The sequence below is a fragment of the Pseudonaja textilis genome, chromosome 4, assembly GCF_049901715.1.
Source record: "Pseudonaja textilis isolate UNSWEBS1 chromosome 4, rPseTex1.2, whole genome shotgun sequence".
Lineage (NCBI taxonomy): Eukaryota > Metazoa > Chordata > Lepidosauria > Squamata > Elapidae > Pseudonaja > Pseudonaja textilis.
In genome coordinates this window covers 72,274,597-72,559,133 of record NC_141993.1, presented here as the reverse complement: position 1 = coordinate 72,559,133, position 284,537 = coordinate 72,274,597, and the positions used below count along the sequence as shown (strand labels likewise).

At 37.8% G+C, this 284,537-nt stretch overlaps 2 protein-coding genes across 13 annotated transcripts; both read left to right on the top strand.

The window, feature by feature from the left end:
- Window positions 1-4,097: 4,097 nt before the first annotated feature.
- On the top strand, window positions 4,098-29,321 carry NMD3 (NMD3 ribosome export adaptor). 7 transcript variants are annotated; one of them, XM_087933380.1, is made up of 17 exons: window positions 4,098-4,217; window positions 5,467-5,554; window positions 6,545-6,679; window positions 11,352-11,448; window positions 11,812-11,892; window positions 13,105-13,233; window positions 13,630-13,720; window positions 14,070-14,148; window positions 14,512-14,608; window positions 15,409-15,526; window positions 16,298-16,443; window positions 18,601-18,713; window positions 19,697-19,769; window positions 20,731-20,837; window positions 22,094-22,164; window positions 23,425-23,566; window positions 28,798-29,321. In XM_087933380.1, exons 2-16 carry the CDS (start codon window positions 5,511-5,513, stop codon window positions 23,556-23,558), a joined length of 1,515 nt encoding a protein of 504 aa, XP_087789506.1. In that variant the 5' UTR covers window positions 4,098-4,217; window positions 5,467-5,510; the 3' UTR covers window positions 23,559-23,566; window positions 28,798-29,321. The 7 variants fall into 7 exon arrangements, with proteins under 7 accessions (XP_087789506.1, XP_087789503.1, XP_087789507.1 ...); XM_087933377.1 differs by having other exon boundaries at window positions 4,098-4,226; XM_087933381.1 differs by having other exon boundaries at window positions 4,098-4,385.
- Window positions 29,322-100,601: 71,280 nt separating this feature from the next.
- On the top strand, window positions 100,602-283,516 carry PPM1L (protein phosphatase, Mg2+/Mn2+ dependent 1L). 6 transcript variants are annotated; one of them, XM_026705819.2, is made up of 5 exons: window positions 100,602-100,677; window positions 101,965-102,728; window positions 230,714-230,888; window positions 266,679-266,840; window positions 271,813-283,516. In XM_026705819.2, the coding sequence occupies exons 2-5, from the start codon at window positions 102,330-102,332 to the stop codon at window positions 272,157-272,159; spliced, it is 1,083 nt and encodes a 360-aa protein (XP_026561604.1). In that variant the 5' UTR covers window positions 100,602-100,677; window positions 101,965-102,329; the 3' UTR covers window positions 272,160-283,516. The 6 variants fall into 6 exon arrangements, with proteins under 6 accessions (XP_026561604.1, XP_087789494.1, XP_026561602.1 ...); XM_087933368.1 differs by having other exon boundaries at window positions 101,965-102,732; window positions 230,718-230,888; XM_026705817.2 differs by having other exon boundaries at window positions 100,634-100,701.
- Window positions 283,517-284,537: the final 1,021 nt, after the last annotated feature.

The following is a 284,537-nucleotide window of genomic DNA, read 5'->3' as shown; positions in this document are numbered from 1 at the left end:
TAACTTCACCCCATTCTGAGATTTACTCTTTTAACTTTATTCCTATAAGATTTAAACTATACTCGTTAATCCTTAATTTGCTTCTGGGTTCTTGTATATCGCATTTTGGTTTTTCAGTTTGTCACTGGACTTGCTATTCATCCATACAGTCCTCTTAAAGCAGTTCCTATTTTTATTTTTCCAAAGAAAAGGTACACAAGAAATGGGATTGACAGAGGGCAGACTTGAACCTGAGTCTCCCCACACTTATTTTGATGCTTTTATCTCTAAAACATACTCACAGCTAGTTACTTCTACAAATATTCCTAGTTGTCCCTTCTAGGTTTTTCTGACATTCTTTTGGCTCAGACACAAACTGCTTTCCCAGGTATATTAAACCAACAATATTGAAAGCCTTTCTTCTTCCTTTTTACCTTTGGAACTGTGGAAAGGGAATTTCATGAAGGCAGTAGTGTCACAAAAAACAGGAAAAGCCCAAGGGGAACATCAGGTCAGCCAGAAAACAAACTAACATAGGAAAAGGAATCAAATAAAAAGTATTAAAGAATCCCTATAGACAAAAGCCTAAGTAATTAAGAAAACTAGACAAATAGGAAAAGAAAACAAAAGATAATTTGGAAAACCCTTACAAACACAGGACATACCAAATAAGCAAAACAAACAGACAAGACACAAAATATAAATTACAAAAGGGACAGACAGGAGATTGCCACAGAACAAATATGAAAAACTATCTTAAAGCTAAAAGAGATCACAGAAAACCAATAATACAATCTGGCCATCCTGCAGAGTTTGCTCTCTGGCGGAAATAAAGACAAACTCAAACAGGATTTGAAACATTAGGCACAAATACAAACACTCACACAAAATCAACTTACAAAGGGAGAAAGGGGTATAAAAAAACAGGGACTTACCATAAGAAGCTAGCTAACCCAGGAATGCAGACTTCTCGCTGTTCTCCGCCTTCCTGAAAAATAAAAAGATCCAGCTTTCAAGCAGTTGTCCGTATCCTTGCGCCGAGGAACTCTCCCAGTGGGAAAATCGAATACTCGAAAGAAAGGCATTTTGACACGTTTCAACAATTGGCGACCACGAAGATTTCCCAGCCAATCCTGCCACCGGACCAGGCCCGTGGATCCAAACCCAGCTGGCATGGACCTTCTTTGTCCAGGGACAACATCCAGCCTGGAAGGTATAGGGTAGTAAAGGGAGTCCTTGGGCTTTTCTGGTCAACAGCTGCTTGAAAGCAGGTGAGTACCGCTTCAAATTTATTATCTTACTAGTGAGGGGAGTGGAAGTGTGAGTGGACCAGGTGTGTAATTGTGGGTTTTCTCTGTGGAAACAGCGGGACCTCACCTCCTCCGTGATTGCCAGCCGCACCCCAGCCAGCTGCTAGCTCAAACACGAGCGGTGACTGGCTGGATTTGGGAACGCAAGGGGTGATTACGGAGTGTGAGTCCTTCTGAAGGACATAAGAAAAACCGAGCAGGTTGCAAATGGAACTGGTGTTAGGAAATAAATAAAAAGCAGAGGAAAAATAGTCCCGGTGCATCCCACAAGCAAAGCCCTGTGCATTTAGAAGGGGCCCGTACTGGCTGCTGGCAAACAAAATTGGAAATAGTTCGTCTAAAAAAAGCAGAAAAGGTCCTTCCAGATCCCCACCTTTAAGGGAGATCTGAAAACTGATGGCTGAGTGTAGGGAGGGGCCTATACCGAAGCTGCTAGGGGGCAGACGGTCCCCCGAGATCCCCATTTTTTAGGGGGGGCTCTTAAAACTGACGGCTGAGTTTCCCTAAAAGAAAGGGGCCCGTACTCCATGTGTAGGGAAACCGGAGTCCTTTCCAGACCTTTTTTGTCTGAAAACTGACGGCTGTAGCCCGGCTAAACCAAAGTAATCCTCACATCAGGCAGGGAATATGGGAAGGTGTAGCTCTCCCAGCAGGAAAATCGAATCCTTGAAAGAAAGGCATTTTGACACCTTTCAACAGAACTGAAGCACAATGGAAAATTACTAGAAAAGTATTCTCATAATTAGCAGGCGTTTCTTAGCAAATATTATGGAAGTTGCTTAATACAATATTGTGTAAACCACAAAATTACTGAACCAAAGAACTAGACATGTTCCAGTAAACAAGGGTGGGTATGGAAAATAACGGAGGGTGTAAGATAAGTGTGTATATACTGAATTGTGTAAAATGACTAATTAGATTCACTTCTCCTTTCTATAGTACATAGGATATGGTATAGCTTGATAAGACAAACGCCCCGGGCTGGGCTGAGGCTGTGAGATGTATAAAAGTAACCCCTCAGGAAGAGCCGGGGGTTCAGAATTTGCCATGTTACCATGTTTCTCACATAATAAGGGTGGGCCTTTTTCTTTTTTTTTGAGCCCCGAAAAAACGGCTAGGCCGTCTTTTCGGGGGTCTTAATTCCCCCCTTTTCATCCTCATCTAGAGCGCCCTGTGGGCAGCCTCGCCAACAGCCACTCCTAACGGGTGATCATGGCAGAGTACAGAGAGCTTCCTACTCCCGCCAAATACCTTTGCTGCAGACCCAAGGCCTTTGGCACCTGCCGCTCTTGCTTTCCCTTCTGCCCATTCCGCTGCCACATTTGGAGTTGCCGCTTCCGTGTTTGGAGCTGCCGCCGCCATTTGGAGCTGTTGCCGCTGTTTGGAGTGCTGTTGGAGCTGCCGCCGCCGTTTGGAGTGCCGCCGCCACGTTTGGAGCTGCCGCCATGTTTGGAGTGGCGGCGGTGCTCCAAATGGCGGTGGTGCTCCAAATAGCGGCAGTGCTCCAAACATGGAAGCTCCAAACGTAGCAGCGGCACTCCAAACGCCGGCAGCAGCTCCAACAGCACTCCAAACGGTGGCGGCAGCTCCAAATGGCAGTGGCAGCTCCAACGGCACTCCAAACGGCAGTGGCAGCTCCAACGGCACTTCAAACGGCGGCGGCAGCCCCAAACAGCAGCGGCAGCTCTAACGGCACTCCAAATGGCAGCGGCAGCTCCAAACGGCGGCGGCAGCTCCAAACAGCGGCGGCAGCTCCAAACACGGAAGCGGCAGCTCCAAACGTGGTGGCGGAATGGGCAGAAGGGAAAGCAACAGCAGCAGGTGCCAAAGGTCTTGGGTCTGCAGCAAAAGTGTTTGGTGGGAGTAGGGAGCTCTCTGCACTTCGCCATGATCACCCGTTAGGAGCGGCTGGTGGCGAGGCTGCCCGCGGGGCGCTCCTAACGGCAAGTCCCTCCCACCCTTCCCCCCATTTTGCATGTTTTAAACTAGGCCTAAATTTGGGGGACGGGGCTTAATTTGATTTTATGCCTAGAAAACATGCTGGGTCTTCCTCGTGGTCTTGTGTCCTGATTTGGAAACAGGATCTGCTGCAACAGAATAAAATACCTTGTAAATAAAATCAGTGTCCCATCACTGAGCAATGGAATATTCAGAACATTCTCTTTCCTGTTCGTCCTTCTTAATAGGATTGACATCAGTTTATGTGAATAAACTATCAGAATTATCTTCATAATTCTGGAAGATGTAAAAAAAGTGGGGGGCATTGTGGTTTAAGCATAATCTGGTTCAGAATATGGCAAATCAGTTGTCATTATATTATGCTGAATGCAATTATTTTGATTAGGTAAGACTTTATATTTGTTGGTATTTAACGTGAATTGTGTTAAACCAGTTACAATACATTGCACTGTATTGCAATACAGTACGTTAACAGAATAACAGAGCTGGAAAGGGAGCTGTCTTCTAATCTAGTAAAACGCGACTTGTTCAAAATCGAAGTCGATTGACACCAAGAGGAAAAGTTATGTGAAAAAACCGTTTCATGGTTTTTATGTAACGGTTTTGCCCGTGCGTTGTGTTTTCACAAGCCTTCCTTTCAAACTCGGTAAAGGTGATCTAAACACAAAACAAAAAACCCGCACACAAAAACCGACGCTTTCGGCTCTCCAATGAAAGCGACGGAGATTCCACAAGGTCTGTACGGGACGATAAAGTTTTGCCTGCCTAGAAAGGATATCAGTTTTTTTTAAAAAAAAACCGGAAGTAATTATTTCCCCCCCCCTGACATCTAACTTTCTATTTCCCTTTTTTTGGGGGGGGGGGAAATGGAGTACAGAGGTTCTCGCGAGAGTTGCTTCGTTTATGTAGAAGGGTTTGGCGTAAGCGGTGCTTGTCAGAGAAGGGCAAGTTAAGATCGAGAAAGCAAGAGTACGACCGGTTAGTTTGCAGGTTGGGAGGGAACGCGCGATTGGAGAAGGGAGGGGAGATTGGGAGAGGGGATCGTGCCTGACTGGCCGCTGACTGGCGTCCCCGCGACAGTTCACCTGCCACGTGTGACTGGGGGTGGCTGGTAGCCCTTCCCTTCGCCAGCCCAAGGTAGCGTCGGAGTTGAACCCAGAATTGTGCTCAGGAGGACGTAGGGAGGATGGGTGTACCAAGAGTGTCTCTGGGGGAGGATCATTTTTATGCCTTATAGCAATATCCCTCATGGCCATGTTAAGATACTGGACTTCAACTCCCAGAATTCCTCAGCGCAGCATGCTAGCTGAGGATTTCTAGGAGTTGAAGTCCGCCCATCTTAAAATGGCCATGTTAAGAAGTACTGCTTTATACAGTAGTTCAAAAATTCAAACCTCCCATCTGTTTTCTTTTCCCAAAATATGAGAAATGAGCCTAGAAATAGGTAAGAACTGTTTGGCTGCCTAGAGCAAAGAAAAGTCCCTAATTAATAACAATCCAAAATGGCACTTAGGTTGACTTTGCTTATCAGAAGGTTGCAAAAGGGGATCACATCACCCAGGGGCCATACCACACCACTCTAAATATGAATCAGTTAACAAGCATTGAATTTGAATTTTGATCACATGACCATGGGGAAGCTGCAACAGCTGCATGTGTGAAAAATAGTCTTAACTCTTTTTTTCCAGTGCTGTTGTAATTTTGAATGGTCACTAAACTGTTGTAAGTCAAGGACTATCTGTATTGCTTCTTTCTTGTTAATATTTTGCAATGGAATACTTATTTGAAATTTTATGGATAAATTTATGGTTCTGAAAAAAATGCTGCTATTCACATAATGACTGTTGTGGAGTATGAAAAATTTCAAAAAATACTGATTTACCAGAATGCTAAGTTGCCATTTTAAAAAAGCAAAAATAAAAATGGGGCATTTCTGTAAGCACACTAGTGTCCAACATCTCTTCCCCAGCAGCGATATCTGCTTCTGAATCGTGGTAGTTTGATTCTATAACTCAGTTCCTTCCTTTAGTTTATAATAGTGTGGCTAAAACCAGTCCTGTAATGATTGATTTTAGATTTTTCTTTTGACACTTGGTATTTTACAGAATTACTGAATTTCCATCTCTTGGTTGAAATTTCTTCCCACCTTAAGAATTTTAGAATGTAACAGATTTAGCCTTCATTCTCCATTTACCAAAGTCTGAATTTCTTACAATAGGGGTCAGTGTTTGTATCTTTTGAGAATCACATGTGGAAGAAGAAATGGAATATATGAAAGAGTATACTCCCCTTCACCAGGGGAACATGTGAGTAACATGATTTTAAAAGTCAAACTAACCTGCAGAAAATATGAAATCCTAGGATTAAATGTATGCAGGGGATTGCCTATCTGAAAACACTATAATCAGACTACCATTGCATATTGATGCATAAATTGTTAGGTGACAAACTTGCTTATATGACAATATTAAATCAGGGTGTTATAATGATTTTTTAGCAGTGCAATGTCTGGATAGTATTGAGTAGTAGACAATGGCAATCACAGAATCCTAGATTGGAAAATTGAAGGAAAAAACAAAGTGACAAGTTATATCTGTATTGGTGCCAAGAACATGAACATATCAACAAAGTAACAAGGTGTCAATGTTGACTTGAAGTCCTTAATTTTATTCTTTGATTTGGGGAGGACAGTACAGTCCCATGACATCTATCAAATATGCATAAATGGTTTGGTTTTACATGCTAAATATCTTACTTTCTTGAATTGGGATCATATTATCAAATGATCCTGAATATAAGCCACTTGGAAATTAATACCAAAAGAAACTAATTCTGTGGCATAAGCATTTGTGGAACAAAATATTCTGGAAATGAGATTTATACTACAACAGATTCAATCCTTGGAATAACATTATTTATACATAGATTTTTATGATACCTACTCAGATCTATTATCAATGTAAAATGCATCAGTATTCCATCAGTATTATATTTGTACTAAAAATCGTAACAAAATGATAAAATTGCTTTTTCCAATACGAGTGTACTGATTGCTTTCGATTCAAATTTGATTCACTGATTCAGTTGGGACTTTCTATCTTGATTCAGAAATATGATTTTATGTGGGACTTCAGTCAAACCATCCTGGTATTTAAATCTCTGAATCAAAATTACATAGTACTGATAGTAATGTAGCGCTCTTGGCACTATGTAGAAAGCAAAGTTATGTATTTTTTATTATTTTTTTAATAAAGAAATGATGTGTTTTATTTTAATGATAATTTTATGTGTTGTAGCTTATGTTGCCAGTGTGGCATTGCAATCCCACCAAACCCAGCCAACATGTGTGTAGACTGTTTAAGAACTCAAGTGGATATCACTGAGGGGATTCCTAAGCAAGTCACTGTTCATTTCTGCAAACAGTGTGAAAGGTACCATCTACTAGCTTTTAAATTAACGGCTATGTTTGGACGTTATGATAGGCCAGTTTTGTAAATAATTTAAATTAGAATTGTAAATCTATTATATGCTACTCAAGCACTCCCACTTAATTCCACTTGCCAGCAAGTATATGTAACAGATCTGGAAAACCATAGGGTCTGTTTAATGTTGTGTGCAAATAAATAATTATAGCTTATTTTCCTTTGCTTCTGATTAAATGTAGATTTCAAATGTACTGAATTATTAAATATCTTATATCAAGAAATGAAATGGCAGTATTTTTTTATTGAAATTCTTATGGTTAGCTCAAATTCTAAAACATTTCTGATAAGGATGGTGCTATATAAATCAGTTAAGTTACAAGCTGTATTGTGTACAAACTACTATGCATGGAACAGCTAGGTTCATCAGGAGGTCTGAGTCCCAGTTGAAAATTTAGATTTTTTTTTTAGTTTATCTTTATTAGGGTAAAACATATTTGATTGGATTAAGAGACTAAAATTCATTCTGGCAGAAATCTTTTTCAGATATAGAAAAAAACCAGGGATAGCAACAATTATGTGTGTTGCTAAGGGATTGTTAAGAAAGGAAGATATTGGAAATATTGAAAAGGGAGCAAAAAGAAGTTGAGATTTCCAATGCAGCATAGCAGGCCTTTCTGGCTATTTTTTCTGGCTACCTTTTGCAAGGGGCGGTGTGAGTTTGAGGGCACTGAGAGCAAATGCTATAGTGCCTGTAAGGCTCACCTTGCCCCCAACAGTCTATCAGTGGGAGTAGGGGTCCCCCCCCCCCTTTTTTTAAAGAAGAGTGTTGGGAATGGGGAAAGGAATGGTTCTCAAGGAAGGCAGCGCAGGGCGTCCTATTTCAGTGGTGTCAGGTTACAGGGGATATGGGAGATGAGAGGGCAGGCACGGGGAACGCGACCTCGGTGTTTAGTACTGATCTCGTGTTCTGCCACACTGTACTCACTTCATTTTCCTGATCAGCAGTTCTGTGGTAGCTCTGGTCTTAGACTACTGCTTTTAAATGTGAAATCAGCCTGCAATAAGGCTAGCCTTATTGCTGATTTGATCCTCGAAGAGAAGGCTGATCTGGCTTGTATGACTGAGACCTAGCTGGGCCCAGAGGGAGACCAGGTTTTCTGGAAGACAAAATCACTCAATTTTGTTTCCAGTTAGATGCCGGCATGGTTGCTGGTCTGGAAGCCGAAAGCTCCTGAGGCAGGTTCTTTCCCTGTTATCTGGGAATGGTTTGACCCTGTTGCTCTTGAGGAAGTGAACAGGATCCTAGGAAGTATGCGCGCAAGCACCTTTGTTTTAGACCCATGTCCCTCCTGGCTTGTGAAAGCTTCCCAGGAGGTGACAGGCGGGTGGACTCTGGTGGTGATTAATGCTTCTCTACAGGAGGGGATGGTGCCCAGCACTTTAAAGAGGTTGTGGTCCACCCTCTTTTTAAGAAGCCATTGCTGGACTCCACCCGGTTGGATAATTTCCAACCTGTCTCCAATCTTCCCTTTTGGGGGAAGGTTGTTGAAAAGGTGCTCGTGCAGCAGCTCCAGAGGTTTTTTGGATGAAACAGATTATCTTGACCCCTACCAGGATTCAGGCCTGGATTTGGGACAGAAACGGCATTGGTCGCACTTTTGGATGATCTCTGGTGGGAGGGGGAGGGGGATAGTGCATCCATCCTTGCTCTACTTGACCTCTCGGTGGCTTTTGATACCATTGACCATGGGATCCTCCTGGGGCGGATTCGGGGATGAGAGTGAGAGGCCTTGTGCTATCTTGGTTCACTTCCTCTGTGGCTGCTCTAAGTCAGTGTTGATAGGAGGGGAGAGATCTAGCCCTCGCCCACTGCTTTATGGGGTTCCACAGGGCTCGATACTCTCTCAGCTCCTGTTCAACATTTATATGAAGCCGCTGGGTGAGATCATCCGTCACCATGGACTGATCACTAATCAGTCCACTAATCAGTATCCATCAGTATCACTAATACGCTGGTGATACTTAGCTGTATGTCTAGGCTCGTGGTGAGTTAAGTGTTGCTGGGTCCTCCCTCTCGCAGTGCCTGGAGGCTGTTAGGGGCTATATGGGGAGCAACGGATTGAAACTAAACCCTTGCAAGACTGAGTGGCTCTGGGTCTGGGATTTGTTGGTTCAGGGAGAATTACCACCTTTAGTCTTAGATGGGGTGTGGCACTACCCCAAACAGACCCTGTGTGTAATCTAGGGGTTTTCCTGGAATCCTGACTCCTGCTCAAAGAGCACGTGGCTGTCATGGCCAGGAGGGCCTTTGCTCAACTGCGGGTTGTGCACCAGTTTCACCCTTTCCTGGACCAACGGTCCCTACTCACAGTCACTCATGCCCTGGTCACTTCCCATCTTGATTATTGCAATGTGCTCTACATGGGGCTGCCCTTGAAGAGCATCCAGAAGCTCCAGTTGATGCAAAATGCAGCGGCCCACATGATTTTGTGCAGACCTCAGTATGCACATGTGTCACTTCTCTTGCAGGAACTGCATTGGTTGCCATTTTGCTTCCAGGTGCAATTCAAGGTGCTGGTTGTCACCTTTAAAGCCCTTCATGGTTTGTGTCTAGGTTATCGAGGGAATGTCTCTTGCCAGTCACATCTACCCAACCCATTAGAGCGGGGAGGCAGGGAATGTTGCGGGTCCCATCCCTGAGGTAGATATACCTGGTGGTGGCTCCCTGTCTCTGGAATATCATTCCCCCAGAGAATAGAATGGCCCCCAATCTAGCATTCTTTCGAAAGGCACCGAAGACCTGGTTTTGCCACTGGGCTTGGAAAACCCAGAGTGGGATCAAGCCCATCAAATGGCTAGTGTGATCTGCTGTCATCGGGATGGGAGGGTGGGAATTGGGGGGATTTTTTTATTTTATTTTATTTTTTTCCAGATTTTGTTCTATTGTACTTTATTAATTTATTTGATTCTTTTTGTTAGTCTTTGTTGTTTTTTGTTTTTATTTTTATTTTTAAATATGGTTTTACATTGTGTAAGCCGCCTTGAGTCGCCATGGGCAAATAGGCGGCAATATAAAATAAATAGATAGATAGATAGATAGATAGATAGATAGATAGATAGATAGATAGATAGATAGATAGATAGATAGATAGATAGATAGATAGATAGATAGACAGACTGACTGACTGACTGACTGACTGACTGACTGACTGACTGACTGGTTGGAATGCTAACTTTGCTTGAAGCCAACTTTGGCAGCCGCTGGGGGGAAAAAAAGAAATGGGCAGATTGATTTTATCAGGCATGCAGAAGAGGAAAGTCCATTGCCAATAATACTCTTATAGATTTTGTTTTGGCCAACACCTGAAACAGCCAGTGTGTTTTGGATTTCACTTCTGCTGAATCATAACACACCTGGCACCGTTTCCTGTAACACAATATAGGTAGTCCTCACTGAACAACCACAATTGAGACCTGTAATTCCACCACTAAGCAAAACATGACTTGATCGCAGCAGGCTTATAACTTCATTTCCGTCATTAAGTGAATCACAGCTAGTCATAAGCAAGATGTCACATGACCATAACGTGTAATTGTACTGCTGGCTCCTCCATTGATTTTGCTTGCTTGAAGCCAGCTTGAAGTGTGCAAATTGCAATCCTATGATTTGACAATACTCTACTGGTCATAAATTCCTACCAGTTATGAAGCACCCTGTTTCAACCTTATAACCGCAGGTATGCTATGATGATCACAAGTGCAAAGTCCGATTGTAAAGTTACTTTTCAGCACCATTGTAACTTGAACAGTCATTAAACAGGGTGGTTACAAAGCAAAAGACCATCTGTACATTTTGGAATTCAAATCACAATTTTTATTTTTTAAAACCTTAGGATATATTTATGCATACATCAATTACAAATCCATGTGTACTTATACTAGGCACATTTTGATCTTTTAAAGGGCAACAGATGTCTCTCTTTCACCAGGCTTCTATTTGTTAGTTAGTATAGGTATTTAATTAGAAACTGCATTCAAAGCATCACAAATTATTTCTGCTGTAGAAGATACATTTTGAGAAATGGACAAACACCCCTGGAATGGACCACCTTGTATTTTATCCAACTAGCTTTAATTTATGTCAGGAATTTTTGTGTTTTGACATTTGCATCTCTCAATTTCCTAGCTTTGCCTTGCTTCCTCAAGCTAAGCAGAAACATGGTATAATGATGAGTTATCTCAAAGCGAGATAAGCAGTAAACAAATCAAATTAATAAAATCATTGCCCTCGTTATCACCATATTCATCCAGAGTAAATTAAGTTCTGAATTTAAATACAAAGATTTATGTAATGGAGTACATTGCTGATAGAAAAGCATGTTGATTGTATCCTTGGTCAGATTTAGATTCAAATAATAAACTAAAAAACTAAAATAAATTTTGTGAATTCAGTGGAACTTTTCAAGATCGTACTGTAAGTTGGGTTTTTTTTCATTAAAATTAATAAAATTAGTCTTTACTAATGTGCTGCTGATGTCCATGACCCAAAAACATTTTTTTATGTTTAATAAAAAATATTATGCATTATGTTATCAAAACTGACTGCTGGGGTAGGAAGGGCAGTTGCCTTAAAAATAAATGGTTCGGTTAATTTTTTTTCTCTTTCTTTATATTTCAGATATCTTCAACCACCAGCAGCTTGGCTACAGTGTGCTTTGGAATCAAGAGAACTTCTTTCATTATGCCTTAAAAAAATTAAGGCTTCTCTTAGTAAGGTTAGTCATACATATGTTTATTTTTGTATGAATTTTACTTAGGCTGGATACTGCTATCACTCTTGAACTAAAAATTCAAGTGTCAGTATCCAGAAATGTCTCTCAGTCTTTTTTCAACTTTTCACTATTTCCAAAATCCAGAATTCCTAGTTGCTGTGTTCCAACACACTTGAAACAAATGATTTAAGTAAAGTTAATATAACATACATTGAGTTTATTTTTAAATGTACAGAAACCACATATACTTTGACACATGGTAACATTAGTTAAAAGCTGAAACTGTTGAGTAAATATTTTTCCGTCTCTGTTATGTTTTGCCTTTTTTGAGTATTCATAGATAATCATGCTGTTTCCTCCTATCAGGTTCGGTTGATCGATGCAGGATTTGTATGGACTGAACCACACTCTAAAAGACTTAAAGTAAAGCTAACTATACAAAAAGAGGTAAGTAAACTTTTTTTCATTGCAAAATGACAGAATTAATATGCCTTATCAGAACCCCAAGTTATGCTAGCTAGGGAAATTTGCGGGTGTTCTTGTTCCTGACTTGTTACATTTCTAATAGCAATTTACTGTACATGTACTAAATGCATTGTCTTGGAGTGTACAGTATATTCCATAACCTTTGTGGTTGGACTGTTATAAAGCTGCCTCCAAGGGTCTGGCTTTAAAACATAACTCAGAAGTACCGTTGGGTCTGGATGCAGCACCTTGGCTGCAGCTTGGGGGAGTAAGTTTAATTGTGTGATGTGTATGTTGAAATTGCTGCAGTGAATTCTGATAACTTCCAAGATATATTTTTAATGTTTAAAGTCATACGTGGCTTGGTGTGCGTATGCAGGATTGTCTCTCGTAAGCAGAACTCCGTGCATTGATTCTCAGGAGGCTTGTCAGGATACCCATTTTGTATCAGTTTAAAGTAACTGGGTCATTTTTAGTAGAAAAAATATTTTGTACTGGGAGGTAGAATGAATGTCCATCTTGTCTGTGATTTTTTTTCCTGAAAGCCAGATTGTTCCAATGAGTTTTTTATGTAGATGGTGGATTTAGGTTGCAGTTAGTTTTGCAATTGGGCAGTATACAAACATTATTCTAAACAAATAAATTACCAAACTGCTCATTTCCCAAGAAGCATGAATAGATTTGGAGTATATGCAGATCAATAAAACATTAAGGAATGCTTTCTTTCTTTTTTAAAAATTTTTATTGGTTTTTAAAAACAAACATAAACAAAACATAAAAACATCAAACCATCTTCCATATATGTACATACAGTGTGCCAGTTGGTTTACAAATTGTTTTGTGCTTCCATTTCGTAGTCTTCAATTATAATTACATTGCATATAATCTCGTATTTTCAATCAAAAATTAAATACCTTGGTATCATTATGAATCAATCATTTGACTATACTTTTATTCATTCATGTTTACAAGATAATCATAATTTACTTAGTTTGTTTTATAACAGTTCATATTATCATCCCAAATCTATCCTAAAATCATTTTGCAGATATAATAAGAAAGAAGTACATCTTTATATATTTATTATTTTCTAAAAGTCTACATATTTCATTACTGTATTTTATTGTCTAAGTTTGTAAAATCACCTAATTGCCAGTTGACTCAAGGTGGCAAATCTTATTTGTTCTCACCTAGGTAATGAATGGTGCAATTCTTCAGCAAGTCTTTGTAGTAGAGTATATTGTTCAGTCACAAATGTGTGAAGACTGCCATCGTGTTGAAGCTAAGGATTTCTGGAAAGCAGTGGTTCAAGTTAGGCAAAAGGTATGTATATGTGCATATGTATCATTAATAGTGAATTCTGAAGGCATAGTTCATCTGCTAGGATTTCATCTGATGTGTAGAAATATGATTGCTCTTTCTTACCTGTATACACTCAAACACAAATATTCTTGCTTGGTTGTTTTTTTTTACCCTTTACTCAGTAAACAATTCTGGGAATCTTTCAAACCAAATAGTGGAATATGAGTGCTATAAATAAATAAATTGATTCCAGGTTTCTATAGAAAACTGGGCTATATATTTATTCCTGCCAATGTAATTTGTATGGGCTACCGAGTTTTGGGTTTCAAGTGAAATGATAGCTCTCATAGTCTTTTTTAAATACCCTTAATCACTTTACAGGAATATAAACACTATCCAATTTTATTTTGTTCATAGACACCACATAAAAAGACGTTTTATTATTTGGAGCAATTAATTTTAAAGCACAGGCTTCACCAGAACACTCTTCGGATCAAAGAGATTCATGGTAAGTAATACGCTTTTACATTTTTTATGTAAAACTCTTTGGGCCTTTGAGTGATTGGATTCTCAATACATAAGTTACTAGCAGTCAAGAATAAGAGGCTTGCTTTTTAAAGAAACTGGGTCACACAGGAAAGTCAGTTGATTATTATTTGTTCAGTAAATAAATTTATATTGCTGCCCAAAAAATTTTAGGGTCAAACTGAAATTTTCTTAACATGCTTATATAAAGAAGTCAACTTATGTTAGTCTATGAAAATATCAAAACAGCTTTTAAGCTTTCACAAAAAATCCAGAAAGATAATATTCCTTATAAATAAATCTTCATTTCAGTTTCATTTATGTACCTACAGATGGTCTGGATTTCTATTTTGCTTCCAAACAGCATGCTCAGAAAATGGTGGACTTCCTTCAGTGTACTGTACCTTGTAGGTAAGTCTTTGTTCTTTAAATTGTCTGCTGCACATAACTGTTGAAGGCATTGTAATCCCATTGAATTTTTTTTTCACTTTTACAAACTAGAAGTGATTCAAGCCAAGATTTAGACTTGTAATTGTAAATGGACCTTCTTTGCTATCTTATTTTACAGGGTGGAGAAGGGGGGATTTTTTAATGTGAAATCTAATTTATCTATCATCCAAAATACGATTTTTTGCTGTATGCTTATGAGAATCTGCTCGTTATGGCTAGGCTTTGTCCATAAGCCAGGCCACCATGACTTGTTTAGCAAACTGATGATTTTTTTAAAAAGACTTTCTATGCTCTGATTTGAGTTTGTCATTTTTTTAATTTCAGAATTAAATCATCACAGCGTTTGATTTCTCATGACATTCACAGCAATACATATAATTACAAAAGCACTTTCTCTGTTGAGATTGTTCCAGTATGCAAGGTATTTTCTGTCTTTGTGGATTAGGCACTGAGAAGCTCGTGCCCTTTTTGCTTAGAGTGGAATGTTTCTTAGAGGTTGTATTTATTCTTGCACATGTATTTATTACGTTTATATGTCACCTAATTCACTCTCAAGTGACCTTGGGTGGCTTTAAGCAACATTGGGCAGCATATATTGGATACTATTCATTATGTGAGAAAAAGAACTGAGCTGTCCAATTGACTTTGAATAAGGAGTCCCTGTAAAAGCAATAGTAAATTATTTGCATTCGTTAGAGACGGGTAATCTGTGGCTCTTCCTAGATTGCTTTTTAATTTCAGTCAGTCTACATTAATTAGGAGTCAGATGATTGGACCTGTGTTCTAATAACTTCAGATAATTTTTTTCATTCCTGGCTTTCATCAATATTAGTACAGTGTTTTGTATGAAATCTCATAAGTAAGTGCAGTTGAATTCAATTGAATATTCTTCCAACTATATAGTCGGTAGAAGCAACTATATAAAATTTTAAAATTCTATATTTTTAATTCTATGTTTATATAATACTTGATAAACTTAGCAGGCAGTGATTAATAATCTAATCTAAACAAACCTATTTTAATACTATTAAAATCTCCATTTAGCATTAATAAGCTGATTTTAATTAATTCGTTACCTTATCGTATTCTTTAATACCTAGAAAAATATCAGTGTAGTTTTCTGGTCTCCAGATGCCTTTAGGACTGTAATATTTTATTAAAACAGTTTAAGATAGAAAATTGAAATAAACACCATTTTTGGTTTCTGTTCTTCATTTACAGGACAATGTTGTGTGTTTGTCACCAAAACTGGCTCAAAGCCTTGGTAATATGAGCCAGATTTGCATCTGTATCCGGGTAACCAGTGCCATTCACGTCATTGATCCGAGTACTCTTCAAAGTAAGTCTGTGGATATTTTCTCTATAAACTGTAATCTTATAATACCAATAATAAGCACTCAGCATCAATCTTAATTTAAAAACAGTCCTAAAGCCTTTTAAAAAAAAACTGAACTATATTAAGGTTTGAAGATACAGTTGGAAACACGTGTATCTTTGACATGAGTGTATTGTTTCCATGATTGTGGGTTCAAGGACACTAAATGAATTTTAAAAAGTAAAATATAAACATTTGAAAATGTATTTTTCAAAAGTTTAAAAATTCAAATTGATAATAAAATAATTTAATAAATGAAAACCTGCTATCTAAATACCACTTTACAGCTGTTTTAAAACGGCTTCTGATCATAGCCATGGTGTCATTCCGGATTCTTCACAAGAGTTTTGCCCTTGAAATCCAAACAACTAAAGGACCCAAAACCCAAAAGGCAAATCTTGAAATGAACTTATCAAGTCATGTTTTGGTATTACATGCAAATCCACTTACTCATCTACAACTAAGCTGTGTATGAACAATATGAACCTTAGCAGCTAGAATCCTAGGTTGCTGGCTGTTTGAATTTCCAAGACATTAGAACTTAACTAGAAGAAATACTTAGCTCTGATTCCTCCATGACTTGTCCATTCTATTTCCCCATTCAAAGCCCACAAGCTACTCCACCAACATCAAGTTACTAACCAGAACACCATATCAGCATTTATATCCAGATATGTCAACAATTGATTCATAAATATCTGCTCTGGTTCCTATTTTCTTCTTTTGCTCTTTCAGTTGCAGAAATAGATGGAAATACTTATTGGCGCCATCCTTTTAATAGCTTGTTTCATCCAAAGCAGTTAGAAGAATTTATTGTAATGGATATCAGTAAGATTTATGAACAGAAGCAAGGGGCTGGTGCAGGCATGAAATCCAACAAGGTAAGCTTATTCGTTTGGTTCTCTGCTAGAAGCTTGAGCAAATCTTGATTCCTGATTAACATTGTTTCACTTTGCATGTAAGTATGATAGTTCCAATGAAGTCCTTGCTTCTTCTGAATGGTTTAAATATTTATTTTTATATAATTAATGGTTATCTCATCAAAAGTGACTTTGGTTGGCATACAACAAAGCTAAAAATAATTAAGTAAAACCGCTATCATTAATTGTAAAAATACTAAAAACTAGAAAAACAAAACAAACAAAGAAATACTAAATACTAATCTGTAGTATACTCAATTTGGTTTAAATTCAGCAGTTGGACTAACCCTATCAAGAAGTTCATAATTTCAACCACATAGTTATGCTCAGGATTATCCTGATAACTTTTTTTGCTTTTTTAAATGCTTGGTCCAAAATTTGTCATACTATACTTAGGATAAATCCTTCAAAATGAAAAGTAGATTGCAATTAATCATGAATATGATTGTTAAGTTTAATAGATGAGTTATTCAGATGATAGAAATTATGAAAAACTTCAGATTTTATGATTTAGAGGTGTAATTAGAATACTGTTATATAGGAAAGCAACTTGTACCACAATTTGAATTTATGAAAATATTTTTCTTTGATTTCTTTGGAAATATATAAAAACACTATATTCAATTATACCATGACAATAAATGTGATACAATTTATTGTATTGCAGTCTTAGAAAAAAAACAGATGCTGTAAATTACTATAAATCGTTCTTGTTCAACATAAGCAAGTTTACACTGAAGAGTAACTTTCTGGATTAAAGTACAGATATTCCTTGTATTATTACCACAATTCGAACTAGACTTGATTGTTGAACAATGCAGTCATCAAGTGATACACCACAGGAGTGCTTCACACAACAACTACAATCCTGGCAATTCCCCTTATAGTCATTAAATGATCTCACGGGTTACTAAGTGGAGAGAATCCCAAATAACAACCAAGGGACTGCCTGAGAGGTATGGGGAAGAAGATGAAGCAGGCCCCTCCAATAAAGGGCTGAATGTAGGAAACCTCCACAGTAGGGGCAAAGCAGCTATCCTTCAGGAAGGTCCAAAGAGCCAGGAAACTCCAGGGGTAAGCCACAGTACAAAGTAGTCCCACCCACTAAAAAAAGAGCAGAAGACCCAGGAAGCCAAAGTTGTCGTTCCCCCCCCCAAAAAAAAAGAAAAAAAAAAGAAATGCTAAAGCTTCAGTAGAGGCACCGACAATGCCCCTTTTTGCTTAACTCCTGGAGCAGTAGAGCTAGCTTAGCAATAGTGCTAAGACATATACTGCTTCACAGTGCTTTACAGCCCTCTATAAGCGGTTTTACAGAGTCAGAATATTGCCCCAAACAATCCAAATCCTCATTTTACCGAACCTCAGAAGGATGGAAGGATTCGTCAACCTTGAACTGGTGAGACCTGAATTGACAAACTGCAAGCAGACGCTGATCAGCAGAAGTAGCCTGCAGTACCTAAGTGAATATATCTAAACATGTCAAGACTCTGAAACAAATGTTGTAATTTCTGAAATCGTATCTACACATTGTACATAATTAGAATGGAATATCTTAGGACTATACTGCTTCAACAGAAAGGAGGGAAGCTAAAAGTATTTGCATATGTATAATTATAATATCAGAAAGTTTAAAAAAAAATGTGAAGAAGCACTGGGAAATGTTTTGGCTTAGCTTCCTGTGGGTTAAAATCACAATTCAGTTTTCTAGGCTTGGCTTATTAACGACTGTATTAAAGAAAGGTTTTATTTGGGATGTACAAGTTAATCACATGTGCATTATGATTATTTTATTATTTTAGTTTGAAGTTCAGTGACCAGCTAAATGAGATCCGTGATTTAGAATTCCTAATGTACAATTCACTGTACAAAATGACCTTGTTATATTATTTGAAAAGCCACATGTGAAAGTCCACTCAGCATACAGTAGTGTACAATAGCGATTGCTAAATGGGTAGTGAATATAAATAAATGTGTATTGCTTGTAAATCCACATGTGAAAATACTAAATGTAGCTTAGAAAGATTGTATCATTTGGCTAGAAAGTAATTTGTAATTGTTTTGCTTCAGTTAATGAACTACTTTTCATGTATGTACTCCTTTTATTTTGGCATTTCTAAGCATATCCTTGCGGAAGCCTGGGTTCGGAAAACATCAGAATTGAATACAGACCATCAGTATTTCTGTCGTACTCATTTGGGGCATCTTCTGAATCCTGGAGATCTTGTATTGGGGTTTGTAATATTTTGCCTCTTTCTCTGCACATACAATTTTATGGTTGATACACATGATAAAATTAAACGGGAGAGGGAAGAGTTGAAAACAAAATTATTAGGTGGCCAAATTATGGAAGGATTCCAGTCAGTTGTTCCCTCATACCCAATTGAGTGCTCATTGCTAAAAGATAGAAAATACTACAGTGCTTTATCTTTGCTGTTTTAAACCAGATTCTTTATGCTAGTCCATGTTTGGACTCCAAAGTCCACAATCTACATTAAAACATATCTCCTTTTAGATATTCCTGCAACTAAAAATTGCATTTGCTTCTAGAAAGAAAGCTGTCAGCTTTGGAAGCCATATTCCATGCTGCCACATAGCCTGAGAAAGTGGGAGGGGGTGATTTCAATTTGAGTAGTTCTCAGCAGACAAAATAAAATTCTTTTCTTAGTTCAAGGTTATTAAGTGTGGCGCAGCAGAGAAAAGGGATCTTACACCGGGACAGATCATGATTGGTCATGTGATGTGAAGATGGGAGAAAAGGGGATGGATTGTAGTTGGGACATTGTGGGAAGTCCGGGAAACGTTTAGTTTTGAGATTCCATAGATGTGCCAGGTGCTATTCTAATAAAGGTACTTTTGAGATTATGCTTGTCTCGGAGTTACTGATTGGAATGGAGGTTTGCTGGATCGCTGACAAAAGCTGTATGACGGTCTCTAAAGTCTTGGTAAATCTCTTGGATCAAAGCACATTGGGATTCAGTATTTTTATATGCTTTGGAAAACTGACAGAAACAGATCCTGTCAAGTCTCTTTTGTTAATATTCTAATTAATTGCATAATGACACATTTTGAATTTTTCATGAAAATATTCAATGATAATCCTGTTGTGAATTTTCTCCATTCTACTCTATAGTAATGATTTGGAAATAATACTTTTTTAAAAGATTTATAGAACAATATATAATTAATACATGTTTTTCATATTTTTGTTTTCTAGCTTTGATTTGGTTAATTGTAATCTGAATGATGAATTTGCAAATAAGATGAATCCCCACAGTATCCCTGATGTGGTATGGTTTTGATATTTTTTTTTCTTTAAACAAGTCATTTCTTAAAATTGAACACATTCATATATTATGGCATGCTTCCATTCTCAAATTTGACAGTTTTATTTTAGTTTTGTTTTGCTTTCTTATTTAATTAATTGATTTCTTCTGTTCTATTTATATAGCCATGTATCTTATAATAGTGTTGTTAGGTGACTTAAATTTAAAAACAATACATATCTAATGCAAATAACATATTAACATCAAAATGTTTTGTTGGATTACAGTTCACAGAATCCCATATAGGCTAGGAATTCTAAAATGTATATATTGGTCACATAGGAAATTAATTTTGTTTCAGGTTATTTTACCTTAGCAAGATATAAAAATTATGTTTGTTTTTCTTTTATGCCCCAGTTCTCTAACAAGCACTATATCCATTTTTATTTCTGCATATCTTAAACATAATCACTCTGTCTCCCACAAGTGACTGTGAATTTTACATGTTTCTATGAAAAAATCACAATAAAATTAAATTTAAATTTGTTGTATAAGAGAGAGCATATGAATGCCCAAAGTTACACATGACCTAAAAATCTTAGATTCAGACATCTTGAGTAGTTGTTTCCAAATGGTAACTTTTCAGTTCCCACTTCTAGTTTATTTTTAAAATGCTTTTAACACATTCTGTCTCCTTGTTTATACTTTAAGTCATTACCTTTTTCCAGGATCAAATTAAGGGTATGGATTAGACTGTTGTAGACATAGGTTTAACAACCTTCCTACTTCCTGTCACATCTACGGTCAATAAACAGTATGTTGGCTTTGCATTTTGCACTGTAAAAAACCAAAATGTCACTTCTAATAATAGTTTTAGTCAAATTATTTACAAATGTACTATTTAATAGAAGCATTGATTTCTAGCAGATCTCAATATTTTTCTGTAGGCTATATTGATCTAGCACTTTCCCTGCTCCATTTGTAGGTTTTGATTAAAAAATGTTATGATCGCACCAAGCGTCAACGTCGCAGGAATTGGAAACTGAAAGAATTACAAAGAGACCGAGATAACATGGATACTGATGATGAAAGGTTATTAATTCTTTTAACCTATATTTTATGCTTTGTTCTTACACTTTTAAGCTGATATCTAGATTACCAGTTTAATCTGCCTAATTGTACTCCCAGTTTAAGTTGCTTGCAGAAGATCTATGAGAGAACTATCTACATGACATATATTTTTTATCAATTAGCTTGACAAAATTTAAAGAATATAAATTTGAAGTTAATGTTTTTGAATTACAATTACATAAAATGGGAAAATCTAGGAATCTTAAATTGTGCTCTGTTTTTTTCCACTAAAGTTAGAGCAGCAAATTTTAACAAAAAGTCAAATGCTAGGAAAGAGCTTATTCACCTCTGTACTATCTCTTGATGGGCATTTTGATTAAATTTGCATGTTGGACTAATCATAACTTAGGTTGCCTGGTTTTGGCTTAGCTTGTTATACAATTTCAATTATTTTTACTCAGAAATAAATGGATCTAGCCGACGGGTTTCATCACATGATGTATCGCGATTTTCCCCCCCCCTTCACTAAACCGGGCATGGCCAGCGTGTGACGCATCCAACCTGCAGGCCTGATCTAGCCAGTAAGGCTATGCAAAATTTTTGAAAAGAGCACTCTGCAAAGCACATTGGCAGAAGCAAAGGCCTTTGCAAACCATTGACACAAATTACTCCTGAACATATTAAAGCAACGCTATCCTTTGAAAGATTGGTGCATCTGTTTTTATGGGCTTATCTGGCTGTCTGTTTTTTTGCTTGTGTTTATTTGATTAGTGTCATGAAAGAAAATATTTCTATGCCTATAATCATAAAGAGCTCTGAAAAGCTTTCAGAACATCCACACAGAGATGCAGCTTCATGTGCAGCAGTACATTTTGCAAAGTACCCATTCCTAATTCACCAATTATCATTAGCCAATTGTAGCTTACTATAAAGTCATCGTTGGAACAAATTGTGGCTTAGTATAGTGTAAACTAGCATGTATCTAAACCCAGTTTAAGAGTTGATGGATGTAACTAAGTTAAACACTGAAGGTCATCAACATTGTATTTGGTTTTCCTGTACAATTTTTGAAACTGCTTTTTCTCTGAACATCATATTGAAGAGGTTCATATGGAAAAGGAATTAGATATGTTTGTAACAGTTATAGGACATGCTTTTGAATCAAATATTTGGTTTTCTTCCATGTTATTTGCATGTGCATATAAGTAATCTGGAATGTGCATAGTTCTGGATGGGGAAAATAGATTGACTTTATTTCCAATGTGATATTTTTACAGACAATACCAAGACTTCCTAGAAGATCTAGAAGAAGATGAAACAATTAGAAAAAATGTCAACATTTATAAAAGTAAGTTTCTCACCTGAAATCATTTTTATTCTTCTTGAACACTGCAACATTAGGGAATATTGCATCTATAGAACCTGCAGTTCATGAGGAATAGGAATCATGTTTTTCTTAAATTAGCTTTATTGCTAAGACATGTTTGATCATTAGTGATTCACCTACCTCTATTAGATCTGCAAACATTTTTGAAACTACCGGTATCTGAAGATTAAGAGAATTAATTTGGCATAGTTGTTAAAGAGACTGTATTAGAAGCTGGAATACTGAGAGTTCTAGTCTCTCTTAGGCATGAAAGTCAGCTGGGTGACTTTGGGATGTCACTTAGCCCTAGAAAGAAGGAACTGGCAAACCACTTCTTAAAATATTGCCAAAAAACCCTGCAAATACTTGTCTCTGCCAGATGTTCGGCTTAACTCAACGGATTATAACATCAATAAGAATATGTTGCTCATGGTTTTCTCCAGCTATGGGCAACCACAGAGAGCAAATTATAAACACACATGATTACCCACATATCCATTTCTAAGATTATATCCTTTGTTTTATAATAAATTTGGCAACAAGACTTTGTGAGTATTTACCACTGTTTAGTTGATTTTATAAGTGTCTGTTCTCTTCATAGCTTAAACAGTTATTTATATGATAAATAATGCAAAGATGGCAGTATTTTTTTATTTTATATGTACCTTGTAGAAATACACAAGTTACCAACCTTTTAGGATTGTAACATTCTACACCAGGTGTGTAAAACTCAATTACTGTAGATTGAGGGCCACATCAGGTTGTATTTGACCTTTCAGGGCTGGAGGGGCATGGCCAGGGGTGTGTGTGTGTATGGCTAGGGAACTTGACCAGTTCAACATCACTTGTCAGGGCTCTGTTTTCGGCCACGATGGCCTCCTGCAGCCCTCTAGCAGCTAAAATGCAGCCCAGGAAGGTGCACACCACCCGCCCAGGATCCATTTTTGGCTGCAACGGCAGGCCACAAGCTCCATTTTCACTGGCAGAGGGCTCCAGGAGGCCGCCACAACCAAAAACGGAGCCCAGGCAGGCGGTGCGCAATCCTCCCAACCTCCATTTTCTCTGGCAGAGGCCCTGCGGTCTGGTCCTTCGTTGTTTCCAGGTCAGCTTCTTGGGCCAAATCTAAGCACCCCTTGGGCCAGATGCAGCCCACAGGCCTTGAGTTTGACACCCCTTTTCTATATCATGCCATGATGTTTGATCCTGTAATAATTTCTTACGTGCTATGTTCTTATATTGTAGATCCAGTGATACCAGTGGAGAGTGACGTAGATGATGATAGCATTCCCCAAATCAGTCTCACTGAAATGCTAGAAGACCTTCAGATATCTGAAGATGCTACAGGGGAAGGAGGTGCCGATATGCTGATGGGATAAGTTAGGAGGTCTTGCTAATTGAATTTTGTTCTTCCTTGAAAAATAGTCCCTAAGAAATCTATTATAGGCATTCTTGACATGAAAAATAAATAATATTGATAAGATTTGCAAGAGGTTAAAAAGCAAATGCTTCTGAAAGATATAATGGTTAATACAAAAGGAAAAATTAATAGATTTAAGTTTTTTTAAAAAAATTATATATCAAATTGGTATATTTTCTATTATTTCAATAATTTCAATATCTGTTCTCAGGCCTTTTAGGCTGTTTGTGTTGACAAGTGTTAACAAACCTCAAATAAACTGGTCCTTTAAATACATATCTTGCAATTGGCAAATGTATGAAGTCTGATTAATTCAAATTAGGAAGATTTGAATTGACATTATTCATATTATTTGAAAATGATTTAAAGTTCTTTAGAAGAGTAAACTTTAGAGTGTAAACCAAAAATCTGGTTCAACATGTTGTAGTAAGTTTTAATGAAATTTGAGTCATGAAATTATCATGCAGATAATGCAAAACACAGATTATAATTATAGTACAATTTATCTAATCCATAACATTTGAATGACAACATCATGCTCCATGAAATGTCATTTCTCTTTACTCCCCAAATATTTTAATTTATACACTATATTTTATGGTTTAGGACAGTATGTGAATAAGCCATGGTTAGAATAGGGTTAGGGTGATAGTGTGATGCATGAACCCCACAGTTAAGAATTATATTTGTGTCCTTCAGTTCTTTCAGAATTATGGAAGTAAGAAATCCAGATAGTTAGAGAATGGTCAGGTTGGTGTAAACTGTTTAGCTTCTCCAACAGGACATGATTTTTAAGCCTTCTGTTGAGGTTACAAATATGTTCATGAGGTAAAAAGGAGCATCAGTATTACAGGTCTGAAAAATACCTTCTTTATAATTTTTTTTCATTTGCGCAACATACTCTCATTGATGGAAGTTAGATGTAGACACAAACCATATAAAATATTTCTTTAAAATATGCTGTATTAAGCTGACAACATTTTATGGTGTAGAAAATACTAATTTTGAATCAGCTTTCTTGATATGTCATTATCTGTTCCAGCTGATCTTTAAAGAAAATCAAGGAAGTATTTTCTTATTTCCATAAGTTGATTATACCTGCCCAGGCACAGTTTATAGAATTGCTAATTCATGATTATAGATAGCACTTAATTATGCATGAGATTTCATAAGTGTCTCAAATGTAAACATGTTAAGAAAGTGTGACACCTGTGCTTATGAAAGTAGAATGGGGAAATCCAGGATTTTTGTCCTTGCCGAATCAATTATTTTACAGGTGTGGCATAGTTTGGGAAAGCTGGCATCAGGAGTCTACACATATAATTTTTTTTCTGTTACATTTCAAGAACTCTCCCTTGAGTTGAGGCAGTATCGAATAGATTTTCAATGGTTTTTAAAAAATGAACAATTCTCCTAAATAAGGACAATACACCATAAAATAATTTCATACAAGATTGGTATATAATACATCATTTCAGAGTAATTAAATAGAAATGGTATCATTGCTGAAAGGGTTTTTGTAGTAAAAAAATGCATTTCTCAATCCATATAATGATATTTGGAGGTATAGTGTTTAAATCTCCATAATATTTCACTTTAAATGTTATTTGTACAGCAGATGTTATATCAAAGGAGCCTTAAATTACACTTTTTACTTTTACAATTAATTTGTAAACGCTGCTGTTTCACTGTTTTAGTAATAACTACCTTTCTTCATTAAAATATCTCAAGATTGAGCTATTTACTGTTGATACTATGTTTCAACTTCATCTCATACTTTGTACACTTTTAATCAGATGTATATATTTGTTCTGCATCAATGCCGCAAGTTCCATTTTATTTTCATCGAAGTCTCCGTAATTCATGAAAACATTCTTAGCACTGAAACATAATTAATCTCAGCTATATGTTCCTGAGAATGCATTGTTGCCTTGCGAAAAAAGGAAAGGCAAAATTACACTTTGTGTTTAGTGACTGCAACATCTACCAATGGAGTTGCCAATCCCAATTGTGTTCGCTAAATGGGAATTAACTGTCACATTTACACAAACACTTGATGAAAATGATTGCTAGTGTGTGTTGTAGTTACGTTGTATGAACAATAACAATTGCAGTAATTCAAGGAGACATGGCTCATTTAATTGTAGTTAAATCTTATGCAAAGATAGCCTACATATGATTCATAATTTCATGGTTATATCAGCAACACATAACATTCATAAGAGGCCAGTTAATTAAATATTTTGCTCTGTTATGTCTGGAAATGAACAGACAAATTCTACAAAAATTGTGAAATATGCAAGGTGACTAGTAACTAAAGAATGGGATTTATTTGTTTTGATTTTGTGTTGCCCTAAGTTAACCCTCAGGTAAACAAAAATACAAATCACATACAGAAAATTCATCTACCAAAAAGCTGCCCACTGATATCCATGACACATTTTAGAATGATAATTGTGATATATTTTAATAACAGTAATTGACATTTTTCTTTTTCTTTAAATACTGTATTTTAAACACATTAAAAGTTGTATTTTTAATGTTCTTCCTATTATGAATTTTGTTGTATAAGAAAAGAAATACTGTATATATTCCTATTTTTTCCATTTAGTTTGTTATTCTTAGTTATTTAACAGAAACTCAAAGTAATGGCTTAACAGTGCAGTGAGATAGCTTTTCATTTAGCATCAATCTGTGTATGCGTACTTTTCCGATGTTGCAGAATTTTTTTCCTATTTTTAGGGATTATCATTTATTGCAGAGCAACACCATTAGACAAGCTAGATACAAAGATAAAAAAGCATATCTCTGTTAGGGTATGTCCTGATTTAATTTTTTCAAAAGCACAGTGCTTCACAATATTTTTTAAAACTTTCCTGATATAATTATAAATATTCAAATACTTTTAGCCTCCCTCCTTTTTGTTGAAGCAGTATAGTCCTAAAATATCCATTCTAATTATGTATAATGTGTAGATACGATTTCAGAAATTCCAATATTTATTTCAGAGTCTTGATATGTTTAGATATATTCACTTAGGAACTGCTGTTATGTGCTTGCTGAGGACAAGTAGTATCAGCTGCATACCACTCAAGGATCATAGGATAATTAAATGTAGTAGCTACCAGCCAAGCATGTTGGTAAACTATAAATTTTCAAGTGCTAACATGTATGTACTCTTAACTACTGTGTTTAACTCTTGATAAAGGTTAAATACTAATAAGATGTACATTTCCCTTCTAATGCCATTATTATGATAGTAGGAGAGCATTAATCCTACAATATGAGAAACCAAATCATTTTCAGGTTTGAAAATTAATTCAAGTAGGCACCGCCTGACTCCAAACCAGTTCTGTGTGGTTCACAGTGCACATGATTATATTTCTGTGTGGTTTAAGATTAAGTAACTTCAAATATTATCTAGTATTTTCCTGGGTTTTGAATCCATGGGAAATGGAAGTAAAGCTCTGGCAACAATAACATCAGTAAATTAGAGCAACAATGGAGAAATCTAGGGGCTTTGCCCACTGCCCACTTCCCCACTACATATCTTTCAATTGACAGAAAAAGTTCGCATAAAATTCATTGTCTCCTGCTTGATTATTCAACTCCCTGTCCCATAAACCTTCAGATTGGTGGGCTAGATGGTAAAGTAGCAAAGCCATTGAAGTATTCTCCTGTTTACCATTCATGTCCTTCATTCCATAAATTGCTCAGTGACTTCATATGACCACAACGCTATAGCAAAGAATGGCCTGGAGCCCAGGCAGGAGATCTGCACAGCACCAACCCAAACTAAGCTCATCCTTCTCCTACAACCGTGGTTGCACAGTGGTTAGAGTGCAGTAATGCAGACTACTTCTGCTGACTGCTGATTGCCAGCAGTTCAAGTCCTACCTGCTCAAGGCTGATTCAGCCTTCCATCCTTCCGAGGTCGGTAAAATAAGGACCCAGATTGTTGGGGGCAATATGCTGAGTCTAAACTGCCTGGAGAGAGTGTAAAATCACTGTGAAGCCTAAGTCATTGCTACCAGCCAGTTGACTGTACTTCTCTCACCATAGGCAGGGAAGTTCAGCACATTCTAATATTTAGAATGGTTGGTGTCAACTTAAGGAGACAACGATGTTTAACAGTGATACCACTAATCATGATTTAGGGTTATCTCCCATATGGAGATCATTGTCATCCACTTCAATTAAACTCTATTGAAAAGCCTATTACATTTAGTTACATTCATGATTGTCTTGAAATTTATAACATTGCATATGTTCCAGTCAGTATTAAAATGAGAAAATAATTTACCACATGCACATCTCTCATATTTAAATCAGGCCATTTGGTAAAGTGTCAATAGATCATATTCCAATCATTTGACAGACAATGAAATACATTTTATACTGTATTATCAAATAATATCTGTGTCATAATTAAGGGCAGACATTTTACACTCTTGAGTCATAGTTCTAATCTGCGGAATTGTTACATAGCTTTGCTGTTACAATATCCGCACCAACTGATAATTTTTTTCCAAGACAGAAACAACAGATCTCTAAATATTAGCAGTGAAACAAAATGCTAGATAAAACTTCTTAAGACATTTTACAGTAGATTGAGGTTTTAGTTCAGAAGTCTTAAATTAGATCTTTAATATCAGACTGAAATTCACTTTCCCATTATTTTTGTTTATCAGATGGTATACATATTTGATACTTTCCCTCATTCTTCCCTCTCAGTATCTACCCACTTTTAGTTTCACTTCATTTCATTGTCTGATAATAAAATAAAATAAAAAATAATGTGGTAAAATAGATTTGAAAACTATCCAAATCTTCAGCAGCTCCCCCAAGTTAACACATCTAAGGATACCAGTTGATATAATTTAGGAAAAATATTAAATATTTTTAAACTTTGTATTTACACAGAAGCAAAAACACACAAAACTACCCAGACTTAGTTTTGAAATAGGTATAGTTCAGTGTCCTCCTTTGCTATTTGATTAAAAATTGTAGAAAGAACTGATATGCCAGGTGCAGATGAATAGGAATGAACACATAAGCTGTATATGCCAGCATGGTAAAAGTAGTTGTAGCAACAATGTGAATCACTATTTGCTCCCAGTGTTCGAAGTCATTGCCGCAGGTAACCATCAAGTATTGAAAATAAAGCCAGTAGAAATAATTCTTTATTCTCTTCATAGCTGCTGCTGCCATGAATCGTTGCTTCTGGAAAGTTGTCCTATTAGAATCAACAAAATGAAGATAGTATAAATTGTGAATAGAAGAAATCATAGAAGATTCTTCAGGATTATTCATTTCCACTGAATTCATAAAAGAACACAATTCAACAAAAATGTCGTCTGACGTTTAGCTGAAGGAAATTCACTGAAGCATAACTATGTTGATTGTATAGCAATTTCATGTGTCAACAATATGTTATAGCATTTTTTGTTGGAGAAGGTATATTTTATTGCCATCGCTTTTACTTGTATATCATTTCCCTTTTGGATTAGCAAAACAGTTGGGAAGACAGCATGGTCTATGAAGAAGGTAAAGGATGAGAAGGAAGCCTGCACTGACCATAACTGACTTTCAGTTATAAGTTGCTTGTGTATGTTTTACCCTATGAATGAGGTGTTCATGTTTATTGACTGTACTTTCTGTAATCCATAACTCTTGGGAAACCATTCAACTTTGTTATAAAGTTTAGTTGGAAAGCAGAATATTGCTTGCTATCTTCTTATTCCTGATGGCAACAAAAACAGTAAGGCATCTTCCTTTTCCAGTGCTACACCTGAGATAAGATTCACAAGGTAATATGAAGATACATTTAGCAGTAATAACTATCAATTCTGTGTATTTACTAGTTTATGAGCACCTCAGTAGTGCTTGGATCCAATATTTTTCAAAGGCTCAGTTAGCCTTCTCCAATTTAGCATTGTAGATATGTTAGAATAGCAGCTTCCACAATGTTGGCCACAAAGCTGGGAAATTTAGGCAGTGTATTTCTAGAGGTGTCAATATATAGGCAAAATAAGCATTAGCTATAGAAGACAGTGTTAGTTTGTGATTGGCTTGGCTTAATTTAAGGACAGTTTGCTTTTGCCTCCATTTGATTCTTATTGACGTATTTCTTTAAAGCTTGCTGGAGAGAAAAGGGAATTTATGTTGAGTGATGGGATATTCCTAAAAAGACAAGTCTTGCACAAGACTGTTTCCAGGGGATTATGGAAAGACAATCTGAAAGACAACTTCTACCTGAAGATCCACCACTCCTTCCTTTTCTCAGTAGTTGACTACCATTCTTCCTGGATTCAGCTCCCTATTTAACATCATTCTGAAAGCTCCTCAAAGTAATGTATTATGAGGTGCCACAGAAATCCCAGTACAAAAATATACCACAGTCACAGCCACAGCATGCCTTAAATATAATGACGTTGCTCTGGGCTGCAGTTTAACATGGCATCATCACATGAGGTATTTACTTCAGTTCATCACCCCTTACACATCCCAATCTAAAGTAACTGCTTCACTATACTTAATGTATTTATAATTAGTGAGCTCATTATTACCTGTATCCAATGATGATTTCCTGGAGATTAGTCATTGTCTCTGGTCCTAGGAAACAATGGAGAAGCTTAGCTAGTGGTGTACAAGAACTGAGTATCATAATTATGTTTTCATTTGTTTATTTTAATATAGTATAAGCATAATAAAATTAGCAATACAATATAAATCCAACCTAATCCAAGTCCTACCAAGTATTGCTATTGAAAAGGTCTTTCAAAGAACCTGAACAAATAAAGTGTTTTAAGAGCCTTTTTAAACCTTGTAAGATCACTTTGAATATTATTCAAAAGGAATTGATTCTGAAGTATAGAAACCATATGGCAGAAATTTCTAAAACATGAGGTGTTTGAGACAAGACAAAACCAAGCAATTTCCATTTTACAACATCAGAATACATAGGAATACAAAATGTGACCAATTTTTTAAAATACCCTATGTGTTCCTTGATAAATTACCCCAAAAGATCAGCTCCAGCAGTCTGAACTAGTAATTAATGTTCCTGAAGACACAGCCAAAGTATAGGTTACAGAATAAAAAATGCAGGTGAATTGGACAATATCCAAGACGGCTCTCTTCTTTACACCACTTTTAGGTGGAGAACCACCAGGGTATTAACTTACTTTTCTCAATTCCTCAGTTCTAAGAAACTGATAAATTATTTAAATAGTCAGAAGATGAAAGTTATGTGTCCTTGTGGTGGTATTCATGAAAGGCCTTTAAAAAATTAGTAGATAATGGATTCCCAACTTTCATACCATCAGTGATGTGAGCAGGTAATAGATCTGAAAAGTAGGAGAAAGAAGTAGGGGGGAAAAAGAAATAAAGCAGGACAATCAAGATGAAAGACTAAGCTTGTTCAAACTTAGCGAAGCATGTCCAATTGGAAAATTCTAGTGAGGCAGTCACTGAGAGAAGCCCACACTCTCTCATCTTCCTGGATTTGCGATAGTGAATGTCTGCAGGTCGGGTGTAGGATGAGGGTGGAGGTTCATTCTCTAAGCTTGTGAGTTGGTTTCCAAACTTTTCGTTACCAGGTTAGGTAAAATCTTCAACAGAATACAGATAAAAGTAATTACCTTGAATGGTACGGCTTTATCAGGAAAATGAAGAGTTACCTTTATCATCAAAGTAAATTATAAGTAGTAAAACTTCATTCTCCTGCCTTATAGAAGGAAAGAGACTGCAACCACTTTGATTGTTATGTGAACTTTGATGTGCCTAGAAGAATTTTTATGCAAATAAACAGCAATGCAGTCCTTAACAGAGCTTGTAGTTTGCTTGCAAACATTGCATTACCCAACTAGGTAACAAAATCAATCCTAGTGAGTGATATTTGCTCCCTGTTTATATATAGTAACTTGTGCTGCTGGTATTAGTGGTGTTTTCCTTTTCTCTATTATCAAAGGACCAATCCAAGAGAATATCTAAGATTATTCAAATAGTACAAACAGACCGGAATCTAGAATACCAAGAAAAGGAAACAGACTGCCTACATAACTTCTTCCAACAAAATAGATACCCACGCAACTTTATCAAAAAGTGCCTGAACACTCAACCCATCACAGCACAACCAACACAAACTATGAAAAAGAATAAAACTACCATAAATTAAAAACATCTCAAACTATCAACAGTACAACCACATACTATCACCATAGTTCACAAACTAGCTAAAACCCTGTAAAAGTAAATCAAAAAGCCAAAGAATTAAAAAGAAGATTCATCTACAATATTGTGTAAGGATTGTAACAGCCACTGTATAAAATAGACAGGCAAAAAACTAGCATGGTGCATCTGAATACCAACCAGCAGTTAGAAGATACAATGAAAACTTAATTTCACAACACATAGATTTCACCATAATTTCAAATGGCAAACTGAGCATCCTTCAGAATAATAGAATTGGAAGGGACCTAGACCAAGCTAAATCCAAAAATGCTATAGAATTCCTGGAAGCTTAGCTTTCAGACTTACCAACCATTAATAGGCATATAGAAACCACATTTGCACACAATTCAAAGCTTATGATTAAAAAGTAAGAAAGCAAAAAGACCAGAACACATCCTTTCTACCAAACTACACCTACATAAGCAGGGATTAATATCAGACAAATAACAAAGCAGAAAATAATCCCCCCTAAATAGCAGTAGAACTTAGACTTATATAGTGCTTTACAGCACTAAGCGGTTTACAGAGTCAGCATATTGCCGCCAACAATTTGGGTCCTCATTTTACCCATCTCAGATGGATGGAAGGCTGAGTCAACCTTGAGCCTGATGGGATTTGAACTGCAAAGGAGAAAACCAATCTCCCACCAACACTGGTAGGACAAGTTGCTATATACAAAGCAAATCCAAAACATTAATACTGATGATGTTACTTAGTGGGTAATAAGATATATTCAATCAAACAACCAGCCAGAGATTACAAAGGACCCATAGTTCAACTTGTATTCATTGACAGGTAGGACATTGCAATGTATAATTTTATATACTATATTTAGATTGGACCGAAGGAGGCATAGTTCTAGGTTTTCTAGGTCTAGAATTTCATGTCTGGTGGCATAAGATATTCTGCAACAAGTAGAGGAGTGGAGAACTCTTCTCGTGAAATATTTCTGGACTTTCTCAACTGTATTATGTTGTGTACATTAAATCTTCAGTATAAATCCTTCAGAGATAACCCAAGGAAATGTATTGCCTAGCACTGAACAAAATTAGGTTCCTTCATGTTCTATGTGTAAGCTCATAGTTTATCTTTCATCCATGTAGCAATGGGACAATTGCTACATTTCTTATTTTTCTTTCCTTATTTTCCCATCTATCTAGCAGAGTTTTGCAAATTTCTATCCTGAATTTAGTGTTTAGTAACATGAAGACTATGCTGAGGGAGAAGAAAATAAGTCATATTTCATAGGCTCATCTGCATATTGACATTGATGAGGAAGAAAAGGACACTGGGGAAAAATAAAGGCCTTTGTAAAATCACATTAAAAAGCACAGAAACTAATTTAACAATGTGAAAACAAGGGAAATTCTTATGGTAAATCAATAAAAGAATTAGTTTTTCAAAAGTGCTCAGCTATACCTAGCCTCTGCTATTCTTCTTTTCATTGATAAAAGTCAGCATTTTCCCCGATAAGCAGACTATGAACTGAACTGAGTTGAATTCTTTATTGTCATTGTATGTATATACACAGTATACATACAACATTGGACCATAGTCCTATGGCCCATTTCTTTGTTAATAAGAATGGAGCCCAAAATTTACATTGCTAAGCGAGACAGTTGTTAAGTGAATTTTGTGAGCCCATTTTATTATCTTTTTCCACATTTTTTAAATGAATCACAAGTTAGTAACATGATTGTTAAGTGAATCTGACTTCCCGATTGACTTCGCTTGTCAGGAGGTCGCAAATGGCAATCAAATGACTCCACTGCAACCGTCATAAATATGAATCAATTGTCGGGTGTCTGAATTTTGATCACATGATCATGGGGATGCTGCAACAGTCATACATGTGAAAAATGGGCATAAGTCACTTTCTTCAGTGTCATAACTTTGAATGGTCACCAGACCTACTGTTCTAAGTCAAAGATTATCTGTTGTCTAAATGAATACTTTATATATACAGCATTACAGTCACAAGTAATGTTTTTATCACAAAGAGGTGGGAAACTTTTTGTTATCTAAATCATGATTTCTTTCTGTAAATAACAATAGCAGTTACACTTATATACTGTTTTACTGTGCTTTACAGCCCTCTCTAAGTGGTTTACAGAGTCAGCATATTGCCCCCAACAATCTGGGTCCTCATTTTACCCACCTCAGAAGAATGGAAGGCTGAGTCAACCTTGAGCCTGGTGGGATTTGATCTGCCAAATTGCAGTCAGCTGGCAGTCAGCAGAAGTAGCCTGCAGTACTGCATTCTAGCTATTGTGCCGCTGTGGCTCAAATGCCAGTTTAGAATCTGAATACTTCTTTGTCTTTTATGTTTTCAATATGTTTCTTAATGTTACTGTTCTTGACATCAAATTACACTTGAATTCATGATTTAAAAATATTTTTATGATTTACTACTAGAGACAAAGCATGCATCAAAAACTACCCACAAATTGTGCTAAATGTTTACCCACAGACATAATCTTTCTGTTATGAGAATGTGTTTATTTAAAAGTCTGTTGTGAGTTTTCTTTCTTAATAGTTCTTTATTGATTATTATCCCAAACATCAATTTGATGTTGCAGGTACAGTTGTGCTCATAAGTTTACATATCATAAATTCTGCCAGGTTATGTAAACTTATGGGCACAACTGTACATCCTATCTATGAAATTCATTATCTCAGTTATGGTAATTGCCCAATAGAACAGAAATCCTATGTTCGTTTATGCAACATTTAGCTAGATCTATGCCATTGAAGGGGTCCTCGTGAAAGAGGAATATAACTTATTTGGTTCTTTGAAATATTATATTTTTCTGGACTTCCTGATATTTTTAAGTATTTGTTTTAGCTTATAGGTAATTTTTAATCAGTATTTTAGCCCACATATTTACACTTATTGTTTTTACAATGTATGTTTTAGATACTGCTTTTACAAAACTTTTATTTGGGAAAATGAGCTGCATATCTATTAAATTACAGAGCATACAAATGAAAGTAGTTCTGCCAAGATTTAAGTAAAAATTTCTTGATATTCTCTTGTTAGTTAACAGAAATGTGGTGTAAATCTCTGGACATTTGTTTTTTCATATCAGATAGAGCTATACAGGGAAAAACTTTTTTTACTGCATAGGTCTACCTGATACAAGACAATGCAACTGCTATCCTGTGAAACTTCTCAAGTATTTCTGTCTAATCCCTTGCTAAACTGAACTACATCGTTTCGTAATGTTGACATGTTTAAATGTAAGACATGTTTGCCTAATCCTGAAATTACATTTGATTATAGCATTGAATGCTGCAATTTTGAATGAAGATTTCTTTTTAAAAAAATAACCAAAGAATAAGTGCAAGGTATAATTGTATACGTTTACTGCATTGTTTATCCCCACTGAAAAGCATTAACAGCTATTCTTTTATAGAATTGAATATTTTATTTCTGTTTCCTTTATTTGGGTGATACAGTTTTATTAATGCATCCAAATAAGAAATGGAAATGATAGTTTTATTTAAACTAAAATTTAAATTGAACTGATATTAATATTCCTAATTTTCTTAAATTCTACAATGGTCATGTCTCTCAAAAGTGAGATGGGCAGCCTATAAATTTAATAAAGAAATGTATGGACTCTCCAACAATTTTACACAATATAGAAAGAAGATGAAGTTTTGTGCTAACAATTAATGTGTAATAGAACATTTTTCTTTGCAAAAAATCTTCAAGATTTAATCTATTTACAGTTTGCATGTCTATTTTGTCCCATTTCCATAACAAAGCTTGTCTGATTATTTTTAACATTCTTTCAACCAAATTTTGAAAATATGTTACTTATGACTAAGTTCATTGATTTTTTAAAAAATTGATTATCTAAAAATGAAAACTATAGTTATTGATTATACATAAAATTACAAGGGATTGACTACCGCTACTCCATCACCTTGAAACATATTATCCCAAAATGACGCCCAGTGAATATATTACCAAAGAGAAATTTCCTCCACTTTTTCTCTCCTGGAATACTTGTAAAGTTTGAATAGTCTGAAAAAAAGCAAACTCTTTGCTTTGAGTAAAATATGCCTCCTCTCTTTTAAATGTATTCTTTCCCAAATTGTATAGAATTTCCAAAGTCTATATTTGGATGTACCACTTTCTCTGATATTATTATTAAATCTGGAGAAAGAAAGGTGAAGTAATGAAAGTAACCACAAACTCAGCATCCCAAAATTTTAGACAAATCTTGAATTCTCAAGGAGGTTGTTGCTCTTGTGCCTGCACTGTCCATGCAAAAATACACACAGACACAAAAAAATCAAGCAGTGATTAGAGGACAGAACTTTGAATTGTATTAGAGAACTCAGGCTCCTAAGCTGTAATTGAAACTGAAGTGAGAGGGGAGAAGGATGCAATGAAACCTGGAAAAGTCTCTGTTTGCTTACACTGATAAGAAACTGACACAGATTTCTCCATGCAATTGCTAATATGCCTTACTTTTCTTTACAAACCACCCACTTTTTAATAATGTAAAATGGGCTGTAGATGGAATTGTGATATCACATAAATTACATCTGGTTGTCTAAGAGGCTACCAAAAAGAAGCATCTTTTCTTTTTTTTAAAAAAAAAGGGGGGGAGGGAAGAGATGTTCCAGAACATGCACTATTTTTCTTACACAAACAAAAAAGGAGAAAACCTTCCAGTCCACATTTTATGAAGTTTTTTTAAATTAATAATCATTGTAGAAATAGTACTTTAAGGACCCTCACCTTATTATGAATCCAGATAAGAGAGCCTAGCCGGAGTCCGTTGCTGCAAGACAATAGAGTGAAAACCAAGGAATGACATTCATGAACACTCAAGAGCCTGATGCTTAAAACTCCTCTACACGCCTAGCTGCCCGCCCACTTCAAGTTTGATTAAATCCAGATTACATCTTTGTGGAAGGAACTTCAACAAAATATTTACTAATCTGGATCATTTTTAAGGAGAGCTATGATTTCACAAGCTGTAGTATCTACTTGGAAGAAGATCTTTCAACTAAAATACTTTCAGAGTATTTTTTTTAAAGCACAGTGTGACCCTTAAACCCACTGAAACTATCAATAAATTGACTTTATTTTAATCTAGACCATCATAACAATTATATTAAACTAGTTATAAAAATAACAGTCATATTGATATAATAAAATAAGGTAAAATACATCTAAGATAACGTTACAGAGTTCATTGAAATTAAAGAATCCTATAAAGCTACAAATACATATTACAATGAAGAATCTAAATGCTATAAACTAAGACAAAAAACTGTAACAGGACTAAGTAGTACCAGAATCTATAAAATCATACAAGAATGTAAGGCTACGATATATTACATCTAACACTTGCTGAAGCCCTGCTAGAGTTCATTGAAATTAAGAACATTATGTTCCAGCCAATTATAACAAAAAAATAGTTTAAAAAAACAGAATTTTATGTGTATATTTAAAAGAAAGGGAGGGAGGGAAGAAGGAGAAAGGGGGAAGGAGGAAGGGAGAAAAAAAGAAAAGAAAATATATTGAGTAATGGAAGTCTAGTGAAGGCTCAGCATTACCTTACTTGGAAAAGTTGTTTGTGTTTAATCATCGCTCTGACACCTAAAATTGTCTTGAAATCCCTGCCACCAGGACAGCTAGCAAGAAGTTAATGCAATCAACCCCTGAACTATATAGAACTACATCTAAGCATATGTTTTAAGTTAAAAGCATGAGTCATTTCAACCTAAAGGCTACACAGTTAAGAAGACTACTATTTCATTATTGCAATGTTGACCTACACGTTATTCCAAGCTTGACAACTTCCTACTAAAGTTTTGAATCCCAAATGCTATATTATCATCACAAAAATTAAAAGATTCTTTAGTTTCGCTTAAATACATGGTTATAAATAAACTTATTTTCCTTTATTTCTGTTACCTAAATAGAAATGACTTAAGTACAGGATTAGTAAATAGCAGTATAATATATCAGTTTTTTAAAATAATTCAGAAAATCTCCTCTTTCAGCAGCATGCATTGATGTTTAAGTAGTGCATGCAAACCTTATTATGAGTTGCACAATAACATTACTGTGCTCTTACTAAGTGGAAAATCTCCCATAGGAGGAACTTGAAAATTGACAAGAGCAAAAGTAAATACAATTTTGCTGTCTTTATAATATTAAACAGAAAGTGAATATGAAAATGTCAAATAAAGATAATTACAGATTAGAGATCAGGTTTGGGGTAGTCATTAAGGCATGAGGCTAGAAACCCGGAAGACATTGGGTTCTAGTCCGGCCATGGACACGAAGCCAGCTGGGTGACCTGGAACCGGTCACTTTCTACCAGTCCAAGGAAGGAAACAATGACAAACTATTTCTGAAAAATCCTTGCTGAGAAAACTGCAGGGATGTATCTAACCAGTTCCTAAGAATCATACAAAAAGTAAAATAGTTCTTTAATGTGATGGAAATATCTTGGGCTGGTGCTCCATATCAGAGCATAGGAACCTAAAGTCCTCATGTTCTAACTATTCAAAGTAAAAGTACTCACACTCTATATTATTGCTTTACCTCAATAAATAAAGACAACATTGCAGATGTTACACCAGATCAGAGATAGTATTCAGCAGGTTCTGACCAGTTCTGGAGAACTGGTAGCAGAAATTTTGAGTAGTTCAGAGAACCGGCAAATACCACCTCTGACTAGCCCTGCCCCCATCTATTCTCTGCCTCATGAGTCCCAGCTAATCCTCTGGGTCTTCTTTTGTTGCCCTGCACAGAAGAACAGAGCTGGAAAGCAGGTTAGTGGGCTGAGGAGAGAATGGGATTTTGCAGTAACCTTCCCCCCAGGAGTGGGGTGGGAATGAAGATTTTACAATATCCTTCCCCTGCCATGCCCACCAAGTCACACCAACCAAGCTACACCCACAGAACTGTTGGAAAAAAAATTGAATCCCACTACTGCACCAGATGACTTTCTTCAGGCATTAATCAGAAGCAACTGTTGATCTGATAAGTTTCTTCAGAAATGGATTAAGAGACTACCAGAAAATCCCATGAATAAATTATTTCCACTGTAGAATTTATCCATGGCATGAGAGAAATGTAGATGGCGTAAGGAATCTCACCACTGTGGGGAAAATCCAGTGATAAGGCAACGAACATCGAACAGGCCTCTCCCAAACTGACATGAAAATAAAATCCGGGAGGAGGGAAACATGTTCAGATTTGAAAGGTTCTATTACTATAGTTTTTCCAATGAAATATTGTTTGTTTAGACATTTATGGCATTGGTTTCCTAATCTGGTACACCCTATAGACCTAATTAGAGATATATTTTTTTGCCTTCTGCATTGAATACAATATGCAATGGTGAAGTGCACATCCTAGGGCAGGATGTTGTTCCATAGCACAGCTCCCTCTATCTGCCAGATAATCTCCTGGCAATGGAGTTGGAAAATGACTCTTCAAAAGGGCTTTTCCTGCTGACTTAAGAAATCTAATACGATTGTGTAAAAGATGTTTTTTTCTTTAGAAAGTCTTTACACTTTTAACATCCAAAGTCAGCAGTTATCAATCTGTGGTCTGCGGACCTCTGAGGGACCATGATGTCAGAGGCAGTCTGCGAAAGCTTAAATAAATGTTATGATTTAAATCTTGAGTTAAGACTTGGAAAGGGTTCACAGCCATGATCTGTGGCCACAAAAGGAGATCCATGTGAAGAAAACCACTATGCTAAATCATTTACCACTTTTAACAGTCATGCCCTGTGTTACATTCAAGGTTGACTCAGCCTTCCATCCTTCCGGGATAGGTAAAATGAGGACCCAGATTGTTGGGGGCAATATGCTGACTACTTAGAGAGCACTGTAAAGCACTATAAAGCAGTATATAAGTGCTATTGTTATTGCTACATAAGTAATTGGCTGTGGTGGAATCTGGCATTGAGCTGAGAGGAGGTGTGAAAGTAGCCTTAAGTTGCTTGTAGGGAGGAAGCAACTGAAAAAAGGTTTTTCCTTAAACTTCCCAGTATTTATCTAATAGTGAGTGCTGTAGTCTGAATGAGTTTCCTGTCTCTTAGCAAGCAACAATAAAGATACTCTGATCGGTTCATCCTGCCTTATCAACAGTTATCTAGATCTTTCATATATGTGTCTTGCAAAACGGTGCCTCATCATAGTCAGCCTCGCTTTCTACCAACTATAATTTTGACATATTTTTCAAGGGGAGCCCCTTATAAAGTGCATTGCAACAGTCAAGACAGGATATGACCTGTAGGAGTAGCTTAGGAAGGGTTTCAGGTGACTTTTAGTCATTGTTTCCTCATTATAACTTGAACTGGAATTTGCAGATCCAAAGACAGCTGGGGAATCCTAGATGTTGCTCTTTCTAGATAGGGTGTAAACCCATTCAGAACTTTATCTAGCTTTCACCATAACTGCATCACTTTGTTTGGACTTAATTTTTCCTTAATTTAGATTACTATCAAGATTATCAACCTGGGTGCTATGTACTAGGTTTTATATGATAAGGAACAGCAGAGCTGGACATGTAACAGCAGAGCTGGATATGAATAACACCCCAGAGGGTTCATGTAAATGTAGCTTACTTTGTCTAGAAACCACCTATTAGCCATGAACCAGACCATTGGAAGCAAATAAACAAATGACTCAGAAAAAAGTTGCAGATAGAAACACCCCAATAATTACAGCAGAATCAAATGGATCATACTTCTTGCTTTCATGCCACAGATTCCACCCAGTGATTCAACTTAAGAAATGTTGCAAGATAGGTCATAAAATAAGGCAAAATTCACTTAACAAATGTCTCACTTAGCAATAGAAATGTTGAGCTCAGTTATGATCGTAAGTCGAGAATTAGTTGTAATTGCAGAACATTAACAAATAAATCACAGCAGGACTTCCGGTTTGAGCTTCTTCAGTGATGGACCAAAATCCACGATCATGTCCGGTTTCAATCCATGTTTGCTGCCAGAGCGCCCCAAGCCACCTGAATTCGTGGCTAAGCCATCCTGTAGAGGTAAAGAGGGGGGGAGACCACCAGTAGGGTCAAGGAGAGCCGCATCACTCCTCCTCAGCTGGTCATTACTCCCTTTCCCAAAGGCAGTTGCAGCAGTGGTCAGAAATGGCCACATCAAAGAAGAACTTGACTGGAAAAGAATGTGCAGGACGAAGATAAGAAGAGAATGTTTTGGTTGACTGGGTTGTACTGAAAAAGCAACAACGTAAGGTACCCTGGAATTTGAACTATAAAAAATAACATTGTTCCCAAACAAGATTTTGAAGCAGCGAAGAAGAGAGGGAAGGAAAAGAGTTTGCCTTTTTTTTCCTTCCCTTCCTTATACTGACAGCTAAGAGATTTAAGTAAGAAATTGACAAAAATCCACTTTGACATCAATAGGCATTTAAACTGAAAATAAAATGTCAAAGGGAAATAAAGACTTTTGGATACTCAAAAACCTTTAAAAGAAGGAAAGGAGAGAAAAGGAAAGAATAAAAGGGCGGGATCTGGAAAAATGGAGGAGACTGCCTGGAACTAAAAGGAACTTACAGTGACACTTTAACAAGATTCCTAAAAGATACATTCTAACTGAAACTTTGTAACAAAATAATAGAACCCCAGGAAGAGAAACTGGAAAAAAGAAAAAAGCAAGAAGAAACAGCTTTGGATTATTTGGATTACTTGGTGATTTTTGGATTTTTGGCTAATGGGTTTAAATGGTTAAAATCAATCAGGTGGTTGTTTAAAAGTGTTTAAAATGGCATCATTTTTGGAAGAACTGAAAATGGAACTTAAAAAACAGAAAGAAGATGCACAAGAAGGAAGAGGAAGTTATGTACTATATTGAATGTTATAATTCAAAAGGCATAAATTGAAGTTTAAATAAGAATTGAATGGATAAAATTAAAAGATATAAAGGTGTTCTGTCTCACCTGTAGCCACAAAGTGAGAGTCCAAATTTCCAAAGGAAAATACTTAAACAGACAGAAACAGGAAAGACAGAGTTAACTTCCTTTGGCTGAATCCTTCTTTGGCAGTTTTCCCAGAAGCTGCCTACCAAGTCCAATAATGAGCAAAACCATAAATCAGGGGTGACCGCCACACAGAATAATTCATCCGAACTGCTAACTCAAATAACCAAGTTGACCCAAACAGGGATTCAGAGCTAGCATGCCTCCTTATATTTCCTGAGGGGCGTTTCAGTCTCTTTTCTCAGTCCCTGATTTGACATTTCCTTTTATGTTGAATGTCACGTTTCTGCCTGCGTCTTTGCCTTGCATCAGACCAGCATTTCTCGGCTTGATCTTCAGCCAATGACTCCGGCACACTCTCCTGATTATCTGCCGACACCTGAGGCACAATCAGGGAGGTAGATTCTGGGGAGGAAGATGACTCAAATCTTAGAGCCAAGTCCTCTTCTTCCTCCTGAATCCCATCTGTGTCACTCAACAAAGCAGGCTCAAACCTTAATGCCAGATCTTCCTCATCACTCGAGCCTATGTCTTCTGACAGAGCAGGTTCAAACCTCCGAGTCATACTCCAATTAATAACTACAGGGGAAAATTTGTTTAATGAGAAAAGATAATATGAAATTGAAACAGGACAGACAAAAGTATAAATATAATGATTAGAAAGACATTGAAACTTAGAAAAAGATATATAACTGAATTTAGATATGAGATAATTAAAAATAAAGTTGAGAAAATCAAGAGGGGAAAATTATGGAGGAAATGTTAAAATAGTAATAAGATATGGAATAGAAAACAAAGATGACTATGAAATTGAGTTTGTGTCTGTATGGAGAAGTGATAACCCGGGATCATGCTATTCTCAAAAAAAGATGTTTTATTTGTATTATGTTTTTGTGAAAACCCAAATAAAATTTATATTAAAAAAAAAACAAATAAATCACAGCAGATCCTGAAGTGTGAAATATTTCTGCTTTTTACCATTTTAATTAGCTTTTTTGAATTCCCCTGTAACTAATAAGATAGGAATTAGTCTATGTATATGGTCACATTGCCCTGCAGAGATTTTAAAATGGATTGTATATGACCACCTTTATTAACCATGGACAAATTTGAAACTTTCTTATCCATTATTATATTTCCTAATTTTAGAACATGTTGAAACATTTAGGAGGAAAATGCTCCAGCAAGCCGACTAAGTCTCATCAATATCATACCAGTTAAATTGCAATTGTTTGCGGTTTGTTCAGCTCTTCTTCAATAGGAAGACAATTTATTTTTATTTTTTCAGAAAACTCAAATTTCTGTATCTCATAAACATGTTTTTCAACTGTATAGTCTCTAAAGATAATTGTTTGGTACTGATATATCATACAGACATCACAGAGGTTAATATATCAGACAGACCATGATGAGCAGACATCAAGTTTTAAAAGTTAATCAAGGACAGAATTGAAAAATCATTTTATTTTGTATTTATTAAATTTTTGCCTCCCATCACTGCAAAATCATCAAGTGATTCAAAGTGCAGATTGTGCAAAGAAGCAGAAAGAATGGTAGATCATTTATATAACTTGTGCAAGATCGCAAGATCACAGTCATCAAAACTATCACCTAGAACAGGGGGTGTTATTAGGGAATGGGCAAATTTAAGAAATAAAAGAATTTTAACTCTAGAGGGACATGATTTATAGGCGGGATGGCATGCCTTCATGGGAAACCCAAGAAGTAAGACCCATGCTTACTTCCATAGACATATACTAAGGGATTCATTAATACAAATATGGAGGGAAATCAAAACAAACACTATATAAAAATTCCAGGATGGATATCCACCATGGAGGAATTGATATACCCCAACACTCCGGAAATTGGAGAAATGGCCAGATACTATGAAGATTTGGATCCCAAAGGAGTTTTAAAAACAAATCAAGAACTTAGAGACCAAGGGTTGAATATAAATTGGTGGCCGTATCTCCAATTAAAAACAAGGTATAAAAAAGACCAGGAGGAATATGGAATTGAAGTAGAGCCAAACCAATTAGATAAACTCCTGGGGGGTAAGGAAGAGAAATTAATTTCAAAGATGTATAATTATTTATTAGAGTTTGATTTGGCAGAGGAATTAGTGAAAGGCCCAATGATAGCATGGGCAAGAAATGTGGGACATAATATAGACCTGGAGGATTGGGAAAGAATTTGGAAAAAGAATTACATGATAAAGAAATCAGGGGTATATAAAGAAAATCAGTATAAAATGTGTTATTGGTGGTATCTGACCCCTTCGAGATTAGCCAAAATGTATCCCAACTTAAACCCGGTCTTCTAGAAATGTAAGCAGTCACTGGCACCTTCTTCCACGGCTGGTGGCTTTGCCCAAAAATCAAGAAACATTGGATAAAGATACGAACATGGATAAAAGAAATTACGACCTTCCAAATAGAATTCAAAGCAGAAATTTTCCTATTGGGAATAATAAAAGGAAACTACACAACAGAGATAAAATGTTTAATTCTGCACATAGTCACTGCAGCGAGACTAGCGCTCACACAATGCTGAAAAGGAGACCTCATGCCAACAGAGGGTTTAATAATCCAAAAAATTATGATTGCGCTGAAGTTGACAAATTTACTCTAAAATTAAAACAAAAGGAAGACTCAAAGTACTATACAGTTGAGAAAACTGGTACAAATGGATAAATGACAGAAATAAGCGAGTAAATAAATAAGGAATGAATAATACAAGAAGGATAATGTATAAGAACAAGGAGTATGAAATATGCATGGGAACAATAAAGGTATGTAAGCACCATCAAAATGGTTTGTAATGTTTATAGTGTTTTTTGTCTTAAAGAATTGTGTTGTATTTTGTATGTGATGTTTTTAAATATTTAATGTTTTTCTAAAAAAAAAAAAAGAACAGGGGTGTCAAACTCGCATCGTCACGGCATCATCATGTGATGTATCATGACGGTTTTCCCTTTTGCAAAACTGGGCATGGGCATTTACAGCATATAATGCATCCAGCCTGTGGGCTACGCGTTTGACAGCCCTGCCCTAGAACACCCATAAAAATATCATATACCAGTAATGACAAATTGGTGAGAACATATAGTTGAAAAAGTACAGGTAGTCCTCAACTTATAACAGTTCATTTTTAGTGACCATTCAAAGTTACAACAACACTGAAAAAAGTGACTTATGACCAGTTTTCACATTTATGACTGTTGTAGCATCCCCATAATCTTGTGATCAAAATTCAGAAGCTTGGCAACTGACACCTATTTATGTCGGTTGCAATGTCCCAGGATCATGTTATTTCCTTTTATGATCTTCTGACAAGCAAAGTCCATGGGGAAATCAGATTCACTTAACAACAATTTGACTAATTTAACAACTACAGTGATTCACTTAACAACTGTGGCAAGAAAGATTGTAAAATGGGGCAAACTCACTTAGCAAATGTTTCACTTAGGAACAGAAAATTGGGGCTCAATTGTGGTCATAAATCAAGGACTACCTGTAGCTGAAAATGAGCAGGTCGAAATGTTGTGGGATTTCTGAATAAAGGCTGGTAAAATCTTGGCTGGTGACAAAGTCTTCGTGCTCACCCGATATACAATACTTGTGGTTGAAAAGAAGAAAGTGTGGATAATTCATGTGGTAACGCCAGGAGAAAACAGCATAGAGCAGCAATCTCCAACCTTTCCAGCTCTGCAGACTGGCAGGGGTGGTGGGGGAGGGGAGAGAGGGAATGGTTCAGGGGTGGCCTTCAAAAATTTTAGCAACAGGTTCTCTGCCTGGTTGCTGGGCGGGCATCGCCATGGTGGGCATGACCTAGTCGGCATCCTGCACCACGGCAGGGGGGAGTTTTTTGCCCTCCCCAGGCTCCAGAGGCTTTCTTTGAGCCTCCAGGAGAACGAAAAATGGCCTCCAGAGGCCCTTTGGAAGTCAAAAATGGGCCCATTTCTGGCCTTCCTGAACTTCCAGGAGGCCCATTTTTTGCCCTCCCTGAGTCTCCATGCACACCCTGCACTTACCTACATCCAAAACAGGCCATGTAGGGATTCCTGGGAGGGGCGGGGTGGACGGGGACAGCCAGGAGTGGCATTGGGGGGGGTTCTTCGAACTGTGCAGAATCTTAGCTAAGGGATCTCCCAAAGCCCTGCGAACTCCCAGCAGCCCACCCCTGGAATGGTTTCATGTGCATGTGCACCGTTTTCACAAATGTACTTTAGCATGCATGCATGCTCACACTCACCCACCACTTTCATGGCCTGGTTCTGAACAGCAGGTTCTGCTGGTTCTGCAGACCAGCACTGGGCCATGGATTGGGGGTTGGGGACCCCTGGTCTAGAAGACAAAGAACTGGAGAATATTACAAGTATCAACTTCTGAAAATAGAAATTGAAAGATTATGGCATAAACTGGCTATGGTAGTCCCAATGATTACCAGCATCCTGAATGCCATTGGGAAAAAAAATCTCTTTGGATGGTACTTTAAAAAATCTGCAGATTGAGAAAATTCCCAAAAGTCAATTGCAAAAGGCCACAGTGCTTGCATCAATACATAAACTAATCTTATTCATAACAACATCCAAGGTTCTTGGGAAAAACTCATTGTATGAAAGCCAACACCAGCTAGAGAACTGGCAGCTGTCACATCACATTTTCTGTACAGATTTTAATAATAAATGATTTACTTGGACAACTTCTCCTTTTGAAAGGTTAATATAATGATTGTTGGAACCTGGCATTGCCTAATTTAGGTAATAAACTTGACTGAATTGTTGGGTAGATCCAACATTTGAGCAAAACTAAAGCTACCATGATAAAAGTATCTAATCTTGATTTAAATAGATCTCCCATGAGATCCCCTGTAGTTTTAGAAGTTTCAAAAAACAACATTTTAAAAGGTGATATGAAGAACATTAGACATAGAATATTTCTTATGTAGTTCTTCACTCAAGGGCTGGACTTGCTAACTCTAATATAAGGTTGCAATCTTTTAATGGGTTGCCAAATACTGGGAAGGAAAGTGAAATCAGAGTCCAGAGGCAGTTGGACTTTGGTTCCAATCTGTTGTGATTCACCGCAGCAGGTGCGGACAGCTGAGGTCTCGGGGAGCAAAGAGTCAGATAAGGGGCCTGCATGTGGTGCAGGGATGGGGCCAGGACTATCAGAGAGTGGAGTGCTGCCTTGAGAGCTTGTGGAATCTGGCAGCAGTGATTCAGAGGACCCCAAGGAGCCTGTGCCCAGTGTGTGTGCGCGCAGGGCTACTCGAAGGAAAGAGCAGCCTGCAGAAGCAGGGGTGACTCGGGAATAAGGCTGCAAGGTGATGGGCCCTAGCTTAAGGGATAAAAGCCAGCCCTCAGAGGTGGGATTCTTTGCAGGAAGCAAAAAAGTTCTTGCACTTCAAGTCTTGTGGAAGTTTGAACTATCCTGGTTTGTGTTTGGAGACTTTGGGTTTTGATTATTTCCTTGCAATTTAATCTAGTATTCTTGGCAGCCTTGCACAACCTTGGCAAGGCTTGTTCTTATTTGGGACAATTAATTAGTTTTATTGTGAATGAATGGAATTCACAGAGAAACATTAAAAAGGTTTTGCTTTTATCTCTGCTTGGTGTTTGTTTGCTTTGAACAAGGCTTTGGGTCAGAACACAATCAGATCAACTTGATAGCAATGACAAGACCTATAACCAAATAATATTTGAAAGAGTTAATGGGATTTAATCAACAAGAGTTTGCCAATTACAGAGAAAATCAGTCATAAAATATTGTGGCGGAACAGTCTGTATCTTCTGATTTCATCCTAACCCACAGAGCCAAATTATCATGGGAGAAAGTGTGTGGTTAATGTTTCAGAAAATTGGGTTTCTTTACATCATATCCTTGCCACACCTCTTTGAGCAATGTTGATTTACTTAATGCTTTCAGGTTCTTCCATTTGACAGCTTCCTTGCCAATCCTGTTCCCATCATGACTTCTTGAGCCATCTGTGAAAAATGCCCTCTTCACCCAACCTGTTCTTATTTGTGGAAGAACAGGCTGCTTGAAAAAAAATTGCAGGCACCTGGGCTGCCTTTTTTCCTTCCCATCTGAACCTCCCCCATCAGCCTAGCAGAGTTGCCAATAAACCTGCAATCTTGACACAGGTGTGGGAGGAGACAGGAAGGGACCTGTATTTTAGAGATCTGCCGCCTCTAGCAAACAGAATACAACATCCAAACAATAGAAGGGGGGAGTAGTCTTCAGAAAGAATGGAGAGTCCAAAAGAGAGCAGAAATAATATACTAGCTCAACAACATAAAAAAGGTGCAAGAGGTATCTATCTTGGGTATTAATAGAAAAAGAAGAGAGAGGAAGGATTTAAGATAAAAGAGGCTTAAGAAAGAAGTGTTGATGCATACTAGTGTTGAAAATTTATTCCTTACCAAGCTTGTTTCTGAGCAGGAATCAAAGAAACAATAGGTAATTCCATGAAATTGTTCTTTATACCCAAGAGAATTAACAGCAAGCTGTTAGATGAACCACTGAAGAGATCCCCTCCTTCCACCACATTATCTACATTACAATCAATCTCCCCAGCTGAATACTTACCCAGTCACTCATTTCCCATCTCAGCATCATTTCATATAAGGAACTTACTTACTTACTTACTTACTTACTTACTTACTTACTTACTTAGGCCTCTAAATTTTCTGGCTGATGTTGTTGATTCATCTTGTTTTAGGTCTCTTTTTTTGGATGTTTTTTACCAAGTGGGATCCATTCTATGACTGCCTTAGTGTTGTGGTTAGCCGGCAGCAGGTGCGGACGGTGGAGGACAGAGAGGACTCAGATGAAGGGCCAGGACCATTAGGGAGCGGACTGCTGCCTTCAGAGATTGTGGGGGCTAGCTGCAGCGATGAGGAGGTTCCCAAGGAGCCTGTGCCAAGTGTGCGTGTGCACAGGATTGCTTGTAGGAGAGAGCAGTTACAGCAGCACAGGTGACTCGGGAATAAGGCTGCAAGGTAATGGCCTCTCCCTCAAGAGGATAAAAGCCAGGTTTGAAGAAGCATTCTTTGCAGAAGGCCAAGACGCTCTGAAAATCAGCCTCGTGGTCATTATAGTTAATATTTGAAAACTCTTGCAAACTATTTCTTATCTGTGGGTTTTTGGCAGCCTTTTGGCAAGGCTCTTTCTTGTTGGAGCTAATTAGTTGGAAGCAGCCTTTTATCTGTGAAGAAACAGAATTTGTGAATGAAACCTTAAAAGGTGGGGGCTGCTGCCTTTGTCTTGTGTTTGCTCTCTTAGAACCAGGTTGGGTCAGAACACTTAGTTCACCTTCTATCAGTTCTTTTTGCTATGTGACCAGCTCATTTCCATTTCAATTTTTTCACTCTCTTTACAATACACTGTTCTCTAATCCATGTGCTGGAATTACTATACTATATTAAATATATTTTATACCATTTTCTAATAGTATTGTATACATCTCTAATATACAGTATTAATATCAGTACAGCATAGTATATAGGTTATTGTAATAGATTAATAAGTAATAGAATAATAAGTAATAGCATAAATGTTGTCAAAGTAATAGTAATAATATAGAAACAACAATAACAGAAAATAGGAAGCACTTGCCTATCACTTTTATATTTGTTTTTACAAAATAAAACCTCTCCCCAATCCTTATAGAGAGATAAGCAACACCCATGCAGGGCCCATGTGTCTCTTTTGATTCTAGGTCAATCTAATTGGACATGTTTTTTAAAAAAGAGTCAATGGCACTATTCACTCAAATGAATATCATAAACTTCTATTGACATGAAGCAATTCTTTATTTTTGTACTAAAATTCATTTGATGGAAATAATCCTTCAATCCAAAACATGTTTGTCAGCAGTCCGGCTGAATGTCAACAATTCTCATTCCATCTCCTTAATTGATTCTCATTTCAGTCCTACAAAATCACATACAATTTGCAACAGAATTGCACATTCTCATGTATATTATATTGGATAATTCTTTTTGCTGATAATTCTGGCCAAAAAAAGGTCACACATTCAATACTGAAAGAAAAACTAAGAAATAAATTTAGTATCAGTATCGTTAAGTCTCATTTATGGACAAGGTTTTCAGAGTAACTATTCTGCTTGAGAAACTTTAGTGTGTCATCTCTGAAAATTGTAGTGCAGCTGTCTCCAAACTTTAGGACTTGACGGCTGGTGTGTGGGAAGACACAAGTGATGGGCCTGCGTGCATGCACATACATGCTGATCTGCCACTCAGGCAAGTCAAGCTGTGCACATGCATACCAGCCCACTGCTCACGCAAATTGCACTGTGTGCAGTTCTAAACAGGCCACGGCCTGGTAGTAGGCTGTGGCTCAGCAATTGGAGACCCGGGTTCAAGAGGATTGTAATGGACTGTTTAGATGACTTGCCAGATCTGTATATTATTTCATTTGCTCATTCAATGGGGTGATGTAGAACACTTTTTTCAAAAATCAGATCAATAAGTTGTTCGGTCTCAAGATCTTCAATAAATTATATTTCCCACTGTCTTGTGGCAGGGTCTCAATTTTGGACTTTTTTACATTTTAACTCTGGATTATGGCCATTCCCCTTGTCTATAAAAATAAATACCAGCAGACAAGTTATTATTAAAATACATTGATTCTGTTTTCTCCCAATTTTTTATGATAATTTGACTTTTTGTTATGCTAAACATAACCCAAAGGCAAGTGCTGCATATTCTGTATATTAAAATTTCCTGTAGCAAAGCCAAGATACCTCATACATTTCTTCAGTCATAAAATGGATTTGTTTGAATTTGGCTTAGAGCTCAATGTGAACTTGTCATGTGAGTCACTGATGTAAAATCTCCAGAAAATTTTCCGTAACAGGAAAATAAAATCCATTAAAAAAAAAAACTAGGTATTTTGGTGAAAATTGAATATCCTGATATATATGTCATTTTTATATTTGTATTGTCTATTTGGTTCACTTACAGAAGTATGTTTGATGTATAAAATAAATGCATAATTCATACATACAATTATAATACATCCATTGATTAAATTTGTACTTCGAAGTTTTTAATGTTCATTCAAGCATGTGTGCTCCATCTGATGCAAAATCATGAATAATATTTGTTCACTTGCCTTTCCTTAATTGCTTCAAGATTAGAAAAGTCAGAGCTCCTAGTTTGGATAACCTAAGTTATTTTTACTGGATTAATTTAGCCACTTCAGCTCAGGATAAGTATGAGAGCAAACATTTGCACACAGCAACAAACAATTCATAATACATGAGTTCTGCCTTATAATTTTACACAAACATGCCCAATATATTTTTGCTATGTAAACAATTCTTCATACAAAGCACTGAATATATGTAATATTGCTGGGAATGAAGATTGAATCCTAACTGAATTAAGAATATGCTAAATAGTACACCTCCAAGATGCAGGTCTGAACTGCAAGCTTTCTCATATGTAACAAGGATGTAGAAGACAGATAAAGTGCAATGTCTTCTGACATTGTGTTTACATGTTACAAGATTTACAACAATCCTTCATTTATAATTTCAAGTTAAAAACTGTTATGAGGTTAACTTTGACATAATGAGAAGATCAGAAAAACCAAACAAGTCAAAGTTAATAAAAATAATAATAGGATGGACCAGCACCAGCCTGCTGCATGCTAGAAACCAGTCCATGAAAACAAGCAAAGCCTCATCCACAGGATGCAGACAGCAAAACCACACCCCCTCTGGTCGCTAGAAAAACCTCTCTCCACGGAATCGGTCCCTGGTGTCCAAAAGATTGGGGGCTGCTGATGTCCAGCAAAGCACCATTAATTAAACTATAAAGATATTGTAATTATATTAAATGATATACACTGCTCAAAAAAATAAAGGGAACACTTAAACAACACAATGTAACTCCAAGTCAATCACACTTCTGTGAAATCAAACTGTCCACTTAGGTAGCAACACTGATTGACAATCAATTTCACATGCTGTTGTGCAAATGTAATAGACAACAGGTGGAAAGCATAGGCAGTTAGCAAGACATCCCCAATAAAGGAAAGGTTCTGCAGGTGGTGACCACAGTCCACTTCTCAGTTCCTATGCTTTCTGCCTGATGCTTTTGAATGCTGGCAGTGCTTTCACTCTAGTGGTAGCGTGAGAGGGAGTCTACAACCCACACAAGTGGCTCAGGTAGTGCAGCTCATCCAGGATGGCACATCAATGTGAGCTGTGGCAAGAAGGTTTGCTGTGTTTGCCAGCGTAGTGTCCAGAGCTTGGAGGTGCTACCAGGAGACAGGCCAGTACATCAGGAGATGTGGAGGAGGCCATAGGAGGGCAACAACCCAGCATCAGGACCACTACCTCTGCCTTTGTGCAAGGAGGGACAGGAGGAGCACTGCCAGAGTCCTGCAAAATGACCTTCAGCGGGCCACAAATGTGCATGTGGCTGCTCAGACGGACAGAAACAGATTCCATGAGGGTGGTATGAGGGCCCGACGTCCACAGGTGGGGCTGTGCTTACAGCTCAACACCGTGCAGGACATTTGGCATTTGCCAGAGAACACCAAGATTGGCAAATTTGCCACTGGCGCCCTATGCTCTTCACAGATGAAAGCAGGTTCACACTGAGCACATGTGACAGACGTGACAGAGTCTGGAGACGCCATGGAGAATGTTCTTCTGCTTGCAATATCCTCCAGCATGACCGGTTTGGCAGTGGGTCAGTAATGGTGTGGGGTGGCATTTCTTTAAGGGGTTGCACAGCCCTCCATGTGCTTGCCAGAGGTAGCCTTACTGCTGTTAGGTACCGAGATGAGATCCTCAGACCCCTTGTGAGACCATATGCTGGTGCGGTTGGCCCTGGGTTTCTCCTAATGCAAGACAATGCTAGACCTCATGTGGCTGGAGTGTGTCAGCAGTTCCTGCAAGACAAAGGCATTGATGCTATGGACTGGCCCGCCCATTCCCTAGACCTGAACCCAATTGAGCACATCTGGGACATCATGTCTCGCTCCATCCACCAACATCACGTTGCACCACAGACTGTCCAGGAGTTGGGGGATGCTTTAGTCCAGGTGTGGGAGGAGATCCCTCAGGAGACCATCCGCCACCTCATCAGGAGCATGCCCAGACATTGTAGGGAAGTCATACAGGCACGTGGAGGCCACACACACTACTGAGCCTCATTTTGACTTGTTTTAAGGACATTACATCACAGTTAGATCAGCCTGTAGTGTTTTTTTCCACTTTAATTTTGAGTGTAACTCCAAATCCAGACTTCCATGGGTTGCTAAATTTGATTTCCATTGATAATTTTTGTGTGATTTTGTTGTCAGCACATTCAACTATGTAATGAACAAAGTATTTAATAAGAATATTTCATTCATTCAGATCTAGGATATCTTATTTTTGTGTTCCCTTTATTTTTTTGAGCAGTGTAAATTCACTCAGAAGAGTGATAATATTTAAAATATAGGAATCATATTAATTCTCAATTCTGTTGTTTACATTCACTAGTGTAGCATTTAAACATTTTATAATATACTACAGACAAAACTTTCTTTATTGTCCTTTCTACCTTTTCAATTTTATTCTTATTTTACAGCTTGTTACAGAGTACTTCTACATAATGAATTGCAATAAAAGTCTAATGATAACAAGTATATAAAAATAATAGTCTGACAGGAAATGAACATCTGATGAAGCTTCTAAACAACCTAAAAATGTGAGAGATAAGCTTCCTTGGAAAAATTAAGATGTGTATATGACATGCCATTCATCAAATAGCTTACACATACAGAGAAGTAGTGTTTGGCCACTTGTTGGGTGCAATTATTATGATTTTTCCCCCACAATATTTCTTTCATGGATCAAAAAAGTTTAATTCGTATATCCCATGAAACTTCCAAAAGTTGCTTTGAAAAGAAACTCAACAATATAAGCCAGAAGAAAAAGATCCACACAATCACACAGTCCCTGTGAGATGTAGCAAATTCAGATGATGACTGGTCTGCTACTTTTGCATTGTAAACCAAATAGATGACAAACAGTCTCTAGAACCAAGTCGAATTGCATAGGCACAATGACATAAAAAATATATACTAGCAGAATCACTGTAAAAAACAAAAGGCAGTGGAAAAGCCACCATTCAAAGGAATCCATCATATGTGTCATTGTAATCAGTTGGAATTGCCAGTAGAACCAGTGGAAATTGTTGATCATTCGTTTGATATCCATCATTGTCTTAGCAATGCCCAGATGATAAACCTAACAGTAAAAAAGAAATAAGACTTTTAAAATGATTTAATCAACATATTTATGAAAGCAAAAATATATGAGATGAAAATTCAGAAAAATTAAAGATGAGAAATATGCAACGTATATGAGAACATACCCCCCATGTTTCCTAGTCAGCAATTAATTTTATTATGGGTTCTTTGAGAATGGTATGATTACACCATATAATAAACTTTATAGGACCAGTTTTTAGCCCATAGTGTTACCATAGTATCTATTTTAATAAAGATTGAGAACAACGTAATAATTACCAGAATTCAGCTTGGATTTGTCAAGAACAAATCTTACCCATAACTAATTTTTAATCAGAAAATTTCCTCAATAGCTTGTGAGAAATGTATACCTTGACTTCAGCAAAGTATTTGACGAACTACACCATGATAAATTTACCACAGGGTAGTTACCATACATATAAGCTGAAGACCCTGATAGATATGAATACACAGTGGCCAAATTCAAACTCAACAAATACACATAAATGGTTCTGGTTATCAAACTGAGAGAATATAGGATATTACAATTGTCAATCTTGGTTCCTCTAATTTTCAATAATTTCATTAATGATTTAGATTTAAAAATGGAGAGAATGCTTATCAAATGTGCAAATTATACAGAATTGAGCAGGCAAAAGTGGTTCCAGCTTTTTGTTTCTTACCTTGTGAGAATTGATTCCCCCAAGTATAATTTCCAAATCACAGAAAGTAATCATTTCATGAGCCATGGTGGCATAGTGCAGTGCTACAGGCTACTTTGGTTGACTGCCTGCAATTTGGCAGTTCAGGCTCAAAGTTGACTTAGGCTTCCATCCTTCCAAGGTGGGTAAAATGAGGACCCAAAATTGTTGGGGGCAATATGCTGACTCTGTAAACCACTTAGAAAGGACTGTAAAACACTGTAAAGCAGTATATAAGTCTAAGTGCTATTACTATTGCTATTTTGCTTTAGATACTATGGTCAAACTCATCTCAAGTACTTTGTTCATATTTGTGTTCTACATTTAAGCAATAATTCCAACACATTAGAAAATGGCACCAAAAGTCAGAAGGGTATTAGAAACTAATCCTTATGATGAAAGAGGGAAGGAAAGGAGTTTCTAGTTTTGAGAAAAGGTGATTGGGAAAGAAATGGCAGCCCTATCCAAGTATCTGAAAGGAAGTCACATAGATCAATACCTCTTCTCCCTCATGTGCAGCACATGAAATGATAGTCTTGTTATAGAAATATAAATGAAAGAACAATAGGAATCAATTATGCAGAGTGATGATGGTCTTTCCTTTACTGGATATGTTCAAGCAGAGGCTAGATAGTATCTTTCTGGGCTGTTTACCATGGAATATTGCACAGATGGGAGGGAATGTCCTAAGAAGACCTTTTGAGCCCTATAATTCAACCAAGCCAAAATGCCATTTATTTTATTTTTTCTACTTTTTATAACTCAATGGCAACTTATACCAAACTATAGCATGGGTATGTTTGCCACCTTGAGTTACTGTATTTGTAAAAATAGTAAAGATGGAATATAAAATAAATAATTAAAGAATAAAATAAATAATGAAATATTTTGGTATGTTAATGTGCTAACACCCATTTTTGCTTACTTCAGTCTTTCAGTAATACATCTTCTTTGCATGTTAACATTAAATTTCATTAGCACAGCATAAACATTTCTGTGATGAATGCATGTTTTATTACATTATGTTGATACTATAATCTTATTCCAACCCTCCCCGTTTATATTGAATTCTAAATTCCTGTACTTGTAGTAAGTTCTAATTGTGGTTCTCCCAAATGTTTGAGAACTACTTTGAGGTTGCCTGCTTAGAATTTCCTAATACATTTTAAGAAGAGACCAACATTGAAATGCTTATTCTGTGCCACATAAGCAACTTGGAAATTAATTTCTGTTAAAAGAAAGCAAACCTGAAGTGCTTATTGTCTGATAGCAGAAAAGATACTTTAAAATTACAGGGATGGACAGAATGAGAAAATGCTTGCTATGATATTAATGGGCAAGGGCAGATAAAATTATTAATAATTATCAAATTATTGCAGGAACAAGGATTGCTGCTGGTTGTTGTACACAGTGTCCTCATTAAAATCCACAATGATTTTGCCAACAGGAAAATTGAAAAGTTACTACTGAGAAATAAAAGTTGATGAATGAGAAAAACAACAAGCTATCTAGGACTTCAATCTGCTGACCTTGTCTGAGAATTGAAAAGAGACAGGAAAAGTCTCATGTCCTCCTGGATTTACAGCATGGCATCACACTAGACCTAAAGATGGAAAAGCTGCAGCAATCTATTCTTGACCAGCTAGCTAGCCTATCCTGTTTTAAATATATGGCATCATGGGGCAGAAAGGTTTTGGATATGTGCCTGTACAAGGTAGAAAAGAGAATCTCCTGGAATTTTTCAGTGACCATTTCCATTCTTGGAGGGCAGCTTCAGAAAGTAACCTCTGGAAATTTGTCCTTGATATTATGGCTGGGATATTCCTTAAAAGTTCATCTTGTTCCTCGCATTATTTAACATGAACAGAATGTGCTAGGAAGAATTCATTTGGGAAAATTGAAAGGTTCAGTAGGAAATTACCTCTCCTTTCATTCTCACCTTTCCTCATCCCTTTCCTCCAAAATCCAAGGAAGCTATTCAACATCTTAAATTAGCATGTGATGTTGGTAATGAAAGCAGTGAAGCTGAAACCCAGACAAAGCAGAAACACTCTTATGATTTGACAAAGCAAATCAAGAAATAGGGATTATAGCTATGTAGACTATCCCAAGATTCATTTTCTCTAGGATAATCAAGTTCCAACAACAGCAAAATTAATGTTTATACCTGAGCCTGTTTTTATAAATATCAGATCTTACCATAGTGATATAGACTGTTATTATATCCTGTCAAATTATTACAAAATGCTCTAACTCAGGGGTCCCAACTTTCAAGCCGCAGCTCATTACTGGTTAAAAGTGTTAAAAGTGTTACCCAATGCTGATGGGTGAGGCTACCTAGTAATGAGCATTTTAATGGAACTTCCAACCTACTCTGCCATTGGTGACTGCTATGAGCTTTGGCAGCTGATCCATTCAGTAGGGTGGGACTCCCCAGTAAAGGAGAGCCATGAGTCTAGCCACCTGTCAACATCATCCATCAAACAACAGTGTTGTGATTGCAGCTGGTTTTTCTCCAAGATGTGATGTTGAGAAAGAGGAAATGCAACAAAGCCAGTGGATTAACTAATGGCTTAGTTCAGCATGTTCTACATAATCCTAGCCTCCATCAAAACAACTGCATTAATTTGCTTTCTTACTGTCCTTCAGTCAGCAAGAAATTATATCAACATAAACTTTTACTTGAACTCAGTAAACAAGGCCAGACTGTGTTGCATGATATTTTCATACAATATAATTGTTGTATTCCCTGTCATCCAGTCCCTTTCAGCAGCAGAAATAAAAAAACAATTATTCTACAGAATATGTGGCAGGTAGGTCATGGGAGATTGTGAGCAGTCTTTCATTTTCTGATTTTGCCATAGGACTGTATTTTTTGAAATCAGTCTTATGGGGGAATTGGTTACCAGTAATATAGGTAAGCAAAATATAGGCAGTAGTAGCTGTGAAGGAATCTAGGTGTTCTCTGGTGGATGACCATTTGAGTTTGAGCCAGCAGAGTGCTACAGCTGCCAAAAAGTCAATGCAATCATAGGCTGTATCAATAGAGGGACAGCATCAAGATTACAAGAAGTGATAAAACTGCTCTATACTGCACTAGAGATGATACACTTTTGAGTATTGCATCAAGTTCCAAATCCCTAGATGCTGAGGCCGTAAAAAGAAATCAGAGAAGAGCAACAAAGATGATAAGGGGTCTAGAGGCTAAACTGTATGATGATCTTGACCCACACACAGGAATTGGAGGCATTCAACAAACATATCAACTCTGTGGACAGATACATCAAATTCATGTAGGAAGATATAAGGGAAAATCTAGCCTTCCTGGACTGTGCAGTGCACATTAAGTAAGACAGAAGTCTTCCACTTCCACTTCTAACATTAAAGTTTACAGAAAACTCAGAGATCAATATTTACATTTTGATTTTCACCATCCACTGGAGTACGAAATGGGAGTAATCAGAACCCATTACCACCAAGCTGAAGGCCTGCCTACCAGCAAAGATGGGGGGTGGGGGGGAGACTAAAACACATCAAGGAAGTCCTCAGAACGTGTGGCTATTTGAAGTGGACATTCATCAAATTCCAAAAACTACCCATCAGCAGCTCCTCCATAACAGACAAAGAAGAAAACAATAAACGAAACTGTTGTCATTCCATACATTGCAGGAATATCTGAAAAGCTCAGGAGGATATTCAGCTAAGACCATATACTTGCACATTTTAAACCCAAGAATAAATTAAAACAGAAGCTTGTCCATTGCAAGGATAAAATACCTTGACACAAACTGAGCAATGTAGTATGTGCAGTACAATATAGTGAAACATGTGGAGATTTGTACACTGGGAAAACAAAACAAATACTTCATAAATGCATGGCACAACATAGGAAAACAAACCCATCAGGACAAGATTCAGTAGTTCCATCACATTTAAAAGACAAAGGCCACTCTTCTGAAGACTGCAAAGTCCACATTTTGGACAAAGAGGACCACTGGTTTGAAAGAGGGGTCAAAGAGGCCATCTATGTCAAAATTGCAGCCCTCTCTCAACAGAGGAAGAGGGATATGACATCATCTATCTACAACACAGTCATTTCAGCAGTTAACCTGAGCAGTTTCTCAGGTGACCCTGAGAAAACAGTTAAACATCCAAGTGGCCTCAACAGCTCTCTAAAAGAATGCAAATGACCAGCTGTCTGCAAGGAATATAAATCCTTCCATTCCCTACCATCCAGTCAGAACTGAAGAAGCTTCTTGGATGAGAAGCAAAACATCTTCAAAGAAAAACAAGAAAGTCCAGTTGCCTCTTGAAGAAGCACTTTGGGGACAATGACAGAATCTTCATAGACTTCCAATCCTATGATTCTATGATTTTATAAACACAAAATAAAAGTGCAGTCCTGCTTGCCTGAAAAAATCTTCTGGAAGAACAGGGTTTTTTATAGGCCTAACTCATGGTGAAAATCAATCAATGGGTTGCTAAGAGTCAATACATAATTAATCAATCCTAGGCCTACCAATCTCCCTTGAGGTCAATAAAGTAATTAATGGAGGTGAAGTGGAGGGAAAAAACTCAAATAGGACCCAAAAGAAAAGCATAGTCCTTTTCACCAAGAAAAGAAATTGTGTGTAAGAGTGTGGCGGGGTGTGCAAAAGTTTTTGGTATCAGCAATGACTCCACTAGTCTCCTTTCCTTTGTTGTTGTTTTTCACTTATTTTTCCCCCTTCTGGTTTACTCTGAGAACATTTCTAAAGCTCTTGCTGTCTTTCCTGTTTTCATTCATGATGAGAAAAAAATTTCCACATCCCAAGATAGCTTTTATTGGAGCTTACCTAGAAAAGATAAAATTGTGTTTTCTTCTCTGCCTCATTCTGACGCATAACAGAGATTAGCAGTTTGGCTAGCAAATTTTATGGAGCAGTTTTCTGATGATTTCAGAATGGATGGAGAGCATCTTAATTCAGCAATCAGGAAAGTTGTTAGAGGCAAAAAAAAAAAAGTCAGAGTATTTTTAGCTAATAAAGTTGATGACAGGTTTTATTATTTTCTTTCATTTCGAATGGATTTTTAATGCACTTTCGTGTGATTCGTGTGATTCAAACTTTGTTCCAAGAGTATTTGTTAGTCACTTGAACACCATCTAGTGGTAGAAAAGTGGCAAAAAGTACTTAACTTTTATAAGTTTTTACAAGACACTTTTTCACAGTAAAAGCTAAGAATTCCTGAATTTACAAGCCTATGAAAAGCAAGTTGCTTGCCACTTCAGAATAATCAAGCAAAAGAAAGGAAAAAGCTACAGATGGAAGTCTAAACCAATTTAAGCATAACTGATCTCTTATACTTTAGTCATTCTAGATTAGCATATAATGAAAATAGAAAGTACTATAATTATATAGTTCAATATATGTATGGATATTTTTTACTATCTTTGGTGGGTATGTAACAAAGCTAAGAAATACTGGACCAGATATGTATCTTAATCCAGAAAATTCTTATGATAAATATGCAACTGAAACCAGAGGTTTTCCTTTTATGTTTTATGGATAAACAAATTAAAAAGAAACATGGGACTGTGTTTCTACATATGATAATAGCAGCAAGGCACAAAGTATGCACAAAGATGGAGGGACTTACAAATTATTACAATGGAAAAATGGACAGTGAAGTTAATGGTATTGGCTGAAACGGCTAAATTGACCACTCTGATTAAAGAAAAGATTTGGTCTACCTTTGTTTCAATTTGGAAACCACTGTGATATTTATATTGCTGCTTATTCACACATGGTGACTCAAGGTGGCTTACAAGAATATAAAAACATCATATATCAATTTTGGGGGTTTTATGATCAGAATTCTTTAGGATCATAAAAAATACTGTGCATTTTTGTTGATTTTAGAATAAGAGGTATAATGTATTTTATGGCTGTATCTATATCAAAAAAAGAGGGTAATTATTATTTTACCCTCCCCCTCCCCCTTTTTTTTCTCTTTGCACACCTGGCTTTGCTTTTCTAACCTTTCTTTTCCCTAATCCTGCCTTTTTGTCATTTATCCTTTGCTGAAACTTAATAACATTATTTTTAAAAAGTATTTGTCTGGATTGTAAGTTACCTCTTCCTTTTCACTTATTTTACATTAAACATAATGTGATTGTCATACAATTTTCACACAAATGGCATAATTGTGTTACAAATAAAACTAAGCTTGATTTACATATGATTTACATATGGTAAACTAGGCATTATATGAACATAGCTATATACAATATATGAACATAGCTGCACTCTTTCTTGTGGTTGTGAAAGCTGTAAACATTATAACCAAACATGGAGGTGGTTATATACAAATTTATCTGGGTACATATAAAGAAAATTAAAGGGAAAAAGTAAATATAATTATATGATGCAGGATTCTCTTTATTGTAAACATCTATAGGAATCATCATAAGAAAGACTTTCTCTATCACATTACTTTGCTTCATTTGAAGTTAGTTGCTGATTTCTTGCAAAAACATGAGGCAGATAAGAATTTATTGAAGCAAATTTGATGAAATGTATGAAGAATACAAAGCAATCAAGTGGTGGAACTATGCACAGGAGTATAACCAGCGGTGGGATTCTACCAGTTCTGTGGGTGTGGCTTGGTGGGCATGGCGTGGCTTGGTGGGCATGGCATGGCTTGAGGGTGTGGCAGGGGAAGTTTACTGCAAAATCCCATTGGTATTTGCCAGTTCTCCAAACTATTCAAAATTTCTGCTACCAGTTCTCCAGAACTGGTCAGAACCTGCTGAATACCATCTCTGAGTACAACATACTCTTTTGTACTTTAAAAAAACCCTAGCATTAACTCTTTATCACACACCAGTCTTTAGTAGATTCAGGAAAAGGTAGAGAAAATAGCATTTTATTGTGTTGTACTACGGTGTTGCTTATCCAGATTTTTTTTCTGGAAATAATAAAGTTATAACATTTCCTTATGGAGTAGATTTTAGTAGATTTTTTTAAAGTATAGTTAGGACTCAATAATGTATTTTTAGTATAGTTAGGACACTTGTTGAAATCATACTAAATAGAGAACTGATAGCAAGATATTCCAGTCCCTTCTCCCACAGGCAAGATGCTGGTTTCACCTGTTTTTTTTTTTTTTTTTTTGCTGAATATAGTTTCATTATAGAACTATATTCTGACACAATTGAGTACAAAAATTCTCTAGAGGGCATCAAAGAACAATCTGCTACTTGACAGAATTGAAGAGGGTTCGGGCATTCCTGAATGGGAAAAGGAGTCACAATTGTTCTATACTGTTTCTGTTCTTAAATAATATGACATCTATGCTTCCATGGCATGTGTGCATTTGTTTCCTACGTAGGCAGAATCCAACATGTGTTCTGTTAGTATTTTGGAATAATATCTACACAAGTTATTTGTTATGTGGATGGCACAGGATTAGAGCAGCTAATGTACAGTCTGTTATGCTTTATTTCCCCCATGTACATGCTCATGCGTGCACACGTGTACACACACGTGTGCGTGCGCACACACACACACAAACACACAAGTAAAACAGTTGCATAGATCTTTTAGAGAAGTAAGTCTCACTTGTTGCCAGATCATCTACACAAGCAGTTTTTCACTTGTTGCCAGCTTTAGAGCTGTCTTACTCTGAGGGAAGGAGAGAGGGAGGAAATTTAAAATAGTATTTACATATTTATTGGAGGAAGGAAGGAAGGAAGGAAGGAAGGAAGGAAGGAAGGAAGGAAGGAAGGAAGGAAGGAAGGATAAATAGTATTTACGTATTTGATGGGCGAAGTAGTTTATCACTGAAGCTTCCTTCTATGCTTGTACTCTTGATCTTTTAAGGGACCCAGCAGAACAAAAAAATATGCAGAACTACAGAAGACAAAAGATGAAAACAAAAAGATTAATAATTAGTATTAAATATAGTTAATTATTCATAAGTGGGCTCATATCCAGTTTAGACATTTTTTTTCTGAGAGCACAAAGACTCATGCCATACAACCCTAACATCTAATTCTTAAAGTGCCTTTTGATTTATAGTCTATGGGCTATGTCTGTATAATGGAAAATAAAGTTTGCTTTCCTGGATTTGGTCGCTTTCTCAACACTTTTATAGTCTCACTAGCTACTCAGATCAGTAACCATATGTCCAACTTTGAAAAGCAAAATAAATGGACTTATGTAAAAAGAAACCTGCAATATCAATGTGATTGGGGCTTGGGGGTGGGGGCAAGGAGTGCCTTTGAATTCATGTTGACTCCTGACAACTGCCAGAACTAGTCCTTGCAGTTTTCTTGGCAGAAATTTTCAGAAGTGATTTATCATTGTCATCTTCCTGGGGCTAAGAGAGAGAGACTTGGACTAAAGGCTTGGGGGGTCCAGGCAAAAATTAGAACCCAGTGTTCCTGTGTTTAGTCTACTAGCTCTCATGGATAATACAGAATGAACAAATCTTAAAGAGTGTTGAGCCTTTGTACCATTAATAGGCTAAGGAAAATCTGATCTGAGAAGCTTTGGTATAGAAATATTGACAGGAAATTCAACACATATGGGCACTGAGTTGTGTATATATGTACACAACATTCAGTAAACATAGCTATCAATATTTGCTGAGCGTACTTATCATTCCTCTTCCTGGCAGAGAGCCTCTATATTTGTATTTATTTCCAATTATCTCTGTCCATTCTACATGATGTAGCAGAGTCGGCCTGTTCCATGACATATCAAATAAGCACTATAGGCCCAGGAGACATGCCTGACATGTCTTCTCTGCCCTATGAAATAACCTTCCTCAAAATTTGATTGGCCCCAACTCTGTCAGCCCTCAGAAGGCTGAATTTTTGGCTCCTCTCCTAGATGCAGGCCCGGTATTATAGATGAGTTTGTTGTAGTAGTGACGTGTATTCTGTCTTCTAGATTTATACTTTATTATATTTTGTTTTATTACTTTATCATTTTCCTTTGCATTCAGTCTTGTCAACACCATTGACTGCCAAGAATTGCCAATGGAATGAAGAAAAAAATCCTTACACAAATCACTTGCTTCCCAGCTACACAATCCAGAGGGAAATTCCATCCCTTTACTACATGGCCCTAATGGCCTCTGAAGCCATCCTGTTTATTCTTTATCTATCCCCTCTTCTCAGAGGAATGGGGCAGGGAGCTGACTTGAAAGACCTCTGCAGAAAACTTTTCATTAAGGCTCTGTACATCTGAGCAGGGCTGTAAAGGCAACTCTATTATACCCACAAGAGTTATCATTTGGTCATAAAAGCCTCCTGTCCCAAGGCTTCTTTTTACTACCCCTGCCCTCAGGGAAGTAGAAAAATCCCCTTGGAGGGTGAGAAGGGCTGCTCTCAGGCCTTGCTAAGTTGCAAGAATACTGCTTGCCTCTTGAGGCTACACTACCCTGGCTCTTTGCAGCTGCTGCTTCACCTTAGTGGCCCCAGCCAGTACTAAGCCTCCAGTCCTCTCTATTCAACTTTTAGTTGTGGATCCTGCCTCTTTCTGAGGGTTGGTGGCCTTCCAGCTTGTCTTTTACCTGCCTTAGATCCTCTATTCCTGCTTCTAGTGTGTTTGAAGTTTGCTTTGCTACCCTGAGGTTTTTGTAGGTCTCTTTCTATCCCCTCAGACTGACTGGTTCCAGGCCTTTGAGGCCTGTAGCTTGAATCCCCAGAGACTAGACACTGTAGGATTTGTAGTTTAAGGGAGGGAGAGAAGCATACCACCCTATAGGACAATGTCTTTCATGCACTACAACTCCCAGAATACTTCTGGTTGGCCAGTTTGATATAATGTGAAAGTGTAAGGTTTGAAATCATAAGACTGTGTGTTCTAGTCTTGCCTTTGGTACCAAGCCAGCTGGGTGACCTTGGGTCACTTTCGCTCAGCCCTTGGAGGAAGAAGATAAAACTTTCCCAAAAAACTTTTGCAAGAAAACTGCAGTCCATAATCTAGTCCATAATCACCAGGAGTCCCATCCACCCTCCTGCCTAATAGCTGATTTGAAGGGATAAAAAAAACTATAATTTCCTATGAAGAGGGGTGTAGGTAATGTGCTTAGAGGAAAGTCCCTTAAATCCTTGGGTTGGTTAGTGCCAGTGCATGAGATTTATAGCTTTGGAAGAAAAGAGCATTCCAGAGGAGGAAAGAACAGAATTTGTTCCCAAGAACATGACCAAATACTGTACAGAAATACAAAAACCTCAAGATTTACAAGCTATTATTTATCTTGTTTTTTAAAGTAGCCAAGGTTTTGTTTTATTTCTCTTCTCTTCAGTGAAATTTTTCAAAACAGAAAGGAATATATTTTGTTTTATGTATTAAATTTATATGCTTTCCTCTCACAATCAACACGATCTCGGGGCAGTTTGAATGCCAGTTTGGGATGATGGTTTAGGTGCTGGCCTATAAAGCAGGAAACTTGACTTTTAATTCCATGTTAGGCATGAAAGCTATTGTGTGATTTAGGGAGAATCATTCTTTTTCAGCCCAAACTACCTCACAGGGCTGTTATGGGGCAAATAGGAGGAGGAAGTAGTACTGCCTTATGTATGTTTTCTTCTTTGAATTACTTATAAAGTAATAGAAGCAGCATAAAAAGGTCTAAATATAAATAAATCTTAATTATTTGTGTTCCAAATATGTACTGCAGATCCTTGGGTCTTTATGATTGGAAAGTGTATATATGCCTGAATTTCCTCACTTACATAGAAATTTCATGTTTTCCACATTCCTTTGCAGATATTTTTAATTGTCTATTAAGTTCTGGTTTCTTTTTAATGAAAAAGAAAGAAAGGTAGCTGTAAATTGTGTTCTGGAGTTCACAGTTGGAGTAGAGATGGGATTAATGATGACTCTACCATTATTTTTATTATTATTATTATTATTATTATTATTATTATTAAGATGAACTTGTGTTTAGGCTGGTTGCAACGTTGTCATGTAATCAATGATAACATCTGTTTTATTATATGGTTTGTCATAGATATGCACCATATAAACAAATTACTTTTTTAAATTGTTTAAATTGTTTTTCATTTTGTTTTTTCAGAACTCTTAGTCAAAAGAACATTTAAATTTAATAACTAGCCCTTTAACTTGCATTTGCCAGCCAGTGAAGGTATTTTAAGAGTGGCATTTGTTGGGTAAACCACAAGGTGTACTTAACTACTTTGAGCTGCTGTATTGTGAACCCCACTGTCTTCAACTTCAGTCCAGAGATTGAAGTGGCTGGAGTGACTGTGGACAGAGCTTTCTGATGCAGGAATGGTCATAAGAAGTGCACAAGGCAGAATTAAGGAATGTTAAATGCAGGAAGAACTACATGTTACAAACTAGGTCAAACCAGAAAAAAGATGGGATATCATTGTTCTCAATTGGCTTCTAAAATTACATTTATCTTGACTTGATGAGATCCAGCCTATGGCCAAGGGGAATGATGTGCTGTGTATCTAGGTGATATCCTTACCTATAGCAATTCGTGGGAAGAACACCCCCAATAGTTATAAACCAGAGAAAAAAGTCTGACGTTTCTTAGGACTAGCAGATTTATTCAAAAGAAAAGCAGAACCCATAAAAGTGGACTGAAGAATGCCAGGAAGCATTTAATAAAATTTTTAAAAGGCATTTATTTATTCATTCATTTGTTCATTCATTCATTTCTTTATTTCTTTATTTATTATATCGTAAAGGCAACTCTGGATGGTTTACAAACAATAAAAAGATTAAACTAAATCTTTTAAAATTAAAACGTCATATAAAAAGTAGAACCAAGGTGTTGGGTGGCATGGGAGTGAGGTCTTTTTTCCATTGGGGACCAAACCAACCAGCAAAATTAGGTTTTGAGCCCCTTCTGGGTGGGAGCATATCTTGCCTTCATTGGTAGAATGTTCCAAAGGGAACATGAAACAACAAAAAGGGCTCTTCTTCTTGACCCTGCCAGCTGAAATTCCTTAACAGACAGCATCCACAACAATCCTTTTTTGCTGGAGTGTGTGGAGTGAGCTGGTTCCATTGGAGACAGACAGCTCCAAAGATACCCTGGACTCATGCCATAAATGGCTTAAACTTAAAGGTATTCACCCACACCTTAAATTGGGCCCAGAAACAAACTGGTAACCAGTGCAGCCTGCATAATAGGGGTGTTATCAGGGGTGGGATTCTACTGGTTATGTCCGGCTCTGTAGAACCGGTAGTTCTGAAGAGCAGCAGACATAGAACCGGTTCTATGTCTGCTGCTGTTTTGGCTCACCCACCCACCCGCTCAGGCTCTTACCTGACCTTTATTTCCTGGTTTTTCAACCTCAGCTTTTTTTGCGCAGCACAGCTGCAGTTGAAAAAGGAGTAAAAAAAGTACTTTTTCAACCACAGCGCACCTGCGCTCAGTGCTGCTCAGCTGTCCAGGCAGCAAGCTGATGATGATTTACAAGCATGCGCAGCACAAATCATAAATCACCAAACCAGTAGTTACACCAGTCAGATCCCACCCCTGGGTGTTATATGTGCCTCCTTAGGGGGTCTCTATGTGCATTGTATAGAAAACCTGCATTTTACCAAACATTTGATCTCCAAATAGAGGTTTTTAAGGGCAGGCTTAGGTGCAGTACTCATTCAAAAACCATGAAGCAATGGACAAGCCTGTGATTTATATCTGGGAGAAACTTTTCCCAAGAAAACAAAAATACAAAACAATTGAAAAAGAAGCACACAGGCTAAAATGGGCAACTGATGCTCTATAGGTATTTCTTTGAGGTTAGAAATTTTATAATAATTGACCATCAACTATTCACTTGATTGCATCACATGAAAGATACAGTGTATGACTGATCAGATGGCATCGGACACTAGAATGATCATATTTATTTAATATACATTGAAATGGACAGCAAAACCTTATTTCTTCTCATTGTGGTATTGTAAAGACAGTAAGAGTACATTAACCTAATTAAAAAATGATATTTTTTTCTTAAAGGGATAAGGTATGTGGAAAAGCAGGCTTTTTAGAAAAATTGCAGATACTTGTGCTGCCTCCCATCTCTCCCATTGGGGCCTTTTTCCCAGTGTCAGCAGTGTGGAATTGTCAATAGAGCTGCAACCTTGAAACAGGTGTGGGAAGACATGCTTGTTTTAGAAGCTCTGCAGCCACCAGCAATAGTAAATAGTGCAAAGCAGCTGAATTTAAAAAGGGTTTTTTTTTCTTCAAAGGGTTCAGAGAAAAAAGGATAAAGGCAGAGCAAGCAAAGCAAAGCAAAAAGGTGTAAATGCTCTCTATGTTAGCCATTAATAGATGAAAAAAAAAGCAGAAGAAATCCTAGAGAGGGGGAAAGGGGAATTAAGGCAGAAGACACAACAGGATTTGTAAGAAGAAAACATTGCTGGTAATATTTTAGAGTGTAGTGTTGTAATAGTAAAGAGGAAATGTTATAATAATAGAACAGTTGTACAATGGAATACAGCACAGGTAGTCCTCAACTAAACAACCTCAACTGAACCCAGAATTAATGTTGTTAAGTGAGAAATTTGTTAAGTGAGTTTTGCTCCATTTTTTACAATATTTTTTTTTTGCCACAATTAAATGAATCACTGCAGTTCTTAAATTAGTAGTACGGTTGTTAAGTGAATATGGTTTCCTCATTGACTTTGCTTGTCAGAAGGTGGCAAAAGGGGCTCATATGACTCAGGGTCATTACGACCATCATAAATAAGAGTCAATTGTCCAGCATCCAAATTTAAATCACTTGACCCTGGTAATGCTACAATTGTCATAAGTATGAAAGTGTTCATAAGTCATTTTTTTCAGTGCCGTTACAACTTCGAATGGTCACTAAAGGTACTGTTGTAAGTCAAGGACTATCTATATGTAGAGAAAATATTGTAATAGTAATTGAATAGTATAATAAAGTATAGTAATTGTTGTAGTAACAGTAATTAGCATAGTGATATAAAAATAACAATATAATATAGGGTAGAAACTCTAGAAAACAGATGTAGTCGATTCATTTTTTAACTACTTTTTCACAGACAAAGTAGAGGGAGTTCCCCAACAACTTGTCTCATGTTTGAACCTACTCTGATGACAAAGTTCTCCCCATTTTGTACAAAACAAACTAGTGGGAAAGCTCATGTACTCGAGCATCATGTCAGAGGAGCCTTCACCGAATTTCAGCTGATATATCAATTGCAACCCTGCTTGAACCAACATACCCTAACCACCAGGGGTGAGATTCTACCGGTTCGGGCGAACCGGATGTTAAATTTGCATCGGGTTTGCTGAACCAGTAGTTGAACCAACCGGCTGGCCCCACCCACCCCTCCCCTCCCAGGAGTCTCCATGCAGCCCCTTTTGGATTCTGGTAAGTGCAGGGTCTGCGTGGAGGCTCTGGGAGGGTGAGAAGGAGCCTTCTAGAAGTCCAGAAATGGGCCTGTTTCCAGCTTCCAGAGGGCCTCTGAACTCTGGGGGAGGCCATTTTCACTCTCCCAGAGGCACAAGGGAAGTCTTCGGATCATGGGGAAGGTGAAAAAGAGCCCTCCCAGAAGTTCCGGTAGGCCACATCCACCATGGCCATGCCCACCCAGCAACTGGGCAGCAAACTGGTTGCTGGGATTTTTGAATCCCACCCCTGCTGACCACAATAATAGACTTCATGCTGATGAAGGTCCAGTTGGACTTCTGCAATATAGTGTAATTGGAGTTGTCTCTAGAGGCATTATATTCATTGCCAGTAAGCTTATAGACTTGATTCAGAGTATGGTCATCACTCGTAGGCAGCCACAAAGACAATCTTGCATAAATTATTCAGAGATGGTTACACCCCATGTATAAAACATGCATTGAGCTCAGGAAATAGAGAATGCAATGGGAAGAATCCCTGACTGACTGCTCCCTGGAATATAAACTGGAAGGAAAGGGAAAGGAGTCAACCTTGTAGGATTCTATTATAATAGCCTCGTTTCTCAACCTTTTTACTCTGGAAGTACCCTTGAAACAATTTTCTGGTCTCGGAGAACCACTGCATAAATTATATCAACGGTTCATGGTACATTAGAGTCATCAGTACGTTTTTCTCAAAACATAGAAAGCAGTTAACAAAACTAAACATAATTGTAGTCTTAAAGTGTAACTTACCGTAAGTACATAGAGCATGCAATGGATCACTGCCCTGTTCTGTTCCTGCATATTTGCGCAGTTCTGAAAGGTTTACTCAGTCTTGTTAATGTCATCTTTTTATATTTGGTTTTATATAAAAGTGTTGACCCTATCAATATCATTTTATGTAATTTGAATCTCACTTGCTTAAACTACACAAAGTAGATCAGAAAAAGAAGTATATAATTTAAAGCATGGTAAGTTCTAGGTAGTTTACTTATTCCATTTTGTTTGATGTAGATGGTTATATTATCATTTATATTTATTATTGTGAGTTCAATAACTACACTATTAACATAAAGATGGGATACTCTTAAAAAAGTATTTTAAAAATCGATTTCCCAGAAATTAAGGCACTTCCTAAAGGTGACCTTCATGCATGTGAAGATCTTACCTAAACTTTGAATAAATATTCTTATTAAATTAAAAATTCTGATGAAAATATAAAGGTAAGAACTTGTCTTTCTGTTATGAGCCTGCTCAATTTCTTTTGGAATTCTCTTCATTAATAACACCCTGTTTAGTAAGTATTTATTTTAGATTAAGGTTTTGTTTTGTTTTAAAAAGCATGCAATATTTTACAATATAAATAGCAAAAAAACAACAATCTTTTAGTAGGAAACAAATTGCACCATCTCATACAATATCAAAGAAACTTACTTGTTAGGAATTGTTGACATAAAATACACCAAGGTGTTGTCCTCAACCTGATAAACTGTTTAATGTCATATTGCACTGAGAGTTTTGGTAATTGTCTCCAATACCTAACATAATATATGCTGCAGAGCTCCACCCCTTTTTACTGTTTCACCATCCACATTTAATAACAGATAATTAAATCACTCTGAAAAACTTGGCTCATAATGAAAATTCATGTGTCTTCTATGCTACAAGTGACCCGACTGTAATAAATTGGTAATATATCAAAGTCTGGCAAGAAATGGACAATATAATAAAGACAAGTTTGGCTTTTTTTTTCTCTACATCCAGCATAATTAAGTCTATTAAGTTCAATATTTCGAATAGCCAGTTCCAGAAGAGGTAGACAATGTGAATGGAGTTTTTACTTCTGTTAAATAATAAACAAACCTCGACAGAAATAAAACATTAAATCCTTATTCCTTGCTTATTGGGGGAGAAAATGATGGTAATCTTAGCTTCTTCAGAAAAAACAATAAATAGGTGTTTTGCCAAGACAAAGGCCAATTCAATATTTAATGGCAAGGATTATTTTAATTAGAGATAGTTAATGTTTCAGTATATACATATTTTAAATAAACACTAATCACGATTAGCTTATTTCACATGCATTTCAGTGGTCCCAGGGGATCCTAAACATTTTGCCATCACACATCCTTTTAGTGTAATGTTAATGTGCACACTTCCTCAAAAACTCCAAATACCACAAATTAACAATGAAAACAATACAATGAAACTCTGAGAAAGATGGATATATATTGTATCGATATTACTAAATGGTTCTTCACACTTCTGGACTCTGCTCTTCCCCAGGGGAGGGAGACCGCACATTGAGCTACTGATAGCTCTCGAGATAAAACTGTAATAGAGGCTGTCCATTACAATTGCATGTCACAATAATTGCTAAGCAAAATGGCCTCACTTAACAATCCCCTACTTTGTTTTGTCTGATGCAACCATTAAATGTGAGAGTTGTAAAATACAGCAGAGAATGCCTCAGGGGTGGGGGAGCCCTGAGAAGCATACATAGGCCCAAATACCATATCGCTTGCTTGTTGGAATTTGCAGGACTCAGACTTTTACAGGACCCAGCAACACCCAACTTCTCTTTCTGGTTTTTTGCAGCTTCTGAGAGAGACACCTGGTCTGATACAGGGTCAGTTTCTTTCAGAGCCAGCCACAAGGCAAACTAACTCCTACTACTGTGCAATACATTCTATTCTTAGGATACTGTCAAGTTTTTTTTTAAAGGAGGTTCTATTTTATAAGTAGGCTTCAATTCTTTGTGAAGGGATATGGTGGCTCAGTGGTTAGGACGCTGAATCTTAGAATGTTAAATATACAAGTTCCATGAGATAGAATGAGCTCCCGTCACTTCTCCAAAGTCCTGACAACCTACGAATCTTAGAATAACAGAGTTGGAGGTCTCCTAGTCAAACCGCCTGCTTAGACAGGAAACCCTATACCATTTCAAATAAATGGCTGTCCAATCTCTTTAAAATTTCCGGTATTGAATTCACAACTTCTGGAGGCAAGTTGTTCCACTAATTAATTTTTTTGTCAGGAAATTTCTTCTTAGTTCTAAGTTGCTTCTCATCTTGATTAGTTTCCATTCATTGCTTCTTGTCCTGCCCTCAGGTGCTTTGGAGAATAGCTTGACTTCTTCTTTGTGGAAACCCCTAAGATATCACAACACTGCTATTATGTCACCTCTAGTCCTTCTTTTCATTAAACTAAACATATCCAATTCCAGCAACCATTCTTTATATGTTTTAGCCTCCAGTCCCCTAATCATCTTTGTTGTTCAGGGGACTAAAGCCTAAATCATATAGTAGTTTGAAAGCATGCAAATGCAAATAGATGAATAGGTACCACATATAAGCAAGCGGGAAAATAACAGCTATCCATGTTTTACCATGCACTTTGTTCTGTAGCCAGATACAACTGATGAAATGTCTTCAGGCAATGCTAGCTCCTTGGCTTAAGAAATGGAGATGAGCACCACCCCCTAAAATTGGTCATGATTAATGAGGTAAAATGTCTAAGGAGATTCTCAATCTGGACAGTCATAGTTGTCCTAAAAGTACTTTTTCAAAAGACAATTTCCTTTGTTTTTTCTTGAACATATTTTGCTTCTCATCCAATAAACTTCTTCAGTTCAAACTGAATAGTGGAGAATGGAAGGATTTATATTCCTTGCAGTGACCTGCTCATTAACACTCTCTCTGAGAGTCATTGAGGCCATGTGGAGGTTTATCTGTGCCCTGAGTCACCTGAATAGTTCAAAATGGTGTGGAACCTTCTTTGAACTGCTGAAAGGACTTTGTTGTAAACAGGAGATAGGTGGTGTCATATCCCCCCACCTTTGTTGAAAGAGGGCTGTTCAGTTTTAATGTGGATGGCCTCTTTGACCCTCTTTCAAATCTCTGGTCTTCTCTGTCCAGAATGTGGACTTTGCCATCTTCAAAACAATGGCCTTTGTCTTTCAAATGAAGCTGGACTGCTGAATTTTGTCCTGATGGGTTTGTTCTCCTATGTTGTGCCATGTGTTTGTGAAGTGGTTGTTTTGTTTCTCGATGTACAGATTTGCACATGTCTCACTGCATTTTACTGCAGATATATCACATTGCTCAGTATGTATTTGTGTGTTTTATCCTTGGGGTGGACAAACTTCTGACTTAGTGTATTGTAGGGTTAAAGTGTGCAGGTATGCTGTGGTGGTTGAAAATTCTCCTGAGCTTTTCAGTTTTTCCTGCAACATATGCTTTGTTTATTATCCTTTTCTTTGTCCAAATCCAAAAAGAGATCCAGCAGGAACTCGTCCTTAACAGATAAAGAAGAGGTGATTCATGTCTTTACAGCTGCCTGATCTCCCTTGAGTGGATGAGTGGCTGCAGGGAACCAGCGGACTGAGATTGATGGGTGAGTTAGTGTCGTAGCACTCCTGTGGTCACTCCAAAGGACAAATGATTGGGGAGTTGCTGCAGCTGCCATAACTTTGAAAGCCACTTGTAAATAGATTTTGGGGACTCTGTCTGTAACTTCAAATAGTCATTAAATGACCTATTATAAATTGAGGACTACTTGTACTCAACTAAGTTTGTGGCTAAGTCTCCACATGCAAGAGGTAAAAACTGGTAACCCTACCATTGTCTTACCAGCAATTGTTCTTACATTTAGCAATTCTTTAGCAAAATAGCAAAATTGTATTTCTGGATGTTTAACACATTTAATTCAATCTTTTACAGTTACTTTAACCATACCATAAACAATTAGTAGATTATTCTACATAATATGACACAATATGATATTATATAACACTACACTACACTATACAACTCCTTAGTCTGACATAGTCTAACATCCAAAATTACTGTTCAGATTTGCCAACGTAAAGATAATGCTGTTCCTTTGTTTCTAATCTCTGCCAGGAGATCAGTAAGGAATCTGTATTGTTCACTTGGGGCAAATTGAGAAGTAATAGATATTGTTTCTTCAGAGCTTGGAATGCAGCCATTATTATATGTCCAAGAAAGTAAGACTTAACCTGAAAGTTAATTCTTTTTGATTGCTTGGAGATATGAAACTATGGTATCATAACTTTGCCCCCATTTTCTTGTATCCTTCTAACAGAACTTTGTTAAATAATTTCTATCTATGTGTATGTATTCCTTAATGCATTTATGTATCCCTTCTCTCCTTTGAAATAACTTTTGAATAAAATATGCTTTCAACTTCTGTAAGTATCTACACCAAGACAAATTCCTTCTGTGTCCAATCACACTTGGCCAATAAACTATTCTGTTCTGTTCTATTCTATTCTATTCTATTCTATTCTATTCTATTCTACAATTTTGATGATAATTTCATTATAGTAATACCTACTGATACTATTACAAGCACTCCTGCATTAAGCTATTAAGTTTATCCTGTTTTCTCTCCATGCTTAATACAGTCCACTATACACATTGGCAGCCATGATGTTGAATTCTTTTGGATTCTCTGCTACGATAATATGATTGTTCCACCCCAGTGGCTTTATCCTTATATTCCTTTATGTTCTTATCCTCTTATTCACAAACTCTGTCCTGGTTGATAACTGTAAGCTTTTATAAATCATACATCCAATGATTAACCTTATATCTTTATGTAGATAATTATTTGCCTAATTGTTCTTTAATTGTTTTTCTCAACCCTCCAAAAGATTCCAGGCAGTTAAAACAGGTGCATGTGTGTGTGTGAAAATATGTGCCCCATCATATTGGAAACTTGCTTATTTGTCCAAATCCTGAATTGCTTTTAAAGTATTTAGAGACTTTTATTACTTTTGGATTTCATTTTAGGTCAGGGTTTCCCAGCCTTGGCAACTTAAACAAGTTACCAAGATTGGGAAACCATGCTTTAGGTGAAAATCATGGCTTGAAAGTATCTGCCTATTCCAATTGTTTTAATAGGATGGATGCGTTCCAGGTCTCTTCCCATAAATTTTGTCATCTAGTGGGACCTAGGCATTGTGACTTCTCCATAGTGATCCCCACCCTGTGGAACACACTTTCCTCTGAGAAAGTCCCCTTTCCTAGGCTCTAATTCAAGGGTGTCAAACTCATTTTCATTGAGGGCCACATCAGGGTTGTGTTTTGACCTCAGAGGGATCGGGTGTGGCGGGCCCAGCATTTATTTTGTATTAAGAGACATGCAGATGTATTTTCATTTTGCTTCAAAGAAATGTCAAACTTCTTTCATCAAAGGCAAAAAATAATAAGGTATAGATTATTAAAGATTAACAATTCTGTTTGATAGTGACATATTTGGATGAAGGGGGAAAGAAATCGTGTAATCCTCTGAGAACAATATCTAAAAAGATATCAGTAGACTTCCAATCTGTTATACAGAAAGAAGCACTAATTGTATACATTGCTTATAAGTCACATTTACTTAATATTTGTTTATACATATATTTTACTCATTCAGCTGGACATAACATGGTTCATCTATCTGTCTGTCTGTCTATAATACAATAATACAAATAACACATATATCAGAAATATAAATATAGGAAAACTGATTCTTACGTCAACAGCTCCAGGTCCCCTGGAAAAGCCAGGTCTTTATATCTCTCTGGATGGTCGTAAGAATGTAGTCCATCCTCTTTGCAGAGAAATACTTAGAGAAAACACAGGTAGTCCTCAACCTATGACCACAACGGCAACCAGCATTTCTGTTACTAAGCAAGGCAGTTGATAAGCGAGTCATACACAATTTTACAACCTTTTTGCCACATTATTTTACAACCTTTTTGCTATTTGTTTTTGTGCTAAACAAATAACTGCCATTGTTAAGTCAATTCAGTTTCCTCCATTGACTTTGCTTGTTAGAAGTTGGGTGAGAAAGTTGCAAATGGTGACCACACGACCTTGGGAGGTCACAACTGTTGTAAATACATTCCGGTTGCAAATCATGTGATTGTGGGGATGTTGCTACAGTCATAAATGTGAGTACTAGTTGTAAGTCCCTTTTTTCAGTGCTGTGGCAACTTTGAATGGTCACTAAATGAATGGCTGTAACTCAAGGATTCCCTTTCTGTTGCACAACTTGGGGGTTAGGGACCTTCACTTCTACGATTGTCCAGTTTGGGCAATGTCTAAGAGAAAATCTCTTAGATAACCAGGCCTTAGGGTACTAATGCTTTTAAAAAGGGCAACCAACATCTTAAGTAACATTTTGAAACATGCAGGTCCTACAGCTGTGGCACCATCAAGGCTAACCAGTCAAAAAATGGGTTCACTGCATTTTGATCCATCTGAGTTTTCCAAGTGATTTTGAAAGACAGTTGCTTGTACTGCAAGTTATAGCAATCAAATTAAAAATAGAAATATTAGATTAGGTGGAATAATGCAATCTGTTGTGGATTGAGCAATGAGAGGCTAGACCAGGGCATGGATGCAACAAGACTTTATTAAAGCAATAAAGGACTGAACGTGTTAGCCCTGCCTGGAGCAGGCTCACAGCGAACAGCGGCTGACCGAACCCTGCAGCTGGCTTTTATAGCCGGCTGTCGAGGGAAGCCAGCCAATGAGGGGCAGCAAACGCCCCCGCAGCATGAACGGACCTGGGTGGGGACTTTGGCAAGTTCCAGGGACATAACACAATCCATTAAAGTATTTCTCATGTTGCATAGACTTCATTCTCCATCTTACTATTAATTCAAACAAACCAGGGAACTGATTAATGAAAGCTGACTACAATATAACATTTAAAATGGCAAGACAAGGAAACTTCACTAATTCAATATATGCTTCTCAGTGGACTGCAAATATTGCATAATCCCCTTAGTGACTGAGAATACCAAAGTATTCAAATGGGGAAAATAGGCCATAACTGAATATGAAAAGCAAACAAGGCAGACCAGAAAACAAAACTGAAATGGATGCTAATGTCATTTACATTCATTTAATACAATCAACATGCTTACACTTCAAGTTTTTAATCATTTACTTTTTTTCAGGTATTAAAAATTCTGTGGCAACTTTTGAAGGAGCCCTGTGGCAAACTGTCCCTCAGCTTGAATGCCTATGCTATATTTCTGCCCAGTGGAATTGTTAATAAGCACTGGTTGATCCTTGGCATTGGGTGTTTCCCACATTTTAAAATTTTGACCTGCCCGAGGGCAGCTACTAACTGAAGTGACAAATTGTGCATAATGTAATGCAAATCTAGGAAAATTCATAATATCTAAGCAGTGTTTTTTTATTAATAGGTACACAATGTTTCTATGTAATAGAAACGTATGTTTTTTCTACATTAAGATATACCTGATAAACTTTCATTAAAAACAGATGTAATTGAAGCGGCAATTGCAACTATCCTTGCAATATGGTTTAATAGATTATGGGATTTGGGAAGATTTTCTTAAATGTCATGTTTTGAGTGGTTATTTTTCTCCAAAGTTCTTATGCTGCTAGCCTCCAAGCCAGCACAATATCCGGGAAGCATCCTAAAAATTGTCCTGTGAGACTGCACTTCTAATCAGCCAGGAACTGGAGAATTCAGATTTTTTCCCATTCTCTGCAAATATAGAATTGGATTTTAGTTATAATAAACAAGCCAATTTATTTTTCTTGAGTACTTACTTCTTACTTCCCTGGTTTCTATTTTGTAATTTCCCCGTTCTGTCACATTATACTATTTAATAGTATTGAGCCATGCAGTTAGAATGCAGTTGTTAGAATGCACTACTGCTGACTGCCGACTACCTGAGGTTGGCAATTCGATCTTGACCGGCTGAAGTTGACTCAGCCTTCCATCCTTCCAAGATCAGTAAAATGAGGACTCAAATTGTTGGGGCAATATGCTGACTCTGTAAACCACTTAACTCTAAAGCACTATGAAGCGACATATAAGTCTAAGTGCTATTACTAATAACTGTTACGGAAAGTCTATGAGGCCTCCATTTGTAACTGTGAACATCCAAGGTGCATCCAACATCTCCAGCTTGACATGTGATATGAACCCAGCCATCAAATGTGGTTTATTAAAAAGAAGACCAACTAAGGTGGAGGGATTAGATATTGATAGACTATGAGTTTCACTGCTCCCTTAGATCTAGAATGCAAGTTTCATAACTTATGGGTGGGCTGGTTAGTTATTCTCAAACCAAGACACTTCACAAGGTTGTTGTTGTATGGAAAATAGGAGGGTATATTATAAATACCACTTTGAGTTGTAAAAAAAAGTACATGATATAAATTGTAACACCAAACAAATCAACAATAAAATAACCTTTTCTTAATGAAAACACTTCAAATGAAAAATAAATGTTCCTAAGAAAAGGACATCAAACCTTTCCTCATAATTGAAACATTCATTTTTTTGACTGTTTGATTTATATTTGAATAAAATGCTTCTCTATTTAAAAAAAATACTGTGCCTCTACATTCACTTGTGGCAATAAGTGGATATTATGACTTATCCCGAGCCTTTCCCATCCCAATATGATACTGGAAATTTTTATATAAAAAATTGCACAGCTCTCATGAATATTGACATGAGAGCTATGCACATTATTGTATAATAATGCTATGTAATTATATGAATACTGATATACCTTGAATGAATTGGCATCAATTTATAACCTGCAGCTCCTTTGTACCTCTAATAAGAGAACATACCCAACACACCTTCCCCCTATTTAGTAGGTTAGTTGAAAGAGAGTGATTGGCCCACAATCAAATTGTTATTCTTAGATAAAATGAGCTGGATTTACCCAAACCCGGTAGACTTAAAAATCCAGAAATATGTATATTTCTCTACCTTATAACCTAATGTTGATATTTAATGCAGTGAGTGAAGAACATTTAATGAAAAATAGCCTTGTCAGCCTTAAGAAATATTAGCTTTTCAGTCATACTATAACACAATTACTACCTTTTCACCCCACATCAGGAATCTCATCAATCTTCAAAGTTGATTTTTTTGTATCAACAATTTTACCACATCAAACTATTTGTTTTTGTTTTCTTAATTTTTATCCTGCCTGTTCAAGGTAATATAAAAGGCAGTAAACATACCAACTGCTTTCTCCTCCATTTTCCCCACAGCAACAAACAACCCCGTGAGATGTATTGGACTGAGAAAAGATGACTGACTCAAAGTCACCCATGCCTAAGGTGAAACTTGAACTCATAGTCACAAAGTTTCTAGGTAACACCTTCACCACTCCACCGAATGGGCTCTCAGTTTCTTTACTGCTTTACCATTTTATATTCAATTCCAACAAGGTCAAAACAAAGAATTAAAACCAAAAATAATCAATTAAAATAAATATGCCAACCTTAAATATCATAGACACAGAATACAGGAACAAACAGAAAGAAATGCAAGTCTTACTGCAGGCAGGAGGGAGAACATGATACAGAAGGCATTGCTGGAACCTGTTGGGAAGAAGCTTATGACTAGATGCAAAGACAGAAGGAGAAGATAGAGAAAAGAAAGAAAAGGGGCATTATATGTGAAAGGCCAAACATGAATTGAAACAAGAGTCCAGCATTTGGGTGAGAATACAAATAAGTATTATTCTACAATCGCTTGAGTTATTTGTAAAAATAATAAAGGAAAGAGAGAGGGGGAGGGAGAGAGAAGAAAATCAAAATAATGCCCTTCAGGGACAGGTTACACAACTTTCATGGCAGAAAGATTTAGTAATAAGCTCAGAGCTACATGTTGGACAGAGAGATGCTTGTATAAATTTATCAAATAAATAAAGATTTACTGGAAATTTGTTGGAAAACCAGTTTAGTCAAGACTGATCCAAGCATTCCTCTTGTTCTTGCTGACTGTTTCATTTCCTAAAAAATTGAAGAGACGAATTAGTTTGATCTAGTGATTAAGGCTAAAAATTGGGAGGCTGTGGGTTCTAGTCCCACCTTAAACATGAAAGCCAGCTGGGTGACTTTCGGCTGGGGGATGCTCTCAGTCCAACCCACCTCCCAGGATTATTGTTGTTGTTGGGGGAAAAAAAATAGGAGCTGGAAGGAGTATTAGTATATTTGCCGCCTTGTGTTATTTATCAAAATAATAGATAGGATAAAAATACATGCATAGATACATACATACATACATACATACATACATACATACATAATCTGTTGGAAAGAGCTGGTTAAAGAAATAAAAACTGTAGAAATTAGGAAATTAGGACTAGTACCTTGGGGTATAAGGTACAATAGAACGAGAAACTGTAGATATACATTCACAGTAGATTTCAGGAGAGCCAGTTTCAATAAATTTAGGATCTCTTGTCCTGTACCCAGGACTTGTTCTGTGGACATATATTCTCAGGTCAAAGAATCTGCAGGCAATTTAAGAATCTGACCAAAGTAAGGTGTTAGGAGTACAATTGCAAACTATTCCAAAGAAAATGGGAACACCTTCAGAAAGTGTTGTTGATACATTGAGAACTTTAGATTGAGCTAAGAGTTGAAAAGGAGAGATGAAATATGAATCACCACTGAGATATGTCAGCAAGTAGTTAACGTTTGAAAAAAGCAAAAGCAGAAAGCTCCCATGGGTGTTGGCAGTGTTGTATCAGCAAGAAAGAAGAAAATTACTGCACCTCCTTCTAGAAGAAGATAGAATAGTAATAGATTACTGGAACTGGCCAGAACTCCTCAGCCTGATGGCCAAGAGCCACTTTCATTATTTGTTTACCTGGTGTGACGTACCAATTATTCACGCAGTCAAGAAAAATGGAATTCAAACACTTTATTTCTGCACAGAAGCAAAGATGGCATCCCTACCGACTCTTTCAGTAAACTTCTGCAAAAATAAAGAGGACCCAAGAATCAGGATTAAATTAAACTTCCATATTTTTGCAAAGAAGCACAAGGTTACCATTTCACACATTGGTTTTTAATCCCTTTCTGGGTGTACTGGCTCTAAGTTCTCATTTAAATTCTTAGCGGGTGTGGGAAGAAATATCCACCTGGTTCAGTTACAAACTGGGAGAAAGACACGGAAAACATGGAGGCTGATTGAAAAGATGGTTTAATGATGAACAGAACCACCAAGCACATGGTTCTGGTGCAGCTGACAAAATGGAATTGAGAGTGAGGGGTTTTTATACCTTCTTTGAGCTTTGCACTTGAGCTTCCTGTTCCTGTGCAAGAACATGTATTATATTGGCTGTTGTCAGATTCCTATAGGGCCATACAGGGGTTGTGTAGGGGTCATAGCTGACTCTATTGGCAAAGTACAAATTCTAGGTGTTTAGTTGAAGTTTGGACTGCCCTGAGGGTGATAAAAAATAATTCCTATTGTAGCTTTGTCCTGTGTTGGCTCTTGAGTGATGGCTGCTTCTAATTCTACCATTCTGCCTTTGTTTTAAAATATCCTGTCTTGAATGGATTACCAAATCTGCATTTATAAAAGCTGGCCTCAGTATCTGCTGGGGCTATTAAGGAAAGTGGGAGGGTTGCTTTCTGCCTCTAAAAAATGTTTCTCTATTTCTCTCTTTGGGAAATATAATATTCTGCCTTTTTTAAATATTCATCAAAATATTTCATTTTTCTAGGAGAAGGGGTGGCTTCCCACAGAGTAACAGAATAATAAAGTAACAGATTTGGACAATCTGAAGGTCTTCTAGTCAAATTCTCAAGAAGCAGTTTGCTCGAGCAAGTTGCTCAAGAAGAAGATCCTAAACCATAATGATGAACTTTTTCTTACCTCCAGACCCCTGCCCAGATTTTGCCCATAGCTATAAGGTGTCACATTACTTCTCAATAACTGAAACGGTCAGAAATGGTGTAGGGCCTCCCGCTTGGTTGGGGGTTGGACTAGATGACCTACAAGGTCCCTTCCAAATCTGATTATCTGTAATTATCTGTTAGCTGGCCTACTTGCAGCATTTCTTTAGAAATGTTTACCAACCACATCTCTTCATCAAAATAATACCCTCTATATGTGTGGTCTGGGCCTTTAGCAGTTTCTAGCAAGTATCATTGCTAATTCTTATCTCTGGTTAGCATTATCATTTTCTACTAGCAAGCTTTTGTTTTGTTCCTGAAATTTAGTAGATAGCATGGTTCTTAGTTCATCAGACTTAGGTGGTTAAGTTTTAACACAAATAGCTGATTCAATATGGAATAGTCTGTAACATAACCAGTTCTTTCATTAGCTGGCGTTAAAGCACCAAGCCTTCAAGCTCATACTTTGTTTGATTTCATTCAGACTGTCCGAAACAGAACAATTGATAAAAAAGAGTGTCAATCCAATAAATAAAGAAGTTAGAGAATACATTATTATAAATGAGTTTAAATCTTCAGGACTAGAACAATGACAACCAAAACTGTGGAAAGAGTTTGAAATACAATATTGAAACACCTTTTCGGGATTTTTGAAAAACCATGGAAGATGGTCCTAAAGACTGAGGACCAAGGGGACTAAATGTTACTCATGTATTCAAAAGCAAACCCAAGTAATTGCATATTGACAATAGGCTAAACTCTAGAGCGAATTCTTATGTTTATGGATACTTAGACAAGAAGGAATTCCTTGAAGGAGCTAGAATGGTCTTATCCAGAAAAAATAACCTCAGACTAAGCCAATGTTCTTTATTTTTCTTTCTTTTCTTTTTTAAACAAAGTGACCGGTTTATTTAATAACAAGTAAGTGGTGGATATAGTGTTCAACTGTGCAACATAATCATAAATGCCTTAAATAATATATTTGAAAATAGGATCATCACATTTGCAGCTAATACAAAGACAGAGGAAATAACAAACACCTTAAGAATAGAAATCAGAAGGGGACACTTACCTGGATGTTAATCATAACATTCAGTATGTCATCTTAATAAAAGTATCTTGTTCATTTGACTTTTAGGTACTATATAAGCTCTGTTTATGTGGATAATTAGTTTGAAGCCTTTGGAATGTACTCTAGTCTGCTTTGTTGTTAAGGTTCATTGAATTAAAGCTGTTTTGGACAAATAAAATGAAAATAAAAAAAAAATAGGAATCAGAAGAACTGATTAAGTTTGAACAACAACAGAAACTAACAAGAAATAATTTCAACAAGGAAAAATGCAAAATAGTTTGTGTAAAAAAATTACTCAAATTATTCTGAGTTATCACAAAAAACAAAGTGAAGATTTGAAGGTGGCAGGTGGCTTAGAAACATGAAATAGGAAGGAAGGAAGGAAGGAAGGAAGGAAGGAAGGAAGGAAGGAAGGAAGGGATGGATTTTAAATTACAAGGAAGTAATTTTCAACTGTACATCAGGAAAAAAATAATCCTAAGAGTAAAAGCTGAAACAAGCTACCTTTCATTTCATATCCACTCAGATCAACTGGAGGATTTTAGCCATGGTTGTGCTGGATTGGAATAAAAAGCTCAGATTAAATCAATTGGTATGTTTATTTATATAAGGATAGTATTGTTGTATTTCTCTTTAAGTTCTTGGTATCTTCTCTATACCTCCCTTAGCGTTCTTAAAAATGTTTATTATTAGGCTAATCTGTGCCTATTAGTCACATCTAAAGAGCAGACAGAAGTTAAGGTTATATGCTGGCTATTTCTTCCTGCTTTTTAGAATGTTAAATAGGATTTTGATGCAATTTAATATCAAAACTGCTTGATTGCATTTCTAGCAATGTTTTTGTAATGTTTTCATGCCATGAAATCGTTTTTCATCACCCTATGATTATGGTTGTCATGTTTCCTTCTTGGTTGTAAAGCAATTCAAAGCAATTCTTCTACTTCAACACATGCTAAGTCTGCCTCTGAGCTATTAGCTGTATTAGACTTCTATAGCCTTGTGGGTCTTACTATTGGCAAGTATTGGTGCAAGAAGACTCAGCATAAGCTATCTTTGGACTAATAAAATGATGGTTTACACCTCCAGTTGTGGTTTTCTTGGTGATTTTTACCACAACAGGTTATAACTTAATGTTTTTTCTAGGAAAGATGGTTTTGTGGAAGAATTCAATTTAAATAATTTAAAAGTGGTTAATAAAGGCTTTGTATGTTGTTAATTTCCAAAAGTCCATCCAGATCTTGCTATGTCATTAAACCAGGGTTCCAAGGAACCAGTGAGATCTTGATCCATTTCTGTGGTTAACATTCATTCTCACTTCTTTGTTTTTATATTTTTTTAAATAATGACTCTTTATATATATATCTGTTGTTTTAATTAATTGTTGTACACCGCCCAGAGTCACTTTTTGTGAGCTGGGCAGCTGTATAAATTTGATAGATAATTAAAGAGGTTTAAGAGAGAGTTTGGCAAAGAAATGGGATTGAAATTTCAATTTATTGAGAAACTGGAAGGACCTGAATCCGAACAGTGGTTTTTCGAAATTGACATGTTTTTGAGAAACCAAGAAATCCACAGCAGTTTATGTTCTTTGTTACAAATAGAACTCTTGCGATAGACCTGATGAAAAAACAACTAGAATTATTTTTCTAGTAGTAAGCAATTTGGCTTTGATTCATTTAAGGAATAAGTAGAAATGCAAAGGAGATGAATAAATGCTGAAGACATTTTATAATAGTGTATACTGTCTTATACAAAGAGGATGAGTGAAAAACTGAGGCTATCTATATATGATAATGAAATGCTAGAGTTATTACCCCAGTTGATAACCCCATGAGAACATGAAATAATCTTAATTGGATTAATAATCTTAATTGGATTGTTAAACAACCTATGGAACTTCCTTGAAGAAATAAATGCTCTAGAACTTGTGGACTTCAACTCCTAAAATTCCAAGCCAACATGGCGGGCTGGGGGATTCTGGGAGTTGAAGTCCACAAGTCTATAAAGTTGCCAAGTTTGGACACCACTGCTCCAGAAATTGGGAAGATGAAAACATGTAATTAGTTTTTAATACATGCAGAGGTATTGAGAAGAAATTAGCAGAGAATAGAAAAGTTGCATTTAAAACCAAGCAGACAGATATGATGTTACTCTGAAGCAGTCCAAAAGCTATTCAGATTAAAAGCCCTCCACCCTCTTGTTATTGGTACGAAACAAGCTAACCCACATTCCAGAGGTAATGACTAAAGGTGAGACAATAGAATCATTACATCCAAGGCAGCAGAAAGTAAAACTGCCAGGGAAAAATGTGTTGACGCAGAAAAAAATTGGGAAGCTGACTATGAAAAAGTTCTAATTGATGCAAATAGTAATTTAATCGACGGAAATGGATCTGGATTTCAAAACTCTTGTTTTGCTAGATGGAAGGCAACTCTTGCTGTCAGCAAAAGAGCTTCAAAATTACTGTCGGTATGTGCTCCTTTCAAAATCCAAGAAAGAAATACTCAGACTCCATGGTTCAGAGCAAAGTTCTTCTTTTACTGGAAGATGAAAAGGAAGCTACAAATGGAATTCCGAAAGTGAGAATTTGGCGCGCAGATCACACATACAAAGAAATGGAATTGTTCCCACCCCCCAAAGTCCAGAAGTCTCCGCCAATTAAAAGTTCCGAATATGATCATGTGAGCATCTTCAGGTAGTGATGAGGCCTCTGTCCGTTGACCTTGACATATTTTGATAAGACCTCGCAGCTGCGCAAAAAGGATAGAGGCTAGGAAAGAAATGGAAAATTGGAAAGAAGAAATCCCCCCTTCTTCTGCCCACAGTAAAAAATGCAAAACACCTCCAGCTTCTCTTCCCCCCACAATTACCCCCCCCCCGTTGCTAAGGACAGCCGAAAGAAGTAAGCCTAGTAGTAGAGATACTAAGGGAGAAATAAAGGATAATAGTTGGGGTACCCGGAAGAGATCTTGAGGCTGACAATTACATGGCAAAGTGGAAAAGAGGGACATGGCTAAACTGAACATTAAAAATGTTTTGATGTTCCTATGTTAAAGGCTGGGTTTTTAATGTATGCATTTGTTTCTTTTAATGTATAAGATACCTAGTTGCAAGTAACTCAAAGCAACAAATGGAAATTAAAAAATAAGTCATTAAAAACTGAAATAAATTGTTAACAATACCATATCAGGGAAATATTAGTCTACAAATTTTCTAATATTACATATTATATATTTATATAATATGTAGGGGTTAAATGTCACGGATCATGCCATATGTTACATCATGATTAAAGATAAGTTGCAGACTAAAATATCTTGTTTAACACTGCCCAGATCACAAAAAAGAATTATAGGCTATAAAAAACTAGGTCAATGCTAGGAATTTAATTTCTTATAAAATTGAAATAAAAACTCTAAAGAAAAAACAGAAATTTAGAATGTAGCATAAATCCATGCAATAGTTAATATTACAAGAATGGTTTCCAGAGTAGAACTGAATTATACATCAAATTTACTTTTTAAATTTGAGATTATTATGGACACCAAGCCTAGTTCCATTATTTAATTAGACATTTCTTTAAGGAAGAGCTGAATATCTTTCCTAGTAGGATGCATATAATGTCTTTGCTGCAGTTAGTATATATTAAGCTAATTCAGTATGCTTTCAAGGAACATATGATTCAGTACTACTTAACAGAAATATCTCTGGTTGCAGGGGGAATTAAGTTTTCAAAATTTGCTTCAAAATTTCCAAAATTGTTGGACTTTACTGTATAGCCACCACATATGAAAAAATGATCCAACTTTGCTCATTGCACTTCCAACAATTTTTAGAAAATAATTTAATCATTTTAGTAATCAAGTACTCTTATATCAGTTTTATCTGGAATATAATATTTGGAATGAATTTAATAATCTTCTACTGAAATTTCCGTGGTTGCACTTTTATTACACTATTCTAATGCATGCACCTAGACATGCCTTGTTCCATTTTTGACTAGCATTTCACTAATACTTTATAAATTAAATTAATACTTGTTGATCGTTGTGTGTAATAGTCAGCTCTTATAATTCCACTTTTATAAAATATATAATTATAAATATATAAATTATAATTTTTTAGAAATAGTTTCTAAATTAAATTAATAATTGTTTATAGCTGTTTCTTACAGGCAGTTTAATCTAGTGGTGAAGACACTGGGCTAGAAACCAGGAGATTTTGAGTTCTAGTCCTGTCTTAGGCATGAAAACCAGTTGGGTGACCTTGAAACAGTCACTTTCTGTGAACCCACTTTACATCCCAGCATGCTTGTTGTGGAAAAAATAGTAGGAGAAAGAAGTATTGTATGTGTTCGCCCATCTTGAGTTATTTATAAAAATAATAAAGGTGGCAAATAAATAAAAACATGTGTCAAATTTCTCCCTTATTTCTATAATTCTGCTCATGTTGCACTTTGTACCAGAAAAAAATTAAGTACACTAGACCAATGGCCCCTGACCTTTTCAGCAGCGGGAACCGGTTCGTGGAGAGAGGTTTTTCCGTGGACCAGAGTGGGTGTGGTTTCAGGTGCTGCCTGTATCCCATAGACGGAGCTTCACTTGTTTGCACAGCCCAGTTTCTGGCATGCTGTGGCCCAGTACCAGTCCATGAACAGGGAGTTGAGAACCAGGACTAAATTATTATGAAGTAAAAGTCTCAAAAATTTATCTGCATTATGTCAACAATTAAATCTTGCAGTATGAACAAATTATTGTTTTTCCACACATCTTTTAGTATCCTCCTCTACATAAAAGCATAATTCATAATGAGAGGGGGTACTTGTACTTACAAGATAGTCCTTGTTTAATGACTACTTGTTCAGCAGTTTCATCAATATCTTTTTATCATTCACTACTGGTAGGAGTCACATTGCTGAAGGCATTTTAGCTTTTATGCTTCACATTTCCAGGTAACTATATCTGTTTCACTTCCATCATCAAATTCTTAACCTATGTAGGAACTATTTTAATGTAATGTCTTGATTATTTATTTCTAGTAAATGACTTTTCCCTCAGTGAAACTTTCTCTCAATATATCCCACTTGATTGTAGGTTTTGTCTTTAAATTTGAAATGATGCAGAGGTCTGCCACAATAATAGCACTATTTGTTTTGACCTGTTGCTCTCTGTGTGCTACGGAAAGTTTTTCACATCACTTTTCTTTCTGATAGCAGCTCTCTAGTGCCTCTAGCAGTAATTTCCATGAAGGTAGCAATTTTATGAACTCTCTTAATTACTAAATGTGCCTCTGATAATTTTTTCCTCCAAATTCCAGAAACAATCCAGTATTTTTTTGTATTATCACAAGGTTCACATAGTTTTTTTAAGTTTAGCTTCTTGTACTTCTGTGAACTTTCCATTTCTGTTTGTGCTTACGAATTCCAAAATTAATACAACCAACAGTAGTTGGGCACAAAGCTAAATTGTCAGTCTCATTGTAAGAGAGAGTTGCTTCCTATATCATTCCTACACCAGTCAGGCACAACTGTTATCAGCTGTGTTCATTTGTCTCCAAAAATTGTTCAAGTCTCTCTGTATGTACTGTAATGTCCAGTCAAGTGGCACTATCAAATACATTCATCTTACTAACAAGGCTAGCCAGCTAGCTCTACTATTTTTCATTTTGTTCAGTGAAACTTATTCAATGTTCTTTTACTATTCTTTCTCCACAATTAGAGATAGTAACTATAATCTACAGATCATACATTTTTATTTATATTAATTGGCCTCTAATTTGTAGTTACTCCTTAGAGGTTCAATATGGACTTGAAAATGAAAGAGGAGGGGAGGTTTTTTTTTACTTTAAGCAATCTTACTTTTTAAATATAAGTAGTCCTTGATTTACAACTTACAAATTTTTAGCCCAAAATTTCTGTTGCTAAGCAAGACAGTTGATAAATGAATTTTTCCCCATTTTAAAACCTTTTTGGCAGTTATTAAATGAATCACTGCAATTGTTAAGTTAGCAACATGGTTGTTAAATGAATCTGGATTCCCCATTGACTTTGCTTGTCAGAAGGTCACAAAACATGATCACACTGCAACCATCAATACAAGTCAGTTTCCTAGCATTTGAATTTTGATCACATGACCATGGGGAGACTGCAATGGTCATAAGTGTGAAAAATGGTCATAAGTCATTTTGTTCAGTTCCATTGTAACTTTGAATGGTCACTAAATGAACTGTGGTAAGTCAAGGACTACCTGTGCTCTATACTGCTGTCAAAAGTTTGTGTACCTAATTAAAAAAACAATTTAAACAGCTGTTATTAGTGGAAAACTGATCATCTTTAATATACATGAGAGTACTGCCTTGTAAAAAAATGTAGCTAATGCATGGCATCAGCTTTTTTCACCTGGCACTGAGACAAAAAATTTCTTGTAGTTTTTCATATATAGAAAACATTGTAACATTGGCAAGTAATTGTTTATTTTTGATTAGCATACATCTAATTACTCTTTCCTGTACTAGGTCTAACCTTGGGAATAAGTGGTACATTTTCTTATGGCTTAGTTTCTCTCATGCTGTGGAAAGGAGAAAAAAGTGTGGGATCTTTTTCCCCATTTCAAATCACAATACAATTAATTAAATATTAAAGTTGAGAAGAGAAAACAAATAAATTCCACTTAAAGTTATACTTAAAAATCCCCATTTCAGAAGCTAATTGCATTTTGTTCTTATATTTTGTTATCACTAATATCTATATTTTTGTTCTTGTGTTGATGTGTTTTGATATGCTACTTTGGAGAAAAGAATATACACACACATATCCGGGAACAAATTTGGTTCTTAGCAGTAAGAGAGAGTCTCACATTGTTGTTGTTCTTTTTCCTGCAAAAGAATCAGAAACTTAAGTTTTTGCAAACATCTTCTTCTCCTTTTTCTTCCCTGAAAAATAGGGAGAGAGAAAAAAATCTGCTGTGAATACAGTAGAGCCAATTTGAGCAGAAAGTGGCTGGCAGAAAAATTACAATTCATCAGATTCTTCTTCTGAGTTCCACTTGCTTGAAACCACTTGCAGAAGCTTTGGAGTTTGTTAAAAATCAAAACAAAACTGGGGAAGAAGTAATTTATAACATATTTGAACTTCAGTTCCTTTTTATGTTGAACATATTAGAAAATTCTGGATTCAAATCTAGCCAGGTCCTCTGTTTTTTCACTTGTTTACCATATGAACTGGTTGCTTAGCTAACATTTAGGCTGCAGATGGCAGTTGCTTATTAATAGGTATAATCTCTGGTATCCTGAAATAAATGTTTACCTGAATGGCTGTGACCTTTAGCCAGTTTCATCCTTTCTGTATGTAAAGGATTTCCACATCCTGAGGCATTTGTTATGGTTTCATTTAGTTGCTGATATTTACCAGTTTCTTAGGAGATGCATTTTGATAGCGCAGTCCAAGAGTCAGTGTGGGCAGAAATGCTTAAGTGATTATTTTGTGACCTGGTGTTTACTGAGAGTTGGAATGCCCAAGGTCAGTGGCTTATGTGTATGGCAAAGGTGTCATAGAATATGTCATGTGATATGGAAGTCACACTTGGAATACTGTATCCAGTTTTGGTCGCCACGATGTATAAAAGATGTTTAGACTCTAGAAAGAGTGCAGAGAAGAGCAACAATGATGATTAGTTAGGGGACTGTAGGCTAAAACTTAGAACGGGAGCTGGAATTGGGTATGTCTAGTCTAGTGAAAAAAAGGACTGAGGTGACATGATAGCAGTGTTCCAATATCTCAGGAGTTGCCACAAAGAAGACAGAGTCAAACTATTCTCCGAAGCACCTGAAAGCAGGACGAGAAGCAGTGGATGGAAAGTAATCAAGAAGAGAAGCAACCAAGAACTAAGGAAAAATTTCCTAACAGAACAATTAATCAGTGGAACAACTTGCCTGCAGAAGTTGTGAATGCTCGAACGCTGGAAGTTTTTAAGAAGAGATTGGACAACCATTTGTCTGAAATGGTATAGGTTTTCCTGCCTAAGCAGTGGGTTGGACTGGAAGACCTCCAAGGTCCCTTCCAACTCTTTTATTCTATTCTATTACTCTTCTTCCCACAATTCTGCCTTTGTGCAAAGCAGGGACTCTTAATTTCATACAACTTTAATTGTCATGGAAACTATATTTTGAACAACCTGTGTACTCATGAGGAAGGCTTCCATGAGCTTGGGATGAATTGTTGCTTCCAGTTTGGAAAACATTCTCTGATCTGCCCTAGGCAGATGGGTCACTTTGGACAGGGGAGCAGGAAAATATTGTTATTACCACCCACATTTCCTTATGAAATATGCTTACTTGGGAGAAAGAGACTCATTTTTGTATAGAAATAAAGAAAGAGAACGTAGGAGATTAAACAAGCATATAATAGGGATACATTATGTAGAAAACAATGCCTTGTACTTAACAACCATGCTGCTAACTTAACAACTGCAGTGATTCACTTAACAATGTGGTAAAAAATATCATAAAATTGGGCAATACTCACTTAACAATCAATTGTGGCTGTAAATCAAGGATTACCTGTTAATAGTTTCCTACTTACCTACTTACTTGTTTTAATGAGTAAGCTGTAAATATTTTAAAAATCCACATACATGTTTTCTTAAATAGGAACATAATATGAAGTATATTTTTTGCTTTCTTTTCAACATGTGGGAATATTGAATAGCTTCTGCTTTGTTCTGTTTTTCTGCCCAATCTAACTCCATGCAGAAGCAAACATGGACTTTTGTATGCTCATCTCAGTAATTGTGAAAATGGTGAAAAGTGGAACAATTGTTGATTTTTCTTTCTTTCTACTGTTCTCCCGAAGGTGCAAGATCCACTTTTTAATGTGGGGAAAAATAAATGTCTTTGGAAAAAAATGTGGATGTGAATTCATCTCCATTCACCTTCATGAGCAAGGCACGAAGGGAATTTGATTCATAATGTGTGGTTCCGGAAGGAATTTTCACTCAGCTTTAAAAGAAGGTCTAGTTTGTCAATCAAATTGAAATCCATTATTCCTTGTCTGGCCTTCGGGTGGAAAGATCTCTTTTTAGAGGCTCTTTGGGGTTTTTATTCATAAATGCATAGAACTCCCATTACTGTACTTATGCCTTTTCATAAGTAACTTGACAAAAGGAAGTTTCCAATAATCCAATTTTGAAATGCTAATGAAGATGAAGACTGAACTATTAATATCAGTCTAATGCTGACACTAACTAATACTATTATTATTACTTTAGATAGTGGTATGTGGAATTTTCTTTTCAGCACACAAGTGACTATGTCCTCTGGGCAGTAGTAGAATTTTTCTTATTGTCATTTTTCATTAGTCCTCACAGCTAGAGCAGCCATGCAAAGAAAATATGTGCAAAGGGATGATTGTGTATCACTCTGTATGAATAAAAACATGTTTCTTTCTTGACAAATTTCCTTTAATGTGGCACCATCCAGGTGTATTAAGATTGCAACTCCCACAGCTCTGAGACTTTAACATATTTCCTCTGATTTCCATTGATTTTCCATAATTTTCTTGTTGCAGGTGAATAACCCAGTAATTTGCTAGGCAAGTAAGACATAGCACAGAAGTTAAAATGCCAAGATTCTTACACAGTTAAAAGGTTTGGAGCCTTTCAATGGAAAACTGTTCTTCAGAGACAGGTAATATTTGAAGTTTATGAGGTTTAATACTATGTTCTATGATTCTCAGAAAACTAGAAACACAGTTGCTGTGTAATAAACCAGGTCACAACTTCCTCCATGCTTTCTTGAGCATGGACCATGCTTTGAATCAGAAGAAAATGTGGCCATTTTTAAAATGGTCTCTTCTGGATTAAAGCAGTTTCCTCTTTTATGAATACAACACTAGTACATATGCCTGTTATATGCTCCATGTATGAGATGGGAACAAGGAAGGATTCGTGTTTATTAGTTAATCAAATTTATATATCCACCCAACTCATCCAAGGTGATACTGATAAGCAAACAAGAATAACAAGAAACAATAAATAAAAACAACAAATGTACAATATGGGAAACCTTATTAATAAATATCATAAAATCAAAAATACAAGCCATATGAGAGAGATGATAAAAATGGCTACTTCAACAATGGACCCATCTGAGCAGGTCTCTCTTCGCCTGGGAGCCCCAGCCTAACTGTCAACTCTGAAACAAACCTGGCTGAGGCCATTTTTGAGACTTCATGGTTGCCACAAAATGGAGAGGGGAAATTGAGATGGCTTGGCTTTGCCATCAAAACAAAAAGTTTTCTTGTGGGAACCAAGGTCATTCTAATAAGTGGCTTTGAAGAGGAGGAGTGGAATAACCAAGCAACTTGCTAGCACCATCATTGGACAATGTGACTGATGACCTGAGGGGAAGGGAGAACTTTCTTTAATTAGGTGAAAACCACAGGAACTTTCAGAGTCAGTTTTCACCAGTTGTGCCAATATGATGTATCCAATAAATTGTTCTTTGAGAAAGCTACCTGCCTCCGAGTTCTGCTAGATTGACAGCAGACCCCATCTCCTTTTCCCCATCCCCCATTCGCTGCTTCCCACTCACCCATCTTTTTTACTAGTCATAATGATGTAATTTCTTTGTTTTCTATTTATTTTACTGCTCTATTTTTCTTTCACTTTGTTTAAACTTTCTTTTTATTTCTTTGTTTTTCATTATTGTAGGACACCTAGAATAGCTCCAGGGCGAGACATGTGGCATATATATTTAATAATAACTGGAGTATCACATCATCATCGATAAATCACCATCAGTCAACTGCAAAAAGCAGCTTTACTTGGAATAGCTTACATCCTGTGAAGATACCACGAATACATATAAACGTCAACATCTACCTATCCCAGGTTGTTAGGAAGGACTTGATAGGTGGTTAAAAATGCCAAATCCAGTCTGAACATCTGACTGACTCTGCAATGAACCATAATAGTAATTTCATTTTCCTTCTTTGCCCTTCACAAGATTTCTGTTTTGGTAGATTTCTCTATGTGTATTGTATTACATTTTAACGCAACTGCACTCAGGATTACATTACATTATATTTTTTGGATATATAAGTGTGTGTGAGAGAGAGTGGGTGGAGAGAGGGGGGATTTTATTTTGCAGTGAAGCTCAAGATATAACACATTTTAAATAAGTATCAGTTGTCTTGCATAACAGTGGCCATTTTGAATATATATAATATAATTTGTATAATCCAAATTATGCTAGCTCTAGTAATCATATACTTAGCAATTTTCTATTTCACTTAACCGCTTTTCTGCAGTAAAAAGTAACCTGAACTTCAGCCTTTTTAACTTTTCTATTTTAAGCTGTTAAAACTTAATTTTGTAAATAACCTCCCTCCTGCAAATAAGATGAGATTATCCATAAAATTAATACATGATCTTTGTGAAGGAAGATGATTAGAAAACTTCAATGATTTTGAATCAGGTGTGATAAGGAAATATTGAATCTCTCTAAGAATGCACTGCTTTTCATTGGTCTGTGATATGCCAGGTTTACAGAGAAAGTTCAATATTTTGAAATGTTGTCATTTCCCAAATTTGTAGAACAATCTATAACAGTTCTCTAATGTATAAATAATATATAAAGTTTTTCATAGACCTAAGGACAATTATACAAGACTCTACATGGATCTACCCTTGAAGCCTCCAGAAGCTTCAACTGATATAAAATGCAATTATGGGTGTGTATACCCTAGAATGGAATAAATGCATACCTACAAATAGAATATATAAATAAACAAATAAATAAAATAGAAGCAGCAAAAGGAATTCATTAGATGGAGCATGCATGCATGAATGCACCCATTTGCCTTGCATGGCAAGACATATGTGTAAGTCCAGGCAATTTTCCTTTATTATCTATCTATCTATCTATCTATCTATCTATCTATCTATCTATCTATCTATCTATCTATCTATCTATCCATCTATCTACCTGTCTATTGTATCTATCATCTCTATCATATTTCTTAACCACCCATGCCTTTCCATAATGTCTAGCTGGAACTAAATATTAAATAAATTTCAGTTTTAAGAACTAAGCATAAAGAATCTAATAAATTATTGCATCCATTACATTTCTATGAGAACCAAAGATTTCCTGCACAGTATAGAGTTAGTTGTTTGTTTGCTTATATACACACACAATCCTTGATCTCATTTTCCCTCATCTTCCCTTTATCTCTGATAGACAAATTAATCTTCTTTAGTTATCCTCTATGACTTCTTGGACTAAACATCCTAAAACATATAGCCAGTTATCATCTGTTTTGATTTTGATTTTTCAGCATTTAACAGATATTGTTTAGCAGTAACTAGATTAAAAATAAATCCTAAATTGAAAAAAATCCAGAATAGGAATGGAGTCTCTGATAAGGCTAGATCATCTTGACCAGCCCTGAAACTTATATGAAAATACTGCCTTGAATTTTAGTCACTTTATCCACAAGGATTAGAAATGTCAACTATTCAGACTGACAAAATTCTCTACAGAAAACATGATTTACATAAGTTCCTCCTTAATTTTTCTTTCCCCTTAGAGGCAGCATGAGAACACTACTACATGAGAAGATATTTTACTGCAATAGAGAATGTGTAAGTAATGAATTGCTTAGCAGTTCTGGACATTGCTCTCCATTTTTAGAATGGATTTGATTAATTGTTCTGTTGAATATAGATCTTAACTATATATTGCCGAGAGTAGCCACAAAGGAAGTAGCTATTTTTAAAAATATAAGCAGACAAATACAATCATTCTGGAAAAAATCTTGCTGCAAGAGATGCAGATACAGTACTTTACATATGACTAAACATAATAGTAATAAAATAAACAGTTCAAATAAAATTTACTCTGCACAATATCCAGGATCAATCCATAATATGGAAATAAACTGCTTCTTCATAAAGAGAAAATATCCAAGACTGCTTTTTAAAAACCAAATGCTGTAGAACATGTTGATGATTTGCTTTTCATTTGGATAATTGTGGTTTACTGTATTCTTTTATGTATTTAGAAAGTTAATGCTGGTTTTTCTTCATGCCAAATCAAGCATAGGTGTGTAGACTAATTCCCAGCCATTTTCTTAATGTGGATTGCCACATAAGCCAAGACTTAGCAAAACGGTGCTTGTAGGCAACATGGAACGTGCACCTCTGTTGTATTCACAAATTAAAGGGCATTTTTAAAAAGGCTAATATCTTGAATGACTTGGATGACTCAAGAAATGTGGGTATTTAAGGAAGAACATCAGTATTGTGTAAATTTTGATTTATACGCAGTTAGTCCCCAACAAGATCACAATTGGGAGCAGAATTTTCATTGTAAGCCATCGTAAGTTGAGTTGGACCCATTTTGCAATTTTTAAAGATGGACTTTAAGCAAATTGCATGTCATTAAGCGAATCCAACTTCCCTGATGCATGTTTTTTCACTGGATATCAGCAAAAAGAGTCACAAATTACAAATAGAATGCTGCAATGTGTTTGATCAATTTAATTTATTACAGACATAGACCAGAGACTGCAATGGGTTTTAAATATGAGCCGGTTGCCAAGTACTCAAATGGGAATGGTACAATAGCTGTAAGTGTGAGTATAGGCTGTAAGTCACTTTTTTAAAAGTCAGTGTAACTTTCATTGTTAAATGAATGGTTGTAAATCAAGAATTGCCTGTAGTTTGTAGACCACCAGCAGGTCCCTAGGAAGCAGTGAATGAGCATATTTAAGGATAACAGGTAGTCCTCAACTTAAACTGTTCACTTAATGACTGTTCAAAATTACAGTTGCACTGAAAAAAGTGACATATGACCATTTTTCACTTATGACTGTTGCAGCATCCCCGTGATCACATGATCAAAATTCAAACGCTTCGGCAACTGGGTTCATATTTATGATAGTTGCAATGTCTTGGGGATCATGTGATCATCTTTTGTGTGTGACCTTCTTACAAGCAAAGTCAATGGGGAAGGTGTATTACTAACTGAACAACTGCAGGGATTCACTTAACAATCATGGAAAGAAAGGCCATAAAATGGGGCAAAACACATTTAACAAATGTTTCATTGAACTACATAAATCTTGGGCTCAGCTGTGGTCATAACTTGAGGGCTACCTGTATTACATTAGATTTCTATAGTGCCTTTGCAGCAGTTTCCTGTCTAGCATTGCAGAAGAAGGCTAGGAGTTAATACACATGGATCATTAGCCATAGATCAGGGATAATTCATCAATTGTACTTAGAGAGGACTAAATGGATTATATCACTGTCAAATCATCCTCTGTTTACCTGCTCCAGTTCAAAATTTTGCTTTACATTTTAGCACTAGCTGTGCAATGTGGTTCACCTGTGCCACCTTTGATCAAAATAAGATTACCTATTAGCCATCTGAATTACCACAGTGCAGAGAACCAGAGAAATAAATCCTGGAGAGAAGAAGAAATGTGGCAAAGGCAGAATATAATTGAATTTAGCTGTTGCAGTGTTGAAATAGCATTTTGCCTTTTCTTCTGATTCACGCCTGGCCGTACCAATGTTCTATGACACCTCCATGATTGTGTTGGTGATGATGCAATCGGAGTCAGATTTCTGCCCATTTTCTCTTGGCCCTTAGAGACTGTTGTGGTCGTTACCACTTACCTCTGGACATTTTTTTCCAGCTGCATTGTTCTGGAAGAAAAAGATTAGTTTGCCATTGGCATTGTAGAGATGTTAAATAGAAATGGGGAATGTATGAAGGTTTTGGCTCAATCTCTCCCACCACCATTCCCACCACTACATGCAGAGAATGAAGAAGGTGATTGTGTCAGAAATATGCAACAAATATTACCTATGAATAGAGAGCTGAAAGAAAATAGAAAGAAATAGAATTCTTTATTGGCCAAGTGTCATTGGACACACAAGGAATTTGACCTGGTGCAAATGCTCTCAGTATACATAAAATAAAAGATATATTCCTCAAGAGTCAAGAATCATTAGGTACAACACTTAATGATAATCATAGGGTACTGTAAGCAATCAAATCATACTAGGAAACAGTTAATATAAATCGTAAGGATACAAGCACTAGGAACAAGATAATATTTGGAAACAGTTCAGACGACACCTCCCTAATTCACTTAGATCTAAGAAAGAAGAGAGATAAAGTACAACCAGATTTGCCAGATTCTTTTATTACAGTCTATGTCAATAAGTTCTAAACTTCCCGTGGAGTTAATTTTTGATTTGATCAACCTAGAGAGTCTCATCCCAACTGATTGCAGAGAAAGAGGGAGAACCAGGACAACACTTTTTTCCACAACTTTCCCCCCAAAGGGGAGGTTAGCAAACAGTTGGAAATTACCTTTGGATCTAGCATTGATTTTACTTTAATTATTTAGCGATCGATATTTATACAACTTAGATAACACTTGGCAATTTCTTCAGGAGGAAAGGCAGAGGCAAATGACAACACCAGGAAAAAAACATCCAACAATCTAAAGGGGCTTCATTCACCCTTGGAAAACCTGTGACAAGTTCAGACCCACAGAAATAACAGAACAAAAACCCTCTCTTAGCCCCCTACTCAGCTACAGTCCAACTCAAGAGTGGTTCTAAGTAACCATCCTATCCATCAGATGCCTATAATGATTTGCACCCAAAGAAGAATCTTCTGCCTGATTTGATCACCTCCAAGTCAGATCTATAACTACTGCCCCTCACTACAGTTCATTTCTGTTCAAATAGGTCCTGAACCTGTCCACTATATCTATAAATCCTGCCGTCTATAATCCAGATGTCAAACTTTCTCCAAACAATTAAGCATAATAATCTGTATGGATGTAATTACAGTTAGAAACTGTGCGGGAAACATTCCAGAAGGAGGCAGTGGCAAACCATTTTTGCACTGTTAGTAAGAAAACTACAAAGATTGTCCATGAAAACATAAGAAATCAAGCTTTACTTGGAAGACATGAACCTTTAGTGTCAGCTCAGTAACTTCTTTTCTACTGTACAGTATATGCCAATACAGGATAGAGCACATCTAATAAATGTTATCACTCAAATTGTAAGGATAATATTATACTTCAGATTGCCTATCTAAAGCCCCATAGAAAAAGGAAAACAGAATACAATAGGCAGACAAAACTTAATTAGAGCCTGGAGGTAATGGAATCTATCCAATTTAATCTCTGCCAAAGCATTATGTTTTTCAAGATGCACTAGTACACAACTTTGGTGAATATTAAATAGATTATATGATACAAGAAGAAAATGGATCCAGAAAATAACATACCAAAAGTCCAGGTAGGTTTTTTCTTTTAGATTTATTTATTGTATTTATTTATTTTGTCAAGTGATTATAAGATAACAAGTATTAGTATAAACATAGTTATGAACACATGAAATACATATAAGAAATATATATAAGATACATATACGATGCATACAAGAAAAATAAAAAGAAATAATAGGACAGGGACGGTAGACATTGGTGCGCTTATGCACGCCCCCTACAGACCTCTTAGGAAAGGGGTGAAATTCTTTTAGATGAAGTGGATGATTGCAAATTATTATGTTAAAGGTAGAGAAGAATATTTGTACCGTGTTTCTCACAAAATAAGGCCAGGCCTTATTTTGGGGGGGGGGAGCCCCCCCAAAACGGCTAGGACGTCTTTTCGGGAGTGAATTAATTTCCTCCCACCCCCCGCGCACCAGCGGTTTCTCCAACAACAGTGTCTGAGTCGCTCCCGCTTTTCCCCTGTCCCCCGTAACAACAGGAGAAAAAAAGATTTTGAGGTACCTGGGAGCGCCGCACGCTGCGTTTTGGTTTAATCCCGAGCGGCTGGGTGGGTGTGAGAAGAGCCAAGCGAGCATCTCTGCTGCTGCTACCCTTGGTGCTCCAGCCTTGGGCTTCCTATTGTGGGGGGGGCTGTATTGTTGGAGAAACACGGTAGCTCAGGGTTAAAATGAGCGCTCCTTGGTGCTCTCTGAGCTTGGTTGTTTTCAGGCTAGCATTGAATATTACCTAGTTTATGTAACGAAACACCTGCAAGTTCGCTTGATAGATGGCTAGTGTACAAATTTATTAAACAAATAAATAATAAAATAAATACATTTAACAGGAAAGACTGAAGTGGTCGTTGTTTGGATGGAATTGGGGAGCTCTTCAAAGAAGAACTTAGGGAACAAAAGGCAACGTTGAGTTCTTTAACCGTTTTTTTTAATAGAAACCCAATAAAAGAAAGATAAACTAGTTTTCCTCTGTACTGCATTCCGGTTTTTTTAATTACATGTCGCTGATTTACGCTTAACGATTTTTTCCCACTCCCTTAGTGTACTTTGCTAAGATTGCTTATAATACTAACCAAAAAAAGCGAACCGCGTGTTTGGGTGTGTGTTTGGGTGTGCGTGTGTTTATCGGTGTATCGTTATATACAGTACCTATTGGCAGAGGGCGCGAAAGAGCAAGGCTGGCTGTGAGAACTAGCGGACTTCAGACTCCAGAAGCCCTTGGCGGGGTTCCTGCCAATCATGGAAGAGCGCCTTGGCGCTAAGGCTGCCGGGAGTTGTAGGCATCGCTGTCCCTGAGTGGTGGCTCGGGAGCCCTCGAGCCCAGCCCAGTGGGAGGGACGGGCTCAGGAAGAAAGGGCAGACAGGTACCTTTGCGATCGGCCCTGCAGGTGACAGCAGCCGAGGGAAGGGGGCGGGGGAGGGCATGCGAGGGGGAGGGCAGATTCGGCGTCGAAGAAAGAGGAGGCCCGGGAAAGGGCGGCGGGTGCATTGCAAGCCACAAGGTGGAGAAGCGAGTCACCGCTTGGCCAGCCCCCGGATTGCCGCTGGGGCAAGTGTGCGATCGATCAGCCTTTTGCAAGCAACGGGGAAGGAGCGCGAGGTGGGCTGCTTTCTTTTCCCGGCTGGGGCCCGACGTGGCTTTTGAGCGCGTAAAGTCTCTCCGCTTCTCCGTTAGGAACAGGAGGCAGCAGCGGAGGAGCAGGTTGGGTGGCGGGGTCTGGTGGAGGAAAACCCCACGCCGCTTACATCCCGCTTTGTCCCTCTCGGTCCTGTTTCCCAAAGTTGGAGCTGCCTTTAAGATCATAGTGGCAGAGCCGGTCATAGAAATAACAGTAATAACAATAACAACAGCAATAACAACAGCAATAACAACAGCAATAATAATAATAATAATAATAATAATAATAATAATAATAATAATAATAATAATAATAATAATAATAATGATGATGATGATGTTCAGGGGATGGAATGTTAGAAGGAAAAGGCTGAGTGGCAATGGTTAGAAGCATCCGTGAAGGGTGGCTTTTCAGCCAAGATTGCCCTGGTTTTAGAGCCTTGTTCCTTTTTTTAGAAACACTGACCTGATGGGACACTCTTTATGGTAGAGCCAGCCTATTTTTTTGTTTGTTTGTACAGTATTTCCACTGGCCTGTTCATTCCTCCCTCCAAGCTCCCTCTTGGGATCGTTCTGTTTGAATCTAGCCGGGCTAACTTGCCTGCCTGGTTTTAAAAACTGATTGCTGCTGCTATTGTTACCCCATTTCTCACCCTACAGTTAACACCCCTAGTGTGCTTTTGATTTTGGGTCTTCCTTCTCTCTGCCTTCCTCCTTTGGGCTAGCAACTGCCCTGAGCTATTGTTGGACTCAGTACCAGGGGTAGGAATGGTGTTGGGCAATATGAATTGATTGACTGACCTACTTCAGTTTCATCCTTGGGCGGGCAGGATGAATGCCCAGAGAAACAGTTAAGGGAGGGAGGAAGAAGGAGGAATGTGCCTTTGTGCCATATGTTCTTTTCTTCTTGGCTCTGCCCTGGCTGAAAAGGGGCATAAAGGAGCCCAGGACGATTTGCAGCAGTCCCAGATAGGTCTTGTGCTGTCGCTGGTGCCTCTAGCAGCTCCTGCACTGATCCCTTGCTGTCTTGCAGCTGGTTTTCTGCAGCCGTTTCTCCAGGAGCTACTACTACGTGCTCTCTTCGGCGGCAGCAGGAGCGAGAAGTGGAGAAGGATAAGGGTGTCTTTCGACTCCCCAAGCGTGCATGCCAGATCTCTGCAACTTGACATCGGAGCTTCTCTTTTGCCATCTGGGATTCCGCGCCTCCCTGAAGCCGTTGCACAGAAGAACGGAGGAGAAAGAGGAAGCACTTTTAGCAGCACTAACCCTGCCCTCTGTGGGGTTTGCATTACAGGAACATGCAGTGATTTGCTGCTTTGCCTTTAGACCCATCCCAACCGTCAGGGTGTGTGGTATATGGTGTGTGTGGGAGGGGGAGATCTACTGTCTCTGTAATAAATGATAGAGGATACAATGACTTTGCTCTCTTTGCTGGGTCGGATCATGCGTTACTTCTTACTGAGACCAGAGACGCTGTTCCTGCTATGCATCAGCCTGGCCCTATGGAGCTACTTCTTCCATACGGATGAAGTGAAAACCATAGTCAAGTCCAGCAGAGATGCAGTGAAAATGGTGAAGGGCAAGGTAGCTGAAATTATGCAAAATGACCAACTTGGGGGTCTAGATGTGCTGGATGCAGAGTTTTCCAAGACCTGGGAGTTTAAGAACCACAATGTGGCTGTTTATTCCATCCAAGGCCGGAGAGACCACATGGAAGACAGGTTTGAAGTGATCACGGATCTGGTGAACAAGACTCATCCATCCATATTTGGGATATTTGATGGACACGGTGGAGAGGCAAGTTTCAGGCTGGTTTGGGGTGATGGAATTTGCTATTGTTTTGTGTTCAGATGTTTGGGAAGTTGGGCAGTGATCATACGGGGCTTTGTAAGTTAGCTGCAAAGTTGATTTGTGCTGTTGTAACAATCTTTGATTTGCTCAAAATCAATTCCATGAGTGTCATTGGAAAGAAAAAGGGGATGCAGCTGAATCTTCAGTGAATTGAAATTGTTGATCCAGAACCTTAAGAGCATTAATTGTGCTCGTTCATGTGTTTGGAATAAGCTCTTAGAATCAAAACTGACTTGCCTTCAATGATGATATCTGCAGTTAGTTAAAAGCTACCTTTGTTTTGATAAAGCATAAATGTACGACTGTAAAGTAAAAGCTATCAGGCAATTGCCGACGGAGGGAAGTGCTGGCAAACTTTACCACACTCCATTTTTGCAACATTTCTTCATTATGACTTTGTTTATGGTATGTTCTGTATCCTTTTTTTTTTACTCACTGAGATGAGTTGCTTGCCTAGAATAGAAGTGAAAATAGATGCCATGTGCCTCCCTGCAGCATATGCGCAGAAGAATGGCTGTAGCTTTTTTGCAGTTGTGTGGGAGAAGTCAGGTTTATTTGGATAATGACTAACTGCATGTGTGTTTATTAGCCACACATTAGAAAGTGGCTTCATTCTATTCCATTTGAATTCAGAGGGTGGCTCTGAATGGTTAAGGAAGGGGGTTTCGTGCCCATGTTAAACATTCATACCAGCTGAAGTAATTGGCGGATTTGTTTTTATTTGCTTCCGTATTTTTTTTTTTATCAAGAGTCTGCATTTCCTACAGCTGTTCTGATAAATCAAACTTGCTGGAAAAGCTCTGATGGTGATCAGAAGAAATTGAACCTCCTGGGGAGAGCAGCTGTTCCTATAATGGGATATGTTGTGCCTCTTGATAATCTTCTGTTTGTTTGTCAGATAAGGAGATTGGGTGGTTAGTGGCCCTTTCTCTGTGTGTCGGCTTAATGAGAAGCAGTTTGATTGGAGTGTGGTTGGAATCGCTCTCCATATTCTGCATGGCTCTCCAAAGTCACAAAATGGGGAAATTGGCACCCTGATAACAATTATGGGCACTGGAGTTATGTAGGATGAAATCTGGAGTTGGGGGTGAAATCTGGGTAGCATAGGATGAGCAGTTGTTCCCTCTGCCCTCTTCAAAATGAGCAGTTCTTGGCTTATTGTCTTTTGAAATATTTGTTTTTCACACTGTTAACCAATATGAGAGAGAGCCGATACTGAATTCATGTTATTGTTGAAAGCTTTGGTTAGGCCATCTAATCTGAGGTTGAGATTAGATGTACTTTCTCTTCTTAGTTGACATTTGGGAATAAGGGTTTGAGGTTATTGAAAGTGTGGAAGAGATTGTGTGCCGTCATTTGAAGTTTATGTGTAAACAGCATTGCTCTGCAAGTCCCATTCACCTTTGCTTGGGAGAAATTCCTGAAGATAACATTGTCCTGTCAGGTGCTTTGTCCTCTGCAAAGAAACTCTGCTTTTGACCCCGTCCGCTTCCTGCTCCTTCATCATATTAGATACTCTGTGCCTTCTGTCAGCAGTTTGAACTATGGTTAAAATAGATTTGATAGCTTGGCAAGCTGTTTGGTTGTTCCTCATGTGCTACAGTCAACCTCTCATCCTTCCAAATCATTAGCTTAGCCACATCTAAAACATTGTCTTAAAACATGATAAAATGCCTATTGTACTTAGAAATTTAAATGTAGCTTTTATCTTTCATCCTATGTTTAACAGCACCTTTTGTTTCATTACATGAATGATGCTTTGCAGAATCTTATTAGTGAATAAGCAAATTTTTAGCTATTAAGCCATATGTTTGCAGATACAGTATAATATGCATTTGTTTGTTTTAGTGGATATTTATTAATACTGAACAAAATCTTTCTGACTACCTAAATTGAATAATCTTAAATCAGCACATTGTGCTCCTACCCAGATTAAAGTATAGAGTTGCTTATATGTTTAATACATTTTATTACAGGTAGTCCTCAACTTACGATCACAATTGAACCCAGAATTTATGTTGCTCAATGAGAAATTTGTTAAGTGAGTTTTGTCCCATTTTATGACTTTTCTTGCCATATTTGTTAAGTGAATCACTGCTGTTGTTAAATTAGTAACAGGGTGGTTCAGGGAATCTGGCTTCCCCAGTGACATTGCTTGTTGGAAGGTTGCAAAAGGTCACATGACCCCAGGACACTGCAGATGTCATAAATGTGAACCAGTTCTCAAGCATCCAAATGTAAATTATGTGACCATGCGGATGCTCAACGGTTGTATCTGTCGTATTTTTTTCAATGCCGTTGTAACTTTGAACAGTCACTAAAAGAGCTGTTGTAAGTCAAGGATGACCTGTGTATTCCATCAAGTTGGTGTCGATTCCTCATGATCATATAGTTAAACCTTAGCCAGGATAATCATTTTCCAGCTTTACTTTTCAAGTTTCCTAATGGGGCATCGTTACCATTACGATCAAATCCATCCATATTGCCGCAGGTTGTTTGTTCTCTTCCCTTCTTTGCTAGCATTTTTTATTTTTCAAGGGAGCTTGCATTGTGTTTACATGATGTGTACAGAATACTATAATTTGAGCCTGATCATTTGTACCTCAGGTGAAAATGCTAGATTAATTTGTTGTACAACCACGTTATTTTCTTGGCTATTCATGGTATTCCAAAAGTCTTCTCCAACGCTAAAATTCAAAAGCCTCAATATTCTTTCTGTTCTGCTTCTTTAAAATCCAACTTTGACTTCCTCGTTAATCTAAGTGTATCTTTAAAAGGTTATAGCACTAAAGTGGCAGATAGAAATGCAGTCACATAAATCAGGGGTACCCAATCCGCAGCATACCAGAAACCGGGCCACACAAACAAGTGAAGCCCCATCTGTGGGATACAAGCAGTACACAAAAACACACCTCCTTTGGTCCGTGGAAAAACTCTCTTCATGGAATCGGTCCCTGGTGACCCAAAAGTTGGGGGCCACTAACATAGAGAAACTTTTCTTGAAGTGGACCTCCTGCCTCCCACATGGAAAGATGTGTGGCATCAATTTTACAAGCAGCTTGGGTAACTGCTTCTGTCAAAAAATTCTATAATATGAATCTGAAATACATAGAAAATAGACAGTATGAACTGATTCTGTATTAGAAAATCTCATTGTCTCCATAAACAGTGCGTGAGTGCAGCTCATATGTGCCTGCGTTACTCAATATTAGTTTGTATTTGGGATTTATAAATAATTCTAAGCAAACAACTGACATCGAAGTGCTTAGGATTTTGATGTCATATTGACCTTTTGATCTAGCTTAAAACCTCCCACGGTCTTGGAACTTCTGCTTTTTTTAAAGGTCCTATTTAGTTTTCATTATTGTGCCAAAGGTGATTCTTTTGGAAGGGGTGAGATGGAAAGATTTAATCTTTAACCCTCTTCATATACTTCTCTTTAAAGTTGCAAACCTCAGCCCAGCAGTTAGCCTAAAATGGAAGATTGAGTTATTTGTAGGAATGGGTTTTTTTTTCCCCCTCCTCCTAAACTGGGGTTTTTACCCTTTTTTTTTAAAAAAAGAATCTGTTTCACACTGAGCTAAAAAGTTTCTCTAGCTGAAACTTATGTTATAATTTTTTATAATTACAATAATAGTTTCTGGGGGTTGGCAGTATATATACATTTACTATTGCTGCTGCTGTTGTTTCTTTTTTTGTTATAAATAACTATAGTTGAGTGCAAACATTTTATTTTTGTATGCTTGTTATTTTTATGTATAAAACAGGAAGGTGATTTTCTTCTCATTCTTTTCTTACACAGGTAAACATTCTACAAGATATCACTGCAAAAAAAAAAATGATTTTTTTGGGAGGGGGGTCTTTTTAAACGGAGGAGGTTATCACTTCCAATCTGTCATGGAAAAGCTTTAGTTGTCTTATGATGTACTTAAAAGCACTTGCAAAAATGCTGGATGTGCCTCTGCAATTTATTCTATGCTGATGAGTTCTTTGAACAAGAACATCCTTCAACTGTCATCTTGAGGGATGTGATTGCGCTTAATTCATTTTATTCAGTAACATTCAAGACGGTTGGGCTTTTTTTCAGTCAGTTGTTTGGACTGCTTACCTGCTGTAACAGTGCAGAATTCAGTGGAAAAAAAAGAGTTAATGAGCCGGAATAATCTGAGAGTTTTGGGGGTGGCAGGCAGGGGAAGAGTACAAGGAGTTGATTCTAGCCAGACTCTTATTCGGTTTAATATGTAACATGACCTTGACTGAGTCCATCCATCACTGCAATTAATGTACTTTACCTTGTAGGAATGTAAGTTCAGTGACGTTTTTCAGGAAACAAAACAGCACCAATTGCTGTTGCTAAGAATTGAAATTAAATATGATGCTTCTTAACCACAGCAATTTTCATTGTTGAATTGGGGCCCTCTAAATGTGTTGGGATTTAATCATCCTATAATTTTTTATCAGTGCCTCTCTTTGCCAGGGATTATGGGTGTTGAAGTCTAGTACAGTCTTGAGGATGTGGGCGGGCATATGGTTTTGCTTTTAGTTTCTGGTACAGATTCTCTAAGTTTACTTTCTTTCAGTGAAGATAGGATGGCCTAATTGTAGGGTTGTTAAGTCAGTAAAGAAATCTGTCAAAACCTTTCATAAATTTATATGTAATTTATATGTAGTCTGAGTATGATATTTCTACTTTTCAAATAAAAAAGACGAATAAATATTGTCCTCAACTTATGACTACTATTGAGCCCAAAATTTCTATTGTTAAGTGAAACATTTGTTAAATGTTTTCCTCATTTTATGATCTTTTTTGCCACAGTTGTTAAGTGAAACACTGCAGTTGTTAAGTTGGAAACACGGTTGTTAAGTAAATATGGCTTTCCTATTGTATTTACTTGTCAGAAGATTGCAAAAGGTGATCAAAAGGACACTGAAACCATCATAATGAGTCAGTTGTCTGAATTTTGATCACATGACCATGGAGATTCTGTATTGGTCATAAATCATTTTTTTCAGTGCTGTTTTTGTACGCTCACCAAACTTGACTGTTGTAAGTCAAGGACTACCTGTGGTTGATTTTACTTGTCTATAAATATAAAGTGTTTGCTTGACTTTCAGGGAGCTGGATATGTACATAGTAAATTCTTGATTTGGGTTCCTACTTACAAATAAAGCAGGCTCACAGATAAGTGATTAAGGATTAAAATATGGTATTTGGTATGATGGTTATTACTTTATGCCCTTCAATTTAAATATGATTAGTTTCTGTTTTTAACTATCCGTGGAAGAAACAACACTGCAAATTCTTCTGTATAAAGAAAAATATTTTTACTTGGCCAGCATTCAGTGAATTTCTATATTTTTTTAATGTTTTCACAGGAAGAAATATGTTAAAAATGAAGGCTAGGTATTTGGAAGAATGTGTTGCAAGACTTGGATGAATGTTTGCTATTTAAGTGGTTATTCTGTACTAGCTTTTATTGACTTCAAAGAGCAGTTGGATAAGTAATCTACACTATGTTTTACATAAAGATTTGTTTGGAAGAGAAACTTGCTCTTGGGCAGAAATACTTTTAAGCTAGAAATACCTTGTTATTGGTAGAAAGTTGTTTTAGGATGGGTTTTTTGTGTGTGTTTGGCTTTGTTTATTCAGTTTTAAGTCCAAAGATCAAAAAAGTACCAAGTCATGAAGAACACTTGGAAATGCTGAGTTTTAAAGATAAAATTGGCAAGGCAAAGGTCTTTTTATGTACAAACATGTTACTGTTGCACCTGTTGATGACTTCTTACTCCACTTTGATAAAACGGTGAACGTGTGGCCTATCAGACCTTATCTTTAGGGGGTGGCTACCTAACTGCCCTGCCCCATTGCTACTGTGACAGATTTGGCAGCAAGGTGTCATGTTATCACAGTATGATTTTTTTTTTTTTGCCTCTTGAGAACATAAGCTGTAGAATTACACCTTTGGGAATTACATCTTTTACTAAAGCAGGCATGTCAAACTCAAGGCCTGCGGGTTGGATCCAGCTTGCAAGGTGCTTAGATCTGGCCTGCTGCACCACCCTGGAAACAGCAAAGGACCAACCCATAGTGCCTAAGCCCGGCCCATCAGTCACTGATCTACAACCTGGTGGCAGATGGCAGAATGCTAGAGGAGGCCATGGCAGCTGAAAATGGAGCTTGGGAGAGCTGGTTGCAGCCCTTCCAAGCTCCGTTTTTGCTGGCAGAGTGCTGGAGGAGGCTCTGCCAGCCCTGCCCAAACCACCACAGGCACCCCCGACATGAGTGACATCTAGCTGGCCACGCCCACACTGGCCATGGCCATCCACAAAGTCAAACACAACCCTGATGCAGACCTCAATGAAATTGAGTTTGACACCCCTATTCTGAAGCAATGAAAAAAGAATTTGAAATTACAGCCTCAACTTTTGGATTATTACCAGTAAGGCTTCTGTGGCCTTCAGCTGTTAGAGAATACAAGAAGAAAAATGGGTGAAAATCAAAATGTAGGCTTCTCCCATCTAAATTTAAGCTGCTATCAGTATTCCTATTTTTCAAAACATGTTTTCTCAGCTTTCTCAATCTTGGATCTTTCTATCATGAATGGAAATCTCAAACTGCATGGGACATACAGTATATAAGAATGGAGAATGTTCGTCTTACCTCTCTTTGAGCCAGTAGAAAGCAACTGAGAAAAGCTTACAGTATCTTTTAACTATTATGTAACACAGAAAAATTAATTACTTTCCACGAAAGATGTTATTATGCTTGGCCTACATTCACTGTAATTTTCACTTATAGAAAAATAGTATCCTCCAGAACACTAAAAATATATTATGTTCAGTTTATACTGGAATATATGTGTCATTAGAACATATTCTGTGGGTATATAACTTTGTGGGTATATACAAACACACATGCATATTTCTCTTTATAATTTCTAGAGATAATCATTTGAAAAAACATTAATGAAGCTTTTATGCTACCAGCTTTTCTTCAAATTGAATTGCAGTTTGTTCCATTCATTATTATGAAGAATTTACAAATGCATTTTCAGCAGAGAAAGTCAGTGAAATTTCTCACCAGTGATCAAAAATAGGTACTTGCACCTCTGACAATCCTAGCTGGGAAAGGTTTATAGCTATTGCTCTCTTACTTAACAAACCTTAGCTTGCACATGTAAGAATTCTGGTACCTGACATCTCTTTAGAGAAAACTTGGTCTCAGTCCAGATATTTTTTTCATCTCTGTTAAAGCCATGTAGGCAAATGTACCCACAATCCAGCACTGACACCAATATTGAGCAATTAATCATGCTAAGTGAGGTGATTAAACTCATACTTTTGAGAATAATATCCAGTTTGGGACATGATTGTCTTTTGCAAAATCCACTTCTCCAATGTGAGTGATTATTGTGGGTAAAAGAGACAAGCATAAATGTGTATACTAGCGAAAGATACAAATTTTACTTTTTAGAAAATACAGAATGATGAAAATATTTGACAGAATGCTAACTGAAGTCATTAAATTGATGTAGATTAAAGTGTATTAATGTGCATAGTCGTACTGAAGACTGCACCACTTGAATTTCTTCCTTTTGTATTGTGCTCCTTATTTTTTAATGAGGGAGTTTAAAGTTTGGAAACCATATGGTTCTTGTGCTGAAAATTTGACACATTGGCTTTGAATTTTGCTCCATTGACTATTAACCTCTTCATGAAATCTCAAATACACACATGATTTCATGAGTGCTAGTGGTCTTTTCCCATTTATAGAAATGTTCTCTAGTTGTTGATAATGAAATATGTTTGCATTACACTAACATATGGTAAATATTTACAATGGTGATATCTTGCTTATACTGTGTATAAACCCAGTCGCTGTCAGTTATACTGATGGCCACATGAATCAGTGAAATCAAATAATTAGATGCTGTATTATAAACTAGGCTCAAAATAATTATTTTCTTTAGTTGTTCAAACTGGGGCACATTTTATTCTAAGATATAATCAGACGTCTGCACTTTAAAAAAATAATTAATTACATTTTTTGAAAATTAAAAGGCAGAAAATGCAGCGATGGTAAAAGTAAGGATTATACAAAGGAAATTTATGTATGGTTCAATTAGGTGTTTTACATCACATTTATGTTAATGCAGGGTTTTCCTCACTTCTGCCTCAGCAAGAGATAAGTTGCCCTCATTCCCTTTCTTTTCTTGGCATGTCCTCATCTTCATCTCACCTCAAATCTACTGTATCCTACCAGTGAGATAGCTTGAAGTGTCTTTAGCTGTTCCAGTATTAAACTTCTTATTCTAGCAGCAGCCAACAGTAGTTGTAAATTATATCCAATCTGCTAGGTTTTGCCAGGTATTCTCTTGGGAGAAAATCCTGTGACTGCAGTGACTTGAAACAGAAGCAATAGAAGTAGGATAGAGATTAGCAATGGAGATAGAAGATTTCATTATTTCAGGTCAGTGCAGTTTTTTGCCTCCTGAAATATAGTTAGGCTGCATTTCAGCACAGCAGTCAGGAAAAGTCTAATGGAAATTAAACAATGAAAGGAAATTAAATAATCTTATCAGGAATTGTTTTTGCTTGCTGCAATCTCATAGGTAGGATTTGGAAGTGGTTCTAACTGCTGAGCAGCGGCTATAGAAGAGAGTCATTCTGATCATGTTTTGTTTATAGCTATTCTTGTTGACAATTAGAAGAAATAGAATGGTGGTCTTAATAGGTATTTGACTCTATTGACTAAGGATCTTCTAGAGCAGGGGGTTCAACTGGCGGCCGGATGTGTCACACACAGGCCACACCTACCCCAGCTCCATGAAGGGAAAAACATTGTGAAACGTCATGTGACGGCAATGTGACACTGCAAGTTTGACACCCGTGTTCTAGAGGTAACACTTGAATACAAGTTGTACATGATTTAAATAAAGGTTCATTTGCATGTCTGGGATTGGAGAGTGGATTTAGTTACAGGACTGTAGGTTTTGGCATTCTGTATAAGCCATAAAATGCTGATTTAGAATGCATTGTTTCACAGGCATTTGAAGAATAGATAGAAGAGCCAGATGGGGCAAAATTGCTAACATGGAGTGGAAAGTCTCAAGATTATTTTTAAATGGAATAAATAGAGCAGGTAGAAAAGACGCAGCGTGGAGCATCCATCATACCGCTGTTGATACAAATTGATTACAATGCTGAAGCATGACTGGTCCTCATCATCCCTGAACCTGTCTGATTCACAGTTGGGTAAACAGCTGACTGTCTTCAGTGAGACAATTCAAGGATGTGTTTTAACCACTCCATTGTACTCATCATAGAGGGAAATTTCAAGGGCCATTTGTGTCTATGTTTTTTGCTATGCTTTGCATAGTTCCAAGTAGTTATAATGTTCTCCCTTCTCTCTCCTTCTATTTTGTAATTGCCTTAGGAAGAAACATTAATTATATTATGCATCCATTTTTAATAGCAGAGCTGGATTCTTTCTACTAATAATATTTTGTCCAGTAAAGCTTTTCCATTTCTAGTAGTTATAAAATTGCTGGAGGGCACTCAGAATTTTTTTTCAGATAAGGAGAGGTACATGCCCTATAATGTATTTCTTTGATCCGCAGCAGCACTCTCATTAAAGGAAGGGGAAAATACCTTGCATTTAAATGAGTATTTGGCTGGGTGCACATAATCCTGATACTGAAGATTTAAATTCCAAGAATGGGTCTTTAAAATTGGGGTCTCCAGACAAGTTGGACTGCATCTCTTAGAATTTATAACTTTTGCTAGGATGGCCTGGAATTCTTGCCTTCTAATCCTCTGTTGTGACATCTTATCTTGTTTTGCATTCTGGGCGACAAGCTTCTGTCCTTCAATCTTGCTATGAGAATGACAATGTCTGGAAACACAGTATGTTCCCCATCTCTGTTTCGTACAGAGATACTTTCTTATAGATTATCAGTTAACACAAGATGAGGTTATTCAAAATGGTCTTCCTTTTTAGCAAAACCTTTAAAGTGGATTTCTATATTATCTGTAGGAAATGACCAAGGTAAGCAGTCTCAAGTCCCTTAATGCCCACAAGGATCTAAGTTCACCCTGAATTCTATTGTCTTTTATCTACCATGAATTTGCTTTGGTTGTTGGTAGTTCAGATTCGTGTAGAGATCATTAGCATACAATATTCATTTGAATGGCGTGGAATCCTATCACATTAGATTGTTGTGTGAAATATGCCTACTTAAAATAAGGAGGCAAAATGTTGGGAGATAATATATTTTATTGGCATGCACAAGTACACTTATGGCTGGGTTCTGGGCCAAAATAATGCAAAAAAGCCTAAGATGGTTATCTAAGATGGTTAGGTTCTCTAAGATGGTTATAGGTTATATCCTCTCAGAAATATTACATGAAAATAATAAAGAAAACAATAATAAAGAAAACAAGTAAAAATCATACTATTATTTCTACAACTAGAATCTAATATCTGATGGTACTTGGTACCCAGCATCTCCAAATTCTTTTCTAATAATGGACTTTTATCCATCCTAACAACAAATACTAACACTGAATACTGTTAATATTGGTATTTGTGTCCATATATCATTTCCCTTTACTCCAAAAGGAAACGTCAAGTTTCTGATATCTTTCTCCTCTCTCCCCAGGAAGGAGTCATTAGGTGTATTTGGTTTGACTTTTTCATGCTGATGTTCAAAACATCATGTATGACAATCCACCACAAGATGTCCAGTCTCATATTTCTAGTTTCTAGTGTTTGGGAAAATGAATCTAGGAATCAGTTCTCTTGGACGTTAGCATTAATTAGTTAAGCTGTTCACTTAAGTTGAGTTTTATCCTGCATGAAGTCAAGAGTTAAGCAACCTTAACCTATATTGTAAAATAGGCAGATAGGAAGCTGTAATGTAATAGCTGAATTTTGACAACACACTTAACTTGATTACTATTTTTTTTTAGGTTTGCACAGTATATATTGTAGGCTAAAGGATTGAGTTTGCCCAACATCTTAAGCACCACCAACAAAATTAACCAAGGTTAGTATGTATGATCTAGCTCAGGGTGGTCAAACTCGATTTCATTGAGGGCCACATCAGGATTGTGTTTGACTTTGGGGCCCCAGAGTGGGGATGACCAGGGTGAGTGTAGTGAGCTCAGTGTCACTCATGTCAGGGTGCCTGTGGTGGCCTGAGCACTCTGCCACTGAAAACGGGCTCTGGAGCTCCATTTTTGACTGATGGCTTCCTGCACCCCTCTGCCAGCAAAAACAGAGTTTGGAAGGGCCATCTGTTTTCAGCTGTGACAGCCTCCGGCAACCCTCCAGATCCGGCCCCCAGGCCTTGAGTTTGACACCCCTGTTCTAGCTGCTAGGTTTTTCCAGTGACCTAGGTAAATATGTTATAGAAGCCCAGGTACTACCAGAAATTGTCAATCCTAACATTGTTGATATTCAAGTGATTCTTCAGAATTTTAGGCCAGTGTTTTCCACTTGTAGCTGGAGAGGCTGAGGATTAAACTTCATCTGATATGCAAACCCTGTGCTGTAGCATTGTGCTCTGGTCTTTTCTTTAAAATACATGTTTAAAAATAAACATTTAGTTTCTTGCTGCCTTTTTGGTTCCGGAAAACATATTGTAAAATGTACATGGATTCTTCCTTGTAAAAAAGCAGAATAATATTATGGTGGAGGTACAGAGAATTAGATTTGCATAACAGATGCATTAAGAGGCTGCCTCCTTACTCACAGTCATGCTGTGCCAAATGGCAAGCTCTTTTCACAGCTTTTCGAATATTGGACCCAGGATGTACCTTTTCTAGCTTTTTTTAAAGCTGGAGGATTTGAGGGTTTTCACAGTTATTTCTGTCTATTGCTGGCATGGACCTATGTTCGATTTGAGTTGGGATTGAGTTTTATTGTTTTGTTCTCCATCTGCTGGTGATGCAGGGCCAGGTTGTTGAGAAATGTTGCATTGGAGTTTGTAAAAATACCCTGAAATCCATTGAAAGTTATAATGATTTACATGAAATCAGCTTGGGGTCTGTCTAGACCGCTGCATTATGTTCTAACTAGCACTTTGTCAAGGATAAAATTTAGACCAGGGGTGTCAAAATGGCAGCCCGCAGGCAGGATGTGTCACATGCAGGCCACACTCACCCCAGCTCCGCGAATGGGAAAACATCGTGAAAGGTCACATGACGGCATTATGACGCAGCGAGTTTGACACCCATGGTTTAGACAGTTCTTGGAGTGAGCCAGTCAAAGTCAAAGCCATAAAATTGGACAGAATGGATGGAAACTGTTTGGAAACTAATCAAGGAGAGAAGCAACCTGGAATTAAGGAGAAACTTCCTAACAGGACAATTAACCAGTGGAGCATTTTACCTTCAGACATTGTAGGTGCTTCCTCACTGGAGGTTTTTAAGAAAAGACTGGACAGCCATCTATCTGAAATGGTATAGGGTCTTCTGCTTGAGCCGGAGATTTGATGAGAAAACCTCTAAGGTTCCTTCCATCTGTATTCTGATTGTATTTGCATTAGGAGCACACAAAAAAGTGCCAGATAAAGAAAAGGGTTTTTTTTTGCTCAAGTGTAGCCTGAGTGGAAACCCTGAAATCTGAAATGTACATTATGATATCATGTTGCAAACTTCATTCTTTGTTTTTGTGCCAGGATATCATACACAAATGGATAAGAGGTAGAGTTTGTCTCAGGACACGTTTTGCCATTTGCCCCTCCCATGTCGACATTCTTGTTGGAAAGTCCTATTGGCCTTAGGTCTATTACTTTAGCATTTTATAGAAGAGAAGTTCTGCACCAATTTAATTTTATAGTAATTTCCCAATTGACCTGGTAAAAGAAATAGTCACATATGCTGGCAATAAATCAGGCTCTATAGCACATTTAATTACAGTTTCCTCCAAATAACTGTTGATGAAATACTGTAGTTAGACTGTCCCACTCCCTTGCTGTTGTCTTTCTTTGCCTGGATAGAAGTGAACATTTCTCATTTTTTTTGGCACTGACTCAACCACTGCAATTTTCACCTGCAGAAACACACACACACTGCCACTCATGAATGGACATGTCTGTGCAAATTGTTTTATAAAGGACAGCCATGCAGAAATCTAAAGACTCCCTTGTTTTAGCTAGAAATGTCAAGGAAGTTTCCAATATTTTGGGTGGAATCCATTTTGAGCATTGCAAGTCTATAATTGCAGCTTGCCAGCTGCTTGTATATGTTTTGTTACTTATTTTTACAGAGGTGAAAGGGGAGGTTTTCTTGCCCTTTTGTAAACATTTCCTGGAATTTATATAAAGATCTGTTCATTTGTTCATTCTGTAATTATTCATGGTTGTCCCAATTTGGCATACCTGGATTTATTTAGACTGTATTCAGATAGTGTTATTGGGGGGAAAAGTCCATTCCAGTCATAGTTTGATTTGTTTGCTTTTAAATTAGCTGAATTAAATGGTTGAGTTCCAGTGGGATATTGAACATAAGTTACAGAATCCCATTTTAATTTAATCAAGAATAGCGTACAAACAGCCCATGAATGTGGCCATTGTGTAATCCAATGAGAAAAGAGACCATATCAAGAGAAGCAGAATTAAAAGGCAACTTGTCTACTTTGGTGGCCTAATTCTTAAAACTAGGGATGGCCATGTATGGCCCCCAGATATTAGACTGCCTTTATCATTGGCTGGACTGGGAAAGATTAATTGGTATTGGATCATATATTACTGCACTAGTTGTCTTAAAGTCCAACTGAAGATAAAAACAGGACAGTACAAGGACAGTTGTGAATGTTTGGGGGCAAACATTTTGGCTACATGGCCTCAGAGAAGAGTCATTGTCCTGTTCTAGGCAAAGAGAAGAAGTAATACTTTAACACTTGCATTCATTTTTTATATGCTTTTGCCCTAAGTTTTTTTATTTACTGTATGTTTTTCTGTTACTATGATGAAGAATAAACTTCATGATCAAAGTAAGAACAACAGTTGGCATACATTATTGGCCAGGGACAGAAATAGAAGGACATAGCATGAAGAGGTGAGTTGGATCTGCATCAGACCTCATTTGAGTTGGAGAAAAAATTGTATCTGAAGCAGTAAAAATATACTGTTTATTAGTGATGACTAGAATAAGTTTTATAAAGATAGAAAATGTTTCCCAACTCAAATGAGGAAAAGCCTGAAAGTCTGATGCTTTCTCATCCACGCTATGTCGAGAGTCCAGGATGGGTTAGACTCCTCCCTGTGATGTCATAGAGCTGAGTCTGGCTCTATATAAAAAGCCAGCCCTTGCTGGCTCCTCCCAGCTTTGACTCAGCTGCTTTAGTCAATTGAGCTTGTGTCATGGAAGCAATCAGTGTTTGTTAACTCCATCAGCAAAACTTTAAACTAGAAGATCAGTCATCTTGCACAGCTCCTGGGGATCCACTATTGTGCAGTGCCGAGAGTTCGACGTTGCATTCGTGGAGGCTGTAAGTATAGGGAGCATCTAAAAAGCCTCCCTCACAGCTCTCCAAGGCAAAATCGGGCGGCCGTGATTGTGGAGATTGGAGCCGCTGATAACAGTGCCTCTCTGCTGTTCGTGTTGATTGCAGCCATTTTTTCTCTGATTTTTTTTGCTCGGGGCTTGTTCTCTCAGCCTAAAGAGCATGAGCTGATCTCTTTAGATCTTTGCAAGTGCGAGCAGCCATTTTAAGACCATTGGGGCATAACGCATGTGGCGGCCGGCCATTTTTAACTGGCCTGACCACAGGAGCTCCAATCTATAACCCAGATTTTTGGTTGCTCTGGATTAAGGCCCTATAATAGGCAGCACAGATACAAGGGCTGCTTCCAGCACCTCTTGTGCTTTGCCTATTTGCACTATGGATGAAGACAGGGCCCAGGCAGAAATCTCAGGCCTAGAAGACCATGGCCCTCAAGCCTCCCGAGAAAAAGAGAAAGAACCCAATCTGCACAGAGAGAGGTTGCTGCCCAGATTAGAGTCAAAGCCCTGACTCCCAAGAAAACTTCCAAGGCCAAACTCAGGGCCAGAAAGAGGAGGCATGCTGCCTTGGAGAAGCGGTTTTCAAAAACCCTGGAGCAAATGAGAGGGCAATTGCAACAAGCTCCTTATCCTGGGGAATTGCAGGTTTGCCCAGAGAGTACCTCCAGGGGAGGGGGGAGTAGCTACCTCCACCAGCCATCTTCAGTCTTGGTCCCCTGAAAGAACTGAGGATCAATTCTGTCCCCAGGATTTAAGTAGATCTGGGCCCAATTTTAAACAGGCCTCTTGGGGTTCCCCTCAGAGACAGATCATCCAGGGTAGCTTGAGGTCTAGGCCTGAGGCTACCTTTACTCCCATGGCTGCGGGCCTTCGCCCCACGGGCAGCAGACCTGATGAGATTCGAGTTGTAGTTTCTGTAGCCATCAGGCAGGGCCTCGTGGAAGGGTTTCAACAGTTTCTTCATCCTTTAGGGGCTGGTCAGGCTCTATTCCCAGCCTACTCCCAAAGCCTTCCTCTCCAGCAGAGGCAGTTACCCTGACATCAGGAGTGCAGTGGCCCTTCTGCTCAATCAGAGTGGGGGGATCACGAGGAGAGGGATTATACCAACCCCTCCAATCACAGTCACTCCTCAGGGTCTGAGCAAGAGGAAAGAGAGATCAAAGACCAACAGTGGTCAGATGAGGAGGATTTTCAGCCTGAACAACCTCCCTCAGCAGCGGTCTTTAAGTCCACTCTATTCAAGCCATTCCTTCACAAGGCTCTGGTCACTGCCCAGCTGACTCCTGAGGAAGTGGTACCTGAACCACAAGGGGATCCTTCTGGCTAGGGGGATTCCCTATTCTCTAAACCAGTAGTCTACATGGAGGTTCTCCCCTCTCCTCTGATGTTTCTTGATCTAGTTAAAGAGCAATGTGCCTCCCCTGCTGCAGGACCTCACCCATCATGTCATGATAGGTGATTTTATAATGTCGGCCCCTCCTTGGCTAGTGGTCTTGCTGTGCCCTCTGTTGATGCTCCAGTCGTAGCCTCATTTTCTTTCTTGGGCATTCCCATGGAGTCTGAGGATGTACTCAAGGCCGAGGACAAAAGATCCTGACAGACACTCAAGCGCAATCACCAGGCTGCAGCTTGGGCTGTCCGGGCCTCAACTGCAGCATCATTTTTCACAAGGGCTTCGCTTCGCTGGCTGCATCAGCTACAAGATTGGCTACCTCCAACAGAGTTCAGATCGCATCAGGATCTGAACAAGATTATAGCAGCAGCAGAATTCATGGCGGATGCCATCCTCAATTTGGCAACGTTCGCTTCCAGTGCCATGGCCTCATCAGTGGCTGCAAGAGGCTCTTGGGGCTGCGAAACTGAATCTCGCCGAAAGTGGAAGCTGGCTTCAGCTCCTTGCATAGGTGATAAGCTCTTTGGCAACACCCTAGAACCTTACCTTGTTGAAACCAAAAACAAGAGGAAGGTCCTTTCTTTGACAGGAAAGAGAGCAGACTACTGACCAGCTCCTTATTTCCATCCTTCTTCTTTCTGGGCTGAATTTAATCCTCGTTTTTCCTGGCCCCAGAGGGCATACGCCCCTCACCAAGAGCAACGCCCAGAGGCATCTGGAAGACAACAGTAGAAAATGGGTAAACGGCCCTTTTGTGGAGGAGGAGGTCGTTCATTCCGACACTTCAAGTAATGATCTGTTCTCCCCCTCATCGGAAGTCATTTGGCATTCTTCACCTCCAGATGGGAGGAGTCAACGTTGGATGCCTGGGTACTCAGTAAAGTGAGATCAGGTTTACAGCTAGAGTTTCTCTCACCACCCCTAGAATTTTTTGTGACCTGTCCCATTTCTTGGAATAGCTCGAAACGGGCCCTGATGGAATCCGCCATTCAACACCTGGTGGACATCAGCGTCATTCAGCAGGTTCCAGTGACTCAACAAGAGCTGAGTTTTATTCTAGGCTCTTCGTGGTCCCCAAAATGGGGGAATGGCGAGCCATCCTTGATCTCAAGTTTTTGAATGAGTTTATCCCATACAGAGGTGTTTTAAAATGCAGACCCTGCATTCGATCCTAGCTTCTAGCCTGGTTCCTTAACCACTACTCCAAAGTGGCTTTTCAGCTTATTTAATAACAGCTGTCTATAGAGCACAGAATCTGGGTTCTATGCTCTGCAGTTGACAGAAAGAATTGAAGATTGCAGACATTTTTCAGAACATAATTGTGTGACATCCACAGGAGCAAAGCTATGAAAATATGATCATGGCATTTTTTTATTTTACCTGTGGAAGAAGCATCCATAAATCCCTTTATTTGCCAAAGTATGTGGTCTTTGTTGTGTTGTGATGTTGTGTGATTAGCTTTGCCTTTAAGTGGATCTAGGAAAATTGGCTGTTCCCTTTGACAGATACTCCCATGACAGATTTCGGGGTTTTTATTTCTCATAAGGACTCTGCTGCTAGATTCATGTGTTGTTATACTGAACGTCTGATATTCCTGTCAAGCTACAACTTGTAGTTGTATGGAACTGAATGACAGATTGAGTTTTCAAATTTAAAGTTAACCAGGCCTAGCATAAGCAACACAAAATTTCCAATTTGCATTTAATTCAAACCTATCATATCCTGGACCACTTCTCTTTGTTTTGTTTTTTCTTAGAGTAAGAAAATGGAAAATTTCCTATAGCCAGACTTTGTCCACAGTGCTCTCAGATCTGGTATCAGCTTCACCTACCCTAAACAAAACAAAGTCCACTTAAAAGTCGGCTTCTATCTGGTAAAGAGTCATACGTGTTACATAAAACCATTTTTGATAGTTATTCAGTTTCTGATATAAGTTTCATAACATTAATTTGCTTGAAATGATAAATGTAAAGAGGTAATAGGGATTATGCTTAGGAAAAGCCTAATTTCCTAAGTGCACAGAACACAGTCCTATTGCATACAAAAATTCTTTTCTTGTTACCTAAAGGAACGGTAGCCAATCCCCACTTAAGCACCAAAGTTCCTACAAAATATTCTTTTCATGATTAAGTATTTATATAGCAAAAGGTTGGGCTCTCTACCAACATTAAATGCATTATCAACTTCAAGGTCAATTGCAAATAAGCATAGCAATCAATTCCATGCTGCTAAAACTTCTGCAATACAAAAATTACACCACAGGATAACAATCATTGATGCTTTCAAGCTCCAATTTTGTATTTTTTATGCATCTAAATCTGGCAGTCTTGTCTACCTAATCCCCCAAAATCATTAAAGGGTATGAGGCGTCCATGCTAGCCCTAGGCATACAACAATAGTAGCCTTTCTTTATCAGCAGGCAGCAAATAACTAACCACTGAAAACGTAGCTGACGTTTATTTTCCACAGCCAGCCAAAAGACATCTTGAAAAGAATATGAAACCGGGCATGGAAAGTATTTTCCCTAGTAATTCTTGGTTAGACAGGAGAAATATCAGATATTTTTACCCATTGTCTGGAGGTAGTAAGGGACTGGATGAGTTGAAAAGAAAATTGAAACTGAAATCCTAACAAAGGAGTGTTTTTTTCTCTCTGAAGAAGCCATATTTGTTGATGTCCCCTATAAAGTGTGGCAACACCTGCTCGTGCCCTTATTTCTGCAATCATTACAGGTGGGAATGACTGTGAAGAATACTTGAGCACTTCAACTAGAGCAGAATGCAGTATCCCACATGATGATAAATGAGAGTCATTACAGCAATGGAAAACCTGTCTGTGACTGTTACAATGATTGCTAGCATGTTTCTGAGTACAATTGTCAAACTCCTCACAGCATGAGGGTTCAACGAAGCAAGAATTGCAAGACTTCAATTAGGTGATTTAATACAAGAATTACTATAGGGATTAAGTACAAAGTCCTCCCTCATCTGTGAATTATTTATGCCTGAAGTCCCACTTGTTTCTTTCTCAAACACTTCACACTCTCTCACAGAAATTTAGAGTGCTGTTTTTGATTCTCAGAGTTCCATACTTGGTTCCTTGTTACCTATGGGGCCACCTTCTCTAAACAGAGCCTGCTCACCACGTGCAATAATCCTGGGAAATGATGTGTTGGAGTCTTTCCCTTTGGGATATAAGAGATGTTAGACACAGAGTCTTACTCTGGTGGTACCATCACTCTGAAATACTATATCTCCTAACATCCAATCACCTCCTTCCTCAAATTCATCTCATATCTACATTTTCCATGGTGCAAAGTTTGAGTTATAAAAACCAAATGCAGTTTATAAGCCATATGTGATAACTCTCAGAATCCACATAAAACTCCTACCTAGAAATGTTGGAAAGGGGGAGAATGGGAAAATAATTGACAGGAAGAATGATAACATGAACTACATTAATTTGGTTGGTAACTAACATGATTAAGGACCCTGCAACTTATCCTAAGTCCACCGAAATCAATCAGATTTGTAGAGTGATTGCAATAAAATGGTTAACTCCTAGCCCCAAGCACCCCTCCAAATCAAGTTCCTGGTGCAGTGAAACCTGTTGGAAGTTTTCTATTCAAGCTTTTTGGACGTCAGGATTTTGGACCACATTTGGGCTTCATCAAGCTGATTCTAGTCATCACTAATAAACAGTATAATTTTTACGGCTTCAGATACAAAAAAATTTCCAACTCAAATGAGGAAAAGCCTGGTTACCTCCCCCCAAAGTCCCATTTTTAAATAATAGTTATCAATATAAAGTTTTTCTTATCTATATCACTAGGCTGAGCAGTTTCTGTTTTCCTTTTTATAGTAATAAAATGCCTTCTTTTTACTTTTCAGTTTTCTGACCTTTTTATTACAATACATAAATTTCTAAAAGTGTATTCCTTCAGAGGGAACCTAATCAAGTAATGGAGTTATTATTTTTATTAAAAGCATGTCACCTTTCCCCTGAACCTCTCAGCACACTTATATAACTGAATAATTGTTGTAATGCAGTGAGGATGTTTTCAGAATATAAGTGGACACTCCATTTTTTTTAAAAAAATGATGGAGATATTACAATTGTTACAAAGCATGAAACAAAAGCCAAAATGTGTGCATAAGATATTCAGCCAGGATTTAAAAGTTAAAAGCTCACTTCATGCAGGGGGCACAACAGGAGTGAACTACTGTTTTATATCCAGGAACTCTAAAAAGGCACTGCGGATTAGAAGAGAAGTTGCAGGGGCAAACAAGCATATTTAATAATAAAGTGCTTTCCCTGGAGCAAGAAGCGTTGAAATTTCCAATATTAGGGTTGGAGCGGGCTTAAGGGTTAATGCAGAATAAGTCTACAGAAATTTAATGTGTTTCTTCCTACAGTTGCTTTAACAAAAATGGGGACAAGAGTGAAGCTGAAAATAGGTACTTTCTGCCAGATTTCAGTAGTGAGATGTAGGAGAATTTAAGTTCTCCAGAAAAAGCTGGTGAGGGTTTCCCAACCTTGGGGTAAAAATAAGTATTATCAATGTGAAATTGGAAGACAGCTTGTCTAAAAGCTTCTCTGTTTTGCTAGGCAAAAATGTTTATATTCTCAATAGAGTAGCCTTCCCATCGTCCTGTCCCTTTCTAGCATCGGCCGATAATTTGCTCAATTGGATAAGGCAATTATCAAGTTCAGTTAATCCAGATAGAACCTTGTGGTGACATGTGCATTTTGTTTGGTTATAAAAATCAAACCTTAAAAGATTCCTGCATATGCACTAATTATTGCTACTTAATGCAGAAGATCCAGAAGACCTATTTCAAATGCCAGTCCTGGCTTAATTACTTTCCTTCTTGTGAAACCAAAATTATTCAAGTAACATAAAAGAGTTGACATTTTTGAAGTGCCGTAAAAGCATTGGAAGCATAAAATAAAATCTCATTAATTCATTTTCATGGACAAACACACATCTGTGACCTGAACATTCTTACCCACATCCCCACTGAAAGATCATTGTTTTAATGCAAGGGTACAGGAGGAGCCATGGTGGTGCAGTAATTAGAATGCAGTATTGCAGGTTGATTCTGCCCATTACCAGTAGTTCGATCCTGACCCACTCAAGGTTGATTTAACCTTCCATCTTTCTGAGGTCGGTAAAATGAGGACCCAGATTGTTGGGGGCATTAAGTTGTCTCTAAGCCACTCAGAGAGTGCTGTAGATATATAAGTAGTAGTATATAAGTCTTAAGTGTTATTGCTATTGCTAAAGAAGAATCATTCAATTTTGGAGTGTGGACAGACCCATAATTTTGCGGTAGGAATGTTGTTTGCATCATTCAGTAATAGATCCAGTACAGCTTTTTGTCTAAGATTACCCTAGACTAAATATGCTGGGCTAGATATACCGATCATTATCACTAACTATAATAAAATTCAGTTTCATTAATGAAAGAAACAAGAATCCTGGTCAGTGATAAAACATGTATAAAATCCAATATTTTGCTCAAGAATGGTGATTTTTTTTTAGAAAGATTACAAATATCCTGCAAGTAAATTTAGCCTTTTTGCTTCTAGTACAATCATGGTAGAATCAATGCTAGCTGGAATAAATGCTGAACTGCATTCAAGATAGCATTTGTCCTTTGGAATTTCATATATTTATTTATTTATTTGATTTATCAATCGCTTACAAGATAATAGGTATAAGTATAAACATAGTTATGACTACATGAAATGGATACATATAAGAAAAATAAAAAGAATCAATAGGACAGGGATGGTAGGCACGATGGTGTGCTTATGCATGTCCCCTACAGACCTCTTAGGAAAGGGGTGAGGTCAATAGTAAACAGTCTAAGGTTAAAGTTTTTGGGGTTTGGGGAAGAAACCATAGAGTTGGTAGGTAGAGTATTCCAGACATTGACCACTCTGTTGCTGAAGTCGTATTTCCTGCAATCAAGTTTGGTGCAATTAACCTTGAATTTGTATCTGTTGTGTGCTCTTGTATTGTTATGGTTGAAGCTGAAGTATTCATTGACAGATAGGACATTGCAATGTATGATTTTATATATTATACATAGATCGGATCGAAGGCGGCATAGTTCTAGGTTTTCTAGGTCTAGAATTTCAAGTCTGGTGGCCTAAAGTATTCTGCAATGAGTAGAGGAGTGGAGAACTCTTCTTGTGAAATATTTCTGGACTTTCTCAACTCTGTTAATATCAGATATGTAATGTGGGTTCCAGACTGATGAGCTGTATTCGAGTATTGGTCTAGAAATGTGTTTTGTATGCTCTAGTTAGTAGTGTGATATTAGCAGAGAAAAAGCTACGTAGGATTAGGTTAATAACTCTTAATGCCTTTTTGGCTATGTAGTTACAGTGGGCTCTAGCACTTAGATCATTAGAGATGTGTACTCCAAGGTTTAGATCATCAACATGGTCTTGATTATTCAACTTGTATTTTATTTTCTGATTTTTTTTGCAATATGTAAGACAGAGCATTTATTTGTTGAGATTTGAAGTTGCCATTTGTTTGACCCTTCTGATACATAGTCAAGGTCTTTTCGCAGGGTAGCAGTATTGTCTATGGTGTTACCTCATTTACAAAGTTGTCCAAAGGTCTCATACTTTTTTCCATTTTTTAAAAAAAAGTCATTTTAGCAGAGCTAAGAAAGATTTCCTAGAATGAATTGTAATAGCTATCTTTCACATATTCTTAATTTATCAACTCTCAAGGATGATACTTTAGGATGATAGCTGAAATATGTGCTTCAGCTATAGGGGACATAGGAAAAACTGATTTGGAAGAGATGGTTATGCCTTAGTTTTCAAGATTACAGGACCTTTTTTGACCCTGGTAACTGCTTGCATCTCATCTGCTGGTTAAGCACAGTCTGGACTTCAGTAAATCATTCTGTTTATTTATCAGTCAGATCTTGGCTGTTTGCCTAGTTTACAAGCGGCATTTGTACTTACCCAGTTCACAATCCTGTTAACCCTTTCTTATCTGTTTTAGCATCTGATTGGTTTTAGCTTTTTTTCCAAACAGTGGTTTTCATTGAATACTAACTTTCTCCCAAGCCTGATTATTCAGATTCCACACATTTATGTTCTTTACTTATAACTTAAGAAGGAGGGAGTGTACGATGAGGTATTTCAGGAATGTATGTTAAGGATTTCAGGTTCTATCAACAGAGATTTGTGTGGGTTGTACTTTGATATTGTGTTGTCTTCAAAGCTGGTATCCAAAAGAATAAGTGTTATGGCTTTCTTAGATGAATCCAGCAGAAGAGATTAAAAGGCATTGCACAGATGAGTTAACAGTGAAATTAATTCCAGTTCTTCCAACCTTTTTCCAACACATGGCAGGGAGGAACAAATGGGAGAAGGCATACTGAATGCTGTTAAGAACATTTTGCAAATAATAGTATTACAGTTTAGCACTTTTTAAAATATAACAGTCTGCTTAAATATAAACATGTATTGTTGAAAAAACAAATGAGGCTTTCTAGGGCTTTCTTAGAATTTGTTCATTATAATGTTCTTAGTTTCATCTCTGTTTCTCTGTTTCCCTCTTTGTCAAATAGCTTGCTTATGAACCTGCTTCAACAAATTGTTCATCTTTTCTTAATATATATTGATATATTGACTTCTAGTTTACATTCGTGGTTACCGAATTACCAAGTCATAAAATGTGTAAAGGAACACAGAGAGAAATGTTGTAGTGACAGCCTAAGTTGTTAGTCTGTGTTCCATCAAGTCAAGGTCAACTGTTAGGATCCAACCTGATCCTTCACATTTTCCAGAAGTCTATCCACTTTGCTTCTGCTTGTCCTTGTCTTCTTTTTCCTTCCATATTTCCCAGTATTATAGGCTTCTCCTGAGAACTAATGTGCCTGACGTGTGATCATTTGAGCTTATAATTACAGATTCATCTAAATCCAAGATCAGAGTATAATCCATAGATTATAAAAAGAGTATAATCAGGTAAGTGTAGCTCTTATCATAGAATTTTATAATGTTTAATCTTTGTCTTCTTTGTAGTGAAATAAAGAACAGGAGGGACTTTCTCACCCTGTTGATAGCTTGGAAATGCTGTCAACTATTGGGGAAATGAAAAAAGCATGCTCCCTTTATGCACAGTTGGCATCCTTTATTGCATGATTTTATGACTGACCTCTGACATAAAATAAACTTTTCCAAGAGAAAAGGCTATTTTGTTTTACTGTAACATCATCAAACAATGCAATGTATGCCCTTCCAATATAAAATCATGAATTCATAGGTTATAGTCTGATTTCATTTCTTTCTGTGCTAGGTAACTGAAGAACTACTAAATCACTTATAGTAATGACAACAGATGGAAGCACATTTCTTCAAAAGCCTTGGATGTGCCAAAGCAGGTTATGATTTGGAAATGAACATAACACCAATTAGAACATATTATATCACTCTGTTCAGTCTCTAAAATGCTCTCTTTAGCACCAACTTTTGCATTATGGAAACTGCATTTTAAGTTTATTTGTTTGTTTTGTTTTATTTGGATTGAAGTGCAGTAGGACCACAAATAAAGCAGATTTAAATAGTCTGCATGTTGGGGTAAGAATGAGAGTGAATGAGGACGTATCAAAAGAAATCGTTACCTTTTAACCATTCTTGGAACATTTGGTCAATTTATTTTTGTGTACATTTTTTAGCAATTCCTGCTGTATGTCACATCTTCTGTTGGAAAAATTTATCATCAATGTTGGTACCAGTGGATAGAAATTTAGAGGGAGGCAATTTTTGGCTAAACATTAGAATGAAAAAAAAGCTTCTAAAGATAAGAGCTGTTTGGCAGTGGCTGGAAAGCCATCTGTCAAAGATGCTATAGTTGCAGTATGCATCATAGATTCTGCATTGATCAAGGGCTGAAATTGAATGGGGTCCAAGCTCCCAGTTTCAGTTTACATCTTATTTTGCACTCCAGCCATTTGGAAACACCCTGCCCCAGAATCTCTGTACAAGCAGTGAGGAAATGAAGCAAGACCACTTCTGATTTTAAAAGTTCAGCCAGACAATTAGGTCCAAGTTGAAAGTCCAAGAGAACAGATCAGGAATCCAGATAGCCAACCACAGGCCCTTGAAACACGATGAGAATGTTCCTAGCACTGACTAGCCATGTTGTTGTGTGCATTATTGCAGAAATGGTCATCTTTGGGCTTAAAGATTGTCTGAAGCCTTTTAGATTAGAATCTCAGACAACAAGATCAATTCTCTGCTTGTCCAGGCTCTCTAGTGGTAAAGATATTTGAGGAGGGCCAATTTGGACCAATTACTTTACCTCACAGGATTGTTGTTGGAAGAAAAATAGGAAGCAGGAGTGTTATATATATGTCAGCTTGAACTCTTGTACATGGGCAGAATATAAATCTAATAAATCAAGGAACAAGCAACCTTATCAGAAGTTGAGTTGCTTGTGAAAACCATAATATTTACTTATGGCAACTTCAATATTCCACCCCCCCTATCTCTATCTGTCTATCTCTACCTCTAATCTCCCCACATAAAGAGCTGAATACAAAATATATGTTTCCCCCCCCCCTTTTTTTTTTCTACCTAGTGTTTTCTTCACAAATACAGGGCTGCTTTTTGTTATTACCTGCCCAGACTATCATCAGAAAACATCTGTTATTGAGGCAGAGTTGTTAAAACTATATTTTTTCTCTTAACTCTAGCCCAGGGGTGTCAAACTCATGTCGTCACAGCGGCATCTCGTGATGTATCAGAACTTTTTTCCCCTTTGCTAAACTGGGTGTGGGTGTGACCAGCATGGGGTGCATCCAGCCCATGGGCCAGGAGTTTAACAGCCCTGCTGTAGCCTTCCCTATCATGATGTCCTTCAGATGTATTAGGGTTGCCGTTCCCAAAATTCCTAGGCAGCATGCTGGTAGAAATCCTCAGAGCTGTAATCTCAACATATAGAGATGGCCTTCAATTGGGTGAGGCTTTGTCAGAGAGAATAAACAGGGAACAGCTTTATTGGAGCAGATGGAGTCCTAGTTGATCCCTTGTACCTCCTCTGTAACACATCCACTGTGTAATGAGGAAGAAAATCATATTTTACCATCATCTTCTTTTCATGCATTGTGGCAAAGTACTTGGTTCCCACTGTTAGGCTGCATTTCTACATATTGCATCACCAAGTTACTGAATTAACTTGATTTTTAATTTGCACAGTGCACCAACCACATAAACTAAATCTATGATCTGGTTTATACAACTCCCTGAGCCTAAGTTAGGATAACGGTAAACAAGTGTCAATGCTCTTTACTTGCCTGGTTAATCGTATTGTGTAAATGTGGATTTAGAGCCTTCAATTTGAAATCCCATAGATATTAATGCTTGAAAATTGCTATTAATTTTAGTTATGAAGCCTCTCATCCTATAGATGTAAAATAAAGGAAAATAGAAAACATGTCTGCATATAGATGAGATTCATATTTTTCTGTATAATTTTAACATTGTTCTGGAAAAAAAATGATATTTGCTAGAAGAGTGACCAAAGTGTTATTTGAAATATGTGATTTCAGCCAATAAAGCGTATTAATAATTAGCCCCATAATTAAAGCTCATGAGTTAGTATAAGATATGAATCAAATAGACTGTATTTAGTTAGAGAACAGCTTATCCGGCCTTGTGGCTTCACGCATGTTATATTATAACTCCTAGTATTCCTTCTCACTGTAATTATAAAGTGTGAAATGATTCACTAGAATGATTTGATCTTTTTTCCTGTTTGAATAATCAACTAATATGTATGCAAACTGCAAAATAAAAAACCTAAATTGAATTTAAATTCATTTAAACTCGTGATAACCATGACAGAAATCAGATATAAAAGCACATCTGGGCTAAGTAATTCCTCCCGATACAAAAATCAAGCCCTGCATTGCAGTTTTGGAAGGGAAAAAAATTACCTATGGATTATATTGATTGTGCAGCCATATTTTCCACTACGTAACTCCCGCTGCTCAACATGTTACTGAAATTGCCTGTTGAATCAAGCAGGCATTCTGACACAGAAGGGATTTAGATTTCTGCTTTGGCAACATAGCGATATTCCATTTTCATCCCAAATTTTGTTATAGAATGATGTTCCTAGTCATCAAAGTAGAGGAGGACAGAGGGTTTTCCCAATACAGGCATGAGAGAGAAAAACAGGCTAAGAAGTTTTGAGGTTCCAACCTATTGGAGTTATTAATGATCTTGGCTCTAGAGCAGTGGTCCCCAACCTTTCTGGTGGGTGGATGGGGGGAAGGAAATAGTTCATGCTCGCAGGAATGGAGCTCCACACGCATGTGCGAGTGCCTGCCGTTTGTGCAAATGGAGCTGTGCAGGCGAGGGTGCACAACTGCCATTTGCACAGCCTGGTTCCGAACAAATTCATATGTTCTATCTGCAGTGTTAGGTTCCCAATCCTTTGCTTACTCCATGTCCATTACAGTATCTGAAAAAATAATTATTTTTATGTAAACTTCCATTTTCAGCATAAGAATAATAGTCAGCTCTTTATCATGGTACTATTTACATTTTTTTTCTTTATTCTAAGATTTCTGAAGTGAATAACTACACAGACCACAGGACATTTTTTTTAAAAAAAGTAGAAATTCAAATGAGTGATATGACTTATGATTTCATCATGATGGAAATGTCTTATGGATTTTCCTAAAATTTAATATGGATGGGTTACATCTGTTTCTATGAACATGGACCTGCTGAGAAGCATTAAGAATGTTTTAGCAGGATGACAAATAGGAGTTTCATCTGCAGGACTACAGGAGGTTCTTGTCTGCTGCCGCCATTTTTTAAAAGTACTACTATTTGCGCCTTTAGATCAGTCTTGGTTCTTGGCAATGACTTAGACAATTTTTTGTACTTTTCTGGGTAACATTTTCAAAAGTGTTTTTTTTTTTAAATTGCCTTCTTCTTAGAGCTAAATAGTGACTGGCCCAAGGTCACCCAGCTGGCTTTGTGCCTAAGGCAGGACAAGAATCCACAGTCTCTTAGTTTCTGCCTCAATAGCTTTAACTACTACACCAAATTAGCTCTCTCTCCATGGTTGAGAAGGCTGCCTTACGTGCGCGCTTGCATATGAGCATCTTGCTATATTGCCTTGTGTCACAGAAGATCAAATGGGAAACCAGCTATGTTACAGACATCCCTATCTCCTGGAGACCCCCACTTTTCTGCTTCCCAGTGTTTTCTAAAAATCAGAAAAATGGGAACATAATGAAGTATCTCTCTTCCTTGTTAAGGGACACCTTATTTTGCTTCTATTTCAAGTGTCTTTCTGCCTTTGATCCCATATGTAGAAATGTAAACAATTGATGCAACCTACTGAGAGATCTTAGGACTTTTCAAATATACTTCTGATTTTATTGTTTATACAGCTGAGGCTTTAAAATATGGCTCCTAGAGTTACTTTCTAATCAGGCCAGAGGGGGAAAAGGTTGTTCTGTAAGACTCTAACCTTATGGGGGAGGGAGGGGGCGGAATCTGTCACAAGTGGTATGTGTATATGCACACACTTCTAACATGTATAACCTGTAGGGAAAACAATCTTATTTTAAGACTTTCTATCTGCCAAGTTATTTGCTGCCCCCTCCCCCACCCTTCACCTTGAACATACCCAATTCTTCTTCCACTATTAACAGGAACTCTGCTTCCATCCTAACTCATTTTCCTGTAAATTAAATGTGCCAGGAGCTATCCTATTTTTATTCTGAACACTGGCCCTGTAAGTTACAACTAGACAGAAAGGTTCTAACCAGATGCACTGATTAAATGTCTGACAGTCTCAAAGAAATCCATTTGTCAAGATGTTTACCAATAACTTTTGTGCATGATTAATCTTCAACCACACATCAATAATCTGGTGCAGTCAAGGACTAACTTGTGCGTCTGTCTCTTTCTCAAAAGAAGAAATTAAAATGGTTTAAATTTATTTTATCAGTTTTTAATGCCATCTCTAGCAATACTACAGTAGGTTGATATTGAAAACATGTCTGAAATTCAGAAAGGGCTACGCCAACACCGATAATTCTACCTAGAATAATCAATTTGTTCAGAATGTTACAGAAGCCCCTGTACGACACAGGAAAGTGATTTAAAGAAAAACAGTGAGATCAGAACAGATTTGATAAACTGGAAAACTGAGAATCATAATAAGGAAGAAGCGAAAATAAAAATTGCCATAATTTATAATACTGCTGATAGGGAAAAGAAAAGTCCTTTGAACACAATTAAAGTAGAATTTAGGTTTAGATCAAAGTCTAAACGTATTCACCATTTTGCTAAGTATAAATGTATTTCAGAATTCAGCAGGCAATGTTTGTTCTTGTTAAGAAATCAAAAGCTTGATGGTACTTGAATGTGCAGCATCAACTCCCCCCCACCCCCAATTTTGAAAATATAAATTACTGGATCTCATATGTTTCATTTGGAAACATTAGCTAGAAGTGGCTGCTAATCTCAATGGTGCTGGCAGGTTTATGTAGCTCCTAGGCTGAAAAGTCTTGGGACTCTGTTTAGATTGAAAGCATAAACTACCCAAAGTTACCCTGTGATAAGAAGGATGGCCAATAAATCTTACAAATAAAAATAAATAACTCATACGAATTATAAAACGGAATTTTTTTCCAGCAAACTCATTTTTGAAATTTTGCAAGATCTCTTGCAAGGACACAAACTCACAAGAGGCTGGGAATCTGGTTTGTACTGTATGTGTTGTTCTATTGCAGCTGTGGTCAATTAAGATATAAGTATTTAACTATTGTCAGCATCATTTAGGAAGGTGTTTGGCCTCCTGTTTATAACATAAGAGTTATTTTCAAGCATTATTTAATTTTCAGTATTACAGGAGAAAAATATCAACCAATGAAGAAACATGGCAAAATATAGTAACTTGCATAATTTTCATGAATACGTAGAATACACAGAGTTAATACACAGAAAATGTATTAACTTGCTGCATTTGTCTTTAACATGAAAATATGAGTTAGAGTAAGTCACAGCAAGGAGATTGTCTTGTACCCTCAGAAATATTCTAGGGTGCTTTTTTACTTTTTTTTTGTAACTCTTCATTATGGTAGTAAACCAAATACGTGCTGACATTGCTGAAGTCTATATTTAAAAAAAAAAACCAGCTCCATGGTTCCACGGTCCTGCACAATGCAAAGTAACTTAGCAGTCTGCAATTTTATTAAATTGTTAACTGCTGGGGATACATTTGTGCCTTTAGAAGAAGTTGCTTCACACTGAGTCACTGCACAATTTTTCTTTGCTTCTACATGCTTGGTTTCTTCCACCACGTTTCTGGCAATGGGCCTAGGTCTCCATTATTTTCATCAACTGTTAATGATGATCTCAGCTTTTTCTTTCTAATCATAGAAAGAATAAAATGCATTCAACTAGCTTGCTAAGCAACATCGCCACACTTTCAATCCTTAGAAACTCATCTGCTTAGTACAGTCAAGGCAATTGTTTAATTTGGGTTCAGTGATACCATTTGGATGAATTTATATAAACTCAGAAATTACAAAGGGTTAGTACATGGATGGTAAATAACCAGGGAATACTACGGTTGTGAGGTTAGACTAGAAAGTCCAAAAACACCTTGCAAAATGGCAATGATAAACCATTTAGGTTTCTAAGAAAATACAGTGAAGTACAAACATAATGTTAAATAAAGGATGCAAAGGCAGTTACATAAACATCAGCTTATCCCTAAAAGAGAGCAAGGGTACCCTGACTTGATTCTCTTTGGTATAAGGAGTGGGGAAGGGAATTCTAAAGATTTTCAGAATCTACCATTCTGTTGCTAAGTACACTCTGCAACAATAAAATAGTCATTGCAGACCACAGGTGTCAAACTCAGGTCATCACGTCGTTGTCATGGTACGTATCACTTTTTTCCCTTCACTAAACCAAGCATTGCCAGTGCATGATGCATCCTGCCCGTGGGCCACAAATTTGATAGGCCTCTTGTAAACTAATCTTTTTACCGTCTGTTTCCTGGCTGACCTTGAAGTTCTGATAGAACACAAAGGTCCATGAAGTTATCAAAAGGTGATGTTAACTTAAACTTTATTTGTACACTAGTTTAAATTCTTAATTTCCCATGTTCCTATTGTTATTAATTAACTGTATTTATCATGATTTTCTTAATTTGACAATACTGTTAGCGATCTACATTGGGTTTAGACCAGCGGTGGGATTCAAATATTTTTAATACCTGTGGGCGTGGCTTGGTGGGCGTGGCAGGGAAAGGATACTGTAAAATCTCCAATCAGAGGTGGTATTTACTGGTTCTCCGAACTACTCAACATTTCTGCTATCAGTTCTCCAGAACCGGTGAGAACCTGCTGAATACAACCTCTGGTTTAGACAAAACCTGGAAGAAGTCAAGGAGAGAATAGTTGATTTTGATATGCAGAAAAAGAGATTTAACACCATTCTGGCTTACACAAGGATACATATGCCAGATTCCCTTTTTCCAGTTCCCAGAATTCCCAACAAGAACTGAGCAATCCTGCAATATATCTTACACCACCAAGCATGCCTGGATTTTCCATTTTTACTCATAACTTTCTCTGATTGACAGTAGCTATTCAGCATTTAAAATGCTTGATGGAGCTGAAAATGTGGAAAAAGTCTGCTAAAAGCCTGACTGTATATCTTATTTATAAATATTTGTCAATATTAATGTCAATTATAATTATAGAACCTCTTCTATAATTGGTGTATTGTTACTGGTTTGTGTTCATTTCCCTGTGGTTGGTTTTCCACACCAATCTCTCTTCTGTTAAAAGAAAAAGGAGTAGTTGTCACAAGCAATAGGTATTTCTCAGATTTATTCCACAATCTCTGATTGGAGAAGAAACATGTTGGTGGGATATGGCTTTCTGTGGTAGTCCTTTCAAAGTGAGACTTTTATACAGAGGTAGTCACTGGCACTGAGAGCAAATTGCAAGAGCATCTCTACCCCCTCATCAATAGAACATGGCTTCCCCAAGTGCTTTGTCTGCATTGCTTTGCTGTTCTGTACGGAGGAAATGTGAAAAACATAGGTGAATGATGGATAGGTATTGTGGTACAATGTTATACAGTAAAATGAGCTGCCTTATAACTGAGCTGAACGAATCTTGGCTAACCTGCAGTAAATGCTTGTAATCATTTATATCCTCTCTGTATATGTCTAATCTTGACTCTCTAAAGCTTTATAAGCTGCCAGCTTTTGTGAATTCTATAGTTTAGCCGTGTGCTCTCTACAAGCAGTTTGCATTGATGTTTTACGTACATAGTAAAATATTGTAGATTGTACAATCGTATATTATAATATAAAGCAGCAAGCCATAATAGAAGCAAACAGAATGTTTGTTTTATTACAATGTTTTATGTGCAAAATGGTCAAGTCTATATTCTTTACAAAGCACTCTGGGACAGCACTCAGGGAACCTCCATGGTCCATTCTTCATCAGTTGCTGCTGGGACATTTGAACAGAGGAAAACAGACTCTATGATCTGATGGTAATGTGCTTTAACTGAAGTAATTATTCCCAAGTGACAATTAAAAACTCTTGCCTGATCAATGGAGTCATATGATGGTGATTATTGATAGTAAGATTTTGGATTAAATGTCATGTTTATGGTCCAACATAATTTTTATGTTACTGTTTCTCACCCTTGACAATTTTAAGATGTGTGGAGTTCAATTCCCAGAATTTCTGTTGCTTAAAGTCCACACATCTTAAATTGTCAAGAGTGTAGAAACCCTGTCTTAGGTTCAAATCGAACTGATAAATCATGGACGGGCATCTCATAATCCTGGATAGCTTCCTGTAATGTCTGCCATGTATAGCAATTCTTGCTCCCTTTCTGGCAGCTCATCAATCTCTTCTACGACAGGCTGTCAGATGTGACTTCACTGTAGTGAAGTCACTTGTAGCAGGAATGCTTCATGTCCTCTCTATGATCCTAAAGTAGATTGTGATGGTAGTCAAGCAGCAATTTGGAGGAAAATTGCTAGATGTGAGTCAGTAAGGCTTCTCTCCATTTGCAATAACTTTGCTCAGGTTTCCTTCTCTTAAGAAATTGTTTGCATCTTTATAGGCCGGCCCCAGTAAAACTTGTCCCACAAAGATTACCAATTCCTGTGTTAAATAGGAATGCAATTTCAGTCTTGTTATACTGTTAAAATAGTGCTATGGGGATTTAAGAAAAAGTAATGTTTCATAACTGGATACAATGAGCGGATGGCCATATAAGAAAATAAATAAAATTTGACAATTTGATTTTCATTCATGGGAAAACAATTTCTACCTGAATATTTGAATCTATTCTACACATAGGGTAAGAAGTAAGTCATATTCAGCTCACTTGGGCTTGTTTCTGAGTTGGCATGTATTGTGTAAGATATCACAGGAAAGGTATGAACAGATGGCATGGTTAATATGCTCCACTCAAGTGCCTACATTTCTTCGGATCAGATATTCTGAAAGAATCATTTTAATTTTGTAACTGTTGAGGTAATTCCCTGTTAGGAGAATGAGCGTATACAGGGAGACGCATTTGAGAGAAGTGTTTGAATAATACACACAGAGCACACAGATACACTGTACAGTAAATGTAAGTTTTTACTTCCAGAAAGGTTTAAGCAAAGTCCAAAATAAGCAATCCAAAGTCATTCACAGGTAAAATCAGTCAGTGTTCATCCAGGGATAATCCAATAACAAATTCCAGTGTCAAAAACAGTTCAGTATCAGACTTACATTAAATCCAGTAATATCAGTCGATTAGAAGAAATGGAGCAATGGCAATACTTTCCAACAGAAGGAAACAGAGATACACTCAGAAACAGTCTCTTCTGAGACTAAGACTAAGACAATCCAGGTTTCTGGTTCCATCTTATGGCTGTTTGAAAAACCACACCCAATTGCAGTTTTTGCAATCTTTTAAAGACATAGTACTAAAATGTTTATCCTGGTTTATATATTTCTAACCCAAATACCTGTGAGGTGACTTATATTCCTAACAGTAACTCTGAGCTACCTTTAAAAAAAAACTTAAATGAAAATAAATGTTGTAAAATAGTTTTATGTTGTTAAGATCAAGCAGCAGTTTTCCAGATTAAATTAGGCTAATTTTTTGCCAGAAAACAAGTCATTTATTTAAGCTAGAGAAAAGAAACTTGTCAGTTTTGCATGGTCATAGCTTCTTATAGTATAGGCAGTCTGCGACTTACAACAGTTCATTTAGTGACCATTCAAAATTACAATGGCACTGAAAATATGTGATTGTGGCCATTTTTCACAGTTATGACCTTCACAGCATCCCCATGATCATGTTCAATTGTATGACAACTGGTTCATCTTTTTGACCGTTGCTATGTCCCAAGGTCATGTGATCATTTTTTGCGTGACTTTCTCACAAGCAAAGTCAATGGGGAAGCCAGGTACATTTAACAACCGGTTTACTAACTTACCAACTGCAGTGATCACTTAACAACTGTGGCAAGAAAAGTTGTAAAATGGGAGCAAAACTCACTTAATAAATATCTCACATAACAGCAGAAATTTGGGGCTTAATTGTGGTCGTAAGTTTGCAGGTAAATATTTTCTTAGAGTTTCAGATAGATCAGCTGGTTTCCAAATATGCCCATACAATTTTATATATCTTATCTAAATGTTGATATGGTAACACGCACTTGTTCTATAAATGTTCTCACCTCCCATGGGGGGCTGTTGTTCCTTGCAAAAAAAAATCAATTAGGTAATAAAATATTCATCCGTTAAGTCATAACAATTTGATATAAATTCAATTTTTTTTCCCTTCTCAGTTGCAAAATTACTGGTTTCCATATTAACTGTGATTAATAAAAAATGAATTCTGTCCTTTTGCTCCATTGGCTTCTTAATGGGGCCTTAATTTTGTATATTATCCACAAAATTTTCCATAAAGAAATTTAAGCCATTGGAAAAAATGAACTGGGATATAATATATTGGCAAAAATACATAATTGCTTCTCCAGATGTTTACTTTGTACTACATTCTTATTCCAGAAAATTGTAGAAAAAAGAAGTATAGCTGTCTGCCTAAGTTTTTTTTCCTTGTTAATGTCCCTAAGGTTTGTACCTTGTTTACCAACTAGCATTGTGTGGATGAAGAACTGTGTTTAGATGTGTGTCTATTTTCTATTTGCGTTTTCCACTCCTGAGAAGGAGTTCCCTATTTTATAAAAAGACTTTTTTGCATATAAATCTCTTTATCTGGCTTGTTGCTGTCTTCATTTAACATTTGAGTCAACAAGAAGAATAGTAATAAAAAATATACATGCCGTTAATTTTATTTGGGCAACTCTGCTCAGATTCTCATCGGGGATGTTTGCAATTAAGAGCCAGAAGGAACTCGTTGTAGAATACCTTGGGTAAAAAATATAATTCAATTTTTTTTTTTTATTCCTGGAGATCATATAGACTCATCCATGTAGTTTTTCTAGCCGCATTGGTGTTTCCAGGAAGTCTTGATTTTCAATCAAGTCTGTGTTCATGAGATTTCCTGATGAAATCCTATTCAAGTACAAACCAGGTGTGACCTTGCTTTGTTTGTTTGTTTGTTTTTGGACCATTGCCAAGGTTATTTGAAGGCTTGGGCACTTTCAAGATTTACAGTTTTGTGTGTTTTTGCATTGAAAGGAAAAGATTCGTTAAAGTAGCTCATTGGAGAGAAAATATAGATTCTGGCATTGCAAATATGAGGAATGTCAAAAGGCCAGAAAAGGAATTTGAAAATTCTGAATCAGTTACAAATCAGAGTGGCTGGATTGATTCTTAGAAATTAAAAGAATTCCAACAAGCTATCTCCAGGCATTTTGTTTATTGATTTATTCTTGCTAACTGTTCATACATTACTATTCTTTGGTCTTTTTGCACATCTACTTTTCAAATCCTGTTTTATTCCCAAAGCACTAGAGTAATTACTCAGTTCCTAATGTTTTGCTTTATTGCTTAAGCAATGTAAGTTTTCAACAGAATGTTGAAAGGAAAAGATGTACCTATTTCTGTTGCTTGCAGTACTGAATGGGTTGCATTTCTTCCTAAAAGTCTATTTTATACCCTGAATACTTGCAGCTTATATTTGCAGTGTTTCAATCCTGACATTCTCCTGCTTCATGTTCAAAAAGAAAACCCTTCCAAAGAAAAGAGGAAGAAGAAAATAAAGATTCTGACACTACTTTGTCACTCTGTGGGTTTTTTATTAGATCATTCCTACAGTATAATCAGCTATAAATAGACATCTTTTAATTTGATGAAGAGGTCTGTGGATAATTTAACAAATATATCACTGTTCTTAAATATATGTAAAGGCTGCTTCTCTTTTTTATGCACCAGGAATAAGACTTGTGTTGGAAGGAGAGAAAAGAAACCTAACCAACAAAGATGATTTTATGTACATCTCAGCAATCTACTCATGAAAAGTAAATTAAGCCATTTAGCAAGGCTTCCATTGTAGAAGGCAAATGTTCAGTTAGGAAGTTTTCATTGTGCTGTACCTTTTTTGAATGCCATCACTCATTACCTAGATTTCTGTATAAAAAGGTCAGCAATTATCCTTCCTATTGCACAGGTATTCTTTGTTCAAATAACATTGTAGTCTCTTATATTTAAATAGTAAAAAAGTACAACTCTTCCAATAGAGATATTTACAGAAGAAAGCTCTGCAATAGGACTTTGAACCCATACAGTCTTATACTTCTTTGGGGAAATATCTAAAGCTGCTGGAAGACATTGTTGTAATGCCTTTTAAAAGTGGATTCATTATTCCATCAGCTTCCACTCTGATTTTAATTTAAAAAGCTCTTTATCTTCTTATAGTATTTCCAGTTTAATTCTTATTCAGGTGAGGTTTAGAATGGTATATTCAATCAAACTTCATCTGAAAGTCAAGGCTTAAGAAAGTTGGTGGTAATGAAAATGTTTAAATTGAATGGGGAGAAAAGTTACTCGATATCCCTTGTAAATTGCTGTTATATCATTTAATAGAGGAATCCTTACTCTTGTGTTTTGTGTTGATTGCCTGCTAGTTTAAACAAAAAACTGGATGTAGCCTGATGGATAATTCTGGAGGTGGTTTAGATTACACAATGGTCATTCCTGATAAAGCTGTGATTTATATTACTACCTAAGATTTCAATTTAGTCTGCTTTGAAATCTGATTTAATTTGATTTCTATTTCTAAGAATAATAATGCACCTCTCCAAATTTTGTGGATGACACTGCCCTTTGGGAAAGCATGTGTTGAAATTTTGTTTTGTTTTAAATAATGGCTGCTGGTTGGAACGAATATGACACAATTTAGAAACTGTGAAACTGAGTTGTAAAATTGATATTCATGCATTGGTATTGTTCAATCCAGTCACTTCTGATTCTTTGTCACCAGTGCACATCATTTTATCAAAATTGTCTATGACTAAGAGCTTATTTGAGTTCATGTAAGCTCATGCATGAGTCATTGATGATAATCACCTTGTCTTCTGTTGATCTTTTCAACTGATTTCAATTTTTCCAGGCATCAGGATGTTCTTGAGTGACTCTTGCCTTTGCAAAGTATGTTTAAAATATTCAGGATGTTAACTTCATTATTAGTATATTCAATCTAACTTGTAGTTGTGATCACTGTCCATTGAATTCTCAACAATTGTTTTTCTAGCACCACAATTCAAATATATCCATTTTACTTTATTCAGCCTTTTTACTGGTCTAACTTTCACAGACATATTTTACAACTGGGAAAACCTGTATTAGTTTTCAGTGTAATGCTTCTGCATTTAAATATTTTGTATGGGTGTGTCATTGATCAAATCTAAAAAGCATCCTTGTTCTGATGTGGAGGATTGCTCACTAACCATTTCCGGAAAACTTTTCCACAACACACGTTTGTATTAATACTGGCATAGTGAAGGGGCCTGAAGATGGCTTTTGCTACTCCAGTTTGAATAAAAGGGTGTCATCCTGTCCCCAAACACTGTGTGTGGGCAGTTATAGGGCATATTAATCTATATGGATTTAGCAGCCTAAAATGCTGTGATCCATAGTGGCAGATTTGTGGCTCCAAGTAACTCTGTTGGTTTATTATTGTTTTTTACTCTCTTCATCCAGTTTTCATCCTTACACATTCTTTTCTCAATCCCTTTTGTTCATGAACGGTTGCAGGAAGGACCAGGGGAGACATGATAGTGGTCTTCCAATATTTGAGGGCCTGCCACAGGGAGGAAGGGGTCAAGCTATTTTCCAAAGTGCCTATAGGCCAGACAAGGAATAATGGATGGAAATTGAACAAGGAGAGATTTAACCTGGAAATAAGGAGAAACTTTCTGACAATGAGAACAATCAACCAATGGAACAGCTTGCCCTTGGAAGTTGTGGAAGCGCCATCACTTGAGACTTTCAAGAAGAAGAGATGAGAGAAACAGTAACTCTGACTTCCATAATCTTTCTTTTTTTAGTTGGTTGACCAGTAAAGGCCTGAAATTTAATCATTTGTATCTGGATTTATGTATATAATTGGAAGTGGAATTGAAAGGAGTCATCTCTTTTATTTTGCAGCCTGCCTAGCTGGCAAGTCACTTCTCAGTGGCCTCTGCTCCAAGAGTCTTCTTCTCAGTTCTTTTCCTTGAGTTGTACGATTATGATAGCTTTAGCTCCCTTCTCAATCTCCACAACTAAATCCCCTTTCTCAAATTCCAGCTTTTCAACAACTCTTATGTAATGGAAGTTCCATTTCATCACTGGAGGAAACCTAAGAAATGCAGAATTTCTTTGCTACTGTCTAGTAGCTGGTCGGTTGGTCAGTTGCCTGATTCCCTATAGTTTCAAGGAATTAAAAAGTTATATTGATTGATGATATAGTGAGAAGAAAATGGAGTAACCAACTAAACCAATTGATGAAAACTTTGTATGGTAGACGGTGTTGATGGAACTGGAATTTCAGCCAAGGGATCCACCAAATATATTCCTTAGGTTGTGCACTGAAGTTGATAGGAGAGCAACAAAGCACAACCCATTCTGGGCACATGGCTGGGATGTGTTTTGGTGGCAAGATTATGGTTACACAATTTTCTTCTGGTTCCAGGTAAGTGTGGGGAGAAAATACTTATATGGAAGTGAATGTAATATTTGTACTAAACAAGCATTGCCTTCTATTTCATCCTTGGAAATTTTTGACCTTAGAAAGATAGCCTGTTACTACTTCAACATCATTTTCTTTTCATCATTATTGTCCTTATTTGTATATTGAACAAGAAGTATAAGTCTTCCATTGCTTCTTGGAATTAGAGTATTATGAGCATAGATGAGCTTGTTAATTATTATCTCTGCAATTTTAACTCCAATTTCTATTTTTCCTAGTCAACATTTTTCATGACATGTTCTGCATATAATTTATAATCAAGAGGATGATTTGCAATCTTGGTATACAGTACTTCTTTCCCAATTGTGAACCATTTACTTGATTAAACCCCTTTTCTTGCCCATAATTACAACTGAAGAAACTTTTTGGATGAGAAGAGAAACATGTTAAAGAAAAACCAGAAAGTCCAGTTGCCTTTTTTTAAAAGCACCTTTGGTACATTTTGATTTATTTTCCATTCTAACTGTTGCTCTCAGAACACCATAGAAATTATTCCAGAGGGAGATCAGATGGCTTGGCGCATCCATGTTTTTAAGGACCAGCTGATTAAATTGTAATGGTTTTTGAAGTCAAAAACATTTGCATAACAAATAGAATAAAACTAGATGTCTTTTTGGAACTTTCTTGTCATTTCCGTTATCCATCAGATGTTAGGAATGTGATCTCAGATGCCCCAGGCTTTTGCAAATCCATCTTATGTGCTGCCAATTTTCATTCTATAAACGGCTAATGATTGCAACGTCTTGTATTGCCATTGGAAAAAAAATAGTTTGAGCATTGTTTAACTGTATCCTTTTTTGAAATCAGAATATAAACCAACCTTTTCCAGTTTCTTGGCCATTGCATTGTTTTCCATACTTGCTTACAATCCATCACTTTAACAGCATCATCTTTTGAGATTTTAATTAGTTCTGCAGGTTTGTTGTCAGAAGTGTTGTTTAGGGGCCATTTCCTTTCATTCTGAACGTTTGGATCAGTAATAATCAAATTCTTGACATCAGTTTGATTTTTTTTCTGTAGATTTCTTCTCTATATTCATGGTGGTTTTTTCTTTACATTGCATCTTTTTTAAAGTACAATCTGCCAACTAATAAAGTTTGGCCACCTCCATTTATTTGTGTAATCCACCAACTTATCCTTTGTCCATCACATTTTGGAGAAGCAGGAACTGAGTGAACTGCAACTGTCCATTATCTTAGCTATACCTGTCTTCATTTATTTTCAGGATGAAGGTCTTTTTATTGTAATAAATGTTTTCATATACCTGAAATTTAAGATGTTGTTAAATAATGCTGAGGTTCTATACTCCTTGCAAAATGGTTTTGGATTTTTTTAAGGTCATAAAATGATAAATTCAAACTGGATGTGTGTTAATTAAGAATGAACATGCATTCTTATTTAGCCTTAGAAATTCTGATAAATTGATTAGCTAATCATGAAAAGGAGCACTAAAAAGCACATTTCAATATATTCAATATAAGCAGCTTGAGATCAGGCTAAATGTGATGTTCAAAACATTCCACGTATACTATCCAGAGACCTTCAAAGTTTGTTAACAAATTGTACTTTTTAACATTACTCCATTCTGTTCTGTTTACCTATTACTCCTTGATTTGAATATTCCTTTATCAATCATCATTTTCTAAGTTTTTCTGCATAATTTTTCAAGATTTTATTTACACAGTGTGTATATTTATGCAGTACACTCATTTCTATTTGAACATTCCATTATGTTTAATGATTGAAAATGAAATACACAGCATTTGCCAGGCCTCACTATCAAAAACATTTAAAATTTCAAGCAGCCCAGGAAGGGCCTTGAACCTCACAATTTGATTTCTCAACTTCCAGTGTGTGCTAGATTTCGAAAAAGAGTAGGAAGAGAGAATGCAAAGGTTGTTGGAAAAAAAACACATTCTTAAGAAGTATTGAGCCAGTTTAAAGTGTGTTATTATTATTCTATTGGCCATTGTTATCACAGGAAAGACTACAGTCTTGTGTAGATTTTTCTAAAAGACAACAGAAAAGGATATAAAATATGCATTAAACAAATACATACATTTTACCTAGTTGTTTAGAAATTCTGTAAGAAATAATTTTAGTATCTCTAATTGAACCTTGCTTTTCCTGTTTTCTTGTCATCAGCAAGTTATCTTATATAGCTGGTGGACATTAAATTCTGAATGAATTTGTTAGACAAAGCTTCAACAAAGTTCCTAAAAACCTTCACTCAAATGCAAGGTTTTGTAGTGATGTAGTCCTAGTGACCAAATAATGTTACAATACTTTACATACATTGGTTCTTTTTTAAAGCCCCCAATACCTGTGAATCCAATTAAGAGAGTGCTGTAAATGGGTGAACTCTCAACATTTGGCATGAAGGTAAATGTCAGATGTTGTAAGTGAGAAATTAATTATCCAAAATTTGCACTTTATTTCCTATTTCTCTCCCTTACACAGCCCATAAAACCACCTTTAAATTAAGGGTTACAGTGTTGCAAATCACCTCTCAATTAAAACCATGCCACTTATGTGGGGTACTAAATTTGGGGGATAAAACATGAGTCTTAATGGATTTTACATAGAGTGCTAAGAAATCCACCATCAAATTACAAAAGTTATCTGTGAATATGGTAGTGATGTATAATTTGATGGTAGTTTGGGGTAATTCACACTCAAAAAAAGGAATTTCTGGCAGATAATTATGACAATCTGATGTCCATTTGTTCGTGAAGAATTGGAAGTGACCAAATGACAATAGTCTGCAAATTCATTGTAAAATCATAAAATTTACAAGGGTCTCTTCTAGTGAACTTCATTCTTTTGTTTCGTTTATTAAATCTATATCCTGATTTTTTTCCAGAAACTCTATATTCCCTTTTCTAAGTTTCTCCACAAGGAAGTAGACTGAGAGATAGTGACAGACCCCCAAATCTAGTAAACTTCAGTAGTTAAAAGTAGATATGAACAAACCTCTCCCTAATACTTACCTTCAGCTCACCCTGGTTTTCATGATGCAGCTGATGGAGAAAGATCTGCTTTATATATTCGCTGGTGATTTGGAAAGATGTTGCATGTTCTATACTGTAAAAGCCCATCAGTGTTTTCTGTTTGTCCCTTTCTATTTTGATGGATAAAAATTAGCAGCAAGCATTGGCATAAGGTAACCTGCAAGTAATGAATGACTCTTATAAGCATTAAATTCTTATTAAATTACCCTGAGCTACTACATATAATCATGGTGAGATAAATTGTGCATGCACACATATAAAAAGGAGGAAATGAACTTCTTTTTGCCTCAATTGTTTTAGTATCCCTGTGGATATACTGTACTCATATTACTGTAAGTTTTCTATGAAAAGAGAAGATTAGTCCACTTTCATTGCCTTAGCCTCTTATATTTCCTTCACTGAGCATGAAACTCTTGTTTACCAGCTTGATAAAGATTTCGTGCTTCATTATGCTTTTCCCCGTCCTCCTACATACTATTTTTCATGCATGAGAATTAATACTGAAATCAGAATATAATGAAAATAAATGGTAATTCAATTCCAAAAGCACAGCCACTTCGTTGCTAAAAAAATTGATTTGTACCTTTGCAAACTCAGCTTTCTTGCAATAGTAAGGTTCAAGTAAAATTAATCTGTTCCACTGTCCTTGTAGTTCGGGAGATGTTTCTTTTACTTGGAACAATCACAGTTCACATAAATCGTCCTGGGATCTTGAGGGTAGCACTACAGAACCTGAAAAGAAGCAATGGGAGTTACAAAAATTAAATTTAAGAACTTCTTATGCAAACTAACCTGAACTGATTTTAATTTTGCAACAGCTTAGAAGGAAATGAAAGGTAAGAAGAAAGAAAGCTAAGACAATGAGAGTAGAGCAAAATGGGGATAAACGTGCCATGAATATGCATGAGCTTACAAGTTCTGTATTATTATTGAATTTACCATTGTTATTATAGGAAAGACCATGGAATTTTATTTAAAACAAAAGATGAAAATATGAAGATGCATGAAATAAAATCATTTACCTAAAGACAGCAAGTGTGAAATTTTATATAGTGTTTTCCCCAAAATAAGACTGACCCTGAAAATAAGCCCTAGCCTGTTTTTTTTCTATTGGGCCTAATAGAGGTTTCAGATAGTCCCATTTGCAAGCAGACAAAGTTTTAACTCTTCTCCATTCTTTCTCTGTCCTGGTAAAAAGTATGTCTGCCTTGGGTAGCCCTATACACCATTGCAGCCGCAAAGAGGCGGGTGGCCACAAAATAAGACATACCCCCCAAAATAAAATCTAATGTGTCTTTTGGTCCAAATGAATAAGACCCGGTCTTATTTGGGGAAACACAGTATGTATTCAATGTTGAGTTTAGTTTTGACTTATCTAGAGAAACTGTTGGCCAAAATTTTGCAGTCAGACACAAGTTGAAAGGTGCCTTATTCTGTAATGATTGCAGTATTTACATTCAATATGTCCATTTAAACAAACAAACACACACACACACACACACACACACACTGATCTAAACTTAAAGCCCAACTTTTGAAGTTTCAACCTCCAGTTCTCTGGACCAATTTTCTTTAATTATAGGCTAACAGGAGAAATGGCATTTTTAAACCTAATAAATAGAGGTTTTCCCCGATTAGCTCTTGTTTAGAACAGATTCTGTTTTGATTTGATTGCCCTAAATGTGTTTTCATGGAAGATAATCATAACTTGTATTTTAAATTTGGATTCATTCAAAATAGCTCTGGTTTTTTTTTCAATTCTAGCATATTTTTGCATTTATTTTGCCTGCTAGATAGAAGCTTCTTAATATATTACTGATTCCATGTGGAGTGTTACTCCCACAGTAACTTTTTCATCTGAAGAACGAAATGGTTCACATAGCAAGAATTTTTAGAAATGCCATTGGAACAGCTGTTGCAAATTTCAGCTTATGAGAAAAACACTCAATGAAGTGAGATACTTATTCGTTTCTTTTGCTTCTTCCTTCTATTCATCATCTCTCTACCCATTTTCAATGAGTGTTTCATTAAGATAATTATTTTCTGTGACTACTAGTTGATGCTTTTGTTATTTTTAGTGAGAAATATCCAGATGTTATGCTGTACAATAGAGAGAACAATTGCCTTTTTAACTTCTGTTTTTACCATTCCTTGCCAAAAGTGCTGTAAACAAAAATCCACAAATATTGCAAAGGAGGGAGGGATGGAGGAAGGGAGGGAGGGAGGGAGGGAGGGAAGGAAGGAAGGAAGGAAGGAAGGAAGGAAGGAAGGTTGGTTGGTTGCAGTCTAGTTAAATATCTCTTCTTTCTACAGTCTGTGTTTCCCCCTGGGCATTTTCCTGATGACTTCATTATTGGTAGAAGGAACATTACTGATCTTTTCATTTTTAATATATTTTATCCTCCAAGAATAAGGAATTACAAGCTAGAAAAAAAAAGAAACTCAATAATATATGTTCTATGTTGTTATGGTTATTTTAAGTCATGCTGTTCGTTCCTCCTCAAGCAGGTTTAGAATGTAATAATCTTTTCAAAATATTGCAGTTCCCCCTCAACCTCTTTACCCTTGTACAGTTGTTTCTGTAGGATACCATTTCTTGCTGCAACTGATTCATATTTAATATGGTTTGGTGCTGTGACTGAAAGATTTCAATTGTTTTATGTTCCTTAATGAATATGTAAACCAAAAGAATGAATAAGTGCACTTACTGTGTTTTCATAATGCATTTAAGAAATTTCACTAACCAAAAGAATATTAAGTCTCGGACAATATTCAGTACATTCATTTTTCTGAATTTGTTTTTGTTAATCATCTTATTTTCCTAACTTGCATGAAATGTGCAAAGATTAGTCAAGTATTAAGAATCATCATATCCATTATATAAAATGATTCATTAAACTCCGCAGAAGAGAAACAGAAATAGAAAATAAAATTTAGCACCAATAAGGACATATAGATGGATGGGTGTATAATTTAGGCATCTTTAAAGAAAATTGAAACTGTTTGGATTCTGAACTCTGCTCTTATTAGGATGTCCAGGCCTTAACTCTGTCCTGTGCCTACTATGTACTATAGGAGATTTATGACCATTCAAAATAGAATGGAGGGGGCACTACGATCAAAACAACTGTGAAAAATGTTTTAAGTTTTAAAATTAAGTAAAGTTATGTAAGATGGTAATAGCAGAATAGTAGCTGTCCAAAATCCCAGTGAATTCTGAAGAATGAAATTGTGTTTGAGAATTGAAACTAAATACATTTTTCTTTATGAAGTTGCCTACTTAAAATAGACTCACTAAAATCAGTCATCTCTAATTTACATACAACATATATCTCAACATACAACCACCATTTTTTGACCTTTCTTGCCTCAGTGAATCATGGATAAGTTAGTAACCTGGTTCTTAAGTGAATCTGACTTCCCCATTGACTTTGCTTGTCAGAAGGTCACAAAAGGTGATGATGTGACCTTGGAATACAACAACGGTCATAAATATAAACAAGTTGCCAAGCATCTGAATTTTGTTCACATGATCATGGGACTGCTGCAAAAGTCATAATGGTGAAAAACGGTCATAAGTTAGTTTTATTCAGTGTTATTGTAACTTTGAATGGTCACTAAACTACGGTAACTGTTATAAGTCAACGACTACCTGTAGTGGTGAGGGTTAAAGAGAAAAGCAGAAGATACAATTATCTGAAGGGTTTCTTCAACTTAGGAGGGAGAAAATATGTTTCACATCGTACATTGGAATTTGATTTAAAACTAGATTTCCTTGGAGTATTACTCTAGCATGCATATCTCTGATTTAAAATAAAATAAAAAAATAGCTTAAAAAGTGCATTTCCAGTAAAATACGATTTTTCTAAGGTTATCTACAGTGTCTGGGTAGAGTCAGGAACTTACTTTATTGACTTAACATATTGCCTTGGGGCACTGGGAGAATCTATCATTCCACTAGCAAAACAACTTGGATGCAAAAAGAGTAGATATTTGATGGGGATTCTTGTTGCTGTCACAACCAATGAACCAACACTCAGTTGATAGAGGGGAAAGGGAGCTGCCACCTGCAGGGAAGTGCTAGGAAGGAAAAACAACAACTTCTTGTTGCTTTCTAAATAAGACTACAAATGAAAATGTGGTCCAAAAGAAGATGTCAGCTACACAGTCCTACAGACAGTACACTGGAAATGATATACTTGGAGTAAACTTGTTTATTATTGGTGCCTTTCAGTCAGTGTCGACTCCTAGCAACTGCCTGGACAAGCCCTTGCAGTTTCTTCACAAAGCTCTTTTCTTTTTTCAGAAGTAGTTTGACATTGCTACTTTTTCCTTATAGAAAATGACTGTTGCAAAGTTATCCAGTCATGCCTAAGGTGGGTTTTGAACTCATGTTGTTGTTCAGCTGCTAACTTGTGTCCAACTCTTTGCAAACCTATGGACTTCAGCAGGCCAGACCCCACCTGTCCTCCATTGCCTTTTGATGTTTGCCCAAATTCATGTTCACTGAATTGATGATATACTGTCTAATTATCTCATCATCTCGATTCCCTTCTCTTTTGCCTTCAGTCTTTCCCAACATCAGGGTTTTTTCCCACGAGTCCTCTCTTCTCATTAGCCAATTTTGGCTTCAAAATCTGTCCTTCCAAAAACAGGGTTGATTTCCTTTAGGATTTAAATTCACAGTCTCCCAGTTTCTAGCCTAGTATCTTAATGGTTATTCCAAACTGTCACTCTTGTTTAGATTGATTGTTTGCAATGGAACTAACATCATTTTTTTTTCTGGATTGCATCTTTGGGTACAGTAACATGACTCAGTTAATTGCCTGAAGGTATACAGGCATAAGTCTGTGATAAGATTAACCAACTCTAAATCTTATGTAAACTGGATGAGAAGCCAACTGGAATTTATACATATTAAATAAAATCATGGGGAAAACAAATATTTTAATATTTTAATTACATATATATGTATCTGCAGGAAGGAGTGATGGTATAGAAATCACTAGTTTAATCATTTTAGAGGCATGTTTCAATTTGACACATAGACTAATTAAATTGTGGTAGCCTTCTAAAGTCCAATTGGGAACACACTTCCAGAAATTAGAGAGCAGGATGGTTAATAGTAATATATGTCTCAATTCATCTTTTAGCAGCTTTTCTTGTAAGGGAGCTGAAAACCTTGATCATGCAATTAATGAACATTTGGAAGGTTTTATTTTTCCTGTCCCTGTAATGAATTCATTTTGGTATTCTAATTGTGCTGTTGTAAGATAAATGCAACACATTGCATTTTGGCACTTTTTATCAATAAGTAAGAATAAAATTATTTAACTGTTGTGACATTGCTACAGTATATACACACCTTTCACTTATTTTACTTATTTGGGTTTCCTGGCCTGCCCAGTTCTTTCTTCCATACAGTATAAGAGCATAGGCAAACACAACTGCTTTTGTTTTTTTCTGTAGAGATTCATTCCCTGTAACTAGCCACCTACTCTTTACTGCGTTTTTATCAGCATTTGAACATCTTAAAAGTTTTGCCATCTCTTTACCAATCTTTAGTAAATATTCTATCAAGATACACAAATTTACCCGTTTGCTCTGCTTTTTTGCTACTTGCATATAGCTTGCAATCGCACAGTCTACTGTATTTTTCTTATCAGATACAATTACTTGGATCTTCAATGCACTAATTTTCAGATCTCTATTCCTCTTTGTATGAAACAATCTAACATTGGCTCTATATGAGTCTGATATTCATGTCAAACGTCTATTTCATCTACTAACATATGTCTTCCAGGATTTTCTCACTTCAGTTTCATGACAGTTGTTTTATTACTTTTGTTTTTAATTCCATGAACTGCTAAAGATCCTTGCTTACACCTCTTTCCACTTTCAGAAAAATGTTTTATTTCCATCATATTTTTTTGCTCTCTGAATATTAACTGCTCCTTGCTCCATTTCACTATATTCTTTAAACTGTGTTTTTCTCCTTATATGGATTTTGGAATATATTTTCCTCATCTTCATCTTTTTTTTCAGCAGTATACATTTTCCCCAAAGCCTTCTTCAATTTATCATCCTACCAAGCATCCTCTTTCTTTCTTCCCAGTAGCATAACTTCTCTGTAATGTAATTTTTCATGTTGTTCTAACTTTAATATCCTGTTTTTTTTAATGTTATTTTCCACTAAATCTGTTGGGATATTAATTTGACTTAGTTCTTCTTAGTTACAGTAAGTACTAGGAGACACCACATGATCAGTTTTATCCTGTTTTGAATTCTTCAGACAAAGGAAGACAGATGTTAGTCAATGGAATGCAGTCTACAGGAACTGAACTCATAGACCTTTGCACTTTAGATCAGGGGTCCCCAACTCCCAGGTTGCAGCCTACTACCAGGAGTCTTGTCAGCCTTCAAGATTCCTTTCTTTCGCTATATTTTCAGATGCCATAGTAATGGGGGGAAGATGAATCAATTGGGCTTTGTGGGATGGGAAGTGTGCTGGAGGCTTGAGAGAATGAACTGTATATCTTGGGGAAAACTTTGTTTATGCTTATTTACTTGCTAACTGCGCAACTGCAGCTCTTTATCAAACTAGGTCAAGGTCAACAGCCAGATGTCTGCATGACCACTGAAGATGCCCCACATGACATTATACACATCTTCGATTGGATGGACTGTTTGAACTATTGTGGATGGGAATGTTGCCATAACTTTGTATATGTGTTTTCCATGCGTAAGTTCTCAGATCTAGAATTCTTTTGATGCTACCATTTGATTTTCAGTAAAAGTTTCTTTTCTTATAATAATGGAGTCTAAGAGTGTCTTTCTTGGATTTTGAATGGAGCACCATCTGACACCATGGCCTATTCAGAATTGGGCTGCACGAATGGCTGGTTGGAGTGTATGCATAGCTCAACTTGCATGACTGGCAGGCTGGGGTTACTGGTGCTCATGCACACTGGTCCACCACTTGCACAAAGGCTGTGTGGGTGGGTGTCACTAGCCCACCAATGGCCCAGTTCCCCCCAACTGGCTTGCCATGCCGCATAGGTTGGGGACTGCTGCTTTAGATGACTATATTTGGTGCATTAATTTGAGGAGCTTCCAGATCCTCGTGCTCAGTGACTTATGGGCTGGGTCACATAACACCCCATACATGGACTCCTGACACAGTGTAACATCTGTATCTCTCTCTGCTTGGAGACTTTAAAAGGAAATCAGGATGAAATATCTATTATTCTCATTGGTGCATAAAGTGCATTAATGAATTGTCTTAGTACCTTCAAGTTAACTCCTGGAAGTTGGCTAGACTAGTCCATCCAGGTTTTTTGGCAAGATTTTGGGAAGTGGTTTGCCATTACCTTTTTCTTAGGGTTGAGAGAGAGTTGACTGATTGAAAATCATCCAGTTAGCTTCATGCCTGGCTATCTCGATCTGTATCTTGATTTCTTAGCCTGGTGCCTAAACCACTACATCAAACTGGCTCTCTAAGAATGAAGCATGATTTATCAGATACATCGTTATGGAAGGATGATGTACTGACTCAGCCTTGTCTGAAAGAAAGGACAAAATCACCTTATACCGATGGTTGGAGCCAGCTGTTACTATAGGTCTCTCTCTCTCCCTTCAATGGTCATTTCAGCAGGACACAGCATAGGACAAAGCAGTGATCCAGTTGCATAAGACTGGCTCATTTTTATAGATTACATTGGGGACGGAGGGGAATTGCATTGTGCTGGTTTACTTGAAATTGGAGCACAGCTTGAGAACCTTTTCTTGCAGTGCTAAGGTAGTTTGTGTTCTTGTTTGACCCGTTTCTTAAATCCAGAGTTCTTGCAAGCCTTAACTCCAACTCTTCATCTTCTTCCTAGAGTGGGAATCACTGATTTTACTCCCCCTGTCTCCTACTCCAGCTGCTTCCTGGCATGGTTATAATACTGGATAATCTGCCTGGCTACAAAATTGCGGTGTAAAACTGGCATATCATCTTTACATCCTTTTAAATACCACAAAGAAAAGGTATCAAGAGTTGTTTTTTGTTTGTTTTTGCAAACAATGCAAATGCTTAATTTCCCATCAGAGCAACAAGGCTGGGGGGATGATAACGTTTTGTTTATTTCCACTTTTGGCATGAAATTGAGGATATTTGCTATCTCATACTCGATTGAGATGGAGTAGTTGCAGAATAGCAGTTTCTTTCTTTTGTCAGCTGGAGGGAGCAATGAGTGGAATTTGGGTATCTATCTGTCCCCGTGGGATTTAAAAGCCTGAGAGAAGGAAGATGTACAAGGAAGATGATCACATTGCTGGCTTCAGGAAATTTGAGGAATTATTGAATTAAACCACTGACATATGGAATTGTAATAATACATGAGAATGGAAGGAAGATATGCAGCCTAGGCAACAGCCTGATAAGAGGCATACCATGCCATATTTGGGGTAGGGTGGGGGCTTGGGAAGTGTTTCAGAAGGTACTCTGCTTCGTTTTTCAGAAACTAAAAAGAGAGAAGGGAAAAACGAACTTTCAGTCTTGCAAAATTCTGTTAAAATAGCCTTACAGTTAAAATAACCTTACAGTAAAATAGGATTAGTTCATCAGAGTGTACTTTTTATCTGGACAACCTTGTAAGGCTGAGAGGAAGTGCCCACCGATCAGTTATGTAGCTAAGAACAATTACCTGGTCTTTCTTATTTTTTATTTTTTTCTTATCATTATTATACATTGCATAGTGATGATAATGACTGCAGTTGATTTATTCAACCTTCAACTCTTTGGACGAGTTCTGATCTCAGACATGAGTTTCAATATTTTAAGATTGTGTCTGCATATCCTGTTAAGCCATTCTGTCATTGGATTATGGTTTAATAGATTAAGCAGGACTAACCAATTGTAATTCACCAATAAAGGCTTAAGAGCCAGTTTGATAGTTAAGGCATCAGGCTAGAAACCAGGAGACCATGAGTTCTAGTCCCACCTTAAACCCAAAGCCAGCTGAGTGATTTTGCTCAGTCATTCTTTCTTACCCCTAAGAAGGAGGCAATGGCTAAGCTCTTATGAAAAAAAATTGCCAAGCAAACTCCAGGGACATGACCAAGAATTAAACAATTAAACAAGAAATAAAATAAAATAATACTTACTATGGTATGCTTGTCTTATGCTAAAGTCTGGAATTTAGCAATAGTTTGTTGGAATAAAATAATACAGTGGCCACTAAGATATAAACTACATGCATCTACAGTATCTCTGGCAAGTCAAAACCAGATGAATGGCATTGTGACTTAATGTGTAATATGCAAGTCCATCTGAAGACTGTGTTTCTTCTCCATAGCATTTAAGAAGTAAGAAACAGCAGCGGATGTGGTAACACTGCATTGACATTTCCCTGGGCTAGAACAATTTCTGTCCTAAGAGAAAAATTGTTGCAGTTGCTAGCACCAAATGTAGCATAACCTCCTTCTGTACGAACTAACTGAATTAGAGCTAAGAGATGACTCTTAAAAGTTCTGCTGTTCCAAGGAGAAAAGTGCCATCTGTTCTATCTCAGTTGTGACAAAAACTAAGAATATTTTCCTCTCTGCTTTTCATGCATCTAACATACTTGTTCTTGTGGAGCTGCAGGTACTGACAAGGGATGAAATGCATTTTAGGCTATAATCTTGAATGTTAATTAAATCTCAGAGTGCTTCCTCACAGGGTCTCCAAAACTCCAAAACACCTATCTCATTCCATCAATTGTGTCGGCAGTTGAGCAACTTTTATTTTCAACTTGGTTATAATTGTATCTAGAAACACCAAAAAGGACATATGTCTATAATGTTGTAATATTTTATTGTTCCTATATTACTTTATTGATCTATTATGTTGAACTTTTGTGGGGGGGGGGGGGCGTGGGATTGAGAGGAGCTTGTTGCCTCTAGAACTTTGATTATCCCTGTGGGGCAGTGATTAGAATGCAGTATTGCAGGCTAACTCTGCCCACAGCCAGGAGTTCGATCAAATTTACTATTACTAGAAAATTAAGAATAAGAATAAGAAAATCCTACTTATTATGGTGGTGCAGTGGTTAGAGTGCAGTACTGCAGACTACTTCTGCTGACTGAGGCTGCCTACAATTTGGCAGTTCAAATCTCATCAGGCCCAAGGTTGGCTCAGCCTTCCATCCTTCCAAACTTGGTAAAATGAGGACTCAGATTGTTGGGGGCAACATGCTGACATTGTAAACCTCTCAGAGAGGGCTGTAAAGCACTATGGAGCAATATATAAAACTAAGTGCTATTTCTATTACTCTAGGACAAGGACATTGATTGAATGGTCTTTTTCGAAGCTCATATTAGCCATCTGGAAGTCTGATTTGTGTATGATGTTCCCTGAGTATACCCAGTATGTCAAGGTCAGCAGGACTGAAGTGATAGATTGGCTGTATAGAGAAATGGAAACAATATAAATATCCTCAACAACGTTCGTTCAGCAACTATTCAAAGTTATAACAGCCCTGAAAAAAGCATCCCCACAATCACATGGTCAAAATTTGGGTGCAACCAGCATGTATTTATGGTGGTTGCAACATCCCGGAGTCATATGAACACCGTTTGCAACCTTCCCAGCTGGCTTCCAACAAAGGCAGTGAGGGCAATGCACTTAACAGCTGTACTAAATTGCTTAACAATGATGGCAAAAAAGATGGTGAAATTGAGGTCCACTTAATCCCCTCGGTTAGCAACAAAAATTTGGGTCCCAATTGTGGTTGTAAGTCATGGAGTACCTATATGAAGTTAAAATGCCCTTGATGAATTTAATGGCTTAACTTGAGCCATATGCAGCAATAATTTAGTTTTTGTTTGCAAAAAAAAAAAAACCAACAGAAATCACATAACTATGTCTTCTCAGAACATGTGGCATTGGCATTGCAATACATGAAGAGGAAAGAGCTGTGAAAATAAAGAGTGGCTTTAACAGAATAACAGAGATGGAAAGGACCTTGGAGGTCTTCTAGTCCAATTCCCTGCTTAAGCAGGAGACCCTATATCATTCCATACAAGTGGCTGTCCAGTCTCTTCTTAAAAACCTCCAGTAATGGAGCACCCACAACTTCTGAAAGCAAGCCATTCCACTGGTTAATTGTTGTCACTATTAGATAGTTTCTCTTTCATTCTAAGTTGCTTCTTTCCTTGATTAGTTTCCATCCATTGTTTCTTGTTTTGCCTTCTAGTAATTCGGAAATTAGGTTGAGCCCCTCTTCTTTGTAGCGGCCCTTCAAATATTGGAACACTGCTATCATGTTAGCCCTAGTCCTTCTTTTCACTAGACTAGGTAAACCCAATTCCTGCAACTGTTTTTCATAAGTTTTAGCCTCCTCTGATCATTATGAGCCACGGTGGTGCAGTGGTTAGAGTGCAGTACTGCAGGCAACTTCTGCTGACTGCCGGCTGCCTGCCATTTGACAAATCTTACTAGGGTCAAGGTTGACTCTGCCATCCATCCTTTTGAGGTTGGATCCAGATTGTTGGGAGCAATAGGCTGACTCTGTAAACCACTTAGAGGGGGCTGTAAAGCTCTATGAAGTGGTATTTAAGTCTAACTGCTATTGCTATTTGTTGCTCTTTTCTGCACTCCTTCCAGAGTAGAGAAAAGAGCAACAAAGATGATTAGATTAATGATCGATGAATGGCTAGGAACTCTGAATTAAAGATTTACTAAATCATATTCTACAAACAATAGTATCAAATAACACAGGGGAAAGATGAGGGAAAGATTTGAGTCACTTCATGAGTGAGATGGATAATGGCAACTTACATACAATCTGCTTTTCATCTTTGTAAAAACACAACTGAAATAACCTCTTGTTTTAATTTGCTCTGACTGATGAGCATTATTTACCTAACAAAAGTTGGCAAATTAGTATGGGACTGGTATTCAAGTACTGGAAAGGAAGAAAATGAAAGTAGCTACTAGTCTGTCATTATCCTCAAAATGATGAAATTATGGTTATAGTCCTGTTTCCCCCTCCCTTTGCATCTGTTTAAAAACATCCAACACTTCAATCTCTCATGAACTGACCTTTCTTGCTTAATGGCAGAAATATTGAGCTTTGAAGAAAGCTGAGAAAAACTCTCATTATCTATAGGACTGGTTCACCTTTTCTGTAATGGTGCAGAAATAATTAGTGTCAATTTATTCATACTTACAATTTACAGCCAAAGTTTTACACATAGAGAATTAGAATTACTATGCTGCATAATTAGCTTTCTCTGCCATTATGAAATGGACCTGCTTTCATCTTCAAAATATTTACTGAGCTTTGATCTAAATACAACCAATTCTGCCACCAATCCATACTGACCCTTCCTTCATCACACTAATAATTGCCCAAAACAAACCCATTTTTTTTCTTGAATTAGTCTGTAGGATTTTCATCCAAGAATAAACTGATGAATCTAAAATATTAATGTTTCCAAGTTGCTTTGCAAAGGACTAGGATAGCATTTGGGAACTGTGTACTATGTATGTCTAATCTTTTTCCAGATTTGAAGAATCTTTAGGCAAAGTATCTTTTGACAGATATCAGTAGATGCATCTTCACAGAATAACTTGTGGTGGCAAAGTGAAGTAGCAATAGGATCTGGGACTCTAATTAAATTTCCTATAAGGTCTGAGCACAGTACACTCTCAGAATCATCGTTGTTCACTCACCTAAGAGCTGCAGTGGCACAGTGGTTAGAATGCAGTACTGCAGGCTACTTCTGTTGATCACTGGCTGCCAGCAGTCACTAAGAGGATTATGCAATATTTGCAGTCCATCAGGAAGCATATTGAGCTGTGGTGGCACAATGATTAGAGGCAGTACTGCAGGCTACTTCTGCTGACTGCCAGCTGACTGAAATTTGGCAGTTCAAATCTCACCAGACTCAAGGTTGACTCAGCCTTCCATCCTTCTGAGGTGGGTAAAATGAGGACCCAGATTGTTGGAGGCAATAGGCTGACTCTGTAAACTGCTTAGAGAGGGTTGTAAAGCACTGTGAAGCAGTATATAAGTCTTGCTATCAACTTTTTGGAAGCAACCACTTAAAAGCCCAGAATGAAAGTGTTGGAAATGGCTTAGCAGAATAGAAAATATCCTAAAATATTGGTGTTTCTGCCTGAAACCTCTTGGGATTTGGATGATACCTCATAGTAGGTTATTTGATGGAGGATGGGTGGGAGAGAGAGAGAGAAAGAGAGTCATTGAGGAATCTTCAGTTCAAAAGCATAGAATGGGCAGCTTTGAGACAGCATTTCTTGTGTTTTCTTCAAGCAATAAAAGAACAAGTAGGATTGGGTGGATCAAGAAAGTTTTTTTGTTTGTTTTATTGATTGATTGTTTTTAGCAAAGAGGAGATCTTGGGTTTATCTGCTCTTGGTACTGTTTGCATAAAAGTCTTTTTAGGTATCTTCATTTTTTTAGAGGAGGATCAAAGTAGCATCCTTAAAGGTACAAATTAAGAACTATCATGGAGTCCAAGTTTTATTTTTCTAGTAAAGGGCAGTTAATAGTTAATATAGAAAGATTATTTCTGGGAACTCTTGCCAGCCCAGTGTAAGCAATTTTGGCTACATGTAAAATACTAAGTTACATACTGTAATTCCTTTAGTAAACTATGCAGCTATGTTCCTTGTGTTGTGCTATTTTTATGAAACAGATTGTGGCCTTACATTTTACTGATCTCACTTCAGTTAGCCTTGATCAAACAATACTTTAACTTGAGTGGAGCATTATATCTTTCAAAAGTGCAGTGGTTTTCTTGCTAATGTCAGAGTCAAATTGTCTTCGGCATAAAAATAAGTTTGCTGGACCACTAGCTCATGTCTGCAAACAGAAGTTTATCCTGAATGTAAGAGCTGCAGTTATGATTTGGGCATATGCAACCAGTTCTTGACTTATGTCATAATGGAACTTGCCCATTAAAGTAATAAAGTTGTAAAGCGGGGTGGTCACATGACTGGCTTGATTTTATGATCTTTTTTGTGCCCTGACATAAAGGAACCCATGATCACTAAGTAAATATTCCACAAGTGGTTGGAAGTGCAGGCACATGACTTGGAGGTGACAGTTGGAAATTTAAATCTGGGTTGTAACTACCTTTATGCATGGTGGGTTAAATCCTTCAGTCATATTCTCCTCTCACATCTATAGTCCATTCTGAAACCCTTTTGTCCCAACTGATTTTCAATATTAAAAAGTCCTGAAGATAAGGAAGGAAGTAGAGTAATTTGCAATGTCTTCCAGACTTTAACATGGAAAATAGAAACCATTTTCAGATGGGTATTGTGCTCAGCTTTTGGAAACGCATCTGTCAAAAAAAAGAATCACAGGTTTCTTAAGAAAAATGTTTCTCCTCCATTACCATTACCTATTATTCAGTGAATAATAGTCGCCATCACTACATTGTTAAAAAGTATAATTTATTATTCTGAACTGACTTTGCCACCATTTCTATTGCCATGAATGAGTGATTAAATTAATAATAATCACACTATAAATAACCACAATTATTTTTTCCACAGAACAATCCTCTTTTATTACTGTAATTGTTAATGAAGTAATAATCACAAATTTTCCACTACCAATAATGTTTTTGAACTATTTATTATATAATATAACTTGGAAGGACTAAAACTAGATTGCTTGTGTTTCTTTTAGGTCTATCTCTTTATGACAGTTATAGTAGTCTGTTTCCGACAGTAATACAGTTCTCAAAAAAAAAGAAGAATTTATAATCCGAGTTAAGAGAAAACAAATCTGTATTTGCTCCATGAAACATCTAAATCTAATTTTAAAATTTGGACCTATTATCATTCAGGAACTTGCATGGAATAGAAGTGATACCAAGTTGAAATTTCTAAGAAGGAAACACACAAATTATGGCATTCAGCATTCCTCTTGGTATGTTAAAGCATCTATACACCCTCTTCTTGAATAGATGCAGTCAATAGGAACCTTCTACAGCTTTTTCCATTGAACGGCTTTTTCCGTTAAAATGTTCCCCTGACATACCACTAGAATCTGCCTTTCTGCAGTAAGTTTTTATGAGCGGATAGTTCCATTCACAGTATTTGGGGAAGCAGTGAAGTTCTAGTCCTGCCTTAGCCATAAAAACCAGCTGGATGACTTTGGTCAGTCACTCTCTCTCTCTCTCTCAGCCCAACTCACCTCATAGGGCTATTCTTGTGAAGAAAATAGGTGGAGGAAGGAATAGTACCGTAATTTTGCTCACTACCCTAAATTATAAAAATAAATACTGGAGTTACTTATAAAAATAATAAATAAATAATAAGCCAATTTGGAACACACTACAGGTACATAACATATGCCAGGTTTGGGTCATCATTTTACAGGTACAATGGTACCTCAATAATCATTAATTGGTTCCAGGAGGCGCAAAGAGTACCAAAAATGTCGGCTTGTCCCAGCTTGGGTATTTAGGTAAGAAAGACTCTTGATTCCATGTCATGCCCCAATTGGAGTCTGACTCCGAGGGAGAGATGGAACAGCTGACAGGGAGTCGGAGTGTGGCTCTGATGGTTGTGGAGGAAACTGGGGAAAGGAACAGGTGGGATGAGCATTCAGAGGAAGATCCAGGCCCATCCCCTCTTCCTCCTAGGGCATGCAGGGAGGAACAGATAAGGGAGAAATGTGAGTGGCCTGGTCTATGGGGGAGGAAGCGGTCCTGATCCCCTTCATGGGCTACAGCTGGGAGGACTGTTTAAAAGGACAAGTTGCTGGAAGCAAAGCGTGCATTCTTTTCTGAGCTTATCTGTGTTTTGGTTTCCTCCCTACTGTGGTTGCTGCATTATCTGATAGAAGTCTGCAATTAATCATCCTTGCCTGCCACTGGAATTCCTTCAGTGTGGTTTGTGCTGGATTTTTTTTATTTCGAATTAACTTTGGGTTCGTACTACATTTACTCCCTCCGTAAACTGTTTTCTTTAAGAGTTTGATATCCAGCTGAGGATAATTGGACATTGGGGCCAAGTTGGATGCATTAAAGGGACTTTCTTAATTGGATATATTTGGTTTATAGGTTTGGTAAACCTATAATTAGGTATATTATCATTGTTGTGATCTGAAAGCTGCAAGAAGGTGGGGGGGTTAAAAAAAAAGTTTTGCTTTTCCTGTAATTTAGTTCTCTATGCTACTTCAGGATAATTGGACATTGAGGCCAAGTTGGATGCTTTAAAGGGACTTTCTTCTATTTTTGTGACTTGGTTATTTTTGTGTCAGGCCCCGGGTCATCACACTCCATTTGTTGTGAAAGGTATACTTTTTATAAAGTCAAGTGGTTACAGTATAAGCAAAGCTGGATCTGAATATTCCGGCTTAAAATCTGCCTTTTCCTCATTTCCTGGGCCCTCCCCCCTTGACCAGTTCATGAGTGTCCAATAATATTCGAATTTGGTGTTTTGGTAACAAATTTGAGATTTGGCACTCTGTTTTCACTCTCATGTCCTTGGATCACTGTTCTGTTCCGGATTGACACCTCTGGTTCCTGTATTCCTGTCATCCCTCCCATTCCCATTGTCCCCCCTCCTGCATTTTACAGTAGGATGCCAGCAAAGCAGACATGGCTGACCTGACAGATGATGAATACAGTTTTTTCCCATAAGGAATAATATAAATAAATATTTCTTCAGCAACTGTTTGAAGTTATGATAGGGCCAAATGAAGGGATTTACACCCCATGCCCACAGTTACCTCTGTTGCAGCTTACCTGAGGTCATATAATCAAAATCTGGGCACTTGATAACCTACCCACTTATCTCCTCTTCCATAAAAGCCCTTCTGACCCATTGTTGCTCTATGCTCTGTCACCCCAGCTGACCTTCTCCAACACCTTCTTGCTCTGCCTGCTGAGAGAGGCTGGTTTCATATGGCAAAAAGGAGGCGGAAATGCAGAATGGAATTTAAAAGGGCTGCAGCATACCAAAATTCCCCTTTGCGCTGTGTTCCTGGACCGTATAGGGCTGGCTTTGTGCTATGAAAAATATTTTTAAAAGCACAAAGCTATTGTGGGATTTTTTTCCCCTAATGGAAGTAATTTACCCTTGCCCTCTGTTTCCACCTTTACATTATCTAGTGGTTTCTCATTTTATTAACCTCGATCCTTCTCATCTTCCAAGCCCAGACAAGTCCTGGTAGATGCTGACATCTTTTGAGATAACAAACACAGCTCATAATTGCTTGCTGTCTTAAATTCCTTCCAGGTGTTTTTATTTTTTGCCTTTTCCTAATTTCATAACTCAAAAAGTAGAAGGAAAACAACACTTTCTTTTAATGCTGCAAATCTTTGATGTCATAAAACTAGACAAACCAGAACTCTAAAATTCCACTTAACCTTTACATGGAAAGAAGATACAGAAAGATTTTAACTCTTTTAACTCGCACCATCTAGTGGTTTCTGCATTTTTGAAGTCCAAAACTAGTAGATTTTAAAGAAACACATTCTGAACAATTTTCAACAAAATCACATACCTGTTTTCATGAAAAGAACTGCTACTTGGTTTAATGGAATCTTATCCAGAAAATTCTGCATAAACATGAAACCACAATCAATACATTTCTCCAGGCAGAATGGAGTTATACTAGAATATTTCTTCAACTTATATTCATTTGCTTTTAATTGGATATATTTGGTCTATAGGTTTGGTATACCTATAATTAGGTATATTATCATTGTTGTGATCTGAAAGCTGCAAGAAGTGGGGCGGGGGTGTTAAAAAAAAGTTTTGCTTTTCCTGTAATTTAGTTCTCTATGCTACTTCAGGTTCTAAGTGAGAGCTAGAATCTGCATTAAGCAGATTGCAATCCTAAAGGCAATTAAGAGACATTTTTTATTTTATATGTTTCTGAAAATAAATTGCTCTAGGAGAGGCTTAAAGATCTCAGATGCAACATTGAAAAATCAATTTTTTTGAAAGTGTAGAAATTCATTATCACCAAAAGTATAATGTGTCCAGATTCTATTTTTATATATTAATCAGAGATAATTTCTCATAGAACAATAGAGAGAAAGAATCAGGCGGAAAAATCTTAAGAAAAGTTATTTCAGAAGAACTAATATTGTTACAGAGGTGACATCCATAGGAAAATGTTAGATGTATGACTTAATATTGTGGGAAGCCCCACCTCCTAGAAGAATAAAATATTTTGAGGAATATTTAAAAAGGCAGAATATTATATTTCCCTAAATGAGAAATGAAGAAATATGGCTTTTTTAGAGGCAGGAAGCAGACTCACTCTTTCTTAATATCCTCCCCCCAGCAGTTATTTTGTGCCCATTAAGAAAGACTGGGCCAGCCTATCTACAAAACAAAAGACCTTCAGCTTCAGGGTGATAGGATTAAGAATAGAACATGTGACCCTTCAGGACATGATAGTATTAACCCACTGTTATTTAGCAGAAGACACAGAGCTCATTACATTGCACAATTTCCTAAGGAATTTCAGACATTGCAACACCCCTAGAGTAGTTGAAACTTCAACCAAACTTACCTCAGACAAGCATCTTGGGTTTGTATTTCCTCTTTTGCCTATAGAGTCAGCTATGAACCCTACATGACCCCATAGGAATCTGACAACAGCCAATAGTAGTGATGTTCTTGCACAGGAACAGGAAGCTCAAATACAAAGCTCGAAGAAGATATAACAATACTTCACTCTTAACTCCATTTTGTCAGCTGCCCCAAACCAAAAACCCATGTGGTTCTGCTTCATCAAGCAATCATCTTTCCAATCAGCCTCCATGTTTCCAGTGTCTTTCTCCCAGCTTGGAACTGAACCAGATAGATATTTCTTCCCACAGTGTATACCGAAATGTCAAAATTCAGCAATAATATGGTTAAGAAAACATAGGAGTCGGTTATATTAGGATTCAGCAAAGGAAAGAAGAGGGTCAAAACTGTTTTTGAAGCAATTCTTCATTCATTTTCTCAGTTTTTTTCCACCAGAATTTACGTGGATATGATTATATGTGACAAGTGATTTCCAAAGCCATGGCAATTGCAGGCCTAACACGGTTCAGTCTTCAAATCTAACTCTTTGGACAATGCAGGGATCTAATTTAAAACAGTCAGAGAATTTTTCTAGCCTCCATTTATTTTATTTTATTTTTATTTTATTTGTCAATTGCTTACAAGATAATAGGCATAAGTAAAAACATAGTTATGAATACATGGATACATATAAGAAAAAATAAAAAAAATACAAAAGAAATAATAGGACAGGGACAGTAGGCACGTTGGTGCGCTTATGCACGCCCCCTACGTGAAATGTGGGAAACAATGAAAATTGAAATGAAAAGGAAACAATAAAGGAGAATATTTGTAGCTCAGAGTTGAAATGAGGGGTTCTAAGCTTGATTGTTATAACATCCTAGTTTGGATAATGAAACATCTGCAAAAAATAACCAAGCTAAGAAAGCACCAGGGACTACTGAAAGGGAAGCACCTATTTCTCTAAATAATTGGTTCCATTGTTGAACTCCTCTTATTCTTGCAATATTTTTTTCTTCTGCTATTCTTCCTGTAATTCTAATTGGACTCTGAAATGTGGAATGAGAGAGGACATGTGTTGACATCCTTTCAGATTGTTGAAGCTTATATTACAGCTCAGTCTTTTTTGAAGACTACAGCTCCTTTCATCTCTCTTCAAAGGTCTTAGTTTCTAGTGACGTGTAAATTTTGTTTTTTTCCTGAATTGTCCTTAAAGTGGACTTCCCAGAATTAATACATGTACTAGCTTGAAACATTTAATTTTCTAACACTCGACTTCCAAATTTTGCTTTCTCTCTTAATTTCTGCATAACTCCCACACTTCTCTTTTGTTTCCAAATCTATTGTACTTTTCTGGTCGTCTTCTACTAAAAGCTCACACAATTTTATACTTTGCTCTGATGTCAGAATCAGATTAAGTGGAACTAACAAAAAGTGACCTTGCAATTGTGAAGTAATTGCAATTTATGGGCATGAAGGAATCTTAAAATGGAAGCAAAATCATTCTGATTTTTTTTAAAAAAACTAGGAATGTAATGTTAGAAAGCTAAATATTTTGTTTGTTGTTCACCCATAAGCCTAAATTCGATTTAAACTCTCTTTTTGACAAAAAAAAACCCCATCCAAATTATCAAAAGGGCTTGCGAGTTTGGGTGGAGGATGTTCCACATTCAGTACAAACCCTGAAAACAAATGTGCAAGTGGCTTTTTTTTTAACTTCTATCATCTTTTAGAACAGAGCCTTTAAGGGAAAAATTACCTGATTTTGCGCCTCTAAAAAATATTCCAGACAGGGTAATGGCTTAACAAGGGTCTTCAAACTTGGCAAGTTTAAGACTTGTGGACTTCAACTCCCAGAATTCCTGAGTTAACATGACTGGAGAAGGAATTCTGGGAGTTGAAGTCCACAAGTCTTAAAGCTGTCAAGTTTGAAGACCCCTGACTTAAGTTGTCCCAAAGATACATGTGAGGGATTTTAAATAGTGAGTGCTTGTCGGGAAAATATGAAAACAGGAAAGTGTATAGCGAACTTCACATTTATTACTATAACACCGTGTAAATGTCATTGAAGTATATTTTGTCATAAAAAGGATAGACAGGAAATTAATGGATTTTAGATTTAGATTGCTTGGAAGTCAGTATTTATTTACTTATCACTGCTATGCTGGATTGTTCCATTGGAGAAAAATTGACTGTGTTTTTTTGGTTGTATGGTTGCTGGTATTTTTTTTTATAACAAATTTTATTCAGTTTTCCACATTAAAAACAAAAATCTCTTTTTGGTGGACAACATATTTCCAGGTCATCACCTTTACATACAAATATGACAGCAATTATACATTCATATATGCATACTTAATTCTATTCTATTACCTTTTCCATTCCAAATTTTCAGTAAGGAGAGAAACAAACACATTAATTCTAGCCTCTTTCATTGATCTCAGTCAAAACATCTTTTGTTTCATTTCAATTATTTCAAATATAATCCTTTAATATTTATTTTAAAAATAAAGATAATGTGTGTTTGCATAATAACAACAACAACAACAATAATAATAATAGGGTTGCCAATGTCTCTCCTTGCTTTTATAGTCTATATTAACTTATTAATTTAGTTGGTTCTTTAATCTGTCATATTCCCTTTCCATTACACATTCTTTTTATAAATTCTAGATTAGTACAAATTTTAACACTAAAAGAACAAATAGAAGTATAGGTTTCCCCCCTTTTACTGCTTTGAGTGTGACACCTCAATGATTAAAATATACCTTTATTCCCTCATCTTGATTCCCAATAAACCATTATTATTAAGAAGTTACAAGAATAATCATTGCATCTTTTCATTTGGATTCCGCAGCATATTTTCCCCCCTTAATTTTTAATAAGAGTTATCAGTATCTATATTACCCTATTTTCTAAATATTTTTAATTGCAGAAATATTCTTATTACCCCTTGTCACCCTGCAGAATCCCCTTTTTAATTCATCAACCATTATCTCTGAAAAAACCATTTCTTTTCAACATTTTACTATTTCCGTATTTCTTTATTTCATGCACCTGCTTCTTACTGCTTCTTCGCCTTCCCCTCTTTTCCCCATATCTTTTCTCATTCCAGTTTATATCCCTCTCTTTCTTAGTACTTCCTTTCCCCTTTTCTGCTGGGTCTTTCTGCCTTTCCCGACTTCACAGGTATTCCCCCTTTTGATTGCCTTCTTAAATCTCAACTTTTTAACCTTCCTTCTTTCCCCACTTCTTCGTAGTGTTCTTTGTGTTAATTGTCTGTCTTCTCCTTGAGTCAACTCCTCCTCCTCTGAAGCTCTTTCTTCTTGTTCTTCAATCGCCATTTCCATTTTTTCTAACACAGAGCAAAGTGATTCGCCTCTTTCCTGTAGTAATTCTCTCATATTTTTAAGTTCCATTTTTAATTCCCAAAGAGATATCATCATTACACACTCTTGTATTTTATGATCGTTAAAGTCCACACAAAAAAACCACTTTTACTTTCCTTCTTTCTTCTTTCAATTTTCTAAAGTTCTCAGTTATTCCAGCCCAGGGTCTATACCAAAATCATCAATCAATCCCACAGTCAGTCTTTCTTTGCTTTTTCCTTTATTCTAGTTCTGCTTTCACTTTCTAAGATTCTTACTTTGTTTCAATATTTCTTTAATGTTATATCCACACAAGTTCATTCAGAAACAGGATGCTTTCCCTTTTGTTTGAGCTCAAGTTTTTGTCAAAAGGTGGCACTCTCATTATACAAAGTCTTCACCTTCTTCCCCTATTTTTTTATTTAGGGTTTTTCGAACCTCAATATTCCAGCACAGTCCAGTCTCCAATTTGTAAACTTTATTATTATTATTTTTTAACAATCTTAAGTCCAGCTTTGTTTTATGTCTGTTTATTGCCAAAATATTTTAGTCCAATTTAGTTAAATCTTTAGTTCCAGCTTCTTCCTTTCCCGGTTCGAAGCCCCGCTTAGCTGTCAAAAATATTTTCTTATTTTTTTTTCCTGTCCCTTTGTAATTTTGCCGCTCACTTTTCTTTTCTTAAAAATTCCATGTTACCTTAATCCCGGGGTACTTTTGTTTAGTTGTATCGCCCAGTTGTCCTGGTTCAGGTGTTATCCACCTCTTTCTTCCCTCCTGCACAAATCTTAATCCAGCTGAGTCCTCCTCTTTGGCCATTTTAAACTACCACTGCAGTTGTCTTTGCGGGGGGAAAGACCAAGCCCAGGAGGGGAGATGCGGTTCCCCTCAGCCTGGCTTGTGGCTTCCCCTTACTCCACCGGCCCTCCAAGGCAGCTTCAGCCCTAATCGTGATGGTCGGAGCTCTCCAGCGAAAGAGCATGAACCATAGCTGCAGAGAGTCACGATCTACGGTCCGTCAGATATTTGCTGCTATTTTTAAATTCATCTTAGAGAAGAAGAAAAAAAATGACACATTGCAGGATAGACAAATCTGTCTCTTTATTCTACAGATGTTTGCACACAAACATCTGTTTTATGATTTAAGAAAAGTTGCCATGGAATTTCATATTTAAATACATCATTGCCCATCATCAGGCAGGGTTCATGCAATTACAGAAACAGCAAGAAGTAAGCTCAGTAGAAACCTCTGAATATGAACGTGCAACAACCTGTCAAGATACCTTCGAGGAAAACTATGTTAAACTCAATATAGTTTGTGTGATCAGAGAAGATTAAGGAATAGTGGAAGGCATCAGATAAATAATAGAAGTTTTGAAATTTATGGTTCTGGTATAGACTGATTCGTTGGATTAATGCATATTATATTAATTAATGCATATTATAATTTGCTAACTTTTGCAATCCTTGTATTTTATTTGTTTGTTTGTTTGATATTTATGTTGCCCATCTCCCCTATAAGGTGGGAGATGGCAACTCTGCAGCTGTTGTTATACTGTTTGTTCCATTATAATTCTTGGTTTCAGGAAAACAAATATCAAAATATATACTGTGATTTGAAACATAAGTTGGAATTTTCTGGGATGTACATGATTTTGAACAGGGGATGAGTGGTCTGCCACCTCCAAGTGGTGTCCCCTGGATGCGCGAAGCCGTCAAACGCTGACCGTAACTGAGAGCAGACCCTCCGACGACAGGCCCACGCGACAGGCCGGCTGGAGTACTCAAATGCCGCATCAACATGATGGAAATGTCCACTACAAAACACACTACAAAACACACGCCCAATGCTACCGCGTTCGAGGGAACCGACGGGCGCAGGAGACCATTGGCCTGCGCCAAAAATCAACGAAATGGTCCACGCGGAAAGCACGGCGCACCTGCACCGTGTGAGAAAGCTATGGCGGCTGCGTCCGGGTCCGATGCGCATGGAGACTACCCGATCCGTGTGAAAAAACGCAAGCGGGGAACAGAGGACTGCCAAACGCTCAAGGTGGCCACCTGGAACGTGGATTCGCTGACTGGACACTCGACCAAGATCGTCAGGGCCATGCGGGACAGGAAGCTGGACATCTGCTGCCTCCAGGAAACTCGCTGGAAGGGCAACAAGGCTACAACTATAGACGGCTATAAGATCATATACACCAGCTGTAAGGAAAACCGCGGCGGTGTAGCCGTGGTTGTCAGTCCAAGTTGGCAAAGTTCCGTCGCAGAAGTTAAGCGCCTCACAGAACGACTGATGATAATCGCCGTAGCGACCGAGAGGCAGCGCCTACACATCTTGTCCGCCTACGCCCCTCAGACCGGATGTCACGAGGAGGAGAAGGATACCTTCTGGGAACTGCTCGATATCCAACTCAGGCAGATCCCACACGAAGACAACATCATCATCTCGGGCGACCTGAATGGTCATGTAGGGCGGGACAAAAACGGACACCAGTGCCACGGTGGGCACGGCACAGGCGATACGAATGAGAATGGCCAGAGGATCCTGGACTTTGCCGACTCCCATGATATGACCATCACGAATACCTGCTTCATTAGGCGAGAATCTCAACTCCTCACCTACCATAGCAGAAACGGGAGCCACCACACACAGATCGACTACATCATCGTACGACGAAGAGCCGCTAAAAACGTGCTCAATGCCAAGGTGTACCCGTGCGAATCGAGCAGTCAGCACAGGCCGCTGATGGCGAAGATCAGGATCAGCAAGACCAAGACCAAGATTGACAAAAGGAATGCAGACCAGCCACGAATCAAGTGGTGGAACCAGAAGAAGATGGCGGGACCCCTCATCAAACCGGAGCAGTTCCTGCAGATGGTCGACGGGCCACAGGAAGCGTGGTCCATGTTGAAGAGCACTGTTCACACTGCCGGCTGCCAACAGCTTGGTTGCACCAAGCCAGGACGGAGACGCATCGAACGAGATACATGGCTCTGGACACCGGAAGTACAAGATGCCGTACACCTGAAGAAATGGCTCTACAAGGCCTTTCTTCAGGACAAGACCAGCGAGAAGCTCTGCGAATACAAGGCGGCCAAAAAGGCAGCCAAGAAAGCAGTAGTGATAGCCAGAAGCTCCCACTACGATGACATCTATGAGAAGCTGAACACGCGAGAAGGCGAGAATGAGATCTACCGCCTAGCCAAAAGCAGACACAGGAAGACCCTGGACATTGACCAGTTTCATGGGATCAACGACGAAAGGGAAATTTAATCGTGAACCCCAGAGACGCTGCCGAGAGGTGGCGGCAATACTTCGAGAAGATCTCCACCGAGGAGTTCCCACACCCACGAACCCCGCGAGGTGACCCAGTTGAAGGCCCAGTCTTAGGCATTTATGCCAGCGAGGTCACCGACGCCATCAAGGCCATGAAAAACGGTAAGGCAACAGGACCAGACGACATCCCTGCCGACTTCTGGAAAAAGGCACTACCGGGCTCGGCATTGTGGCTGTGCGAGCTGTTCAACAACATCGTCTCCACGGGAAAAGTGCCACACGACTGGTACCGCAGCACCACTGTTCCGATCTGGAAGGGAAAGGGCAGCCCAGCGGACTGCTCCAACTACAGACCGGTCAGGTTACTGTCACACACTATGAAGATCTTTGAACGTGTCCTTGATAAGCGCATTCGGGACATCGTCGACATCAGCGTCAACCAGGCCGGATTTATCAAGAACTGCGGCACCACCAACGCCATCTTCGGTGTGCGGATGCTGATGGAGGCTCACAGAGAGAAGAAAATCCCGCTCCACACTGCCTTCCTGGACTTGGAAAAGGCCTTCGACCGAGTCCCGTACGATCTCATCTGGTACGCACTGCGAGATCACGGCGTGCCTGAGCTGCTCGTACAATGGGTCCAACTCCTATACAGATGTCACAAAAGCCGTGTAAAAGCGGCAGCTGGGATATCAGAGGAGTTTAATATCACCGTCGGCGTACACCAGGGCTCTGCTCTCTCACCACTGTTGTTCATTCTGGTGATGGACACAATTACACACGACCTGTACACGCCCGCCCCATGGACGCTGCTCTACGCCGATGATGTGTTCCTGGCTAACCGGTGCAAGGCTGAACTCGAGCACCTAGTCCAACAGTGGCACGACCGCCTCGAGCAGTTCGGGCTCCGGCTGAACCTAAAGAAGTCCGAATACCTGACCACTGACAATGAAATGACAGGCTCCATCCACGTGAACGGGCAGGAGCTACCGCGCGCCTCCACCTTCAAGTACCTGGGAACTATTCTTGGGGAAGAAGGCCTACTACAAACTGAGGTGGCAGCCAGGATCAACGCAGCGTGGGGCAAATGGAAGTCCGTCACGGGCGTCCTCTGTGACAAGAAGATGCCGATGCGCCTGAAGGCGAAAATCTATAACTCTGTGGTGCGCCCGTGGCCATATATGGCGCAGAGTGTTGGCCGGCGACCAAAGAAGTCGAAAGCAGACTCCAGATAATGGAGATGCGAATGCTCCGATGGTCGGCAGGCCTCACCCTACTCGATCGCGTCAGGAACGAAGAAGTGCGTAGACGGTTCAACGTCGTGCCCATCCCCACGGCCATGAGACAGTCCCGGCTACGATGGTTCGGCCACGTGAGCCGCGCCAAGGAAGAATCTATCATCAAACCTGCAATGAAGGTGACTGTCGGAGGAGCGAGACCGCGTGGTAGACCTAAGCAACGCTGGATGGACACGATCAAGGCCGATCTAGAGATCGCAAAGGCAGACCCGGCATACGTGGTAGACAGAGAGGTGTGGAAGCAGTACTTAAGGACATTAGCGGACCTCGCCCGAGCGCGAGACAAACGCTGAAGAAAAAGAAGAAGAAGAAGAAGAAGTACATGATTTTGAACCTATTTCCTCTCAAAATATTTAATTTAATTAATTTAATTAATTTAATTAATTAATTAATTACTGTTGGAAACTTGGCCACTATTGACAGTGTTAGACTCAATGAATCAAATGTAGGAGATGACCAGACTGAGCCTGAGGGAGGGGGGTCAAACACGTCAGCACTCATGATTTCCTGTGCAAAAGAAATCTAAGTCTAGCCCACCTTGAATGCCTTCCTTATCTCCCACTAATTTCCCTTGAGTGTTAGTAGCTTAGACTCTTGTAGAGAGCTTAAGCTAGTAATAAATCCTGATACTCATTTTTTACTACCTGTTTCTCCTGGTTTCTCCAGCATTTGACCCCAAATTTGTTTAATGCATCGTTCTTAATTTCGGATTATGTGGCTCATCAAATGCACAGTGTTCATTTTATTTTATTTCAGGTTTCCCATGATGGTCATATACTTGCCAGAGTATTTTTGTTGTTCAAAGATGTATAAAATAAAACCAGCCTGAAATACTCTCTTAGACTCTTAAAATCAGAAATATTCACTTCATTGCACATCAGTGCAAAGGCAACACTAGTTTTTGAGTGGCATGTCAAAAGCTATGTTCTAAAAGCTCATTCCTTAATGAAGGAGCTTGAATGACACCACTAAAAAATGAATGAATTTCACATGTAAGACTGAAAGGAACATAAAATGAAAGTAAATTCACGTCCAGCCCCATGGAAGGACGGTGCGATTTTTTTCTCAAATGCTGTTGCTTTGTGTGGTTAGAACAAGCTGCATGTAAGATTTTAAAATTTAAATCTTCTGTATGATTCCAAGTGATTGAGGCAATTAAAAAGCAGTTGCATTTAAGCACGTTGAATCATTAATATCCCCCAAATCTTCTTCATGGTATCAGATCATTACAATTAGTATCAGAACTATCTCCAGAAAAGCTTTTGGCATGTTTCTTCCTTTGTTGTTATAAATTACATTTCTCTGCAGAAATATTGTGAGGGGGTTGTAGTTGTTTAAGGGAAATGCGGTTTCTACAGTTAATAACACAGTCTTGTTGGGTTAAGTTCTAACTGGTTGTTTTGAAAAATAATGTGAAACTTATTGGGTGTGCTTTGGATATAACTTCTTCTGTTTTTTATTTTCTGTAATTGTTTTTCTAAATCCTTTTTAGTGAAAGGGAATAATATTTTATATGTGTGTACAAGGCAGCCTATTGTGATAGGAAATTACAATGTTAAATCTGGGCGTTTCTCATTTATGTTTACTGCTATAGCTGCCATTTTATTCCTGAAGGTGCCTCTTTCGTTGCTACTTTTCTTTTGACAGTCCCCAAAGTTTTATTCCAAAGTCCCTGAGAGATAGTCAAATCAAATTTTCTAGATGAGTTGATTATTGCAAAAGTGATATGCAAGAATTGCAGAGAAATCTGAAATAAGTGTCATAAGTTCTCTTCATAACTGATTTTGAATTCTGTAATATTTTCCTTAATGGCTTAATTTAGACTAACAGACCCTAATGCACAGAAGAATCTCACCATATTTTTTTTTATTTCATACAACCTGCCCACCATACTGGATTATAAAACATGTACACTTCAATGTAAAACTTGCAGATGATTAAGAAATAGCAATGGGGTTTCCCTAACCTGAAAAGCTAAAACCAAATAATTTTTATTCTGGAGTGAAGTAGCATGATATGTAAACCCAAACAGTACGTAGCCTAGTGTCTAGAGAGGAATTGAGATGTTTATTGATTAAAGCAATCTTCTTTTAGATGACTTTCATGCTCTCCAAGTATGTTGGGTCTAGAATGGACAATATTCCCAGCCAAACTATCCCACCCTAAAAGTTGGGTAAAAGTGCTGGAAAGGAACATATGGTAAAAGACGTACACATAAAGGCAAAACAAAAATAAATAATTTTGAATGTCTATGCTATTGTAATTGGTTAACAGGATTCATAATCATGCCTAGGATTCTCTATGGACACAGGAATGTTGCAAGGGCAAAGATTGGTCATAACCACCATTCACTCAGCGCTGTTGCAAATTCGAACAGTCACTGAACAAGTAGTCCTTAACCAAGGACTATCTGTACCACATAAAGGAAGCTTTAAATAAACTGCTTGCTATGCCCAAGAAGCTTCCACCAATCTGGGGAAGCGTTTTAAATTTCCTATTGCTGTTTAACAATCTGCACCTATATAATGGATAAAACAAATAATTGAGCATCTTTTAGCTTCCATATAAGAAAACTGTTTCTCTACGAAGCTAAAAGATCTTAGACTTTCAATCTGTGATAAAGATTTCCTCCCCTTCTAAAACAAAACAAAACAAAGATTCCCAAAACATTTTCAGAAACTAAAATTTGAATCACACTTTATTTATTTATATAGAACTTGGTGAGGACGTAGTTGATTATTCATATTAGTCATACCATATTTTTCTGTTTCCTCTACTGAATAATCTAAGGAAGGTAGTCTGCAAATCTTCAACAAAGCAAGTGTTCTTCAGTAGGTAAACTATGTTTGTGTCTGTATTGCAGTGTCGTTGCTGGAGCCATTTATGTCTTATAAAACTGCCTGTCTCCTGACATATAGTCCAAAATAACATAGCTTTTGAAAAGACAGAAACCAGGACAAAAGAGGTTGAAACTAAAACTATATAGTAACCTGACAAATTGAGCATTCCCAAGAACACAGATAAACCCATATTAGAACATTCTTTCCATTCTTCTCAGAAGTTTGGCTGGTCTCTATAATAGACAAAGGATCCCAAAGTACACATCACATTTCATATGTGGAGTCCCATCTCTAGGCGTGAAATACTATCTTTGCACCATTTCGGTTTAAACAAACATTCCTTTTTCATTGCAGAAGTTGTATCCTAGCACCTATGGCCTGTACCTCTGAATGATACTGGACAGTGAAGGCACATTGGAGAAGAACTAAGGCAAATATTATTTCAGAAAACATTTATGGAAAAGAAAATGCTATCTCTTAACAGATCAGTCAATTCTTGCCAATCAAGATAATAAAATATTATAGTTGCAGAACGATTGTAGGGGTTTCCATGTGTATACTACTGAAATTGACAAATCCTCTTCCTTCCAGTCGTAAATCTTTATAAAGAACAAAGCTATAGTCTTGTGGAGTTTCCAATTCCTGCTTGCAGCCTCTAATGGCACTGAACAGAAGGGAGTAAACTCATAACTTCATGATTCACATGCAGTGTGTTTCTTGGTCACATGTAAGTGAGAAATATACTTTGTTATGGAAAGTTTCTTTCGGTAACTCTCCCATGGTAACCTTTCGCGGACTAGCAAGAAGATATCCCAAGAGGCTAAGAGCAACTGCTCATATTAAATTATAAAGACACAGACACGTATTTATAGTCAGAATCAAAACCTATGTCATATATATAAACAAAATGACAGGTTATATGACATTTTGCCAACTTGCTACCTTCAGTTCCTGGAATTCTTAGCCAAGAATTCTGAGAGAACATAAGAAGCTTCTTGGATGAGAAGTGAAACATTTTCAAGGGGAAAAAAACCCCCAAGAAATTACAAAAGTGGAAAAAGCACCTTTAGGACAACCATGACCTGGATGATTCAGAATCTCCACAGACATGATGCTTGGATGTAGGAATTTAGAAGTTGAAGTGCAACGCATTTCTATAGCATAAAACCATAGTCCTGTAGAATTTCTATAGCATAAAACCATAGTCCTGTTGAATTTCCAATTATTTCTGGCAGTATCTAATGGCTTTAAGTAGAAGTCATATCAGTAAACTCATAACATGATGTTCCACATGCAGAGTGTTTCTAGATCACTTGTAAAACAGGGACCACCTTTCTCCAAGAATCTCTGCCCATCGAATCTAGCAGATAGGGCAGTGGTGGCTAACCTTTTTGGGCTCCCATGCCGAAAATTGCGCACGCGCTTATGTAGTATTTTGTTATGGAAAGTTCTTTTTCAATAATTCTCCCAAGGTAGCTTAGGTCATATCTTACTTGGATTAGCAAGGTGATTTCCCAGGAGGCTAAGATCAACTTCCATATTAATTTATAAAGGCAAGGCACGCAACAATCAGTAAACATATGCTTATAATCAAAACCTATGTAATATATATATACAAAATGCCAGGTTATATTACATTCCTCCAACCTGCTACCTTCCAACTATGGACTTAAGTTCCTGGAAATCTTAGCCAGCACAGCCCTTGGATGTAGGAATTTAGGAGTTGAAGTCCAACACATTTAGAAAATAATAGATCAGGAAAAACTGGTTACACAGTTAACTTGAATAAAAAGCTAAGAAATTTTCAGGATTGTGCTGTTTAATTGTGGAGGAAAATGTATTCTCAGTTTTTTTAAAGGTAGTTGAAAAAGCTTACATATCTCTTGTGTGCTGCAGGACTCATGACTGTTAATAGAAAAAGAAAATCCATTTATGTAAGATAATACATTTATTAATTAATAGAAACAAGTCTTTTCAGATAAAGGAGCCTTTTAGTCTGTTTCCTGTAAACTAGTTTGTGGCTATTCATGCTAGAATCTGATGCTGTGCTTCTTCTTTCCTGATCCCATTTTGTAGTCTGGATTTCTCCAAAGGGTTTGGACTTACATTTGCAAAACCAATCTTAGTAGAATAATGGGGGCATATAACAACCTATAATTTCCTACCCATGTTAAGGTATTACAATCCAAGGAAGGCTTTGCCTTTTGATTTTGCTTGCTATATAAATGGACTGTTTAAATCAGTACTTCAAAATAGTAGGCTACTAAGCAGGAAACAACAGTTTGTACCCAACCTGGATTTCCAGCCCTGTGGAAAAAATGGCCAGCATGTCTTTTATCTTCATCAAATGCTATATAAAGACCCTTTCCAAGGACTGTGTATAGATTGCAGAAATAGATCTGAGCATCTGGGAACAGCAACTTTGGAGAACAGCCCATAAGACTGACTCAGGATCTCTTGTGGCTGAGCGCCCATCCCAGAACTGCTTTTCAAGACCTGGGGAAAGATGATCTGTTCCACTCTTTAAAGAAGAACTCCACTCAGTATTGTTGGAAGCACAGAACTGTAGAAAAGAATTATAGTTGCTTTTGAGAAAACCTGCATTTGCAATTGCAAAGGTTGGAACAGCATCGATGCCTACTGTAGTAAGAAAATAGCTAGGTTTAAGTGTTGCCTGTAAATAAAGTTAAGCTAAATGAAAGTCAGCGCAGGGTCATGGAAAACAATGCTTAAAAACCTAGGAATGGCCTTCAGGGCTCACTGTCTTTTGGATGCTGGCGTTGTGCTGAGATGAAGCGAAGGAGACAGGATCTTCCACCAACTTCAAGTTCCCTGGTAGGTGAACTGAGATCACCTTTTCTGTCCGTGAGTGAGTTAATGCGTGAAGCAGAGTCTGTTCTGGAAGGTGTTTTTTTTTTTAAAGATTGTTTGGCATAAACTTTTTGGAATTTATTTTATTTTCCAGTTGTCTTTCTGTAAAATCACTCAGCAATCAGCTTCAAAACAAATCCTGGCCTTGAAGGTATCCCTTAAAATTACCGTTTCCTCCTTTTCCTGGAAAAGCTTTCAGTGTTTGATTCTGGTGTTACAATGGGGAGATGATGATTATAGCAACGTAACCAACATCTGAATTGTCATCGCCCGAACAATTGCATTCTTATATATGTCTTTTTATGGTGGCATGTCAACATAAAATAGCCTTCTCTATCAAGTTCAAGATACAATCAAGCCATTTGTTAAATGATAAGATGGAGATTTAAAATAAGGGCATTGTTTTCGTGCCCATGCTTAAAAGAATAAAAGACAGTAATTTATATTCTTTAAGTCAAAAGAGGTCCTTGATGGACATGTTAATGGACATGCATTCCAAAGAAAATCAGTATATTCTCAGAATTCAGTCCTCTTGGAAGAGCATCACTGGGTTTGATGGAGATTATAATAGGTACATTTTATTTATATACAGATTGACTAAGGGTCCACAGCTCTATCCTTTCAACAGATTTGGGGAAGTTCAGGAGATTTCTTGCAGAGAATCAAAGTTTTTATAGTCCAGATGTTTCTTTTTGTATGTGTATCTCATTTGCTTCTTGCTTCTTCACTCACCTCTTGGGCAATGCTATTTGCTGATTCTTAAAATATTTTATCTCAGAGTTTACCCATTGCCAATTTATTTTAAAGAAATGTTACATGCCTGAATTAAGAGAGAAATCCCAGGAGATCATCATGACCATTTACAAAATTGTTTACAAAATGATAAACAAATGGTAATTGGAAACTGACTGAGTGAACTGAAATATTGCTTCAACTTGCCATTGGGGCATTCTCTGTTCCCCTTTGTAGGTTGTTGTTATTTTTAATTTTATTTTTATGTTGAGATAAGAGGAAAAAAATTGGAATGTCTGGGATATAATGCTGTTCTGGGATATAATACCTGTTCTAACTGGTATTAGACCTGCCTGCTTTTTTCATGGAATAAATGAATACCAATTATATTTAGTTTATTTTCATATTGGAATGCAGATTAGTTGTACTTCGAGATCCCAATTGTGTTTTAGCTTAGAACATGGATTTAAGGTTTGAATTACTTCAATGGGATAAAGAAAGAGGTACAGAGCACTGCAATCCAGTATCTCTTTTGCAGGCAGAGATATCAAAGTAAAATTCACTGTACTGAAAGTGTACTTAAATACTCTTAACCTGATTTTCTACAATTGTTGCAATTTTTGGTAAAGTGGAGAAGAACGGCACATAATGCATTTAAAATATATAAACTTAATCTTATAAACGCCTCAGGTTTTTTCCTTTTTCCTGCTACTTCTCCTTATTCCTCTCCCCATCCTTCATTTATTTTTCCAAAAAGCCTGTAAGATACATCAAGTTCAGGAAGAGTGACTAAACCAAGGTCACCCAGTAGATCATTTAATGTATTGCTGGGGAATTGAAAGCAAGTCTTTCCTTTCATTGTCTAACATGCCAACTGCAGTGACTGCTACTTATATGTTTAGTGTTCCCAGGAGGATCTTATTGGAACTAAATTTGTATTTCTTTGTTCATTGTTTATGTATGCATTGCCAAAACATATAATTGTGCTAATAATTATAATTTGACACGGAGAAAGAGAATCATTATAATCCGTATCCCTGGTGACGATCAATGGTGTTTTTGCAGATCAGTTTGCATTCAGTTTCTTGAGCTGAGCTACTTACTGATTTGTGAACCATAGGGGAATTGCTTAACTTGAGTTGAGATTACAAGTGGCATTTTGATAGCAAGTCTCAACAGGAAGATACCACAGCTTACTTTTTGAAGAATATTTCCCAAGCATAAGGTTCCAAGTTCAATTTGCAGTGCCTCCCATTTAAAGAATCAGATTGAGTTGACTTAGCTAACTCTTCCCTGCCATCTAGTTCTTGACCATATTTTTGTAGACTGATGTTCAGATGTTCTGGAAACAGAACTTCTTATCTTCTGTTTTGATCAAATGTCTATGGAGATTCTCAATGATCTAGGTCATGGTTATCCCGAAGGTGTTTTTTTTTTCCAAAGGCAGCTGTTTTTTCTTGATTTTTTACATTCATCCAAGAAGCTTCTTCAGTTCTATTTTGTTCCTCTCTTTCTCTCAGAATGGAAATGAGTCTTGACTTATTGTGATTGTGCCAAGGAGAAAAGGAAAGAAGTGCAGTATAAAATAGACAAGTATAAGATAACAATGAACTTAATTAATCTAAGTAAGTACACTTTTCCAGTGCCAAATAGATTACAGTTTAAGGTACTGAACAAATGGATGGCAGTGATTATGCAAGTACTCAGTAATGTTTAGAGCTTCCAAGAACCAATGAGATCTCAGAAGACTAGAGGAGACCTGCTGTACGTAACTTCAAGGAAACAAAGGAAGAGGGATTTACAGATCCTCAGCTTAACATCTGTCATCTTGACTAGGCACAGACCTCAAACAGATTATTAAACAATTAAAAGGAGAGACAAGTTTGTCACAAATCAATCATGTTAGATTAACTTTATTTCTACATTACTAACAATGTGAGAAGAAGGCCTTAGACATTGTGCTTCAAAACCACTGTAACTTCTACTTAATGAAATGGTAAATTATGGGCTATATGCAGTGGTGGTATTCAGGTTCTGATCAGTCTGGAGAACTGGTAGCGGAAATTTTGAGTAATCCAGAGCCGGCAAATACCACCACTGACTGGAGATTTTACAGCATCTTTCCTCTGCCATGCCCACCAAGTCACACCCACAGAACTGATAGTAAAAAAAATTTAATCCCACCACTGGCTATATGTAACTACTGTTAAATAGAGTCACAATTGGCTGAAGGACCACACCTAGAGAATGTTCATTAATGATGTCACTTCATCTTTGAAGGAAATTTCATGTGGAATGCCACCAGGCTCTGACCTATCAAATAACTCTATACGATTCAATAGTCTTATCAATTACTTGGATGAGAAAGTTGTGGAGGTGCTGATCAAGAATGCAAATGACACTAAGTTAAGAAGGGTGGCTAATATTTTTAGAGGAGAGAGGGAAGAAGGAGAATTTAAAAAGATAAAAACAGCCTGGACTAGTGAGCTGCAATGACTATAGTTGAATATAAAAAGTGAAAAATGTAAAGTTTTCAAACTGAGTAGGAAAAGGCACAAATGGCTTGGTAGTATGGCATGTGAAAAGAATCCACATGTCCTTGTCAACCAGAGGCAAATTGTGAGCCAGCATTTTGATGCAGCTCTTCGGAGAGCAAATGCCATTTTGGAGTACTTTAGTAGGATAATAGAATCCAAAACAAAGGAAGTAATTGTTACCCGATTCTGTGCTTTAGTCAGACACCTAGTGGGATACTGGGTCCATCATAGCTTAAAAGAGGGCTTTGACAGATTGTGGCTACCAAGGTAGTGAGAGGTTTCAAAATCCTATTCCATGAGAAAATTATAATAATTTATTAAACTTGGTCGCACAGCCCCCAATGACTAAGTAACTCACAACAATTAAACAAAGAAATTCCAAGAAAAAAATAATCAAAGATGACAAATGTGACAGACCAGGTGGAATGAAACAAGGAGTCTCAGTCTTCCTCACCAAAGGCCTTGATAAAGAGCCATATCTTCACAGCTTGTCTAAACAACAGCAAGGTGGGGCCTTCTGGATCTCAGGGAAACCTCATGCCACAGGGTTGGGTTCCCAGTAGATTATTCTCTTTAATCAAAGGAACCCTGCAAGATCAAATTGGCCAGGTAGATATTCTGGGAGACAGATGGTCCTTCGGGTAACTGGGCTTTATAGGTAATGATCAGCACTTTGAATCACACTTGGAAGGTAATTGGCAACCAGTGCAGGTCCTGAAGCAGAAATGTTACATGAGAATACACAGGCCTCACTGCTCATGTCATTGCATTCTGGACCAGTTGAAGTTTCTAGATGGTCTTCAAGGGTACCCCCTGAAGAGCACTCAGATAGAATTACAGTAAGCAGCTGAGTAAGCCTAGCTCCATGATGGCAAACATATGGCATGCATGCCAGAAATGGCACACAAAGCCCTCTCTGTGAGCACGCAAGCCGTCACCCTAGTTCAGCTGCACCGCACATGTGTGTATGTGCCTTCCACCAGCCAGCTGGTCTTTAGGTCGCTGCCGCGCATGGGCAGGGGGTGGAGCATGCGGGGGGTGAGCGCACATGCAAAGGGGCAGGGCATTTGTGCAGGTTCATGTGCGCATGTGCAAGGGTTGGTGCTCATTCGCAGGCAACACACGCACATTGCATTTTGGGAATGTGCGCGCTTTGGGCACCCGGTGCCAAAAAGGTTAGACAACTCTGGCCTAGCGTGTCGAAGAGGTGGCTTATGGGAGATATTAGTCTTCAAACATTTGAGAAGTTGTCATATAGAACAGGGAGTAAATTTATTTTCCAAAGGTTAAAACTACAATGAAATAATTTCAGGCTCAACATTAGAAAATGTTGATTTATACAGAGTTGTTCAAACAGACACTGTACAGTTATTTGTCAAAGAAGTTCCAATGATCTCTGCTCTGAGCAAGAGATTGAACTAGATGATCTCTAAGAACCCTCCCAACAAAAGGAGATTGCAACCGTCATGAAATGTGAGTCAGTTGCCAAGCATCCGAATATAATTCAGATGACTGTGGGAATGCTGCAAAGGACATAAGTGTGAAAAATGGTCATAAGTCACGTTTTTCAGTGCCGCTGTAACTTCACACGGTCACTAAATGAACTGTTGTAAGTTGAGGATGGATTGATGATATCAGCAAATATTGCGGGCCCAATTGGCAAAAGAAAGCTTAGGATCTTATGGGTTGGGAAGGTGGAAGAGGTCTTCATCCTGCAGTGGAGAGACCATGGCTAAAATGATGGTTTTATAATCACACACACATACACATACACACACACACACACACACACACACAGAGTGTTGTCTTTCATGCTAATGGAAAGATAATGAGGTAATTAATCATTGTATATCCTGAATGTTTATTTCAGATTTCTTTATCCCCAGTGGCTAGTAAGACTTGTAGCAGTTTTAAATATATTGAACCTGTCACACTGGGGCATTTCTATCAGCCACTTGGGCATTTCTATCAACCACTTAGGCAGTCTGTTAAGATGAACTTTCAGCACATGGCAGCTCATCTCAAATTGTTGGTTAATGTTTCAAACAGACACTGATAATAGTAGAGGCACCATAGCTTTAATTGCAACATATCAGGAAGGGACGTTTGTTTTAAATGCATCTATCTACATTTTCACAATTTGAGTAACTAACCATCCAAACCAAGTTCTACTTCGCTCTTAAGTATGATTCTTTCTGTAATTTCACTTCCCTGGTTTTCCTTTTATTAGCCTGGATTGTTTATATGTGTGTAAGTTGAAGTCTCTGCATGATTTGGGCCTCGTGCTTCCCCTCAGAGCCAGGGGTATTTGCATGGTATGATCAAAAAAAGTCAAGAGGTGGTTGCAATGGTGTGGTTTAAGTTCCACTTGGTTTTTTTCTTTTTTAATGCAGGTAGTGCTCAACTGAGCCCAAAGGTTTTGTTGCTAAGCAAAGTAGTTGTTAAATGAGTTTTGCCCCATTTTACAACTTCTGTTTCCACAGTTGTTAAGTGAATCATTGCAGTTTTTAAGTGAGTCGTGTGGTCATTAAGCAAATCTGGCTTCCCCCATTGATTTTTCTTGTCAGAAGCCAATTGGGAAAGTTACAAATGATGTCCACATGACCCCAGGAAAGTGCAAAATTTGGTCATAAACAGTCATAAAACAGTCATAAAAGCAGGCCAGTTGCCAAGCACCTGAATTTTGATATGAGACCATGGGGATGATAAGTGTGAGTGCCAGGCTTAAGTCACTGTTTTCAGTGCCCTTGTGATTCTGGTCACTAAATGAATGCAAGTGCCCAAAACACGATGCTTTTGAAGGATGAGATTTGTTTCTGACTTTCAGAATTTGTATTCCTGAAGTTCATTTGAAAATAAACGAGAACTTTGACCTCTGCAGGTGTGTATTGTAGAGCCACTTCTGAAAATACACATTTGATGCTGCCCACCTCAAACCATATGCTGATTTGGGGGAGGGGGGGGGAAGCGTACAAAAAGAAGAAAAATACAATGAATGGAGACATAACTGATTTTGTTAAGACATATTAAGGCAATAAAATGGCAGTCAGGAGTCTTCATCACCTGGGGACTCACACTCTGACTTAGGGAAAGAGCCAGGCCTTAACTGCTTTCCTGAAAGCCTAGAGAAGGGATCCTCAATCCCTGGTCCATGGACTGGCACCGGTCAGCAGCATGCCAGCAAACAAGCAAAGCCCCATCCACAGGATGCAGGCAACATGCAAAATCATTCCCCTCCGGTCCGCAGAATAACCTTTACCATGGAACCAGTCCCTGGTGCGCAAAAGATTGGGGGCCACTGGCTTATAGACTTAGGCCAACTGTTTGTTGGGTGCTGATCATCCCACCCAAACTGGAGTTAAGCATTCATTGGTTTACTAGTACGGGCCACAGTCACTAAATCCTGAAGCCCGATTTCATCTGTTAACATTTAAAGAAAAAGTACTGAATAAGAACTCCAGCATTATTAGCAGCTTTTGGATGGCAAGACCAAAAAATAAGAAAATACATGACAAAAGTCAAGATCCACTTTGGTGTAGTCGTTCAGGCATCAGACTAGAAACCAGACAACTCTGAGTTCTAGTCCCACCTTAGGCACAAAGCCAATCACTTTCTCTCAGCCTTAAGAAGGAGACAATGGCAAACTACTTCTGAACTTTGCCAAGAAAATCATAGGGACTAGTCCGGACAGTTAACAGAATTTTTTTTTAAAAAAAGATACAGCAATGATGATGAAAAATCAGTGTTCTTTCATTTTAATTTAATTTAATGTATTCATTGTAATTGTTTACTTCACGGTCACCTCCCCCACTTAACATGTTTAGAAAGAAAAATTGCTGTCAAATTCTGGAAGGTTTTAAGAGATACATCCAAACCTTTTAGGGACTCACAGAGAACCCGTGTGGGTTGAGTTGTACTCAGATTTTCCATCTGTAATTTAAGATTAAATTTAAAAACTAAATTTAAATTTAAAAACTGGCTTGTGTAATTATTCAAAATTTCCACACCTTGCTGGGGTCTTTAAACATATCTGATGTGCCATCAAATCAGTGTCAACTCTTAGTGATTGTCTAGATAAATTTTCTCCAGGCAGGATACTTAGATCTGGCCTGCAGGGCCACCCTGGAAACAATGAAGGACTGGACCACAGTGCTTCTGCCAGCGAAAATGGGCTCCTGAGCTCCATTTTCAGGTGCCACGGCCTCCTGCAACCCTCCACCAGTGAAAACGGAGCTAGGGAGGTCTGTCCTCCTCAGCTCTGTCTTCACTGGCAAAGGGTTGCAGGATGCCATAGCAGGCAAAAACAGAACTCGAGAGCCTGTTTTCGCTTGCAAAGGCTCGGGCCACCACAGGCGCCTCCGACACAAGTGATGTTAATCTGGCCACGCCATCCTGGCCACGCCCCCTTGGTTCCCCCGAGGTCAAACACAACCCTGATGCGGCCTTCAGTGAAATTGAGTTTGACACCTGTGCTTTAAAGGGTTGTTCCTTAAAACCCATTAGCCATAGAAAAGATGACTTAGAGGAAATTTCTCTGCCAAATTGTTAGCTTGGAGGTGTTATGAGTCTGTCAGTGAAGAAGAACCAGGAATGTGCCATTTTGCTGTAGCCCCTGTCCTCTAAGAACATTCTTTTTAGAAATCAAGATGACCCCCAAACCTGTTGGACTTTCATAAGACCATGAAGTCTTGCTTAGATACCCAGACCTAGGGCCCCAAGTATGATAAAGTCTCCATTTCTTGGCTATATAACACCCATGGTAATAATTTTACTTGACCACCATGTACATTTATTTGTATTTTTTAGTGTTTTTATGATGTACACTACCCAGAGTCACTTGTTGAGATAGATGGCTATGGAAATAAAATAATAGATTAGCACAAAGGAAAGTGAAAATATAACCAAGACTTGAAAATCTCAACTGTATGTCCTCAGCAAAAAATAGTGTTCATCAAGAATAACAAAGTCCAAGGAAACCACCAACCTGGCTAATAAATGATGCTTAGAAAAATAACAGAAAAGCTTTTTTCAGAAAATAAAAGTCTTGTCCAAATGAGGTCAATACAAAAAAAAAGACCTTCCAGAAAGGGTTACAGTAAGGGATGCTTTAAAAAAAAACTTTGATAAGAATTTAATCAATAATAATAAAATACACAATACATTGAATGTAAAGGCCTTAGAAATAGAGAAGCTACTGGATCATTGAATGACAAGATGATTAATGGGAGTACCTCCTGGAAGGTCAGACAATTACAGAAAAGCTGAATGTATTTTTTTTTTTGTCTGGGTAGATACCTGATCCTGAACTGATTTTTCCCCCCAGAAAATATGTCACAAGAATAATGTGCTTCAACCAAATAATGATGGCAGGGAGAAGTTTTAGGTTTTAGTGTCAATTTAAGAACAAACTCTTGGCAATTCAAATGTGGATTTGCTTTTAAGGTTCCAGCAAAAATTGGTAACATTGTATGGCAGCTGATGTAGCTCATTGAAATGTTGCCAGCATAATGCTTGGGTTTTTTTTTTTTAAGTATTGGATAGTTAGCTTTAATTTCTGTCCAGGTAAAGGTAAATTGATAGAAAGCACGACGAATGATAAAATCATTAATGTCTAAGAAAAGTAGGTCTTGATTAAGATTAGAGAAATGCAAAATTAAAGAGAGAGGCTCATTGACTAAAGTTCTAGGCTTTGATCACTTGAAAGAAATATCTCCATCAGCTTTGGGCCCCATCCCAGGAGTCTCATGCCCCAGCTTCAACATGAAAGCCATTGGAATGAAGTGCCAAAAATTCTGCTGGTCACACTTGGAGAATGAGGCTTTGCTTCGTTCTGTTTTCCCAGACATCGAAGAGAATATATGCTTCTCCAGTGTGTGTAGGGTTGGGGGCATAGGCAGGGAACAAATCAGCTGTAAGCAAGTAGCTTGAACAAATGCAAACTTCAGAGCAGTTGGGCCGGGAAATTAACAAGTTCAAAGCTCTTTTTCCATTTCTTCTCCTCTCTTCGAGAAAAAAGCAGTGCATACAAAAGAACCATATTTTTAAATAGTCACATAAATACAGTTTGCAAAGGATCAATAATTTTAGTATTGGACATTTAAATGTGCCTTGTTTTGTAAGGGACTCAGAAATGTCTCTGAAGAATTCTTATCCTGTAGATTTCTTAAGGGTACAAGCTGCTGGAGGACACTACATTTTTAAACTCAGTAGAACACAGGAAGTGTCTGTTTCGTTTCTAGTTTTATGAATGGTGAGGCAAAGTTGTTTATTCATAAATTATAAATGCTTGGTTGTTGTTGATTTCTTCTCTTAATCTATTTTCATGACTAGATGACCAGTCTTTGGAACATTCTGTTGCCTGAAGTGATTCAGTCCTTTCAACTTGTAAATCAGAGGTCTTTATTTTTATCTTTCCTTTCACAGCACAATCCTTTGTATTCCTAACCAAAATAAAGTCATGTTAAAATAAGTAATGTATGTTGCCAAATATTGATTTATTTGCTCCAGAAGTTTAAGGCATGTGCATAGCAATCCCTTTCTCCATCCCATTTCATTTTTCCCCACAATACAATCCTGTGGAGCAGATTGTCCAAAGAAAAGGTGATTGGATCAAAATCATACATTCAATTTCCTGCGGCTGATTGGAATCTGAATCCTCCAGTCATAATATAATACTTAATTGCCATCACAGTTCAGAGTGGTGTGGTGGTGTAGAGATGGAACTCTTGCCTCACAATAAGGAAGCCGTGAGTTCGATCCTAGGTAATGGTAGATATTTCTCTCTCTAGGCCAGGTATATGTCAAACTTGTGGCCCGCAAGCCAGATGCGTCATGCACTGGCCATGCTGACGCCCAGTTTAGTGAAGGGGGTGATGATGCTGTGAGGACGCAAGTTTGACACCCCTGCTCTAGGCACAAGAGAAAATATCTGCTGATGAGCTCTGCTTAGGCATCAGGAAGGACATCCAGCCAGTAAACAACAGTAAGCTTCATTCAGTCTCTCCAACTGCACCCCAATGCAAGGGATTACAGTTCAGTTCCAAAGTTCATGTTGGCTTATTATTAGCTTCCATACTTTATAAGTGAAGCAAGCTTAAGCCACTCTGGAATTTAACCATCTCTTAACTGATTTTTTTTTGGGTGGGGGGTGGGGGGGGGGTGGAATCCTGCTCCTTGCAAATACCTATAAATTTCATTGTCTTTGAGAAATGCTGCAAAAGGTCAGAATGGAGTATGATAAGTTGATGGACATAACTGAATTATTATTCCAGTATAAATCTGACTTATTCTTGTATTTGGATAGTCGCCACATAAGCTTGTTGATTAAGATTTTTATAATGATTCTAGTCCAGGGGCAAAAGAATATGCAGAATATTCACTGAATTGAATTGAATCATAAATTTTCATTGTCAATTGTTTTGATTGAATGATTGATTGATTGATCAATTGATTATATACCATCGTGTGTGCCTATTTTTCATGATTGCATAGATAGACTTCTCTAGAAGTATCTGTCTATCTATCTTTGTGTCTCCTAACTATATACCTACTATAATTGAATCTGTCCATCTTGTTATAGGTCACCATCTTTCTCTTTCCTTCTATCATCTATGGACTTCTCCAGCAAGCTGGACTTTTGCATAATGTGTCCAAATTACAATAATTTGAGGCTTGTCATTTTTGCTTTGAACAAGAGCTGGGAATTGATTTGTTCTATGATCCATTTGTTTGTTTCTTGGGTATCCATAGTATTCTCCAGAGTCTTCCCCAACTCCATGATTCAGAGTGATAATACTCTATCCTGATTTTTCAAAATCCAACTTTTGCTTCAATAGAAGCAAAAATCTTTCCCTGTGTGATTCTAATCTTTGTAGGTATGGACAGATTGTAGCAGATTGTAGCAAGGCCTCAATTGCTATCCTACCACGTACTAATCTACGACACGTATCTTAATTGCTGCATCCTGATAGTCAGTCCTAAAAGGGAGAAGCTATCCACCATTTTGGTATCTATGTCATTAGTTCAACTCAGTTATACACGTTTTACAATCAGAAATGGGTTCCTGCTTAAAATATCCAAATTCCTTCCTCCCCGCCAATTTTTCCTGTCTGTCTTCTGTCTGTCAGTTCAATTCTCATTGGCTCAAGGTTGACTCAGCCTTCCATCCTTCCAAGGTCGGTAAAATGAGAACCTAGATTATTGGGGGCAATATGCTGTCTCTGTAAACCGCTTAGAGCTATGTGTGAAGCAGTATATACTATGAAGCGGTATATACGTCTAAGTGCTATTGCTATCTGTCTATCCTTCTATCTACTTACCTACCTATCATCTATACACCTACCTAATTTATATTGTTGCACATACATCCATGAAACTCTGGACAGTGACAGAATATTATTCCATTTCAGGTTTTGTGACTGTTGTTAATAGTGTTGATAGTTTGAATAGATTGACTTTACATCTCAATATAAGATTGTTAAATAGTAATCACAAAACAAACATTCTTCAGGTGCTGTTTTTGCTTTGTGTTATAACAGGTTAATTTTTGCTACCAAATAAATTATATTTGGGATTCATGTGAAATTTCCCTGTATATTTGTAAAATAAAAAATCACTTTATAGATTGATAGTCATGGTATATGCTAAACGTGTTATCATCATAAAGATCAATAGTTTCTCTAAACCGCAAATTAATTATTGTCCTGGAGAAAGAGAATTTGACCTTGAAACTTTTATTTGCAACTTCATTTGTTTTCATCTCTGCCATCTCTTCACCTCAAATTAAATAAGCAAATTGTCTGCTCTTTTCTTCTTCCCTCACAAGATCTTTCTAGTAATTACACAGACACATTGAGTTTCTGTGAAGAAAAACAAAATAAGAATCTACAAAAAAAATCCCTCCTATACATATTTCATAGTTCACTTTGTAACTAAAGTTTGTATGTTTAATTGTTCATTTAATTGTAGAATTTGTATAAGTTGTGCCAATGTTATGTCAGTGACAGTGATGCTTTTAGAATTGAGGTCCATAGTGAAATTCAACAGATTTGAAGGGTGTCATTCTTACCACTATTCTTTCTGGAGTTAAGTACAGGGTCAGCTTGTTAGAATTACAACTAGGGTCTTGACACCTCTCATATATCAAGGTTGCTATGGTATACTTCAAAGAACATAATAGTAGTATTTCACACTTTGAATGATACTCTTTTCTTCCTTCTTGTTATATTTCATCCTTGTCACTTGTAAAGTAATTCTCCCTTGCAATAACTTTATTCATAGATGTGTGCATGCTTAAACAGTCTAATCAACATTCTATATAAGATTTATGCATCCTTGGGATTCTTTCTCTTGACTCATCTGAGTGCAAAAAATCAGTGACTCACACTAACCTGCTGGGTTTGAAATAAGAGGACTGTTGTTGGATCTCCTCCAGTTGTTTATATTTTTTGGATGAGCTTTTCAACCACAATTTCCATGCTCTGTAGTATACTTGAATACTATTGGCATGGTAACAATTTACTGAATAAGAGAATTCCAATTTTGATTCAGATACCCTTTTTTAAAACTTTAATCAGGTTCAGTTTGTTTTGGGGTTTTGTTGTTGCTGTTGGCATTTATTTCAAGAAAAATAGCGGGATTTTTGTTAGTATATAATTAGGATAGAACTGACCTGATCATATCGTCATTGTATTTAATAGCTATGTCTGTTGTTTTTCTACAGAACATAAATGTTAATTTTAATGCAGCTTGTTTTGCTGCAAAAGAAATTGAAATTTTCCTTCTATCTCTGACACACGGTATTACCACTGAGATACTAGTCTCTCGACAAATCTTTAGTGTTCAATTTTGAGACAGAAAATTTTAAAATTCTTGCTCGTACAAGCCCCAAAGATATTAGGGTTGATATTCTTCAAGTGGAAAAGGCTTTTCAGCTTTTATTTATGAGGAAACTATTAAAGATAGCTCAATGAATAGAAGAGAAATGGTTTTGGATAGCTAGCCCCTTGTTTGCCTTTTAAGAGAAAATGAAAAATGAAAAAATGGCTTTTTTAAAAAAAAACAAGCAGCTTCTTTTTTTTAATTAAAGGGCAATTTAATACTGAAGATAAATCAAATACTTGTTATATATCTTGACTCTATAAAGTCATTTTCATATATCTCATTTATTCTCCCTCCCTCCCTCCCTCCCTCCCCCTCTCTCTCTCTCTCTCTCTCACACACACACACACACACACACACATCTATCCAATAAAAATAGCTTTGTTTCACTCTTGCTGATAATCTTAGTAGGAAAGCATCTCATTAGACTTTTTAAGAACTGATACATTCTTTCTCTTCACCTATTATTGTTCATTATAACAGAGGATCTTTAACTTAGCTGTGTATCTTGGAAGAACATCGGCATATATTAACTCCGAATATTCAATTCAAACAAAGTTGATTGAAGGACTGTTGTTGATAAGCTTCTTTGTAATTCAAGACTATTAAACAACATTATTATTGCAGTAGGGTTTCCTTTTTTCCTCCTTAACAGCAGTATCAATTGTAAAAATTTCACTTTCTTTAAAGCCTACCCGCTCCCCCCCGCCCGCCCCCCCAAAATATTACTATAACAGGAAGGAAGATATATTACTGAATATAGTTTGTTATTACCGTGGTACCTTGGTACTCATCATTAATTGGTTCAGGGAGGAGCGAACACCAAAAATGATGAGTACCAAACCAGTTTTTCCCATAAGGAATAATATAGTGAATCACAAGGCAGATAACACTGACAAGTTCTAGCTTGTGCATTGCATACCAAACAAACAATGAGTACCAGGACAAAATTTTCACATCAAAATACATTACGTACCAAATCCAGTGAGTTTCAAAGAAGTTTAGTAGCAAGGTACCACTGTACAAAAAATTGCAGAGTATACTTTTTATGCACAAAAATCATATTCTTCAGAAAAGATTGGTTACTTCAGTGAAAGAGAGAACTAGCATGGCATCTAAGTAACATACCCCACCCTCACATCCACGGGTATATTAATATCATATTCTTCAAGACAAACTCCTTCAGAAATGGATACTATTTTGAATAATATTGTATAGAGTTTGTGTGAGAAAAGATAGAATAAAATTATTATTATCCTGAATTTTTATCCCAATTTCCTTTAAAGAAGACATGTTCACTTTTATATTAAGAACAAACCTTGGAGGCAAATGATTTGCCCAACATTATTGTCTTTTTCACTATGCAATGGTACATTATATTTAAATTCTATTCATTCTGATTAGATTTACTTCGTACATACAAATTACTCTGTGCTTATTTTATGCAGATGACTAATTTCTTCTATCCTCCAGGATTGCTTTAAACTATATTTCTAAAGTAGAGGATAAACACTGCATGAAGACTTTAAAAAATATAATTGAAGCAGAAAGATTCTGATAGTGAGAAAATTAATATTGTTCTATAGCTCCAAATGAAAAGGAAGATTTGAATAGTTATATGTTTCTGGTATAGAAACAGATCCAACCATGGGGAACGATTTTTGGGATTGGGTTATTTTAAGGATAATAAAGGCCATAATTTCTCTTGTAGATTTAAATTAGATATTATATGTTCACTTTTGTTGTTGTACTTTTATTTCCTAAAATCTATGTCACTTTAGTTATTGTCTGTGATTGATGACATATGCCCAGACAGTTTCAACCTAATTCTTGTAAAAACCACAAAAGCTTGTACCATGAATATTTGTGTTTTATGTCCACTGTCAGTGAAGATAAAAATCATCACTAGGTAAATTTGATTTCTTTTTAGCTGCAGAAAATTATTTTGTCTATTGTCTCATCTCTTTGATGACTAAAAAAAATGAGCTGCATTCTAATATACACTGAAACCTGTAAAAACTTATTACAGTTTCTCAATCTTTTCATATTATGTTCGTGCTGGGACATTTTATCTAGCATGTTAACTGTAAAATTAAATGTGACTTTAAAGAACAAGCTTTGAAAGGGAAAAAGATTATTGAATTCGATTAATGTTGTTGTGCTGATTGGTTCTTGCTTAATAACAATTTATTTCATTTTTTTTTCATGAGTTTGGTTTGTTTTTGTTTGAGGAAAATAAACTAAGCTTACTGTTGATTTGATACACTGACTTCTAAGTGACTTTTGGAGACATCTAGATTAGAAATGTTTAAAAAAATCAGATGAGAGGGTTAAAAATGCAAATTAATGCATATTTGCTCTGTACAAACTACTGCATATATTAAGCAATGTGCTATCAACACAGAAATGCATGCATTAAGCAGATATGAGAGCTAGTAGAGTGTTTAATTGCCATATTTAAAAAGTATTGAATTGGTTCTTAGATTTTAAGCTTGGTATTGCCTATAAACTACCAAAAAATCAGTTGCCCAGAAAGTTGGGTAAATCAGTGCTATAAAGAAATCAATGTGCTCTTAGGCATCTGTCATGCCCTAATGGATATCAGATCCACTTCAGAGCTTTGGTTTTGCACACAGAAAATCATTGGAAAAGTTAATGATGGTTGTAGGCTTATTACTCACCAATCCATGAGCTTCAGAATCATTGCAGTTGGGCAGAATGAATTAGTTGTTCTCCAATGGTCAAAGGTCCATGGCCTGGATTAGATGGAGTTTGATTTATTTTAAAAGCGCAGCCAGAGCAAAAGAATTGCTTTGCAAATTTCCCCCCCCCATGAAATAAAACCAAATATATTTTTAGAACAATCAGGAGACATGCTGAGTTCACATTACATTTCCAGATTGACTTTCCTTCTGACTTTTTCCAGTACAGTGAAGGTTATAGCTAAACATTTTTGCCCATCCTATATACTCCAACAGGATCCTTCTTTAAAATGGCATGTCTAAGAGACAAGATTTTATTTTGTGACACCTATTATCTGGAATTATCTCCCCCATGAGATTTGAGGGGCTCCAGTCCTCGTTGACCTTCAAGCTTTGAGAATTTAGCTTGTCTCCTCTGGAGTTTTTTACATTTTTGCAAATTAGACAGCAAAATTAATCCAATCAATCAATTAATAAATGGTCTTCTCAATCTAACATCTCATTTTCAGGCAATGTGAATTTGCTGAGCATTAGATGCATTCATATTTCATTATGTTGAGCTCTCACATGGTCAGGCTTCTTATAATCCATCTCCAGACTTGGAAGTAGGTCTTTACAGCTTCACAATTATTTTTCCAAATGGCAACATCACTAACCAGATGTCCTGAAATTTTTAATCTAGTCACATAGATTAATGCCATTAGTTTTATCATTTAACTAACACTATTAGTTCTTTTTAAAAATCCTCAGATATTCCTCAGTGTCATCTAAATTGTGAGGCCCATTATCTGACTGTGCATCATCAGTCAAGTTGTATTTTCTATCCATGTGGGTTTTTTTTAAATAAAATTCAGAAGTTGTTTTCACCCACACAATATCAATAGAAGTGTTTGCCATTATTGCCAAAGTGATCGTGTGCCTGCAGCATCTTCATATACATATATATATATATAGGCTTATATTTATTTTGTCGTGCATATATAATCCTAATTATATTGCTGCTGCCCAAAGTAGATGGCTTCTTGCTTTAGCTGAGCAGTTGTGATAGTCTTGGATCAGTGTATAACTATTATGTCAGTGGCCCTTTAGATAGAGAAGTGGAAACCTGAATAGCACTTAACAGAAAGCAAACGCTGGACTTTCCAAGATATGGAGAATCTCCTGAAATATATTCTTCCTAGTCCTTTAAGTATTCAGGGATAGGAGTTGGAAACAAAAACAGACTCTTTGGAGCCTCAGCAGTTGAAAGATAACTCAGTGTAATGCTCAAAATAAAACACCTGACTATTAAATGGAGCAACAGATTGGGGTTTGTTCTTCAGATTTTGCACTAGCAGTATAATGGTTACTGTATAAACAACTATTTATTGAGTAGTTTCTTACTCCTTCCTTTCTCCTAAGACTTTTCAATGTGCAGAACTAGCTCTCTTCTCCTTAGAGCTGCGAGGATCATCCAGAGAGAGTGGGAGGTGCTTCAGTCTGCGTCGTTGTAGGCTGAGCTTAATTACTGAGGAACGCTCCGCCCTCCACCACGTGGCTCCGTTGCCGGCGTTCCCCAGTTTTTTGCTCAGCCTCGTGCAGAGTAGGCAGTGTTTTCAGTTTTCTCTTGGCCGTCTCAAGAAAACTTTCTTCTTATCAGGTTGTATTGTTTTATTCTTTTCTTAGCCCTGTGCAGGAGGATATTCTATGGCTTAGAGGTTAAGCATCCACCTAATAAGCATGTAACCTAGGTTCATATCCCAGATGGGCAGGGCTAACTGATCAGACCTAAATAGCTTGAAATAGAGCTATAGGTAATACTTAAATTTAACTTAATTTTCGACTCCCATTCTCCTGGGAAGTCTCCTAGTCCCAGGGGGCGCCTAGGGGAAGGCTAGCTAACCTTCTAGCCGCCACCCCCCTCCTTATTGCCTAAGGAGAGCCCATGGCTTAGAGGTTAATACATCTGCCTAATATGTAAATAGCCTGGGTTCAAATCCCAAGGGTATGGCTAGCTGATGAGAGCTTAATAGCTATCCTCCTTGCCCTCCCCCTGGGGCCCTTGGATTGCCCCTGGGGAGAATTTTGGCCGCTGTTCAGGAGCCCTGTAAGTCCTCATCGCAGGCAGCCGCCATTTAAGCGCCGCCCCATGGTAGGGCAGCATTTTCTTTATCTTCCGATTGCTACAGCGCGCCCCTTTCAAGCTACAGAGCCTGCTGGCCCTAACCGATTTAATCGCATGTGTGATTGGAGGCTAGCTCGCTGCCTCCGTTGGAATCTCGCCCAGCCTCGTCAAGGCTAGGCTGTTGTTTTTTCGTGCAGCTCCTTCACCCATCAAGATCGTGGGAAGATTGCTCTTTCCTCTTCCCTAGCCTCTGCGCAATTAGGTTTTCTTCTCAGACTCAGGGGAGCACGTTCATCGCCCCCAGGGGGAGACAGATAGCGGGTGGTTCAAAAGCGCTCCGGCGCTAAACCCCCCCCTCCCATCTCCTTTGAATCTCCTGCCTGCCGATCTCCACGCCGCCTTCGTTAGCGGCTTGAATTTAAGCGCTCCAAAGCGCCGCTGGTTTTCCCCCCATCCGAACGCCGATCATCTCAGGAAGGGGCGTACCCTTCCTCGTGCTCCCTCTCGGCATCTAACTCGCCGGAGGGGCCCAATTCCGCCCTGAGCAGCCTCGACATTCAGCAAGTAGGCGGCCGCCTCCTTGGGCGCCGCCTCGCAGTCGGGCGCCATCGCAATTCTCTCTGCTGCGAGTGTTCTCCAGCTCTCCACACAGGCCTTATCAGCCTGTACAGAGTCTCTCTCCTAAACTTCTGTTGGCAATCCGCAGCCGCGCTCAGGGCGAAGCAATGCAGCACCTTCTTCCCCTCCCGATTGTTGTCTGGGAGTTAAGCTGCTGGAGGCCTTATCTTTCCAACCCTGTGTGTTCGGCCTCAGGCGTTCATTTGACTGATTGGATAAATAAGACACTTGGGTTGATTCCTTATTGGTCCAGGATCCAGATTAAGCATCAAGCATTTTCAAAGAGTTGAAATTAAAAATAAAGGAATAAATAGAAGGAGAAACAATAATCAATCACGTATACAAGACTTATTCATACATATATATATATATACATAAGTGAATAAAGAAATTTAATATAGATATTAATAATGATGATGATGATGATGATGAATGATATTTATATTCACCGCCTTTCCGCGGTACATTAAATTCCAAAAGGGGGCGGGGGCCAGCTGATAAGGGTCCCCAGCCTCCAGCGGGCTCAACCCTAGGCGAGCCAACCGCCTCTGGTATTCTCTCACATGATTATTCTTCGTAAAGCGGCAGATGATAATTCCTCTAATGGCCCTTCTCTGAAGGCCAAATCTAAGTCTTACCATTGCGCAGCCAGGCTAAGGAAACTCAATACTAGTGGTATAGTCTCCCCTGCCATCAGGGGAGTTGGACTAGATGACCTCCCAGGTCCCTCCCAACCTGTTTCCCACTAGGCCCTTCTCAGGTGGCCTAGAGATGGAGCACCGCCCTCCCAATCAGAGGTTGCTAGCTCAATCCCAGGTAAAGGCTAATATTTGGAATACTCTCCTGTTGGAGCTGGGGGTTGGACTAGATGACCTACAAGGTCCCTTCCAGTTTGTTATGCCTGAACTCACCCGATCTCTCCTGATATCGGAAGCTAAACGGGCCTAGACCTGGTTGATCTGGGATGGGAGTCCATCTGGGAGTATTGGGTGCCGTAATAGAGACGCCTTGAGGTGTCATAGTCATCGGAGAAGGAACTTGATGGGCTATCCAGCGGGTCCCTCCAGGTGACCCCAGCCCTGTCACCCTCTGCTCCTCCTATCTCTACTCACCCCCCTCCCCAGATTCTTTCCTTCTCCAGGCGCAGTTCACCCCAGGGGCGTCAGGACCACGGGTCAATGACCAGACGGACAGCAGGAGGAGGCTGCCAGTCGGGATTTCAGAACAAACCAGGTCATGGATGGAGCTGACTTCCCGCCAGGGGACTGCGAAAGGTCTCGAACAGGTGTCCAGACCGGATTCTTCCTGAGGTCTCCCTATCATGAGTATCTATCAATCAGGCCCCGGCCTAGGTCGGCTCCTACCACGGTCAGGTACCTTCTCAGAGGGACAGCCCTCTTCCAAAGGGAACAGGGAGGAGGAGAAATCCGTTTGGGGTCAACTCATTTCAGCGAACCCCTATCAGGGACGGAGCCCATGGAGGGGGTGATGCTCAGGATAAGGACCCCCCCAGATAAAGGGAAAGGTCCCTTACCAACCCTCCTTTGGGGGCTTGCTGAAGCCGCATACTTTAGTCTGCTTCGCCTTAAGGCCAAGCCATCTCTGGCCTGGGCTCTTACTCTCCCTCTGTCCCCCCCTCCTTGGCGGGGAGCCCAGGGGATACGGTTTCCAGGCAGCCCAGGGCGGAAGCTAATGTTATTCCGGCCCCGCTCATTTCATCTGATCCGGGATCAAGGCAGCTGATCTCCACAGGGGCCCTCCCCACCTCGCCCGGGCATCAGATTTTTCACCTCAACCTCGACTCAGACTTTTCCACCGATTTAATCCCTCAAAGTCGATGAGACCTCTGTTGGCTCCGCATCTTCCTCCTCCGCTAATGATTCTCCGGAGGCTCGGAAACCCAGGGACAAGAGGGCCGAACTAACCTAGGCCGGGCTCCCCAAAGCCTCTCTTGGGCCACCAGATCGGCTTCGGCCGTCTCCTTTCCTCCAGGCCTCCAACCCGGTGGCTTCGCCAATTAAAACGGCATGCCCCCGCCTCTATTCCAAGGGCTCATCAGGACATCGCTGTACTCACGACCGCGGCAGAATTCTTGGCCCTCGCTCCCCACCTTAGGTTAAGTGTTCCTCTAGGACCCTAACCTCCCTGGTTACAGAGTTACATTGGTCCTGGCTCCCACCGAGGGGGACAGACTCTCCGGCACAGCCTCGGAATCTCTGCCAGCCGAGAGCTGAAGCAGAGAAAAAGTCCTCCCCCCTCTGAGGCCAGAGCCCACAACCCCTCAGCCATTTCGGAAAGTGCCCCTTGACCTTCTTCCAGTCTCTCTCCCCGCCCAGGTACTTCCTCTTCAGCCATTCCTTCTCCAGAATCCGCCGACCCAGGCAGCAGGAACCGGGGAGTGGCTCCTACGGGACTCCCCTCAGGGGATCAGGTGGAAGGCCCCTCCGGCGCCCAATACAGATCCCGCTCCCCCCCCGCCCCTCTGGCACCGCAGTCTTCAGATGCTATCCTTACAGTCCCTCTACTGGGCTCCAGGCGAGGGAACTGACTCTCTCCTACATACCAGACATCCCACTCCCGTTACAATCCCCCCTGCTCCAAAAGGTGCCCCCCCCTTGGGTTGACATCTGCCCAAGAACCCTTCCAAGGTCCTCGCGGCCCTAGCAGCTCTCCTCAGAACGCCCCCCCCGGGCGTTTCCACTGCCACCTGGATGACGCCTCATCCTGTCCCGCTCCAGACGCCAAACAAAGGGACACCAGAACTACTCCGCCACCCTCTCCGACCACCTCCTCGCAAACTGACAAGGGCCATCGGTCGCCATCTAATTGCATAACCCCTTAGGGCCCGTAATCGTTCCAGTTAAAGGGAGAGGTCTCCCCCCTTTTCCCTCAGAAGTCCCCTTTACATCCGGACTTCGGTCAAGCGTTTCCGGTGCCCAAAAAAGGAGCAACTCTATTAGAAGGGCCTAAACTATTGGCCGAGGTGGTCTCGGGCATTCCCTTTGTTCCCTGGGCCCGCTTATGCATCAGACCCCTACAGGGCTCCTGTTCCCATTTCTAGGCCGACAGAAGCCATTCGAAATTCCTGTTCCAGGTCCTACCAGGGGTCTTCTCATCTCTCCTCGAGCGGATCAACCTCACCAGCAGCGAGGGTCTGCCTTTAGGAGCCCCAACAGCTCACACTCCCCTCAGATTACAGCCTGGCCAGAGGGGGCGCCCTCTCCCCCTCGCTCCAGCTCAGGGCAAACGGTCAGAGAAAGACCGGGCATGTAGGTTAGACTAGTTGAAACTCACACCACCATTCTGGCCCTCCATAGCTCCCTCTTACGGGTACATGGGCGTCTTGTCCTTACCCTCTCGGGCAGCATTATCTCCAGGCTCATGTTAACAGACAAGGGACCACACAGTCCATACAGTTGATGGGAGAAGCCTAGCGCCTCTGCTACCGGACGGTGTGCATTCTTCTCTGTCTCACAGTAGAGCTCCTTTCCCTCCAAGAAGGTCCCCACGACCTCCAGCCTACCGATAGGGGTCCTTTGGCATCCCTTCTCAATGCCGTCTCCCAAGATTCTCTAGGCTCCCCTCCCAGGGGCTGAAACCTACAATGCCTCCGTTACCCCTGGCCCCAGGGCCTCTTTACGCATGCCCTCCACTAAACCTAGTCACGCAGTCATTCTAGGTCTACTCCACAAAAAAAGCAAACTGCTTCGGGTGGCCCTCTTCTGGCCAGGTGCCCAGGATTGCGGTCCTCCCCAACCTATTGGTGACTCCTCTCGGAAAAATCCCTCCGAATGGGACCTCCCCTCCTCAAGGGGCCCCTCTACATCCGGATTCCCTGCGGCTCCCCTAGCCGTCGGCAGGTTGAATGGAGTCGCCTGGGAAGAGAGAATCTCTCTGACCAGGTTAGTGATACCACCTTCGCTTCCAGTCGGTCATTAACTACCTGAACCTACTATACCACTCAGAATTCCTTCCGCACGTGGGGGCATAAGTCCCAAGTCAGCCTCTTTCATTCTCCGTCGCTAGATCTTACTTGTTACAGGCTCCGCCAGGAACATCGGAGTTACAGCTCATCTCACCAAGGTGAGGCTTCTTCGGCGGTTTGGGCCTCCAAGGGCCCAGTCATTGGCATTTGCCAGGTCATCACCCGGGCCTACTCGTCTCCCTTAAGGAGACCTTACAGGTTTGGCACATTGCCTCGGCGGGGGCCTAGTTGGGCAGACGAGTCCCATAGCAGGTCCTCAGGACATGGAGAGGCTCATGAACCAGACGGGGTCCCTCCCGTAGGACAGCCAAGCTTTGGTATGTCCCACTCTCTGGATGATCCGAGCAGCTCTAAGGAGAATGGGCGTTGGTTCTTACCTGATACGCCATTTCTCTTCGAGCTGCGAGGATCATCCAGCCCCACCCTATTCTTTCCCGTCTGGTGGGGTCTTGTTTCGGCCAATGAACCTTAAGTCTAGTAAGATGAGAGTATGAATTTCTCTTTTCTCTCGCTTTTGCAAAAACTGGGGAACGCCGGCAACGGAGCCACGTGGTGGAGGGCGGAGCGTTCCTCAGTAATTAAGCTCAGCCTACAACGACGCAGACTGAAGCACCTCCCACTCTCTCTGGATGATCCTCGCAGCTCGAAGAGAAATGGCGTATCAGGTAAGAACCAACGCCCAATCTCTCCTGGTCAATGAGCAACATAAAGGCTGGGAGAATTAATGTGTGTATATAGGCCTGCCCGATAGAGATTATTCAGCAAATGCTTTCTCTGTAGGCTTCTCTTTGGAATCTTCTGTCTCCCTCAGCCTTCTTCTCCAATCCCCACACCTGCTCTTTCATCAGAGCAGCGTTATGGTCAGCAGGCACTCATAGTTCCCTTCCTCACGACAGTCTTAAGGAAATGTGGCTTTTATTCACTCTATTCGAAATAATGGCCTGTTTTGATTTATCCTTCATTTGTGTTTCTTACCATTTTAAAAATAGGAATATTTTAAAATGTTCCAGTCATGCTGACAGGATCGGCGAAGCAGTACTAATGAATTAACAAGATATTGTTTTAATTAGAAGACAGAAACAGTAGGGTAAATCTGACTTGTAGGGGGGTGGGAATCACCATACTTCATGTTTTGCAGATGCAAAGTTATGGGTTCAACCCAGAGCAATTTTATCCCCCCAGATACATGGTTTTCAAGATGCAAAGTATATTTTAAAATCTTGAAAAGAAACTAAATTAGCTAGATTGGCTGGACAATTCCAGTAGAAAGCAGTTTCATATAGTATGCAAGTTCTATTTTTTAATTGACTATCTAATCGATGTTTATTCAGGTGAAAGTGATGATCAGGTATTAAATTCAAGTGTTATAAAAACACTTTTCACTGAAAAAAATGAATGGGCAGGGTCCTTGGAGTACAGGCCCTTGACTTACAGCCACAATTTAGCCCTAAATTTATGTTGCTAAGTGAGACATTTGTTAAATGAGTTTTGCCTCATTTTGCAACCTTTCTTGCCACAGTTGTTAAGTGACTCATTGCAGTTGCTAAATTAGTAACACGGTTGTTAAGTGAATCTGGCTTCCTTATGGCTTTGGCTTTGGCTTCAGCAGGTCACAAAAGGGGATCACATGACCTGTGACACTGGAACTGTCATAATATGAGTCAGTTGCTAAGCATTTGAATTTTACTCATGTGACTATGGAGAAACTGCAACAGTCGTAAGTGTGAAAAATGGTCATAACTCTGAATGGAGACTAAATGAACTATTGTAAATCAAAGATATATTCATAATACTGTATATGTATATATACATAAAATATGCGTATACATTATGTTAACAATTTGATCTTCTTAACAAGATTTAGGTTTTCATTGTACGTAAAATACTCAGAATAATTAACTTTTTTCATAGATTATTTCAGTTGCGAAGCCTGAATTCCATAGACCTAAAACGTTCCAAAGTTGTAGCCATCCTGGTTTAGGAACTATGATATGTAAGATCTAACTAAGCGAATTTTATGTTTTTTTACATAAAACATATGTTTTCTTGTCATCCAGTCCCTATTTATGAACTCTGTTTCAATCTGATTTAAATTTTTCATAGAAGGAACATGTTAACTATCTCTGGGAATATTTCAAAGCATTAAGTTTGTCAGCAGCTGCTTTGTCATGTGTTGTCTATATAAATACAGAAGTTCTTTAATCTCAAAAGGTACTGTGCAATTTGAAAACGTCAGGCTGTGTCAGTTTTAAAGTGAACAAACATAGGAAAATCAAAGTGGTATTGTTATCTCATCAGGCCAGGAGCTCATTCAAGGCTTTACTGAACAGAGCAGGTTAAAAAAAAACAACTTCCAGTGGTATCTTTGAAGTTCTCTGCATTATGACAAGCATTAAATGCGTATTAATGATTGCTCCCAGAAATAGCTAAAATTATTGAAGTAAATAAACAAAACAGGATTATTATTACAATACTTCAGCACCTTCACAATTTCTAGAAACTGTTTTTGGAACTGTTATGAAATAAACAGAGCTTTTTTTCATATCTGCCAGTCAGACAGAGAATCAAGAAAATGGTATGTAGCATATTGTGTTAAAATTTAAAATGGCATCTGAATTAGGAAAAATGGTAGGTTTCTTAACTTGTAAAGAATCTTGTGTGAAATTCTATTTCATTCAATGTTATAGCAGAATTGCTTTAATCCTTGGAAAATATGAAGTCATAGAGGTTGAAAGAGGTTGAAAGGGGTCATTCAGATCAATAATTTCCATTCTATGTTCATTGGAAAAATTCATTTAAAGCAGCCCCAACAGATCATCAGTTCATTTGTTAGATACTTCCAGCACAGAAAGCAGCCGGCCCCTTTTTCAATAATTAATTTCTTATTGTTAGGAAGTTTTTCTTAATATAAACTGACGAGTACCAAGGTACAGTACATCTGTATCTAAGTATGCAGCAGCACGGAATAACAAATCTTGACCTTCTGTGTATCATCTTTTCAGGTACTATCATATACTCTCTAGAAATATCTTTTTTTTTCATATACAGTGGTACTTTGGTACTCATCATTAATTGGTTCCAGGAGGTGCGACGAGTAACAAAAATGATGAGTACCAAACAATTTTTTCCCATAAGGAATAATGTATTAGTCACAAGACAACCAACATTGACAAGTTCTACCTTGCATTGAGTACCAAACAAACAACGCATACAGGGAGAAAATGTTCACATCAAAATGCATTGTATACTAAATTTGATAAGTTTTCAAAGCAGTCTGAGGTACCATTTTATCTCATGTATATGACAGTTCTTATAAAATTTAGCTTACAGTTCCTCAGCATTTCTTATTCATTTCTTTTTTACATCAATTCTAATTTCTCAGAAACATTTGACTTCTGTTGTCCAGAATTGGACATAGTACTTCAAGGGTACAGATTTTAGTTTAACTATCATTCAGAAAGAACAACTGAAACTCTGTGAAAATCTGGGTATTACTAGAAATTATTTGTAAAACAGTGTTTTTCTCTCTATTCTCTGGAGACATCCAGTTAAGATAATATATTTAGGACAAACAACACAATATAAACTGCAGAAAAAATAGTACCATGCAAAGCAGGTTATGAGAAGAACACTGAATGGAGAATACATTAATGCCAACTACTATGCCACCAAATCTTTCTGTTTTTTAAAATCATTTTTACTTCCACCACGGTATCCATACATAGCTTTTTTAGACATTTTTAAACTCCTTGGATTTCTCTTTTTGAGAATCATTAGTTCTAGCTAACAGTGGTTTCCATCTTTTCTTTCCTTATCTTTGTTTTCTGATTCAGTCCTGGTTCATTCTTTCAGTATGACTAAATTGCCTTGGCCTTTTTTTATAGTGGTCACTCACTTTTACAATTCACATTCATTAATCACACATTCATTTTTGGCCCCCATCATTTCTTGTTTTTCTAGAGATATATTTTAAATAATCGGTTTCCTGGAATAGGAAAATCAGATTTAGTGTGAGTGTTAGCTATAATATACATAATTGGCATACTGCAGAAATTATACTTTTTATCACAGTATTGTTTCTTAATTTGCAATGTTTATTTTCTAAAATCAGTTGTGATGTTTATTATGATTGAAAATAAAATATAAGCTTTGTTTATGCTGTACATTTTACAAATTCTGTTAGGAGAAAAACAGTAATTGTTTCTTTTTTATTCATTAATCATTATTTCTACTTGATCATTTTTTCAAGGTGTTCGCTATCCAAAAACTAGCAAATCCTTTTTTTTCTTTTAAATGTGTACCTATGTTCCCTGAATTTTAACTCACATTGTTAATTTTATAGAACTGTACTAATTCAGTATATATGTAAATACATGAATACATATTTTGAATTTATTGCAATTTATTCCTAAAATATATGTATAAGCTTTCAGCTTTAGGGTTGAACAAAGTTGGGAGTAAATCCAATTCAACACAGTTAGATTTATTTTTGACTAAATGATCTAGGTTTAATTGACTCTATTATTAGCACTACCTTTCCTTTCCACTGGGAAAAAAAAACAATAGAATGTCAATGCATAGATATGATTGAGTTTTCATCCGTACCGATGTGAGAAATATTTGGCAGAGAAAACCAACATTGATGATGGACAAGAAACATGATTCTTCGAAGAATGTTGTTGGGTGTTGGTAAATGAGAATTGTAAATATATAAAAAGTCTATTATTTACATTTCAAGAGAATGATATTTAGGTGAATTGTGTAAATTAAGTAACTAGAAGGTAATTGATTATTGATCATTTTCAGGACACTCAGATATAGTTGATTTCCAAAGATCCAGTTAATAGAGATAATGGTCTCTTGAGGCCAGATAATCTAGGTCATCTTTTTCTAGCCTGGTACATTTCTGAGGTTTTGAAGCTATTGCTTCCCGAATTCGTGATTTAGCTCAGAATTTTAGGAATTGTAGTCCCAATACGTTTGGATGTCTTGAGTTAGATGAGCTGACCTACATACCATTGTATCATTACATCTACTAAAGACAATGCAATGTGCACTATTTCATTAGATTGGGGTCATAAAATCCCCAAAGATTGATTGATCTTCAGTAGTTTTTGAAATAGTTGTCATGTATAAGAAAGACAGACCTAAGTGAAAGGTAGCACTTTCTTTACTCATTATAGTAATTGGCTCTTCTGCCAGTTTGAAAGGGAGAAAAGGAGCTGTAGTTCAGTTACACCTGGCTAAGAAAATAGGACAGAAAGAAGATAAAGCAATAAATAGATTCTAATTAATAATAAGGAATAAAAAAGTAATACAATACAAGATTCCCAAAAAGTAAGTTAGAAAGTGGGAGAGATGTCAGTCTTATCTCCAAAGGTAAAGGTACACTAGAAGAATAGGCATTTTTACTGCTAGAAAAATGTCTATTCTGCTCTTAGGAAACACTGTTGGTGTGGATATTTCAGCAGAATTGGGAAAAATTAGGCAAGCCGCAACAGTTGTGGTAACACGTTCTCTCTTGCTCTTCCCATATAAATTTCAGTGCGGTATTTCAATTACTTGTTAGGGTTTCTTTGGTGGAGATCTGCATTTATTAATTGTAGTTCAGTACTAGAAAAATTCATATGATAGTTGGATTGATTTTCTGATGAAAAACCTCAGATTTCCATACTGGATACACTAAAACAAGTGTATTCAGTTCTGCTTTAATATTGGCTGCAGAAAAGGAATAGGAAGGTGAGGCATCTCATTCTAGTATAAGCTATTCCTTCCTCTGCTGGATTTGCTTTGGAATTGCAAAAGTAGATAAATGAGTAAATAAATTAAAAGAAGCCGAAAACTATGAAAAGCTTTACTTAGATTATCTTCACGAGCTGTGTCCCACTGCTTTGGGGTAAAGGGGATAAAACAAAGGTAAAAGGACTTAATCAGCCTTGGTAGCAGAAATTAGAAACTACGTTTTCTAAAAAAAAAAAAAATCCAAACCCTGAAATGAAGAATGAGCATCAGAGCAGAAACTATAATGATATTTATGCAGAACACACTGAATCTGAAATGTCATTACCCATACAGATTTAATCCACATGAGCACCACTAAAAGGAAATGCCTCTGGGCCTTTGGGAAAATTTGATAGAGACAGAACACAGTTGTCTGATCTGTTTCCCCCTTAGCACTTTGTGGAAGCGTTTGTGACAACTACCAGATATTAAGTTGTATGCTGTGCTGCTAACCAGTTACACTTATGCTGACTGCTTTGATTTCTGAACTGTCATTACTGGTGGGGGCATTCACCTTCAATTTTTCTCCACCTATTTTTAAAAACATCAAGATGGTTTACTTTTAAGTTTAAATTTGAAATTGATTAGGTGATGTCGAGAGAGGTTCTGATGAGCTTCCAAAGTAGATATTTTCAGTCTTTCAGTCAGGATGGTAGTGGACACATTTAACTTGTTCCTCGACAGAATTTCTCTTCCTAGAAAAGCAGAGAGTACATTTCTTGATTTTGACCCTTTTTTTCTCAAAACGTAAGTCTGAAATTAATATCATGAAATAGCTTGTAAGATAGACAAATCAAAAGCATACAGTAAACCAAAGCCTTTATGATACAGCCAATATAATACAATCCCTTCTGTCTTTCCTTTCCTTCCCTTCCCTTCCCCTTCCTTCCTTCTTTCCTTCCTTCCTTCCTTCCTTCCTTCCTTCCTTCCTTCCTTCCACACAGAATGCAATGGATACATTTAATTAAACATATAATCTCTTTTGTCCTGTGACTGTCATATTCAGAATAATCCAGGTCTTAAACCACACATGGGTTAAGATTCTGACATATTCATTAAGTTTCTTATCTTTTTTTTTTGTCTTTCTTTACAACATATCAGATTCATATATTAGTCTTTCCTCTTATTGGGTCTGGAATTAGAGAACCCACTGAAGATTTAATAACCTCAGAGGAGGCAACAATATCAAATACAATCCATTTTAAAGATATTGCTGAAATTACCTTACATTTATTCATTATTCATTCATTATGAGAAGAAAATTATTTAGGTTGAATCAAGTCTCTTGCTCAGTATAGGATCCAAATTAAAACAGGGATTTCTGGTGCTGAGATCACAGTTAAAATAATGAATGAGTGTATGTGACATACACACCTACAAAATAGAACCATCAGATTACACTCAGAACAATCACACTTTCTGGACAAGGTGTCCATTGACTTGTCTAGGCACAACAGAGCACAGCCTGGAAGCAATGTATCTGTGCAAACTACTCTTGCATACCTAAAGTTGAAATCACTTCAGAGCTTGCTCCAGCCCAGGATTTTGTTTGGATCACCTTTGCATGTGCAACCACACTTCCTGACCAATTCACTTCTGAGCACCAACCAAGATGATCTAGCCAGGATTGAGGTGCTGTTGCCTAGTATTATCTTCCCCTTCTACCAGCTTTTCGTGGGCTATCATGTTGGTCCTGGATGGGCCTTGCCATTCAGTCTTAGTGCCAGGATCCAGGGAGACCTTCCCAGGAAAAAAACCAGGAAAAAGGCATCCTCTTGGAAGAGTCATAAGATGAGGCCAAGTGCCTTCATCCAATATAAGGCAAGGGTAAGTGGAGCTTCTTGAACAAAAGCCAGAGAGAAAGAATCTTCGCACCTGGATCCTGTGCTTGGCCTTTCCCAGGACTTGTAACTTTGCAAATATCACCCACATCCATGCAGAGTAAGAAGGAGGATGTTGATAATCTCAAATGTTAGAATCCCTGAATTAGAGCATCCTTGACAAATTGTTTTTCAGCCTTTAGTTTGACTATATTAAGTATCAAAGAACAACTACTTCTCGCTGCATAATTAGTCCCATTAATTATGCAGAGACAAGCTCCTCCTACTTTTAGGAACATTTTCTTTTATATTGAGCTGGATGCTTTCTTTAATTGTAATCCATTATTCCATGTCCTGCCTTTGGGATGATAGAGAACAGAATTCAACCTTGTTCCATTTCAGACACATGAAGGGAGCCATCCCTTCTCAGGGTTGGACCTTCCCAGTTGTTTCAATTTCTCATCATTGAACATCATTTCTACTTCGATATATCTATATCTATATCTATATCTATGTATCAGTGCTACCGATTATATATCTATGTATATGCTACCGATTCAGACTAGTTCACTCGAACCAGTAGTAAAAAAAGCCTCCAAGGATCAGCTAAGAGGAGAGGAAAAATGCTGAGAGGAGAAAGAAGAGAAAACTGCATCTTTCCCCACACCAACTGAGACCTGCAGCACCAATCAGCTGAGACGATAAAGAAGAGAAAAGCACAGGGGTGAGTGGGAGGGTCAATCCTACAGTTTTCAGAGGACTGATATAAACAGAGGCAGGGAATCCTCTTGATATTTGCTCTCCCCCCCCCCCATTTTTTGGTAAATTCAATTTGTTATGTTATTATTCATAATAATATTGATATCATTAATATTGTTATTACTGATAATATTTTTGTTATATCTGTGCACAGCTACTAACATAAATTGTTGTGCTGTTACCAAACTCATAATTAGATGACTGAATATGGAATCAAATTGTGAGGCCAAATAGAGAACACCTTTCAGGATCTGTATTGCAATTGGGTGATCCTGCAGTTACTGGCGCTCAACAGCTTCCTGCCCAGACAGACACAGGCCTTGGTGCTCGCTGTTACTGTGCTGCTAGAATTCTGTGAGGGCTGCCAACTGAAAAAGGAAGCCCAATAGTCAACCACAGAAAGAGGTCCGTAATCAGCATAAATGTCCCCTGGACCCTCACGGAGATCCTTGTGAGGGGAAGTCGCTTCTCAACAGATAATGCCATGGAATTCTTATAAACAAAATGATGCCGGTGTTGTTTTAGTCGTCAAGATGTAGCATCAACCATCACCTTTTAATGTGAGCCGATGCGAATCTAACTAGAATTTGAGAATTTGAGCAGGAGAACTCTGGCACCGCCCAATCAATAGCCCTTGCTTCTTCTATATACCTTGTGGGAGTATATCTGAAACTACAGAATCTCCTGTGGAGAGATACCTGAGGGTAAGGATGCTCTGTCCTGCTTAGTGACCGGAGTTATAGGGAATTCCAGTCAAAAGGAGCGCTCCGTTGTTCAGAGCAGTATGCTGCACCTCCTCAGAGATACATTGGTGTATTGCTAATTCCATCCACAGTCACATCTTTGTGGGGGTCTTTTCTGGTAAGTCATCATCTTGACAGAATCTGGCCGCTGTTGGAGCAATGTGGCTACAGAGTCACTTCAAGTCACTTGTACTGATCTAGATGGGCTACCTGATCTTGTGCAGTTGCGCTGCATTTAGATTACTCAGACAGATTCAGGGGTGGTTGCAGAGTGGGATTGGAGCTGAAGTAGGCCTGGAGGAGATGAGGTTTGAGAATTTTCTTCATCCTCCCACATGAACTTCTTCATGTGTTTTTCTAGTACCTTATGGCGCTTGTTAGTGTCTTTTTCTGCTGCTTAGGAGATACACTTAGAATGCTTCAATTTGTTTTGAGAATTTGACATGGTTCTTGAGCTACTGCCGCTTGCCATTGTGACCGCTTATTAAATTTTACAGTTAATGAGGCTGAAATGTTGGGCGGTTGGCACGCCCAGGGGCCTGAACCAGCAATGGCCAGGGAACCCTAAAACAGTGCTCCCCAGTTTTGTATAATCTTATATAAGAATACTGAATTCTTATTCTTGTTCCTATTATTATTGTTGTTATTATTATTTTGTTATTAATATTATTATTTCCGAATTAGCCAAATTAGGAACACCTCATAGGCCTAGAAAGTGGTGCTCGCTGTGGTGCTGCTGTTTAATTCTGTGAGGGCATAAGCCAACAGTTTCCTCCTTAATGAATAAGGGTCCAAAATAGAATAATTATATCTGAATATCTATCTATCTATCTATCTATCTATCTATCTATCTATCTATCTATCTATCTATCTATCTAAATACACACACATATGTATTAGGGTGATTTCTCTTGGGTTCCAGGAAGGAGACCCCTGCTTGGGGGAAAAAAAGCCTCTCACAGTTCCAGAAATAAAATGCAGATCACTATCGCATGGTTAGTGAGTCTGCAATGGCACCAGCTGTTATCTCTTTAGGCGCGTAATGAGTTAAATCGGCTCAGCAGCACTTCCACGCCTTGTGGGGAGTCGATACTGCAGAGTTTCCCCTTGAATAAAAGGGCACGGTGGGGCAGATGGGCGCTGATGCCCCCACCCCAGACGGTGTTCCCAGGGGAGAGAAAAAAGCCTCGGACCCTTTTAAAATGGAGCCTCTCCCGTCGGCGCGGGCGGCAGCGGCGATCGTAGCGGTTCAGCTTGAAAAAATCGTAATGTGAGTTGTTAGCCATGCAGCTGAGGTGTTATTACCTCCTATCGTCCTGGGGGCAAGAGATCATTATCTGAAGTTACGGTGAGCTCCCTTGGCTCGAGTTGTATATCGTAGGGAGCTGCTTGACTCATTGAAACTAAAAGCCTTAAAGGAGTTGTTTAGAGTTTAAAAGCAAACCTTTTTGTTGACTCCTTTTGAAGCCTTTGCTATTCCGGCCAAGGGAAAGGAAATTAAGCTGCCTATATCCATGAAGGCTGAGCAAAAACTGGGGATGCTAGGGAGGAGTGCCGTGGAGGAGGAGCGTCCTCTCAATTAAAGCCCAGCCTATCAAATGAGCGACAGAAGCATCATCCCAAACAAACAATGGACGCTCTGAACAGCTCATCTGGAGAATAGGATATTAGTTATCCCATCTAATTTTGTACCTTTTGCAAATTTGATAAGCATTCCCTCCAGCTCCTAATCCAGATCATTAATAAAAATGTTGAAGACATTTTAAAGACTTTGATGTATAATTAAGTTACTTTAGTGTAACAAACCATTCAAAGAGGACTAAATTAACTTTGAGCAAAGTCGACTGAATAAGTAGAATGAAAAAAATTCTGATTCTATTTTATTCTTCTAAGCAACTTAGTTTTTTGTTTTATTTAACTCAATAGGCAACCATGTCTGAAATCCACAAATTTCCATATAATAGATAATTCCTAATGAGCCTTAACTGCTGTCAGCACCTGCTGTTTGTTGAACACTCTTGCAGTTATGTGCTGTAGTATTAGTAAAATACCAGATTACTACAAAACATTTTTAAAAGGTTACAAAATACAGAAATCCTATCTTAGAAGTGGTTTCTTTTCACTTATACAGTCCTTCAGTCTCTCCCTTTATCTCTTTTATGACCTGAACAGAAATTACACAGGAACATCCACAAAAAAGAACTTAGGTGTCCAGGAAGAAATGCTCAGCCATTATGAAATTTGTTGTTGTCACGAGACTGCACTAATCACCTTATTGGTTGATACCCACAATATATCTCTTTGACCAGTCAGGCATGGTCCAGCCAAATGACCCAGCAAAGCTCTGCAAACTCAGAAAGATAATAACTACCCTTGCTAATGTATGCCTCAGCATCTGACCATTATGAAGATCGAAGTTGCAATCACCATGTTACTACATAATAGGCACTAATAGGCCTATCTATTATGAATGTATATAGTCCATTTTGAAGTGCCTTTATTGACAATCATCAAAATATCCGGAGGTATTGTGTTATAAAAAGAAGTGCATCATTAACTTTGTGTGAGTTTCTGTAGAAATGAATGGATGTATTTCCGTTAGAATGGTTTGCAAAAAAAAAAAAAACAACCTCTGGTGTATTGAATAAAATTTAAGCACATCGCTTGAATAGTGGTATGACTTTACCTTATTCAATGACAGTGGTATTCAGCTATCTTTTGGTTAATCTTAAACTGAACAATGTGGAGCCTATTTGCATTATTAAGATTACAACAACAGCTATTGTAATTGTAATAATTCAGCATAATTTTAAGATCAAATCTGTTGATTTCATTAGGAACTAACTCATTTCAAGGAATACTATATTTCGTTACACACTTGGTACTTCCACCTTAGTGCCTTTACATTATTAATGTGTGTCTGCAGTGCAAATAGCATTCACTGATATAGTCAGCTTTCTCAATATCTATAGACTACAAAGCTATCATTAAGATATGGAAGCCATATATCAATTCAGTTTCTGCCATTTTCATAACTTCAAATTTTCATAGTTTCTGAGCTAGTATCTATTAGATAGCATGTAGGTTCAAATGCTTATAAGTTGTACAAACAGTTAAGGCAACATTACATATAATGCTGATTTTCTACACTTCTAGGTTCCCTTTCTTATTAGAAAAACATCCTTTCATCCAAAGCAGCCAAATAACATAATTTGCTTTTGACTGGAGACCAAAATCAATTATAATCTCAAACCTTTCATGAAAATCTTTTAAAAGGTTTGAGACAGGCATGGTTTAATATTTTTTATATTCTCTTAAATGCCAAAATCTTTTAAGGCACCCCCCTTTCTATTATAATTTCTTATTCATTCCTTTAAAAAAAACTGATCCTTTTAAATACATTTAATAATATATTTAAGCTATCTTGATACCATGCGCCTTTAGTGTTTAGTCATGCCAGCCATATGACCATGGAGACCTCTTCAGTCGGCGCTGGCTCTGTGGTTTTGTAACGGAGATGAGCACTGCCCCCTAGAGCTGGAAACGACCAGCACTTACATGTGAGGGGAACCTTTACTGTTACCTATCTTAAACATTTATTAAAGAGAAAGACACAGTAAAAAACTGGCTTATGTCAAATACACGTTTCTATAAAAATGTAACACAAAATATTTTGGGGCCTAATCATGTCACTACTTTGCATGGACCTTGGCATGCAGCTGTATTTTTCATCTTGCCTTTTGTTAAATTTTACATTACTTTAATATTAGCTACATCACATAGGATTAGTATTTTACAGTGCTGCAGTCTTTGATGAAAGATGCCATTGTAGTTCAAACCATGACTTCTTTGTTAGATTGTGTATGCCAAATCTAGTTAATCTTCCTGAAAAAATGTACAGATGCATAAACATGTGCACTCTGTGTTCTTACTTTGATGATTTAAAGTGATTTATGTGTTACTAGTGCACATTAAAAAAATACACTAGCTAGCATTTATAGATCCATTTTTTTGTTTAAATCAACAAGCTCTTCTTTAATAAAGGAAAGGCAGTACATTTTGAATATATGTGTGGTAAGCGTATCTTGTACTCCTTTTTTCCCTTTAATTTGTAGTGCTCTTATCTTGGAAAACTAATAACCATAAATCCATCAATGGATCCTGTCAAGGAAGATCGAGCCCTCTTGTACTTAGAGTATTAAGCTAGAATATAGACTGGACCAGATGGCATTTCCTTTCCGTTTCACGGACACCAGCTCTCACCGGCCAGCTCATTATTTTGTACAACTGAAGCAGCTGTGGATTACTGTAATTATGGATTTAATATATCCTTGACACTTCAATTTGAATACTAATTCAGAGTTCACATCTCCAAAAAACCCAATTAATTTTTTTCATGAGGGTATGATATTTTATTTGAATAAAAATGCTAGGAATACCATATTTTGGCTGCTATAGAAGTGGTTGTTTTGCAGATAGATTCATGTTTAGCATTCAATTTTACGAAATGTTCAGAAATAATTACTAGCTGTTGATGCCTGAGCTTCAGCTTTTTAATACTCTGAAGACTGGAAGGGAAGAACCTTGATCAGCAAGTATAATATAGATAGTGCTAAGAGTGCATTTTTGTAGCAAGGCTGGGATTTAGTGTTCCTCAAGGGATGTCTAATTCGATTTCATTGAGGGTTGTGTTTGACCTCAGGGACTGGGGTAGGTGTGGCCAAGGTAGGTGTAGCCAGCTGAATATCACTCATGTCAGGGGGAGCCTGTGGTGGCATGAGCACTCTGCCAGCAATAACAGACTCCCAAGCTCCAGGTTTTGGCTGTGACCGCCTTCTGCAACCCTCTGCCAGCGAAAATGGACTTTGGGAAGGCGGCATGCAGCTCTCCCACGCTCCATTTTTGCTGGCAGAGGCACCACAGGCCAGTCCTTCGCTGTTTCCAGGGTGGCCCCATGGGCCAGATCTAAGCATCCCTGCTCAAGTACCATGATGAACTCCTACGACTACTGTTTTACCTTGGCTGGGGATTCTACCTTGCAGGATTGCCAGACAAATAGAACATGGAATGCCAGTAGTCCTGGCATAACCAGGTGAATTATATGTCCGGGGAAATCTATAGCAGAAGAATATATTTATTTAATTTATATGCTACTCATCTTCACTGTTGAAACAATTCTTGGCAGCTTACATATGCTTGTGAAAAACCTACTTTATTTCTACAGTAATATTCTATTTAAAAACTCAAAAATTCTTGATGTATAACAACCATTCTTATTATAAGTGCTTTTTCTGCAAAATTATTTTTGAAAAGTAAAAGGTAAATGTTCCTCCCTTCAATAATTCACCTTGTGAATCTTCCAACAGCTAAGTTCTTTTTTAATATTACACGGATTAACATTAAAATTTCCTGCTCTTCTGAAGTGAGGAGAAAAAACCCTGCTAATATAATTTCTACCAATAATAGCATGAAACACAAATCACAGAATAAACATAACTTTAATTAATAAGCAAAATAAAATATTAATAAGGAATATAAAGTAAACTTTAAAAATAGAAAATAGGACCCACCTATATTTAGGTTCCACAGAAAATCCAATTTGGATCTTGGACAGGAAGTGTGGACTCCTTTATATGGAAATATCCTGTATCTCCCATTCTTACCCAGGTTTTTACATTATACCATAGAGTGGTCATTTAAGCATTCCTAAAGATGACAAATTGCCTGAGGTTTGTATAAAATGTGCATACATCTTATGTCTATTTACAAAGCATCTTATCTAAAACAGGTATTTGGCCAGCTAAAGTCTCTTTTCTGATTTATCTTTAAGCCAAACTTGAAGGTCTTCAAATGGAGAATCTTTGCAGAGACACATCTTCTATCAGCTTTTCCATTCAAGGACTGTCCACTATGAAATATGTCTCACAGCCATCCTATTACCCAAGTTCTTATAAGCGTAGAACACAGTTCATTTTATTCACAAAATTAAGAGAGCTTGCTAGGATTTCAAGAAGAAATTTCTCTAGCTCTTCTTGAAGATGCATTGAACTCTGCAGTGCCAATCTTGGTGGCGTTTTGACCATTGAAGTGGGTAATGATCAGTATGAGTAGGAGGTGCGGTATTACCAAGCTGATTACCAGATATCTGATTACATCTGTTATGGCCTGTTGGCCGCTGGCCCCTCCAACAGCTGAATCGGAGGAGGAGGAGGCGTGGAGTCAGGGTCAGCATCAGGGCAACCTGGGAGCTCCGAGGGGGAAGAGGGAATGGAGCTGGCAGAGAGAGAAAGAGACAGAGGCGGAGCATGGGCCATCCATCAGCCTCAGATGGAGAGTCAACAGTTCCCAGGTCTGGAGGTGGTTGATGAAGAAGAGGAACAGCTGGGTCCATCAGCCCTCAGATGGAGAGTCAACAGTTCCCAGGTCTGGAGGTGGTTGATGAAGAAGAGGAACAGCTGGGTCTAGTGCCTGATGCGCAGATGCACAGAAGGCAGAGAAGGGGAAAGCTGTGGACCGATCCTGGGGAAGGAAGAGCCACCACTCCTAATGAGGCCCCACCCTGGCTCTGGGGATAAAAGGCAGGGAGCAGAGGGGAATAGGTCTGGCATCTTCCATCTTCTGGATGGATGGACTTGTTAGCCTGCGAGAGAAGTGTTTTGCCAGGGCTACCGGCATTCCTAATAAAAGAATCTTTTGAGTTCATGTTAGAAGTTTGTCGTGTTTGGGGAGTTGGGTCAGAACAACATCTTTCTGAAATAGATGAAATAGAATGCCAGAAATCGTATTGTAAGACTCAGGAAAACGGTTAGAACATAAGAAAAACCTGGGTTATTTTTAGCAGTGGGATTAGCAATGTGCGCTATAATTAATTCACTCGGTAGAAGCATGTGTTGCAAGACAAGTTGCTAAACCCAATAAATGTCATACATTTTTGAAGCAAAAAAGTCTCCTTTTGAAATAATGCCCTTCCTCTGTTTAATTAGTTCCTTTAGTTGCATTATATAAAACGGGCTTATCTTACATTAAAAGTTTTATGTGAAAAAGGTTTTAAAAAATTGGGGCTTTGTAGATCTGTTTATTTCTGGGTGACTTCAGTATGTTTGTGTGATTAAAAACAATGGCCTGTTTACAAGTATGAACTTAAGATCATGTTTGGTTATTCTCTCATATATCGCTGCTGGAAACCAGAATGATTTGGATTGTTTTTTCTTCTCAAAGTGGTATTTTTATCATCCTCAAACTTGCATGGAATATTTTTATAGATGACATTAAATATATACTTATTGACTTATTCATTTACTTACTTATTTTCTAATTGGTTGATTTTAGATCATCCAATTTAGCAGTTTTTAGATCTAATCTACCAATCAAAAAATTTAAGAAGAATAAAATAAAATAGATAATAACATGTACATCAGGTGCAGCTGATCCAAAAACAGAATATAAATGGAATAAATAAAATATAAGTCTCTATTTCAGGATTTTTCAGACTGTGTTTTGTAGACTCCTAGAACTTTATGAGAATTTGTTGGGGTTCCATGATGTATTAAGCCCTTGCACCCTAATTCATGCAATGGAAAGGATGAAGGTATTTGTGCAATGACATTGCATAATGCTTTGCCTCTTGATCGGGATTCCAGGGTTATTTTTAAACTAACAGATTCTGATCTATTTGAGGTTCTTCTCCACTTTTATATGTTATTCTCTAAAGTCCCCTTCAGACATGCTCAATGGCCAGACAAAAAACTGGGACAATGAGATTGCAGATACAAACAAGCTTTCTTCACAAACTTCCTTCCACTGGCTGGGGAATAATGAGAGTGAAAGTCCACACATCTAAAAGTTACCAGAGTTGAGAAACACTGCTTTAGATATTTAAAAAGTCTTTTGAAAGATCTCTATGTTCTTACATGAGATCTTCAATCATTTTAAATGTTGATTAAACATTTGAGTTGTTGGTGCCCAGCAGCCAAAAATATGCATGAATAGAATGACTAAGAGGTGGTAGCTTTTCCTTTGTCTCCATATATTGTAAGAGAAGGCCTGAAAGCACATTTCTAAATTGCCCTTCTTAAGTGATTAGAACCTTTTGGTGAAATCCTTCTATATACATCAACTAAACCACCTGTGTGCATTGATATTTTTAGGGCTTTCTGGAGCATCAAGTGCTGGCTCTTCTATGCGAAGTCCTGCATCCAAATATATCCACACGTACCCACACATATCCACATGCACATACACATTACGTAAGTTAATATTGGAAATCAGGTATTCTCCTTCCCAAAGGATATATTTAGATTTGCCCGTAGAATTGTCAGGCTTCAATAGCTCCCAATGTCTGAATCCAAGAGTTTCATAAAAATTTTCATCATTAATATTCTCCATGTATCAATCACTCTAAGGTCCTGGATATTTTTCTAGGTTGAGCTTTCCATCTCAGCTTCCCAAGTATAAATTGAAAATAATTGTGACCAAGAAGATCTTAAAGCATTATTATTTATGTTAAAGGTGCTTTTTAAGCCCATATTACCAATGATGAGAAGTCCAAACCAGGTATTAAACTACTATTAGCAAAAATATACCATTTCTACCTTTTCTATGTAGATAATTTATCTATTACTTCCCCAGCAATAGATTTATGAAGGAACTGTGCTTTTAGTTGTGCAGTTGGTTTGCTGCACAAAAGCACATTAAACTGGAGCAATGATTCAAAATAATTTTTAAACTCCTTTAGTTTGACTACGGTATAGGTATTTTTTTTGTTAAATAAAAACGTATGATGTGGGAAATAGACTGTAGCTGAAGGACATTTAATTATTTTACAGGCTGGGGCAATTATCTTGTGCAACTAGTATGGAATGCTCCTTTGAGGTTTTTTAATAGGTTCATTTGAAATGAATGGAAGGAAACACATAATTTTGTAATCAAAATGGTGTTTTTAACTCCTTTGCATTGCAAAGAAGCAACTGACAAGTTACAATTGGTTGCAAGCATTATGCAAGTTACATGCCAAGCTTTGAGAATAACATCAGCATCTGCTTATTTCCTCCAAAATGATCCCAATTAATAGCTCAAGAGTTCATAGCACGACTGTCTCAGACTTCTGGATCCAGTGGGTGTATTGGGAATTTTGTAGACATGTTGTAGACACTTCCATATGTAGGACTGTTGCATAGAGGTCTTTTTGCAAAATGATTGCCATAGAAGCACTTCCCTATTCACCAAGTGGTTGCCACCATAGTTATGTCAATCACAAAAGCCTGAAATGGCAATCCTGCTTCACACTACTCCCACTAGGCTCTTTTGCCACGGTCTATGAATTTCGCTTCCCATTATGTTTTTTTTTTCTGGAGAAACAATACAATGGATTTGAGCCTTCATTTTCATTTTTCTAAAGATGTCTATGAGACAAATGCTTTGCTTTCCAACATAAAAATTTCTTCTTTAAAAAACTTAATAAAAGCTAAAAAGATTAATCTTTTTGTGAAAGAATTTTCCTTCTCTGAAACAATGCCACCTGATTGGACCCAGGAGATATTCCTTTTCTTTTGCAGCATATGCTCTGTTAAACAATCTTCCTTCACCTCCATGCCCCAAACCTGCTAGTCTTTAGAATGTCATAAATATCTGATTCTTTCTCGCAGTGCTGTGTCCTGGATGAGAAGTATCTTCATCTGGGACAAAGTGTTGTAGCGAGTTTGTAATCACCTAAAAGTCTGTAGGAGATTTTCAGCAATTCAGGTCATGGTTGTCCCAAAGGTGTTTTTTCAGGAGGCAGCTGGACTTTCTTGTTTTGTTTTGTTTTTTGAAGACATTTTGCTTCTCATTCAAGAAGCTTCTTCAGCTTTGACAGGATGGTGGGGAATGGAAGGCTTTATAGTATTTGCAGGCAGCTGATAATCTGCATTCTTTTAGAGGGTTGTTGAAGCACTTGTAGGTTTATCTGTGTCCTCAGGGTCACCTGAGTAGTGCACCTGTTGAAGTTGTGCTTTTATTTAATTAAATGTTGGAGGTGTGTGTGTGTGTGTGCACATATGTGTTATTGTAGGCAACCCTCAGTTGCATCATTGGAGTTGGGAAGCCATATACTGCAAATCAACTAAAGAAATACAAATTCAATATTTACTTATTCATTCATTTATTTAATTTCTATAGCTACCCAGTCTCAACAAATGACTCAGGGGTGGCATAATATCCCAGCAATGGATATTTCTCATATCAAAAGGAAAAAAAGGCTTAAAGGACACATGGGAGGATGTCCCACTGAAACTGCTCATTGGTGCCGATGGGCACTCATGTTGTTTATCCTCACAGCAGTGATTTATCACATTCTTGCACATTGTTTAATTAGTAGACAAAAAGACTGCTGAAACATTTGTCTTGTGATTTCTTTCTTTTATTTATATGTGTATTAGACAGGGATTATGCTCTTAAAGCTGGGAGTAGGGATAGCTGCTACTTTTTCAAGCCGATTAACTAAATATGGCACTTATAAGAATTGGAGTGAGAACCCAGGTCAAAGGAGGGTGTAGACAGGTCATCCAGAATTGTACAATTAAAGAAAAAGTTCCAAATATATTAACGGTGCTAAGAATAGTGAAAAGAGCTTGTTAAGTTATGCTTGGAAAAAAAATACCAGTAGCTCTAGCAAAATGTCAGTCTTCAACAAAAATGTATATGTTCCACCATTTCACCAGGAAATTACTCAGAAGAGAGGGTCAGGTCTGAAACCTAAGAGTAATAGAAACAGAAATTCACTTCAGATGAGTATCAGTTTCCACAAGCAGATGAACTGTATCCTAGACTATTTAAGGCATCGTTCTGACTGATTCTTTATGTATTATCTATGAGAAATATGAGAGAGCTATTGAGGTACTGAACAATACAAATGTTGTCCCTGACTTCAAAAATGGAACAAAAGGAAGGTTCTTATATCATCATTCAAAGTATTTCCATACTCAAAATTATACTAGCACAATCATAGATCTGATTTTTTTAACCACTTTGAACAGCATTGGCAGAACAAAAGTCAAATTGGATTTTTTAAGAGCAAATCAGATCTTTTTTAAAAAAAAAAATTTCTTAGTTGATTATAGCGATGCTGTAGAACAGGGGTGTCAAACTCAAGACCCGTGGGCCAGATCGCACCCGTGGGGTGTTTAGATCTGACCCACGGGGCTGCCCTGGAAACAGTATAGGACTGGCCTGCAGTGCCTCCTGCAACCCTCTCGTGCTCTGTTTTCTCTGGCAGAGGGCTGCAGGAGGCTGTACCAGCCGAAAATGGAGTTCAGGAGCCCATTTTCACTGGCAGAACGCTTGGACCACAGGTACCCCCCAACACGAGTTGGTCAAGTAGGTCACACCCACCCTGGCCACACCCATCCTGAAGTCAAAGACAACCCTGGTAGGCCCTCAATGAAATCGAGTTTGACACCCCTGCTGTAGAATAAAATTTCAGCAATTGGTTTCCAGACAGAACCCGAGGATTTCCCCAGCTTAATAGCGGACAATTCATCTTGGTGCTTGGTGAGCCACTGACAACAGGAGACAAACCCACTACTTTTGGGGTGGTTGCCCACAACAAGTCTTTTTTTGGAGGCCAATCCCATTTGTGTCATTGTTCATTTCAAAAAATAAAGCTCCAGAGATGTTGCCTAGCAGAAGACGACAGAAAACAAATCCAACCAAGCATGGATATATATTCTTAGGTTCAGACTTATTCCATAGCAATTGGGGATGCAAAGTTCTTTTCATTTGTCCTATTTTATAGTTGCCCAGCTGCCTTCTTTAGGGTTAAGCAGAGTCAAATCTCCCACCTGGTCACTGTGACCAGTTTGCACAGCATTTTGCTAGCAAAGTTGCTTGTATTGACCAAAGTCTTGACTTCTCATGGCCAGAGTCTTTTATATGTTATTTGGAATTCCCTTTGGTCTGTGAAATTCAAGGAAGGGGGTGGTGGTTTCCAGACTGTCCACTGCCAAGGATATGGATAGATCTGGGGAGTTTCTCAGTCATCTAGGTCAGGGGTCTCCAATCTTGACAACTTTAAAATTTGTGGACTTCAACTTTAAAGACTTGTGGACTTTCAGCTTTGCTGGCTGAAGGTCCCCAAGTCTTAAAGTTGCCAAGGTTGGAGACCCCTGATCCAGGTTGTCCCAAGGGTGCTTTTTCAAGAGGCAACTGGTTGGGGTTTTTTTTTTTGAAGACTTTTCACTTTCTCATCTAAGAAGTTTCTTCAGCTGTAACAGGATTGTGTGTGGATAGGGTTTTTGTAGATTGGCACTCTGCCTGTAGATTGGAATCCTACCTGTCCCAGCCTGAGTAGGTGTGACCATTTGCATTGGGAAAATTGTAAACACTTCATTGTGGAAGAGGGAATTGCCCACAAACTTGAAGAAAGCCAATGATCCAAACCCTGGATTTTTTTTCTAATGGCTTTAAATAACTACTGGCCAGTTTCGAGCCTAATGTGATGACAAAAATGATTCTGTTGTGAGCATGAGAATTACTGCTTTTGAAAATCAATAATGAATTTGTTAGCAATTCTTTTGCAAGTTTTATTCAATACTGTATATGGTTTGAATATGTTGTACTACAGACAAATCTCTCTGAACTGAATTACAGATTTTAAGCTTTGTCATCTACAAAAACATCCTTTACAGAACCTCAACAGTTCTGAGATATTTGAGTGCTTGTTTTCTAAATATTTAATCAATATGGTTATTTCATTTAATTCACCAGTCCAAGTTATAATGGCTCAGATTTGACCTCAGACTATATTGAGCTCCACATAGGTTTTTGTAGAATTAGAACTGAAATGGAAACAACAAAATCATTCTTTACAGAATGATTTTAAAATCTGGGGTTTCCAAATTAAATTGAAGAGTTTGTTCTGTTATAAATAGCATTGAAAAACAGAATACCTTATGTCACAACGTGCATTTTTTCAGAAGCATAATCTTTTACAATGAATATGATATTCAGTCCTTTTATGGTTAGGTCAAATATTGCAGTTAGATAATTATGTCCAAAATCAGCATTTCAAAAATATAGCATGCTTCCTGCACATACCCAGTTCTATACCTGTATGAATTGCGAGTTGGGAGTGAATAATGTCTTCCTACAGGGATGTTAAAATTGTTGTCAGATGAACTTAAGATTTCTGTCTCAAACCAAAGGTCAGTCTAATCAAGACTTCTTTGCAAGCCAGACAGTTCCATGACACTGAATACATTTGTTACCTCTTTTATCCAACTACACTTCCAATTGTTGCCAATCCTTTTACTTGTTACATTTTGCAATCTCTGACAATGAAAATGGAAACTTCCAGAGGAGATATGTTTCTTTTCAGTGAAAATATTTTCCTAGCCCAGTGGAAGTCAGATAATAAAAATGTATCTCTTTTAGAAACTTACTTTCTTGTATGTTTAGTTTGATGTGCATTTGCTTTTTAAAAAAATAAAAGCATTAGAATTTCTATGTGTCTATAGATTTGAATTCATGCTTATGTAAAATATGATGTTTATCTTTGCTAGAAAATTCCCAGCCAAGGGTTTATTCTTAATAAATTAATAATAAAGTAATAAATCTGGAAAATATCAGCTTAGAGAAAACTATCCTCAACACAATTCAGCTGTGTGAATGCATTTACTGTGTTTCTCATAAAATAAGGCCGGGTCTTATTTTTTCTTGAGCCCTGAAAAAACGGCTAGGATGTCTTTTCGGGGGTGACTTAATTTCTTCCCCCACGCACACCTCCACCTAGAGTGCCCCATGCGTACTCACCTCTCCATGAGGCTGCCACTGGAAGTTCCCCAAAGGTAGAGTCACCAGCCGCTTCTATCAGATGGTAGAAACGGCCTCGGGGCGAGCACCCACGCGCACTCACCTCGCCACGAAGCTGTTTCTATCAGCCGATGGAAGCTCCCCAAAGGCAGAGTCACCAGCCGCTTTGGAGTGAGGCGTGGCTGCCCACAGGGCACCCCACGCACACTCTCCTCGAGGTTGTTTCTATCGGCCAATGGAAGCTCCTAAAAGGCAGAGTCACGAGCCGCTTCCATCGGCCAATAGAAACAGCTTCATAGTGAGGGGAGTGCACATGGGAGAGCGGCTGCAAACTTTTTTTAGCAGAAGGGAAGCTAGCTGAGTTTCTATGTCTCTCTCTCTCTCTCTCTCACACACACACACACACACACACAAACACTACCCCTACTAGCCCTCATCCTTGCACCGGGTCAGCCAAGCCCTTCTGGCAAGGGAAGGTCTCAGCATCTGCGGGATGCCCACTGCTGCCCTCCCCTCCCCAGGCCAGACCTTTTCCGGGCACCCTGCCAAAGTTCCAGGGCAGCCAACCTCCCTTTACCTGCTGCCGCCGCTGGTTTAGGGAGCAGGGGGGGCGCCAGGGAGGGAAGAGGAGGCAGCAGAGCTGCCTTAGAAAGGAGATCGGGCAGGCTCCTGAAAGGAGACGCGGGAGCGGTCCTTGCAGGAATGCGGCGGGGAAGCGGGGTGAGTGTGTAAGGGTCACCACCGTGGCACAGGAGGGCGAGAGGGAGCTGGAGCGAAGAAGGGCAGGAGAGAAGCTAAACCGTCCTTTCTATTGCTCTGGTGAGGGCCGAATATTTGCAGGGGCTGGTTGGAAAGGCCTAATTTTAGTATGAACCTTGAGTCGTGGTGGGGGGAGCTGAACGGCGAAGGCACTCTGCACATGATCTGAGGCAATCCTGCCACAGCTCACGGGTGGCGTTGCTAACAGTTGGGGGGAGTCTGATAACTTCAGCGATGCGTCCTTTCTCTCTCTCTCTCTCTCTGAGCACCTGAAAGAGCGCCCATCATTAACCAATTAACCAACGCCAGCCTCAGAATCCCTTATTTTGGCATAATTCAGGATGAGAGAGGAGCCGTAAAACCAGGGACTTGGCGACAAGGTGCAGGTTCTTTTTTTTTTATTATTGAGTTCAATCACGAGACATTTCTTGATTTCATCGGACGTCGGAGGCGTTCAGAAGAACTTTTGAAAAACTTGTAGGTCTAACTTTGAGAAGCAATGAGTTTGGTCCTCTCCAATGGTGGAGGTTCAGGATGGTCTTTGGAAACCTCCCCTCTCTTTTAGCTGAGGGCGATCTGGGCGATTTTAGGCTAAAAGCTGCCCTGGAGAGATTGATCAGAGAATGGGCAAGAAAGCAAAACAAGAATACATTTGGGCTAAGGCCTTTTCTCCCATTCCCTCTGTCACAATCTCAGAAATTTCATCCAGACACAGATACGCGTGTGCTTTCTCTCCTGCCCTGCTGGTAGATTCAAAGACAACTAATCCGAGCTCCCCTCACAAGGCCATTTCTATTGGCCAATGAAAGCTTCCCAAAGGCAGAGTCGGTAGCCATTTCTACTGGCCGATAGAAGCAGCTGGTCACTCTGCCTTTGGGGAGCTTCTATCGGCTGATGTTCTATCGGTAGTAGATCAGGGTATTCTAGCCTAGGCTACCTGCATGGCGCTCCTAAAGGCAAGTTTTCTTCCCCCTTCCCTTCCCATTTCTCTTGACCTCGTGTAGTTCTAACGAATGATGTGTGAAATGGTGGGGAAATGCATGGTTTAAATAGGCCTAAATTTTGGGAGCGGGGCTTAATTTCACCTCATGCCTAGAAATCATGCTGGGCCTTCCTATTGGTGGAGGCCATATTGTTGGAGAAACACGGTAGTAGCATTATAGTATCCCATTTAATTAGCGATGAAAAAATTGATCAAATCTAGCATATGGTCTTATTAAATGAGAATATGTAATTTTTTAAAAAAATGGAAAATTAATTCCAGAATGAATGTCAAATATTTCTGGATGAGAATATTTACAAAAACTCTAGTCAATTTTATTGGATAAATAGAAGTTTGGCCCTATCTTTCAGTTTGCAGTTTGTGAATAGGGGCCTTAAGAAACTAGATTTTTATGCTAAAAAGATTAATTGAAATTCATTACCACTCTACTTCCTACCGTTTGAATAGGGACACTACAGCTGTTAGTTGATTTATCCATGCCAAATTAAGTATGCTGTGCTTGTATAATTAACACCTTCTAAATTCTGCATTTCATTTCCCTTGTACCTATTGACATTTCTTCCTGATACCATTGAAAGACAGAGGGAAAGTTTGTGTACTTCTATAATGCCACCTGCTATTGGATATTCAACTCCCCCTCCCAAAGAGTTTATACTTTACCTAAACTCTAAGAAGGTAGTTCCAATCAGTGATTCAGTAGGAAAAGTTTTTAAGCCCCTGGATTCTTAAGACTTTAGAATTGTCTCCTGTTATTTGATGTCTACGTGAAACCACAGGGAAAGGCCATCTAGACTAGAGCACTGGTGTCAAACTTGCATCATCACGATGGTGTCACATAAGGTATCGGGACTTTTTCCCCCTTTGCTGAACTGGGCGTGGGCGTGGCCAGCACATGACACATCCAGCCCGTGTGCCAGGAGTTCGACTGCCCTGATCCAGAGGTTTCAAATGAGATGTCATCAATATTCTAGGCCAGTGGTGGCTAACCTTTTTGGGCTCCTGTGACAAAAATTACGTGCGCACCAGCACCCAGAAGGCAATGCGCCCACTTGCGCATGCATACACAATTCCCCCCTGCCCCCTTACCTCCACTGAGCCTCCCAGTTGATTTTGTGGCCCGTTTGAGACCTTTTTTGAACTGCCAGAGGCTTGAGGGAAGCATCTGCAGCCTTTGCAGGTCGAAAAATAGGCCTGTTTCGTCACTTCCTGTATTTCTGGAAATATTGGAAGTGACCAAACGGGCCTATTTTTCGGCCTGCAAAGGCTGCAGAGGCTTACCTCAAGCCTCTGGCAGGCTGAAAAAGGTCTCAAATGGGCCGAAAATCAGCCAGGAGGCACATGCATGCACAGTGAGATAAGTTTGCCTGGGGCTCGCATGCCCGCACAAATGGCTCTGCATGTCACCTGTGGCACGCATGGCATAGGTTCACCATCATGATACTAGGCCAAACCAGAGCCTTAGTAGAAATCTTGAATTAATGCTTGTAGGCTAGGAAAAAATAAATTTATATTAAATCCCTATAAGATAGTGTCATTGTTCATCAATGAATATCAACATCAGCCCTGGTAGTTATATACTAGATGGGATTTATTCTCAACTATTACCAGTGTTCTGTTGCACATTATTTGTGCCTTCTATTGCAATAGAACAATTTACTTGGTAAAAGAGCCAGTGAGATAAAAACGTGCATACGCAACACCCTGGGTATCTAATAAAATGATGATAATTTAGACCAGAGGAGTTTAAAATATGCTTTGGGTAGAATCCCCAAAGCCCTTTCAAAAAGCTTACCAAATTTTAATCTCTAATATAACAGGAGAAATGATTCAGTATATGGTATAGTAATCCTATTTAGCTATGCATTTAAATTACCAAGAACATTTTTCCTTGCAGCCAAGTCTCTCCACTTCTAAGAATAATTTGGGAGTTGAGTCTTAATATTTTACTCGCTCTAGAAACAGTATAAATTATTAGCAAATTCCACTTACAATAGGAACTCCTAGCCAAACTTATCTGGACTGTGAAGCATTCTCCAAGAATTTAAAGTCTTGTAGCCCTGGTGCTGGTGATTTAGAGGTGCCAAGAAATAGTAACAACTATTTCTTAGGAATAAAAAAAAATTCTGAATTTTTTAGAGAGACCTTGCTTAATTTAGGACAGGGGTATCAAACTCACATCGTCCTGAGTCACATGACATAGTGGGACTTTTTTCCCCTTCACTAAATAAAGGGCATGACCAGCACGTGACGCGAGTTTGATAGCCCTCGTTTAGGACATTAGCAAATTCCAGACAACTCTAAATATCGTGAACTTAGAAATATATACAGAATACACTTACAACTTTTCACAGCTCTTCAGCGTATAAAGTTGTCTAATTTATAGAGTTGCTTCAACTTTTATAGAGTTGCAGACATTGACTATTGGATCTTTATACAGCTTTCTATTAAATTAACAAATATTCATCAGTATGATGCACTCTGCCAACTTAGAATCATATATAAGAGGGAATTGGAAACACTTGCTTTTTCTTTTTCAAATAAAAGTTGCAATCTCAGTTTCATTAGATTTAGACTCTAATACATGTATCTTACAAATCCCATACTCCCCTTTTTACTAAAAATATTTTCAAGTGTATTTAGTTTTATTTGTAACTAGTGATAACTTTACACATCTTATCTGAAATTAGTTAATGTGATTTCCTTCCATTGCAGTGATCAAATATTAATATTTAAGTACTACTGTTGACTTTTTACCTGTGGCTAAGAATGCTGCTATGTTACAAATGAGTATATATGCTATTTTCTTTCTGTCAGTATGTCTTCCTTGCTTTTCATCAAATTCCCAATGTTTCTCTTTTAAACGTTCAAAAAGTCCTTCCTTCCTATTCAAGGTGGCAAACTCCTTCCTACTTCTTCCTATTTTTCCAACTACCACCACCCTTGGGGGTGGGTTAGGCTGAGAGAGAGTGATTGGGTCAAGGTCATCCAACTAGCTTTTATGCCTAAGGCAGGACTAGAGCTCAGTTTCCTGGTTTCTAGTCTTAACCTTAACCAGTAGACCAAACTAGTTTTCCTACTAGAAATCATACTAGAAAACTCAACCATGACCAAAGTAACTGAGACATTACCATGTTCAGGTCATGGCTTTAATGAATAGGTCAAGAAAAAATATATAGCCCTCTTTTTTTCCTTCTGTTTTTGCAGAGTTGTTCACAACACTCCATCATTTCCAGCAGCAGAAAGAGAAGTCAACTCTCTCTTAAACTGATTGAAGAAGATTAGTTGAAGCTAGCCCAAGCCTGGCTGTTTAGGGTTAAAAGTAGCCCTGATTAATTCCGCTGTTGACTGGGTTTGGGGAGAATGCTCTCTTTAATACTGTGCCATACTAACATAGTCATAAGGTAGTAGTAAGAATATTATTATTACAGCAATGTCTTGCTTCAACAAGCCTTAATGAAATGGACTTAAAATTCAGTGGACAAAATTTGTGCCAATGCCTTCTTTCCAAATAGTAGACAGAATAAAGAATATTCAAACCAGTCTAGACATAATTACACTAATAGTGTAAATGATGTAAACGACATCCTTTTAGTTTGAACAGACGATGTCGCTCTTTTGATATATTGAGGTCTTGAAGTATCATTGGCACAATGTTTCATCAATCCAGCATAATCTTAATTCCATTAAGGAATGATCTTTTTCATTGCTTAGATGTTTAAACTTTATAGATGTTGGAGATAATTCAGCATTCCTTCCATTGAAGGAACCTATCCTGGATCCAAGCTTTTATATATAAAATAATGTATCCTAGTCTCAAGCATTTTTCAATTTTGTTTGTTTATTTTTACCCACCTTTATTGTTTTTTTTAAATAACTTGAGATGGTGTACATAACTAATACTCTTTCCTTCTCCTATTTTGCCTAAGCACACCCCTCAGAGAAAGCGACTGGCCTAAAGTCACCCAGTTAACTTTAAAGCCTCAGGTGGCAGTAGAATGTATAGACTTCTAATTTCTAGTGTGGTGCCTTAACCACCATGAAACCAAACTGGCTTTCCACCTTTGCATAATTGTGAATTGTTTAGGTCCTAGACCACAATTTAAAAGTTACAGACTCAGAAATTATCTTGTGGCTTCCCAGAAGATATAGGAAGTGATGTGGGTTGGGGATTTAGTTCACAACACCTACGGACAACACCAGGTTGGTAAAGATTGTTATTACTTACTTATTTATTTGTATCCCACCTTTATTATTTCTACCAATAACTCAAGGCAGTGAATACATACAATACTTTCCCCCCTTCTATTTTCTCCACAACTCTGTGATAGTTGTAGTTGTGGTCTTGGGTTGGGCTGAGAGAGAGTGAATGGCCCAAGGTCACCCAGCTGACTTTAATGGCTAAGGCAGAACTTGAACTTACAATCTTCTGCTTTTTAGCCCAGTGCCTTAACCATTAGACCCAACTGGCTCTGTATGTTATAAAATTGTACATATAAAATGAGCTATGTAGTCTTATCTTCTTTCTTCCATTGCTAGAAATTAATGACTTTTTTAAAATCTTGTATTAAATTTATTGTGGTACATTGCAGGCTATTGTATTTCTGGAAGTAATTTTGTTGCAAATAGCCTAGCCTGACTCTAGACAAATTGAATACAGCTTTAGTGATAGCTTGGGCTAACTCAGCTATCTTTGGATTACACGAAACATTTTCTTGTGAGATCTCATATATAACATTTCATGCATTTTGGACATTGAGAAATTAATCTAAATGTTATATTGAATTATTTCTCACTGAGTACCTTCTTAATTGGTCCATTACTTCAGCCAAGTGGTATGGTGGCAGCATGTACACCTTGAGGTACAGTACTGTCTTACCAAGTAAGTGCTTTAGAAGCATACCAAGTCATTAACTGTGAAGCCTTTATCACAAGTAGGCAAGGAACTTAGTTGAGTTGACTAGGAAGCATATGTCCATTTTTCATTCTTCACAACAGATCCAAAGATGTAAAAATTGTTATCAATGTAAAAGTAGAGTAACATGTGGCATAATGCTTGTTTCAGGGCACAACAATTATAATGAAAACTAAACTAATGTCTTCTATTGCTAGGAAGAATCAGCTAAATATATAGTAAATATAGTAATATTTATATTATAATTCTACTGGTATAATATATAATAAAAATATATAGTAAAAGTTGCTTTGGACGCCTGCAGTGTTTTATTTCCCTTTCCATCTGCCATAGCAGCATGTCTTCTCAGAGAATGTAGACTAATAGTATAAGCAGCACAGTTGTCATAAGCAGCACAGTTGTCATACCTCTTCTGGAGTTTTTCTGAAAATTAAACGTTGTTACCCCCATGGTCTTGCAAGCTGTAGGACAGCATTGCAAGAATTAGTCCTCAGAACTGGGCTTTTAAAGGTTAGAAAGCAGAGTGATATGACATGCTTAATTAGTTCAAAAACTAATCAGCTTTGCTAAAACACCAGCAGTAAATTGAAAACAGTGCAGTTGGATCCACCTCAGTATTTAACCCATGGAGAAGAAACTTTACAGATGTCATTCATTCTGACAACTTTATTTAAGTTCTTAAATGGCATGGTCACCAAGATCAAAGACCTTTTTTAAAAAATTGGCATGACTCCTTCGAGTAGCAGGAGTGATTTGGTGCCTTGGATGTCTCTCAGTTGGCCAATTGTCATAATCTGTTGAGGAATGGCAGATTCTGTTTCCCTTTTTTAAAATTTTGTCTTTAAAAGTTGTCGATAATTTGGTTCCATAATTGATAAACTGTCTGGAAAAGATACATGAAATTATTCCTATTTTTTGTACAGTTTTCCTTTGTGATATTTGCATGTCCTTTTTTTCCAGTGATGTGTACTTTTGTGAATGCTTTTCTCTGTTGCATGTGCTGATGTGCACATTCTCATTTGAAAAGTCTTAAGTGAAAAATGTTCTTGTGTCCATTTCTCTTGATGTATCTTGGCATCTTTTCTGACATTCCAAGAATGCCCTACCTTCCAGAAAGACCCACATTTACTGTAGCCCCTTTTTTTCCTGAAACTCTTTTGTGTTGATAAAATAGAAAGTTTCAATGTTGGTAGTTACTTCAGTATATTTTAGACTTTGTGAAGACCTGATTTCTCAATCTGACAAGTGAAAGAAGTCAAGAATAACCTGAAGAGGATGCCTAGAAGTATCTCTAAGATGGGCTGTGGTTATATAGGTTGCACTTTTTAAATTCTTGTATTTCATGTCTGCTAAAATCCTAAAACTACCTCTTATTTTATGTATACGTATACATGGCACAAAAGGTAATATGGCACATAAAAGTCAACTTTGGTTTCTTTCTTCCCTCTTTCTTCTCTGTAGTCAGCAGCAGAATATGTGAAATCCCGCTTACCAGAAGTCCTAAAGCAACATCTTCAGGATTATGAGAAAGATAAGGAGAACAGTGTACTATCCTATCAAACCATCCTGGAGCAACAAATTCTCTCAATCGACCGAGAAATGCTGGAAAAATTGACTGTATCCTACGATGAGGCAGGTATGTTGGTTGACAATTTAAGTGTGGCCACAGTTTTGTGGCTCAGTTCCACGTAGCAGGTATTTTTACCCAGGTATTCTTTGAAACCAGCTATTTAATGATGCATTATGATATGCTCCTTTCTGTATTACTCTCATATAACAGAAGCATTATTACATTAATGTATCTATGTTTTATATTACTTTGACATTCTCCAGGCCAAGCATTAGTTGGTCTATTCAGCCAAGCAGATAGAATGCTAAACTAAATAGTATACTTCTTTTTTAAAAAGGCGGTTGACTCTTCAAATCATTAGCATAATCATTATTTTTTTCATATTGCAGAAAAATAGCGATTTCAGTAGAATTCTCCACCTTTTCTACTTGTTTCCTTTAACCAAATCTTGATCATGTCCTGTAATGTCAATTCCTTCAGTCAACCCTGAAAAGGATATGCTAATTTGGTACAATATATGCTGCATAGTCAGAATTCATATTAATTTATTCTGAAGATATTTTGCTTCATTAGCCACCACAGTATTCTCTGTGGATGATAATGAGATTATTTGCCCAGTTGAATTTTTGGATTTTTTAAAATATAAAACAATGTGAAAATTGCATGCCCCAAACTAAAGTACTATGCACAAAATAATATTTTTAGTATCTGTTTTCCTAGTAATGCCATACTGAAATATTTTGTACCCCACCCAGAAAAAAAGAGAAGCATAATGTAAGATGGCAGCTAAGATCCTGAGAAATTTGAGGGGATGGCAGGAAGCAGCCATCTTCTTTCGCTTCTCAGTATTTGTCTTTAAGATGATTGTTCATACAATTTGTGGCAGACATTTTGTGTGAATACTCATAGCATGTTTCAGAATTTCAGATACACTGACAACCTTACATGCTCAGTTCATCTTCCTATTTTTTGTTTCCAGTCCTGAAATTGTTTAGGGGATAAAAAAAGGGATAAAATAGGAAATCGTGTTTATATATTATTCACAACATTTCTTTATACCTTTCTAATCTTACAAACCATATTTGCTTCTTCCAGCTGAGGAAACTGGATTCTCTACTATACAATCTACAGTATCTTCTATAGAATTCCTTCCATGACAGGAGTTCATTCTGGACATGATGAGGGAGATAAAAATGCTAAGGAAAGGTATACACAAAACTAGCATTCTTATTTTCCCCTCACATTTTCCCCATATAATTTTTAGTACCACTCAAGTATGCTATGTTCTACAACAACATTCTTGCACCTACAAATTATTATGTCAGCTCAGTAATGATACAGGAATTTCTCATTCAACACCGCTAATTGGGACTGGAAACTCCATTGTTAAGTGATACAATTGTAAGATGAAAAACCATGTGACTACACCACTTAGCAACAGCAGTTCTAATTGCTGTCATTAAGCGGGGATCATGTGTGTTATTAAGAGGCCTCACGTGACTATGACTTGTGACTTACTGCCAGCTTTCCATTGTCTTTACTTACCAGAAGCTGGAAGTGAAGGTCACAAATAGTGATCACATGACCATGGGATGCCACCAGAGCCATAAATGTGAGGATTATTCATAACTACCACTCATTCAGCACCATTGCAACTTCAAATGGTCACCAAACAAGTGGTCATTCAGGTAGCACCAGCTATATCTACAAGTTTTTCAAGTTTTGATACAAAAAAAACCATCCAATTTTTTTGGGGGGGGGATAATAACAAGAAAAAAGAAATAACAAGAAACCTTTTTTAAAAAATTTTTGCATTCAATGTGCGTCCCTTTACCTACTCTTCTGTTTTGAATATGAAGAACAGTTACAGGAACTGGGCATGGCTAGTCTAATGAAGAGAAGGACCAGTGGAGACATGATAGCAGTGTTCCAATATTTGAGGGGCTGCCACAAAGAGGAAGGGCTCAAGCTATTTTCTAAAGCAGGGGTCTCCAATCTTTTGGACCTCAGGGACCACCAAAGTCATAATTTTAAATCCCAGGGATCACTAACCATTTCTGTGGGCGTGGCCTAATTTGTGGGTGTGGCTTGGTGGTCATGTGACTGGCTGGGCATGGCTTGTATGTAAATATTATAAATATTTATATAAATATTGAATTATTTTTATAAAAAAGAGCAACTTTTACCCAAAATTAGGCAAAGCAGGCAGGCAGATTGAGTTGCTCACAGAATCATTCAGTGATCTATCTATCTGCCATTGGCTAGCTCAGTCTGTCATGTAAAATTTGCTTGCCATGAGTCTGCACTGAATAATAGAAATTTCAGTCCTAAGGAAAGTTCAGCTGTGCTTAGGAGCAGAGCCGAAGATCTAAAAACCATCTAGAAAGCAAGAAATCCAACTATTTCCTTCTTCCTAGCTAATCTAAATCTCCCGGCACAACAGAACAGCTGATGGTCGGGGAATAAAGGAAAAATAGCTATTTAGCAGGCAAGTTTTCCAGGTAAGCAGTGAGTGAGCAGGGAGGGCTCCCGCGGGCCATGTGGGCGGCGCAGCCTTGTGTTACTATGCAGCCTGGATTAATTGCTTTGGGGGGGGGTTCTCTTCATTTCTTTGTGGCCCACCAAAATTTTCTTGCGGCCCACCAGTTGGCGACCACTGTTCTAAAGCACCTGTAGGCCAGGCAAGGAATAACGAATGGAAACTGATCAAGGAGAGATTCAACCTAGAAATAAGGAGAAATTTTCTGACAGAACAATCAACCAATCAACAATCACCTTGCCTTCAGAAATTGTGGGGGCTTCATCACTGGAGGCTTTCAAGAAGAGATTGGACCACCATTTGTCAGAAATGGTGTGGCGTCTCCTGCTTGGGCGGGGTGGGGGTGGGGGTTGGACTAGATCTAAGCCCCTTCCAACTCTGTTAATCTGTTAAAGATATGTTAAAGATTTTTTAAAAAAAAGAATGTTAGACTGAAGAAGGAAAATTATAGATTTGTTATGTTATGAAGAATGACATTTAAAAATGGGAAGGAATGTTTTTACCTTCACTCAAAAATATTTGTTTGTGCAATAGAAAACTTGTCAAACATTTTTTTTCCTACATAGGTAGATTTTAATGCTGAAGTAAAGCAATCAAATATGAGTGAAGACCAACTGTAAGATAAACACAAAAATATATTTATCTGGTGCACTTAAAAAAACATCATTAGAACGGTGTATATATACTATGAGTGGAAGTCCTGTATTTATATCTATAATGAGGCTGAGTGACAGACTTGGCATTCTAATCAAATCTCTTGTTTAGCTTTAATGGTGCTACCTGTTCTGAAGCAAGGCTTGATTGCGACTGCTGTGCAAAGAAGTGTGTGTTTTAAAATAATAATGGTAATAATAATTGCAGCAGATGTTCATGATTTGAAACCCCCCTATCATTAAGCTTCACATCAATTCCAAAGTAACATTTCCTCCTGTCATGATAGATTCCAGTGCTTTATCAACACCCTTCATTTTAATGAGAAGGTCAAACTGGTTTCAGATCTACCTGGGTTGTGAATAGATAGACAACTGAGGATGGGCAGGAGATGCCATTGTTTTAAAATAGAGCAAATTATAGCTCTTTCAGGTGACAGCCTAACTCTTTCCATTTGCATCAGCAGGATGGTAGAAGTGCACATCTTCTGGCTGCCTCTGAAATACTTAACATTTATAATCACAAGCAGCTGGAATTCTATTAAGTCCCAGTCAAAAATTCTGTCTGTGAGGGATCTGTTATGCTGTGCAGAGTACCAGGTACATGGCCTGCAACGGTAGCATTAAAGTCTTGCAAACTGGTTGGATTTTTTTACTTCTGATGAGGATACGTGGATGCAAAACTGCTATTGTAGGAAATAGCTATATTTGACCAAAAATCCAAGTTGGTAAATAGTTAGATTTGATTCCAGATGCAGATTGCAGATTTGATTTTCAAGTTATACAACAAAATGTCAAGATTAGCAGATGATTCCCAGGGACCAGGTTTTGTTTTTGCCCAAAGAAAGTAGAAAAATAAGGCGATCCGAACTATTTTGCTACATATTACTTTGTTTTGCCATATATAAAATCCAACTGGCAAATGAATCTAACAGTGTATGTGGTAGGATGGCCTTTTCTAGTGCCCTTGATGCAGCTGACAAATTAGGAGGCCAAACAGTAAACATAATCTTGGCTTTCTATAGAGGGAAATAACTAGGAGCCATTGCTTTTTGTTCATGGTATATGCTCCAGAGGTGGTATTCAGCAGGTTCTGACCAGTTATGGAGAAACGGTAGCAAACATTTTCAGTAGTTCGGAGAACCAGCAAATACAACCTCTGACTGGAGATTTTACAGAATCCTTCCCCTGCCATGCCCACCAAGCCATGCCCACAGAACCAGTAGTAAAAAAATTTGAACCCCACCACTGATATGCTCCCTAAAATAGTTGCTTTTAAATAGTTGCTTTTAAACTGTTAAATATTAGAGTAGACTACTCTGAGAGAGTTTCTAATCTAGATTTTTTTAGATTGTGTTCCATGGAAACTTCAAGTTAAGGAAGAAATTAGTGGTGTTCCATGAGAAATTGTGGAATGGGGGACCATTTATCTATCCAAAACACACAAACAAACACACTGTTCCTTTCCTTTTTGTTCTCACCAACTGGTTGCATCTGTGCACAATTTTCCCCAACAAACCTGAACTTCCCCTGTTTTGCTCTCCGAACTTTTTGGGTAACTGTGTTGTAGAAGTCAGTGGGATTAGACAACTTACACAGAGTGGCATTTCAGTCTTCTAGCTTTTTCATAATGATGTCATTTCACACATTGTGTAAAGTTCAGACTTTAATAAGGACCAAATCATAGATTACACTTTAATCACAAGTTGCCTTTAAATACCATTTTCCCAATTATGATTGCAACCACCAGCATGTATCTTAAAGCAAAGTATTTTGGAACCAAAGGGATTTCCTAATGTGATATGACATGTGAATCTGCTGTTCATGGAAAAACACATCTTATTTCCTACCACGAGGTTCTTCAAAGTGTGTCTTTCTGACACAGGGTCTACCACAGCCTCCCTGGTTCAAGGAGTTGGCTCACTGACTCAGCACCCACATTTCTACACGTGCCAGCAATTACCTAGGTCCTTAGAATCAATCATTTACTGAAAATTATTAGATTGAAATGTGAACACGATAATACAAATGGTAGCAATAAAGTTCAAAAAATGACAATAATAAAGAGAAATTAAAAACCATGCTACCTTTTTCAGTATGTCCTGACTTTTAAGACTTTACATTCATTTGCTGTTTTCTCCACTGCATGTCCTTGGTCATGAAAAGAGAAAGTTACACAACCAAATATTAACGTATTCTGCCAAGCAGTTTCCACTAAGCCACTTAAGAATCTGCTCACCTACTAGTGTCCTTTTTCCTTGGTTGAGTAAGAACACAGAGTAGGAACTTTATTCTGTACAGTTTTACTAAATACATGATTTGAAAAGAAGATTACTTGAGCAGAATTAATTGATATTGAAAGGTGTGTGCGTGTGTGGGTGTGAGAGGGAGGGAGGGAGGAAGAGAGAGAGAGAGAGAGAGAGAGAGATTAGTTTTGGTTTGAACTCACGACCACTTACTTTTGGAAATACAGTTTAAGATCTAGCATTCAAAAACTATATGCAGTTCAAGTCCATAAGAAAAATGTTCATCTATTATAGAAGGTTATTTTAATAATACACACAGTTGTATTACAAAATCGTAAGTTTTTTTGAAGGAAATGTCAATAGAGTTGAATTTCAGATATTTTGATCACCGTTGTGGACAACATGCACCTGTATCATATAATATAAATATAGATTAGTCCTAACTCATTAAAATTCAAGCTCATAATAGAATAACTTTATTTAGGTTAGATTTCTCTCTATCATTTATAGCTAGCATTTTATATAATGCATTTATGTTTATTAATTTGGCTGTACAGCCATACCATATATTTAATACCCTCTACATTCTTGACAATTCTCCTTGAAAATCTTTTCCATTAATAAAAAAAATACATGAAAGCCATCTAGTAAAATGAGCTTCACTAAAAATAGGCATGTGTGTTGACAAGATTTATAAGTAAGCAAGCTTTCCAGGCCAAAATAACAGACGGATTCAAATCATCACATAATGCTTAAATCCTGTCATTTTGCAAATGGCATTCTCAAGATAATTTGACCTAGGAGGGAAGAACAGCAATCAAGTGAAGCAATCAAAGTCAAGTATCCATGGATTCATGCATAAACAATAAAACAGTGTTCATCCTCAGGATACTATTATTGTATGTGAATGGGTCTTTTGTTCACTCCATTCCTACTTTAAAAATGGAAATGGATGTTTTCTTTCACTTTGTAGTTACCCTGGAAGGTTCATGAGTGCACACAAGTTGTGTGCATAGTGCTAAACTATAATTTACAGTCACATATGAAAGAAAAGAAGCTTACAATTTTTGGATGCTGCTCAAGATTAAATCAATGACTGCATTAGGGAACTTTGTCTCATTGGTATTTTGAAGATTCTAGATATGTTCACATAGCCAAAAGGAGATACGCATGAACAAGTTTAGAGATAGAAGTAATGAGGCAGCTACACATGGAATATCTTCTTTCATGAATTCAACAGACTGGGGTTTTACTCATCTCTACTAGAAGTTATCTAGGATCTGCTGAGTTCTTCCATCCATCCATCCATCCATCCATCCATCCATCCATCCATCCATCCATCCTCTCTCTTAACTCCCAGGCATACCACAATTAGCCATGCAGAAACACAAGAGGAAAATTGAATACACATAGTATCTTTTAGATTTATTTATGTTATTTTTTATTTGATTTGATTTGTCAATTGCTTACAAGATAATAGGTATAAGTATAAACATAGTTATGAATACATGGATACAAATAAGAAAAATAAAAGAAACAATAGGACAGGGATGGTAGGCACGTTGGTGCAGTTATGCACGCCCCCTACAGACCTCTTAGGAAAGGGGTGAGGTCAATAGTAGACAGTCTAAGGTTAAAGTTTTTGGGGTTTGGGGAAGAAACCACAGAGTCAGGTAGAGTACTCCAGACATTGACCACTCTGTTGCTGAAGTCGTGTTTCCTGCAATCAAGTTTGGTATGGTTAACCATGAGTTTGTATCTATTGTGTGCTCTTGTATTATTATGGTTGAAGCTGAAGTATTCATTGACAGGTAGGACATTGCAGTGTATGATTTTATATACTATACTTAGATCGGACTGAAAGCGGTGTAGTTCTAGGTTTTCTAGGTCTAGAATTTCAAGTCTGATGCCATAAGAAAATTGTGAGAAAATTGTGGTGGGCCACAGAGAAATCTCACTCCCAGAGCACCCCTCCCAAAGCAATTAATCCAGGCTGCGCAAAAACACAAGGCTGCTCAGCCCACATGGGCCGCAGGAACCCTCCCCACCCACTCACTCCTTACCCGGAAAACTTGTCTGCTAAGTTGCTATTTTTCCTTTTTCCAACCATCATCTGTTCTGCTTTGCTGGGAGATTTAGATTAGCTAGGAAGCAAGAAATGTTTGGATTTCTTTCTAGCTAAGCACAGCCAAACCTCCCTTAGGACTGAAGGTTTGCTTGCAAGCAAATTCAGTGTAGACTCACAGCAAGCAAATTTGGGAGACTGAGCTAGCCGATGGCAGATAGATAGATCACTGAATGATTCTTTGAGCAACTCAATCTGCCTGCTTTGCCTGATTTTGGGTAAAACTTGCTCTTTTTTTAAAGTAAAAATTCAATATTTACATGCATGGTGTGTTTTGAGTTAATTTTGTGAGTTTGCTTGTTAGCAAATTTTATGAGTTTGCTTGCAGGCAAATTTTATGTGACAGACTGAGCTACCCAATGGCAGATAGATAGATTTCTGAATGATTCTGTGATTCTGTGAGCAGCTCAGTCTACCTGCCTGCTTTTCCTGATTTTGGGTAAAAGTTGCTCTTTTTTTATAAAAAAATCAATATTTATATAAATATTTATATTTACATACAAACCATGCCCAGCCAGTCACATGCCCACCAAGCCACACCCACAAATTAGGCCACGCCCACAGAACCAGTTAGTGGTCCCTGGGATCTAAAATTATGAGTTTGGTGGTCCCTGAGGTCCAAAAGGTTGGCAACCCCTGGCATAAGGTATCCTGCAACGAGTAAAGGAGTGGAGAAGTCTTCTTGTGAAATATTTCTGGACTTTCTCTATTGTGTTAATATCAGATACTGTGGGTTCCAGACTGATGAGCTGTATTCAAGTATTCATCTAGCAAATGTTTTGTATGCTCTAGTTAGTAGTGTGATATTACCAGAGAAAAAGCTATGCAGGATTAGGTTAACAACTCTTAATGCCTTTTTGGCTATGTAGTTACAGTGGGCTCTAGCACTTAGATCATTAGAGATGAGTACTCCAAGATCCTTGACAGAGCTTGGATCATCAACAAGGTCTTGACTATTCAGCTTGTATTTTATTTTCTGATTCTTTTTGCCAATATGTAAGACAGAGCATTTGTTTGTTGAGATTTGAAGTTATCCTTTTTTGACCATTCTGATACATAGTCGAGGTCTTTTCGAGGTCTTTTTTATGGATCTATACACGAAAAGCATTTGTACACAAAATTGTTCTTTTGCATTTTAGAACCAAATCCATCTAATGAGAATATTAATGCCCATCTTCCCTTCCTTAATGCTCTTCTATAAAACACCACTCCTGCATCCCTGCTGCTCTGAAGAAGTGCAGTTCAGCAAGGATTGGAATGTTTCAATTAATTGGATGCATATTTTGCAAAATTCATGATGGAAGATTCAGTCTAATCTATGTAAGAATGGGCAAGGATGCCTCCTGTAACACAGGAACTGCCAGTTAATAGTTTTTGTAAACAGAAAAGGAACTTTTAAAAAAGTGTTGCCCAATTTAGTCAGTCCTTTTTATTGTATTAAAATATGTTCAAACTGTGTTTTATATTTAGGAATCTGAAATAACATGCATGCATCAAATGTGTCATTAGCAGAGCTGCTAGTTTAGATTTGTCAGTATTTACTAAACTAAAGCAATTACCAGTTTTAGGAATAAATACTGTATGTGCATAGGTTGTTTTTCCCTAATGCTAATTCTTCATCTGGAGTGTTACTCTGCATCTGCCTTCTCTAAACAAAGATGGATTCTACTGCAGAGTTAGTTCATTTTGGATGCACATTAAAAAATGCTGCTCTAGAATATTGGTAGTTTACCTAAAATCTGTATTCCAAAAGATTCATTCTGCCTTTCCTCTTTACCTCCAGCCATTGAAAGATTCAAATCCAGATTTAGAATTACTGCATTTTATAACTGATATTTCTGACTGATGCAAAGATTGTGTTGGCCATAACCCCTTATAATGGCTTTATAAATACACAAAGGAGATCAATCTCTTCAGTATTTATGAAGCACTGTAAGATTACTGTTGAAATGATGAAAGTGGAAAACACGTTAAGTTCAGATGTCAGCCTTGTAGATCAGTAAATTCATCTCCCAATTCCCACCACCTCAGTGGATATTAGCAAAGGGTTTTCAACAAAAATAAACTCCAATTCTCCCAATAGAGAAGAAAATGAATCAGAAAACATTGGCACTAATACATCTGGCTTTTTTCCCTCCACATAGTTTGTTCAGGCTAGCTTAGTGAGATATCACTTCAAAATAAATAATCCCAAATGGAAGAATTCTAAAATAAGAACAAGACTACCCTCAACAAGCAGACTAAAGATGCTACCTCTGGTGATGGACTATGATAGAGAGCCAACTCTGCCATTTCCCAATTGTTTTTGTTGTTAGTCATGAAGTCGTGTCCGATCCATCACAACCCCATGGACAACGTTCCTCCAGGCCTTCCTGCCCTCTACCATCCCCCGGAATCCATTTAAGTTCACACCGACTGCTTCAGTGACTTCATCCATCCACCTCATTTTCTGCCGTTCCCTTCGTCTTTTGCCCTTAATCGTTCCCAGCATTAGTCTCTTCTCCAGTGAGTCCTTCCTTTCTCATTAGGTGGCCAAAGTATTTGAATATTTCCCAATTACAGTCCTGCTATTCTGCTGCTCATGACATGTTTTATTATGCCTAAAATACCTGACTGCCCAGAGTGCTAACTATATCACCAGGTACCTCATAGGCACTGGAATCATGAACTACTCAGGCTGGCAGACATATTTCCTACCCAACCAGCTACTGGAGCTACACATAGAGAACCATTTATAGGGGGAATTGATGGCATCTAATTGGTAGCTTATAGTGGTGGTTCTACTGTAACACTGGAGAAAGTCTTTGCAGATGAGAATGCCTGGTGGAGTGACAAGCACCAAGGGAAGCTGTAGTTCTTCCTTTTAGAGAAGGTACTTTAAATGGTGAAGTTCTCATCAACTTCTGGTAAGTGGGATCTACTACTTCAGAATTTCTAAGAAGCTTTTTTCTTTTTTGGAATTGCAGATCTATATCTTTGGAACATACAGGCTTGGGAAAGGGTTACATTTAGCTGTTCCTTCAAACTCCTTCAGGCTCTGGTCCAAAAGCACTTGTGTGGGCTTTTATTTAGATCTTGCAGATGGTTTGCATATATGCCCACACCTGTAAAATAACCTTTGGGAGGGTCTATTTTATGCCAGCCTGGACATGGATGTCTTCTGGTTTGTTTGTACAGCACTTAACAATGATGCTTTCGTTCCTACTATAATTAAATGTGCATTTATATATGCAGTATTCAGTGATTCTTTAATCCATGCACTTGAAATTAATTTTTTGTGGTTTATAAATCTGTTGGGTGTTTGTAACTTTCACATAAATCATATGCACGTGAACCATTAGTTAATAACTCTGCTGAATACTGTGTGTATGACTTGGGATTGAATCCTTACCATCCAGATCAATTCTCAGACATTGCCCTTCTAATATTCATTATCTCTTCTGATTTCAATTTTCTCTCATAAAATTTTGCCAAGCTTATGTAGCTAGCTATCGGTGCCGTTTGCTCACCAAGAACTTTAAGAGTAGAAAAATGTGGGTGGCCAAAGATTATAATTAGAATTTGGAGATAAATAAGAGCCACCATGGTAAAGGCTGTATTGTATAGTAGAAAGATCACACTATGCACATCTGGGATTTCTTTTTTTTTTTTTTTGTTCAAAAGGGAGATGTATTCTTAGACTATATTACAACACAGTTTATGTATGTTCCCTACCTGTAAAAGCAAAATGCCTACAAATTTATTGTCTTAGGCACCTCCAGAAGCCATGAGAAAAATGTCTTAGTGGCTACATGTGAACCTATAGTTGCAAATTATGAACTATCAAGTGAACTTTTGTAAAATATACACAAATCATTGCATCATTCTAACCCTTCAGCCTTACCTGGAATTGCATGCAATTTAAATTTAAGATCTTACTAGAATAACATGAAAATCACTGATAGAAGAGTTTTTATATATGTCTAGTAAAAGCTGTTTTTTTTCCCACTTACGACATTTCAAATAACTTTACTCAGTCAAATATATACTTTTGTATGAATGCTAGAATTAAAAATGACAAATAGTTTAGATGTATTTTTATATCAAAACTGATGTTGAATAAATAATTGCAGGTAAGATTGCAAAGAGAGGTTTTCATGCAGAACAAAATTAAAAGGGATGTTTTTATTGAGTGATCAAGCAGTAAATAATAGATCTTTAATTTGTACTTTGGGGGCTAATAAATAAACAATCTAGCGACCTTCTACATTTTAAAATTCTGCTTCTTTTTTCAAGATAAAAGCAATTGCGAACAAAACAGTTGAGGGCATTATACTCCTTTTTTTCCAGGAAAGTTCATTTTGATGTCCAAAATATGGTATTATAGATTGTGACCCAATCTAGAGAGATTCTTCTTTGGCAAAGGAAAATTATTAACTGCAATGTAATGCCTTATGGAATTTTGTTCTATTATGAATTGACCCAGGTTGGCATTTAGTAAAGCTTGGTAATGACGCAAGGGAGGATATGAATCAACTACATGATATTTTGTTTGACAGAGCACCAGCTATGTCAGTACAAGTTGACATATCTAATATTAGATAGTGATGTTCAATAGTGGGATTCCAACAGACAGTAAGCGTTAGATATTCTTGAAGCTCTATCAAACAGAATATGGCACTGGATCTTTGAGCAAATTAGTAGTTATACTGGTCAGAAAAATAGAAGGCAAAGATTCAGAGGGAGGGGAGAGAAAATCAGATATTTTCTCCTGTTTAATCTTGTGTCAATAGTTGTTATGTTGGTTAGAGGTAGAACATATTAATATCCCAGGTATTATCTATTTTGGATCAGGTAGGAAATTATGAAACATAAGCATAAATAGTTTGCATAAGACAGTTTTGTTCTCTTCCTATTATAAAAGTACATTTCCTCAGTAAAACAAAGGAATTGTTAAATTTATTATTAGCGTAGTGTTTATGTTTATTATTTGTTTCACACACAAAGAAACCTTTTTTTAATTTTCCTGAGTCTTTGTGTCCTAGAAAATGGTTATTAATATCATTTCCCTTAAGATATAAAATATTGAACTATATAACATTCTAGCTTTTGTTGAAAAGGTGAGGGTCAAATTGCTTGAAGAAGACAAATTAAAATAATAAAATATTGATTACCATCTCCATCCCTATAAAGTTAAGCATGATGTCCCTCACAAAAATTCTGTTTTGCTATGAAACAGTGCTTTACAATTGTTTTCATACAATGATCCTAATATAATATATCATTACATTCCCTTTGCAAATGGGCTGGGCAAATGGACAGAAAAGATAAGAAATCCCTAGATAGAAGTGAAACATCTTCAAAGAAAAAAAACAGAAAGTCCAGTTGCCTCTTGAAAAAGCATCTTTGGGACAACCATGACCTGGATGACTGAGAATTTCCATATGCAAATTCCTAGACAAATTTACAAACAATATTCTTTCAGACCCATTATGACAATGGTACAAGCACAACACAGGGGCAGTATTGAAGCAGTGACCTGGATTGCTAGGGCATTGTGGGAGAAAAGCAGGCAGGGCTGAGGTGGCAGAGTTAAATTTGTCATCATCTTAGAGTCCTTACATTGCCATAAATAATCCAAGTCCAATCTCTCTTGAATTCCATTGATCCTTCTCTGGCACCAATTTAGTGCTGAACTTTAATTGACCAGATTCTGGTGTATAGACTTGGTTAAATCTTCTGTACTGCAATTTAATAAATGGTCACAATTCTATGCGCCTGACAGATATGCCTAATTGTCTCCTTTGCACCAAATGTCCCCATGTCCTTGGATTGCTGAACAACCAATTCACCATTTAAACCACTCTTTTTGATGTCACACTCTCATTTGTTATGTTATTCCAAATTTGACAACAGCATGACATCAAGTCAGATATTGCATTTTGGGTAATTTAAGATGGCATGGAATGAAAAGGATTGACTCCTTCAAAAACCCCAGTTCTTTTCAGACATCAGAGCAAATGGGGCCTTTTGATACAGACAGCCTTGGGCAGCTCCTTAGTTACCCCAAACCCAGATGCCAATTATGGCAATAACGTGGCTTTTATTGTGACTTTGACTCACTTGGTCACATTTCTGAATTAGATTACACAGTCCAAATTGTTTTCTGCTGCTTTTCAAAGAGCTCTGGTTTAGAAACTTCTCTAACAATTTCACACGCTAATAGACGGCTTTTCTCCAGTTGTTAAGGACTTTAATGTAAGCAGCCTTTGTATTGAAATGCCCTGAAGCCAGTAAGAGAATGGACAGTTATTTATGACTGTCCTGATGAAATTAGCTGCTTATCTGATAAGTGGCTTTGTTGCTTGATGTCTCCTAGTCCTTCATAAAGCCTGATTGTCAGAGCCCAGGGATAGCATGTCTGTGGCTGAAACAATTTGACAGACGTGATATCCCAAACGGAAGGGGATTTTTCCAGCAGATGGGTGCTGTTCACCCTGTATCTGACTGAATAATCAAGAGATGTCTGCAAGGACTACAAACGAGGCTTTATTTATACTGTTTGAGATGAAACTGCTAATTAAATCCCTTGAGTTGACTCAAGAACTTACCAGCTGAGACCATGCTTGAGATGCTTATTGAAAGCCTGGAGAGCAAATGTGTCAGCACCACAGAATCCTCTTGACCACTTTAATATTTATCTTTCTCTTCAAACACTGTGATCATTGTTAGTCTTCAGTTTTACAACTTCTGTAACCCTAAATGTTCTGGTAAAAATATCTATTTGGGACAGGATCAAAGCCTCAGCCCTCCAAGATTTTTCCCAGCTCCATTTCAGATGATACTGATATCAGGCAGGGGTGGGATTCAAATTTTTTAACAACCGTTTCTGTGGGCATGGCTTAGTTGGTGGGCATGGCTTGGTGGTCATGTGACTGGCTGGGCATGGCCAACTCAACATCACTCACATCATGGCAGGCATCTCCTCGCCTGGCCTCTCATGACTGTGGGGATACTGCAACAGTCGTAAGTGTGAAAAACGATCATAAGTCACTTTTTTCAGTGCCATTGTAACTTTGAATAGTCACCCCACACAAGCAAAGTACCAGCAAAGGAGGAGAGGTTCCAGAGAAGTTCTTGAGACAGGAAGTCTAGTCCTGCCAAGAATATAATAAGAGTTAACAGAGAAGCAGTTTCTGTAAGCAACACCAGAATGTTTCCTTCCTGCCTTCCCTGCAGGATTAAGCCAGTAATTTCTTCTAACAACCGGTTCTTCGAACTGCTTAGAATGTTAACAACCAGTTCTAATGAATATGTGCAAACTGGTAGAATCCCACCCCTGATATCAGGTGATATTTAGTGATATAGGAAAAAATTAAATGTTCTGGTTCTACAAATTGGATAAAGATTGAGACGGTTATTTTTTTTTTTTTTAAAGGGACTTCTAAAAATGTAGGGATATTTTTCCTTCATACATACATGTACACAAATGCACGCATGTGGACACACACACTCATAGGCTACAAATCAGTGGTGGTATTCTACTGGTTCAGCCCGGTTCTGGCATACTGGTAACACCAAAGATAGGGAGAGACCAAACTGGTTCTCTCTGAGGAGCTGCTGGAGCTGCTGTTGGGCCCACCTTCCCAACCACCCGGGCACCTTTGTCCTGCTTTTGAAGCACAGCTGCTTTGTGCAGCACAGTAGATTGCTGCGCATCAGCTGCTGAAGTGACAGGGAGAGTGCAGAATGGCAGGAGGTGAGTTGGAAAGCCCCTGCACCTGCATTTTTCAGCTTTGAAATTCAGCTGCCACATATTATTTTTAGAGAGTTAGAGGAGTTGAAAAGTTCAAGGTTATTCTGTGTGTCGTATTATGAATTTCCAGTTGCAGTTAATTGGTTCTTGTGATTTATGAAGTGTAGAAGTGGGAGGAGAGAAGGGAGGATAGAAGGTGGATTCTGTGTAACACACGAAAAAGCTTTCACTTGGGAAATTGCTTTTGACATGCTAGATCTGTTCCTAATAAATCAATTGGAGAGATAACGTCTCAGAGTGATTGATATCATGGATACTTTCTGGATGCTTGACAGCTTGTTTGGCACACAGGCACATGCAAAGTGTGTGCGCGTGCACAAAGCGCGCCCACCAAGCCACACCCACCGAACCAGTGGTAAACCATTTTGAAACCTACCACTGCTATAAATGTATTCTACTTTCGTCTCACCCTTTATTCTTTCCCTTTTTATTCATTCCATATGCTCTTTTAATCAAGGTGAACCAGAAATAGTAGGAAAGAATTCTACCCTTGTCCAATTATCTAAAGAAGATAAGAAAGAAGGGAAGACTTGTTGGCTGCCTATGAGGCAGAAAGAGGACTAAGGGAATTCTATTAGAGCAGTGGTAGGATTCAACTAATTTAACAATCAGTACTTCCTAATGACTGGATGGGTCTGTCTGGGGGGACGGTCATATGACTGAGTGGGTGTGACCAACTTGATGTCACTCATGGCAAGATGGGGTGGCTCAGGCGGGCCAAAGCAGTGGTGGGGATGGCTGGAGCCTTAGAGTTACCTTTCTGCAGAAACAGCAATGGTGATTCTGTGACACCTCATCTGTTGCTGGGTCTCACTGCCCGAGAAGGTTTTTTAAAAAGATTTTTGCAGCAGGAAATGGCGGGCGGCTACTTCCAGCCTTTGTTGGTGCAGCTGGGCACAGCTCTGCCCCAAGACACTGGCCTGCTGCCGCCGCCTCTTACCGAGGTGAACGGCTTGCCTCCACAGCCTGTTTGCCGGCACGAATGGCCTGCAGTAGCCACCTCTTTCCCGGTGCAAACTGTCACCCGCCGCTGCTGCCTCGGTTCAGTCTGGGAAAGAAGCAGCAGTTTGGGCTGGCAAAGAGGTGACAGCGGCAGGCCATACACATGCCAGGAGGAGGCAGTGGTGGTGGCAGGCCGTTCGCGCTGGCCAAATGTCAAAGGAAGGCTCAGGCAGGGAGCTGCGCCACATGGGAGGCAGCGGAGAATGGCAAAGGAAGGCTCGGCAGGGATCTGGGCCAAATGGGAGGCCAGGGTGAAGATAGGCAAGTGGGCTGGGTCACGAGGTCTGTGTGGTCAAGGTAAGCAAACTAGTGAGCGAGAGAACTACAGAGCAGCAGCAGCTATGTGCTGTGGCCAAAGCGGGCAAGGCGAGATAAGGAGTGTCTGGGACTCCTGGGAGGGGCAGAGCCAGCCAGTGGTGGAATTAGCCGGTTCTCCAAACTGCGCAAAAAGTTAACCAGTTTGCCATTAGAGTATGTGATTTCTTAACCTTCCCCATCTCAACACTAAATCACCTTCTATCAAGAATATACAACATGTGGCAGCCTATGGGTATCTATATATCTTTGTAATAACATTTTATGTATGTTTTCTAAAAACAAAAATAGTGTTTCTTCTAGAAATTGAAAACTGGAGAACAATTTATTTTTTAATAAAATAATTTGGAAGCAACTCTATAAAATCTGTAAAGAAAGAACATTTCTTCCATAAATAAGTCTACATGACTAAGCATATTATAGATACATGTTTCTCACCCAATATGCCTTTATCAGTTAGCAATATTGGTTACAGATTTCTAATTTTACTGGCAGATATGCTATATAAATCTATAGATATGCACACCCAATATACTACCATACCCTAAAATATCCGAGTGTAGGATCTGAAGCCTTAATATTTTCTGCCATGGAATTTGTAGCCTTCTATAACCATGGTCCAAATAACTAACATAATACTATGTTTTATGATGTGTTACCAATCCTTCCAGGATCTTGGACATCATTTTGATGCAATTGATGCAAAAGCTAAGATTAGCATAGACAAAAATAATATAGTGACTATTTTTGCAATTGTAGTTAAAATGTTCTGCTATTTTTGTGCAAACATTAGGGTACAAAATTCTAAGTAGTAACAATAATGTTTGCAATGTTTCCTTTGTAGTTTGGAAGAGCCCCATAACAGGCTGCCTCTTGATTTTTGGAGGGATGGGCTTACAGACTCCAAAGTCTTTTTTTGAGACGGTCCCAAATCCAGAGCTGTTCCGTTAAAAATTCTATTACATTGATGTTGTATGTTACAATTTGGTTACTATTATTTGTTTAACAAATCTTTAGACTTTGTCCTATGACCTTTAAATATTGATCAGAAATGCTCTAAAAAGAGCAAACAGGAGAATTCCTAATATTTCTCCAGAAACAAGTAGTAGCAATCACTTCCTAAACGGTACTGAAATTTTGCAGCACACGTATTTTACTTATTTGTTTACTTATCCATTACATTTACATCCCACCACAACTCCAAAAGACTCTTGGCAACTCATGATAAAATATGCAATTACAGTTAAAGCACCCCACTATATCACAACCAACACAATCTATGAAAAGCATAACATGACCATAAACATATTGGAAAGAGCCAACCAATTATTACAATACATGGCATTACATGGTACGCAAATCAACTAAATTCTCCAAGGTAGTCCTTGACCTGAATCTTTCATTGTCACTAGATGACACTAAATTGTATGTTATACAACATGTAAGATTTTGCATAGTCCAGAAGGTATTCTAGGTATACTTTTCTAAAAGTCCCAGACCTTGTAGAAAAGCTGCTGTTCCAAATATAGCTGTCCAACAATTTTCTGATAGGACTTTTCATATGTCATATAATACACTTAGAGTTAACATCCATCGAATTCAATGGATATTGTACCCAGATAAGTGTCTGTACAATTGTAATCTTAAACCACTATGTAATGTCATCTAGAAATTGTGCTAATACAGCCAGTTTTTCCTAAGCCAGCATTACACTGATTTCTTTTTATACAATCTGGAGCATCTTATAAGATGGCTGCACAAGGTAATTTACAGGAGATATAGCTAGTCTTTCTTTGCTTAGTAATCATTTCAAAAAGATTAAAAATCCATTGACTTCAACTCCACAAATAACCTCTTACTGAGGTGTCATAAGGAATCTGGTGATGTGAGCCTAATTAATTAATCTTCATTAATGCAGATGTTTACAGAATTCAAGTTTTATTAATAGTGATACAAATTAATTTGTTTGTTCTTTCCCAAAACATAGTTAGTCATTAATTTCTATGTTTTCCATCTGTTTCAACAGAGCTGTCAGGCTCTTACTTTTAAAAAAAGTTTAAATTAATATTAAAATTTTGAGAGAAAACATATTTACAAATATATGTTCCAATGTAATTTTGTATACAATTTAAAATATTATAAATTAATGTGGCAAGGCAAAGATTGATGGATAACCATATACAAAAGGAGAAATGTTAAAGGCATATATTGCTCACATGCTGGCAGATATATTCTTTCAGTGGAAGGATTGCAGGTAAAACAAATGTTTGGATAGAAGTGTTCCTTCCATTGAATGGACAGGACCCCAAATTTGGCAGGAGCCCTATGTGCTTAGCTACAATTATATCTATTCCGCTGTATGGAATATAGGCAGTTTTTTAAAATAATTTCAAATCCTGTTCACAAAAGAACTTTTCAGGGAAATACCTGTATAGAATACCTTATGCCACCAGACTTGAAATTCTAGACCTAGAAAACCTAGAAGTATGCTGTCTTTGGTCCGATCTAAGTATAGTATATAAAATCATACATTGCAATGTCCTACCTGTCAGTCCTACCTGTCAATGTCCTACCTTCAGCATCAACCATAACAATACAAGAGCACTCAATAGATACAAACTCAAGGTAAACCGCACCAAACTTGATTGCAGGAAATACGACTTCAGCAACGGAGTGATCAATGTCTTCCCCAAAAACTTTAACCTTAGACTGTCTAAGGCACCAACGTGCCTACCGTCCCTGTCCTATTGTTTCTTTTATTTTTCTTATATGTATCCATTTCATGTATTCATAACTATGTTTATACTAATACCTATTATCTTGTAAGCGATTGACAAATCAAATAAATTAAAAATTAAAATATGGCATTCCCTTTTTACAGTCCCTATTCAGGGTAGATAGAGTGTGTAAGTGGTACCTTGGTACTCAACTGTTTTCAAACTCATCAAATTTGGTACTTAACGCATTTTGACCTGAAAATTTTGCCGTGGTACTCATTGTTTGTTTAGTACTCAACGTACAAGCTAGAACTTGTTGACATTGGCTGTCTCTTGAATCATTAAATTATTCCTTATGAGGAAAATGTGTTTGGTATTCATCGTTTTTGTTACTCAATGTGCCTCCAGAACCAATTAATGATGAGTACCTAGGTACCACTGTACCTGTGATGGATAATGGTGATGGATAATGATTATGTTCTATTGTGCTGCTGTTAACTTCTTTACAATCACATAAGCAGATTTTTTTCCCCATAAGGATTTGTTCCTAACCTGGTCTTCCAATGGTGCACTCATAGCCACTGAAAATGCATCTGTTCACCTTCCTGCTGGTCATCTTCTTGTCTTTCCTTCCACCTTCCCTTAATTATATCTTAACACATCTAGAAAGTCTGTGGTTCGTAAGAGAATTAGATAGTTTTAGTGTTCAGTAAATTGTATATGCAGGTTGAATGCATATATATCCACATATGAATTGTGAATTCCTAGGTATGTTAAAAGTGTAATTCCTAGGCAGAAGACCATTTTGAATTATAATCAGTGGAAGTTAGACAAGAGCAACTTCTCTTGAACAGAAAGATATTATCGTTTTAATTCTCTACCTGGTTTGGCAGACTAGAAATATAGCACCGTCATTTTCACTGCCACAGTGCAGTATCTGCAGTAAAGATAAAAGAAAAAGGCAGTATCTGATTCCTTTTAAAAAAATATTTTAGTTGGAAAAGGTGCTACCAGATTCCTGATTTTTTTTACTTCTATAAAGAGAAATACTTGGGGCTTTAATCTGCCAACCAATCGTGCAAAAGTATCAGAAGATAAAAAGAACTGAACTAATCAGGTGTTTGAGGATAACCAGGAGCATAGCTTGGGTAGCTACACCTATGGGGTCCTTGGTGCTCTCTGAACACAGTGGTTTTCTTACAAACATTTCATTACCAAACTAGGTAACAGCATTATCTAGCTAGCACTGATGATGTTACCTGTAATAATCAAGGCCAGAGAGTACCAAGTTAACCCTGAGCAGCAAATATTCTCTTCTATTGTTATAGCTGTACCTGATGATCAATTATATCAAACGTTTGCTGTCAGATTAAAAAGAATCCACATCAGTGTAATGGTAGCATACTGACATAATTGGGAGTGTGGGGTGAGCTTACAAAATAGAAAGTGCTAATACAAAAATTACTCCCATGGAATCTCATTAAACCTATCACTGATAGGAATTAAATAGGAACACCTGCCTACTAAAACTTTGTAGAGTTTTTTTTCCCTCTTTATCTAATAGGCTTTAGCATAAAGACAAAGACATCATAATGCATCATGTTCCATAACAGATGGAGGTGCTGACATGAAATAGGGAAATAGCTGTGTTAGGAAGCTGTATCCCAGCAAGGTCCTAATTGCCATTTTCTGGTTTGGATGATGAGGTCTTTGTCGAGAAGTGAATGCTGTGCAATAATTCATACACACTTTTTAAAAATAAAACTATGAATTTATAGTTTGCTTTATTAAAAGAAAGTCTTTATCAACTTGTTGCGGGCATGTTATTATGGCTGAGAGGGAAAAATGTTTTAGGAGCTTCTCTCCTCCTCCCCTCACTGCAAAAAAAGCGCCCCCAAACCCTATTTTCCCTCACTCCAACCTTTGTGCGGTTAAGCGTGTGTTTTCAGTATCCTCAGTTTTGCTACTCAGCTGTTATTAGAAAAGTTTTATTGCTAGTTTCATGGTATTTTTACCTTGTATCTCTGATGTTTCTTTCAGCTGGAATTTATTTATTCTTTTTCCAATCTGTCCCAACAGCTGTAGAAAGCCAAACTGGTAGGAAGAAAATGGAAATAATAATAATAAACTGCAATAGCACAGAGGTGTTGAATTCTTTGCTAGTCAACTAAATTAATTTATGTTAAGAAGTGTGCCTTCAAGAGAGAATCTTCCTTGTTCACCCATTGCTGGAAAGTCTGCTAGGGCAACGGTCGCCAACCAGTGGGCCACAGAAAAATTTTGGTGGGCCTCAGAAGAAATGGCCCCCAAAAGCAATTAATCTGAGCCACATAGTTCTCACGCCTCCCGGCTCTTTGTGGGACCCCGAAGTCAGGTCCCTGAGATGCACACGCCAACCAGCTCCCACACATAGTGGCGGTGGCAACAACAATCCCCAACCCCAGCACCCACCGTTAGCTCTCCCTATTCGTTCTATAGCTTTAAATTGCTCCCGCCTCTCTTTCCTTCCCCCTTCCCTCCCCGCACTCACCTGCAGGCAGGAAAAGAAAGGAAGACAGAGCCATGCAGAGCTCTCAGCTCTTCCAGCCCTCGCTGCCTCTCCCAACATCGAAGCCTCGGAGAGGCAGGCAAAGCCGCCACAGCGGTAGTGTCCTGAGTTGCCTTAGCATGCTTGGTTAGTTAAGAATCGCCCTACCCAGAGAAGGATGCTGGAAGGGGAGGAGGCAGTAGTGGAGAAGCAAGCAACTCAGGGCGCTACCGCTGTGGCAGCTTTGCCTGAGTTTCCGAGGCTTCAATGTTGGGAGAGGCAGCATACATCTACAGTCCAGTCAGATACACATCTGTTGTTTTAATCAATCCTTCATTATTTTTTGAGGAGACATGGTCAATAGTTTGAAGGGGGATATTTTTGCACTTCTGCTACTTAGCAGCTATGTAATAATCAGGAAGCAATCATGAGATGCACATATATTTAGTTTCTGGAAATATGTATATGTTTATTTTCTTCCCTTCTTTCAAAACCAGATGGCCAGTCAAGTTCTGCAGAGAACTGCATTCTCCCCAGAGTTATGAATTGCTTGAGCCAGTACTAATTCTCTCTTCATAATATCAGTTTAAGCTAATGTACTAACTTGGGTCATCAGATTGTGTAATTGTGAAATAATAGAAAGTGAACAAACAACTTCCTATTATGCCCATCAGCATAACTCTGTAGCAAGCTGATCTCTAATAATTTGTGGCTTGGGAAGATTTTGTGTTTTTTGTAATAATCTATTTCAGCTAAAGATTTGTTTTTGTTTCTCTTGCACTGCCTCTTCAACTACTTTCTACATATTGTTTAGTCTAATAGTATACCATTTCCTTTGAAGCCATTCCTAACTGAAATTTTTGGCCAGGTTTTGACTAACTTGACTTGATTAACTTTACACTCAGGCTTTCTTATTCACTACATAGTTTTAAACCAATTGGGGTGGCCAACAAATATTGCAAATAAATAAATAACTGGCCACAGTTTGATTCATCATAGTTTTGTGCTTAAGATACAGCTGGATTAATTTTTCATAGTAAAATGTAAAACAAAATGAACAATGTGAGGTCCCAAAGTAATGTGTGGTCTTCAAATCTTCTTTTTATAGTTCCTGGGCTCTTTCCAACCCAGTTGCTAAAAATATAAAGGCTATTTCTCCACAAGAAACACAAGAAAAGCTTGTTTGAGTCCTAAAATGGATTTAAGATGAGTTTTTTTAAAGAAAGGACCTTAATCTCCAGATCTGAAGAATCAGGAAAAAAATCAACACATTGCAAACTTCACTAGTGTGAATCTGGCTATCAAAAGATAGTTCACTCCAGTCTCTTAATTCACACAATATGCTCAGCTAAGAAAGAGAACTACATTATGACTTACTGTATTATATGAATTCAAACACCATTTTAAGTACACAAGATCTCTGGCCTAATCCATAGATATCATCAAACCATATAATGTAGAAGAAACACAATATCAGAGAAGCATCAACATCTGCTCCAAGCCATCTTTCACGCATCAGCGTATACTCTTGAAATAAGAGTGTACAAGTGAGAATAGGTTGGTACACTGAGAAAGATGCACAAATAACAGGCATATTTTCCCCTCCTTAATAGTTCATTTGCCCTCTTCTAGTTCATTTGTGTTATGCTTCATCCTGGAAGGATGACAATGGTCCATGATAATTTTGTTTCTTCTCCCAGAAAAATATCTCATCCGGAGTTTGTTTGTTTTTTAAATGTGTGTTCATTTGGGGAGGGGGGTGTTTTAAAACCAAAAAACAATTTCACAGATTTAGACAACTGCAGCATATTAATGCAGAGAATGCATATTAACACACTTTGCGTCCAAATGAACTCAGGGCTCCCTTATAAATAAAAACATTCAAATCCAGGTGTATTATTCTTCTAAATACCAGAAATGGGAAATTAAGAATTATTGTCTTTATGCTCAGTTTTTCAAAGCAGTCACTGCTGGCTTGGAAAACTCTTGTCTGTTGCTGAAATATCTTTGTGTTTCTTATTTCCCTGTGATAGACATTTCTTCCCAATCCCCTCAGGATGTGTCTTTGACCATAAATTAGTATCCCTTCCCGTTATTTTTTTTGCTTTTCATTCTAATCTGGCAACTATAAGTCCACATGTATCCACATTCCTTCCTTATCCTTCTGATATTTCATGGGGTTTTTATTCTTTTGTTCAACATGCAAGCTCCCTTTCATTTTAATGGACTTTGACTCCTACTTTCTTGTCTAGAAGGGAAGGAATTTACTGGGAGATACAACAGATCCAAAGTGATAGTTCCAGCATCCTTCAGACCAGCCTGTCCCTTTTGATCATCGGTGAGCTAAGAATGCAGGCATGATTAAATTTCTTGCACAATTTCCATTGCAAATATTCAATGTCCATGATACAATCTTCAAAGAAGCAGAATTAAAAAAATCAAGCAGTTCTTCCTCTTGTACCACTGTACAGATTAATTCTCGTTTTTTATTAGTTTCTCATTTGCAGTGCTCAGAAGTCAGACCAGAAGAGGGAAATGAATTATGCAGAATCACCACAGGCGTTTTGAAACACTGTAATGATAGCAAAAGATGACAATGTAGCTGGAAGTATTGCTTACACAGTTAGGAATGGTAATTAATATTCAGCTTTTGCCAACCAGGGAAAGGAAAATCATTATCAGGGTATCTTTTCCAGTCTGCAGGCATTTGAAGAGTGAAAGAAGCATTAAAAGGCAGGTAGGCAGAAAACAAATGTATATTTTTGTTTTTATTTTATGTGGATCTCAGAATGGATGATTTCAGACTTCTTTTTAGTTTCAAAGGAGGATTACCAAGTTCCTTCCTTTAAGCACATTTAGATTTGAGTGCGTTCATTTCTCTCTCTCTCTCTCTCTTTTGGCAAGATAGAATTCCCTATGCCTCCAGGCTCAAAATTTTGGGCCTGGACAATCTAAAACTGCACCGCTTGCGGTCTGACCTAAGCATAGTACACAAAATTGTCTGTCAAAACGTCTTACCTGTCAAAAACTTCTTCAGCCTCAATCACAACAGTCCACGCGCAAACATCCAGTACAAACTCAAACTTGATTGCATAAAATACGACTTCAGCAACAGAATGGTCAATGCCTGGAACGCCCTACCCAACTCCATTGTTACAGCCACAACCCCTCAACCTGAAACTGTCTACCGTGGATCCACCCCAGTCTTAAGAGGTCCTTGAAGGGGGAGTGCATAAGCGCACCAGCATGCCTACCGTCCCTATCTTACTGTTCCCATTTATCTGTATTTACTTCCTTTGTTTTTGTTTATGTTCATACTTGTACTTGTTATCTTGTACATGTTTGACAAACAAATAAATAAAATTAAAAAGATAAAGATTTTTAAATCATCTACCCAATCATGTTTACATCTTTTTTTAAAGTGTGATTGCAAAGCAAAGAGTATGTACAACTGAAGGCATATATTGGAAGAGCCAATAATCTGGTATATATTCTGGGAAAGCCAGTTTGGCCTAGTGGTTAAGACACCAGACACCAGACAAAGCAAGAGTCTACTAGTTCAAATCCTGCCTTGGCCGTGAAAGCCATCTGTGTGTGACCTGGGGCCAGTTTCCCTCTCTCTGTCTCAGCCCAATTCACGTCACAGGGTGGTTGTTGTAGGGAAAATAAGAGGAGAAAGGTATGTTGGATATGTTTACCACCTTGAGATATTTATAAAAATAATAAAAGCAGCAAATAAATAAATATGGTTGGTAGATAGATAGATAGATAGATAGATAGATAGATAGATAGATAGATAGATAGACAGATAGATAAAATTACAGATAAAATTATAAATGTGTGTGAGAGAGTGAGTGCATCTTTCTCATTGTTAGCCAGAAGTTATCAACTGCAAATCTCACCCAATCCAATCAACATAAGTATTGCATCCAGCAAGTCTTCACTCCGGTCCACTCTTTGAGCGGGAGCCAGAGAAGCCTCTGATTGGCTGAGCCATTTGACAGCTCCGTATAAAAGGAGCTGTCAAACGGAATCAACTGTCTCTCTCAGCTGGCTGCTGTGAGCTTGCGGCTAGCCACAGCTGAGATACAAGTTAGCAATAAAGCCGTATTAGCATTAACCTGCCTCTGCCTCTTCTCTCCAGCGCACCAACCACAAAAATAACCAGTGACTACCTTGTAGGGACTGTAATCCAAAACATCTATGCATCTCAACTGTGAAAGAGTTGCAAGCCACTAAATAAAATTCACAAGGACCTCTGTGAAAATTGTAATGGAGAAATACATGCTAGGCACTTTCAACAGAATGGGACATCTTACTGCAGCCATCTCGCCATGGCCATCTTGCTGCAGCTAACTTACTGCAGGACAACTCACTGCAGGACAATTTCATGGGGGATAACTCAGTGAGATAAATATTATCCACTACTGTTTCTTTGACTTTATTTCCATTGAAGAAACAGTGGTGGATAACATTTATTGCATTGAGTTATCCCATGTAAAAGCATCTTCTTGCTTTTGTTCTTTCTCAGTTCCCAGCTTTCGTAGTTATGCTGTCACTGAAATAAAAGAAAATGTTCCAGACTTTAGTCTTCTTTCAGTTTGTCCATGTGGAACTCTTAGCACTTTCACAGCCTCTGTTCCTTTATTTTTAAATAAGGCACTTAATTTGCATCTAATATTTTTCTTTTTGACAGGTGTCCTATTGCCTGTCATATTATACTTTCTAATGGAGTCAGTTCCTTAATATATTCTCTTTCCACAAATGCAATTCCATTTGTAAAGGGTTTCAGCACAGTGTTTCCATTTACTGTACTTATAAGAAAGCTATTCCATTAATAGTGCTAGTCAGAGGTGGTATTCAGCAGGTTCTGACCAATTCTGGAGAACCAGTAGCAGAAATTTTGAGTAGTTCGGAGAACTGGCAAATACCACCTCTGACTGATCCCGCCCCCATCTATTCTCTGCCTCATGAGTCCCAACTGATCGGCTAGGTCTTCTTTTGTTGCCCTGCACAGGAGAACAGAGCTGGAAAGGTTAGTGGAGTAGGGAGGGAATGGGATTTTGCAGTAACCTTCCCCCAGGAGTGGGGAGGGAATGGGATTTTGCAGTATCTTTCCCCTGAAATGGGATGGGAATGGAGATTTTACAGTATCTTTCCCTGCCATGCCCACCAAGCCACGCCCACAGAATTAAAAAAATTGAATTCCAGCACTGGTCCTAGTTCTAGTTTATTTATAACAGTGGTGGCTAACCTTTTTGGGCTCCTGTGCCAAAAATTGTGTGCGCGCTTACACGCTTGCATGCCAGCACTCAGAAGGCAATGTGCGCCTCCCCCATGCCCCCTGTTGTGTGCGCAACCAGTTGAGGTATTCCCCGTTAGGAGAATGAGTGCCCTTAGGGAAACGTAGTGAGAGTAATGAGGAATAACACACAACCAGCATATAGATACACTGAAAAGTAAAATGTAGGTTTTACTTCTAGTAAATGGGTAAACAAAATCCAACAAACAGTCCAAACCATACACGGTTAAAGCAGGTAGTATTCAATACAATCAGTCCATGGATAATCCAAAAACAAAGTCCAGTATCATAAACAAAGTTCAGTATAAACAGAGTTTGCTAACAGTTAGCAAGACTCACAGCAATCCAAGCAGAACGACAATCAGGCAAAAGGCAATAGGGAAATGCAAGAAACAAACCAGGTTTCTGTCTCCATCTTATAGCCGTTGGAGGAACCTCAGCTAATCACAATTCCAGCATTCTCTTAAAGATACAACAGTATTAAATGACTACCCTGGTTTATATATTGCCAATCCAACTGTTAGGTGACTATCATTCCTAACACAACCCCCACCTCCCACACTGCCCCCTTACCTGCAGTCTCACAGCTGATTTTTGGCTGGTTTGAGGCCTTGTTCACTTGCCAGGGGGTTCAGGAAGGTTTCTGCAGGCTTTTCAGGAGGAAAATTAGGCCCGTTTCATCACTTCCAGTATTTCCAGAGAAACAAAACGGGCCTAGTTTTCAGCTTGCAGAAGACTTCCTGAAGCCTCTTGGAGGCCGAAAAGGCCCCAAACCAGCCAAAAATCAGCTGTGAGATGTGCGCATGTGCAGTGAGGTAAGTTGCTTGCAGCTCGTTTGCTGGCACAAATGTCTCTGCGCACCACCTGTGGCACGTGTGCCATAGGTTTGCCATTACAGATCTATAACATTCTCTGGTTTTCCTGATTTTCCTTTTCTTTTTCTTGCTATGTTTATCCCCTTTTCTTGATGGAAATATATTCTTTTGTCCTTGTCTGATGCTGAAAGTCTCTACTGTCTCCTGTATTCTTCTTGGTGCTTATGCTTCTCTGTCTATCACATTAGCTTATTCTGACAGCCTTTTGATCTTTTCATCTTTGAAATTTTTGGAATACTTTCAGGTGTGAGGTAGTAATGTTTCTTATTTTTTTTTCTACTTGTGCCAAAGTTAAGTGTACTATAAACCTGTTCCATACATTGGCCTTATATTCTGATTATGTATTTTCCAGGATATATCTTGCTGGCACACTTGTTCTTTAATTTTCTAAATTTAACCTGTATATATTTTTTGTTAGTAACGCACGTTTTGTTCCATAACCACTGCAGATGCCCTGTCTGACAAGATAGCACTTCTCTGTTTTGTGTTTCCTCTTACATAGTCTATTTCATTCAGATATTGTCCTTCAGATGGTATCCAAGGTGCACAGTTTCCATTTACATTACTTGAAACAATTTGATGCAATGAATAATGCTTTTTGCAAAACTTCCATTTCCTGTGCTATTGAATTATACCTAGTCCAATTGCAGGTTCTACAAATCCTCCAATTCTTGCATTCTGTTTTTGACTTCTGTCACATTTGCAGTCCACAAGTGGTGACAGAACAAGTGAACAGGAGAGTAAACAGGAAGTTGACAACAGGGTTCAATTGAGGAGAAGGAGGAAAAAGAAAAAGAGAGTAAAAGTGGCATGAAGGTGAAAACTGCAAACTGTTGTTGCTGGATATTTCTCTATTGTAGCTGATTACCTATTGAATTGCTGATTACTGCTTGAATGAGAAATAGGAGGACCTTTTGGAAGGAGAAGCCAGCTCATAAAAGAGAAGAAAGAATATAGTAATGAATGGTGGTAATCAGAGCCTCCCTGCTGAACCAGCAATCTGTCAGCCAGACCAGCCTATTAGGGGAGGGAGTATTGCCTTCTTAGAGTACAAGTTGACTGGTAGTTTAAAAGATAACTTATAAGATCCCAACCCAGATGAACCACCAATGTCCTCTGCCCATGTTGGTGAACTATTTTTGTCCTAGCTCGAATCACTAAGAGTGGGAATTAATCAGAGTTGTACTTCCACAAGAAGTAAGTTATTACCTTTAAGACCACAGGTTCTCCATCCTTGGTTTAATTTAATTAGTGTTCCTCAGATTTTGATGTAACAAGGAACTCTAGGTACTAGTGGAAAAATGAAGATCCATTCTCCTTCATATAGATGAAAAACGTTCATGGATATTCACGGCTTAGTTTGTATTTCAGGTTGAATTTACTAGTTCAAAAGCTCAACTAATTAGGCTTCTTTTGACTCTGTATAGACTGTGGAGACTAGCACAAAATCAGGGACAAGTCCGTTATATTTATAAGACCCAACTGCACAAAGATGCTGAATTTAAATTGAAAAGAGAATACCAATTTGATAGCAGATGACTTCACTCTTTAGATGGCACAACTTGGCAATACCCTTTGTTTTTTTTCCCCTTCCCAAGCTGAGTAATACATTTTCCTTCTCCACCTCTTCATCCTTGTTGTAGTTAATTAAAAAGACAATTTCTGAGCAACAGCACAAAAAAGAAAGTCTTAAACTGGAAAAGCCCTCTTTGTAATTTCAGACAGTTGGCATTCTATTGATCATAGTAATTTATGGAGTCTTTGTTGCCATAACGACAAAAACATCCAGCTTTTAGAAAGTCAGTACAGTATTTTTCTTCACCAGGTGAATTTAGGATTTGTGCAGAGGGGGATATAGATTTGACCTACAGGAATATAATAACCACAAATGGATATTTTAAATAATTAATAGTATACCAATTTGGTGATGTGGTTAGGGCACCAGGCTCAAAATTCAGGAAAATCAGGAGTTCCACTCCCACCTTAAGGCATATAGGCTGGCTGGGTAACTTTAGGCCAGTCCCTCTCTCTTAGCTCAACCCAACTCACAAGGTCATTCTTGGGAAAATAGGAGAAGAGAGGATTATGCATGCTCGCCACCTTGAGTTATTTCTAAAAATATCAAAAAGATATGATTTTAGAAATCTAAAATAAATAAAAAAGAAATATAATACAATTAAATGATTGATGATTAAATTAATAAAATTGGAGGCATCGGGTCCCAGATATTAGATGCATCCACTCAGCTCTGTTGTCCTTACCTTGCCGTTTATAACTTCATGCTATGTAACTGGCTAGAGTTAGTTGTTAATCCTGAAACCTAGTCTGATTGTAATTTCATGTAACTGTTGTCAAAAGGTTGCAGTTACAACCATTTAAATGTGAATAATAAAGATGCACAGATATACACATTTATACATTCACATATATTCATACACAATCACATGCATACAATGAGGATGGAAGAAAGTGCTTTCTAAACCTATGCAAACTCACAAAGCATTTTCTAGATCTAGAGCAGTGTTTCTCAACCTTGACATCTTTATGATGTGTGGACTTGAATTCCCAGAATTGCCCAACCAGCCTGACTGGGAGTTGAAGTCTATGCTTAAAGTTGCTAAGTTTGCTTGGTAGCTTCAGCTCTAGCTAGCCTGTGATTTGATTGAAATTTCTAATGGCTTCTTTTCCATCAGTTTCTGCAGCCATTTGCTATGCACTTACTTGGAGTTGTATTCTTAATTTCAGCACATTGTATCCTTGGAATTATCTATTGGACGCTTACATCAAATGTGGAGACAACTGAGAAGAGTAACCTTTTTCCCCACAATACAAGGTTAAGTGGATTAAATCACAGTAGACAGCAGTGAAGACAAAGCGAAATAGGTTTGCTTCCTCACATGTTGGCAGGATGCAAGATGCATTCAGTGGCTTCAATATTTTCATAAATCTAACTGGATATTGTTATCCTAGTATTGTGGTTTTTTCTTTCTTTTTGTACATAGGATAAAAGAAATAAAAATAAATGTATCTTACATTAAAAAGTAAAGAGCTTTATACATAAATAGGTCAGGTAGAAACTATGTAAAAATGATATGCTGTGTGTTTGGTTAATGTTTATTTTCGTTGGTTGGATTTTGTGCCTTAGCAAGTTCAGAAGGTAGACCCTACCTGTATCTTATGAAATAGTGTACAAGTCCTTCACTTATGACCACAATTGAGCCCAACATTTATGTTTTTAAGTGAGACATTTGTTAAGTGAGTTTTGCCCCATTTTACGAGCTTTCTTGCCACAGTTGTTAAGTGAATCACAGCAGTTGATAAGTTAGGAACCCAGTTGTTAACTGAATCTGGTTTCCCCATTGACTTTGCTTATCAGAAAGTCGCAAATGGAGATCACATGACCTTGGGACTCAGCAATGGTCATAACTATGAACCAGTTCAGAGATGGTATTCAGCAGGTTCTGACCAGTTCTGGAGAACTGGTAGTGGAAATGTTGAGTAACCGGCAAATACCACCTCTTTTGGCTTCATGCAAGCAAAGCAGCAGAAGCACCAGAAGTCTTTCTTTCTCTCCCCCAAACTCCTCCAGAAATGAGTCTTTGCTGGTGCAGCCTCTTGGAACAGGAGGCCTTGCAGGGTCCCAAAGACTCATTTCTGGTGGAATTTGGGGGAGAGAAAGAAAGACTTTTGCTGCTTTCCTTGCATGCAGCCAAAAGCAGAAGAAAGAAGCAGCCCGCTGGCCAGGCGAGCCACATGGGGTGAGTGGGGCAAGTTCCCTCCCTCTGCCCTTTCCCCGCCTTCCCTCACTACCTCATGTTGTTCACAATCTCAGGGACCACCAGTGGTCCCCAGCCCACTGGTTGGCGACCACTGGTCTAGACAACAGATTACCTGATGTTTTCCCAGCAACTGTGGCTGGCATTATGCAAAACACAGTCCACTTAGCAGAGATTCACCGGGCTCCTGTCTTTACAGTCAGGTGTGCTGACTTCTGATCGGTCTTTAGCCTAGGTGATTTATAAATGTTCCAGATCGATGAAGATTGGTCTGTTCAGTTTTTAAGCTATGTTTAAATACATTTGAATGAATCATGGACTAACTCAAACAGCTGTTTTCTTTCTGTGATTAAAAAATGGGCATCAAAACTGTTCCATTAAATGCATATAATAAATATGTGACTTGACAGAATTCGTCCCCTTGCTTTTCCAACTCCCAAGGGAGAGAAGGATCATACAGATTAGGTTCCTGTATTGTACTCAAGGGAGATTCTGTGGCTGCACAGATATCACACTAGAGGAGGGGTGTCAAATTTGCATTGTCACAGTATTGTTACATGACGTATCATGACTTTTTTCCCCTTTGCTAAACTCGGTGTGGGTGTGGCCAGCGTGTGATGCATCCTGCCCACGGGCCCCGAGTTTGACACCTCTGCACTAGAGTATATCGTGATGGAAACAGGCTGAATAAACCTATGAAGAAGATTCTCTGTATATTGTATATAAGTAAATGCATAGCAAAAACAAAGGGAAGGGAAGTAAGTCCATGTGGCTGTGATGTTCTTCACTAACCGATATTTTCCTTGTTATTTCTGCAGTTCTTTTCATATTAGGTGGAAGATTTGAATGAAAAGCCAGCATAAGTGGGCACCTTTGTGTTATCATAAATCTCTAAAGGTAGTCTCAATTAATGTCCACAGATGGGACCAAAACTCTGTTGCTAAGTGATATAGGCATTAAGTGAGGTCACACCTGATTTTACAACCTTTTTGCCACAGTTGTTAAGCAAATCTAGCTTCCTCATTGACTTCCCTTGTTGGAAGCCCCCTGGGAAGGTTGCAAATGGTGATCACATGACCCTGGGATGCTGCAGTAATTGTAAGTGTGAGGACCATTCCTAAGTGCTTTTTTCTGTGAACTTTATAACTTCAAACGGTCATTAAATGAATGGTGGTAAGTCAAGAACTACCTGTAAGGGCATAATTGTTCAGGAGCATCTATAGTGATGTAGCCATCAACACAAATGTTTTCCCTCAAGACCTTCTGGTTAACATGCCATGGTCTACAGATGAGGTAAACTAAAGCCATCCTACTTTTTTTTTAATTTATGGATGACAATTTCTGTATTGAAGCTGGTTGTTGAAGGTGTATCTCAGTTTTGCCAACATTAAGATTTGTTGATGTTTACATGGTTTACATCCCTTTCATGTTATAACCTGGAACGGCACCAGAATTTTAGGAACAGATCTTCCACTATGATTCTCTTATTTTATTAGTATACATTAATAAGGACTTTAATGCCCTTTAATTTAACTTATAATCCCCCCGAACTCCATTATATGCAAAGGCAGATGTCTCAACCTTATGAATAATCAGATGTAAATTAACTAACTGAGGTGAAAATTTACCTTGTACTCCTCTGGTTCACTTAAAAGTACAAGAATGCAAGCATGAAATTAATTTTATTTACCATTAAACGATAAATTGGAACATGAATTGCAGTGTTGTAAAAATAAATTAATGTTAGCAGTTCTCATATAGGGGAAGTTAAATGTCAGCTCTGTTCCTTTGAAATACTTAACTGCTTTTTAAAACATTGTGTTCCTCATAAAAGAAACCCTTAAACAATTTGAAAAAAAAAGACTATGAGTTATTTTATTTATTTATTTATTTATTTATTTATTTGTCAAGCAAGTATTAGATAACAGCTATAAGTATAAGCATGGTTATGAATACATGAAATGGATACGAATAAAAAAGAAACAGTAGGACTGGGACGGTAAGCACGTTGGTGCACTTATACATGCCCTGTCTGTGTAGGTATATATTCTGTCAGTATAGCTCTCTGCTGATAGAAGTAAAGGTCTTTTTGGTTCTGTACAACTGAGTTCATTGCTATACTTTGTGTTTGAATGTGTTTGCTTTTGCAGTAATAGAGGGCTGGATGAAACTCGGAGACCCATTAATTGTTTTTAGTTTCTACAAAGGCCAGCCAGGGTCCTTCAAATGCAAAATATATAAGCCTGTGAAATTCATTAGCTCAGGGCATAGTGATGATCAGTAATTAGGATGGACTTAAATAGGATCAGATAAATTCATACCTCAGGTTGGGGGATTAACCTGTCTTCAAATATTAGCTGCAAGGAATCAGTGGTGAGAAAAGGCTATATCTCCATATCCTACTTGTGAACAGCCCAAAGGCATCTGGATGGCCTCTTGAGAGGAACAAAATGCCAGACTCAGCTAAGCCCTGGCAAGGCGAGTTTTTTACAGAATAGAGTCCTCATTATCATATCTATATTGAGAAACACATTTTCTCTGATCCTGGAGGTATCATTGTTTTTCAGTTGCTAGGTTATGTCCGACCCTTCGCAACTCACAGACCATAGCACACCAGCTCCCCCCACCATCCTCCATTGTCTTCCACAGTATGCCCAAATTCATGCCCACTACATTGAGGACAGGATCTATCATCTCAACTTCTGCCACCACCTTCTCCTTTTGCCTTCAGTCTTTCCCAAGAAAGGGTCTTTTGCAATGAGTCATCTCTTCTCATTTGGTGGCCAAACTATTTGAGCTTCAGCTTCAATATCTACCTTTCCAAAGAATCATGTTACCATCATTTCTTTTTCTGCTTGTTTTCAGCAAACCATGCATAATTTCATACTCCTAGTATATTCACCTTATTTCTAAGAATGTGAAATGTTTCCTCAGAGAAAAGCCTGTGTAATGTTTTCTTTGGTCTTTCACACACATTAACAATTCCCCTGACTGTTAACTATATATATCTGTGTACCTATGTTGACCAAATGTCAAAACTCCCAACAATCTTTAGTCATGTTCAATAAATATTGTAATAAATCATATGTGGGAAATGCCCATAAAAGAACGTTTTCATGACCGGGTGTAACACTTGCAAAGAAATTATCAGTGAAAATTTAACAACTCATAATAATGATAGAAAACTTTCATCTGAATTTTAAAAACTGGATTTGCAGTCTACTTCAGAACAAATGATTAAATTATGCAAATAAAGAAATAATAGTATAATATGGAATGGAAACCAATAGAAGAATGATATCATCATTTTTGACGTTATTCCTTTCGACAGGGATCAAGAGGGTTACACCTGTCCCAGCTAAACAATATCCTACACCTGGTAAAGCCAAAGCTGTTGTAAATCACATACAGCTACAAGGAAATGGATATGTCAATAGGAGATTTCCCCCTTATTATCCTTGCCCAGTGGGAGAAGACAGACAGTTTATCACTGGGAATATAGTCCTCTTGTGGTTTGTAATGTAAAATCTGCTTTTCAATGACATTTACTGTGCACAATAAAACTTTCTCTTTGTATGTTTTACCAAGTGTTTTTGCACTTGTCATGTAGTTTGTATTGGGAGGAAAACAAATGGAATAAGGATGAATGTATTATATACCATATATACCATTGGGGCACGGGGCCATATATTTTTTCTTGCAGGTTTCCTGAAAGACAAGCTAGGTGAGAACCAGCCCCTGAAATGCCAACCAAATATCAGATACAGAAAAAAAAATATTGTGGAAAGAAGAAATTGTCTGTCAGATTTGATCAGTGCTATGAAACAGTCTGTCATCCTAGTACTAGATGTTTTGTTCAGATACAAATGCAGCTGCCATTCCTGACGGCTCCCGAATGCAAATAAGGAGGATGAGGGAAAGAATATGAAGGAAGCAGTATTGATTTTTCACTCCATTGTCTTTATGGTCTTCCTCTTTTCTTTTCAGGAACAACATGTTTGATTGCTTTACTGTCCGATAAAGAGCTCACAGTGGCCAACGTTGGAGATTCAAGGGGGGTTTTGTGCGATAAGGATGGAAATGCTATTCCTTTGTCTCATGATCACAAGCCCTATCAGCTGAAAGAAAGAAAGAGGATTAAAAGAGCTGGTAAGTTTCTGAAACAGGTGTTCAGTTTGCTTCTTTGTTTTATATCATGTCAGAACATTGTATTTGTTGTCCCGTTCTTTCATCGTTTTATTTATTGCAATGTGATGGTAATGAATTTTCTGGAGAATTGTGGCAAAATAAAGGATGAATAGCAGGGGTGGTATTCAGCAGGTTCTGACCAGTTCTGGAGAACCGGTAGAGGACCTTTTGAGTAGTTCGGAAAACTGGCAAATACCACCTCTGACTGGCCACGCCCCCATCTATTCTCTGCCTCCCAAGTCCCAGCTAATCCTCTGGGTCTTCTTTTGTTGCTCTGCACAGGAGGACGGAGCTGGAAAGCAGATTAGTGGGGTGGGAAGGAATGGGATTTTGTAGTAACTTTCCCCCAACTGTCACGTCCACCAAGCCACACCATGGCCACCAGCCACACCCACAGAAACGGTAGTAAAAATATTTGAATCCCACCACTGATGAACAGTATAGGAGACGAGAGAAGAAATAGGAGTGTTAGACAAATTGTTGTGAGGAAAGTTGGAAATAATGTCTACCCTTGTCTTTCCATGTCTCAAAGTCAAGCTGATGGGTTTCCTTCAGCTGTAATTGTAAGGAAACAAAGCAGACCCACTCTACGTAATTCCTGGTGTCTATTATTTTCAGCTTCTGACAACAGCTTCACTCTCATGGTAGCCCTAATTTCAGTATTATTTATCAGTATTATTTATTCCTTAACATGTCATATAAAGTCTTACAAGTCATACAAATGCAGTCAAAGGATCTCCATAGTAGACCTAAAGTGGAGATAACAAGATGTTAAAACACTGAAGAGTTCAACTGGTGCATGGTAATTCGGGTCTTCATGTCTAAATTGTTACATGGCCCAAAAAAGCAATGCCAATTTCCGTGCACAGGAAGGAAGACGGTTTAGGAAATATAAAACTTCTAATGCAAACTGTCCCAGGTTCAATGGCCTTGGAATTCTAGTTAAATAGAAGGGATGTCTGGAATTCTGTAGGCTACAATATATTCTGTGCAGGTCCTGCCACATTTTTAAAATTCATGTTAAGTGCCCTCTTCACAATATCTCGTAACTCAAAACGACCCCTTCCACAAGTTCATTACATGTTGTATGATGAACAGCCTGATCCCAATTTATAGTATTGAGTGATAGAGGGAAAATACCTGTCATTCTAAAATCATGTCTATTTTAATGTGCTATTAGTTTAACTTTTTAATGTATATTTTCTATTAGGCAAGTTGTTATGAGGAATCTTTTGGTTATGTTTGCAAAATCCATACATCCTTTGGTTGAAGCCACCCAAAATGGCACAAATGTAAAAGTTTTTGACTTCTCCATAACTCTTCATCAGGGCAAAATGTTACAAAAAATGAGATGTGAATAAAAAAGCAGGAAAATCCAGAACTGTTCTACTTGTTTCCACCAGAAAGTCAATCACAAGATGGAAATGCTAGATTGAATACATTAGCCAGTGGGGAATACTGCCAATATTAAGTTGTACTGGACATTGAAGGACATGTTATTTTTGGTTTTCTCCAAAGATAAAATTACAATACTCTAGTGATGCTTTTTTAGACATGCAATCAGGACAGGGGCTTTTCTATTCAGTTCTGAGTATATATTGCGGCCATATGAAAATTTTGCTGAGAGCTTGCTAGGCTCTAAAGCTGTAAAATGTCTGTTCCTTATATAAATTGAGTTTAGTCAGGGAAAACCTTCAGTTACTTTCAGCTTGAGCTCTTTTATAATATGCAGCTGTGCTTAAATCAGAAATTATTTCTTCTTCAACAGCATCTCGACATACACAATATTTGGATTTATAATGAGAATTTTTAAGAATACTTGAGATGTGTAGAGTACTTTCTAAAACTGGTTGGTGAGGGTTTATTTTAATCTTAGAAAATTATTCTTATCCAATACTAGGCAACACTAAATTTTCTAGGTCAGTGGTTCTCAACACACTTTAAATACCTTTTATGGCCACAGACCTCCAAGACTTAACTCAATATTTAAATCATAGCATTTCTTCAAACCTCTGTGGACCCTCAGTGATGACATAACAGCCCCCCCACAGGGGTCTGAGTCCCACAGGTTGAGAACCACTGTTCTAAGTTATAAGATTTCAGGCAAAACACCTTTTAGGAAAATCTGTTGTCCTCAAAGATTAGGATACTAGAGTTGATTACATCAGCCATCTCTTTTATGTAAAAATGAGACAAGGAGAGAAGGGAGAATATAAAAATTATACTTTTGGGGCTTCAAAATGTATTCAAATATATTTTCGCAAACTTTAAAACCTGAACAAGAAAATATTTGCCATTCCTCTTACACTTGTCCATATTTTTATGACCATTATCAAGAATAAATCATCCAGTCATCATCCATTGTTCTTTAGTCTGTGGCTTTAGGCATTGTGGCATTTCACTAACGTAAAACAGCATAAACTAAGCTCAATAAAAATATATTTTATGTGGCAAGGTAGTTGAGAACATAGGGATAATGAGAGCTTACATAGTTGTAAAAATAGAAGTGCAGATTACACAGAGTTTATTTTTATTTGTATTTATCCTTGGTTTTGTCCTTTTCCATTTCTATAAACATTCAACAGCTTTCAACAGTTTTAGAATACAAAATAAAAAACACAATAAAATCAGTGCAATTAAAATCAAAAGTAAAAAAGTAAAGTCAAAAAAATGGTTTAATTGTAAATTGCTATGAGAATTCTATTAATGCAGATGTGTTTAAAATGAGTAAATAATAAATAAAAGTTTGGCAAAAGAAACACTCTTGTTCCATTTTCCTAATTTGTTCTTGCTTCAGTTTCTGAGTTTGTTGGGTGGTGTTGCTGCGAAGTTCTGGGTGAAACTGTTGAACACAATTCTGAGAAGTTATAATTGGAGAAGACTAATTTGCACTTTACAAATGAACATTAGTTCTTTTCTGTTGCCATGCACTAAAGGAGATGAAATTTTCCCTTTATTCAGAAACTGTAAATCCTTCTACTTTTTTAAAAAAGGGCATTTTAATCTATAGCAAAAGGAAAGATTGACTGTAGTAATAAAAGATACCAAAAAACCCAGAAAATAAGCAACATGTGAGGGAGGCAGGATTGTAGGGGAGAAAGAGAGAAAAAGGAATGATTTTTTTTAATAACAATAAAGCCTTTTCTCACTATAGAACAACAGAGATCCATTATAAATCTTTGCAAATGAGTCTGAATCTCTTCTTGAATTATCCCAGAGGGATATACAGTACATGATTAAAATGAGGGGGAGATTGCCCGAGCATAGGCAAGAAAATGTCCTTTATGTTGCAAACAGAGATGAAGGTTGAATTTTCCTCCTATTCAGCAATGTGTCATATGTATGGATGAACCTGCCTACAGAAATCCATGTGTCAACCATTTCAATAGCAACAGCAAGGATATTGATTCAATCTTAACTCCTCGTGGCAATGTTTGGATATTTTCTGAACTTTCTGCATCAGCTTTAAGTTGCATAACATAAAATGCATCATGCTAGAAAAGGATATGCTCACACTGTATTAACTCTGGTCTCATTAATCACAGATGTTACTGAATATGCTTCCATTTTTCTAATAGTGCCATTTTCTTTTTACTCTGTATGCATGTAAGACCTAGAGACAAAACTAGTATAGGAAGGAACACCTGCTCTAGGGATTGTGAGCTAAATATAATTCAAAGGCCAGAATGTTCTCCAAACTTCCTGAAAACAGATTAGTCAGGATCCAGAGCTATGGAAAGTGGAAGTTCCGCTATAGCGTCCATCTTTTCAGACAAAACCTTGAGTGTTGGGTGACCCTTGAGCTGGATCACATAAACACAAGGGAGTCCAATAACATCTCCCTTAGCATCTTTCCAGCTTTTTGTGCCACCTCGTTTATTGTGTTCCATTTGTTAAAATTTAAAAATAAAAAAAAAATGTGTTGTAAGAGTTTTTCAGAGATGAAATCTAAGCCTCTGCTCAGTGCACAAATCCATTAAACCATCCCAACTTAGTTTTAGTTTCAAAACTAACACATTTTTGAAAATCATCCCTGAGACAAGAGTTCAACTTTAGAAGAATGGTTCCTTTGCAATAGAGTTCTTAATGTGGAAAAATTCTTCATAATATTCACTCTGCATCTCCTTTCATTTCAACTCTTGGTCCTCGTCCTTCCTTTAAGCAGAGAAAAAGTTCCTCTCTCTGTTTTTCTTTTTCTTTTTATTTATAGAGACCATACTCAGGTAGTAACATTGAGCCAGTCATCAAACTTTTAGCCCTGCCAAGATAATAATGGCAAGCCATTTATCAAAATGTTGCCTAGATAATCAGGGACTTATCCATATAGTTACCAAGAGTCAAAGCTGACTGAATGGAAGGTATGTACACATACAGTCACACACACATACACACACACACATACACTCAGTTTTTATGTGTCAGTCTTCTCTTTTGTTATCTAAAACTGATCAATTCCTTTAACCATTCCTCATAGGGTAGGTCTCTAAACTCTTTATAATCCTAGCAGTTTTGACATGCAGGTAGCATTTTGACCAGTTATTGTATTGTATGGTTTTTTTAAAAAGTGTTTTGTGACCATAGTATGCTCTCAAATTTCAGATGAGCCTGTTGGTTCAAAATACTGGGTGATTTTGGACTAGACAAAAGGGGGACATATAGTTATGGCTTTCTGACTATATTTGCCTTAAGTGGTGGAATCCTTCCCCTGTGTTGAAAAAGACAAGGATCAATTGATGAGCAAGATTTCCTTCCTACGTCTTGGCAAGAGATATGCAGATAAATTATAAAAAAGGATTTTCTTAAGAAAAAAAAAATTGTGAAGTTAATCATTTTTTCTGACTGATTTAATAACCTATTAAAGGAAACTTCTGAGAGCAATTTCCCATAAACACCATTTAATCTTTTTTTCTCTCTCTCTGCTTTTCTCTTCTAGGTGGCTTCATCAGTTTCAATGGTTCCTGGCGTGTTCAGGGGATCCTGGCCATGTCTCGTTCTCTTGGGGATTACCCATTGAAAAATCTGAATGTTGTCATCCCTGATCCAGATATCTTGACCTTTGACCTGGACAAACTCCAGCCAGAGTTCATGATCTTAGCTTCTGATGGGCTCTGGGATGCATTTAGTAATGAGGAAGCGGTGCGGTTCATCAGAGAACGATTAGATGAGCCACATTTTGGAGCCAAGAGCATAGTGCTCCAATCTTTTTATAGGGGATGCCCTGACAACATTACAGTCATGGTGGTTAAGTTCAAAAGCAGCAATAGAGCGGAAGACCAGTAAAAAAAGAGAAAGAAAAAAACGGGGGAGAAAGAGAAATAAAAGTAATACCACACTCTGCCTCTCACTTGGCAAACTTCTTTATTTAACCTTTACACTTCAACACAGTAGACAGTGGTAGCAAGTATATTAGTATTAAAATTGTACAATCCAAAAATGAGAGTAGAAAAGGCATTCTTTTTGGTAAAACACAGTAAACAATATCAACCATTCAATTTTATTTTATTTTATTTTTAAATGAAAAGGATTTTGTACCTTTTATTCTCTAGATCAGGGCTATCAGACTCCTAGCCTGCAGGCTGGGTGCATCATGCGCTGGCCACATCCTGCCCGGTTTAGCGAAGAGAAAAAAAGTCCTGATACTTCATGGGATGCCACCATGACACCGCAAGTTTGATACCCCTGCTCTAGATCTCTAATGGTCTCAGCTTAGAAAAATCCTTCAGTTATAAAGGCCCGTGACTCCTTCAAAGATTCCAAATGGCTGCAATTCACTTTGTCTTCACATAACAGCTTAGAATTGTGTTTGGACTTGGGCAGCTGAGACACGATAGGAACAGCTCACTGCTTGGAACCAGTTGATAAAACTGACATGGGATTTGCCACCAGTGTGACTATCCATTCTCACATCCTCTCATTCATACCGCTACATCTGCTTAGTTAAACTGCAGAAAGAACAAAAATGGGTAGCTAACAGTTTCATAAGAAGGAGGTACCAATGGGTCCATAACAGATAACTACTGTTCCTTTCCGTTGGTATATTTCCTGCTATATCATTAGCATTAAACAATTAAGTTTTTCCACTGCTATGTTTCTAAGGTTTGTGTGCATGCCTTTGTTTCTTAAAAAAAAAACCCAATTAGCAGCAGATATCTTTTAAGATCCATGCTCATTGAAAAATATCCCCTTTCTTAATTTTTGTTTTTGAATGAGCTGAATTAATTCTTTTTTCTAGTTTGGAACCATAACTTGTGTAGTTCACACATCAAAAACAGTTGTTAAGACCATGATATAACAATGTGTCTTTAAGCTTAGAAGATTCTGATATAAGACATTAGCATTTCTAAACTTGTATTTAAGGGATAAAGCTAGCATATTAATGAATCAGCAAGCAAACTGAAATAGGAACTTAGTGCCAAACTCTTGGAAAATACAGGTAGAGTATTATTTTTCTTTTTTCATTAGCAGTGAAGCTTCATTCCAAAACAGAAGATTGGCAAGCAAGTTTTACGTTTTAAATATTTAATGATGTAAATCATCAAAAGCCAACCCTAGTAGTAAGTGTTACCTGCATATAGCTTCAGTTTGAAATCTGTGGAGTTTGGTATGAGCTAACTGCTTAATTCTAGTGTGCCTATCATCTGTGTGTGTCATTACCAACTTTCTGCAGATTGATAGCTCCAGATGTGTTGGGCTGCAGTTCCCATAGTTCCGACATCTGGCAAGTGAACAGTTGGGAACTATTGGGAACTTTGGGTAACAAGGTAGACTTTGTTGTAATCACTGATGATATCTGACCTTGAACTATTTGCTGCATCATTCTAATTGTAACTTCTTTCTATCATGCAAATAAGGAAGCAGGATCAGGCATTCTGATTTACAGGCTATAATTTAGAATCAAAACTATGGAAATGTGAGTCAAATCCTCCATTAGATTGCTACAAAGATGTTAGAGTATAGCTTTTCTGTTCTAATTAAGGTGCTCTAATTAATTGGACATTGCCAGGATTAATAATTTGTGAAGTGCTATTTAATCATCGTATTTCATTCTCTATTGGTATATATAGATTCTCCTGAACAATTAACTCAAGCAGCAACAGGGAAGGTGCCATATAGTCCATCTCTGAAGTAATTGAGTAACTTGAAAATAATACAATGGATTAAGACAGGGGTGGACAACTGTGGCCCTTTTATGGCTTGTAAAGCATGGCTACTTCCAGAATTCTGAGAGTTAAGGCCACAGGTCATAGTGGGGCCATAATTGTCCACCCTTGGATTAAGATATACCAAGTGTGCATTAGTTACTTCTGATGTCTTTATTTCTTGCCTTTGTTATGTCTTCTTAGAGATATTACTTAGATTCTCAAAATATTGCTAGTTTTGATTGAACGATTACATATCATCAAGTTGATAATGATTCTTGCAGGCAACATAGATAGATTTCCTCCATGATATCTGCCCCTAACCTGGTCCTTCAGCTCTTCCACCGGGACACTCATTGCTAGTTGCTGTTTATCCTCTTCTTTTTCCTTCCGCGCTTCAAGCATTAAAACCTTTTTAGAGAGCTAGGTGTTTGCACAATGTCTAAAATGGGTTTGTTAGTTTTAGCTTCAGTTTATTTGGGTGATGAAAGAAAAATAAAAAGATGCTTCCCCAGTCTTTATGTTACATTCTTGTACAAAATTGAAGAGGCATCTTTAATTCAAAGATCTATTTTTTAAAAATCAAAAATAAAACTGTAAACTAATGCACTAGAGTCATTAAATATCGTTATACTGCAAAATTGAAATACTGAATCAAAAAGCTTCCATTTTAAATTTTTACCTAATTATTTACCTAATTACAAATAAAAATAATAATCTTGTTTTACCTGGTGAATAGGAGATGCATGTCCAAACTCTTACCTGGCTGTCATCTGGGAACAGTTAATTTAGGCACAGTATTAGCTGCAGCTCTTTTGAGGGCCTTAGTTTCTCCCACCTCTTTGACATTATAACTGAGCCTTAGAGCCCCAAATGAGATTATCGAAAACCTATTCCTAATACCTATTTATATTCTTGATCTGCACACCCCCACCCATCACTATTGAAAGCTATCAAACAATGTTGATTTTTCATCAGATCCATCACTTTTGTGATAGGTACTGATATTTTACATGTGTTAAAGTAGCACTAGAAGGATTGGGGGACATTGCTATAACTAGACATCTTGGAAATATGTTAGACCTGTTAATATGTGGAATTCTACAGCCTGTAGTATATATATGTTCTACAGGCTGTAATTTAGAATCTGTCTACAGGCTGTAATTTAGAATCAAAACTATAGAAATGTGAATCAAAATGAGCAATGTCAAGCAACAGTTAATGGAGTGTTGCCACTCATCTGCAAAAACCTACTTATTATATTTTTCCATGTATAAGATGATACTTTTTCTTAAAAATATTTACCTAAAAATGGAGAGGTGTCTTATCCACTGGGAGGTGCGGGGGCGGGGCAAGAGAAGAACTGTGGTTGCTAAACTGCCAATACCTTATCTCTGCAAACTAGCCTCACAAGTGAAACTTCTGATTAATTAAAATATTGATTTCCGAATTTTGAGTAAGAAAAGGGGAGGATCCTATATGGGGGCAACTTATAGACAGAAAAATATGGTAGTTCAGAATAAACCCTACTGAATTCAGTAGACTTCAGGAGATATGCCTAGGATTGTACTGCTAGCATTTTAATATCAGAATTTTGCCAGCAGACTAATATCAGTATTAGAAAAATGACTGAAATGTACTTCCCATTCTAGTGTTGTTTCTTGTTCAGAACATTAATACAGATACAGATAATCAGAGTTGGAAGGGACCTTGTAGGTCATCTAGTCCAACCCCTCACCCAAGCGGGAGACCCTACACCATTTCTGACAAATGGCAGTCCAATCCCTTCTTGAAAGTCTCAACTGATGGCGCTCCCACAACTTCTGAGGGCAAGCTGTTCCATTGGTTGATTGTTCTCACTGTCAGAAAGTTTCTCCTTATTTCCAGGTTTAATCTCTCCTTGTTCAGTTTCCGTCCATTATTCCTTGTATGGCCTATAGGCACTTTAGAAAATAGCTTGACCCCTTCCTCTCTGTGGCAGCCCCTCAAATACTGGAACACTGCTATCATGTCTTCCCGGTCCTTTTCTTTATTAGACTAGCCAAGCCCAGTTCCTGTAACCGTTCTTCATATGTTTTAGTCTCTAGTCCCCTAATCATCCTGGTTGCTCTTCTCTGTACTTTTTGTAGAGTCTCAACATCTTTTTTATAATGTGGTGACCAAAACTGGATGCAGTACTCTAGGTGTGGTCTTACTAAAGCTTTATAGAGTGGTATTCGTACTTCCCTTGATCTTGACTGTATCCCTCTGTTAATACAACTTAGGATTGCATTAGCTTTTTTGGCAGCTGCTGCACACTGCTGGCTCATATTTATCTGGCTGTCCACTAAGACTCCAAGATCCCTCTCACAGCTGCTGCTATTGAGCCTGGTTTTCCCCAGTCTATACGTGTACTTTTGTTTTTTCTTGCCTAAGTGCAGGACTTTACTTTTCTCTACATTGAATTTCATTTTATTAGATATGGCCCAGTGTTCTAGTTTGTCAAGATCCATCTGGGTCTTGAGCCTATCTTCTTGGATGTTAGCTATTCCTGCCAGCTTAGTATCATCATTGAAGCATGTGACTAGCTTTCCCATTTTTTTATAGTCTGGAATAAATGGTTTAATTGTGTTATAGAGATACAGCATTGCTGTGAAATATAATCATGGTAAAAACACATGTAAATGGAACTGGCAAATGTATTCATTTGCAGTCTGTTGAAAGCTGTTTTTAATGTCTGAGGAAGAGAAAAATCATTGTTAACAGGAAAATAGCTGTAAACAATTAGAGAGTACAAATTATATTCAGTCAAGTGTTTAAAAAGGCTACATTTGGCTAGTCATCTAGTCAACGAAGGGCAAAAATATGTATGCTGTGCAAAAGACAATTACTGGCATCATTCAAATATTTACAATATAGACATTTGCAGTCTTCCCCTGGAGAAAAGTTCCTATTTAACAAGAAAGCAGGCTGAGATAATAGATTTAACCTGAGATGTAGTATCTCTGTTGAAGCAAAATGGTCATACCTGTTTCATATATAGACCATATTTCAAAACTCCGCTTGTTTACAAACTCAGAATATTAAATCAGGCATAGTAAAAATAAGAAATATGCTTAATGCTATTGATGCTTTGGATTCAGAGATACCTTGCACAAACAAAAAAAAGTTCATCAGCAAATTCTTTGAATTTCGCTTTGGTGCCATGGCATAATGCCAAAGGTTATGTTGGCCTGCAGGAATGCCTTTGTAAAAAGAATAGGTACAAAGGATTGGAGGAGGAGGAGGAGGAAGAACCAGGAAGCTTCCATTGCCCAATTCTGCAGAATCTTCACTGAATTTGACCTGCTGAATACCATTAAATGATTATTAGACATTATAATACCATTATAATGTTTAAACAATATACATCATTAAACAATTAAATGATTATTTAGCCCAGGCATGAGTGCCCTGCAGTCCAAAACGGGGGGAACCTGTGACTATCAGTGTAACTCCCAGAATTTTTCATTAGTGGCGAAATGGATCGGTTGAGCTGAGATTTGTACCTCAGCAATAACCAAAGAGTTACATCTGGGCTGTCAAACCCCTGGGCCACGGGTCGGGTGCATCACACCCTGGCCACGCCCATGTCTGGTTTAGCAAAGGGGAGAAAAGTTCCAATGCGTCATGTGACGATGCCATGACGATGCAAGTTTAACACCCCTGAGTTACATGTTTCTCTTCTTTGAAGGAGCATATATGGCAGACATAGGTTATATGTCTAGTGGCTTCCCACTCTTAAGTTTTGGATTCCAACTCTCATTATGGCCTACAGCAAGTAATCATAAGAATTAGAATCCAGAACAGCTGTGGCTTATCCCTAAAATAACATAGCAGGCAATCAGTATTACAATTTATTGAAATTTATCTTAGTTCTACCTTTATTTTAAAGCAGTGTGCACTAAATTATTTCTTCCCTAATTTATGACCAGTTCTTAATTAGGAAAAAAAAAACCTCTTGCTTTAGATTTATGGGTGCCTAGAGCCTAATAAAATGCCATAGTCCTTGTGGTTTTTACTAGCATTAAAAATGTCAGAGCACCTATGTGAAAATTAATAGAAAGTTTCTAAGATTGTTGATATATTGTAAGTTTGCTTTTATTTTGTACTAAGACAGTAGGAAATATCAATTTGCAGTTGATAGGAAGGAAAAAGCAAAACTCTTACTTGTGAAAGTGATAAATTAAACAATAGATTTGTGCAGAATTTTCAAATATCATACAGGAAATATAATATTTTAGCAATTTGTGATTTAGGGAAAAGTTTGCCATTATTCAATATTTTAGTCCATGCTAACAAAGATGCATATTTTTGTACAGAATATGATATATAATATGCATACTATTCTTTGAACAAAAGCTTCTCTATATTGTGGAAATGAACTATCAATATTTGTTGTGAATTCAAAAGCTTCTAAGCCGGACAGTTTAGGAACAGCAACACTGCAAGGCGAGTCGACAAACTAATTATAGATTTATAGCACAACTATCTTTTCAGTTTAATTGATCTCCAAAGGCACAATCCAGTCTGTCACAAGAGCTTTGGGTCCATGGGAAATGATTCAGCAAAGGGCCACAAAACTTCCTTGTGATTTCTTACCTTCATTTCCAGGCACATAAAGCTATTTACCCAGAATCTAATTAAGACAGTTAAACAAGCATGAATTCTTCTCCCTCACACCTTCCTCCTTTCTCTGCTTCAGCTAATAAAGGAATAGGAATGTGGTGATGATTTATTACTGCTTGTGCTTGTGTATCCTCTAATAGTAATGGCTTAATCTTGAGGTTGTTCAAATACACAGCAAGCTCCTTTCCAGTTAGGCATAAGAGAATGTTCATTCCATAGGCTGGCCTGATCTCTCAAACTGGCAGGACTACTACTACTACTATTACTTCTTCTTTTCCTCCACTTCCTCCTTCTTCCCTAACTGAAGCCATCTTCCTTGAGAAAACACATCCCTTGCTGGCTGTCTCTTTTCTTCAGTGGTCTTCCCTGGACGCCACCCAGGAACACTTCAGAAGCCTTGTCCCAAATTCTTCTGGAATCAGCATGCCTTCAGCAATTCAAACTGCCTAAAATCCATTTTGGTTTCCAGTCATCATCTTTTCTTCTTCCCCCAAACTCTCCTCAACTTTCAGTATCTTATTTCCCCCCACACACACACACACACACATACACATCAACCTACCCTGCTTAAGAAAATTTTGCCTGTAAGAAAAGTTTATTCTCTGCTCTTCTCTCAAACTACGTTATCATAGATGAATAGCTTCTTTGTCTTCGAGCTCAGGTGACAGCGTAGTGGACATTGCTTAATTGCTGTATGTTGTCACTCAGTCCATAATAAAGTACTTGTAGATCACTCTGCTAGACATATACTCCTAAAGTTCAGATCTCGGGTTTTACTCCTAAGGAATATAGGATTGCAGTAAGTGAATCATGCATAATGTTAATCTATCCTATTAAAGGCAATGGGATGAAAAATAATTGAACATTAAAATATTCAGGTTTAGTGTATATTCATTTATAAGCATAGAATAGAAATATGTTCATAGTGGCTGAAGAACCATTGTATCTAGCATTGTGCCTAGCATTGACCTAGCATCGACCTAGCATTGTGCCAAGCTAGGTCATATAGAAAGTGCATACTAGCTAGGAATTCTGGGAGTTGAAGTCCACAAGTCTTAAAGTTGCCAAGGTTGGACACCCCTGCTTTAAGATGAATATACAGAAATGCATACAACTTTCATTATTAAGGGTGTATTTATCTGTCTTCCTTGATGATGGGCACACGGATGCACATACCAATAGATCTACTATGGACTACATGTTATCCCAATAGAATCTAAGACAAAAATACATGGTTCTGCAGCTACCTCTGTGAAGCAGCTTGTAATTCTGAAATGAAAACATAGGTTTTTTTTAATCTTAGTTTTGCTCTAGCAAAGCTAGCCAGAACTCATGATCCTGCAGCATTTTTGTGAACATCAATCTTGATTTTGTGATACTTGCCATTTATGTCAGATCCCAGGGGTCAGAAGTTCAGTTCTGCTCTGAAGAGGACTGAAGAATATGTTCCCCAGGTCACCTCAGTTCAGAGGAAGCCATCCCACTCTTGTGCGGTCTTGGCTTCAGTTGAAAGTACATTAAAAGTTGGCTCGGCTTTAAAAGATAATACTCCCATGACCTCTGCAGTTTCCCATTCATGCTGGAGGCTAAGGAGTCAAAAAAGGTTACAGGCTATTGAAATTTTGCGAGAACAGGAAGCAGGAATGGAGGGATTAGGAACTACCTCTTAACTTAACAGTGTTTTTAAACTTACAGAGAAAGGCTGGGATATCAGTTCTTCTAGGGAAGAAATTAAGCCAGCCTGTAGTTTCTTGCTGTAAACAATCTTAAATCTGGACGGGTATTGTTCTATTAAACCAAGACCAAAAATGTTTGGAGAAAAAGATACCCTTAACCTTTAGGACTAGTTTAAAGAATTTTTTGTTAAGAAATGGGGGGACTATAAAATTTCATGCAAAAGTTGAGGCAGTTCTGGTTTAATTGTGTATTTCAGTGAATCCTTAACTGCATAGAGGCTGACAAAACCTTTCCATGATACAAAGTTAAACACAACGCCTTTCTTCAAATTTGAACACATGCTACTATTTATATGCATCATTCAGTAACAAAACAATGAATATGGCAGGGAGAAAAGTTGAGTTCCCTTTATCTCTATACTTTGTAGTTTCTTCTCTAGCAGAAACAGCAGCTTCCAAACATTTCCTGTTGCTAAGACAATAGACATCTTTCTATTCTTGCTTATGGATCTTTTTTTCTGTTCTTCTTTGCAGAAGTCTTCTAGTTCTAGATTTTCTTCTATGCACTACTTGTATCAGATCTCTCCAAAAATGTTCGATAATATTCAGACCTTTAGAATGGTGAAAGCCAGGGACAGGATTCTACCAGTTTGCACCTATTCGCTAGAACTGGTTGTTAATATTCTAAGCAGTTCAGAGAACTGGTTGTTAGAAGAAATTACTGGCCTAATCCTGTAAGGCAGGAAGGAAACATTCTGGTGTTGCTTACAGAAACTGCCTCTTTGTTAACCCTTATTACATTCTTGGCAGGACTAGACTTCCTGTCTCAGGAACTTCTCTGGAGGTTTTTTCCCCTCCTTTGCTGGTACTTTGCTTGTGTGGGGTGACTATTCAAAGTTACAATGGCACTGAAAAAAATGACATATGACCATTTTTCACACTTATGACTGTTGCAGCATCCCCACAGTCGTGAGAGGCCAGGTGAGGAGATGCGTGCCTCGATGTGAGTGATATTGAGTTGGCCACACCCAGCCAATAACATGACCACCAAGCCACACCCACCACCTAAGCCATGCCCACAGAACCGGTTGTTAAAAAATTTGAATCCCACCCTGGTGAAAGCCATTCCAAAACCTCTATTTCCTTGAAGAACTTAATGTTGATTTGGAGACCTGGTTTGGATCTTTACCTTATTGAATCTGTAAGCTTTTTTCAGCCTCAGTGAAAAATAAAATCTGACCAGAAGTGCCTAAACTTTTTCATACAGCTATATATGAATTCCACGTTGGCGAGTAACAATTCTTCCACCACAGAACCTTCCACTCCAAAGGAATTGATTTGTTCAGCAAATGGATTGGGGGGAGCAGAATAAAATCTGGAGTTCCACATTTTTCAGATAGGATGTGTATGTATCATATAAAATATTTAGGATTAGTTTTATGCAAATGTAAAAGAGTGAAACCAAAATTATTCAATTAATTGATTTTCTGCAGTTGACTACTTTAATATGGTTGGTTTGGCATGCCATATAAAGCACTGTTGTTACTTTAATTTAAGCTTGATAGACCTGACTAGGTTCATGTTCATTAACCCAACATTTCATTAAAAAGTGTCCAGTTTAAGTAGAGATACATTTCTCAGATCCATTTTTTGCATCCTTGTGACCATTTAATTTTCATAGCTACCAATAAATCTGTCTGCAGTAACTTTTTAGGAAAGCTATTGACCATAATTGTTCGAAAGCAACTTCTTGGGTTTCCCTGTAGCACTGGTATTTCAAATTAGTTTTTTCCATAGGAATAATTTTAATCTTAAATAAAAAATGAAGGTTATTTCCAGGGGGAATTCTGATTTTTCTCCTCAATCAGGACAATTAATAGTTCAGGCCTAAGCAAAACGTTTCGCTCTACCATTTTTTAAAAAGCCTTAATATTGTTATCACTTAAATTGTTACTTTTGGGATTATAGCCACAATCCCAATTCATTCATTTGCCTCTGTCCCTCAGAAAAGTAAAAAGTAAGTTGAAGTAGTAAAGAGCACCTACAGATGTGTAGTAAGAGAAAGTGTACTAGTGTTTGTGACTGCCTAGGTCAGGGGTGTTAAACTTGTTACGGTGTTGTCCCTTCGCTAAACCGGGCATGGGTGTGGCCAGCGCATGACGCATCCAGCCTGTGGGCTGTAAGTTTGAGAGCCCTGGCCTAGACCTATTTCATTTCTTGAATGCACAGCACTTTCCATTTAAAGTCATGTACCATGACATGTTTTCAGAATTACAATTGTGTCTATTTGCTCAGAACAGTTGTTGTCTTCCAATAAAGTGATCTTTATTGGAAGACCTTTTTTTGCCCATTGGTGAACTGTGTGAAAGACAGCAAGGCTATTGAACGCAAGGTGGAATCTAAGAAACTTTTGGCCTTTTAATCATGGAGGTGAGTTTGGGAAAATTTCAAGATACTTTCTGTTTAGATCACTTTCAAGGATCCATTTTTTAAAATGTGTGTACCCAGTTGAGTTAAAAGGGTGTGCAGCACATACAACGGTTAATCCACCCATCAGTGTTCCATACAAGACACCACCTATGAAGCCAATGTGTGGTGCACGTATGCTGTGTTATGTTACATTTGCACCAACATTAATATATGAACATGTATGTTAGAAATTCAGAATTTTATTTTAAAGTTTAGTGGGAATCTCCCAAGTGTTCACTAAAACCCTAATTTGAAATAATGATTTCAACCTACCCAAATGCTATGTTTTGGTCATAATGAAGAACAAAAGGAGGGGCTTGTGAAACCTCAAAAATTCTCGATATTTGTAGGTTTCTTTTGTACGTATTCTACATCTGTCTCTAAGAGACAATTCGAAACACAGTCAAATGAAATGTAAATACGTAAACATTCACCATTAGTGTAACCTAAAAGTGACCATACACAGTCCCTTCTAGATGTAGGCAGTTATGGTATTTTCAATGTGTACATTAGACAATATAGGTTTTCCTTTTTTTAGATGTGTGAAGAATATATGTTACATGCAATTGAGATTCTGTCTTAATGTCTACAGGAAATGTAAACTACTGAGAAAAAAGGAAAAATAATAAAAGCCTTGGCTGTATGGTTAAAATAAAAAATAAACTCTTCAAAAGAAGCATATTTAAATAAACAAGTCTAATTTTTATTTTGTGTGTTAGATTCATTTTAAATCGGTCTCATAGCTGACTTCCCCCCGCAAAACAACATGTTTTGTCTTGCATATGAATAACATCAAAAATGTACTTTTTTGTATTCTGTGTTTAGCTGAAGAACAGGATGAAAATGAGACATTTCCTCCCTGTGCTGGCAAAATGCGATTATTATGTCGATTTCGGAAGTGAAATGGAGCATAGAAAGCCTGCTTAATTAGGGTTTATATATCCCATCAACCTATCTGCGTTTTAATAAAAATTGCAGGCAGATTCTGAGCAGCTGCCATTTTAGGGTACACAAAGCCAAATATTATAATGAAGTTTAAAAGGTCTGGTTTGCTCAGCTCTCAAATCGTTAGGCCAGGATGATATAGTCCAAGTCAGATTTCAGGATGACATTGCAAACCTTGGTTAAACAGTAGCAATAAAGGGAAGTATAAGACAGCTCAATGCTTGTGTTCGTTAATCAAGCTTTTTGGATTAGTGTATTATGTGAACACCTTACGGAATGCTGAAGTATATAATTACTAACAATAACCGCCTGGAGGAAGATAAGGAAGAATTTGGAGAAAGTAAATTATGTATTTCTTTGAAGCTTCCAAGAGTCTGCTGGGACAAAGAAAAGGAGGAAATGTACTTTTAAGTCTCCTTTTCCTCCATCATATCATCATTACATATATTTATATCATTATATCATTCACATTTGTCTTCCACCTGTATATTCAAGCATTCAAACCAAAGCACAAACTATAAACCACAATACAATCAAAACATCTGAAATCAGTGTAATTAAAAGCTTGATGAAGTTAAATCTAAACTGAAGTAAATGAACGAAGAGTGTTGAGAACCCTCTTATTTTAGGCCTACACTTATTTCCTCAGATGTCTTCATGCAAAGATCCCATTTATATTCCATATTCAATAAGATTCTAGATTCCCACTTTTCCATGTTGGTAAAATCAGAAGTAAGCTGATAAATCATATGTAACTACAGTGGCTTTCGAGTAAAAGTATA

What these genes read in the sequence shown, in the direction of transcription:
- NMD3 (XM_087933380.1), top strand. Translation starts at nt 5,511, where the DNA reads ATGGAATATATGAAAGAGTATACTCCCCTTCACCAGGGGAACAT. An exon ending in AGCTAACTATACAAAAAGAG is followed by an intron (nt 11,893 to 13,104) that starts GTAAGTAAACTT and finishes GTTCTCACCTAG; the next exon opens with GTAATGAATGGTGCAATTCT. An exon ending in AAATGTCAACATTTATAAAA is followed by an intron (nt 22,165 to 23,424) that starts GTAAGTTTCTCA and finishes CTTATATTGTAG; the next exon opens with ATCCAGTGATACCAGTGGAG.
- PPM1L (XM_026705819.2), top strand. Translation starts at nt 102,330, where the DNA reads ATGATAGAGGATACAATGACTTTGCTCTCTTTGCTGGGTCGGATCATG. An exon ending in TTGATGGACACGGTGGAGAG is followed by an intron (nt 102,729 to 230,713) that starts GCAAGTTTCAGG and finishes TCTTCTCTGTAG; the next exon opens with TCAGCAGCAGAATATGTGAA. An exon ending in TGTATCCTACGATGAGGCAG is followed by an intron (nt 230,889 to 266,678) that starts GTATGTTGGTTG and finishes TTTTCTTTTCAG; the next exon opens with GAACAACATGTTTGATTGCT.